Raw genomic sequence first — 272,750 nt, forward strand, 5'->3', positions numbered from 1 at the left:
ATTTCAAAAAACATGGGTTATAGCCCATCGTTTTTTGAAATTTTGAATTGTTTTCTTAACCTCGTTTTTCATCATTTTTGAAAAATAAATGTAACGATGGGCTATAACCCAACTTTTTGAAATTTAGATTTTTTTTTCAATTCCTCAAAAACGATGAAAAACGGCGTGCTATAGTATGCCATACGATATGGGCTATAGCCCATGGTCAAAAATGATGAAAAACGAGGATAATTCGTTTTTTTTCAAAAATTCAAAAAACGATGGGCTATAACCCAACTTTTTGAAATTTTGAATTTTTTTCAATTCCTCAAAAACGATGAGAAACGGCGTGCTATAGTATGCCATACGATATGGGCTATAGCCCATGGTCAAAAATGATGAAAAACGAGGATAAAAACATTTTTCAAAAATTCAAAAAACGATGGGCTATAACCCAACTTTTTGAAATTTTGAATTTTTTTCAATTCCTCAAAAACGATGAAAAACGGCGTGCTATAGTATGCCATACGATATGGGCTATTGCCCATGGTCAAAAATGATGAAAAACGAGGATAATTCTTTTTTTCAAAAATTCAAAAAACGATGGGCTATAACCCAACTTTTTGAAATTTACAATTTTTTTTCAATTCCTCAAAAACGATGAAAAACGGCGTGCTATAGTATGCCATACGATATGGGCTATAGCCCATGGTCAAAAATGATGAAAAACGAGGATAAAAAAAAAATCAAAAATTCAAAAAACGATGGGCTATAACCCAACTTTTTGAAATTTTGATTTTTTTTCAAATCCTCAAAAACGATGAAAAACGGCGTGCTATAGTATGCCATACGATATGGGCTATAGCCCATGGTCAAAAATGATGAAAAACGAGGATAATTCTTTTTTTCAAAAATTCAAAAAACGATGGGCTATAACCCAACTTTTTGAAATTTACAATTTTTTTTCAATTCCTCAAAAACGATGAAAAACGGCGTGCTATAGTATGCCATACGATATGGGCTATAGCCCATGGTCAAAAATGATGAAAAACGAGGATAATTCTTTTTTTCAAAAATTCAAAAAACGATGGTTTATAACCCAACTTTTTGAAATTTTGAATTTTTTTTAAATTCCTCAAAAACGATGAAAAACGGCGTGCTATAATATGCCATACGATATGGGCTATAGCCCATGGTCAAAAATGATGAAAAACGAGGATAATTTTTTTTTTCAAAAATTCAAAAAACGATGGGCTATAACCCAACTTTTTGACATTTTGATTTTTTTTCAAATCCTCAAAAATGATGAAAAACGGCGTGCTATTGTATGCCATATGATATGGGCTATAGCCCATGGTCAAAAATTATGAAAAACGAGGATAAAAAAAAATTAAAAAATTCAAAAAACGATGGGCTATAACCCAACTTTTTGAATTTTTGATTTTTTTTTCAATTCCTCAAAAATGATGAAAAACGGCGTGCTATAGTATGCCATATGATATGGGCTATAGCCCATGGACAAAAATGATGAAAAACGAGGATAATTTTTTTTTTCAAAAATTCAAAAAACGATGGGCTATAACCCAACTTTTTGAAATTTTGAATTTTTTTCAATTCCTCAAAAACGATGAAAAACGGCGTGCTATAGTATGCCATACGATATGGGCTATAGCCCATGGTCAAAAATGATGAAAAACGAGGATAATTCTTTTTTTCAAAAATTCAAAAAACGATGGGCTATAACCCAACTTTTTGAAATTTACAATTTTTTTTCAATTCCTCAAAAACGATGAAAAACGGCGTGCTATAGTATGCCATACGATATGGGCTATAGCCCATGGTCAAAAATGATGAAAAACGAGGATAAAAAAAAAATCAAAAATTCAAAAAACGATGGGCTATAACCCAACTTTTTGAAATTTTGATTTTTTTTCAAATCCTCAAAAACGATGAAAAACGGCGTGCTATAGTATGCCATACGATATGGGCTATAGCCCATGGTCAAAAATGATGAAAAACGAGGATAATTCTTTTTTTCAAAAATTCAAAAAACGATGGGCTATAACCCAACTTTTTGAAATTTACAATTTTTTTTCAATTCCTCAAAAACGATGAAAAACGACGTGCTATAGTATGCCATACGATATGGGCTATAGCCCATGGTCAAAAATGATGAAAAACGAGGATAATTTTTTTTTTCAAAAATTCAAAAAACGATGGGCTATAACCCAACTTTTTGAAATTTTGATTTTTTTTCAAATCCTCAAAAATGATGAAAAACGGCGTGCTATAGTATGCCATATGATATGGGCTATAGCCCATGGTCAAAAATGATGAAAAACGAGGATAAAAAAAAATCAAAAATTCAAAAAACGATGGGCTATAACCCAACTTTTTGAAATTTTGAATTTTTTTCAATTCCTCAAAAACGATGAAAAACGGCGTGCTATAGTATGCCATACGATATGGGCTATAGCCCATGGTCAAAAATGATGAAAAACGAGGTTAATGTTTTTTTTCAAAAATTCAAAAAACGATGGGCTATAACCCAACTTTTTGAAATTTTGATTTTTTTTCAAATCCTCAAAAATGATGAAAAACGGCGTGCTATAGTATGCCATATGATATGGGCTATAGCCCATGGTCAAAAATGATGAAAAACGAGGATAAAAAAAAAATCAAAAATTCAAAAAACGATGGGCTATAACCCAACTTTTTGAATTTTTGATTTTTTTTCAATTCCTCAAAAACGATGAAAAACGGCGTGCTATAGTATGCCATACGATATGGGCTATAGCCCATGGTCAAAAATGATGAAAAACGAGGATAATTTATTTTTTCAAAAATTCAAAAAACGATGGGCTATAACCCAACTTTTTGAAATTTTGAAATTTTTTCAATTCCTCAAAAACGATGCAAAACGGCGTGCTATAGTATGCCATACGATATGGGCTATAGCCCATGGTCAAAAATGATGAAAAACGAGGATAATTTTTTTTTTCAAAAATTCAAAAAACGATGGGCTATAACCCAACTTTTTGACATTTTGATTTTTTTTCAAATCCTCAAAAATGATGAAAAACGGCATGCTATAGTATGCCATATGATATGGGCTATAGCCCATGGTCAAAAATGATGAAAAACGAGGATAAAAAAAAAATCAAAAATTCAAAAAACGATGGGCTATAACCCAACTTTTTGAATTTTTGATTTTTTTTTCAATTCCTCAAAAATGATGAAAAACGGCGTGCTATAGTATGCCATATGATATGGGCTATAGCCCATGGACAAAAATGATGAAAAACGAGGATAATTTTTTTTTTCAAAAATTCAAAAAACGATGGGCTATAACCCAACTTTTTGAAATTTTGAATTTTTTTCAATTCCTCAAAAACGATGAAAAACGGCGTGCTATAGTATGCCATACGATATGGGCTATAGCCCATGGTCAAAAATGATGAAAAACGAGGATAATTCTTTTTTTCAAAAATTCAAAAAACGATGGGCTATAACCCAACTTTTTGAAATTTACAATTTTTTTTCAATTCCTCAAAAACGATGAAAAACGGCGTGCTATAGTATGCCATACGATATGGGCTATAGCCCATGGTCAAAAATGATGAAAAACGAGGATAAAGAAAAAATCAAAAATTCAAAAAACGATGGGCTATAACCCAACTTTTTGAAATTTTGATTTTTTTTCAAATCCTCAAAAACGATGAAAAACGGCGTGCTATAGTATGCCATACGATATGGGCTATAGCCCATGGTCAAAAATGATGAAAAACGAGGATAATTCTTTTTTTCAAAAATTCAAAAAACGATGGGCTATAACCCAACTTTTTGAAATTTACAATTTTTTTTCAATTCCTCAAAAACGATGAAAAACGGCGTGCTATAGTATGCCATACGATATGGGCTATAGCCCATGGTCAAAAATGATGAAAAACGAGGATAATTTTTTTTTTCAAAAATTCAAAAAACGATGGGCTATAACCCAACTTTTTGAAATTTTGATTTTTTTTCAAATCCTCAAAAATGATGAAAAACGGCGTGCTATAGTATGCCATATGATATGGGCTATAGCCCATGGTCAAAAATGATGAAAAACGAGGATAAAAAAAAATTCAAAAATTCAAAAAACGATGGGCTATAACCCAACATTTTGAATTTTTGATTTTTTTTCAATTCCTCAAAAATGATGAAAAACGGCGTGCTATAGTATGCCATATGATATGGGCTATAGCCCATGGACAAAAATGATGAAAAACGAGGATAATTTTTTTTTTCAAAAATTCAAAAAACGATGGGCTATAACCCAACTTTTTGAAATTTTGAATTTTTTTCAATTCCTCAAAAACGATGAAAAACGGCGTGCTATAGTATGCCATACGATATGGGCTATAGCCCATGGTCAAAAATGATGAAAAACGAGGATAATTTTTTTTTTCAAAAATTCAAAAAACGATGGGCTATAACCCAACTTTTTGAAATTTTGATTTTTTTTCAAATCCTCAAAAATGATGAAAAACGGCGTGCTATAGTATGCCATATGATATGGGCTATAGCCCATGGTCAAAAATGATGAAAAACGAGGATAAAAAAAAATTCAAAAATTCAAAAAACGATGGGCTATAACCCAACATTTTGAATTTTTGATTTTTTTTCAATTCCTCAAAAATGATGAAAAACGGCGTGCTATAGTATGCCATATGATATGGGCTATAGCCCATGGACAAAAATGATGAAAAACGAGGATAATTTTTTTTTTCAAAAATTCAAAAAACGATGGGCTATAACCCAACTTTTTGAAATTTTGAATTTTTTTCAATTCCTCAAAAACGATGAAAAACGGCGTGCTATAGTATGCCATACGATATGGGCTATAGCCCATGGTCAAAAATGATGAAAAACGAGGATAATTTTTTTTTTCAAAAATTCAAAAAACGATGGGCTATAACCCAACTTTTTGAAATTTTGATTTTTTTTCAAATCCTCAAAAATGATGAAAAACGGCGTGCTATAGTATGCCATATGATATGGGCTATAGCCCATGGTCAAAAATGATGAAAAACGAGGATAAAAAAAAATCAAAAATTCAAAAAACGATGGGCTATAACCCAACTTTTTGAAATTTTGAATTTTTTTCAATTCCTCAAAAACGATGAAAAACGGCGTGCTATAGTATGCCATACGATATGGGCTATAGCCCATGGTCAAAAATGATGAAAAACGAGGATAATGTTTTTTTTCAAAAATTCAAAAAACGATGGGCTATAACCCAACTTTTTGAAATTTTGATTTTTTTTTCAAATCCTCAAAAATGATGAAAAACGGCGTGCTATAGTATGCCATATGATATGGGCTATAGCCCATGGTAAAAAATGATGAAAAACGAGGATAAAAAAAAAATCAAAAATTCAAAAAACGATGGGCTATAACCCAACTTTTTGAAATTTTGATTTTTTTTCAATTCCTCAAAAACGATGAAAAACGGCGTGCTATAGTATGCCATACGATATGGGCTATAGCCCATGGTCAAAAATGATGAAAAACGAGGATAATTTATTTTTTCAAAAATTCAAAAAACGATGGGCTATAACCCAACTTTTTGAAATTTACATTTTTTTTTTAATTCCTCAAAAACGATGAAAAACGGCGTGCTATAGTATGCCATACGATATGGGCTATAGCCCATGGTCAAAAATGATGAAAAACGAGGATAATGTTTTTTTTCAAAAATTCAAAAAACGATGGGCTATAACCCAACTTTTTGAAATTTTGAATTTTTTTCAAATCCTCAAAAATGATGAAAAACGGCGTGCTATAGTATGCCATATGATATGGGCTATAGCCCATGGTCAAAAATGATGAAAAACGAGGATAAAAATAAATTCAAAAATTCAAAAAACGATGGGTTATAACCCAACTTTTTGAAATTTTGATTTTTTTTCAATTCCTCAAAAACGATGAAAAACGGCGTGCTATAGTATGCCATACGATATGGGCTATAGCCCATGGTCAAAAATGATGAAAAACGAGGATAATTCATTTTTTTCAAAAATTCAAAAAACGATGGGCTATAACCCAACTTTTTGAAATTTTGAATTTTTTTCAAATCCTCAAAAATGATGAAAAACGGCGTGCTATAGTATGCCATATGATATGGGCTATAGCCCATGGTCAAAAATGATGAAAAACGAGGATAAAAAAAAATATCAAAAATTCAAAAAACGATGGGCTATAACCCAACTTTTTGAATTTTTTAATTTTTTTCAATTCCTCAAAAACGATGAAAAACGGCGTGCTATAGTATGCCATACGATATGGGCTATAGCCCATGGTCAAAAATGATGAAAAACGAGGATAATGTTTTTTTTCAAAAATTCAAAAAACGATGGGCTATAACCCAACTTTTTGAAAATTAGATTTTTTTTCAATTCCTCAAAAACGATGAAAAACGGCGTGCTATAGTATGCCATACGATATGGGCTATAGCCCATGGTCAAAAATGATGAAAAACGAGGATATTTTTTTTTTCAAAAATTGAAAAAAACGATGGGTTATAACCCAACTTTTTGAAATTTTGAATTTTTTTCAATTCCTCAAAAACGATGAATAACGGCGTGCTATAGTATGCAATACGATATGGGCTATAGCCCATGGTCAAAAATGATGAAAAACGAGGATAATGTTTTTTTTCAAAAATTCAAAAAACGATGGGCTATAACCCAACTTTTTGAAATTTTGAATTTTTTTCAAATCCTCAAAAATGATGAAAAACGGCGTGCTATAGTATGCCATATGATATGGGCTATAGCCCATGGTCAAAAATGATGAAAAACGAGGATAAAAAAAAATCAAAAATTCAAAAAACGATGGGCTATAACCCAACTTTTTGAAATTTAGATTTTTTTTCAATTCCTCAAAAACGATGAAAAACGGCGTGCTATAGTATGCCATACGATATGGGCTATAGCCCATGGTCAAAAATGATGAAAAACGAGGATAAAAAAAAATATCAAAAATTCAAAAAACGATGGGCTATAACCCAACTTTTTGAATTTTTGAATTTTTTTCAATTCCTCAAAAACGATGAAAAACGGCGTGCTATAGTATGCCATACGATATGGGCTATAGCCCATGGTCAAAAATGATGAAAAACGAGGATAATTTATTTTTTCAAAAATTCAAAAAACGATGGGCTATAACCCAACTTTTTGAAATTTACAATTTTTTTCAATTCCTCAAAAACGATGAAAAACGGCGTGCTATAGTATGCCATACGATATGGGCTATAGCCCATGGTCAAAAATGATGAAAAACGAGGCTAATGTTTTTTTTCAAAAATTCAAAAAACGATGGGCTATAACCCAACTTTTTGAAATTTTGATTTTTTTTCAATTCCTCAAAAACGATGAAAAACGGCGTGCTATAGTATGCCATACGATATGGGCTATAGCCCATGGTCAAAAATGATGAAAAACGAGGATAAAAAAAAAATCAAAAATTCAAAAAACGATGGGCTATAACCCAACTTTTTGAAATTTTGATTTTTTTTCAATTCCTCAAAAACGATGAAAAACGGCGTGCTATAGTATGCCATACGATATGGGCTATAGCCCATGGTCAAAAATGATGAAAAACGAGGATAATTTATTTTTTCAAAAATTCAAAAAACGATGGGCTATAACCCAACTTTTTGAAATTTACAATTTTTTTCAATTCCTCAAAAACGATGAAAAACGGCGTGCTATAGTATGCCATACGATATGGGCTATAGCCCATGGTCAAAAATGATGAAAAACGAGGATAATGTTTTTTTTCAAAAATTCAAAAAACGATGGGCTATAACCCAACTTTTTGAAATTTTGATTTTTTTTCAATTCCTCAAAAACGATGAAAAACGGCGTGCTATAGTATGCCATACGATATGGGCTATAGCCCATGGTCAAAAATGATGAAAAACGAGGATAAAAAAAAAATCAAAAATTCAAAAAACGATGGGCTATAACCCAACTTTTTGAAATTTTGATTTTTTTTCAATTCCTCAAAAACGATGAAAAACGGCGTGCTATAGTATGCCATACGATATGGGCTATAGCCCATGGTCAAAAATGATGAAAAACGAGGATAATTTATTTTTTCAAAAATTCAAAAAACGATGGGCTATAACCCAACTTTTTGAAATTTAATTTTTTTTTCAATTCCTCAAAAACGATGAAAAACGGCGTGCTATAGTATGCCATACGATATGGGCTATAGCCCATGGTCAAAAATGATGAAAAACGAGGATAATGTTTTTTTTCAAAAATTCAAAAAACGATGGGCTATAACCCAACTTTTTGAAATTTTGATTTTTTTTCAAATCCTCAAAAATGATGAAAAACGGCGTGCTATAGTATGCCATATGATATGGGCTATAGCCCATGGTCAAAAATGATGAAAAACGAGGATAAAAAAAAAATCAAAAATTCAAAAAACGATGGGCTATAACCCAACTTTTTGAAATTTTGATTTTTTTTCAATTCCTCAAAAACGATGAAAAACGGCGTGCTATAGTATGCCATACGATATGGGCTATAGCCCATGGTCAAAAATGATGAAAAACGAGGATAATTTATTTTTTCAAAAATTCAAAAAACGATGGGCTATAACCCAACTTTTTGAAATTTACAATTTTTTTCAATTCCTCAAAAACGATGAAAAACGGCGTGCTATAGTATGCCATACGATATGGGCTATAGCCCATGGTCAAAAATGATGAAAAACGAGGATAATGTTTTTTTTCAAAAATTCAAAAAACGATGGGCTATAACCCAACTTTTTGAAATTTTGATTTTTTTTCAATTCCTCAAAAACGATGAAAAACGGCGTGCTATAGTATGCCATACGATATGGGCTATAGCCCATGGTCAAAAATGATGAAAAACGAGGATAATGTTTTTTTTCAAAAATTCAAAAAACGATGGGTTATAACCCAACTTTTTGAAATTTTGATTTTTTTTCAATTCCTCAAAAACGATGAAAAACGGCGTGCTATAGTATGCCATACGATATGGGCTATAGCCCATGGTCAAAAATGATGAAAAACGAGGATAATGTTTTTTTTCAAAAATTCAAAAAACGATGGGCTATAACCCAACTTTTTGAAATTTTGAATTTTTTTCAAATCCTCAAAAATGATGAAAAACGGCGTGCTATAGTATGCCATATGATATGGGCTATAGCCCATGGTCAAAAATGATGAAAAACGAGGATAAAAAAAAATATCAAAAATTCAAAAAACGATGGGCTATAACCCAACTTTTTGAATTTTTGAATTTTTTTCAATTCCTCAAAAACGATGAAAAACGGCGTGCTATAGTATGCCATACGATATGGGCTATAGCCCATGGTCAAAAATGATGAAAAACGAGGATAAAAAAAAAATCAAAAATTAAAAAAACGATGGGCTATAACCCAACTTTTTGAAATTTAGATTTTTTTTTCAATTCCTCAAAAACGATGAAAAACGGCGTGCTATAGTATGCCATACGATATGGGCTATAGCCCATGGTCAAAAATGATGACAAACGAGGATATTTTTTTTTTTTTTTTAAATCAAAAAACGATGGGTTATAACCCAACTTTTTGAAATTTTGAATTTTTTTCAATTCCTCAAAAACGATGAATAACGGCGTGCTATAGTATGCAATACGATATGGGCTATAGCCCATGGTCAAAAATGATGAAAAACGAGGATAATGTTTTTTTTCAAAAATTCAAAAAACGATGGGCTATAACCCAACTTTTTGAAATTTTGAATTTTTTTCAAATCCTCAAAAATGATGAAAAACGGCGTGCTATAGTATGCCATATGATATGGGCTATAGCCCATGGTCAAAAATGATGAAAAACGAGGATAAAAAAAAAATCAAAAATTCAAAAAACGATGGGCTATAACCCAGCTTTTTGAAATTTTGATTTTTTTTCAATTCCTCAAAAACGATGAAAAACGGCGTGCTATAGTATGCCATACGATATGGGCTATAGCCCATGGTCAAAAATGATGAAAAACGAGGATAATGTTTTTTTTCAAAAATTCAAAAAACGATGGGCTATAACCCAACTTTTTGAAATTTTGAATTTTTTTCAAATCCTCAAAAATGATGAAAAACGGCGTGCTATAGTATGCCATATGATATGGGCTATAGCCCATGGTCAAAAATGATGAAAAACGAGGATAAAAAAAAATATCAAAAATTCAAAAAACGATGGGCTATAACCCAACTTTTTGAATTTTTGAATTTTTTTCAATTCCTCAAAAACGATGAAAAACGGCGTGCTATAGTATGCCATACGATATGGGCTATAGCCCATGGTCAAAAATGATGAAAAACGAGGATAAAAAAAAAATCAAAAATTAAAAAAACGATGGGCTATAACCCAACTTTTTGAAATTTAGATTTTTTTTTCAATTCCTCAAAAACTATGAAAAACGGCGTGCTATAGTATGCCATACGATATGGGCTATAGCCCATGGTCAAAAATGATGACAAACGAGGATATTTTTTTTTTTTTTAATTCAAAAAACGATGGGCTATAACCCAACTTTTTGAATTTTTGAATTTTTTTCAATTCCTCAAAAACGATGAAAAACGGCGTGCTATAGTATGCCATACGATATGGGCTATAGCCCATGGTCAAAAATGATGAAAAACGAGGATAAAAAAAAAATCAAAAATTAAAAAAACGATGGGCTATAACCCAACTTTTTGAAATTTAGATTTTTTTTTCAATTCCTCAAAAACTATGAAAAACGGCGTGCTATAGTATGCCATACGATATGGGCTATAGCCCATGGTCAAAAATGATGACAAACGAGGATTTTTTTTTTTTTTTTAATTCAAAAAACGATGGGTTATAACCCAACTTTTTGAAATTTTGAATTTTTTTCAATTCCTCAAAAACGATGAATAACGGCGTGCTATAGTATGCAATACGATATGGGCTATAGCCCATGGTCAAAAATGATGAAAAACGAGGATAATGTTTTTTTTCAAAAATTCAAAAAACGATGGGCTATAACCCAACTTTTTGAAATTTTGAATTTTTTTCAAATCCTCAAAAATGATGAAAAACGGCGTGCTATAGTATGCCATATGATATGGGCTATAGCCCATGGTCAAAAATGATGAAAAACGAGGATAAAAAAAAATATCAAAAATTCAAAAAACGATGGGCTATAACCCAACTTTTTGAATTTTTGAATTTTTTTCAATTCCTCAAAAACGATGAAAAACGGCGTGCTATAGTATGCCATACGATATGGGCTATAGCCCATGGTCAAAAATGATGAAAAACGAGGATAATGTTTTTTTTCAAAAATTCAAAAAACGATGGGCTATAACCCAACTTTTTGAAATTTTGAATTTTTTTCAAATCCTCAAAAATGATGAAAAACGGCGTGCTATAGTATGCCATATGATATGGGCTATAGCCCATGGTCAAAAATGATGAAAAACGAGGATAAAAAAAAAATCAAAAATTCAAAAAACGATGGGCTATAACCCAACTTTTTGAAATTTTGATTTTTTTTCAATTCCTCAAAAACGATGAAAAACGGCGTGCTATAGTATGCCATACGATATGGGCTATAGCCCATGGTCAAAAATGATGAAAAACGAGGATAATGTTTTTTTTCAAAAATTCAAAAAACGATGGGCTATAACCCAACTTTTTGAAATTTTGATTTTTTTTCAAATCCTCAAAAATGATGAAAAACGGCGTGCTATAGTATGCCATATGATATGGGCTATAGCCCATGGTCAAAAATGATGAAAAACGAGGATAAAAAAAAAATCAAAAATTCAAAAAACGATGGGTTATAACCCAACTTTTTGAAATTTTGATTTTTTTTCAATTCCTCAAAAACGATGAAAAACGGCGTGCTATAGTATGCCATACGATATGGGCTATAGCCCATGGTCAAAAATGATGAAAAACGAGGATAATGTTTTTTTTCAAAAATTCAAAAAACGATGGGCTATAACCCAACTTTTTGAATTTTTGACATTTTTTTCAAATCCTCAAAAATGATGAAAAACGGCGTGCTATAGTATGCCATATGATATGGGCTATAGCCCATGGTCAAAAATGATGAAAAACGAGGATAAAAAAAAATATCAAAAATTCAAAAAACGATGGGCTATAACCCAACTTTTTGAATTTTTGAATTTTTTTCAATTCCTCAAAAACGATGAAAAACGGCGTGCTATAGTATGCCATACGATATGGGCTATAGCCCATGGTCAAAAATGATGAAAAACGAGGATAAAAAAAAAATCAAAAATTAAAAAAACGATGGGCTATAACCCAACTTTTTGAAATTTAGATTTTTTTTTCAATTCCTCAAAAACGATGAAAAACGGCGTGCTATAGTATGCCATACGATATGGGCTATAGCCCATGGTCAAAAATGATGACAAACGAGGATATTTTTTTTTTAAACAAATTCAAAAAACGATGGGTTATAACCCAACTTTTTGAAATTTTGAATTTTTTTCAATTCCTCAAAAACGATGAATAACGGCGTGCTATAGTATGCAATACGATATGGGCTATAGCCCATGGTCAAAAATGATGAAAAACGAGGATAATGTTTTTTTTCAAAAATTCAAAAAACGATGGGCTATAACCCAACTTTTTGAAATTTTGAATTTTTTTCAAATCCTCAAAAATGATGAAAAACGGCGTGCTATAGTATGCCATATGATATGGGCTATAGCCCATGGTCAAAAATGATGAAAAACGAGGATAAAAAAAAAATCAAAAATTCAAAAAACGATGGGCTATAACCCAACTTTTTGAAATTTTGATTTTTTTTCAATTCCTCAAAAACGATGAAAAACGGCGTGCTATAGTATGCCATACGATATGGGCTATAGCCCATGGTCAAAAATGATGAAAAACGAGGATAATGTTTTTTTTCAAAAATTCAAAAAACGATGGGCTATAACCCAACTTTTTGAAATTTTGAATTTTTTTCAAATCCTCAAAAATGATGAAAAACGGCGTGCTATAGTATGCCATATGATATGGGCTATAGCCCATGGTCAAAAATGATGAAAAACGAGGATAAAAAAAAATCAAAAATTCAAAAAACGATGGGCTATAACCCAACTTTTTGAAATTTTGATTTTTTTTCAATTCCTCAAAAACGATGAAAAACGGCGTGCTATAGTATGCCATACGATATGGGCTATAGCCCATGGTCAAAAATGATGAAAAACGAGGATAATTTATTTTTTCAAAAATTCAAAAAACGATGGGCTATAACCCAACTTTTTGAAATTTACAATTTTTTTCAATTCCTCAAAAACGATGAAAAACGGCGTGCTATAGTATGCCATACGATATGGGCTATAGCCCATGGCCAAAAATGATGAAAAACGAGGATAATTTATTTTTTCAAAAATTCAAAAAACGATGGGCTATAACCCAACTTTTTGAAATTTTGATTTTTTTTCAATTCCTCAAAAACGATGAAAAACGGCGTGCTATAGTATGCCATACGATATGGGCTATAGCCCATGGTCAAAAATGATGAAAAACGAGGATAATTTATTTTTTCAAAAATTCAAAAAACGATGGGCTATAACCCAACTTTTTGAAATTTACAATTTTTTTCAATTCCTCAAAAACGATGAAAAACGGCGTGCTATAGTATGCCATACGATATGGGCTATAGCCCATGGTCAAAAATGATGAAAAACGAGGATAATGTTTTTTTTCAAAAATTCAAAAAACGATGGGCTATAACCCAACTTTTTGAAATTTTGATTTTTTTTTCAATTCCTCAAAAACGATGAAAAACGGCGTGCTATAGTATGCCATACGATATGGGCTATAGCCCATGGTCAAAAATGATGAAAAACGAGGATAATTTATTTTTTCAAAAATTCAAAAAACGATGGGCTATAACCCAACTTTTTGAAATTTACAATTTTTTTCAATTCCTCAAAAACGATGAAAAACGGCGTGCTATAGTATGCCATACGATATGGGCTATAGCCCATGGTCAAAAATGATGAAAAACGAGGATAATGTTTTTTTTCAAAAATTCAAAAAACGATGGGCTATAACCCAACTTTTTGAAATTTTGATTTTTTTTCAATTCCTCAAAAACGATGAAAAACGGCGTGCTATAGTATGCCATACGATATGGGCTATAGCCCATGGTCAAAAATGATGAAAAACGAGGATAAAAAAAAAATCAAAAATTAAAAAAACGATGGGCTATAACCCAACTTTTTGAAATTTAGATTTTTTTTTCAATTCCTCAAAAACGATGAAAAACGGCGTGCTATAGTATGCCATACGATATGGGCTATAGCCCATGGTCAAAAATGATGAAAAACGAGGATTTTTTTTTTTTCAAAAATTCAAAAAACGATGGGTTATAACCCAACTTTTTTAAATTTTGATTTTTTTTCAATTCCTCAAAAACGATGAATAACGGCGTGCTATAGTATGCAATACGATATGGGCTATAGCCCATGGTCAAAAATGATGAAAAACGAGGATAATGTTTTTTTTTCAAAAATTCAAAAAACGATGGGCTATAACCCAACTTTTTGAAATTTTGAATTTTTTTCAAATCCTCAAAAATGATGAAAAACGGCGTGCTATAGTATGCCATATGATATGGGCTATAGCCCATGGTCAAAAATGATGAAAAACGAGGATAAAAAAAAAATCAAAAATTCAAAAAACGATGGGCTATAACCCAACTTTTTGAAATTTTGATTTTTTTTCAATTCCTCAAAAACGATGAAAAACGGCGTGCTATAGTATGCCATACGATATGGGCTATAGCCAATGGTCAAAAATGATGAAAAACGAGGATAATTTATTTTTTCAAAAATTCAAAAAACGATGGGCTATAACCCAACTTTTTGAAATTTACAATTTTTTTCAATTCCTCAAAAACGATGAAAAACGGCGTGCTATAGTATGCCATACGATATGGGCTATAGGTCATGGTCAAAAATGATGAAAAACGAGGATAATGTTTTTTTTCAAAAATTCAAAAAACGATGGGCTATAACCCAACTTTTTGAAATTTTGAATTTTTTTCAAATCCTCAAAAATGATGAAAAACGGCGTGCTATAGTATGCCATATGATATGGGCTATAGCCCATGGTCAAATATGATGAAAAACGAGGATAATTTTTTTTTCAAAAATTCAAAAAACGATGGGTTATAACCCAACTTTTTGAAATTTTGATTTTTTTTCAATTCCTCAAAAACGATGAAAAACGGCGTGCTATAGTATGCCATACGATATGGGCTATAGCCCATGGTCAAAAATGATGAAAAACGAGGATAATTCTTTTTTTTCAAAAATTCAAAAAACGATGGGCTATAACCCAACTTTTTGAAATTTACAATTTTTTTCAATTCCTCAAAAACGATGAAAAACGGCGTGCTATAGTATGCCATACGATATGGGCTATAGCCCATGGTCAAAAATGATGAAAAACGAGGATAATGTTTTTTTTCAAAAATTAAAAAAACGATGGGCTATAACCCAACTTTTTGAAATTTACAATTTTTTTCAATTCCTCAAAAACGATGAAAAACGGCGTGCTATAGTATGCCATACGATATGGGCTATAGCCCATGGTCAAAAATGATGAAAAACGAGGATAATTCTTTTTTTTCAAAAATTCAAAAAACGATGGGCTATAACCCAACTTTTTGAAATTTACAATTTTTTTCAATTCCTCAAAAACGATGAAAAACGGCGTGCTATAGTATGCCATACGATATGGGCTATAGCCCATGGTCAAAAATGATGAAAAACGAGGATAATGTTTGTTTTTTTAAATTAAAAAAACGATGGGCTATAACCCAACTTTTTGAAATTTTGATTTTTTTTTAAATCCTCAAAAATGATGAAAAACGGCGTGCTATAGTATGCCATATGATATGGGCTATAGCCCATGGTCAAAAATGATGAAAAACGAGGATAATTTATTTTTTCAAAAATTCAAAAAACGATGGGCTATAACCCAACTTTTTGAAATTTACAATTTTTTTCAATTCCTCAAAAACGATGAAAAACGGCGTGCTATAGTATGCCATACGATATGGGCTATAGCCCATGGTCAAAAATGATGAAAAACGAGGATAATGTTTTTTTTCAAAAATTCAAAAAACGATGGGCTATAACCCAACTTTTTGAAATTTTGATTTTTTTTCAATTCCTCAAAAACGATGAAAAACGGCGTGCTATAGTATGCCATACGATATGGGCTATAGCCCATGGTCAAAAATGATGAAAAACGAGGATAAAAAAAAAATCAAAAATTAAAAAAACGATGGGCTATAACCCAACTTTTTGAAATTTAGATTTTTTTTTCAATTCCTCAAAAACGATGAAAAACGGCGTGCTATAGTATGCCATACGATATGGGCTATAGCCCATGGTCAAAAATGATGAAAAACGAGGATAATGTTTTTTTTCAAAAATTCAAAAAACGATGGGCTATAACCCAACTTTTTGAAATTTTGATTTTTTTTCAATTCCTCAAAAACGATGAAAAACGGCGTGCTATAGTATGCCATACGATATGGGCTATAGCCCATGGTCAAAAATGATGAAAAACGAGGATTTTTTTTTTTTCAAAAATTCAAAAAACGATGGGTTATAACCCAACTTTTTTAAATTTTGATTTTTTTTCAATTCCTCAAAAACGATGAATAACGGCGTGCTATAGTATGCAATACGATATGGGCTATAGCCCATGGTCAAAAATGATGAAAAACGAGGATAATGTTTTTTTTTCAAAAATTCAAAAAACGATGGGCTATAACCCAACTTTTTGAAATTTTGAATTTTTTTCAAATCCTCAAAAATGATGAAAAACGGCGTGCTATAGTATGCCATATGATATGGGCTATAGCCCATGGTCAAAAATGATGAAAAACGAGGATAAAAAAAAAATCAAAAATTCAAAAAACGATGGGCTATAACCCAACTTTTTGAAATTTTGATTTTTTTTCAATTCCTCAAAAACGATGAAAAACGGCGTGCTATAGTATGCCATACGATATGGGCTATAGCCCATGGTCAAAAATGATGAAAAACGAGGATAATTTATTTTTTCAAAAATTCAAAAAACGATGGGCTATAACCCAACTTTTTGAAATTTACAATTTTTTTCAATTCCTCAAAAACGATGAAAAACGGCGTGCTATAGTATGCCATACGATATGGGCTATAGGTCATGGTCAAAAATGATGAAAAACGAGGATAATGTTTTTTTTCAAAAATTCAAAAAACGATGGGCTATAACCCAACTTTTTGAAATTTTGAATTTTTTTCAAATCCTCAAAAATGATGAAAAACGGCGTGCTATAGTATGCCATATGATATGGGCTATAGCCCATGGTCAAATATGATGAAAAACGAGGATAATTTTTTTTTCAAAAATTCAAAAAACGATGGGTTATAACCCAACTTTTTGAAATTTTGATTTTTTTTCAATTCCTCAAAAACGATGAAAAACGGCGTGCTATAGTATGCCATACGATATGGGCTATAGCCCATGGTCAAAAATGATGAAAAACGAGGATAATTCTTTTTTTTCAAAAATTCAAAAAACGATGGGCTATAACCCAACTTTTTGAAATTTACAATTTTTTTCAATTCCTCAAAAACGATGAAAAACGGCGTGCTATAGTATGCCATACGATATGGGCTATAGCCCATGGTCAAAAATGATGAAAAACGAGGATAATGTTTTTTTTCAAAAATTAAAAAAACGATGGGCTATAACCCAACTTTTTGAAATTTACAATTTTTTTCAATTCCTCAAAAACGATGAAAAACGGCGTGCTATAGTATGCCATACGATATGGGCTATAGCCCATGGTCAAAAATGATGAAAAACGAGGATAATTCTTTTTTTTCAAAAATTCAAAAAACGATGGGCTATAACCCAACTTTTTGAAATTTACAATTTTTTTCAATTCCTCAAAAACGATGAAAAACGGCGTGCTATAGTATGCCATACGATATGGGCTATAGCCCATGGTCAAAAATGATGAAAAACGAGGATAATGTTTGTTTTTTTAAATTAAAAAAACGATGGGCTATAACCCAACTTTTTGAAATTTTGATTTTTTTTTAAATCCTCAAAAATGATGAAAAACGGCGTGCTATAGTATGCCATATGATATGGGCTATAGCCCATGGTCAAAAATGATGAAAAACGAGGATAAAATAAAATATCAAAAATTCAAAAAACGATGGGCTATAACCCAACTTTTTGAATTTTTGAATTTTTTTCAATTCCTCAAAAACGATGAAAAGCGGCGTGCTATAGTATGCCATACGATATGGGCTATAGCCCATGGTCAAAAATGATGAAAAACGAGGATAATGTTTGTTTTTTTAAATTAAAAAAACGATGGGCTATAACCCAACTTTTTGAAATTTTGATTTTTTTTTAAATCCTCAAAAATGATGAAAAACGGCGTGCTATAGTATGCCATATGATATGGGCTATAGCCCATGGTCAAAAATGATGAAAAACGAGGATAAAATAAAATATCAAAAATTCAAAAAACGATGGGCTATAACCCAACTTTTTGAATTTTTGAATTTTTTTCAATTCCTCAAAAACGATGAAAAGCGGCGTGCTATAGTATGCCATACGATATGGGCTATAGCCCATGGTCAAAAATGATGAAAAACGACGATAAAAAAAAAATCAAAAATTAAAAAAACGATGGGCTATAACCCAACTTTTTGAAATTTTGATTTTTTTTTAAATCCTCAAAAACGATGAAAAACGGCGTGCTATAGTATGCCATACGATATGGGCTATAGCCCATGGTCAAAAATGATGAAAAACGAGGATAATGTTTGTTTTTTTAAATTAAAAAAACGATGGGCTATAACCCAACTTTTTGAAATTTTGATTTTTTTTTAAATCCTCAAAAATGATGAAAAACGGCGTGCTATAGTATGCCATATGATATGGGCTATAGCCCATGGTCAAAAATGATGAAAAACGAGGATAAAAAAAAATATCAAAAATTCAAAAAACGATGGGCTATAACCCAACTTTTTGAATTTTTGAATTTTTTTCAATTCCTCAAAAACGATGAAAAACGGCGTGCTATAGTATGCCATACGATATGGGCTATAGCCCATGGTCAAAAATGATGAAAAACGAGGATAAAAAAAAAATCAAAAATTAAAAAAACGATGGGCTATAACCCAACTTTTTGAAATTTAGATTTTTTTTTCAATTCCTCAAAAACGATGAAAAACGGCGTGCTATAGTATGCCATACGATATGGGCTATAGCCCATGGTCAAAAATAATGAAAAACGAGGATAATTTATTTTTTCAAAAATTCAAAAAACGATGGGCTATAACCCAACTTTTTGAAATTTACAATTTTTTTAAATTCCTCAAAAACGATGAAAAACGGCGTGCTATAGTATGCCATACGATATGGGCTATAGCCCATGGTCAAAAATGATGAAAAACGAGGATAATGGTTTTTTTTAAAAATTCAAAAAACGATGGGCTATAACCCAACTTTTTGAAATTTGGAATTTTTTTCAAATCCTCAAAAATGATGAAAAACGGCGTGCTATAGTATGCCATATGATATGGGCTATAGCCCATGGTCAAAAATGATGAAAAACGAGGATAAAAAAAAAATCTAAAATTCTAAAAACGATGGGTTATAACCCAACTTTTTGAAATTTAGATTTTTTTTCAATTCCTCAAAAACGATGAAAAACGGCGTGCTATAGTATGCCATACGATATGGGCTATAGCCCATGGTCAAAAATGATGAAAAACGAGGATATTTTTTTTAGTATGCCATACGATATGGGCTATAGCCCATGGTCAAAAATGATGAAAAACGAGGATAATTCTTTTTTTTCAAAAATTCAAAAAACGATGGGTTATAACCCAACTTTTAGAAATTTACATTTTTTTTCAATTCCTCAAAAACGATGAAAAACGGCGTGCTATAGTATGCCATACGATATGGGCTATAGCCCATGGTCAAAAATGATGAAAAACGAGGATAATGTTTTTTTTCAAAAATTCAAAAAACAATGGGCTATAACCCAACTTTTTGAAATTTTGAATTTTTTTTAAATCCTCAAAAATGATGAAAAACGGCGTGCTATAGTATGCCATATGATATGGGCTATAGCCCATGGTCAAAAATGATGAAAAACGAGGATAGAAAAAAATTCAAAAAACGATGGGCTATAACCCAACTTTTTGAATTTTTAAATTTTTTTCAATTCCTCAAAAACGATGAAAAACGGCGTGCTATAGTATGCCATACGATATGGGCTATAGCCCATGGTCAAAAATGATGAAAAACGAGGATAATGTTTTTTTTCAAAAATTCAAAAAACGATGGGCTATAACCCAACTTTTTGAAATTTTGATTTTTTTTTAAAATCCTCAAAAATGATGAAAAACGGCGTGCTATAGTATGCCATATGATATGGGCTATAGCCCATGGTCAAAAATGATGAAAAACGAGGATAGAAAAAAATATCAAAAATTCAAAAAACGATGGGCTATAACCCAACTTTTTGAATTTTTGAATTTTTTTCAATTCCTCAAAAACAATGAAAAACGGCGTGCTATAGTATGCCATACGATATGGGCTATAGCCCATGGTCAAAAATGATGAAAAACGAGGATAAAAAAAAAATCAAAAATTAAAAAAACGATGGGCTATAACCCAACTTTTTGAAATTTAGATTATTTTTTTCAATTCCTCAAAAACGATGAAAAACGGCGTGCTATAGTATGCCATACGATATGGGCTATAGCCCATGGTCAAAAATGATGAAAAACGAGGATAATTTATTTTTTCAAAAATTCAAAAAACGATGGGCTATAACCCAACTTTTTGAAATTTACAATTTTTTTCAATTCCTCAAAAACGATGAAAAACGGCGTGCTATAGTATGCCATACGATATGGGCTATAGCCCATGGTCAAAAATGATGAAAAACGAGGATAATGTTTTTTTTCAAAAATTCAAAAAACGATGGGCTATAACCCAACTTTTTGAAATTTTGATTTTTTTTCAAATCCTCAAAAATGATGAAAAACGGCGTGCTATAGTATGCCATATGATATGGGCTATAGCCCATGGTCAAAAATGATGAAAAACGAGGATAAAAAAAAAATCTAAAATTCTAAAAACGATGGGTTATAACCCAACTTTTTGAAATTTTGATTTTTTTTTTCAATTCCTCAAAAACGATGAAAAACTGCGTGCTATAGTATGCCATACGATATGGGCTATAGCCCATGGTCAAAAATGATGAAAAACGAGGATAGAAAAAAATATCAAAAATTCAAAAAACGATGGGCTATAACCCAACTTTTTGAATTTTTGAATTTTTTTCAATTCCTCAAAAACAATGAAAAACGGCGTGCTATAGTATGCCATACGATATGGGCTATAGCCCATGGTCAAAAATGATGAAAAACGAGGATAAAACAAAAATCAAAAATTAAAAAAACGATGGGCTATAACCCAACTTTTTGAAATTTAGATTATTTTTTTCAATTCCTCAAAAACGATGAAAAACGGCGTGCTATAGTATGCCATACGATATGGGCTATAGCCCATGGTCAAAAATGATGAAAAACGAGGATAATTTATTTTTTCAAAAATTCAAAAAACGATGGGCTATAACCCAACTTTTTGAAATTTACAATTTTTTTCAATTCCTCAAAAACGATGAAAAACGGCGTGCTATAGTATGCCATACGATATGGGCTATAGCCCATGGTCAAAAATGATGAAAAACGAGGATAATGTTTTTTTTCAAAAATTCAAAAAACGATGGGCTATAACCCAACTTTTTGAAATTTTGAATTTTTTTCAAATCCTCAAAAATGATGAAAAACGGCGTGCTATAGTATGCCATATGATATGGGCTATAGCCCATGGTCAAAAATGATGAAAAACGAGGATAAAAAAAAAATCTAAAATTCTAAAAACGATGGGTTATAACCCAACTTTTTGAAATTTTGATTTTTTTTTTCAATTCCTCAAAAACGATGAAAAACGGCGTGCTATAGTATGCCATACGATATGGGCTATAGCCCATGGTCAAAAATGATGAAAAACGAGGATAATTCTTTTTTTTCAAAAATTCAAAAAACGATGGGCTATAACCCAACTTTTTGAAATTTACAAATTTTTTCAATTCCTCAAAAACGATGAAAAACGGCGTGCTATAGTCTGCCATACGATATGGGCTATAGCCCATGGTCAAAAATGATGAAAAACGAGGATAATGTTTTTTTTTCAAAAATTCAAAAAACGATGGGCTATAACCCAACTTTTTGAAATTTTGAATTTTTTTCAATTCCTCAAAAACGATGAAAAACGGCGTGCTATAGTATGCCATACGATATGGGCTATAGCCCATGGTCAAAAATGATGAAAAACGAGGATAGTATTTTTTTTCAAAAATTCAAAAAACGATGGGCTATAACCCAACTTTTTGAAATTTTGATTTTTTTTTTCAATTCCTCAAAAACGATGAAAAACTGCGTGCTATAGTATGCCATACGATATGGGCTATAGCCAATGGTCAAAAATGATGAAAAACGAGGATAAAAAAAAAATCAAAAATTAAAAAAACGATGGGCTATAACCCAACTTTTTGAAATTTAGATTTTTTTTCAATTCCTCAAAAACGATGAAAAACGGCGTGCTATAGTATGCCATACGATATGGGGTATAGCCCATGGTCAAAAATGATGAAAAACGAGGATAATTTATTTTTTCAAAAATTCAAAAAACGATGGGCTATAACCCAACTTTTTGAAATGTTGAATTTTTTTAAATTCCTCAAAAACGATGAAAAACGGCGTGCTATAGTATGCCATACGATATGGGCTATAGCCCATGGTCAAAAATGATGAAAAACGAGGATAATGTTTTTTTTCAAAAATTCAAAAAACGATGGGCTATAACCCAACTTTTTGAAATGTTGAATTTTTTTAAATTCCTCAAAAACGATGAAAAACGGCGTGCTATAGTATGCCATACGATATGGGCTATAGCCCATGGTCAAAAATGATGAAAAACGAGGATAATGTTTTTTTTCAAAAATTCAAAAAACGATGGGCTATAACCCAACTTTTTGAAATTTTGAATTTTTTTCAAATCCTCAAAAATGATGAAAAACGGCGTGCTATAGTATGCCATATGATATGGGCTATAGCCCATGGTCAAAAATGATGAAAAACGAGGATAAAAAAAAAATCAAAAATTCAAAAAACGATGGGCTATAACCCAACTTTTTGAAATTTTGATTTTTTTTTCAATTCCTCAAAAACGATGAAAAACGGCGTGCTATAGTATGCCATACGATATGGGCTATAGCCCATGGTCAAAAATGATGAAAAACGAGGATAAAAAAAAAAAAAAAATTAAAAAAACGATGGGCTATAACCCAACTTTTTGAAATTTACAATTTTTTTCAATTCCTCAAAAACGATGAAAAACGGCGTGCTATAGTATGCCATACGATATGGGCTATAGCCCATGGTCAAAAATGATGAAAAACGAGGATAATGTTTTTTTTCAAAAATTCAAAAAACGATGGGCTATAACCCAACTTTTTGAAATTTACAAATTTTTTCAATTCCTCAAAAACGATGAAAAACGGCGTGCTATAGTATGCCATACGATATGGGCTATAGCCCATGGTCAAAAATGATGAAAAACGAGGATAATGTTTTTTTTCAAAAATTCAAAAAACGATGGGCTATAACCCAACTTTTTGAAATGTTGAATTTTTTTAAATTCCTCAAAAACGATGAAAAACGGCGTGCTATAGTATGCCATACGATATGGGCTATAGCCCATGGTCAAAAATGATGAAAAACGAGGATAATGTTTTTTTTCAAAAATTCAAAAAACGATGGGCTATAACCCAACTTTTTGAAATTTTGAATTTTTTTCAAATCCTCAAAAATGATGAAAAACGGCGTGCTATAGTATGCCATATGATATGGGCTATAGCCCATGGTCAAAAATGATGAAAAACGAGGATAAAAAAAAAATCAAAAATTCAAAAAACGATGGGCTATAACCCAACTTTTTGAAATTTTGATTTTTTTTTCAATTCCTCAAAAACGATGAAAAACGGCGTGCTATAGTATGCCATACGATATGGGCTATAGCCCATGGTCAAAAATGATGAAAAACGAGGATAATTTATTTTTTCAAAAATTCAAAAAACGATGGGCTATAACCCAACTTTTTGAAATTTACAATTTTTTTCAATTCCTCAAAAACGATGAAAAACGGCATGCTATAGTATGCCATACGATATGGGCTATAGCCCATGGTCAAAAATGATGAAAAACGAGGATAATGGTTTTTTTCAAAAATTCAAAAAACGATGGGCTATAACCCAACTTTTTGAAATTTTGAATTTTTTTCAAATCCTCAAAAATGATGAAAAACTGCGTGCTATAGTATGCCATATGATATGGGCTATAGCCCATGGTCAAAAATGATGAAAAACGAGGATAAAAAAAAAATCAAAAATTCAAAAAACAATGGGTTATAACCCAACTTTTTGAAATTTTGATTTTTTTTTCAATTCCTCAAAAACGATGAAAAACGGCGTGCTATAGTATGCCATACGATATGGGCTATAGCCCATGGTCAAAAATGATGAAAAACGAGGATAATTCTTTTTTTTCAAAAATTCAAAAAACGATGGGCTATAACCCAACTTTTTGAAATTTACAATTTTTTTCAATTCCTCAAAAACGATGAAAAATCGGCGTGCTATAGTATGCCATACGATATGGGCTATAGCCCATGGTCAAAAATGATGAAAAACGAGGATAATGTTTTTTTTCAAAAATTCAAAAAACGATGGGCTATAACCCAACTTTTTGAATTTTTGAATTTTTTTCAAATCCTCAAAAATGATGAAAAACGGCGTGCTATAGTATGCCATATGATATGGGCTATAGCCCATGGTCAAAAATGATGAAAAACGAGGATAATGTTTTTTTTCAAAAATTCAAAAAACGATGGGCTATAACCCAACTTTTTGAATTCTTGAATTTTTTTCAATTCCTCAAAAACGATGAAAAACGGCGTGCTATAGTATGCCATACGATATGGGCTATAGCCCATGGTCAAAAATGATGAAAAACGAGGATAAAAAAAAAAAAAAAATTAAAAAAACGATGGGCTATAACCCAACTTTTTGAAATTTACAATTTTTTTCAATTCCTCAAAAACGATGAAAAACGGCGTGCTATAGTATGCCATACGATATGGGCTATAGCCCATGGTCAAAAATGATGAAAAACGAGGATAATGTTTTTTTTCAAAAATTCAAAAAACGATGGGCTATAACCCAACTTTTTGAAATTTACAAATTTTTTCAATTCCTCAAAAACGATGAAAAACGGCGTGCTATAGTATGCCATACGATATGGGCTATAGCCCATGGTCAAAAATGATGAAAAACGAGGATAATGTTTTTTTTCAAAAATTCAAAAAACGATGGGCTATAACCCAACTTTTTGAAATGTTGAATTTTTTTAAATTCCTCAAAAACGATGAAAAACGGCGTGCTATAGTATGCCATACGATATGGGCTATAGCCCATGGTCAAAAATGATGAAAAACGAGGATAATGTTTTTTTTCAAAAATTCAAAAAACGATGGGCTATAACCCAACTTTTTGAAATTTTGAATTTTTTTCAAATCCTCAAAAATGATGAAAAACGGCGTGCTATAGTATGCCATATGATATGGGCTATAGCCCATGGTCAAAAATGATGAAAAACGAGGATAAAAAAAAAATCAAAAATTCAAAAAACGATGGGCTATAACCCAACTTTTTGAAATTTTGATTTTTTTTTCAATTCCTCAAAAACGATGAAAAACGGCGTGCTATAGTATGCCATACGATATGGGCTATAGCCCATGGTCAAAAATGATGAAAAACGAGGATAATTTATTTTTTCAAAAATTCAAAAAACGATGGGCTATAACCCAACTTTTTGAAATTTACAATTTTTTTCAATTCCTCAAAAACGATGAAAAACGGCATGCTATAGTATGCCATACGATATGGGCTATAGCCCATGGTCAAAAATGATGAAAAACGAGGATAATGGTTTTTTTCAAAAATTCAAAAAACGATGGGCTATAACCCAACTTTTTGAAATTTTGAATTTTTTTCAAATCCTCAAAAATGATGAAAAACTGCGTGCTATAGTATGCCATATGATATGGGCTATAGCCCATGGTCAAAAATGATGAAAAACGAGGATAAAAAAAAAATCAAAAATTCAAAAAACAATGGGTTATAACCCAACTTTTTGAAATTTTGATTTTTTTTTCAATTCCTCAAAAACGATGAAAAACGGCGTGCTATAGTATGCCATACGATATGGGCTATAGCCCATGGTCAAAAATGATGAAAAACGAGGATAATTCTTTTTTTTCAAAAATTCAAAAAACGATGGGCTATAACCCAACTTTTTGAAATTTACAATTTTTTTCAATTCCTCAAAAACGATGAAAAATCGGCGTGCTATAGTATGCCATACGATATGGGCTATAGCCCATGGTCAAAAATGATGAAAAACGAGGATAATGTTTTTTTTCAAAAATTCAAAAAACGATGGGCTATAACCCAACTTTTTGAAATTTACAAATTTTTTCAATTCCTCAAAAACGATGAAAAACGGCGTGCTATAGTATGCCATACGATATGGGCTATAGCCCATGGTCAAAAATGATGAAAAACGAGGATAATGTTTTTTTTCAAAAATTCAAAAAACGATGGGCTATAACCCAACTTTTTGAAATGTTGAATTTTTTTAAATTCCTCAAAAACGATGAAAAACGGCGTGCTATAGTATGCCATACGATATGGGCTATAGCCCATGGTCAAAAATGATGAAAAACGAGGATAATGTTTTTTTTCAAAAATTCAAAAAACGATGGGCTATAACCCAACTTTTTGAAATTTTGAATTTTTTTCAAATCCTCAAAAATGATGAAAAACGGCGTGCTATAGTATGCCATATGATATGGGCTATAGCCCATGGTCAAAAATGATGAAAAACGAGGATAAAAAAAAAATCAAAAATTCAAAAAAACGATGGGCTATAACCCAACTTTTTGAAATTTTGATTTTTTTTTCAATTCCTCAAAAACGATGAAAAACGGCGTGCTATAGTATGCCATACGATATGGGCTATAGCCCATGGTCAAAAATGATGAAAAACGAGGATAATTTATTTTTTCAAAAATTCAAAAAACGATGGGCTATAACCCAACTTTTTGAAATTTACAATTTTTTTCAATTCCTCAAAAACGATGAAAAACGGCATGCTATAGTATGCCATACGATATGGGCTATAGCCCATGGTCAAAAATGATGAAAAACGAGGATAATGGTTTTTTTCAAAAATTCAAAAAACGATGGGCTATAACCCAACTTTTTGAAATTTTGAATTTTTTTCAAATCCTCAAAAATGATGAAAAACTGCGTGCTATAGTATGCCATATGATATGGGCTATAGCCCATGGTCAAAAATGATGAAAAACGAGGATAAAAAAAAAATCAAAAATTCAAAAAACAATGGGTTATAACCCAACTTTTTGAAATTTTGATTTTTTTTTCAATTCCTCAAAAACGATGAAAAACGGCGTGCTATAGTATGCCATACGATATGGGCTATAGCCCATGGTCAAAAATGATGAAAAACGAGGATAATTCTTTTTTTTCAAAAATTCAAAAAACGATGGGCTATAACCCAACTTTTTGAAATTTACAATTTTTTTCAATTCCTCAAAAACGATGAAAAATCGGCGTGCTATAGTATGCCATACGATATGGGCTATAGCCCATGGTCAAAAATGATGAAAAACGAGGATAATGTTTTTTTTCAAAAATTCAAAAAACGATGGGCTATAACCCAACTTTTTGAATTTTTGAATTTTTTTCAAATCCTCAAAAATGATGAAAAACGGCGTGCTATAGTATGCCATATGATATGGGCTATAGCCCATGGTCAAAAATGATGAAAAACGAGGATAATGTTTTTTTTCAAAAATTCAAAAAACGATGGGCTATAACCCAACTTTTTGAATTCTTGAATTTTTTTCAATTCCTCAAAAACGATGAAAAACGGCGTGCTATAGTATGCCATACGATATGGGCTATAGCCCATGGTCAAAAATGATGAAAAACGAGGATAAAAAAAAAAAAAAAATTAAAAAAACGATGGGCTATAACCCAACTTTTTGAAATTTACAATTTTTTTCAATTCCTCAAAAACGATGAAAAACGGCGTGCTATAGTATGCCATACGATATGGGCTATAGCCCATGGTCAAAAATGATGAAAAACGAGGATAATGTTTTTTTTCAAAAATTCAAAAAACGATGGGCTATAACCCAACTTTTTGAAATTTACAAATTTTTTCAATTCCTCAAAAACGATGAAAAACGGCGTGCTATAGTATGCCATACGATATGGGCTATAGCCCATGGTCAAAAATGATGAAAAACGAGGATAATGTTTTTTTTCAAAAATTCAAAAAACGATGGGCTATAACCCAACTTTTTGAAATTTTGAATTTTTTTCAATTCCTCAAAAACGATGAAAAACGGCGTGCTATAGTATGCCATACGATATGGGCTATAGCCCATGGTCAAAAATGATGAAAAACGAGGATAATTTTTTTTTTCAAAAATTCAAAAAACGATGGGCTATAACCCAACTTTTTGAAATTTTGATTTTTTTTTCAATTCCTCAAAAACGATGAAAAACGGCGTGCTATAGTATGCCATACGATATGGGCTATAGCCCATGGTCAAAAATGATGAAAAACGAGGATAAAAAAAAAAATCTAAAATTCAAAAAACGATGGGCTATAACCCAACTTTTTGAAATGTAGAATTTTTTTCAATTCCTCAAAAACGATGAAAAACGGCGTGCTATAGTATGCCATACGATATGGGCTATATCCCATGGTCAAAAATGATGAAAAACGAGGATAATGTTTTTTTTCAAAATTTCAAAAAACGATGGGCTATAACCCAACTTTTTGAAATTTTGAATTTTTTTCAAATCCTCAAAAATGATGAAAAACGGCGTGCTATAGTATGCCATATGATATGGGCTATAGCCCATGGTCAAAAATGATGAAAAACGAGGATAAAAAAAAAATCAAAAATTCAAAAAACGATGGGTTATAACCCAACTTTTTGAAATTTTGATTTTTTTTCAATTCCTCAAAAACGATGAAAAACGGCGTGCTATAGTATGCCATACGATATGGGCTATATCCCATGGTCAAAAATGATGAAAAACGAGGAAAATGTTTTTTTTCAAAAATTCAAAAAACGATGGGCTATAACCCAACTTTTTGAAAATTTGAATTTTTTTCAAATCCTCAAAAATGATGAAAAACGGCGTGCTATAGTATGCCATATGATATGGGCTATAGCCCATGGTCAAAAATGATGAAAAACGAGGATAAAAAAAATAATCAAAAATTCAAAAAACGATGGGTTATAACCCAACTTTTTGAAAATTTGAATTTTTTTCAATTCCTCAAAAACGATGAAAAACGGCGTGCTATAGTATGCCATACGATATGGGCTATAGCCCATGGTCAAAAATGATGAAAAACGAGGATAATTTTTTTTTTCAAAAATTCAAAAAACGATGGGCTATAACCCAACTTTTTGAAATTTTGATTTTTTTTTTCAATTCCTCAAAAACGATGAAAAACGGCGTGCTATAGTATGCCATACGATATGGGCTATAGCCCATGGTCAAAAATGATGAAAAACGAGGATAATTTATTTTTTCAAAAATTCAAAAAACGATGGGCTATAACCCAACTTTTTGAAATTTTGATTTTTTTTCAATTCCTCAAAAACGATGAAAAACGGCGTGCTATAGTATGCCATACGATATGGGCTATAGCCCATGGTCAAAAATGATGAAAAACGAGGATAATGTTTTTTTTCTAAAATTCAAAAAACGATGGGCTATAACCCAACTTTTTGAAATTTTGATCTTTTTTTCAAATCCTCAAAAATTATGAAAAACGGCGTGCTATAGTATGCCATATGATATGGGCTATAGCCCATGGTCAAAAATGATGAAAAACGAGGATAAAAAAAAATCAAAAATTCAAAAAACGATGGGTTATAACCCAACTTTTTTAAATTTTGATTTTTTTTCAATTCCTCAAAAACGATGAAAAACGGCGTGCTATAGTATGCCATACGATATGGGCTATAGCCCATGGTCAAAAATGATGAAAAACGAGGATAATTCTTTTTTTTCAAAAATTCAAAAAACGATGGGCTATAACCCAACTTTTTGAAATTTACAAATTTTTTCAATTCCTCAAAAACGATGAAAAACGGCGTGCTATTGTATGCCGTATGGTATGGGCTATTAGACGAGCGTCTAAAAATGGGATAAAAACGTCAAAAAATAGACGTCTAAAACACGACAAAAAATAGACGTGTTTTAGACGTCTATTTTATGACGTTTTTTATTGCATTTTTGACCATGGGCTATAGCCCATACCGTACGGCATACTATAGCACGCCGTTTTTCATCATTTTTGAGGATTTGAAAAAAACTTCAAAAAAATCTAAAAACGATGGGCTATAACCCATAGTTTTTTTTTCTTTTTTTTCAAATCCTCAAAAATTATGAAAAACTGTGTGCTATTGTATGCCGTATGGTATGGGCTATTAGACGAGCGTCTAAAAATGGGATAAAAACGTCTAAAAATAGACGTCTAAAACACGTCTATTTTTAGACGTGTTTTAGACGTCTATTTTTAGACGTTTTTTATCCCATTTTTGACCATGGGCTATGGCCCATACCCTACGGCATACTATAGCACGCCGTTTTTCATCATTTTTGAGGATTTGAAAAAAACTTCAAAAAAATCTAAAAACGATGGGCTATAACCCATCGTTTTTTTTTTTTTTTTTTTTTTCAAATCCTCAAAGATAATGAAAAACGGCATGCTATTGTATGCCGTATGGTATGGGCTATTAGACGAGCGTCTAAAAATGGGATAAAAACATAAAAAAATAGACGTCTAAAACACGACAAAAAATAGACGTGTTTTAGACGTCTATTTTATGACGTTTTTTATCGCATTTTTGACCATGGGCTATAGCCCATACCGTACGGCATACTATAGCACGCAGTTTTTCATCATTTTTGAGGATTTTAAAAACAATCTAAAAATCTAAAAACGATGGGCTATAACCCATCGTTTTTTTTCTTTTTTTTCAAATCCTCAAAAATTATGAAAAACTGTGTGCTATTGTATGCCGTATGGTATGGGCTATTAGACGAGCGTCTAAAAATGGGATAAAAACGTCTAAAAATAGACGTCTAAAACACGTCTATTTTTAGACGTGTTTTAGACGTCTATTTTTAGACGTTTTTTATCCCATTTTTGACCATGGGCTATGGCCCATACCCTACGGCATACTATAGCACGCCGTTTTTCATCATTTTTGAGGATTTGAAAAAAACTTCAAAAAAATCAAAAAACGATGGGCTATAACCCATCGTTTTTTTTTTTCAAATCCTCAAAAATTATGAAAAACGGCGTGCTATAGTATGCCGTACGGTATGGGCTATTAGACGAGGGTCTAAAAATGGGATAAAAATGTCTAAAAATAGACGTCTAAAACACGTCTAAAAATAGACGTGTTTTAGACGTCTATTTTTAGACGTTTTTTATCCCATTTTTTGACCATGGGCTATAGCCCATACCGTACGGCATACTATAGCACGCAGTTTTTCATCATTTTTGAGGATTTTTAAAAAAATAAGAAAAAAAGAACATGGGTGCCCATCGTTTTTTGAAAATTTGAAAAAAAATATTAACCTCGTTTTTCATCAATTTTGAACATGGGCTATAGCCCATACCGTACGGCATACTATAGCACGCCGTTTTTCATCATTTTTGAGGATTTGAAAAAAATGAAAAAAAAAAACATGGGTTATAGCCCATAGTTTTTTGAATTTTTTAAATTACTTTATCCTCGTTTTTCATCATTTTTGACCATGGGCTATAGCCCCATGCCGTGCGGCATACTATAGCATGCAGTTTTTATCATTTTTGAGGATTTAAAAAAAAAGAAAAAAAAAAAAACATGGGTTATAGCCCATTGTTTTTTTAAATTAAAAAAAAAAATTAACCTCGTTTTTCATCATTTTTGAACATGGGCTATAGCCCATACCGTACGGCCTACTATAGCACACCGTTTTTCATCATTTTTGAGGATTTTAAAAAAATGGAAAAAAAAACATGGGTTATAGCCCATCGTTTTTTGAAATTTTGAAATTTTTCTTTTACCTCGTTTTTCATAATTTAAAACATGGGCTATAGACCATACCGTACGGCATACTATAGCACGCCGTTTTTCATCATTTTTGAGGATTTTTTAAAAATGAAGAAAAAAAACATGGGTTCATAGCCCATCGTTTTTTGAAATTTAGAAAAAAATATTAACCTAGTTTTTCATCATTTTTGAACATGGGCTATAGCCCATACCGTACGGCATACTATAGCACGCCGTTTTTCATCATTTTTGAGGATTTGAAACAAATGGGAAAAAAAAACATGGGTTATAGCCCATCGTTTTTTTAAAATTTGATATTTTTCTTTTAACCTCGTTTTTCATCATTTTTGAACATGGGCTATGGCCCATACCGTACTGCATACTATAGCACGCCTAAAACGTCTAAAAATAGACGTCTAAAACACGTCTATTTTTAGACGTGTTTTAGACGTCTATTTTTAGACGTTTTTTATCCCATTTTTAGACGCTCGTCTAATAGCCCATATCGTACGGCATACTGTAGCACGCCGTTTTTCATCATTTTTGAGGATTTGAAAAAAATGAAAAAAGAAAACATGGGTTATAGCCCATCGTTTTTTGATTTTTTCTTTTTTTTTTTTTATCCTCGTTTTTCATCATTTTTGACCATGGGCTATAGCCCCATACCGTAAGGCATACTATAGCACGCCGTTTTTCATCATTTGTGAGGATTTGAAAAAGATGAAAAAAAACAAACATGGGTTATAGCCCATCGTTTTTTGAAAATGTGAAAAAAAAATCTACCTCATTTTTCATCATTTTTGAACATGGGCTATAGCCCATACCGTACGGCATACTATAGCACGCAGTTTTTCATCATTTTTGAGGATTTTTAAAAAATTAAGAAAAAAAGAACATGGGTGCCCATCGTTTTTTGAAAATTTGAAAAAAAATATTAACCTCGTTTTTCATCAATTTTGAACATGGGCTATAGCCCATACCGTACGGCATACTATAGCACGCCGTTTTTCATCATTTTTGAGGATTTGAAAAAAATGAAGAAAAAAAACATGGGTTATAGCCATAGACTGTAAAAAATATGGACAAAGCGTTCGCCGGGTCTAACATGGACGTAAAATGAAGCCTGTTATTCCTGCACTGTAAGTCGCCATCTTTCTAGATCCGTTTGGTACCAGCTGGCCATTGGCTGGCTCCGTTTTGGACCAGCTGGCCATTGGCTGCCCAGACAACGAGGCGGGACTTCCCCCCTTCTTCTCCGTTGGTTTTTATTTTGACTTGAGTGGGTGGGGAAATCCCGATCATAGACTGTAACGGTAGCCACGCCCCTCAGAACATACGCGATGTTTTTTTTTCTTTATGGTCATTTTTTTTATTAATGGGACCATAATTTTCCAAAAAGAATATTATGACATTAGAAATGAGACTTTAAACTAGTGACTGGAAGAAGAAAGTATTCATGACCATGTTTATTAAGGTAATACAGTCTAGGTGAAGTTGGGCCAAAATACATGGGCCTCTATGGGGCTATGGGGCTTTTTGGGTCCAGTCCAGCGCCACAACAGGCCATTATTATGAACTACCGATTTCAAATGAGGCTTCACGAAATATCTGGCTGACTGCCCCCCTGGTTATAGCCCATCGTTTTTAGATTTTTTTTAATTATTTTATCCTCGCTTTTCATCATTTTTGACCATGGGCTATAGCCCCATACCGTGCGGCATACTATAGCATGCCGTTTTTCATCATTTTTGAGGATTTTAAAAAAATGAAAAAAAAAAAAAACATGGGTTTATAGCCCATTGTTTTTTGAAAAAAAAAAAAAAAAAATTACCTCGTTTTTCATCATTTTTGAACATGGGCTATAGCCCATACCGTACGGCCTACTATAGCACACCGTTTTTCATCATTTTTGAGGATTTAAAAAAAATGAAAAAAAAAACATGGGTTATAGCCCATCGTTTTTTGAAATTTTGAAATTTTTCTTTTACCTCGTTTTTCATAATTTAAAACATGGGCTATAGCCCATACCGTACGGCATACTATAGCACGCCGTTTTTCATCATTTTTGAGGATTTTTTTAAAATGAAGAAAAAAAACATGGGTTTATAGCCCATCGTTTTTTGAAAATTTGAAAAAAATATTAACCTCGTTTTTCATCATTTTTGAACATGGGCTATAGCCCATACCCTACGGCATACTATAGCACGCCGTTTTTCATCATTTTTGAGGATTTTAAACAAATGGAAAAAAAAACATGGGTTATAGCCCATCGTTTTTTGAAAATTTGATTTTTTTCTTTGACCTCGTTTTTCATCATTTTAGAACATGGGCTATAGCCCATACCGTACGGCATACTATAGCACGCCGTTTTTCATCATTTTTGAGGATTTGAAAAAAAAAAAAAAAAAACATGGGTTATAGTCCATCGTTTTTTGAAATTTTGATTTTTCTTTAACCTCGTTTTTCATCATTTTTGAACATGGGCTATGGCCCATACCGTACGGCATACTATAGCACGCCTAAAACGTCAAAAAATAGACGTCTAAAACACGTCTATTTTTAGACGTGTTTTAGACGTCTATTTTTAGACGTTTTTTATCCCATTTTTAGACGCTCGTCTAATAGCCCATATCGTACGGCATACTGTAGCACGCCGTTTTTCATCATTTTTGAGGATTTGAAAAAAATGAAAAAAGAAAACATGGGTTATAGCCCATCGTTTTTTGATTTTTTTCTTTTTTTTTTTATCCTCGTTTTTCATCATTTTTGACCATGGGCTATAGCCCCATACCGTAAGGCATACTATAGCACGCCGTTTTTCATCATTTGTGAGGATTTGAAAAAGATGAAAAAAAACAAACATGGGTTATAGCCCATCGTTTTTTGAAAATTAAAAAAAAAAAATTACCTCATTTTTCATCATTTTTGAACATGGGCTATAGCCCATACCGTACGGCATACTATAGCACGCAGTTTTTCATCATTTTTGAGGATTTTTAAAAAATTAAGAAAAAAAGAACATGGGTGCCCATAGTTTTTTGAAAATTTGAAAAAAAATATTAACCTCGTTTTTCATCAATTTTGAACATGGGCTATAGCCCATACCGTACGGCATACTATAGCACGCCGTTTTTCATCATTTTTGAGGATTTGAAAAAAATGAAAAAAAACAAAAACATGGGTTATATATAGCCCATAGTTTTTTGAATTTTTGAATTTTTTCTTTTACCTCGTTTTTCATCATTTTATAACATGGGCTATAGCCCATACCCTACGGCATACTATAGCACGCCGTTTTTCATCATTTTTGAGGATTTTAAACAAATGGAAAAAAAAACATGGGTTATAGCCCATCGTTTTTTGAAAATTTGATTTTTTTCTTTGACCTCGTTTTTCATCATTTTAGAACATGGGCTATAGCCCATACCGTATGGCATACTATAGCACGCCGTTTTTCATCATTTTTGAGGATTTAAAAAAAAAAAAAAAAAAACATGGGTTATAGCCCATCGTTTTTTGAAATTTTGATTTTTTTTTTAACCTCGTTTTTCATCATTTTTGAACATGGGCTATGGCCCATACCGTACGGCATACTATAGCACGCCTAAAACGTCTAAAAATAGACGTCTAAAACACGTCTATTTTTAGACGTGTTTTAGACGTCTATTTTTAGACGTTTTTTATCCCATTTTTAGACGCTCGTCTAATAGCCCATATCGTACGGCATACTGTAGCACGCCGTTTTTCATCATTTTTGAGGATTTGAAAAAAATGAAAAAAGAAAACATGGGTTATAGCCCATCGTTTTTTGATTTTTGATTTTTTTTTTTATCCTCGTTTTTCATCATTTTTGACCATGGGCTATAGCCCCATACCGTAAGGCATACTATAGCACGCCGTTTTTCATCATTTGTGAGGATTTGAAAAAGATGAAAAAAAAAAAACATGGGTTATAGCCCATCGTTTTTTGAAAATTTGAAAAAAAAAATTACCTCATTTTTCATCATTTTTGAACATGGGCTATAGCCCATACCGTACGGCATACTATAGCACGCAGTTTTTCATCATTTTTGAGGATTTTTAAAAAATTAAGAAAAAAAGAACATGGGTGCCCATCGTTTTTTGAAAATTTGAAAAAAAATATTAACCTCGTTTTTCATCAATTTTGAACATGGGCTATAGCCCATACCGTACGGCATACTATAGCACGCCGTTTTTCATCATTTTTGAGGATTTGAAAAAAATGAAAAAAAACAAAAACATGGGTTATATATAGCCCATAGTTTTTTGAATTTTTGAATTTTTTCTTTTACCTCGTTTTTCATCATTTTATAACATGGGCTATAGCCCATACCGTACGGCATACTATAGCACGCCGTTTTTCATCATTTTTGAGGATTTTTAAAAAATGAAGAAAAAAAACATGGGTTATAGCCCATCGTTTTTTGAAATTTTGAAAAATATATTAAGCTCGTTTTTCATCATTTTTGAACATGGGCTATAGCCCATACCGTACGGCATACTATAGCACGCCGTTTTTCATCATTTTTGAGGATTTGAAAAAAATGAAAAAAGAAAACATGGGTTATAGCCCATCGTTTTTTGATTTTTGATTTTTTTTTTTATCCTCGTTTTTCATCATTTTTGACCATGGGCTATAGCCCCATACCGTAAGGCATACTATAGCACGCCGTTTTTCATCATTTGTGAGGATTTGAAAAAGATGGAAAAAAACAAACATGGGTTATAGCCCATCGTTTTTTGAAAATTTGAAAAAAAAAATTACCTCATTTTTCATCATTTTTGAACATGGGCTATAGCCCATACCGTACGGCATACTATAGCACGCAGTTTTTCATCATTTTTGAGGATTTTTAAAAAATTAAGAAAAAAAGAACATGGGTGCCCATCGTTTTTTGAAAATTTGAAAAATAATATTAACCTCGTTTTTCATCAATTTTGAACATGGGCTATAGCCCATACCGTACGGCATACTATAGCACGCCGTTTTTCATCATTTTTGAGGATTTGAAAAAAATGAAAAAAAACAAAAACATGGGTTATATATAGCCCATAGTTTTTTGAATTTTTTCTTTTACCTCGTTTTTCATCATTTTATAACATGGGCTATAGCCCATACCGTACGGCATACTATAGCACGCCGTTTTTCATCATTTTTGAGGATTTTTAAAAAATGAAGAAAAAAAACATGGGTTATAGCCCATCGTTTTTTGAAATTTTGAAAAATATATTAAGCTCGTTTTTCATCATTTTTGAACATGGGCTATAGCCCATACCGTACGGCATACTATAGCACGCCGTTTTTCATCATTTTTGAGGATTTGAAACAAATGGGGAAAAAAAACATGGGTTATAGCCCATCGTTTTTTGAAATTTTGATTTTTTTCTTTTACCTCGTTTTTCATCATTTTAGAACATGGGCTATATATAGCCCATACCGTACGGCATACTATAGCACGCCGTTTTTCATCATTTTTGAGGATTAAAAAAACAAACAAAAAAAACCTGGGTTATAGCCCATCGTTTTTTGAAATTTTGAATTATTTCTTTTACCTCGTTTTTCATCATTTTAGAACATGGGCCATCCGTACGGCATACTATAGCACGCCGTTTTTCATCATTTTTGAGGATTTGAAAAAAACGATGGGTTATAGCCCATCGTTTTTAGATTCTTTTTTTAAATCCTCGTTTTTCATCATTTTTGACCATCCCACTGAGCAATAGCCGGCTATTAGACTTGTAAGTATGTAGGACTAGTAGCATGCCAAAGTTTGTGCTATTGTCATAGAGAATGCATTGGGCGTTTAAGTTAAATAACTCAGAAACTACAAAATATGTCAAAGTAAAAAGTTCCAGCATGTGTCTCCACAGTAAGCTGAATAATAAAGTGTGAATGGAGTTTCTAGGTGAAAGTGATTTTTTGACGTGCCAAAATCTGCCATTGAGCCCAATTATAAAAGTGTCAAATTTGAAAGCACTATATTTCTAAAACTATGACACCTTTCAAAGATTCCTTTTCAGGCAAACATGTCCACCGTAAGATGAAGGCTAGAATGGAGTTGGTAGGTTTAAGTATTTTTTTTTACGTGCCACACTCATTGGGCTAAAAACGGCCATGCCCACTTTTTGATTGCCCACTTGCCCAATTGTGCTGACATCGTCACATTTTGTGATGACGGCAATGGCCGTTTTTAGCCCAATGAGTGATTTTTTGCTAAACCAATGCTTGGAATGGAATCAGCATCATTAAAACCCCCTAGTTCGACACATCACATGCTACATAAAGCATGATGACATTTTGAATATTTTGCTCAACATACATGCTGGGGACCCATACTAAACATTTAGAACGTAAAACGTAAAATGTCATGTCCGGGTTCACATTCTGGCTAATTGCCTAAAATGTGATATTTCAACGCTTGATTTAACCACTTTCCAAAGGTAGTTTTTTCATGATTTCCACCATCTTTTTAAATTGTCAAAAACCATGAAATCGTTGAAAACTATGAAAAACTACATAGCCTACTATAGTATGCCATCCAAAAGCATTTTCTTTTTTTTATCGTGGTTTTCAACGTAAAAAATAAAGATGTTATCGTGAAAAACAACATATACGGTAGTATAGTATGTCATATTTCATGTTTTTGGCAACATGTTGTTTTTGTCATGATATTCATAAACAGCCAGAGTGCAAAATAAGTGGTAGGATGAAAATAAGATAGCAGAGTCTTGCAGAAGCTTGGTGTGCTTTATTAACTACAGATTAAAGGTACACAACATCCCTTAATGTCAGACCTAGATAATCAGAAGAAACAAAACACACACTCTACTAATGGCCAACCTTCAGTAAAAGAGGGTAGACTGGGGCTTGACTCATTCAACTCTTTAGGACTGGTTTGATCATGGAGGAGATACAGGGTTAATGCCTCCTTCAGGTTCTTAACTTTTTTTTCTTCTTTTTCTCTTCACTACTCCTGTCGTACGTGACTAGAGTTTATCTCCATAAGGTTCAACATTTCTATTAGCATAGTTCAAACAGCATGAGCCCCTATATTCTTGTGAGAACATTTCTCCGTTGATAAGGCTTTGTCCAAAAAAAAAAAAAAGGTTCTATATATATTAAATAATGTGGTTTTGCAATTTACAAAATAATCGTCTGTTAACTAAATTATGTCATCATCACAAGATAGAGTCTTGGAATAGCTTGAACGTCCTACAGTAGTCTATCATATCATATAGGTATGGTATGTATTCAGAAGTATTTATATGTATCATATGGTTTGTCACATCCACGATTCCACAGGCAACAGGGGGGAACACAGCCATATTTGATAACATATGTATTTGACAACAGACTAACACACTAGTCACAGTACAACAACAAAACAGTTAAGAGCTGGTTAGAACCTAAAATCTAGACATTGCACAAAACAAGACAAGCCGCAGGTGGTGGCAGACCTATCAGCTTGCGCCATGGATGTGTCTCACCCACTCCTGAGACAGGATGAGTGGGGGGTGTGGGCTTTATCTTTAGACTGCCTCAACATAGTTGGCTGGCAGCATCCCGGTCTTGCCGGTGCGCTGCACGGTACCGTACATCCATCCCTCGTCGATGGACTGCACGTTAACAATGACATCACCGTCCTTGAAGGCCACCTCGTCATTGTCGGCTGCTGTGTAGTCATACATGGCACGTACGGTTTTCTGTAGAGGAGAGGACAGTGTAATAAGTCTGTCACATGATCACAATAGAAAATCGTTTAACTATATGAGATCTGGACTACTACTACTATGCTTCTGAATGTCTGGGGTTGGGGAAAAATGTAATGGGGAGAGAGAGACCAGAGTCCAGGCTGATTCAGGAAGTCAACACCACAGCATTATGCTTTCTCTACTTTCACACATGCACGCTGATCTTCCTTAAAGGAATGTCATAAACATCCCAGAATAAATAAACAAAAAAGTACACTTGTAAAAAGTGCATCTGTCAGCAGGCCAGACGCCTACAGAGCACAAACTGGCTCTTTCTCTTGCCTCTGGTTTCCCCATTTCCCATGTTCACACCATAGAATATCCAATGCTGCTCACTACACACAGGGCAACATGGCGCTGTGTGCAGCAACTAAAGACACTCTCACAAAGGCCTGGTTCCCTTGGTGATGACACCTGCTCTGGGTGCGTTGTGACAGTCTGCTCAGCTTGTTATTGTGTTAACTGAAGATTCCTTTTCTATGACGAATAGATTATCTGAATGGATAATCTAGTCCAAGCATCCTATGTTGCGTACAAAACCCACACACTTATGTACACACTACACATGCTATGTTATGTTAAGTCTACTGTTTAGTATCTCCAAAAGGCCTAAGCAGTATGCTTTCACTTCGGACATACTACGGAGATCTGGTGCAAATTTCAGCTAACCTGTCCTCTCCAAGCTGTCAAAATCTAGCTCTATATCTAAGAGCAACGACATGGGCAACGCATACATTATTTCTGATGACCGTTGTTTCTCTGCCATTGCCATTGCATTCTGGGATAACAGCGTACTAGTGTCCACTGTTGAATACTATACATTTGCCTGAATGTATTATGCATCTCACTTTACCATTTAGTAGCCACTAAGCTTCTGCATATACTAGAAGGTAATGTATAGAAGGTAAATAGTATGTTAGTATGTTATTTCATACATTTGTGTTAAAGTGATAGTTCGGATTTTTGGACTTAACGCTGTATGAAATACTTGGTTGCAAAGGTATTAATTAATTGACAGAGTCTCGTGGTGGTCTGGTTTTGAGGAATATTAAGTAGTTCTGGGGGGCACTGGGGGCCACGCATTAAAAATAAATACATTAACTCACTCTAAGCGTGTGTGTGTGTGTGTGTGTGTGTGTGTGTGTGTGTGTTAGGGCATTCATAAAAAAATCGATTTATCGATAAATTATCACGAGTCGACTCGCAGCAGCGCGAGTCGAAAGTTGAGCTTTTTTTTTGTTTGTGCATATGCACCGGAGTGCACTCGCCTAATTTGCATTGCATTCAGAACGCGCCCTTAATTAAAAACCAAATGAAGCTGTGTATGTGGCTCTCAGCGCGCGGTGTCCCACTATTGAGACTGGCTGAAGTCTGTTTGAACTGCGCTGTGTCAGAGAAGTAACAGATAGAAGCACGCAAACGTTACCCCCAAACGATATCCCCCTCACCTCCGTGCTGGAAATATAACGTCTGGGTTCCCGAGGCTACATTCATGCTGACGCAATGACTGTCTGTTTCTGGCTAAGCTTTACGCGCGCCGCAGGGCACATGAACCTCTCCGTCTCCGGTCAGTGCTGGTTGTTGTTTATTTGCATGGCTCAGAAAATGAGTGACAAACTAAAATGAGAACGTTATCGAGTTGTTGGAGGAGGAGGAGGTGAATAATAATGTTATATTTCTTAATGTGTTCTCGGGCCGCTGCTGCGCTGTGTGCCATGCCAATACCACTACTTTACCTGGATCATCTTTTCATTTTGACATGACTCACATGAAATAATAATCCTGTAGCGGAACCGCGTGTAGCGTTTGGTTTCATTAACGCGATCGTCACAAAATAGCCTACAGCTGCTGCTACCAAAGATTGGACATTTTTAAACGACGCAAAACTTAGAATTCCCCTCTTGCGTACCAGTGCCACGTGTCCCGCGGACCGGCACCGGTGTTTGGGAACCTCTGATATAGATGATACATGCACTGTGACTGTGTCATATTGGAGAGGCCACTGAATGCACACTTGCGCAGTGCTTTGTTTGACATGCTCCGTATTTGAGCGCGCGGCACCTCCACCCGCCCCTGTTAAATTCCCCCCCCCCCCCCCCCCCCGCCGCCAGAAACGATAAATCGATACGACTTCAACTTTACTGTCTGACAAGTCGACTGGGAAAAATTCGTTAATGCCCTAGTGTGTGTGTTGTGGGGGTACTTACACCAGTGGTTGAGGGATGTGATGGGACAGAGGAGACGGCAGTTTGCTGTGTGGCCACTGATGATGACCTCTGTTGCAGCTCCACAGTCTTAGCATGCTGGTAGCCTGTACACAGCAAAACAAACATGTTCACTGTTATGTCTGTTCCCACATGCACATGGAATATACGTTTCCTTCCTATCAATTATATGATAGGCAAACTGAAAACTGATAAAAAAACAGCCAGCAATATTAATTCACAGTAGTTCTCACACTTTGCTATTTTTGAAAAAATCTTGAGATGTACAAGCTTGCAGCACCGCACAAAGTGATGTGATGTGAGCTTGTATAATGTATATCTACTATTTTGGAATAGCCAACGCATATAAGTAAATAAATACACAGATGCTTTCCCGGTTTTTATGGGTTAGCCTGGAGTGTTGTGGACGTTTTGCTTTACAGTGCTTTCTCTCCCTTCTTCTCATTATCTTATAACGCGATGGGCGTTGTATCTACAGTATGATGTGATGTCATCTTACCAATACTGGAGGCACCAAAGCCATTGCTATAGAGGGACATGTGGTGGTCCACATCCTGAGAGACCTCAGACTTCTCATCACCCAGGCCACTCATGGCGCTGGTGGAGCGGGAGTGCTCCTTGCTGCGACGCTGGGCTTGAACTGGAGAAAGAACAGGTTTAGATACTATGTCAATACAATATATAACTGGAGAAAGAACAGTCAGGTATACAGAGTATGAATTAATACAATATAACTGGAGAAACTTTGAGAACCAATGCATGTGGAGTAAAAGCTGTCGGTGTAACACACCTGACATCATGTGCAGACTCCTGGACTGGATGTTGTCCTCTGCAGGGTCGTAGTCAAACACAGAGCCTGGGTTGGTACGCCACACGCGCAGATCTGAGGACACAGCGAGAGTGATATAAATCTGTGTATTTCTGTGTGTTCTCACTGTTCTGTGTTCGTGCGTTTTTTGTAAGACAATTGTTTTGTATTATAATTCTCATACTTGTAATACACTATAATGAAATAACAGTGATTAGACCGTTACAAGTATACAGCTACTGTAGGAAGATTATAATACCACTATTGATCCTGAGTGACCTGCAATTACCGTATTGTTATAGAGCATTTTAAGTAGGCCTGCATATTTATGTGTGCGTGTACGTGTACGTGTACATGTGCGTGCGTGCGTGTGTGTGAGTGTGCATGTGTGTGTGCGTGCGTGCGTATACTGTGTGTGTGTGTGTGTGTGTGTGTGTGTGCGTGTGTGTACTGTGCGTGTGTCCCTGACCATACCAGTGGTGGTCTCCTGGTCATGTTCCACGGTGCGTCGCCTCTCCATCTCTACGACGCGCCTCTGGATGCCGCGGTAGTTGATGTCGCTGAACTCCTGGGTGTTCTTCTTCACGCGCTCCATCACTGGGTCAGTGGTGGTTGGAGTAAAGCTGCCCTTGCTCTTCTCAAAGTCCTCGTGGTATCTCACCTGGTGAGTGTGGCACACAGTAGATAGATAATGACAATAAGGACTGGGGTCAGTCACCCTTCATATAGGACAGCTGGGGCTTTTTTGGTTGCTTTAGTAAAGTTACTAGTTACATTGAAGATTCCAATTATTAATATATTGATACATTAACTGATAAATTATGACATTATGTCCAGTTGAAACCTTAAAGTGATTAACACATTAATGCATACTTTATAATATTATGAAAAAAGCCATTCCGCATAATGAACACTTTTACATTTGGAAAATAATACGTATACATTTGTGAAATGGGCCATTCTGCATTAAGGACAACATTCCTGTTTGGTACTGTAAGCATATTTTTGATGTCAATACTTTTGTACATTTCTACATTGCTTCCACCGCTACTCGACTGCAAAACAAAAGGAACAAAGAATCAGACTCACTCCAGAGATGATGCGCTGGTTCTCCTTCACACGTCTCATCTCTGGGGTGTCCAGGACGAAGGCGGCCTTGCCTTGGACCTGCTTACGGAAGCTGTCAGAATACAGCACCTGGTAGACGGGCAGGACAGACAGGGGGCGACACAGCAACGGCACACAGTGAGAGCTCTGAAACCGTTCTGCCTTCTTACACAGTAAATATCAGCATTGATTGCACAGAGATACAATGGTGACTACAATGACATACAGGGCTGCTTGCAGAAGGAGCTGGGAAATTATTGGGTTCTCAGACGAATGAATTAGCAGGGAGAATGTCTTTTTTTAAGAGAGGGTGGAACAATCATACGAGAAACAAGTGTTCCAATCCACAGCAGGAAGAAAGGGGAAAGAGATGAAGGAGTAGTCTTGACAACACAGGAGGTTAGCAGTGATGATGTGCGCACAAAACACCTCACAGCTGGCAGTGCTGTATTAAAACACATTTAAGAAGGAACAATAGAAGAGTTAATATGATTAAATATAGGCAGGGGACACAAGAGTTAGGGAAGAGTTAATTTAGGGGTCACTACTGGGGGAGGGGGGGGGGGGGATGAGAGCTGAGAACACGTTTGGTACCGAGCTAATTTGTTCTTGGTTCCGTTTGACTCGCTCCATCTCTGGAGTGAACACGACAGGGGTTCCCTTGGCTTTATTGTCCTTATACAACACCTACAGGACAAAAGCACAGTGCCCCCGAGGGGACAGTCAAACACGCTGAAACACACACACACTTCAAACAGAACACGTATAGGACTGCTTTCATAGACCTGCATTAAGCCCAGACTCCCAGACATAGAATGCCTGCAGTAAAGGCTCTTGAGTTTTACCTTTTACCGTCGGCCATAGCTGGAATAGGTTACAGTCAAAGTGTCATTAAGCTTGATCAGTGTCTGGGAAATTGGTCCTATAGTGTGATTATTCCTGGTGACCTTTAAAACCACCAGGAATAGACACGCAGTCACGCACTCACGCACTCACGCGCACACGCGCACACGCACACACGCACACACACACACACACACACACACACACACACACACACACACACACACACACACACACACACACACACACACACACACACACACACACACACACACGTAACAGCTTGTGTTTCTGAGGGTAACACTGTGAAATTAGAATTTACAGCAACTGAATGGGAAGAAAGCTCTTGGTTAAGAAATAGAGTAGGCCCTTGGGGCGTATCATAGGACACATAAAGGGAAGGCTTGAGGGTGGTGGGGATGATTTGAAGCGAGAGTACATGACGACAGAAGAAGACAAGGGATGAATGAATGGAAGCTTTAAGGAGGTAGGTCGGGCAACAGGCTTGATTAGGGTGAAACTGGCGCTGTATGAAAGGGCTGGAGCTCTGGAAACTGCTGTCTGAGCCTTGGATGAGGGCGGATGGGATGAGATGATGGGAAGATGAATTGATAAGAAGATGAACTGATGATTGATGATGCAAAAAAAGGGCTTTTTTTTAAGTGGGTGTTGGGTCACTCTCAGCAGTTATGAGCACACGCGGCTCTGGTTTCTATAGTTCCACTACCGAGCTGATGTGCTTCTGAGTCTCTCTGACCCTCTTCACCTCCGGGAGGTCTGGTATGGCTGTGCCTTTACCCAACAAGTCCTTGTATTTTATCTGTGCAGTGGACGATATCGGGTTCCATGCATAGGGAATGGAGGACAAACACAACAGAGCCGGCATATCAGTCAGAGATAATGGAGAGGAGATAGAAAGACAACACACGCTCACACATAGCACATCATTGTACATCACAATTGCCATGGAACATTAGAGAGTGAAAGTAAATGCTGTTGACTACTTAATGTCAAAGCACACAAGGAAGAAGCTTTTGCTATGACCTTACCTGTTCAGAAAAAACAAGGGCGGAAACATCTTGTTATTACTATTTAAATGTAATATATCGTCGATGTCAGGTCGAAACCTTGTAGCCTACAGTATGTCCAAAAATTACATTTCAGGAAATGGAAAAAAGACCCTGAACTATGTTCCAATGGATCCAATGTTGTTATTATTTAAACACAAGTTCTACTATCTCACAAATCTCATAAATAATGCATTGTGTGCTTGTAGATCTGCTTTTTTTTGCAACTTCATTATCAATCGATGAAGTATAAAATCGGGCATTTATTTCTGAAGAAAAATATATTAAATATAGACATACAAGGTTTCTGCCCATTTGCAACGATACAATACATGATTGTATGTGTCATCTGTGTTAGATGAACATTGGGGTAAATTCAACCACACTAAAATTGATTAGTATCAGTATCAGCTCACAATGGCTTTGATGGGATGAAGATCAGAGATTAAGTTTGTTTAATTACCATGATAGACAGTAGACACTGTTGTTTTATTACCATGATAGACAGTAGACATAGACACTGTCTAGATTTTTGTACAGAGAGAGAGAGAGAGAGAGAGAGAGAGAGAGAGAGAGAGAGAGAGAGGAGAAGAAGAAGAAGAAAAAAAGGAAAAACACCTTGATTGGTGGGTGGGGTTATGATGTTTTTTTACAGGGTATATGGAAGTTGAGAGGGGGGCAAATGAACGCAAAATGTGTCCGGAGAGAGCGGTTTCACTCAGTAGGGTACCGTGCTAATGTTCAGCTGATTACGTTTAACTCTCTCCATCTCTGGGGTCCCTGATATAGCTGTGCCTTGTCCCAAATCCTCTTTATACTGAAGCTTTGGGGGGGATAAAACAGCAAAAATAAATAAACCAGCAAATAAATAAATGAATAGGTGTTAAACGTTCAATTGAAATAGAGGTTTTTGTTCCCTTTTAGTAAGGAAGGGAATACATGGGAGAAAATCCAGGGACACAAAAAGGTAAAATGTGTCAGACCAGTCAGTCGGGAAATATACACAGTACAATATATAAAAACTTTAAGTAAAAGGGAAAAAGAAATAAAATCCAAACAATAAAAAAAAATCTATGCTGATTTATGGATTTAACAGGTTCTTAAGATGGTACAGGGACAATCACAGCAAAACCACAACAGGATATATCCTGCAACAAGTCTAAGGCCTGATTTATGCCATGTCGTACAACGGTGCCGGGCGGCGAACATAAGGCGATGTACAAGCATACAGCGTGTCGCTGGAATACGAGACGGTTCGTAGATCGGCTATGTTCCCCACGCCACACTGTCGTGCGACTAAGTAGAAAGCGGGGCTTAGAGGTCAGTAGTGACATTGAGAATGTGTGACATGGGGGTCAGAGGCTCGATGGCAGGAAATGACAGGGGTTCACTCTGGGTTTTCTGTTGTTACACTACCGAGCTGATGTGCTTCTGGGTCTCTCTGACCCGCTTCACCTCAGGGAGATCTGGTATGGCTATGCCTTGACCCAGCGAGTCCTTGTACTTTATCTACCCGTTGTTGAGCCCATGGGTTTCACAAGCACAGAGTAAGACAGAGGGGTAAACATAGTGCCACGAACACACACCCACAAATCACCATCCATTCGTACGTCACAGTTTCCAACGCTATATGAACCAAATATGTAGATGAGTCATCACCATAATGATGAGAACAGGTAATGCCCACAATGGATGATGCTTCATTTAGTTCATTACTTGGGGGCTTAGATGCAGTTATCATGGGTGGCGTAATCCGACTGTATATGTACAGTCAGATTATTTATATCCAAGAGCTAAAACAAATCCTGAATTAGTATTGTATAACAACACGAGGGATCATTTATGAAGGTGGAAATTAACAATGGCTGTCATTTGAACAGGGATTACATGTGTGAGGATCAGGTATACCGGTAGTTCTACATTTGGGTGATATACTAGATAAGGGTGTCAGGGAAATATGAGAGGAAGATAAGAGTGAGAATGATTGGGGATGTGGGGGGCGGGGTCACTCAATTCTATGGAGTACCGTGCTAATATTCTTCTGGTTGCGTTTGACTCTTTCCATGTCTTGCGTCTCAGGCATAGCTGTGCCTCCTCCCAAATCCTCTTTGTATTGAATCTTTTCATGGATGGGAAATCAAAGTTTGATTTACCTTTACTTGATAATACATTTTACATGTGAAGAGCAGTTTAAGTTCAACATTGGATACTATAGGGGATAGGGTAATAATAAGTGAGGAGGAGGAGGGGTAGAGGAGAGGAAGAAAGCCAGGGTCACTCTATGGAGTTGGAGTACCGTGCTAATGTTCTTCTGATTGCGTTTAACTCTTTCCATGTCAGCGGTCTCAGGTATAGCTGTCCCTCCACCCAAATCCTCTTTGTAATGAATCTTTTCATAGAATGAAAGCAGCAACAAAGGGTTAGCCTAATTTTCCCTTATCCAACATACCTAAACCTGAGCTAAGCTCAACATTGCTTACCTTGGGTAAGGGATTTTGTGGCAATTCAGTGTTGACTCTCTGTCTAGCTAAATTGAGTACACCTCAGACAAATATACAATTACATTTAACACAAACATAAAAACAATAGACATCGTTCAACAATAATCCACACACGACACGCTGACAGTGAACAATACCTTCAACAGCACTCAAGCTGTGGACTACTAAAAGAAGAACAGTAACAACTCAGCTATAGTTAGTTGCTTAGTTTAAAATACTGTCGATTTGGGTTAATATAGGCCATCTACTGCATCAAGAAAATACTGTCTTTCTCACAAAAATGGGCTGCATGTCAGGGATTTTTAAGATTCATCTAAAAAAAAAAAAAAGTGTGTGGGAGAAAATAAAGAAACAAAAAAGAGCCAAAAACATGTTATTAGAATAAGGTTAAGAAAAACGGTTAAAAAGGTACAATTTGCAAAGTAGGTACCGAGCTGAAATTCTTTGTATTTTCTTTTACACAAAGCATTTCAGGAGTGTCATTTACAGCAGACACTTTGCCCTTTATGTTTTTAAGGTCTGTCTGGTACAGAAGCTACACAGGAAAAAGAGGACAGGTGTAGTTAAAAGTGTTCATGATCCACACAAAGTGTGTCATGTTGATTTCAGCCCAGGGTTAATAACAAACAACTACCATATATACTGTATATAGCACTGAATTCCAAAAGTCTTTACACACTATAAGGCAACTTGAAATGGTTTCTTCTAGGGACACTAAACAAAAAGACATTTCATGAACAGCACACACACAAGTATAAAGTATTGCAGGTAATACTTTAAAGAGCTGACATGAAGACACACATATAGAGCCACCAGGAAATTGGACTTAAGCTTTGAGTCCATATCCCAAGGTTCTTGTAAGAACCTGCCTATACTATGTCACTAATCAACAATTTGTTTTCATCAACTACTTACAGTGCTGAAGTTCTTCTGATTCTCACGGACTCTCATCATCTCAGGGGTGTCCATGACCGGCACGTAATGAGACATACACTTCTCAGCTTCCTCCCTGTATTTTTTCTGTAGGGACCAAGAAGCCATTGAGAAATGAATAATGAAATAAAACAAAACATTAGGATCACCATCACTTCTGGCGTTGTTTTGAAATGAAAATGTACTGTATAGGATGCACATTCTGCACCCGGCATATGAGGTGAAAAGACAGCTTCTTTACCACCTATTAAGCCCTTTATTTCTCAGCTTACGACGTCGGCGAATAGAAAACATCGCCAATCTGCAAGCTTACACCGTGTCATGATGTAACACATTATGAGCTTGTCAACCCCTCTTTTTTTTCCCAAAAGAGGAGTGGTTAAGGCAATTATAGACCAGTCAGACTACAATACCTGGCTGACAATGTTCTTCATCTGCTGTGCATGGAGGATGTCAGGGGTATCGATGACTGACGTGTAGCTGGCCCTGTCCAGCTCGGCAGTGTGCTTGTACATTCTCTAAAGGACAAAAACAATGACGTTCGTTATTCCCACGAAACTCCACCAACCCAGTGTAAACATATGGCACAGCTTTATCCTCGACTTTCCAAATACAAAATGGCCTCTGTCATACCTTAAGAACCTCACCCTCCCTACCCTAACCTGGAGTGCTCCAACCAAAATATGAGAGCAATACTTGAAAGACTACAGACGAACCTGACTGAGGATGTCAGTAGCGTTCTTTGCCCTCATAAAGTCTGGGGTGTCACAAGCCAAAGCCAACATTCCCCTGCCCTTGATCTCCAGCTCCAGTGACTTTTTGTACTCTCTCTGCAAATGAGACAAGGTACACAATGTTAGCACAGCCTTAATAACATGACTGGTGGATTAGGATAAGGAAAGGGGCTGCAAAACCAAAAAATCCTGGGGGAATGTTCAATAAAACAAGGTTAGCATGAATTAAGGACTAGAGGGAATGATTATAGTGATGCAATGGAGGATCGCACGCGAGGCTCCACTTAACACTGAAAGGTAGAACAGCATTAGTTAGGAACTTCAATGTGTTAAATGAGTAGAAGTCATACAATGATCAGGTACAGAATATAATACAGTTAAAAGGACAACTACAGTATGGGGCATATTAGTGATGTCATCAAGCAAGGCCAGGGGTTACCATGTTAGTGTGACGATGCAACATTATGTTAAAAGCTTTGGTTAGGTTAGGATACTTTAAGAGTGGGCATGGAGGGAACAAAGCCACTTCCATCCACTCACAAAATTGTACAATCATACCTCACTCAGGATCTGAGTGGCATTCCGTGCTCTCAAATGTTCCGGAGTTTCCACGACGAAAGTTAGCCCTTTACCCTTCACTCCCTCCTCTAGATCCTTCCTGTACTCTTTCTACAGGATGGAAGAACAGAGAGACTGTAGAGAGACGGGCATACAAGCAGGCCAGGCCAGGGCACACAGAGCTTTGAGCAAAGTCACCAAGACTCCCAAAATCCCAAATCAGATTTTCATTGTTCATGAAAAAGACGTTTAGAGAGAGACATTGGTGACTTTAGCAAGTAGCCCGATAAAAGCAATGTTAACAACATTTTATCATACACAGCTTGAAAACACATCACATTCAAGACGTTGTTTCATTAGGACAGTAAACGTGCGCTCTCGTGTCTAATTTACACTTTTTGCATGACAATTCATCGAAAGCCCGCAGTCTTTTTTTCCTTTTTTTACAAATTAGTCTTTTGAGATAGCATAGGGGTGTTATGCAAAATCCGTCATACACAAACAAATACAGACAGAAATCCACCATATTATTGGCATGGAGGGAATTGCTTGATGGAGGGTTAAGCATGAATTGGAATCGTCCAGGGTGTCAAACACACATTACACAGCCACACAAACACAATAAATGTCATTAACACAGTGGTTTTGAAAGTGGGGGTCACCAGGTGGGCAAATTATATATATATATATATATATATATATATATATATATACACACACACACACACACACACACACACACACACACACACACACACACACACACACACACACACACACACACACACACACACACACACAATTAAAACATTCTAATAATTGTGCGAGTTTCAACCTGTTCCTATTTTGACAATGTCATTATTGTCAAAATAGTTCCAAATTTGTCTTTTGTTTTTGTGACAAAAAGCCAATCTACTTGTAGATGGGCTATTGTTGCCGTTTTCTTCCTTTATTTTTAAAGGCATTTCGCAATAGAGGGGCCACAGTCTATTTGGGGGTCCATTGCATGGAACCGTTTGGAAAGAAACCCCTGCATTAATGCAGGGACACAACAAATTACATTAATATCACCAGTCACACAATGGAGAGGTCCTACAAGAGGAGAGGCATGGGTGAATGTAGCGTATTATTAAGAGGGCATTATGGTTTTGGCATAAACCATGCAAGCTAACCCCAAACTAAACAGGGTGGTAGAGCTGGGGGGGGGGAAAGAATGAAGAAAAAAAAGAAACAGCGGTGGGATAAAAAAAAAAAAAGGAGGGAGGGAGGGAAGAGAGGGGCTGTGGTTGTGCCGTGGTCTTAGTATGATTATAAAGCACGGGTGGGGTTGTGGGAGGATTAACACCCAGGGCGGGAAGGGACAGGGACGACCGGGGGATTGGTCCGTCAGTTACCTCGCTGACTATTTGGGTGGCGTGTCTGACATGTATCATGGCCGGGGTGACCTCCAAGCCTGAGAGGTTCTTGCCCCTCATGTTTTCCTCAAAGTCCTTCCTATAGTCTTTCTATTGACCATAAAAAGATAAGACAAGGGACAGACATGGCTCAGATAAGCACATGCAGGCAGTCCTGGTTCACAATGCGGTTACCTTGGTTCTTAACTGTACCATTCTCCTTGGAACATTCACTCAAAACCTCTGCATGCATGTACTTTGTGTGTACTGTGTGACAATTTACCAAAAGGTGGAACGAATGTGTACGTTTACTGAAATACTTATCATCATCATCATCATCATCAACAAATGTCCATGTGAATGGAAATTTAAGTGTATCATCATGTGGATACTTTAACGTGATGTTAAACGACAAATATGTATACTGTACCTTTCTTTGCCCTGGATCATCAGAGACAAACTAGACAGTACATATTGAGGCTCAGCCTCAGGGTCAGTTTAATGCAAGGCTTACACATAATTTTTATACTGCAAATCTCTACTTTTCTATGAAATTGAAGCTGGTAAAATAATGACCTCACTTTAATGAATTTGGCTGCGAAGGCAATGTAAAAACAGGTTGTGCTGCCATCATACTAGACATACACCCAACAACAATATAAATAGCAGGACATACAACAGGCTAATGCATTCCCAAATTCCAAAAAGTGATAAAGCATAGGAAGAGATGTCTGCAGGATTTCACAGTGGTCCTACAAGATTTCGAGAGAGTGGTGGTCCTGTAACACAAGAGGTTAATGGAATGGTCTCTGCGTCCGGGCTCTGGGTGCCTGAAGGGTACTTTACCTGACTCTGCATGTGCTGGGCTTCCTTGTTGGTTACATATGTTGGGGTCTCAAAGTCCAGCATGGCCTTGCCCTTCTCCTTCTCATACTTCTCCTTGTACTTCACCTGTAAGAGCCCACACACACACACACACCAGTCAAACAGAGTCCACAACACACATTCTAGACTGTATGTAAATATACCGAAAAGTACATGAAACACAAGGTGTTGTGTTGTGTTGTGTTGTGTTGTGTACTATAGCATGCGAGTTAAGATTAAGTTGGCACTGGATCCGGAATTTAGATTAAATGGGACCAATGGGGTTCCTTGTTGAGTATAGGAGTACCCTCTACAGACCTCTGTATGTGCATTGTGCATTTAAACAACATACACTAAATTATACAAATTGCTTGTTTCAGTTCATCGACAGGCACAACAAAACTTTGCTATTTTAATAAACTTACACAAATTGCACTTGGACACGGCAAACAACGCCCTCCAGTTTTACAGGGTCAGCCAAGGCCTACTTAACCCATTCTGGGCGGGAACCCATTTTGGTGTTTTACCCACTCAGATCGGGAACCCATATTTGGGTTCTGTACAGTATGTACAGTATTCAAAAATGTAAACATTTTGATTCTACTATATAAATATTTGAAGTTTTTCAGAAACCTTAGGTCAGGATTTAGAGGCGTTTTTAGAATCGGCCTCAGGCCTAACACTAAAGTGTTTATGTAATTCAACTACTCTATTGTTTGTGAAAGTGTCTGGGAAAATGTAGGTGTGCTGGCTGTAATCTGAAAGTCATTCTGACCCCTTATTTGTTCTAAACATAGTCTAGAACTTGGTAAGCACACAATTTTCTTAAATCTTGCTGTTAGGAATAGCAGTTAGGGAAAACTATAGCTTTCAATGGGACACACTTTAGGAAATGCTTCCAGGATAAAGTGAAAACCATATCAGGTGATGTTATGAGGACTCTGGGACAGCTGAGTCCTCATAGACTGTGCCACTTACATTGCTCTGAAGGTCAGAGGCATCCTTGTGATGGAGGTGTTCTGGCGTGTCAGCAATCATATGGTAGTGACCCTTACTCTCCTCAAATTTCTTCTTGTAGCGGTACTAAGGGGGAATTCCCAGTCAAGTAACAGTACAACAAAGGGGGGGTGGAATAAAAAAAATAACCTCTGTATTGAGCTTAACATTACCGCCATCCATTAAAAGAAAAGTGATAGGGTAACAAAACAATTGTTGAGGATAAGGATGATCAATAGATGTTCAACAAATTCATCAAAAAGGAAAGATTGAGACTAGGATGAGAGCTATGGGAGGGAAAAATAAATCCATGGGATGGAAAAAACAATATGGAGGAGGTGGTTATAGATGATACTAGTAATGGAGGGACATGGGAATGAGAGAATGAGAGAGAGCTGAATCACTACCAGATGAAGTTCCTGAATACCGTTTATGGATGAATGAGGGCTGGGAAGACACTCAACTTAAGCTGGCAGCATACGTCAAAATAAGTAGAAATATTTGTTTTTTGGCCAAACCGAACAATTTCTTTACGGACAAAATTGTTTTATATCGCAAGACACATGTCCTTGTCTGTTTTCATTGCAACTATGTAATTGTGTTCATACAACGTGACTGAACTTTGTTTCTGCAGGATGTATGCTACAGCCTTTAGTCCATGTGAGGAGGGTCAACAGCAGGTGGAGTCAGACTCAGAGATGATTGTTATAATGTGATGTGGAGTAATGGATGGAGACTACTGGAGGACGATGAGGTCAGGTCCATTTCAAATGAAACCGACACCCATCATTGGTAGTGTGTGGGTTGTGGGGGAAGAGTTAATGAGAGGGTTATGCCTGATTTACTTGGTTGTGTATTGTGTCGCACACTGAAAATAGCCTATCCACAAGTTCACAACGCGTCAAAAAGCATAGCATGTTGTGAGCTTGTGCATTGGCTATTCACGGCATGTGACACCATCCAAGTATAAACCAGGCTTAAGTAGTCTGACAATGTCTTACGTCGCTGGACAACTTGCTGGTGCTCAGGTTGTGCTGCATGGACAGAGATTCAGCCATGTCTGTCACAGGCTTGTGGACCTTCTTCAGGTAGTCACCCTTGTACTTCACCTGAGGTAAATAACATAGATGTTAAAAAGGATAGGTCATAAGACTTCCATGTTCACAGCCAGGTGCTCTGCTGGGGCATCCCATGATCTGATGATTACATGATACAGTAACATGCAACTGTGGATTCCTCCTTCGTGTCCGACATGGAAGAGAGAATAGAGGAGAATGTGGTAATTGCCATTTTCTTTTATCTTAAAAGAGCTTTATCGCAGAATTGGAAATTGGAAATGTACAGACTCAGACAGGGGAAAAATATATGAGAGGATCATTTTGTTTTAATCCATACCTTGGACACTGAACAATAAAGTTTGGTAATGTAACGTTATTAGACATAATCCTCAAAGGAATAAGGATGTGACTTAATATGTGACCTCTTACCTCACTAGCCAGATTGTTGGCGTCCTTCATTGTCTGGTAAATCTTACTGTCTTTCAGGTCATACACTGGCTTCTTTCCTTTCATCTCATTGGCAAACTTTTCCTTGTACTTCACCTAGGAGGTGAAGTAGGATACATGTTATGTATTAGTTACTAAACGTTGGCAGCCTTATTGGCACACACACACACACACACACACACACACACACACACACACACACACACACACACACACACACACACACACACACACACACACACACACACACACACACACACACACACACTCTCTAAGAGGGGTTTTAGGTTACATTGGAAAACACAAACATTTAAAGGGCAAGACAGTAATTGGTCCAACTGTATAAAAAGGGTTGCGCAAATCAGAAACAGTGATGGCTTTGGGCCTGGACTGCTTGTGCATCAAGATCATTTCAGTCCCTTGGTATACAGGTGGAACTATTGCTGTCCATTCATGGACTGTCTTCTGGGAATTAGTCATGTTTTGTCCATGTCACACATCCCACAAGGCAGGACATGCAGTCCCTGCGGTATAACATTCTAATGTATGAAAACACACAACAAACACAGTTCTCTTCTGTAGAGAAGCAGTGAGATAAAGAGCCGTGTCTATAAAAACTCATGTTATTGGTTTGTTTCTCTAGGCATGTATACATCCAGCAGGAACTACAGTACATGTATTGTGGTATTTACTTCATGAACTTCACAATAATTGTGCCAGGGCACCACTTAACCACTTTAAGGTACAACTCTGCCTCCTAGTGTTAGAAGTGAGAGTGTATTAGTTGACTACTGGATTGTACACAGACCCACAAAAACAGGTGCATCAGTTTACCATTTTCATGGCATTGTAGTTATTCCATTTAAAACATTCCCGAGACAGAGACAATGACTGAGTGAGTCAGGACATTTTAGAAACCCTTCAACTATGTAAGGAAAAGACAAATCTGGCAATATACAGTATATCAAAAAAGTTAATTAAAACAAAACTACTCTTTCTAATCTATGCTTAGCAATGATGCATATCTTGCCAGTGGGGCAAAAACAAGCTGAAGACATGCTGAAGACGAAAGAAAAAACATACTGAGCAATGAAAATCATAAACAAGTTCACAAAAGCTATTGGGAGGGGCAAAATGATTCCTCCTTTTCAAAACCATGTGGGACCCCAGTTACTGTCAGAATTCAACAAGTCAGTCAATCTGTCAGCGAATAGGGATCAAATGAGACAGAGGGAAGGATGATAAGGCAGAGCAGACATGTTGTCACAAGTAACCCATTGGTCCCACAGGGTTAAAGATCTCCTTACATTACTAGTCAGGGCACTCATTTTCTTAAGGTGGCGCATCTGTATGGTATCGTAGCAGGACGCTCCATGGAGGTATGGCTTGGCATCAGCCTACAAAGCGCATTGAGATGGAGGGGTGAGAGCACACAGTGAGCAGGACAGTATGGAATGGAATGACAGAGGAGGGGAGACAGGTGAGGGGATGGACATTAGGGATGCAGGGTGGTAGGGAAATGCGGCAAATGCCTAATTTATATTCTGCTCTACAGACAGTGTCCAATGGTGAAAATAGCTGATCTACATGCTCTGCTATTGTTAGTGCGGGACACCATAGTACAACTATAAGTATAAATCTAACGTTGTGGTTACAGTGGTACAGTATGTTACAGTTTGATATACAGTACCAATATCCACACATCCACAGATGTAACAGAGTTAAGTCTGTGTTGATTTGTTGAGATTATCTCGTTCAACAAAACGTGTTAATATCATAAGCTTGGTTTGTTATGGAGCTAATTAAAAAAATGGTGTAAAAAAGTGCAAATATCCCATTGGAAATCTGTGGTCAGAAAGCCATGGTGGAGGTGGCAGAACAGCTGCTAGTTAGACCTACATACTGAAGCTATACACAGTTATTACAGCAATGCTAGTGTGCTATTATGAGCTCTAAAAAGCTTGAAGTGAGGATGGTCTCTAGGAAGCGGATCTTAGCTGTAAGTAAGTACAGTCACTTTTCACTCAATGCATGTAATCTCAGCTGTGAAAAAAATCAAGGTCAAAATCTCCAAGAATACAAGGTAAATACAGGATACAAGTTTGAAAGTAGCAGGTTGAGTTCAGGGGCAGACGTGGCTGACCATACCTGGCTGGTCAACTTGGACACCTCTGTGGCCTTTACAATGTCTGGACGGTTGACCAGAGAGCCACGACTTGCCGCTACCGCCTTGTCACGGTAGCCAACCTAACAGAGACAGGAAACAGACTTTGATGGGCCGTGTACAATGTATGTGATTTAATGACAAAGTCAGTCACTGTACACCCAAACGTGTATAAAAAAATATATAAGAACAAATTCGGAACACCTCAATATTAATATTGTAAAACTATTATATATTGATAAATAAGTCATTCTCCTATCTGATGTGATTTCAGACTACAAGTATTGGTTGTATTTACTTCACTGGCGAGCTTGGAGGCCTGGGTGGCCTTCTTGATATCAGGGCGGTCGGCTACTGAAGTGTAGCACAGGCTGGCCTTGGCGTCCTTCTTGTAGGCGAACTACAGGGTTGGGAAGAAGGAACAAGACAGAGTCATACAGAAGAATTAACCACACGAGGTAGACTTGGACTACACTATCTACAGTACAAGCCACCACATTAACATTTTGTGGCAATGTTCTAATGAATATCCTATGCACACATCCCAGTGCGGAATGTATTTAATAATTATAGCACATGTTAAATCAATGGCAAGAAAAGTTATGTTAATTCAGAGCCTGTTAAAATGTCTTACACTGCTCTGACTCTTAGCGACATCCATGGCGTGCTTAACATCTGGGGGAACAATCATCGTGTTGTACTTGGACTGGCCCTTCTCCTTCTCGAACTTCTGTTTGTACAGTTTCTGTTGCAGGGGAGGAAAGGGAAGTTACCAAATAAAATAAAATAGTACAGGATTGACAAAGATTTTGTATATGTTGTTGTATGGTTTTTAGTGGAAATAGACGATCTACAAGCTCACAACGCATTGCATTGTTAGGCAAATTGTGAGCTTGTATGTCTGCTTTGAAAACTAGAGGTTTGGGTCCTCACACCCAATAGTCACACCGATCTGACCAATGTGCCTGAGTCAGTGTCAGGAGCTTGTGAGTACCTGTTGTACCTGTCTGTGTCTGTCTGTGTTGTTTTTTATGGTTATGTCTGAGTCAGAGTGACGTGGTTGTGGTCCTAATATGGGCGTAAGGGTTTGTTTAATCTAGGATTTCAAATAAAAGAAATACATTCTTGGACATCTTTTTAATATTGCAATGAATGAAAGAAGAAGAATTTATCAGGTTGGAAGTGGTTCATTTTCAAAGGAAGGGTGACCTTACCCCGCTGATAAGCTTATTGACTTCTTTGCTGTGGATGGTGTCGCGGTTTTGCGCCATGGTGGTGAATAAGCCGGCCTGCAAGTCCTTCTTACTGGCCTCCTTGTATTTAGTCTGTGGTAGGGAAAATAGACATTGAAACAGGGGCTTATACCTTGAAATATCATCCATTATTAACATTGGCTGTTTTTGGTGAAGAGATTTGGTCTAGTCTAGAGGGAAAAAAGAGAACACTGATAACAGAGCCAATTCTGAGAGTGTACAAATGGAGCCAATGGATCCATTTGGTTCAATTTGTACACTTTCACAGTTTATATAATAAACACTGAGGATTGTACAGTGTAGATTTGGGTCCTAGAGATAAAATAAAAAAAAACAACAACTAAAATCTAAGTTCTGTGGCCTAATACCAAACTGGTGCTGCTTGAAATGAAAAAGGTTGAGAATCACTGTTTGTAAAAGTGGTTATAAAAATTGTGCAATGTGCAGAAACTGTACGCGGTTCTCACCTCAGATATGAGTGAACGGACTGACTTGGCATGGAGGATCTGGGGGGTGTCCGTGACGGGGATGTAGTGACCCTTGGCCTGCTCATACTTCTGTCTGTACTTGACCTGGAGGTGTTAAGAAATACAAAATGCAGACTTGAGTATGTGCATTTAAAAAAAATTATAGTGCAAATTATAGAGCTTACTGTATACACTATGCAGTAATGTACAGGGGATCAAAGTACTTACATCACTGCTCAAATCAGAATTCTTCATAGCCAGGAGAGTGTTCTTATCATCCACTACTGACAGCACAAAGCCCTTCATCGACTCCTTATCATACTTGTACTCAATCTGTGGACAAAGGAATATATATTAGAGTGACATACAGTAAGGGAGATTCCTGTTGTTGAAAAAAAAAGAATATATATATATATACATATATATATATATATATATATATACATACATAATAATACTAATAATATATGTAGTTTACTAATCAGTCGATCACTAATTGACTAATTCACTATTGATATGTTTAGCTTTTATTGTTGTGAAGCACTTTGTGACTGGTGAAAAGTGCTCTATGAATAAAATGTACTTACTTACTTACTAATTCACAGTATGGTACCGTAGGTTACAAGAGGTTCTTAACTCACGTCGCTCTGCTGTAGAGTGTTCCTGGCATTATTGACAAAGTCAGGTCTGTCTGGAGTCCAGATCCACTTGGCCTTGGTGGCGTGATACTTCTTTCTATATTCAAGCTGAACATGGGCAGAATAAAAATGGTCATGGAAAGCTGGTAATTACAACGAGCAAAGCAATAGCTCCTTCTTAGTCAATCCATATGATCATTCTGTACATCTGTATACTTACTCATGTACTGTACTAGTACACATTTGAGGTACTTTTACTTTACTTGAGTATTTCCATTTTGTGATACTTGTAGCAACACATAATGTCGTTGCTACATACTTCATATTTATTTATACTCCATTTTACTCCACTACAATTATTAGACTGCTTTAGTTACTACTTACTTTCTAGATTTAGAGATTATTATTACAAAACATACACCCTATTTTATACTTGTGATATTTGAAAATTTATATTGTGGTATTGTTACTTTTACTTCAGAAAAACAAATTCTGTGTACAATTCTTCTTATTGGCCACACTCACGTTGCTGATGTTCGCGTAAGCCTCCTTGGCAGCACGGAGCTCATGGGCATCTGGAGCCATGTTGATCTGAGCTTTGCTCTTCTCGTACACCTCTCTGTACTTCAACTAAAAGGAACATGACAACATATTTAGTTGATTATACAATAACAGACAACCGTTCCGATATTAACTTATAAGACCTGTCCTTGGCCTCACAATGTCAATGGAAGGACAAATTTGTATTTTGGCGTTTGATGATGTGTTAAAAGGGGGCACATACAGTGCTAGTGATCTCCTTGACTTTCTTCATGTGCTGCTGGTAGGGAGTGTCATAAGGCAGGCTGTATCCCTTGGCCTTGGTCTTATTGTAGTCCATCCTGTAGATTATCTGCAAGACAAATACGGTCAAACAGTCACATCACATGGCAGGATGGAATGGAATGCAAGGAGAAAATGTCAGAAAGAAAGCTTCAGATTCAACTCGTGTCAATTGGTCATTTTCGTTGAAAAGAGAAGCACACTCACATCACTGATCTTCTTGGTGCGTCTGTGGGACTCATATTCAGGTGTCTCCAAGATGGAGGTGAACTTATCCTTGGCACGCTCATACTGCTCCCTGTACTTCAACTGAGGGAAGAGGGTGACGCAAGAGGACGCACAAGTTAGAATCACTCATACTTGTTTAAATATGTCAATATATACTATATAATTCTATGTATTTATTTTAAAGTTGTTTTTACATTTAATGAACTTGTATTACCGGTACCATTAAAGCAGCACTATATAACTTGCTACAGTGCTGACATTTTTACCATTGAGCTAATAGAGCCTGCCTCCTTGTTCAGGGGATAAATTAAAACTTGACCATCAGGTCAAAATCTGTGTCAGATCCTGTGTCTATAGGTGAGACATGACCTTTGACACAATCAAAATTTCTCAATAGAAGAGCAGAGAGACAAAATACAACCACCCCGATTCTATAAGTTATATTGTATTAACATACTCTACCATACAGACTGGACACATTTTAAATGCATTCATTAAAAAAGTTAAATAGTGAGAACTAACTACACTACTTACTTTCAGAGTTAACATGAACACTGTTTAATTCAACTCCAATATATTCTTACTTCAGTATGTTAAAATATAACATTTAAGCTTGCTAGTATGAAGGTTAATTAAATGTGTCCCTAAATGTGGTTAAATGATGCCATGCATAAGTTTACAAAGCATGCCTTAATTAAAAACATGCATCACAAACAATGAGTAAGAAACTTTGAGTGTGAGAACGAAGACAGAGATTCATGTTACCAATATTCAGGAATCAGTTATGAAATGTGAATTATCCACGCAGCTTGCGGTGACTAGTTGTCCGTCTAATCCTTACTGTGCGATGTACACAAAATGTCGTGTCATTGAGTCTGTGATCCTGATACATAGTTTCAGTAAACATGAGATATTCAACAATGAGAAAATCAATTTAAATCAAGTAACCTGACTGTGTGTGATGCATAATAGTACATGTATTGCCAAACTCATTCAAGCTACACTAGCAGACTATTTGACTTGCTGAAAGATTAAATAAGACAATGCCTTAACTTTATAACAGAATAGTGTTTCCATTAATTATCAAAAAAAGGGGTTAACAGAGCTTGTTTGTATTTACAGTGATATAGCAAAAAAAATCTCTAGTGTGTTGCAGACAGGTGTGTTTTGATTACAACAGCAGACTATATAATTCTGTGTGACTGCAGTTACCCTATTGCAGGACTGTACTTACAGTAGGATGGGATATAAAACAAGAATGCTAGGGATGAATGACAGCTTCAGATGTGGGGGATGGATGGTGGCTGAATCCAAATCAAAGCATGGTGAGGACTGGAGTAGAGGTAGTGGTGTGAAGATTAAATGTGAATGTTCACAGCTTAAGTTAAAGTTGGGATGAATGAACTCTTAGAATAAATGTTTGTGAATCGGCACCAGGAACTGTGCCATTATTAGTGGCCCAGAAATTGATGATTCTCTGACTGTACTAGTTTACCTTACTGCCCAAGGTGGTCTGGTAAAGGGCTACGAGGATGTCAGGTCGAAGCAGCTCATTGCAGCCACTCTTTAGCAGATCCTTGGCTTTGGCTTTATACAATTTCTGTCCATAAGGACACACACACAGCATGCCATTGTTGAGTACAAACACACAAACAAAAGGTTGAACACTGGGAAGACTGGAGGTGGGTCTCCTGAGGTCCAAGTGAGAAGCCGGCATCCTAATCTTTGCCGTCAGTGCAAAGCAAGTTAACAACAATGATCAACAGCCAAATTGTAAAATAACAGAGTTGCTGTAGTACCTTGTTTGTGCAAATAATTTGTTTTCAGGGTGAAATAATTATCATATTGTCTCTGAAGGCAAAGATTAAGGATAGTCCCACTCTTTGTTATTTGGGACACCTGTGTGGAAGGAGAAAGGAAAGTCTCTCTCAGAGAGTGAGAGACTTTGTGTTGAATTATGTCATAGTGATGTCATAGACATGCTGCGATGACTTCCAGCAGGCAGCTCAGGACCCCATGCACCAGGCTCAGAGGCAAGGCTGATCTCATTGACCAGAGGGAGGCAGAAGGTGGGTCTCTCGTACAGTCCATTCCAGGGTTTTTTACCTGGCTCATCTTCTTGTTCTCCTTGGCCAGTACGTATCTAGGATCATCTGTGGTAATGGTGAACTTAGACCTTCTCTTCTCATAGTCAGCTTTATAGATCCTCTACTCGGAATGTCAAAAGGCAGTTAGAGACACACATCCCAGAACGTATGACAACAATATGATGACATTTTGCTGGAGAGAAGGTAAGGTTAAAAAACACAATGTGGTACAAAGAGAAGAACAGTCCCATAATTGTGTTTATGCAGTAGAAGTGGTAACACAACACACATTATAAATTATCATTTAGATACTACTATGAATTTATCTTTCACCTCCAAAGCTGATAATCCAATTGAGATGCATGATGAGAAATACAAAACTTTGCTTGTTTACACAGTTAACAGTAACAGGTATATCTGCTGTGATCTGTATTCAGAAAATGAGGTTACGTACGTCATTGATGAGAACGGAGGCATTCCTGGCAGCTGCGAAGAATGGAGTGTCACTGGTGTAATGGAAGTTGGCTCTGTTCTTCTCAAAGGAGGCTTTGTACAGTCTCTGTTACCAAGAAATAAACATGTTATTTGAGACTTTCTGATATGATACAATGTCATATGATGGATTCCATTAACCACTTATCAGAGATGGATGCCATCTACCATCTTTACAGTACAACATAAGTACTTCAGAGATCCTTCACCTCGCTGTACAGAGTTTTGTTCTTCTCAGCCTGCACCATCTCAGGTGTGTCCCACACGTAACAGCCAATACCCCTCAGCCATTCCATATCCTCCTTGTACTTGATCTAAGAACAAAGAAAAATGGTTATTTTGAGGTTATTCTGTTGTAAGTAACAACTGTGATAGACAATGCCAAATATATACATGTCCAGTATTGTGCCGAAATATCTATAATTCTGAAAGTAAAACACAATTTTAGAAGCAAATAGTCAGTTGCAATAAATTTGATATTAGCATTTTCATATTCAGACGGCTGTACTCACGTTGCTGATCATATCACCGGCCATCTTGCTGTAGAAGAACTCAGGACGGTCAGGGATGGACTTCCATGTGCCCAGGGTGGCGATGTACTTCTCCCTATATTTGACCTGAGAGAGAATGAGAGAGAGATTTAATCCCCTCTCCAATCTAGTATGTCGGAAGGGGCAGAGGAAGCCACTGCAAATAATCATTGGGGTTGTTTCCTGACCTCGCTGATGTCATCTCTGACCCTTTTGGCACAGAGGATGTCCAGGGCGTCCTTCTCCGAGTGATAGTGTCCCTTGGCCAGCTCAAACGTCTCTTTGTAGCGCAGCTAGAAATATGGACAATAACAACAAAGGTCAGATATCAAGCAAATTACAGACGTTTTATTCAGAATCAGCAATTATTTTTTCAATATTTCTTTCATCCATCACCATTCACCACAACAACTATCATACCATTATTATTACAGAGGAGAAAGGTAGGTTGAACAGGGTCAACAGAGGTAATACAAAAAACAAAATGATTATCCTATAGACGTGACATCATCATCATACCCGGAAGTTATGCAGGAACACCTAGTAAGTGGCAAAGAAATACTTTCTGGTCTTGACAGACCATACATCCAAACAGAAAAGTCCTATCTGATTGCATTAACCGATGTTAAATGACGTTAAACTCATTTTGTCACTTACTTTGCCACTCGATTTTCCACTCAATTTGCCATTCACTTTATGCATGTGCATACCCTCTATTTGATAACTGGTTCATATTCTTATTGTACACTCACATCGCTGGCCTGGAGGTAGGCCTTCTTGGCACGGATAAGGAGAGGTGTGTCCGCGATGGGTGTGTACCTGTGCTTCATCTTCTCATACTGTTCCCTGTATTTGACCTAGAGGAGGGGATGAGTAAAGTTGATGCAAAATATTAGAAAGGGAATTCCTTGACAGCGCTATTCAGTTATTTCAAAACTAGCAGAAAATATAGTCGCCTGAAAAAAGTTTTTCCTATCATCATCCTAAAGCTGTAGTTTGAAAACAGAGGTGTTGAAATCAGTGAATTCTGATCATCAGCATAGTTAGATAATCTGTTGGGTGGAAACATAAGGAACCAGGAGGCAGACTTACATCACTTTGGACAATCTTCATACGCCTGGCATGGACATTTACAGGGGTTTGGCTGTCTGGGGTAAAGTGGGCCCTCTCTTTCTGGGCAAGGCTTGTGTACAAGAACTGCAGAGAGAAAGTACAGAAATATGTCATAAAATAACGTGGCTAGCATTGTGGCAATATCTTTGAATAATAGCGGTGATGGCCACTCTGAATGTACCTTGTTGGACAGCTGCTGGGCCCATTTGACTCTCTCGATGTCCATGGCATTGACAGGCATGTGTACTTTGGTCATCTCTTGCTTGGCGTGGGATTGGTAGATCCGCTGAAGAGAGACATAAACAACAGATATCAGCACTGAAGCATCAGTTGTGGTGTTTTAATTTACTGTAGAAACAGAGCTCATGCAGTAGTCTTATTTTTAGAGAATTGTCTGATGTCATTAGACAACTTCCTCAAACATTACTGTGATTTCATCTAAACAGATTAGATGAACTGATGGAGTAGCCAAAATACTGTAAATAGCCAGATAAGCCCAGACGACTCACGTTGCTCATGTGGGTCTTGAGCTCCGTCACACGCTGGTATTCTGGTGTGTCCAGGACCACGGTGAATTTAGCATGGTTCTTCTTTGCTTCAACTGGATAGTTGGCCTGCAAAAGGAAATAAAGGATATATAAATGATTACAAGGCTATTCTGTTGAGAGACAGCAGACGATGTGCTGGCAAGGAACATTTAAGGGGCAAAAATACACACCCTGAACTTGTTGATGTTCTTGAGGGTGACCATCTCAGGGGTGTCGTACAGGAAGCAGCCCATACCTCTCAGCCACTGCAGGTCCTCTTTGTAACGAATCTGATGACATAAAATTTAAAATAATAATTAAAGAAAAACGGTTTCATAGCATGGACGAATCGGATGTCTTGAAACAATATACATGTAAAATGATGTAGCCTTTAGTCGTACATCACTGGTGATGTCGTTGACATGGGAGCAGTGCATCAGCTCAGGTGTCCAGGCCATGGAGATCAGCTGCCCTTTGGTGCTGTTGTACTTCTCTTTGTACCAAGTCTGTGGCGAGAAGAGAGGAAAGAGTGTTCACGTCGTTATCCAAAGTCAAGCATGCCAGGAACCAAATAGAGACAGGAAGAACGCAGCAAGAAACAGATGGACACTGTACTTACGGGGCCGATGACATCCTGGTTCATTTTCACTTGCCGGATCTCGGGGGTGTCTAATTCCGAGTGGATCTTGTCCTTCTCCTTGTGATATTTTGCACGGTACAGGCGCTGAAGAGAGGCGGGTATTAGATAACTTCATCGTGTTTTTAGGGTCAAACCAAAAAATATATAATCGTTTACAGCTTTTTATGCATACAGTACAGCAATTGGAATCTGGATCTTACGTCGTTGAAGACTTTGTTGGCGTTCCTGGCGCAATTAAAGCTCACACCCTCTGGGTGAAGCTGGTACCCCGTTGCCTTCATCATCTCATAGGCTGCCTTATACTTTACCTAAACAGTAGAAAAAAATAAAAATAAACGTTATGTGTGACTTTGTGGCATTGAACAGGAAATAAGTGAAGTACGTTGTTTTGGTTATTCATTACGTTTTGTCCCTGGTTTATATGTAATTAATGCCATGAATGTGTAGTAATTGTAATTTGGTCCTGGACTAAAACAGCCTTCATTGATATCAAGGGAACTGGATAGTGGACTACTGAAGGTAAGAAGATAGTGAAGGGCTTACACTGCTGGTGACAATGCTGTTGGCTTTAACCTGTCGGACGACTGGAGTGTCGTTGGACATGAAGTATCCAGTGGGCATGGACATCTTGTTAGCCTCCTTGTACAAGTTCTGAAAACAGGATAGAGTATAGACCCATTACAGCAAAATACAGAATACATAATCGATGGAGAAATATACATTTATATAAAATCTAAGTTTTTTAAATTGATTCGAAACTAAATACTAAAATACTGATCAAAACATTGGCAATCGGTGGACTCGGACCCAATAATATGGCATCCATCGGGCTCTAATATTGAGAACTAATGTCTTACATCACTCTGGATGTGGTTGCCCATGCGCGCCCTCTCAGTGTCCATGGTGACAGCAGCTGAGGAGTTGGTGCCCTTGACATTGGTGTTGTAATCATACCTGTAATGCAGCTGGAAGGGACAAGAAAACAGAAGTTATTCATCTTTGCAGTGAACAGACAGGCAAACAGACTATGAGGGCAAGGATTTGTGGCACTCACATCGCTCAAGTTCACAGCGCCCAGCTTGGCGGTCTCATACACTGGTGTGTCCGTCACAACGGTATACTCCTTGAAGCTCTCTATGCCCTTGGCTCTGTACTTGGCCTGGAACACAGTAATGAAACAAATTGGATTAATCTGAACCCAACAGACAGTTTCTGAGTCTGACATTACTACTTCACTACTTTAGGAACCACCGGAGGTGATGGGGAGTGATGAGAAGCAGAGGACAGAAGATATAGAGAAAAATATAGAGATGATTTGCCTGACCTCGCTCTGCAGGATGCCCGCATGCTTGACGCGGAGGATTTCTGGTGTATCCCAGGCGTAGCAGCCGACGCCCTTAATCCAGTTCAGGTCATCCTTGTAGAAGACCTAGGGAAGGGGAAGGCACATATAAAGAACTGTTATGAAGACAATTTACAGAAATGTGTAAACACACTGAAGAAAATACTAGCATGTTTAACTCTGTGAATTCCAAATTAGGGATTTAATGCATCAAGAGATTTAAAGAATTAAGCTAAACATAAATTTAGTTAGCGCTAGATGTTATGACTTAAACACTAAATGCAGACATAGTAACATAAGTAAGATACCGCTAAAGGTAAGCACTATACATTCATAAATACAGTATGCCATACAATAATATATATATATATATATAATATATAATATATAATATATAATATATAATATATAATATATAATATATAATATATAATATATTAATATTTAAAACATTTTAATTCCTTTTCAGGTCACCCGAGAGGTTTTGTAAAGGTAGACACTCACATCACTGAGCTGCTCGTTGACTTTGCGAGCATGGACGTACACCTGCATGTCGGGCATGCAGATCCACTGGTGTATTTTCTTGCGGTAGCCGATCTCGCTAACAGCGTTCTGAGTGGTACGGGCAAGCAAGATCTCCTGCATGTCTGCTGGGATGTGGTTCTTGGTCTTGGTCTTCTCATAGTCCGCCTTGTACAGGCGCTATGAGAGCAGCAACAATAAACACCAACAGGTTTAATTTCTCACATTATATTATGTACCGGTAATCAATAATTGAGAAAATAATACAATAAAAAATATATATATTATTCTACAAATAATACATATCCATGAGAGAAGTAGAAATCAATCAAGGCTTACATCTAGGACGAGCTTTCCAGCTTTGACGCAGCGGGCAGTATTAGGATCATCTTCCAGGCACTTGGGCAGACTGTAGAGGGACTTGAATTTCTCATAATCTTCCCTGTACTTCACCTAGATTTGAAAAGAACATAATAGTCTAATCTTTTAAAACTGAACATAAAAGGTTCTGTCCGTCAAAATAAATTGAAACGGTGGAGGCCACAAAGAAGGGGCACTCCATGTTATCGGCACTCTTTAAAGAAGGCAGAGTTAAACTCACACCGCTGAGCACGATCTTCTGATGTTTGGCATGCATCATCTCGTAGGAGTCGTGCGGAACTGAGTAGCCAGTAGCCTTGATTTTGTCCCAAGCAGCTGTGTAGTTTTTCTGTAGAGAGAAGAAATGGCATTATCATTGTTGAAAATGCACCAGTTCCAGAACTGAAGTCTCAGTTAAAGTGAATGGCATCATTGCTTACATTGCTGAAGAAATATTTGAAGTCGTGGCATCTGGCATAGTCTTGGGTATCAACGATGGTGGTATACAGGTGCTTCTCCTTATGGTAAGCCTCCCTGTAGTTCAGCTGTGGGAATATTTAAAAATCCACATTATTTCCCTCACCTCACTGGCTAATTTCAAAGTCATTTTGATTACGTTACTTGGATAAACTCCGGAGGGATGAAACACTATTTATTTTAAACAAAGGGAAGGATCACTCACCTCGCTGGCCCATGTGCTGCCCAGAATAGCAGTCACATAGACTGGGGTGTCTGTCACGATGGAGTAGTTGCCGAATTCCTTCTTAGCCTCCGCTTTGTATTTCAGCTGTAAATGACAGTACGACAAGGATCAATGAACAACACCAGGTCCTGTTCATGGATTCATTCAAATATGAAGTCCATATGTAGTCAATATGTAGTCACAGCCGATCTACACATAAAGAATACATTGTGATTGGTGATGAGTAAATCAAGCATGTGTGCTAGTATGATCCTCAACTCACATCACTCTGCAGCTCATAGGACTTCTTGGCACGGATGATCTCAGGTGTGTCCCATGCGTAACAGCCTGTACCCTTAATCCAGTTCAGGTCATCCCTGTAGAACACCTATAGTATGGCATATCATATAGAATCATTATTAATTAACAATGGGATTCATTGATACATTTTTATATTTTCTCTGGTTAACTTTGTCTTTGTTTGATTACATGTATTTGAATTATTATATTGTGAATGATTATTGCGGTAGTATTATCAGTAGTTAATTTGATCCTTTATGTGGTGGTTGGAGTCGAGGTGCAGGGTTTGGGGCTGTCTCTCTTGGAAGAGCCATTGAGGGGGCTAGAGATTTATTGGTTTTGTATTTAATCTGAAATGAATGCTCGTACCTGTTTGTCTCGTTAAAAAAGTTAATTAAAAAAGTCATAACAATGGGAAAAACAATCGTCACAGTCGTCGAAGGTACAAATGCCTGAGATTCTGAGGTCGTCTAATTTGGCTGCTAAGGCGCCTGACAGTGACAGAACATTTATAATATATTATAATTATCACATCATTTCAGTTTTATTCTTATTTTTATTTGTATTTTACATTTTTCTGCCTGTAGCACTTTGAGATTTGTTTCAAATGTAAAGTGCGTTATAAATAAAATTTATTATTATTATTATCATCCGATTCTGGGCGGGAACCCCTTTTGGTGTTTTAACTAAGCATCATGTTATACTTTAGCTATTGAACAAAATCAGATCTACAAGCTCATAGCGCGCCACTCGGTGGCGCGCTATGAGCTTGTAGATCTGCTATTTTTTTTTATCGTAAAAATGTGGCACAAATCTTTGAATATATATTTTTTCAGAGCGAACGTTTTTTTTCTTTTCGACATCAGGCATGAATGGGTTATAATTGCAACATTAAAAAAAACCTACATCGCTGAGAATCTCATTGTTCTTGCGGGCACGGATGAGATCCTCCTGTTCAGGGTGGCAGGTCCACTGGTGCAGACGGGTGCGGTAGATGACGTCGCTCAGCATGTCCTGACATCTCTTGGCCACCTGGTTGGCAATGATGTCTGCGGGGATGTGGTTCTTGATCTTGTTCTGATGGTAGTCCCTCTGGTAGTGCCTCTGCAAATTAGATAGAAATAAAAATCATCATCCTGAACAAAATAAATAAACTATTTTTGATCAGTGTAAAGTGCAGTCTGTAGATTATTTTAATGAATAAAAACTAACTAACTAACTGATAAGGGAAACAAATTATTATATTATTATTTTTGAATTTATTTTTAGAAGCAGAATGTCTCACCATCGGCTTGCCCTTCTCCTGTTCGCCACAGCGCACCACCTCAGGGAAGTCAACCAGGGTATTAGCCATGTAGTGGCCCTTATGCATCTCATGGAGATCGTGGTACTTGGCCTATTAGCAGTCCATTTCAAAGGGGAAACAACAGTCAATATTATTATTATAAAGAAATCAGTGTACATGTGTGTTTTGTTACACTGACATCGTCTATCATGAAGAACCTTTGGAGATGATCAGTAATAAAATAAATTCGACACAATTGGATATCTTCGCACAAGTAGGATGGAGACTCACGTCGCTGATGATATCTCGGCTCTTTTTGTGAGTGAGCAGGGGGATGTATTCTTTGTCCAGTGTGTAACCAGTAGCTTTGGTCTCATCCCACTTGCTCTTGTAAAGTTTCTGAAATCACATAAAGGGTCATCAGTCAGTAGCTGTCACATCTGTAAATGTAGATATTGAATGAATGAACCATATGGTTAATATACAGTACCTCACTGATATTCTCACTACAATCCCGGCTATGGGCCATCTCAGGAGTGTCCGGACAGCCGATGTAGTGACCCTTCTCTGCATTGAAGGTCTCCTTGTACTTAAGCTGATATACAAAAAGGAATTAAATTATCAGTCAGAATTCACAGGAAAAACCACAACAATACCCTTGGAAATAAACGTTGGTCTTTTTTCTGCTTCGTTTACATACGTCGCTGAGATTGGCAGCGTTGACCTTAGCCAGAACGATCTCCGGGGTGTCCACAATGACAGTGTATTTGCCGAAGCATTCCTTGGCATGCTTCTTGTAGTGTCTCTGCAAGCGACATCACAACAACAACAATATGAGACACAAATAATTCATACAAAAGCATATTAAACATGTCCTCACCACTCATACAAACACACAAAGAATGAGGATAATAGTGAATATGTTATGGTGGTGAACGTACATCATTGAGAATCTTCTGGGCATTCCTGACTTTGACGTGGTCAACACCCTCCGCTGGTATCCATCCACAGCCACGGATCCATTCCAGGTCAGCCTTGTAGAGAATCTGTGGACAGAAGCAAGATTACATATTGAGCAGTAGGAAGGAAAATGTATTTATTCAACGCTGTAACGATATATGTTACCGCTTCAGTGCATTTTTTATCATGCAGTGCTTACGTCACTCTGGAGTTCGTATGATTTGCGGGCCTGTATGATATCGCTCCCATCAGGCATGCAGGTCCACTGGTGCAGACGTGTCCTGTATTTGTCATCGTTGACCTGGATCTGGCACTTCTTGGCCAGTTCAAACTGGAGCATGTCCACTGGCAGGTTGAACTTGGTCTTGGATTTGTTAAAGTCCTTCTTGTACAGGGCTTCACTCTGGATCTTGGCTGAGTTAATGGCCAGCATGAGAAGAGGGTCGTCCTCAACGCAGCGGGCGCCAATATGGTGACCGCACTGTTTCACGAAGCCCTCCCTGTAGAGCCGCTGGGAGGGAAACATAGAGGATATGTTTTATTATTCACTCTAAACTGTGGATCTTCAACAGGGGTTCCGAGAATGATGTTTTTTTAGGAACTCTTTTTTTTTTTTACATATTTTATTATATTCGGTGAATCGATTTGGTGTAGAGGGAAACAACTGTTGTAGAAGAAAACACTACTTGGCCTAGAGGACACTCACCTGATTCTGTACTTTATTATTGTGAATGGATTGCTTTATTCCCACCGCATCTCCAGGCATGAAGAAGCCAGTTTGCTTGGCCTTGTCCCAATCCTTGGTGTATAGATGCTGTGAGGGAAGTCAATTATTCATAATTATTCTTTTTTGTTGTTAAATGCATAAATTTATTTTTGGTAAGATCCTGTATTTCTATTTCAATGTCTTACCGGATGGAGATTTTTACCCGCCTCTCTAGCTGTGGCCATGACTGGGGTGTCTGTCAGTGTGTACTTGGTCTTGGCCGTCTGCCAGGCCGCACGATACTTCCACTGTGGAGTGTAGAGTCAATTACCAACCACAAGATTCTCTTCTGGCATGCATTATATGACAATGATATAATTATGTCAGCCAAATGATCTAATAATGATTAACAAGAACAACAAGAGGTGCCAAACAGAAGAGCTCATTCCTCACATCATTACGGACTTCAGCAGCAGCATTTGCACAAACAAAGTCCACTCTGTCTGTGTTGACGGTGAACTTCTGAGTATCCAACTTCACACGGTAGCCTCTCTGTTGACACAGCATCAATAATGGTTTAAACGTCTCACCACATAAACATATACACACTTTACTTTCCCATGGTATGACAAATCTAATTCTAGCTCATATTCCTTTAACCATACAAAACATCTGTCGAAGAAATATATTAATATGCAGAATCTCACAGGTAATGAGAGTCACTAAAATCTGTGGGATGATGATGATGATGGGGTTAAGAGACAGACTTACATCAGCAAGGATCTTCTGAGCGTTTTTCACTTTCAAGTGGTCCACTCCCTGGTCTGGTATCCAACCGCATCCACGAATCCATTCCAGGTCAGCTCTATACACATTCTATGGAAGCAGGCACCAGAGTTTAAGATACGGTACCATCTCTAAACCCAGAGCTCCAGGGCTCATATGGGGGGGTAAAGCAACAACCCCCTGAGTTGAAATGGAAGAAATACAAAATAATATTATATAGACAAGTACAAAATTAAGCTCACATCACTCTGCAACTCGTAGACCTTCCTGGCCTGGACCACATCGCTGGAGTCTGGTAGGCAGGTCCAGTTATGCAGCTTAGTTCTGTAGAGGGCGTCGTTAGCTTGGATCTGACATTTCTTGGCCAGCTCAATTGTCAGCATATCCACTGGAAGGTTGAACTTGGTCTTGGACTTGTTGAAGTCCTTCTTGTACAGGGCGTCACTGGCAATCTTGGCTGAGTTAATAGCCAGCATGCACAGAGGATCATCCTGAACACAGCGCGCACCAATGTGGTGGCCTCTCTGCTTACGGTAACCTGCCATGTACTTGTACTAACACAGAGAGAGAGAGAGAGACAGACATGGAGAAAGACTTAAGAATTGGTGTCTCCTCTATGGTAATAAGTGAGCCAACTCATATCAAGTGATGTCAACTCATCAGTGAATATTTCTCTTACATCACTGATGATGTCTCTGGAGGCTTTGGCTTTCAGCACAGAAATGGCATCCTCCTTGATGTGGTAGCCCTTGGCCTTTGTATCATCCCACGATTTGGTGTACAGTTTCTGTGAGGAGCAAAGATGAGACACGAGACACCGTTCAAGTAAAACAGTGTATTTCCATAGTACCTAGAATAATACATTCCAGGCTACATTGCATTAATGAAATTAGGCCGATCGATGCCTGTTGGGAATACATACACCCGCTATGCAATACCCGTTGTGCCCATTGTCAAAGTGCAGTAGCCATTATCATAGTACTTGGAAGCCAGTCTATATTGATGCCATCAAGGATATCCATATACGCGGATTATGCGCATAGCATCAATGCACACAGACAGATACAAGATCTCCATACTGTATAGGCAACATTGTCCCAAGTTGGTTCTGAACAACCACTGATCCAAATACTATATGTGGGAATCCATTGCAGAACATTGGTGCTGGAGAATCCAACCAACTTTCCACTCTGCACTTGGTATACTGTATATGTATATATACTGTGTGCGTGTGCGTGTGCGTGTGCGTGTGCGTGTGTGTGTGTGTGTGTGTGTGTGTGTGATTTATTACCAGGCTGGTGTTGATATTGTTCTGCTTGGCCAAGACTATCTCTGGAATATCTGTCTTCAGGTTAAACTTGGTCTTGCACTTCTCCCAAGCTTCAACGTATGCTTTCTGTAAACAGACAATCATGAACATTTAATGACTTTATTTCCAAGCAACAGAATATAAACTTCTAAGCAACCTGAGTATTAACCTTAACAAATGCCTCCAGGACTCCTGCCTACTTACACAAATAAAGAGGAAGTAAAAATATGAGATATGCTCATACCTTGTTCATTGTCTTGGCATTTTCTGTAGCAAGGGCATATGGCATGTCAGTTGTCTGAACTTTGAACTTGAAGTTGCTAGGGTGCTGACGGTATAATCTGTCGTTGAGTATGGTCTGGCCTTGTTTCGCTTTGACGACATCTACGCTGTCCTGAGGATTCCAGCCGCATCCACGAATCCATTCCATGTCAGCTCTGTATACAGCCTAAAAGGAGATCACCAACATCAGTCATTTGTGAATCAAATGTTATGCAACAAATTCAGCACATCATTAGTCCCGACATTCATCAACTGGAATTGCACCAGTCAAGAGTTCCAGTGCCGCTTACATCACTCTGCAGGTCGTAGACCTTCCTGGCCTGGACAACATCACTGGAGTCAGGCAGGCAGGTCCAGTTGTGCAGCTTAGTTCTGTAGTGGGCGTCATTCACTTGGATCTGACATTTCTTGGCCAGATCAAACTGCAGCATGTCCACTGGCAGGTTGAACTTGGTCTTGATCTTGTTGTAGTCCGCCTTGTATATATTATCGCTCTGGATCCTGGCTGCATTTTTGGCCAGCATGCACATATGATCATCCTGAATGCTGAGGGCTCCAACGTGGTGTCCACACTGCTTACGGAAGCCAGCCTTGTATTTGTACTGGAACATTTGCAAAGGAAATGTTTTGTCAAAATAGTACACAGAAGTATAGTCTGAAAAGTTCTAACATCAAAGGAGGAATTCAAAGTCCAAGACTCACATCGCTGATAATGGTTCTAGAGGCCTTGGCGTGCAGGACAGAAATGGCATCCTTTGGCAGGACATAGCCCTTGCTGATGATGTCCTCGAATCCTGCACGATAACATTTCTGTGGGAACAAAATATGACATTATTATTATCATCTATTGGCTACAGAGCAGAAAATATAATTATAATAGAATGTGATAAATGTCATACACATTACATTTGTTTTTGGCTATTAGAATTGAGACATTCATGAATCATGACATCGGAACCTTGCTACTTGTTCATTGACTTTGGGTGCAAATCATGTGATTTATTACCAGACTGGTGTTCAGTTTGTTCTGCTGGGACAGGACAATCTCTGGAGTATCAACAGGGATATTGAGCTTGATCTTATCCTTCTCCCAAGCTGCAACGTATGCTTTCTGTAAATGGACGATCAAGAACATTTAAATAACCTTATTTTATAGAATATGAACTTCTTTAGAACAAATGTTTTGTCTATAAAAGAAAGTGATTAAGATGCATTGAATTTATACACATATTTTAACTTAAATGATTATGCAAATAAAGATGAAGCAAAAATATGAGATATGGTATTGGTACCTTGTCCATAGTCTTGGCATTTTCTGTAGCAAGGGCATATGGCATGTCAGTTGTCTGAACTTTGAACTTGAAGTTGCTAGGGTGCTGACGGTATAATCTGTCGTTGAGTATGGTCTGGCCTTGTTTCGCTTTGACGACATCTACGCTGTCCTGAGGATTCCAGCCGCATCCACGAATCCATTCCATGTCAGCTCTGTATACAGCCTAAAAGGAGATCACCAACATCTGTCATTTGTGAATCAAATATTATGCAACAAATTCAGCACATCATTAGTAACGACATTCATCAACTGTAATTGCACCAGTCAAGAGTTCCAGTGCCGCTTACATCACTCTGCAGGTCGTAGACCTTCCTGGCCTGGACCACGTCATTGGAGTCTGGCAGGCAGGTCCAGTTGTGCAGCTTAGTTCTGTAGAGCGCGTCGTTCGCTTGGATCTGACATTTCTTGGCCAGCTCAATTGTCAGCATATCCACTGGAAGGTTGAACTTGGTCTTGGACTTGTTGAAGTCCTTCTTGTACAGGGCGTCACTGGCAATCTTGGCTGAGTTAATAGCCAGCATGCACAGAGGATCATCCTGAACACAGCGCGCACCAATGTGGTGGCCTTTCTGCTTACGGTAACCTGCCTTGTACTTGTACTGTGTGAAGAGAACGTGAAATTGTCAGAATAAATATGAATACATAATATAATTATAATATGAAAGAAATTATTAGATCAGGTGTCACTTACATCACTGATAATTTCTCTCCCGTGCTTGGCCGCCTTAATAGCCACTGCATCTGCCTTGATGTCATAACCCTTTCTGAATATGTCCTCAACTGCTTGTCTGTACAATTTCTGAAAGTGAAATGACAAAAGTAAAGTCACAGCAACCAATTTCAGTCTGAAAACGATATACTGTAGTACACATTGTACAATGCATCTCCTGTGAGACTGATACACACCTTGCTTATGTTGGCAGCATTAGCCTTAGAGAGCACCATTTCAGGCATGTCAGGTGACACGTGATTTTTAACCTTGTCAGCCTCCCATGCTGCCACATAGCTTTTCTGTAATGAGAGAATACAAAAGTTAGAACTCAAGGTAAACATGTTTCTACAAAACCATATAATCGTGTCCTGTTATCAAGCATTCAAGTTATGATAAACAGTTTGTTTCTTATTTAGTATCATTCTTGAGAACCATCTGTATCATCCACCAAGATTTTAGCATTCTGAAAATAAGAATCTCATGGAGATTTTGTTGTATGCTACTGTGCTAACATGTTTCAAGAGGTTTGAATGGGTGTTAAGCTTAATTTATACTCTGTGTCGCTTGCTATACTACTATACCTGAAAACCAGGGCTTTTTGGCAAGTGACACAAAATTAGGCTTTAGAATTGCTTGAGACTTGGGGGTGTGGTCTAAATATTGTTATCTCCTGAATGATGCTTGGATGTCAGGCTCCGTCTACAAGGCAACCAACAATACATTGAATGGGTGATGCCTGCACTCAAGCATTGATGGGAAATTAAGTATCTTGTGCACAGAGCCATTAGATTAGCCTTAGTCTAACAGGAACCCTTCACTTATAGCCTGCTGAACTTCAATGTTTATATTGAACAGGTCATTAGAGTTTGAGTATTTCACACTTGACCAGTTTAAAATTATAGTTAAACATTTCTAATGAAAAGTAACAACCGTACTAGGCTACTAGCTAGCTAATGGCAGAAGGCTAATGTGGGGCTAGGCACCTGTGGGACAATTGACATGAGCTTCGATCATTAGATGTTTATATCAGCAATCAACCCATTTAGTGATGACCATTTAAATCAAGTAATAGAAAAGCAAAATAGTTTGATTAATGTATTTGTAATCTGGAGGGTTTGTAATTCTGTATCGATTTCATTCTTACTCAAAATGAAGATATCTCATTGCATACCTTGTCTATGATCGCAGCATTTGCTTTTGCCAACAACATAGGCATTCCTTCCATGTCCGAGGTGTATTTCTGTGTGTCTAGTTTCACCCTGTAGCCTCGGTCAGTGAGGATCTTTGCTGCATGCTTGGCCTTCAGCACATCAAGTGAACCAATGGGTACCCATCCAACTCCTTTAGTGTCCTGCAGGTCTGCCTTGTATATAGCCTGTATAGATAGGAGCAAATTAATCAGCATGAAAGTTCACCAGAGCAGAGCCACAATTAAATTACATGAAATAGCATGTTTAATATGTCTAAGGTACTCACATCACTCTGCAGATCATAGGCCTTCCTGGCATTGACAACATCAGTGGAATCTGGCAGGCAGGTCCAGTTGTGCAGGCGAGTGACATACTTGGCGTGGTTGACCTGAATCTGGTTCTTCTTGGCCAGTTCAAACTGCATCATATCCACTGGAAGGTTGAACTTGGTCTTGGACTTGTGGAAGTCCTTCTTGTACAGGGCCTCACTCTGGATCTTGGCTGAGTTCAGAGCCAGCATCATCAGAGGGTCATCCTGGATGCAACGGGCACCAATATGGTGGCCCCTCTGCTTACGGTATCCTGCAAGGTACTTGTACTAAAAAAACAAGGAGGAATTTGATTAAAATAAAAGTCATGGTAATGTGTAGTAACACACTCTTTCTGTAAAAGTGCTTATGTACAAGAACTTACATCACTGATAATGTTCCTTCCTTGCTTGGCTGCAATGATGGCAACGGCATCAACACGTAGATCGTAGCCCTTCTTTTTGGAATCTTCATTTGCTTGTTTGTAGGCTTTCTGTGAAAAAACAAGAACATCCCATACACTTTAGTACCACATGGATATGCTCCAGATATGTAGGCCTATGTACATTTTAACATCACCATATCTTGGTATAATTACTTACAACACTGTAGTTGGACTTATTTGCTTTGGCCAAAACGATATCCATGGCATCAGGCATGACATGAAGTTTGGTCTTGTCTTTCTCCCAGGCTTGAAGATATGCTTGCTGTTAAGATATATAGACAACATGGGAAATGTTTATATTGAAAATACAGTAAATATGCTGCTTTAAGAGAGAGGCATTTCATTGTCTTATCAGCATAATCATTTGACATTATACTACTTCATTTTATATTGAGTCAATACCTTGTTGGCAATCTGAGCATTGGCCTTAGCTAATTCCATGGGCATGGCATCAGTTTTGCTGGTGAACTTGAAGTTGCTTGGATGCTGACGATAAAGTCTTTCACTCAGGATTCGACCACCAATCTTTGCCTTTTCCACATCAAGTGAACCAATAGGAACCCATCCAATACCTTGCAGGTCCTTCAGTTCAGCCTTGTAAACAGCCTGTTGGGTGGGGTGGGGTGTCAAACATTTACATTTTAGTTAAATTTCAATTTAACTAAATAGACTGACATCACCACAACCTAAAACAATAATAAGCTGGGTAGATAACCCTGATATTGATATTGACTATTATAAATTTGCCACAGGTTGACAAACTAGGCAGCTAATATTTTGGACACTTTATTTTACATTGTGAAAACATAAATAGACATTTTTGATCTGGTTTATACGTACATCACTCATCAGATCATATGCATGTCTGGCATGGAGAACGTCAGTGGAATCTGGCAGGCAGGTCCAGTTGTGCAGGCGAGTGACATACTTGGCGTGGTTGACCTGAATCTGGTTCTTCTTGGCCAGTTCAAACTGCATCATATCCACTGGAAGGTTGAACTTGGTCTTGGACTTGTGGAAGTCCTTCTTGTACAGGGCATCACTCTGGATCTTGGCTGAGTTCAGAGCCAGCATGCACAGAGGATCATCCTGGACGCAACGGGCACCAATATGGTGGCCCCTCTGCTTACGGTATCCTGCATGGTACTTGTACTGCAAAACAAAAGGAGGGAACATTCAGGATAACGTGCATACAAATTCTTAAAAAAAAAAAAAAAAACATTATGCGATAGCCAATTTACTTACAGTAACACACAAAATTGTATTTAAAAGATAGACGATACCGACATCAATATGTCTTCATCGATTCACAGTTTGGGCCATATGTTACTGTACATAACCGACCATTTCCCCAGTTTAGATTATTAAAATCACACCCATGTGAACTAAGTGAGGGGCGCTCTTATCATCATACATCATCTCATTCTGGCCAATCACAATTTGCGTCCTCACTTTTCCGTCTTCACTTTTCTGCCCTCACTTTCAGCTTCAATATGAACTTTGCTCAGCCAATCAAATCATCGCTATGGGGTGATCAGCCAATCACAAGCCAATGTTTGTGTTCACACAAACCCGGGAAACTGGGCATAGGAGGGGCTATAGCGCCCCTCAAAAACGTTACCAAACATACCTGAATAATTTAGTCAAAGATGGCCAAACATAAGTGTATAGGTAGTTAATTTGTCATGGACATTTGGATTTAATTCATTAATTGATCTTTTCTCCAGAACTATTTATTCACCTATAGTGTAGATTTTCATCTTACACAAACATTAAATTCCCATTGACAATTCATTGAGAATTTACATCATATGTGGACGAGCAAATCGGCTATTTTTGTCCCACACAAAGTTTAATTCCCATTGACAATGAATGGAGAATTTACGTCATATGTAGAGTTGTAGACGAGCAAATTGGATATTTTTGTCCTACACAAAAATTGTATTCCCATTGACAATGAATGGATGATGTACTCTAGCTGTTTGTTGGGGCGAGCGTCAGGGTTCCAGATCGTTATAGTATGATGATAAGAGCGCCCCTCACTTCACACGGGTGTGATTTCTTTCTAGTAGTACAGTAGTAGAAATGATAATAATTAAATAAACAAAACAAACAAATATTTACGTTTACTGAAAATCAAGCTGAAACTTACATCACTGATAATGTTCCTTCCAGCCTTGGCGTTAACGATGGCCACGGCATCACTACGTAGATCGTAGCCCTTCTTTTTGGAATCTTCATTTGCTTGTTTGTAGGCTTTCTGTGAAAAAAACAAGAACATCCCATACAATTTAGTACCACGTGGACAATTCACCAAATTATATGTCACTTTTATCATCCCCAGGGCCATTCCCCACATCTTGGTATTGTATTATTACTTACAACACTGTAGTTGGACTTATTTGCTTTGGCCAAAACGATATCCATGGCATCAGGCATGACATGAAGTTTGGTCTTGTCTTTCTCCCAGGCTTGAAGATATGCTTGCTGGTAAGATATATACAGACAACATGGGAAATGTTTATATTGAAAATACAGTAAATGTGCTGCTTTAAGAGAAAGGAATGTCATTGTCTTATCAGCATAATAATTTGACATTATACAACTTCATTTTATATTGAGTCAATACCTTGTTGGCAATCTGAGCATTGGCCTTAGCTAATTCCATGGGCATGGCATCAGTTTTGCTGGTGAACTTGAATTTGCTGGGATGCTGACGATATTTTCTTTCACTCAGGATTCGTTCAGCAATCTTTGCCTTCTCCACATCAAGTGAACCAATAGGAACCCATCCAATACCTTGCAGGTCCTTCAATTCAGCCTTGTAAACAGCCTGTTGGATGGGGTGGGGTGGGGGGGGGTCAAACATTTTAATTGTTTCACAGATACTGAACACATGGCAACAATATAATATACAGAATCATGACATCACCACAGTCCACGTAGATAACCCTGATATTGTTATTGACTCTTATAATTCTGCAAAAAATATCAACAGGTTGACAAACTAACTAGGCAGCTAATGTTTTGGACACTTTTATATTGTGAAAACATGAATAGACATTCTACCCAGAATTGCCGGTTTATTTACAAACATTCAAACATTCTGATCTGGTTTATACTTACATCACTCATCAGATCATATGCATGTCTGGCATGGAGAACATCAGTGGAATCTGGCAGGCAGGTCCAGTTGTGCAGGCGAGTGACATACTTGGCGTGGTTGACCTGAATCTGGTTCTTCTTGGCCAGTTCAAACTGCATCATATCCACTGGAAGGTTGAACTTGGTCTTGGACTTGTGGAAGTCCTTCTTGTACAGGGCATCACTCTGGATCTTGGCTGAGTTCAGAGCCAGCATCATCAGAGGGTCATCCTGGATGCAACGGGCACCAATATGGTGGCCCCTCTGCTTACGGTATCCTGCAAGGTACTTGTACTAAAAAAACAAGGAGGAATTTTATTAAAATGAAAGTCATGGTAATGTGTAGTAACACACTCTTTCTGTAAAAGTCTTTATGTACAATAACTCATTCAGGATAACGTGCATACAAATTCTTACAAATAAATTAAAATAAATAATAATACTTTATGTGATAGCCAACTTACTTACAGTAACACACACATTTTTATTTAAAAGAAAGACGATACCGGCATCAATACATGTCTATCGATTCACAGTTTAGGGCATAATTACTGTACATGAACAGACCATTTTCCCATTTTACATCTTATTCTCCAGGACCTATTTAAGTCTAGATTTCTAAAATCAATCTACAATTTAAAATGGACCTTTAACATAACTCAGACAAAAATAATCACTCAATGATACAGTATATGGGTACTTGTGGTTGGAAGGTGTGTTGGGGGGGGGGCAATGGCGGGAGGATTTTCAGGAAGGACCGTGCCAAATGGCATTTATTTTCTAGTAGTAGAAGTAATTGTAATAAATAAACAAACAAATACATAAATAAATAGGTTTACTGAAAATCAATCTGAAACTTACATCACTGATAATGTTCCTTCCAGCCTTGGCGTTAACGATGGCCACGGCATCACTACGTAGATTGTAGCCCTTCTTTTTGGCATCTTCATTTGCTTGTTTGTAGGCTTTCTGTGAAAAAAACAAGAACATCCCATACAATTTAGTACCACAATTCTCCAAATTATATGTACATTTTATCATCCCCATTCCCCACATCTTGGTATTGTATTATTACTTACAACACTGTAGTTGGACTTATTTGCTTTGGCCAAAACAATATCCATGGCATCAGGCATGACATGAAGTTTGGTCTTGTCTTTCTCCCAGGCTTGAAGATATGCTTGCTGTTAAGATATATACAGACAACATGGGAATTATTATTATTGTTTATATTTTAAATACAGTAAATATGCTGCTTTAAGAGAGAGGAATGTCATTGTTTTATCTGCATAATAATTTGATGTTATACAACTTCATCTGATATTGAGTCAATACCTTGTTGGCAATCTGAGCATTGGCCTTAGCTAATTCCATGGGCATGGCATCAGTTTTGCTGGTGAACTTGAATTTGCTGGGATGTTGACGATATTTTCTTTCACTCAGGATTCGTTCAGCAATCTTTGCCTTCTCCACATCAAGTGAACCAATAGGAACCCATCCAATACCTTGCAGGTCCTTCAATTCAGCCTTGTAAACAGCCTGGGAGGGGGGTCAAACATTTTAATTGTTTCACAGATACTGAACACATAACAACAAAATAGACAGAATCATCATGACATCACTACCAAAAAATATATACTTCCGGCTAGATAACCCTTATATGATATTGTTATTGACTATTATATTTTTGCTATAAATATCCACAGGTTGACAAACTAGATAGCTAATGTTTTGGACACTTTTATATTGTGAAAACATTCATAGACATTCTACCCGGAAATTACAACTTTTTTACAAACATTCAACATTTGTATCTGGTTTATACGTACGTCACTCATCAGATCATATGCATGTCTGGCATGGAGAACGTCAGTGGAATCTGGCAGGCAGGTCCAGTTGTGCAGGCGAGTGACATACTTGGCATGGTTGACCTGAATCTGGTTCTTCTTGGCCAGTTCAAACTGCATCATATCCACTGGAAGGTTGAACTTGGTCTTGGACTTGTGGAAGTCCTTCTTGTACAGGGCATCACTCTGGATCTTGGCTGAGTTCAGAGCTAGCATCATCAGAGGGTCATCCTGGATGCAACGGGCACCAATATGGTGGCCCCTCTGCTTACGGTATCCTGCAAGGTACTTGTACTAAAAAAACAAGGAGGATTTTTTTTTAAATGAAAGTCATGGTAATGTGTAGTAACACACTCTTTCTGTAAAGGTCTTTATGTACAAGAACTTACATCACTGATAATGTTCCTTCCAGCCTTGGCTGTAATGATGGCAACGGCATCACTACGTAGATTGTAGCCCTTCTTCTTGGCTTCTTCATTTGCTTGTGTGTACTGTTTCTGTATGAGAAATAAATGACAACATCTTAGTGGATTCAACATGAAGACATTAAGATCTAAACAATATAGTATATCCATTTCAATCATACATTAGAATTTTAAAACATTTTGTATCTGCAGAAGAAAATTACAATTAAATTACAATAATTTACAATACAAAATTGAGTATTTACAAACACGTATTTTGGATTGAAGACTTACCAAACTGTAATTGGCCTTATTTGCTTTGGCCAGAACGATATCCATAGAATCAGGCATGATGTGGAGTTTAGTCTTGTCCTTCTCCCAGGCAGCATTATATGCTTTCTGCAATGAAAGGTCATTGAATAATCATGTAATTATATAACCAAAAAGATCAAATCAAGCTTTTCTTTTTTTTTTTAAGATTTATTTTGGGGCTTTTATGCTTTTATTATAGATAGGACAGTAGGCCGACAGGAAATGGGGAGAGAGAAGGGGAGTGACATGCAGCAAAGACCGTCGGGATCACGACTCGAACCTGCAGCACGCTGTCAGGCTGCATTGTAGCCTAGGTGCCCAGACCTCTACGCCAGCAGTCTGACCCCAATCAAGCTTTTAATGTTCATTCAATACCAGCCAATAATTTAGCCTTTTTTTCTACTTCAAATATATTTTTCATTTGATGTAAATAGGGGTACATTTCTGGTCATGGGATTGATGTTTATTGTTGACAGGGTGTTACCTTGTCTGCAATCAGAGCATTGGCCTTGGCTAATTCCATGGGCATGGCATCAGTTTTGCTGGTGAACTTGAAGTTGCTGGGATGCTGACGATATTTGCTTTCACTCAGGATTCGTTCAGCAATCTTTGCCTTCTCCACATCCAGTGAACCAATAGGAACCCATCCAATGCCCCGCAGTTCCTTCAGGTCAGCCTTGTAAACAGCCTGGATCGAACAAAAAATATAATAATTGTTTCACAGATACTGAACACATAAAAACAAATATTCCCATGTTGTGTTTGAAAAATCAACAAGTACAGTTAAAAAGTTATAACATAATAACATTCAAACGTTTTGATCTGGTCTGATCACTCATCAGATCATCATCATGACATCACTACCAAAAAATATATACTTCCGGCTAGATAACCCTTATATGATATTGTTATTGACTATTATATTTTTGCTATAAATATCCACAGGTTGACAAACTAGATAGCTAATGTTTTGGACACTTTTATATTGTGAAAACATTCATAGACATTCTACCCGGAAATTACAACTTTTTTACAAACATTCAACATTTTTATCTGGTTTATACGTACGTCACTCATCAGATCATATGCATGTCTGGCATGGAGAACGTCAGTGGAATCTGGCAGGCAGGTCCAGTTGTGCAGGCGAGTGACATACTTGGCGTGGTTGACCTGAATCTGGTTCTTCTTGGCCAGTTCAAACTGCATCATATCCACTGGAAGGTTGAACTTGGTCTTGGACTTGTGGAAGTCCTTCTTGTACAGGGCATCACTCTGGATCTTGGCTGAGTTCAGAGCCAGCATCATCAGAGGGTCATCCTGGATGCAACGGGCACCAATATGGTGGCCCCTCTGCTTACGGTATCCTGCAAGGTACTTGTACTAAAAAAACAAGGAGGAATTTTATTAAAATGAAAGTCATGGTAATGTGTAGTAACACACTCTTTCTGTAAAAGTCTTTATGTACAAGAACTTACATCACTGATAATGTTCCTTCCAGCCTTGGCATTTTGGATTGCAATGGCATCAGCACGTACATGGTGTCCTTTCTTCTTGGACAGCTCATTGTCCAACTTGTATGCTTTCTAAAGAGGGATAAAATATTTATTTAAAGGAGAGCATGAGTTGGTGGTCAATAGAAATGTCAGGTACTACATAATAATGTGAATTGGTCAAAGAATGTACAACAGTGATTCTGTTCATGAACGGTCATTCCACATAATGATACATAATTGTTTGCTGTTGGCAAATAAATGTAAATGCACTAGTCAAGTCCTGTACCTCACTGTAAATTGCCTTATTAGCTTTGGCCAGAACAATATCCATGGCATCAGGCATCACGTGGTTCACGCCCTTGACCGCCTCCCAGGCTTTCAGGTATGCTTGCTGGAAAGACACATGTGCATGTTAGTGTTTTGATGTCCCATGAACACTATGTAGTCTTGTACAAACGGTCAGTGAGTAACAACCATCACCTTATTCATATTCTTGTTGTTAGCCGTCGCCAGTTCCAGGTCCATGGAATGCATGTCCTTGGTGAACTTGAAGTTACTGGGGTGCTGGCGATAATGTCTCTCATCCAAGGCCTTGCCAGCAGATTTCACTTTTTCAACGTCCACAGAACCAATAGGAACCCATCCTATGCCCTTCATGAAGCTGTTGTATTCACTCTTGTACTGGTTCTGAAGGAAGACATAAAACATGTTACTGTACTTTACAATTAATGTCAATATCATTATTTAAATGTGTTGTAAGACAGTGGTTTGCAACGTGGGGTTCGGGGCCCCCCAGAGGTCCTTGAGGTGGTTCCATGGGGTCCTCAACTAAATTATTGATAGTTATGAACCAAGTGGACATTCACGAACAAAAAGGACCTTTACAGATGTGTAACTCAGTGAAGGCTACAAATGGAACCAGTTGGGCCTGTGGTTCTGTTCAATTCTACTAACAAACAGTGGTAGATTGGTGTCAAAGAGATTAAAACAATTCTATCAAATGGTGAATGGTGGCCTAATGCATATCAAAGTTTGAGAATCACTATTTTATTTAAGTCATGTAGTCTACACACAACATGCAAGCAACTTCATGGAAAATATAACATTTACAGTATGTGAGTGAACTAATAACTTCAAAATAGATTACCTTTACTTTTATAGTCTATTTCACAAAGAAAATCATTCATAAAAGCAGTGGTGGGAGGGAACTAAATACATTTAGCCTACTGAAGTACTTAAAGGACCACTTCACCACTTTTCAACCGATCTTCATATAATTGGTCCTCACTAATAATCATGATAAAATAGCACAATTATTTTCTACTCAGTCTGTGTCTCATAGAGGGCTGTGGGCAGACCAGAAACCCGTCCACCAATGACATCATCGATGGGAAATCCAAGCTAATAGAAACTGCAGGATTTAATATATTCCTGAAAAGTTGGAATGCAAAAATGGATGGCATCATTCTCACGATAATCAAACATTTTGATCTGGTCTGATACGTACATCACTCTGCAGATCATATGCATGTCTGGCCTGGACAACGTCAGTGGCATCTGGCAGGCAGGTCCAGTTGTGCAGGCGAGTGACATACTTGGCGTGGTTGACCTGAATCTGGTTCTTCTTGGCCAGTTCAAACTGCATCATATCCACTGGAAGGTGGAACTTGGTCTTGGACTTGTGGAAGTCCTTCTTGTACAGGGCATCACTCTGGATCTTGGCTGAGTTCAGAGCTAGCATCATCAGAGGGTCATCCTCTATGCAGCGGGCACCAATATGGTGGCCCCTCTGCTTACGGTATCCTGCAAGGTACTTGTACTAAAAAAACAAGGAGGAATTTTATTAAAATGAAATTCATGGTAATGCGTAGTAACACACTCTTTCTGTAAAAGTCTTTATGTACAAGAACTTACATCACTGATAATGTTCCTTCCAGCCTTGGCATTTTGGATTGCAATGGCATCAGCACGTACATGGTGTCCTTTCTTCTTGGACAGCTCATTGTCCAACTTGTATGCTTTCTAAAGAGGGATAAAATATTTATTTGAAGGAGAGCATGAGTTGGTGGTCAATAGAAATGTCAGGTACTACATAATAATGTGAATTGGTCAAAGAATGTACCACAGTGATTCTGTTCATGAACGGTCATTCCACATAATGATACATAATTGTTTGCTGTTGGCAAATAAATGTAAATGCACTAGTCAAGTCCTGTACCTCACTGTAAATTGCCTTATTAGCTTTGGCCAGAACAATATCCATGGCATCAGGCATCACGTGGTTCACGCCCTTGACTGCCTCCCAGGCTTTCAGGTATGCTTGCTGGAAAGACACATGTGCATGTTAGTGTTTTGATGTCCCATGAACACTATGTAGTCTTGTACAAACGGTCAGTGAGTAACAACCATCACCTTATTCATATTCTTGTTGTTAGCTGTTGCCAGTTCCAGGTCCATGGAATGCATGTCCTTGGTGAACTTGAAGTTACTGGGGTGCTGGCGATAATGTTTCTCATCCAAGACCTTGCCAGCATATTTCACTGTTTCAACACCCACAGAACCAATAGGAACCCATCCTATGCCTTTTATGTAGCTGTTGTATTCACCTTTGTACTGGTTCTGAAGGAAGACATAAAACATGTTACTGTACTTTACAATTAATGTGAATATCATTATTTAAATGTGTTGTATGACAGTGGTTTGCAATATGGGGTTCGGGGCCCCCCAAGTGTCCTTGAGATGTTTCTCATTCAAAATAGATTATATTTACTTTTATAGTCTATTTCACAAAGAAAATCATTCATAAAAGCAGTGGTGGGAGGGAACTAAGTACATTTAGCCTACTGAAGTACTTAAAGGACCACTTCACCACTTTTCAACCTATCTTCATATAATTGGTCATCACTAATGATCATGATAAAATATCACAATTATTTTCTGTAGTCTGTAGTCTGTAGTCACTGGTGGACAGGTTTCTGAACTGCCCACAGCCCTCCTATGAGACACAGACCGAGTAAAACCCAAAAATGTGGTATTTTATCATGAACATTAGTGAGGACCAATTATATGAAGATAGGTTGAAATTGAAAAGTGATGAAGTGGTCCTTTAATTATAATTTTGAGGTACTTTTACTGTATTTGAGTATTTCCATTCTTCAATACTTTATACTTCTACTCCACTCTCAGAGGCAAATATACTTTGTATTACTCCACTACTATTTGAGTTACTAGTCAAGTTTACAGATTTCAATTATTATAACGAAACTAGGCTATTAACAACATAACATAAGTTCTATTTTATACCTCAGTTAAAAAGGTGTAAAAGGAGTACTCTGAGTACAAAGTATATTTTGATGCAAATACTTGAATACGGGCATTTTTCTTGTAACAGACTATTTCTACATAGAGGTATTGATACTTTTACTTAAGTAAAAGTACTTAATCCACCACAGGACAGGCACAATCAAATGAAGTCTGAAAACGTACATCACTCTGAATGTCCATCATGTTGCGACACCGTTCCAAGTTCAGGTTATCGGGGAGAAGGAAATAATTGTGAGGGATGTTTTTGTAGCCAATGTACGTCGATACAGCAGAGGCTTGCTTGGCCTGAACCAAACTCATCATGTCCACGGGGGATTGATACTTCAGCTTGGACTTGTGGTAGTCCTTCGTGTACAGGGCATTACTCTGGATCTTGGCTGAGTTCAGAGCTAGCATCATCAGAGGGTCATCCTCTATGCAGCGGGCACCAATGTGATGGCCAACTTGTTTGCGGTAACCTGCAAGGTACTTGTACTGTGAAAGAGAGTATAGTATTAATGCATGTAGTGAACCAGCAAGGGGTCGTCCTCAATACTGCGGAAGCCCACATGGTGACCCCTTCTCAAAGGCCAGCTTGTACTTGTAATGTAATAGGTGATTTGGTATAGCAAGGGGCATCCCAACTTACATTGCTGGCAATAGTGGTGCTAGCCCTGGCAGCTAATATAGGGATGGCGTCTGCTTTCATGTTATGGCCCTTATTGGCCATCTCCAAGACACTGGCTTTGTAAAGTTTCTGTGAATGAAGCAGAACAGAGATTAGATCTTTACATACATTAAATAACAAGGACTACTATAACATTCTGCAGTTATTTTTTTATTTTTTTATAAAGTATATTTATTGGTTTTTAAAGACAAACAGACATTACACAACAAGAACATAATAAACAAAACAAAACAAAAGAAAAACAGCTCAGGCACAACACAATTATAAATAAAAAGATTGAATATACAAAGACATGACAAGGACAATGAACCATAATGACAAGTGGTTTTAGAATTTTGATAGACTCCCAATCAGGGAATACATCCATACAGTACATAAATACATATATTAAAAAGGCAGACAATAGTTATCATAGGCACCAAATCATTACAACAAGAGCAGACCCATGCATGCTCCACTCAAAGGCGGCAACCGCCACCCCTCCAGGCGGCAGGGCCACCGCCCCAAGAAGCGGCCCCGACGCAACGCATCGAGACCCCTTCTGCAGTTATTTTATTATATTGATGTACTACCATCACAATTTGACCATGGAAATTGTATTTGTCTTACGTCGCTCATATTCTGGGCATTGAACTTGGCCAAGACAATTTCAGGAGAATCTGGCATTACATGGATCGTCAGCTTGTCTTGGTCCCATTTCTTTGTGTATGCTTGCTGTAATGACACATAGATATTTAAAGGCATACAACATATCAAATACAAGCACTCCTGTAGAAGAGTGTGGTAGATTTTTCACTTCAAATATGTTATACAGTATTGTTGTAGTATGAGCATGCTTCACCTTGTTCATGATCTTGTTGTTTTCGGTAGCAAGAGCCAAGTCCATGGAATCCATCAGCTTGCTGAACTTAAAGGTGGATGGATGAGTTCGGTACTTCTTTTCACTTTGAATATCACCACCAATCTTAGCAGTCTCAACTCCAATTGAACCAATGGGTACCCATCCAACTCCTCTAACATAGTTGTTCCATTCAGACTTGTATTCCGACTGGAAAGACAGGCAAGAAGGTTAAGTTACATAATTGTATTGATTGGCTTAATTTGTATAGGTTTGTACTTGTAGACATTATTGATTGGCTAGTTAGTATCTAGGCTTGTAATGTATACTCAGATGAATGACGTTTAGTCTTGCAGTGTTTTAAAAATCAGTTTGATCAATTGATATTTATCTTTTCATGGTCTGAGATATTTAGATAACATTAATGTCACTTACATCGCTGGATTGGATGTTCATGGTGCGACACCGTGCCAAGTTCAGGTTATCGGGGAGAAGGAAATAATTGTGAGGGATGTTTTTGTAGCCAATGTTCGTCGATACAGCAGAGGCTTGCTTGGCCTGAACCAAACTCATCATGTCCACGGGGGATTGATACTTCAGCTTGGACTTGTGGTAGTCCTTCGTGTACAGGGCATTACTCTGGATCTTGGCTGAGTTCAGAGCTAGCATCATCAGAGGGTCATCCGCTAGGCAGCGGGCACCAATATGGTGGCCCCTCCCCTTCTCATATGCTTTCTTGTATTGTATCTGAATGGAAAAGAGGAGAATAAAACGACCACACGCAAAAAATAAGAATAAAGAAAAAGAAACAAAGAAAAGAAAATAGTATAGTTCTGAATACATTCATAGCAATGCAACCGCAAATGCTGTTGATATGGTGCTTACATCGCTGATAATGTGTCTGCCTTGCTTGGCATGCACGACAGATATAGCATCAGGCTTCATGTCGTATCCCTTGGCGATATCTTGCTCCCACTGGTGAATGTAGTGACTCTGATGGAGAAAATAAGTCCAAGGTTAAGATTATCTTACAATATACATTTATTTGCACTAACCACAAGTATGTTGTGTTCTGACCTTGCTCATGGCCTGGGCATTGGCTTTAGCCAGAATGAACTCAGGGGCATCGGCTGGTAGATGGTATGTGCGCATGAACTTCTCACCAGCGGCTTTATAGGCAGACTAGAAAGAAGAAGCGAGGGGGGAAAAAAGAACATAAACTATATATTTTTGGAGGGGGTTTGTGAAATCTTGGAACAATCACCTCAAATAAAATACCAAGAGGCATTAGATGAAAAAGAACAAGAGCTTACTATGTTCTGCTGCTTAGAGTTGACCATGGCCAAGGCAATGCTCATATTGTCGGTCTTACTGCTGAACTTGAAGGTACTGGGGTGTTGGCGGTAGCTCGTTTCATCCAGAGCTGCATTGGCAGCCTTAGCCTTTTCAACATCAATGGAACCAAGAGGGACCCATCCTGCACCTCTACAAAAACTGTTGTAATCTGCCTTGTAGACATTCTGTGGATGTGCAGACAGATAAAACATGATCAATGTCCATTATTTGTTATCCTACGTAAACTGCAATAGGCAATTTCCCCACATGTATCAGCATAACAGTGTAGATACAGTTGCATCTAATTAAATTAGACTCATTAATTTAATTAACTGCAACTGCCTTTACATTGTAATGACAATTCTGTGGAAAGGGACCATTGTTTTGCACAGGACAGGCACAATCAAATGAAGTCTGAAAACGTACATCACTCTGAATGTCCATCATGTTGCGACACCGTTCCAAGTTCAGGTTATCGGGGAGAAGGAAATAATTGTGAGGGATGTTTTTGTAGCCAATGTTCGTCGATACAGCAGAGGCTTGCTTGGCCTGAACCAAACTCATCATGTCCACGGGGGATTGATACTTCAGCTTGGACTTGTGGTAGTCCTTCGTGTACAGGGCATTACTCTGGATCTTGGCTGAGTTCAGAGCTAGCATCATCAGAGGGTCATCCGCTAGGCAGCGGGCACCAATATGGTGGCCCCTCCCCTTCTCATATGCTTTCTTGTATTGTATCTGAATGGAAAAGAGGAGAATAAAACGACCACACGCAAAAAATAAGAATAAAGAAAAAGAAATAAAGAAAAGAAAATAGTATAGTTCTGAATACATTCATAGCAATGCAACCGCAAATGCTGTTGATATGGTGCTTACATCGCTGATAATGTGTCTGCCATGCTTGGCATGCACAACAGATATAGCATCAGGCTTCATGTCGTATCCCTTGGCGATATCTTGCTCCCACTGGTGATTGTAGTGACTCTGATGGAGAAAATAAGTCCACGGTTAAGATTAACTTACAATATACATTTATTTGCACTAACCACAAGTATGTTGTGTTCTGACCTTGCTCATGGTCTGGGCATTGGCTTTAGCCAGAATGAACTCAGGGGCATCGGCTGGTAGATGGAATGTGCGCATTAACTTCTGACTAGAGGCTTTATAGGCAACCTATAAAGAAAAAGAGAGAGGGGAAAAAATAACAAACATTATTATTATTATTATTTTAATCTATATTTTTATACTCGGATATACAAGCTCACAACAAGTCACACAGCGACGCGTTGTAAGGTTGTAGATCGGCTTATTTGTCCGCAAGCAACATCACTATAGGACGAAGGTTAATTCAGGCTTCAGTGTCCGAGTGTACAGACTGAGACATCTTTAGAAATCAGATTTGAAACTCATTTCAAACCACGCAGTAATGACATTTTAATTAAATAAATCATTTTTTCAGACTTAACTCATGCCATTCCAAACTGCATAATTATGCAACAAATCAGTGTTGTATCCCGCCTTTTTTTTCTTCTTTCTAATTATTTGATCAGCCCAAAACATTGTGTTTATTGTCATGATTTGTCACAACTCGAGTTGGCTTTGTCCGCGGCGTAAATGTCTTTAAATAAATACTAATAATAATAATAATATTTTCTGGGTCTCTCGTCGTCATGAAAGGGGGTGGGACTGCGACGCTCTATAAACATAGCCATAGAACGAGATAATGAGATATTATGGCCACTGCCACTCACCCCATCCGTGATCTTGGCATTGGCCTTGGCCAGCTCCATGCTCATGGATCCAGTGTCACTGGTGAACTTGAAGTTGGAAGGGTGCTGCCTGTATTTCCTCTCATCCATTGCTTTGCCTGCCGCCTTGACTTTCTCCACGTCCACGGAGCCAATGGGGACCCAACTGGTTCCCTTCACACAGGTCTCATAGTCCATCTTGTAGTTGTTCTGTAAGCAAAGAATTAAAAATAGAGTCGAGTTAGAGTACCTACACTAGCACCAGTAATGAATTGTTGATTCTGTCGATCGTATCATTATTGTGATGTAGGCGAAAACCCTGGAAAGTGCACAAAAAAAAGGAGAAAAACTGGTATTCCAGTGAGGCAAACCATGTGTTTGTTTGTGACTGGCGGTTCTGTTCTCTTTGTATGTGCTGCTCTTTATAGCAGACAAGACACCATGACACTCTCAAATAAGAGTGTATTGTTAACAGTGTAAAAAAAACTTTGACCATTATTTGTCCATGCCGTTACATGCATAAAAATGTTTGCTTCATTTCTTTATAAATGTAAATACACAATTAACTTTTCTTGTATTTTCTTTATAGGCTAAATGTAAATACACAATTCACTTTCTTGTCTTGTCTTCCTTTGTAATGTAATGGTTAGGGTCAAAGGGAAATTAAGAGGGGGTTCTTGCCCCCAATTTATTCAATCGAATACCAACTGAGAAATATATGGTACAGTAGCAATGCACCTGGTAAGTTTAGTCTTAGCTTGCAAACACATAATAACCTATGGTATTAATATGGTGCTAATATTCAAACTTACATTGCTGGCGTTGAAGTTCATGGTACGAGCGAGTTCCAGGCTCATAGCGTCTGGTAGAAGAGTGTATTGGTTGATGATCTTCTTGTAGCCAACATTGGTCTGTACAGATGATTGATGCTTGGCCAGAGTCAAACTCATCATGTCTACGGGGCTGTGAAACTTCAGCTTGGACTTGTGGTAGTCCTTCTCGTAGTTCTTCTTACTCTGCAACTTAGCCACATGCATGCTTAGAACCAGCAAGGGGTCGTCCTGGATGCTACGGAAGCCAACGTGGTGTCCCCTTGCCTTTTCGTATGCTTTTTTGTATTGCACCTGTCAAAGAAAACAACATTCATTCATACTCTTAAATTCAATTAATTATGCTTGTGAAATTAAGACCAAGTTTTTCTTCAGTTTTAGATAGGTGGGTCTAGTCTGACAACAAATACTTACATTACTGACTGCATGTCTGACAGCCTTTGCAGCAACAATGGGAATAGCATCAGGCCTCAGGTCATAACCTTTAGCAATTGTCGCCTCCCAGGCCATCGTATAGCAGCTCTGAAATAAAGAATTGGAATTATCAAGCCTCTGTCCAAACCCTTCTGATGCATGAGGCAAAAATAATGTGACATGCATCTCACAACTTGTGAGGAGACTTAAGTCATTTTCTAACAAATATGCCTTATGAACATATTGTACTGTGTCCTAAGTTCTCCTAACCCACATTGCTCATGTTGTATGCATTGCTCTTGGCTAGGAGGAACTCAGGGGCGTCAGGAGGCAGAGAGTACTTCTGGTGGATCTCCTCAAGGCCTCTCTTGTAGAACAGCTATGGGGCAGAGGACAGAAAATGTTAAATCAAACATGTTACAGATCAGAGCAACATTAAGAAAGAAATGAATCACACTTGTGTGAAGTGAGGGGCACAAGATTTATTTGTATTGGCCATATGATGACGTCTAACGTCATCCATTACTGCCCTAAACAAACATTAAAGTCCATAGACTTGGCTGGAAAATATTTACATTATAGGTGCTGTAAACAAACATTACAAATCCCATAGACTTGGCTGCCATATGATGGAATCTTCAAAAGGCTTGTATTGGAGGGTCTAGCACCCCTCAAAAATGGAAATGAATGTGTTCCAATGGATCCAATGTAGTTGCAGAAGGAGGAGAGGACACTGGAGCAGCACGGACATTTAAGCCTTTTATTAGGTGCTAGTATACAAGAATACAACTAACTTTTGACCTTGTGGTCTTCATCAGAGTCATGACTCTGACTCTGATAAAGACTGCAAGGTCGAAAGGTTGTTTTCTTGTATATTAGCAACTAACAAAAGGCTTAAACGTTAGTCGAAACGTTAGTCGTTTTCTTGTATGCTCCAGTGTCCTCTCCTCCTTCTGCATCTGTTGTCCTTGTTCCTGTGATGCACCGGATCAGCCGTTCCAGGCTTGAGGCGCGTTGGTAGATTCCCTTTGTTCTAAGGATCCAATGTAGTTATTATTTAGTCACAACAAGCTCTATATTTAAAATACCCACAGACAGACTTAACCATTTTCACACACAAAAAAGCCTAAAGAGCGGATGTGTTGTGAACTTGTAGATTCTGCATTTCTCCATGAATGGCAGCCTATACCAATGTGCCAACTTTGCAGACTTACGTCACTCCTCATAAGCTGGTTGACTTTGGCCTGCAGCATGGTTGGATGGTCATCGATGGCCGTGAAGGGGACAGTGTCTGGATGTTGTCTGTATTTTCTCTGCGGGGGAATACAGGGAAGTTGATGAGATAATTATTCCATTGCATATCAAATAATGATATATTGCTTTCGTGCATCCTCAAGGGGAGGAAGAGAAGGGATGCTGTATGTGTACATTACGTACTTCACTAAAGATTTCACCGGCCTTCTTGACTGTTTCCACTGCGACGGAGCCATAGGGGACCCATGGAGTTCCCTTGGTGTTCACGTTGTAGTCATACTTGTAATCATTCTAGCACAAAGAAAAGATCAAAATGGCACATATAAGATAAGAAAACAAAAATGTTTGTTCTTCATACTATAGTAAAATCCTGAGCATTAATTTGAACACTATACTCTTTTATACTACTTTCAGAGTTTCGTGTAACAATGGATCATTTGGCTCCACAATTTCCCAACATTTACCAGTTTCATAAATGGCTCCCCCCCACCCAAACCAGAAAATATGTGTCTTACGTCACTCTGGATTTGGTTGGCATTCTTGGCCGTGACCAGCGCTACACTGTCGTGGGGCATGAGGTAGCGGTTGGGGATGTTCTTGTAGCCAGACATGCTGGCGATAGCCTGCGACTTCTTGGCCAGGGTGACCGACATCATGTCCAGTGGGGTTTGGAACTTGGTCTTCATCTTTTCATAGTCCTTTTTATACGCACGCTGTGGACACATGACATATACGACAGTCAGTGGTAATGTACTCTGTCAAATCTAAAAATAATAATGAATCAATCATTCATCATTCAATAATAATAGTCAAACATGGTGAAAATAGCAGGATGGGTGACCATTTTTAATCTTGCAGGGCACGTTTTTGGGGTTACGTGTCAACATGTAGCGGGCTGGGGAGGTTAACCAGTGACCTTCTGATTACCAGAAGGCAATCTCTCTAAAACCTCTACCCACTAAGCTATGGCCCATCATCATATGACCAAGTATACGTGGTTAATTACATGAGGGAAATTCTTTCTTTTCCATGCAGTTAACCCATAACCCAAAGGTAACATTACTTACTTCGCTCTGCATTTTGGCCACATGAACGGCCAACATAATCTTGGGGTCGTCGTTAATGCTGAGGGCTCCAACCATGTGTCCCCTGTTCTTCTCAAATTCCTTCTTGTATTTAACCTGGAAGTAGCAACAACAACATTTGAATTTAAATTCTATACAGAAGCACCAAACACCAGTGTTGTCAAGTAACTTAAGTAATATACTACTTTCAGTAATATTATTACTTTTTTCCAGTAATATGTAACTTAACTAGTTACTTTCACATTTTGAGTAATAATATTACATTTACTTTTTTCCAAAAGTAATATTATTACTATTTTCACGAGCCTTGGTGGAACTGTGGGTTTGAGTGTTTATTTATAATGGTAGACTTGGTTGGGGTGGAGCTGCTTTGCAGACTGCTGATCCGCTCTAGATCTAGACTCTAGAGCGGATACGGAAACGATGCACACTCGTCGGTACGTATGTGTGAAGTATCGGATGCAGAAGGGCGGGCCTTAAACCGTCCGGGACACGGAACAACAACCTAAACTAGTGTGTGTAACTCGTTAGACTGCACTGTTAGAGAGAAGAGACGTAAACAAACTAAGCATGGAGAAGGTGGAGGAGACAGAGACACCGGCACAACAAAGCGTTATAACATTCAATACTTGGAAGTATTCGCATTATTTTGAGTATGTCCGCGAGACGAGATGAACATTATTGTCCGCTGCAAGTTGTGCATAGGGAAGAAGCTATATTCCACGTCGAAAGAAATCTACTTCTAATCAATGTGTACAAATGGACCCATCATCATGTGTACACTATACAGTAAATTTTTTAGAGTTAAATAAACACTGCAGAATAGGGGAGGGGGGACTGCTAATGTTGAAAATGCAAAGTAAGACTTTTGGGGACAAAATATGCAATTACTGGAGGCGAGAGGAAAAAAAAGTAATAAGTAATAAGTAATAAGTAACTAGTTACTTTTCTCAGGGAGTAATAAAAAGTATAACTTTATTCCTTTTTTTAAAGTAATAAGTAATAAGTAGTATATTAGTGTTAAAGTAATATTTTGACAACACTGCCAAACACACTGTATATTTAAAAAGGAGGGATTTAAGTATTCCCATAAACATTATTTAATACTCACATCGCTGACAATGTTTGTGTGGGCGCGGGCTGCAAGGATCGAGATGGCGTCACCCTTGACCTCAAACTGCTTGTCTTTAACTTTCTCCCAGTCATGATGATAGGAGTTCTACAACAATAGCATACATTGGCATTTGAGTTTGAAACTGCAATGGAAAATGGACTCTGGGATATATAGAATGTATCAAAAGTTTAGATTTCAGTGAAAAAAATAACAAACTTGTAGTTGTTTTACTTACATCACTAAGGTTAAAGGCGTTCACTCTGGACTGGATGAAGAATGGATAGTCTGCCGGCAGGGAATTTTTAAACTTCATCTTCTCATAATCTGCCTTGTAGTTGAGCTGTAAAAAAAAAAAGAGTGTGAAATCAGCATGGAATTGATCACTGTAGTCTTTAATTCCCCTCAACTTCATGCACATTCATGGACGCTTAACCATTTCTAACCTATTTTGAGGTAGTATTTTCTACCCCCCTTCTTTATTCCAGTTATAGTTGATTTCATTCAGCATACAGTTTTTGGGTTTTATTTTTCTACATTGCATTTCAGGATCAAACAGTTATTTTACTTCCTGTCACTAGAGGGTACTGGCGGCCTAAGAGAGCTCTTTCTTTATCTGATAGTTACAGTATACTGTCTAGTAAACTGTCACACACTTTCCTTGTCCATCAACCCCAGTGTGATCACAGGGTTTATTCTGGGCTAACTGAACGCATGCTGCTATTTATACTACAGAGGTGGCTCTCCAGTTTCCATGGTGGTCACGGAAAGACAGCTGAGCTATGTGGATGAATGGGCAAATTCTTTAGGAAGTCTTCTCATGTCTCCAACACAATAAGATCCAATGTATTAGCTGCCTCCAATTTTGAGTCAGAAAATGTATACAGTGTGTAACTGAAAATGTGATTGCATTCACTTCATCCAACTGGCATTTTACCTGACCCCTTCCGAAATAGAAAAAAGTATATTAATATATCTGGCTTATATTACAGTTCTACAATTTCTAGTGGACTTTTTGTCACTTTAAACTTGGCTTACATATTTTGAGACGCATTTATTCTAGCCTTTTTTTTTTTCAAACATTTTCAACAATGGCAACCTTTTACATACCATACTTAGCTGTTTGGCATTGATGGCGGATTGAACTTGAACTGGAGAATCCGTCACTTGTGTAAATTTCACCGTGTCCGGATGTTGCCGGTATACTTTCTGCAAAACACAACACAAAAACTCGATGAAATATTTCTATATGTATAAAATGTCAGAGCTGCTTGGTTGATTTAAGGAATAAGTAACTACATAAATGAAATCAACCAAGATTACTTACGTCTTTACATTGCATTTGCATTTTCTTAGTAGCTTCGTATCCAGGCGTAATAGTTTGGGGGAAGAAGCACCTTGAGTTGATGTCATCAGCATCTCCTTTGTACCATTGCTGAAAAACCAAATGCAGGACATGATAAGTGAATTCATACTGTACATTACTAAGAATATCAGAAAAGCACAACCAGAAGAAACTTACGATACTCTTCATTTCTTCAAGTTGCTTGCAGTGAATCGTCCAGATATCCTCATAGCTGCCGATATAGTGTCCCTTCACCTCCTCGTCATACTTTGTTTTGTATTTTGCCTGGGAAGAAAATTGACATGGTCATAATCTGGACATGAGATTGGACAAAAGGCCTCATCAAATTAGAGGGCTGAAATTAAAAGAAAAAGGATGGCTGTAGGGGTGCACAGTTAATCGAACTAATCCATTTAATCAATTGTGTAAAAAACATTAATTGATTTGAATAAAATGATCAATAACCAATTTTTAGCTCACAATGCGTCATAATGCGACACATTGTGAGCTTGTAGATTTTCTATATTTTATAACAAGTATAAAATAGGACTTAAGTAGTTCATCAGTCATCGATTTGGTCGCTTATAAAAAAAGTCTACTCACATTTCTTTCATGTCAATTCACATACTTTTCTAAAACTAAGAAAGCAATTGATTGTTGCAACCTGACGTCAAATTGCAGGGCTGGTGTGACTGAGTTTCACTAGACTACAGGAATACTCACATCAGTAAACTGTTTAAGTACAGAGTCCATATGAAACTTGGGCGTGTCGCAGTAGTTGATGCTGGATCCCCTGGATTTCTCATAGCTTTTTTTGTACACTTTCTGTAAAGGATAGGAAACAAATGACATTTATCATGAGAACTACAATACAAATCAGAGACCAAGTGTACATTTGTAAATACTTTTATGTATTAAAAGTATTACTAAAGTATGGTAAAAGTGGCTTTTTTATTTTAATGTACACGTCTGAGGGTTATTTGTGGAGACACATGAAGAACAGGGATGTCATATGTAGAGCCGAAAGCTCCTTCTACAATCTACATGGTAATCCTAGGAAACCTACATCACTGAGGATGGTTCCAGCATATCTGAGCTGTCTGAGAAGGGGATTCTCTGTAGCGGGAAGAACGTTGTAACCGGACTGATCTTTGGTCTTCTCGTAAGCCTTCTTGTAATGGACCTATGGATGAAAACACAGAAAACAGAGTAAAGTAGAGAACAGAGTAAGTGTGGAGAACAGATGGTACAGGGTTTATGTCGATGAGGTATATAAGTGGTTCTCGAAAAAATTTGAGCTCTGGACCAGCTTATTTAAATCCATATTGAATGGTGCGTGACACCATGCACATATTTAGTATATCAAGCCTATCCTCCGAATATTAACCATAATGTTTGTTATATTTAACAATATATAGGCTACTGTATTTAGTTACTGTATATAACATTTTAAAAGATTTTCCCATGGACCACCTGTAATTATGCCATGGACCACTGGTGTTCCATGGACAGCTGGTTGAGAAAACAGTGAGAAACAATGAGTCACATCACATCTACTGGAATGTAATATTTTATATAATTATGACCGATGAGTCAAATGACGAATAACCGCATTGTATGTGGATGAGTGGGTGGCCGCCCTAGAGTGTAGCTGCAACTATATTAGTATACACTAATTCGTAAGAACAAAAAAGCTATATATACATATATATGATTCCAACCACTGAAAATCTATTCAGAGATTAAATTAAGTGTTACTCATAGATCTTGTATAGGATACTGAAGTTCAAATCTGCACACGTCAACAGCAGTCACAGGCTGTGGACATACAGTATGTGTTGACTCTGTTCTGAGGTACAGCTCAATTTTGACCATGTAGGTGTACGTGTGCCTGTGTGCGTGCGTGCGTGCGTGCGTGTAGTTGAACTATGTACTACTAATAGCGTACAAGTATGGTCGAAATTGAGAAACAGACTGTAAAGAAGAAAAAAATGTTGTTATGGTTAAAAACGATTTTTAGATTTACAATTGAGAGATAAGGTTTAGGGTTAGGGTTGGCCTGAGTTATATGTATTTGGTAGCTGGTGTGAGGTGTCTACTGGCTTTAGGGTTAGTGTATTATTATTTTGTAAAGTTCTATAAACAATGTCATTCATAAGATCACTGTTCGGAAATGTTGATATCCTCACAAATATAGAAATGTGCGCGTGTGTGTGTGTGTGTGTGTGTGTGTGTGTGTGTGTGTGTGTGTGTGCACAATTGCTGGTGGTACTCACTTGGCTAATAGCTTGGCGAGCCTTCTTGTTCGAATCGTAAACTGGGGTTTCCGTTTGCATGAAATTAATTCTGTCCTTCACTTTCTCCCATTTTTTATGGTAGAGCCTCTGTGAACGGACGAGGGCAGTGGTTAAGGCATTTAAACTTTACAGAAATATAGAAAATATAGCCGATATACAAGCTCAAAATGTGTCCCAGCGTGACGCCTTGTGAGGTTGCAGACCGGCTATTTTCGCTGTTCATTGTAAGACAAAGTGCTTAAGTGGTTAACAAGATGTGACAACTGACAAGAAATACCAACGTATCATACAAAGGAAATGTTCTTACATCGCTGAGGTTCTCCATCGCCACCCTGGCAGTGGCCACGTCAAAGTAGGGGGTCTCGCACCAATGGCCCTTCACATTCTTATTGTAGTCCTCCCTGTACTTGAGCTGCAGGCATAAATAATAATTAATAATAATAGATCTTGGGGTCACCAAAATCTGTACAGCTGCTCATCCTGGAATCTCCCTATTAGTTTATGAAATATATTGTGTGCAATGTTGACATCATGACATGACGCTTGCGCTAGAGGAAATGTCATGGTAGTAATTATTCAAATGGTTACGGTTCATCCTCCAGGAAGAAGAGTGCAAGAATGTGCTTAGAAAGTTTCATGACGGCCTGGGCCGGCTTAGCGGTCCAGGCACCTTGGCTGGTAATCCAGCATGACAGTGTGTTGCGGGTTCGAGTCCTGATCCTGATGAACGTTACTGTGTGTCTTCACCCCCATCTCTCTCCGTTTCCTTATACTATACATCTATCAATAAAGGCAAAAACCCCAAAAAAAAACGTTTCATGACAATCGCTGCCAGAAGATATCTTGTTTCGCTCCAAACTGTTGGACAGACATACAGTGTATTGCCATCCTTAGAGCCCTGGCTACTGACCAGGTTAATAATTAATATAACAATAAGCAAACCATTTTTCTTTTGTGTCTATAATTCATGAATATGAGTGCCTACATATGTATGTAAGTATCCTGGAGTGCATTGGTGTAGGCCTAAGTGTATCTTCTTTCCCACATGCATAACAAAAGAATGTTCCTATTGCCACTCAGTGCTGTGTTAAACTCAGATCTATCTATCTATGTGATGATGAGACACATTTGGTGGCAAACAGGTATTCCTGTAATTTACTGCTATTATTAGGACTTTGACTCTCTCTGCCAGCCTAGAATGTCTGTCTCCAGTAATATCATAGAGCAGGTGTTCAGTTAATCCTATCAGTCTCCTGGGATGGTGGGACCTCCTTTGATGGTGTGTGTGTGTGTGTGTGTGTGTGTGTGTGTGTGTGTGTGTGTGTGTGTGTGTGTGTGTGTGTGTGTGTGTGTAATATCCATCATTAGAACCAATAATGAACCGCATTTTCAACATGGCGTCCCTATTTTGGGCATGCCATTAAATATGAAAAATGTCTAAACATAGCAAAAAAATAATCTGATCTACTGTACTAGGGGCTATGACAGAATTAACTTTTCTCTTTTTCTTTGTATCCCTTTCTTTATGCACAAGTCATACGATCTCCTTCTTTTTTTCAATCATTTCAAGTACAGTGTTGAGATTCAGGCACTTACATCACTGCGCTGGGCGAACACCTTTTTGGCCAGCTCCACCTCAGGAGGTTCAGCCAGGGAGGTGTACTTGGCTGTGCGCTGGGCATGACCCTTCTTGTAGTGAATCTGCAGGGACACCGTGGAAGAGGGAAAGGGTGAGTTTTACTGACACCGGTGAATTATTCCAGATCAATAGCTAAGTGAGTGAGTGAGTGAGTGAGTGAGTGAGTGAGTGAGTGAGTGAGTGAGTGAGTGAGTGAGTGAGAGATACATAGTTTGGGCCTTTGGGGTGATTTTAATTTGAATTGCCTGTTAAAAATAACAGGGGGGGGGGGGGGTGCTGGCCTAACGGTTAAGGCACATACCATATATATAGGCTCTAATGCAGCCTGGCATTGAGTCGCAGTTTTGAGTCCTGAGCCACTTATAACAGACTTATTATAACCATGCACAGTGTCAGTTCAAATTCCAATTAGGAAGCTAATCACTATCCTAGAGGGCATACTGTATTGAAGCAAAATAACATTGAATTTGGGACTAAGGGCAGTAAGGGTGCAATACAGTATACATTATTTTTGGTCAGATACATGTTTCTCATATCCTCTAGATTAGTCTAGTAGTTGAGAGGTGCTGGTCCACTTACGTCACTGAGGATCTCCTGAGCCTTGGACACCCTGCGCAGCTCCGGACTGTCTGAGTAGGGGAGGCACATGACCTTATCATAATCCCAGTCCTCCGTGTACAGTTTCTAAAAACAAAGAAGCCACGAGTTATTAGATCAAGTCAAATCAAGTGCAAGAGCCATTTCATATAGGCATATCACGTACAAAGTTTAGTGGGAGATAGCTTACGCCTTACGGTATGCATATACTTTCAATCTGGGAACCCATTGACAAAGAATATGAAAAAACTGCGCCCTATGCTGTTTGTTTCCTTTACCTGAATCTGTTCTTGAGAGATGAATATAGATATAACCAGTAAGTCGCCCAGGATGCGCGCACGCAACCTGGGGTGACGGCAGACTGCTGGGCGAGCGCTGGTGCTTTGGCATGGGGGTCAGATCAACATATGGAATGAAATCTGTACCGGCCATATATGGAGCGTGTCTTGAGTGTGCAGGGTTTGATGAGGTCTGGCCATAATGGAGTGTGTCTTGAGTGTACAGGGTTTGATGAGGGCCCAGGTAGGGCCTGGCCTACATTTTAGGGCCTGTTGAGAACTCTAGTTTTCGCCGGCTGCCGGGCGAGGCTGCACTAATAACTTTGGTCTTAGAGTTTGAATGGACAGGTATCAGTCAAAAGGGAGACATCAAAGAGATAGGACGGGTGGGGAGGATCAACATATGGAATGTCAGAACAGGTCAGCTCCATATATGGAGATCTAAGGGTTTGTGGTGTAGAGTTGCTGGCCGGCCGGCTCCATACAGTATATGCAGATCTAGGTGATGATCCAGTTTATTCACCATGTATGGCTATCCAGGGTTTGATGAGGTCAGTGTTTCTGAACTATCCACAACCCTCTTCCAAGACACAGAGCGAGTAGACAGAAATGGTGCCAAATCACAAACAACAATATTTTACCGGGTGCTGGTGCAAAGAGAATTAAACTAAATCAAAAGAGCACTCACTTTAAGTCCTTAGCTTATATTTTTTGGCACGAGCAGCAACAGACCGACACGTTTCGGCTTGAGCCTTCCTCAGAGTGATCGACCAACAAATTGGACCCTGGTCATATGGGTAAAACACTGTGCTCACTGTCCTGTTTGAACGGCAGACTGTGTTTACCTTGCTGTAGTTCTTGGCGTTCCTCACAGCCAGAACCAGTTCAGGAGCATCAGGGGGCAGCAGATACCTGTCCTTTACCTCATCCCACTTCTGTCTGTACAGAACCTAGAGCAAGAGAAAGAGCAGTCAATACCATGCCCAGCACTGAGCACTTTAGCTCTTTAACCACATGAACCCTATTAATGAACAGTGGTGGAAAAAGTGCTCAAATGTTTTACTTAAGTAAAATAATCAATACTGCAATCTAGAAATACTTTGTTACAAGTAAAAGTTGGGAATTCAAAATGTACTTGAGCAGAAGTACAAAAGTATTGGCATCAAAATGTACTTGAAGTATCAAAAGTTTTCAAAATATTTGAAAATAGCAGCTCTACAAGCTCACAATGACATATTGTGAGCTTGTAGATCAGCTATTTTTAAATGGCCGAAATGTATAAGCTTGAATTGGTTATTGTATGTTTTGTAATAATAATCCAAATCTACAAAGTAACTAGTAACTGAAGTTTTCAAATACAGTACATGTAGTGGAGTAAAAGTACAACATTTGGATCTGAGATGTAGTGTGGTATAGGAAGTTGGAATTATTCAAGTAACGTACAAATACCTCAAAATTGTACTTAAGTACAGTACCTTAAGTAAATGTACTTAGTTACTTTCCACCACTGTTAATGAACATAGATAAGACATTTAGCAAAGAGGAAAAAGGAGGGGGGCCGGACGTCCCATGTCAAACAATTCTGAGGGTGTAAAAATGGGCCCACTCTCAGAGATAAATTGCAGTGTATGCGATTCCTTTCAGGGCACTCACCTTGCTGATCAATTCATTCACGTGCTTGACATGCACAATTTCTCTAGCATCAGCGCCGTACAAGCTGGTTGTCTTGGCCTTGTTGCCCTCCATGCGGTATTTCACCTGGCAGACGATAATAAACACCATTATTCCATTATACTGTATTCCTAGCTTGGAAAAACAATGCAGGATATCTTTTTCTTTTTTTTAATGTTCTGTTGCATTTATTTATCAATTTATTTTGCTGAGCTGGCATGGTTTTTTTTTCAGTCTCACCCGTTTTTTATAGCAGTGACCAATTTACAAGCACACCTTTAAATATTTTTAAAGGTGTCAAATTAGTACTTGAATGGGATAAATAAAAGCATGGTAGTTAGTACCAGTGGTGGGGAAAGGTTCTCAAATGTTTTACTTAAGTAAATGTATAATGCCTCTGAGATGTAGAGTAGAAGTAAAATTATTAGAAATAAAAAATACTCAAGTAAAGTATAGATACCTCAAAAGTGTACTTAAGTACAGTACTAATACTTAAATGTATTTAGTTACTTTCCATACTGTACCTCACTCAGCTGCTCTTGAGCCTTCCTGATGCGTATCATCTCAGGGCTGTCACACTCTAAGGCAGGTGCTGTCCCCCTGGACAGGTCATAGGCCTTACGATACACATTCTGTTGGGGAGTATATGTATACACATTCAAAAGATTTAGGAAATTAAATACTTTTTTTATTTTATTCTGGGGTTCAGCAAAAATAGCAGACATACAAGCTCACAACACGTCGCATAGTGACGGTGCGTTTTGAGCTTGTAGGTTGGCTATTTTCTGCCAAGATATTTTAGAGGAAAAAAAGAGGGGACCAAGTAATGGTGTGCATGGTTAATATATTGTACTGTAAATGTAAAAGAATATGGACTGTAATCAATGTAAAACTCCTGCTGCTTACGTGGCTGTACTGCTCCAGCATCTTGGTGGCATGAGCCAAGTAAGGGGTCATGAACTTGGTGGTATCCACCTTGACCTTCGTCCTGACTTTCCTGACTTGCAAGCCAGTCTATAGGAGAGCAGAGGGAAATGCAATTAACTACAGTACCATTACTGATATGATGACCCGTGGTCCCACACAAAAACACTTTCAGCAGGCAAAGCAACAGAGTAGCCTACACTGTAAGATCCTGAGTGTTGATTTAAAGCTGCAATCAAGAACTAATTGTAATGAATAAAACATGATTTTGACCAATCTGTATGGTATGATGAGTATGTATGTTATTACAATATACTAGCTTGCACATCTGCAGTGGTTGGAGGTGGTCTCCCCACTCTTCCAATGAGACATTCAACACCTGGTGTCAGGTGAGGTAGGACACACGTGTGAGACAAGTAGTACTGCCTGAAGCTCTTAAGTGCCTTGCCAAGTGGGTTTGGCTCTTGGATGTGTCGTAGAAATGTGGTATTTTGCGTGAAAGACCCTTGTTCAAGTCCTGGATAGGAAAATAATTACGAATTAAAGCTTTAACTCCCTTCTTGTCCTTTCTATTTTGACAGATGCTAGTTTACAATACAAATAGATTTAAGGCCTATTCATAGTCTGGATTTTCGGTGGTGAGCTGACCACCGCTCCGGTAGTGAGCTGACCACCGGAGCTGAAATAACGTTGAGCGGTGGTGAGTAAAAACAGAGAGAAGGGCTGGAGCGGTGGCGGTGGTTTGCTCTTCACCGCGGCTCGTGACGTCATGTTCTAGTTCGGTGGTCACCTAACCACCGAAAATCCTAATGAGCCTTTAGAATGCTAGGTTAATTGTTTACACTTGAGTCCAGTTGTAGTCCAAAATGCAGTGTACTGTAGTGTAGTGTACTATACTATACTATACAATCCATACTCAGCATCAAGGAGAAATGTAGTTAGACCTAGTAACTAGTATCAGCCTAGACACACAAAATGCATGACCGAAAGCTTGCAATAACATTGTTCGATACAGAGTTAGTCAGTGTGTATTTGCGGTAATTTCTTTTGAATACTCTTGAGTTAAATTGACACTCAGGATTTTACTGTGTACCATAGCCTGGTGAAACAGATAAGGAGAAGAGACAAATATGACAGATTTTACAAAGTGCTCAGTGACTTCAATAAATGTTAATTGTTTGCTTGAATGCAGAGCATTTTATTCTTATGTAGGAATCTGAAGCACTATACCAGGAATTGACATGTAATTTCAACCCACAGTACAATAAAACTACAGCTACATTACTTACCTTTAAGTACTCATAGAAATGACTAGAAGCAAAATAGGGGTAAGGGGAATTAATTAATCAGTAATGCTATGATGTCATGAGTAAGTTAATGGGATGGGAATTACAAAAATGTTACAGAAGAGGTAAAGGACACAAGGTCTTTTTGGATTACAGACTAGAGTATGATGAAGACATACAAAGAATCTTAAGGAGCAGAGTGTAGCGATGGGCAAATGAAGCAGCACGCGTCAACAATAACAACATACAAGTCATGGATGGCCATGACGGCAGCCATTTACTTTATCGCAATAACAGCAGCCATTTCCTTTGTTGACATAAAGGCAGTCATCTTCTTTTAGGTGCTCACATAAATAGGGCGTACAGTCAAATAGCTAGTCAATTGGTTAGCCTCCAGGGCATGCAGACAAGACGACATGGTGAGAAAAGAAAACAAAAAACAGCTAGACACCGAAAATGTAAACTACTGTATACACTGTTTTGTTTTACTTGCTGGCCTTTGGGAGATGGTGTTTTACCTTGAGCTGAGAGCCACGCCCAGCAGATCCCTACAAATGTACAAAACTGCTAGTAAAGGTACTGGGAGAAACAGCAGTGTATTGGATTGAGGTTGATTTTTCCCCAGCTCTGTCACCAGTTCTTAAACCTGCTTACTTGCAACCTCAGGCTCAGATGACATACAGTATGAATGATTGCTGTATTCTGTATTTCTACAATATTATAGTTGCATACTGTACACTCTGACAAATGCAAAACTAAAAACAGACTAATTACACAATGTACTGTACTGTACAGTACAGCAGTCCTCGTGACCCAGTAATAAAATGTTCTGACATTCACTCACAGTAACTTTAAATGACTTTCAAATACACTGAGGAGAATATGCTCTGAATTAAGCTTCAGTGTAATTAAAGCCCATATCCCAGCTGGGCTTATAATATCCTTGGTGTGCAGAACTCTTTAACCCTTTGAACCCCTAAGCAGTCCCATGGCTTCATTGCTATTCCAATTACTTGTTACAAGGGTCCTTGTAATGAATCACTAGGGTGCCTAGTGGTACTACAGTACTGTACCAACTAATAATTTATAAACGATTCATAATTTATCTGTGTCTGTTCACACAAAGGGGGACTTCCCATGGGTTTAATACCGATCTTTTCTATCAGTCAACCCAGTACAAACATTACATTAACTAACATTCCAACACATAGCCCACTATTCTGTGAATAGCATGTTTCTACTAGTAAATTTAACAGTCCCTAAATTACAGTGACCTACGCTGTGACCTTGTCCACCGTGGACCTTGAAAATGGCTATAGTAATCTCAACACGAAAGTTCGAGCCCAGACCACCGAGATATTTCTAGTAGAGACTTATGCAAATCTATAATCTGTCTGATACAACTCAGTGCAATACAACCTACAGTACAACCAACCAGAGCTGAGGGAAAGAACATCTCAAACGCTTTAAAAAACATTTGTAAGAGGCTTCATTATCTGAATCTATAAGACAGGAAAGAACCATACCTATACACATATACTTGATAGGTTAATTATTAACATTATTATTATTAATAATAATAATCATAATAATCATCATAATCATCATAATAATAACATGGAATGTATACATTCATGTCAAAACGGTGGTGTACTTGTTTGTCTTACTTTCTTTCTTTTTTTGGTTGCTTAACGGAATGTCTGCTTGCATTGTGGTAAGGTACTTGCTGTTTTTCTATGATGTGTTAAAAAATGGGTGGTTCTATAGTACGCACTGTATACGGCAACTGAACAAATGTGAAATCTCTGAGCCTCAATAAAAAACATTGTACAAATATATAACAATAATAAGTATAATAATAATCATAATATAACATTATATGTGGTATTTGCCCAATACATTTCCATTTACCTGGAATTTACCCTAGAGCTGCATTTACCCATTCTAACTATTAAGAGCAGTGGACGCTATTAATACCGCATTTAGGGTTCTTACTCAGGGACACTGCGACAGATAAACTGGGTGAGCCAAGGGTCAAACCGGCCACCTTTCACCTTTTTACACTTTCAGAGTAAAACTAATGAATGAAAATCATGATTTTACTGTGCAGCCCTCTCTCTCTGTCTCGCTACCTTCCCAGCAAGTGTTTTTTTTTTCTTCCAGGCAGCCACCTCTCCTAAGCACATTCTATTACTGTGACGTTTAGGTTTAGAGTGCAGGCTATTGGAGTGTGATTTACAGCACAGTGGCTCATCTCACTTGCCTCTCTCTCTCTCTCTCTACCAGTCTGCCGTAGATGTCGACTTCTAAATTTGTCTGACTGATGGACACAGTCCTTTGCAAGTCGTCCATTAACGGTGAGGAAGAAGTAATTTCTAAAGTTGATAATGAGGAAAATAAACGTATAATGGAAGCAGTGATGACAACATGAGTTTGGTTGAGGCTGTCTGATTAACGTAGTAAATAACAGAGAGACATGTTTGTGTATGCATTATTTATGTTTCTATATGTACTGTATAGCAGTACGTAGAATTAATAGCGATATGTTTCTCCCCATTCTGTAGATCAAATAAGAAGCCACCTTACTATTCAGATAAAGACAATGCAAATGTTCTCCAGAGTGTATAGATGAAAGTAATAGTGAAATCAGAATGTATTGATTTGTGGGAATTCTGTATGTATGTACTCCCTGACAAATGATTTACATCTTTGTATTAAAGAAAGTAAAACGATTTGCTAGTTAATATGTTATATGGGAGCAAAATGATAACATTGGTACATTTGCATGTACTGTATAATATATATTCTTTATCTGCAACTCTAATGTCAAAGAAGACATATACAGCCAGTCTGAAATGTTACAATTGTTTTTTGGTTCAGTTTAATAAATCATTCCAACTCCCCTATAAGATATCAGCAAGATTTCAGATGGATGAATAGCAGGCTAACTTTAATCCTATTTCCCAAGGAAATAAGGGATTAAGTTGTTAGCCTTCTGCTTTCACTCTTCCATTGCACACTGGTACGGAGATCTTTAACAGACAGCATGGATGATACATTCACCAGTAATTGTTTTATAAGTTGGGAAAGTGATTTCTGGGGGTTTTGGGCTGCACTATAAAGACAATAAAACACAATACAGAGAAAATTATGTTTGAACTGTTATTAAGTTTGCTGTATTATTTTTGATTGGAGGAAACTATGGGAAAGTTAATTTGTGTGAAAAGGCCTCTTATTTAACATGAAAAGCACAATGGTAATATTCAAGAAAGTGGAGGCTTGCAAGAAATCAATTTACACCATTTCCACTGTCTACACACTACAGTCATACAGGTGTCATGTGATTGACAGTTAGCACTGGTCTAGATACATTATAATCGGCATGAATTTATATCACTGTGTATATTTTTCCATTTTGGCTGTGGTGCAAATAGCTCCATCTATCAGTTCATAGGTGTTTCATTAATCTTGATGCAAGGGACACGCTCCATACTATTTAATTTAAATATTTTCATTTTGGTTTGTAGTTAGCTGGTTTTGATTTACAGCTGGCTCTTAAGGGTGATCCAGGCTCTAAAACCCAGGGAGGTGTCCATCTGAAACAGGATCTAATAGCAGCGTTGGATGCCTGGTCCCCTGAAATGCTGACTGGGGGGGGTATCGTAACTAACTTAACTATTCATAGGGTCTGCCATGGAACCTGGACAGCAAGAAGATAACCTCAGCCCCCAGAATGGTGTGTAGAGTATCTGGACCACTAATTGCAATAAACCACCAAAACTGAATTATAAATAGTGATCTATAGTGAATTATCTGTAACAATCCTTTGAAAGTAGTGTTATCAATTATGGCATTATGTCTGGGAGGATGGACCTGCTATTATTATTATTTGTAGCATCTTTAAAATGAACTAAAACCAATGTATTAATATGAAAACAACGTTGTGTTGTGAAATATTCACTTACCTCATCAACCCCTTCTTCATAATCGTCATCAATTTCCTCTTCCGCCATGATGGCACAGTTTCAAAGGGTCTACACAAAACACAGATAACACCATCAGGCATTCATACATTCAACTGAGATGAGGAGTTCACATACAATAGTGAGGCCTCATACTGACTGACGTCCTGGAGGACATATTTATCATACTGTTGATATTTTAGGATGCTTGAACCTAAGCTAGAAATTTAAAACAAGCGGACAGACATGCAGCTAATGTAAAATAAAATAAACATAAAAACAACAACACGTATATAAACCTTCAACCATTGTGCATGTCATACCAGAAAAAGAATCCTGTCGTACAGAAGTATCACTTGCAAATGGGGTCCCACACGGATATTCCAACTTTCTGACTTCCTAGATAGAATAACAGAAATGTATCAATAAAAATACATCAATCTAAAAAGGATCAGGTATACGGAAGGGCAGATAATGTAGGTGTGACTCCAAGAGCCAAATAGAAGGCCCCTGGCTTTGAATGTTTGCCAACCTACTCCCCTCAATAGCCCCCACCCTACCCAAAAGCTCTGCCTCCTCTTGGCTGAAGCAAAGCGACAGCTGCCCCACAGCACTCCAGCTATTTGTCATGTAAGCCAATGCCACAGCCCGATTGGTTGGCTTTGTTTAGCTAACGGAGATGCAATGCCTTCTGAGGCTGCATGGTTAAATATAGGATGGCATATACTAACTACCCTTTTTTAGTACTTGAATTCCAACTCTTCACTTGAAAAAGATGCTTTTTTACCCAACAATAAAAAGTTTAAAAAGAGGCAGGAAGATGGAGCAAATGGACAGACTGAGGTGTTGAGATTTCAGAAGTATCCCACGGTAGGCCATTGCTGATCTTGCTTGAGGTTTGCCGTTCTGGACCATCAGGGGAAAATGATACTCCTTCAATAAGCGCAGCAAAGAAATTTAAACTCCATATTCCCAAAAGAACTGTCTCCCCAGAATCCAGTCACCAGAAGAGGACAGTGAAGATCGATGTCCAGGCAGATGGAAGGGCATGCAGAGTTGAGAAAACATGGAAATTTGTATGTTTATTTCCATTCAATTTCTTACCAGTCACTTTAGAGTTTAAGAGTTTCCCAAGCGCCACCAAAGCCTCCCCAACTTCCCTCCGCAAGAGACCCTGGGAGACAGCACACAGCTGCGATTTCTACCCGGGTTATCATGTGGTTCATGTGGCCAATCAGAGCCCAGCATTCTCATGTTTCCAAATCTAAATATACCTAAGTGAGCACCTGTTGGGGTGAATGCATCAGCGGTACAGTTATAAGGAAGGCAGTGGGGCAAGATAGGGGGAAGCTTGAGAAAACCGGGGAGCTCTCCACACAAGTACCACCCAGTGTGGAATTGTGGGTAATGGTTGTGATGATAACAATGACAAATGCAACTGTTTGGAGAGGCATATCAGGGAGAAGGTGTATCAAAGAAAGGGACACTGACTGAGGGTTCATCATTGGGGACCAGGCCTACCAGAGGCACAGAGCAGAGTTGAAGTTAACTGACCCTGGTACAGTAACAGGTCTTTGTTCTCTGGAATCAGGTCAGCATAGAAATGAGCCACCATTTATTCAAGAATAAAATAATTTGACCTGTCTCATGAAGCAACATGAGTCACAAATTAACTTAACTGCTTATGATGATCCAGAGGTGACGATGAGGAAGGCACCTTTGGCTACTCTTGACATTTGATCGTGAGCGAGACTTGAGAGAACATACATTACACACTTTTGGATGTCTAAGTACTATGAAGTAGCCTGGGCAGCATTCCATTTCGTGTTTCGTGTTTTCGGGAGCGGGTGGTAAATTTTGTCATGTTGTAGTCAATGATTTGTAGTCACCTGGCAGGAAACCACAAGGCGGAATCAGTATTATGAATGGGTACTTTCTTATTCCGCCTTGTGGTTTCCTGCCTGATGACTACAAATCTAACTACAACAGGACATAAATTACCATCCGCTCCACACCGGTTCACATGGCGATTTTGGAACACAGACCAGGCTTTCCTCCGAGGTGGAAAGCCTGGTGACCCAAGTTACTATGTATAGTACTTCATGAGTTCATTGTAGTGATTTTTATTAAGAGCAGGCCTCTATACCTACTCCCTGACATATTCATTGAAGTCTTTACTCTTTACACAAACTTAAAAATGTATTTAATTGTCATGGATAAAGTGTTAAATATGGATATGGTTGAATGCTAAATTAATAGTTGCTTCCTCTCAGGTAAAATAATAAAGTTAGCTTTAAAAAAAGGGGGGGGGGGGGTAACAATTCGAGGGATTAGATTGATAAAAACAGCAAAGGCTCACTCAGTGTTAAGCTTTTCAAAGACCCAAAGCAGACTGCTGCTGTAGGCAGTCTCTGCATTACTGTCATCTGTCTGGGGGGGGGGGGAGGAGGTATAAAAGCAGGCTTTTCTGAGCGATATAAAAATATATCGAGAACTATTTCAGTAGAGGCACAATGGCAGCTATTTGGCATCATAAATGGACATATAGCTTCAGCTCAGTGTACATTTCTAACATGTATAGATGTTAATTATGCTCATTTTGAGTTTATTATGTAGCTCTTTTTGGATGAAGTAGAACATTACCTACTGATGCCACTCTCTCTGGCATGTCTATCCTCCCACCCCTCACGCCAGGAAACGGGGGTTGCAGGACTGTGATTGACAGCAACAGCTGAGTTTCTCTCCTAATTTATACTCTGTCGTACAACACCTTTAGTTCAGCTTGACGTTGTGGTAACATACCAGATATATGTTAATGATGCACTAGTGGATCTCTGCTACTCTGCTACTCAGCCCTCATGAGTAAGGTCACCAAATTGTTAATAAATACCTTTGGAAGACTGAACATTTGTTGAGGTCCTCGTAAGCAGGGGTTACCGGTATATATATATATATATATATATACACATACATATACACACACACACACACACACACACACACACACATAAAATGGCAGGAGTCAAAATAAAACGGAAACAGAAATGTTTCTTTTTAATCCTATCTCACAACTTTAAGAAATAAAATAAAACGAAGAATTCTGTGATATAAATTGGAACAATTCAATTTTATATTTGGCATAAATGCATTGCAAATATTCAAATGATAGTATTGATCAATAGAAAATACATTAGTAATTTCTAATCAGTTTCATGATAGGCTATACAGTATACAGTAGGCCTAGCATATAAATAGGGTATGTAGCCTATGTGCTATATTTAACACGAGCAAAATGTGAAGGTTTGTCTTTGTTCCATATGTTTTTGACTGCTGGGTAAACATGGTAAAGGCAATTTCATTGTCTGTTTGGGGTCAGATCACTTAACAGAGCATATTGACAAAGTGTGTAGCCTATGGAGGCATCCATTCCTATACACTTGAATAAATTTAAATATTACAGGTGACATATTTGTAATGATTGAAGCAATAGATGGAGAACTTTGGAGAACTATTACCAAGGGCACCATGGGGGGTAGCTGCAGTCAGAGTAGGCTTACATGATGCTTAGTCACCATCTGACAGCTGCAGAGAGACAGCCAAAACATAAACACAGACGATCATTCTGTCAGTGATGTTGTCCCCCAAACACTTCGGAAAACAATCCCCCCATTGCTGCTGGGGTAAGGGAGCTAAATCAAATGGAGGTGATTAGCTGATCACTAGGTCGTTGTTCAATGGCAAGCTAATACATTTTTAAGTAGACTTTAGTTAGTTTAGTTAGGCTACTAAATGATAAACAGTGCTTTCAAAATAAGTAGCTACACAAATGTTAGTAGCTATTTGAATCTACTTACCTGGAAATGGGCACACTTTTGGGGTAGAAGTAGAACGGTGCACATTTTTCGTTTTACATTTAAACACTGTAGGCCTACTCTGGCTCTGTGTATTGTGTTTATTTCATCCAGACTGGCGGTCAGCTCTTTTGTCACCAAATATTAGGCTTAAAGTTTTCCACGAGCTTCATACGGAGTACGGACCACATTCTCTGTAAATTAGCCCAGAGAAATATAGTAAGAGAGTACGTAGCGACACTAGCGTTGACTCCAGGTTGACTCCCATTGTAACGGAATGCGGAAGTGCTCATTCTATCTCAACGGGATAGTTCCAGCCGAGCAATGTTTGGAACAATAGGCTAGCCCATAGGAACCCCTTTGCGGCGAGATCAAAGCGTGTCGCTAATCTCCTACTTGCTAAAATATATACAGCTAAAACTTCCTTAACCTTAATGCGCTTAATTATGTAATAAAGAAATGCCAGATGTGTCTGGTGTGATGACAATTACCCCCAAGAGTACACCACCAGCTGTCAGAAGCATGATGTAGGCCTATGGTTTATGATTGTTTGTGTCGATCAGGCCTGGAAAACGACCACTTGTTGTAATGTTTTAGAGGCCAAATAAAACAATAAGTATAAGACCTGCCCTGATTTGTGTCATTGCAATCTTCTAAGAAATAAGAATTGAAGTCTTAATACAATTCTATAGAAATGTTTTATAAATGAAAAATTCTTCACTGTCCAGAATGTTTAAACTGTCAGTAGGCCTATATATTTAATATCAATAAATTAACTTAATTAAGCTTAATGTCAAATTTACACAGGGACCACTTTGTAAAAAGGACACAATTATCCCTATAGGGGCCCACTTAGCAAAAGCCCAGTTCTCTTGTATTTCTGGGTAATGTTAAGCTGGTATAGCGCCTTGCAGTAGCTACTGTCCAACATGGTCAAACAGCCGTGCTAGAGATCAGTGCGCTCGCACGCACACGCACACACACACACACACACACACACACACACACACACACACACACGCACACACACACACACACACACACACACACACACACCAACACCTGCCCTGACCTTTATAGCTCTAAATTGAGCAATGATGTCTTAGGTTGACAGTGACTATCTGTGAAATATGAGGTTGACTACACAGAATGGAAATGGATTTCACTAGATCAACACAGCTGACAGCTCGATGGAAAATGTCTCATGTCATGAATGAAATTAGTTGGAATCTGAGACAGAAATTATGAGAGAAGTGACACAGCAATGTCAATCAATGGGCTCTCTAGTAATATCATTGCCATTGGTGTGGACATCTTTCATTACCAATCTTCACAATGCCTTAACTACTTGCTAAATGTGTCTACACTATTGGTAAGTCATATCAGTGGTAGCCTACCTACACAGTAATAGTGATATTTTTTTAAATGTCTCTACTTATGTGTTAAACATGTTACAAATATTTGTTCTACTGTATAAACATGTAACATGTACAATATAAACATGTCGAAAATGTACACACTTTAAATTGAGGTTCATAGCTGAATGGAAGTAGTAGAAATAGTATTCAAATTAAAGGTGCGGTAAAAGATGTTTTGTTAAAATAAGGGTTAAATAAATAGCTCTATATTCTGATAGCATTGCTATAGAAGATTTATTCAGTAACATGGGTCTCCTCTCCAACTCTTTAGTAAACAGAAAATGCATTTTCAGGTCTGGGCTACCAATTTTATCCAATCAGGATTAAAACAAACTTGTAAATGATACTGGACAAGCAAGTTAAATTGGAAGTGATAACGCAAAGACATTAACAGACAAAATTGCAGAAGACTATGAAATTAAAGCTGATTAATAGGTACTCTCCTGATTGCCTGAAATTGGCCAACCCAAGAGAAAATGTAAGAGCCAGAGAAACTGGGAGACCCATTATTGAACAATCTATCATTTTTACTATCAGAATAGAGCTTTAACTTTTAAACACAACCCTTTTTGTTTTAACCCAAAATTATTACTTAGCCTACATTTAATGTGCAGGAAATTTCAATCGTACCAACTATAAGCTCACCATACCGAATCTGCTGTGAACTCGTTTTGACTGTTCAATTAACTTGAGCCACCAGACTTTCTTCTAGCTCATCATTCACTCACTGTCTGCATGGTAGCTTCTGGCCCCCTCTCACTTCTGCCCCCCAAAGGACAGTAAAATGAATAACTAAAACTTAAAATATGTGATTCTCTCCGAAGGGGTTTTACTTTTATAAATCAGAAATGTAAAGGTATATTCAGTGATTTCACTTAATTCAAATATCACTTATTTTTTCGTTTTGTTGTGATAATCCTCCCTACTATAGTGTGCTGGCCATATAAGGAGTTCCTCCCTGTCCCCAGTTAACCCCTGGGGGTCAAAAAACCTTAGGTTTCGTTTTTGACTCTATCCTGATTGGACGAAAGGCTGGGTCCCACAGCCAAAAACGAAACCTAAGGTTTTTTGAGTGAAATCACTGAATATACCTTTAACAGTTAAAGGGACACTTCACCCTTTTTGCAAAAAAATATATGTTAATGACGTTTAGAAGCTTTAGATCACTTTCCTGGGGGTATTTATGTGTGTAATATGTGGTTTTAGTTATTTTAGATTGTAGCAGTGAGCCTGTTGTCTCTGATGTCATGGACACTGGTCTCACTACCTTCCTGGACTACAATTTCCATAATTCTTTGGTGCACTGCTCCTCCTTGTGGATAGGGGGAGAGCTGTCTTACTGAGACAACATGTAGTCCAGTAAGGAAGTGAGCCCAGTGTCCATGACATCAGAGACAACAGGCTCACTGCTACAATCTAAAATATCTAAAACCACATATTACATACATAAAGCCCCCCAGGAAAGTGTTCTAAAGCTTCTAAACGTCATTAACATATATTTTTTTGCAAAAAGGGTGAAGTGTCCCTTTAATAAAATAGAGCTATCCAGTGGACTTTACAAAATACTCATCCATGACACACTGCAATTCACCCGAAACAGATAAAAACACTTTATTTCACTGGTTTTCATATGAGCCGATAGGATGAGCATACTGCAATTTCACCCTTGGTTCGGCTTGACTCTCATTCATCAGCCATCATCAGTTCTGACGCAGGCACCAGGTTAATGTAAATACTGGACTGTACACACAGAAGGTAGGGGTGGGGGGGGGGGGGGGGGTGAAAACCTCCACAACCAGTCCGGCAATACTGCAAGGCCACACACTGGGCTAGGCTCACACACACCTAAAACACAAAGAGTCCATATACAGTCCCAAGCCAGACGGCGTGCTGACCTTGGGTTCATTTTAAGGAAAACCGTGCAGAAAATAAAATACACATCAGTCTCTTTCTTCTGTTGTCCCATATGCTCCAGTAACTGTCAAGTTTCTTTGTTCTGAGTGTTCCGAGTTCACAGAAGTTTTTGGAAAATAAATTATCACGCAAGAGTCCTGGCAGCGATCTTGGCCAGGGCAGTGTCAAGGGAGGAGTAGGAGGAAGGAGCAATCCTTCCACGACCTCACCCGCAACCTCGTGTATGGAGGTGAAAGAAATCAATAGCATGGGGCACACTTTGAATCACAGATCATAGGTCATCATCTCACACGAAGACGTGACATCATCCATTCAAGACCTTGGCACAACCTAGGGGTTAAAGATGAAGGAAGTTGCAGAATTGTAGAAAGATTAGTAGGAGAAGAGAAGACAGAGAAAGGTTTATTACGTTATGTGCTTCATGGATCACTAATTAGTATTTAGGTCATATTTGCAAAACCGATGCAAAAGATGTTTGTAGTACCCACCCCTCTCCAGTTAGGGCGCAGCAGGCCTGGATGTGCCACTGGTGGTCTTTGACGGAGGTGAGCTGGAGGCTCTGGGAGATCTCAGCCACAGACATACAGCCTTTCACATCCTGTTTATTGGCAAAGATCAACAGCCCTGCCTTTTTCAGGTCCTAGGGTTAGGGTTAGATGGGAGAGATTACAGGGTAAATAAATATTTATGTTCTTTCAAAACATCGATCATAAAACATCGATTATATTGAATGCATCTACACAGCAATACTTATCTATACAAGCAAACTATAAACACAAATGGTAGATGCATTTAGTAGCTTATACAGTAGTATATTTAAATGCTTTAATGCTTTATCAGTTCTGCCTTTAAACCCATTTTACTGTACGCAATACGCATAACATTATGTCTCATTAGGGGCTGTGTCCACAGACGGAGCATTGACACCCTGGCCTTCACGGTCAAAAACTATTGCTGTAAACGTCCTGACATCTGTGTTAATAGCAAAAATGGCTAAGCTGAAAGAACGGTAAAAATGTACTTCTCATGGTTGTAACCATTCAATGTCAGCTTGTAAATGACCGGGTTATCAGACACAGCCAGGAGGATAAAAATGACATTGTTGAATAGAGCTCCTCTCTTTACCTTTCAAATGCATAGCAGACAGGCAGTGGCAGCTAAAACAAATACATAAAATGTGCTTTCATAATAACTCACTTCATGTGCAAGCATTCTGTAGAGTTCCTCTTTGGTCACGGAGATCCTTTCCCTATCTGTGCTGTCCACCACCACAATCACAAACTGTACAGAAAAAAGGGGTGAAAGGGAATTGATCAAACATAACTTTGTTTTATATTTTGTTTTGTTTTCAGGTTTTAGATTATTTAATCTGATTTTTACTTTTATTTAGGGCAATGAGGGGGAAAGACATGCAACACAGATCTCTAGCCAGAATCGAACTGGGGATGTTGTGTTAATGTGGTCAACACAAATGGACAGCTACAGACAGTACCAGTGCATCTCATGTTTGAAAGCAATTTAATAGGGTAGAATGACAGGTGGACATTAAGATAGAAAACAGAACATGGGACTAACCGCTTGAAACTTGGTCTGACCTATTTAGACTTTGCATTAGATTTTACTTTTATTGTTCACTTGGAGAAATGTCTCCTCTCCATTAAACCCATCCTAAGGGTGAGAAGCCACCGTGCAGCACTCAGGCACCTACTCAGTTGTAAATACCAGGACCTTGGTCATATGATTCACAATATCTTCATACTCAAACATTCAGTTCCCACTAATGCCCTGTGGATGGGGGATAAAAACATTTCATCATAGGACAAACAATTACTCAGGTTTACAGCTACTCATCCTAAGGGGAGAAGTAGACACAAACCATGGCAGGAAAAAGCCCCCCACAGCATAATGGAACCACTGGAACCCTCATTGTAGGTCTCCAATGCTGTCCATCATTCAGACCTCTTTGTGTATACTATAGCCTACATTACAAGCATTCACCTACTGGTCGAGAATATTATGGTGAAGGATGACCATATCAAAAGATTCCACATCATTGCCTATGGTTTTTGCACCGCAGAGCTCTTGTGCATTTGTCTTTTTAATGAGGAGTTAATGCGCTGCAACCCTAGGATGACATCCCTCTCTATGTAGTTGTCAACAATAGACTGTTCTTGTGGACAGTCTGATCATGACCTGAATTGACAGTGAATTCTCAGTCACCTGAGAAAGAGTTGCTCTTCTGGTTTTTCTTACAAAATCACAGTAATGCACAAGCACCACAGTCATTGAATGTGCACTTTGCCCGCAATTACCAATCCTATTTATCTTTCCCGCAGATCGAAATGCAGTTGTCACTTTAGTCACTGTTCCTATTGAAAGAGTCTTTGTGACTGAAACTCCTGTCATCTGTTACTCAATTATAAACCCTCTTCTAATCACTTGGTTTTTCTCTTGCCATCTTGATCCGTGCACGTCGGGTGACAGCTGACATGGACTGTAAAAAATATGGACAAAGCGTTCCCCGGGTCTAACATGAACGTAAAATGAAGCCTGAAATCCCTTGCATTCTAATGCACTGTAAGTCGCCATCTTTCTAGATCCGTTTTAGCCCAGCTGGCCATTGGCTGGCCCAGACAACGAGGCGCCCTTCTTCTCCGTTGGTTTTTATTTTGACTCGAGTGGGAGGGGAATCCCGATCATAGACTGTAACGGTAGCCACGCCCCTCAGAACATGCGCGACTTTATGGTCATTTTTTAAATAAATGGGACCATAATTTTCCAAAAAGAATATTATGACATTAGAAATGAGACTTTAAACTAGTGACTGGAAGCAGAAAGTATTCATGACCATGTTTATTAAGGTAATACAGTCTAGGTGAAGTTGGGCCAAAATACATGGGCCTCTATGGAGCTATGGGGCTTTTTGGGTCCAGTCCAGCGCCACAACAGGCCATTATATGAACTACCGATTTCAAATGAGGCTTCACGAAATATCTGGCTGACTGCCCCCCTGACAGCTGACTGCGCCCAGGCATGGGGGGGTCAGATCAACATATGGAATGAATTCTGTACTGGCCATATATGGAGCGTGTCTTGAGTGTACAGGGTTTGATGTGGCCAGATCAACATATGGAATGTCAGAACAGGTCAGCTCCATATATGGAGATCTAAGGGTGGCAGCAGGGGCAGTGTCTTGAGTGTACAGGGTTTGATGAGGGCCCAATTAGGGCTGGGCCTTAATTTTCAGGCCTGATGAGAACTCTACTGTGGCAGCGGGGGCAGTGTCTGGAGTGTACAGGGTTTGGATGGGGAAGGAACCACATATGGAATGTCAGAACAGGTCAGCTCCATATATGGAGATCCAAGGGTTTGAGGTCAGATGTATAGTTGCTGGCCAATATTGCTGACATCAGGGATCTCCATGGGCATTCCCATATATGGGCTTAATATTGATGACATCAGGGAACTACATCCCTGATTATGTTGGGGTGACCAACCAACCAACCAAACCAAACCATACTTATATACATTAATAGACTGTACGTTATTTTGACATTTGGTATTACTATATTTGAGGGGCACTAGCCCCTCCTATGCCCATGCCCAGCTTTGCGGATCTGTGTAAACACAAACATTGAAGACAAAAGTGTGTAAACACAAACATTGAAGACAAAAGTGTGGACGCAAATTGAATCATAAGAGCGCTCCTCACTTCACAGGAGTGTGATCTTTTTACAAGTTAATTTACCATTTACTTTATTTTTTACGAAGTAAAATAATTTCACACTGGTATCAGCTGTATGGCATACTGTAGTCTACACTATGCCTGATGCCAGTGTAGACGATACCTTGAACCTATTAGTAAGCATACAGTATGGGGTCCCACAGGGATCTGTACTTTGTCCCCTCCTTTTCTCACTGTACACTAAATCCCTTGGCACTATCATCTCTGCTCACAATATATCCTATCACTGCTACGCCGATGACACACAACTGTTCCTATCCTTCCCCCCCTCTGCCACTCAGGTGCATGCCTGGCTGACATCTCACAGTGGATGTCCTCCAACCACCTCAAGCTGAACCCAGACAAGACTGAGCTTCTCTTCTTCCCAGCTAAGTCCTGCCCTATGCGGGAGCTAACTATTTCCGTAGACAACGCCCTGGTAACGTCTGTCCCAACAGCCAGGAATCTTGGTGTTGTCCTGGACAGTCAGCTCTCGTTTAAAGCTCACATCACAGCTGTCACTCGATCATGTAGGTTCACACTCTATAACATACGACGAATTAGACCGTTCCTCACCCAGGAATCAGCCCAGCTCCTAATCCAGACAACAGTCTTGTCAAAACTCAACTATTGTAACTCCCTCCTTACTGGCCTACCAGCATGTGCACTTAAGCCTCTCCAGCTGATCCAAAATGCAGCAGCTCGCTTGGTCTTCAACCAGCCAAAATTCTCACATGTCTCCCCCCTGCTCCGCTCCCTCCACTGGCTCCCGGTCGCTGCCCGCACAGAATACAAAACTCTGATGCTGGCATTTAAAGCAACCAAAGGTATGGCTCCCCCATATCTTGCAAGTATGATTGAACCCTACAAACCCTCCCGCACACTCAGATCAGCCAACGCAGGGAAACTGGAAGTACCCTCACTAAAAACGCCGGGACAACACTCCACACGTCCCAAACTCTTCTCCCTTCTGGCTCCAAAACTGTGGAATGCACTTCCCATTGCAGTCAGAACTGCAGCATCACTCCCAATCTTCCGCCGTAGCCTGAAAACCCACCTTTTCAGACTCCATCATGGCCCATAGCACTTACCCTAACCCCTTAATGGTAAATGGTGCATTTATATAGCGCCTTTATCCAAGGCGCTTTACAGAGATTGTGCATTACATTCACCCATTCACACACACATTCATACACCGATGGCAGCGGAAATCATGCAAGGCACCAACTAGCACATCGGGAGCAATTAGGGGTTCAGTCACTTCAGTGTCTTGCTCAAGGACACTTCGACAGTAACTCTGAGGGAGCCCGGGTTCGAACTGGCAACCTTACGATTACCATCCAGGCACTCTACCCCTGAGCCACCGCCGCCCCTTAGATAGCATTTCTGTTGGCTTAGATAGCATTTGACACAGACTTATAGCATGTTATGTAGACAGCACTATAATTGTATTGTATATAGTCATAGCACGCCATAGTACATACAGTATGTATAGCATAGTAGTAAATATGTATAGTTTATATGTATAGAGTATGTATAGTTTCATTATATAGATATTCCACTGTTACTTTCTTAGCTTACGCATGTTTCATGATAAATGCTTTCATGTGATGTATTCCCATGCTTTTGTTCTTGCTTAAATGTAAGTCGCTCTGGATTAAGAGCGTCTGCTAAATGCCTAAATTGTAAATTGTAAATTGTGCAAAGTGAAAGACCTACTGAAACTATCCTTACCTCTGTGTTTGTGTAGTATGTGTTCCAAGATGACCTCAGGGATTCCTGTCCTCCGATGTCCCACATCAGGAAGTGGGTGTTGTTCACCACAATCTCCTCCACATTGCTGCCTATCGTAGGAGAGGTATGCACCACCTCGTTCATTGAACTGTATCACAAAGTCAGGTAAAACTGTCAGGTTCTCCGTGACACAAGCAAGCTCACCACACATACTAATTGCCAATATTTCATGAATGGACAGCAGGGCTGAATGATACATCGTTATCTAGATACGAACTTAAAGGATGATATCACAAAAGGCCATTGACTTCCGGTTGGCCTTCAAAGTAAGTGAGTTTGTCAAAGGGAAAAGGAAAGTAAGCAAAGTGAAATTGACTTGTTTGTTTTGAAGAATGCTTAGTTTTCACTGTTGCTACACTTAAAATATAAAATAATAAATGTGAACCTATTGTCACATCGTATCGCTATATTGACATATTGACGCTATATGAGACATTTGGCAGAAATTTTGATATGAAGATCTTTCCATATCGTTCAGCCCTACCCTACCATTTGATTAATTGATTGTATATCGTATTGCACTGCACTCCCTGCGGTGGTGTGGAACGTGTGTGTCGAATTTGAAGTCGATGGGGCTAACGGTTCTCGAGTTACGTGGATTACACGTGTACAAAGACTTGGCATTTATAAATAGATTCATCAGTAATACATAATACATACAATATATTATACAAATACAAAACAAACATATTTGAATAAAGCTCAGTAGAATCATAAGGTTTACAGAGAAAGGCGGGGTGGGGGAAAGAGGATATAATATGTGCAGTAATAGTTATTTCAATACGTACAACTGGTAAAGAATCGTGGTCTTCCCAGCGTTGTCCAGGCCCACAATAATAACCTTGTGCTCTGAAAGACAGAAAAACAACCCACTCAAACTCACCAACAATTAATAACACAAAGCGTGACATCAACTAAGGAATGCGATTTACAGTGTGACTGTTAACCGCAGTGACTGATCATCACCCACACAATCTCTGCCAATGTGTAATGTTTCACTAACATGCCCATTGCCCTTCGTCTCAATATCTGGAACACAAGACTAGCTTGAGCCCTTGAAACAACTGTGCTTCTTTATTCTTGACACCACTATCTCTGAGGCAAATTAAGCATGGCTCGCATCTCTCTTCACCAACGCATTGTAGTGTTAGAGACAGTGCACTCAATCAACATAATACATACACTACCTATAGTGTTCACAATAGCGGATGTTATAAGCCATGTTACTTCCCATCTACTGTAAAATCATGCCTACCCCGCATTAATGGTAAAAAATGCCATGCGATGCTCACACGCATGCATGGCATTGGGCACACACACACTCACTACTCTACTTAGCGAGCCTGTGCCATCAGAACCACAGGCTTAGACGCTTAGTGCAACATTATGCACACAAATAGACACATATGGCTCTACCTCTACCAATGAGAAGGTACAGTACAAACAAGAAATGACAACGACTAAGGCAAATTGCTATCTTTCTGTTGACACAATGATGTGGTGACATAATGATCTGAGATCATTTGTCACATGACTGACCACAGACTGGAGGCCAAAGGACAAAAGATTACAGATCACTGGGCAACTCCGTGTTGGCTGTGTTTAATCTATAGCAATTGTGTTCATTATTAACATTAATTGCTACTTAAATTATTTACTTAAACTATTGGTATTGTTTAAGGAGGCCTAATAAACCATTTTAAAATATAGAATTCAATTTAAAATATTGTCTCCGCTATAACTACAGATTTGTAAATGGTACACAACCTTTTTTTGCAGGCCTGAGTGTTTCCAGCAATCAAACCCAGTCTTTTCTATTGAAGTGAACAATAATGGAATATTCATAAAATATCCCACAGTGTGTGTGTGTGTGTGTGTGTGTGTGTGAAAGAGAGCAATTACATTGTGAATTGATATAGTGTGGATTACACAACTTTCTACCATGCCCTTCTTATTAAAAAAAAAGAATAAAAAAAAATAGTTCCTCTCTTGGTAAGGGAAATTAAACTCACTTTTGAGCTGTAGCTACAAATATGGTAATTTAATATTTCCATATTTCCTCTCCATGTCCTGCAAGGAACTCAAAGAGTAACTTAGGATTCTGTCTATATCGGTACATAACTGAAGCGGTGCAGAGTCGGCTCTAGCGTCCAACGTTCGGCCAGGTGAACTCTTTGCTCAAGAGACGGCACCTCTGTCATGTTTATTTTGCCTAACTACTGCTGTAGTCTTTTCTCACCAAGTGGGCGCTGGGGGGACAAGAACTATGCCTACAGTAAGCCTAACCTTAACCCATTTAGACCGTACAATACAACTAATCCAACCGACGGGTTGCTAGGAGCCTAGGACGTCCTAGCGCATTTTTTTCATTGATAATTGATATCAAACGAGAGAAAAATATTCTGAATTTTTCTCTCTTTTTTTGTTGGCCTCTCCTGCACCATACTCCTTGCTCTTTTGTGCATGCGTGTTGTCGTTCACTTCCCTGTTCAGTGTGCGTAATCTAAGGAGTGCTCCGTGGTTTTGACCAGATGGATATACTACTTAGCTCTTCATTTCTGACTTCAACTTGCCTCTCGTTCAAAATATGAAGCGAGTGGTCATCAGCGATGGTGAATCACATCAAGATGTGATTCAGTCTACTCTATCTAACTCTAGCCTATACATGTTTTGAAACACGCCTCTCTGTCCTATCTCTAATCATGTTTAGGCTAGTCATTTCTGGCAACGGACAACACAGCACCACACACACATGATTCATCATTCATTGCTTGAGACACAGAATATAAGCAAGCATGATATTCTATGAACCATTCCTTCAAACAGGGCAAGGTAATTTGATGATGTCACATTTATCTAAATACAGGTTAGGTTGCGTCAAGGAGCAGAAATGATTGAAAATGTAATTTTGTTTTGAGGACAATCACTGTGATGTTTGTTAGAATAAATCACGAGTCACAGCACGAATTCCTATCCTAACCCATAGAATTATTTAAAAAAAAGTTTTACAAATCAGTTTCACAATTGTCTATTATCGTTAATCAGTATGCAGTATATTTATAATGGAACAATATAGAATGAAAGATATGCATACTGTAAGCATTACTCACTCAGTGCCACAGGACGCCTTTGGACGCCTCCCCTTTTTTTTTTTTTTAAGATATTTTTTTGCGGCTTACGCCTTTTATTGATTTTTGAAGGGACAGACAGTAGGCTGACAGGAAACGGGAGAGAGATGGGGGGATGACATGCAGTAAAGGCCGTGTCGGGTCCGGGAGTCGAACCCGCGGCACACTGCGACTGGATTACCAGTCCGGTGCCCAGACCGTTACGCTACGGCCTGGACCGGACGCCTCCCCTTTAACACTTATTTTGCCCAAAACGTCTCCAGACTTCTTTATAATTACACCTGTAGAAGGCCGAGGACGTGTGGAGGTCTTTAGGTCGTTTTTAAATGGTATAAAACCTAATCACTAAAATCCATTTTTGACAGCTCCCGTTGCTAGGCAACCCGAACATGTTTCGCGCAAATGCCATTCACTTCCTTGTTTACGGGCCGACAAATCTTGCCTTTATCAGTCTGAATCTACGACACTCCATGGTTTTGATCAGAACGCTGATGTTTTGTCCTCATTTCTGACTGAACCAAGCATCTCGTTTGTAATAATAATGCTTCTAAAGAGAGATCAGACTTTACGCAAGGTAGTAATGTAACATTATACCTCCTGGTTTGGGGGGAATTTCCATTTCCCCAATTAACACAATTGTGTTACAATTACATTAAAATCTCATTGCACTGGAACTTTAAAGTCTTATTAGGGGGAATAGAACAGAAGGAAGCAAGCAGGATTGAGCAGAATATAGCATAAGTAAGTGTAATAGGCCATTTGTTGATCATACAACTTTGCCTCACAATGATGCCTGATGCCTCCATAACATACTTGGCTCCATGTCTGAATTGTCTGTCTGTCTGTGAAAACTGTAGGATGTTTTAACAAACATTGCAGTAGTTGGATGTAGGTTAGTCTTTCTGACAGCTGTTTAAATGAGATTGATTGAAATTTGTATTCACAGTATGTAGAATGCCAATGGGTACATTTAAAAAAGAAAAAGCACAAGTCAATACAAAAACTGCTACGAGGATGAAACCAGAAAGGTACCAAGAATTGTTTACATCAGGGTCCTCCATGCTCAATTCATCAGAGCATTTAAAGACTTACAAATATACACTTCTATGAGCCAGGTTATGTATCACATAATGTCACTCTCTTACAATTCAATTCTTACAACACCATCTTTGCACAATGCAGATATGTGACCACACTCTAGCTAGTTGTAACTTAAGGATGAACACACCGCCACACACATCGGTCTTCGCAACCTGACTTACTATAATACTGTGACTAGTCTGTAACACAACCCTTACCATCCTTTTCAACTGGGGAGGATGCCTTTGCAGTTTTCGTTTTTGGCAAGTCAACATGACACATGTTTGTTGCACAACAGCTAGATCTGTGATATTAATTCCTATTGTAAATGTCTTGCTGCTGTGGGCTGTGGCTAAGTTTGTTTATGTACTCTAGTAGCCCTCCAAGCAGAACCCAATGGTACTGAAGTTTCAGACTTTTTTACGACACAGACCTCATCAAAATTTCAGAAAAGCTTTATGTAGGGTTCCGAGAGGGGCTAGTACTCTAGCAGCCTTGGCCTAGAATCACACAGTCAGACTGGGAAAGTTTAGGAGGGGATTAACTTTCAGGAGCCTGTATCTCACGTTACATCATACGGGCATATCCTTTTACTGCTTTAGGATCTGTAGGCAGGGAATTGAGATTACCATCAAATTAGCATAAAACAAATATGGCTTGCAAATGTTGTGTATATGAATTTGATTGATTTGATTCTGATTGATTGAAATTTGAATACTGTATTAGTCAAAACAGCAAACAGCACTGTGGTGCACAGTAAAGAAATTTGGCTAAAAGGATGTTATACTCCATGGACCATGACATAACGACATTGAACTATGGCTTTAGTGCATAGCTACAGGGTTAGTGAGAGTGAAACAGTGAAATGACAACAGAGGACACATTGCCATACAGTATTAAAGGCAATGCACAGTCAGTCAGTGATCCAAACATGAACAATGGGTACCCTCATCACAAAAAAATAACAACTAAATGGCAAAGAATGGAGACATTCTCCAATTGATTGACATGAGCTCTTGAAACAAGGATAAGCCAAACAGGAAAATGGGCATTTTTTAATAGTCGTAAACTTTTAAACAGTTCCAAAAATATAAGTTACTTTCCATCTAATGCAGAGATAAAGCCTATACTGATGAATAGATACAAATATATAGGTTTAATTGTCGTTACAGTTACATTATAGTAACCCCCCCCCCCCCCCCTCCCCCCAAAAAGGCACATTCAAGCCGACAATGTAGTAGAAATCTACTATGGACTAGAGGTTTGCCTGTACAGTCAGCTCCATATGGGCCTTTTACTACAGTAGCTGAATTATAGCTAGCAAGCCATCGGCCTTCCCAGAGCCATGTCACGTTCTCATTCTTACCTTGATGGTTAAAAAGCCTCCATAGTTTAGTAAAAAGTATTCCCATGGCTGATGTGATGTTTTTTTTTTTTTTTTTTTTACGATGCCAGCTTGTATGAAATCGCTGCAGCCAGCTGTGCTATCATTAGCTATCTAGCTAACTACTACACTTGGAACAGCTGTGGAAAAGGACTGGGGAACTGTCAGCGCTTCTAAGTAAAGCCTCCATAATTGATCGAATTAAATCATTCCCACAATGCGAATTGTGACAGTGGTACGCTATCTACCTAGGCTATCTTCTACCTATCTATCTGATTCTGATGTGGTTACCTGGCTGCTATGCTATCACTATCAGCTGGCAGTGGCTGCGCTCAACTGCGCTGCTTTGCTGTCAAACGTGCGCATGCGTGTTTCATGCTGGGCGGTGCCAAACAGTTGACTGAAAAATATGAATTATCAAAGTACCTAGAAAGAAGAAACAAATGCCTGCTTACAGAATGATCCGTAAATAAAGAACATGAAGTATGCAAATTTGGCCTAAATCTAAGCCCGCAATGTAATGTAATAGCATAATAGATAGGCCTATTTATTTGCATGCATTGCCATTTTTGGCAAGGATCACAGTAGTATTTTAATGCTCATAATGCCTTCATTGTCATGCTTTAAGAAATTAAATTCCTAAAGGTGTAGGCAGAAAGTGAATGGTCATTGTGTGCTAAGAAATTAGATTCCTGAAGGTGTAAGCAGAAACCTTAAGTTTGTGTTGTTCTTGCATAAATTGAATGCTTTTTATTTTTATTAAAGCATCTAAATGACTAGTCTAGGCCTATAGTGAATCATACAATAATTCATTATAACAGGGATTATACTGCATTTAACACAACACAGTATTCATACACTAAAGTAATTTATTTCATTACAGCTGCAAAATTACAGTAGGCTACACACAAACTTCATATTGTTGCATGACTTGCATCATTCTCTCACAAGCAGTATTGAAATATTTTGGGATCATTGATTGCGCTCCAGTTTTCTTCATCAATATTAACAGCTACTGTACGTACAGTGTCTCTGTGGGTTCCCAAACTGTTCAGGCCACGACCCCTCAAAATAATCATATTTGAACTGCCCTGACAAGCCTGAGAAGCATTTGGACTTGAATAGGCATTACATGAATTTGACTCGGTCCCACTGTAAGCTTGTAAATCGTTTAAATACATCTTTCTTACATATATAATATTTGACAATTTGGTATTAAAAAGGTCTTAAAAGTCATTAAATTGCAACTTTAGAACTGTGCAGATACCCTGTATAGACTTACACTGTATTTTGGTTTGTTTACTGTTGAGTGAGAAAACAAATGTTGCACATTAAACTAATCATCTGGGGACCTCCAAAAAACGTTTGACCCCCTCTGGGGGCCATGACAGCCATTTGGGAACCACTGTCCCAGAAGCACTGAAGCACAAAGGCCCCTTTTCCACCAGGGTTGAACCGGTTCAGTTATTTTTGGTCCATGAGCCATAGCTCCAAAATTTGAACGCAAAACCATACCCATATTAAATTGTATATAGAATCAATATAAGTAAATGCATATATGATAACCCTTCCACAGGAGTAGCTTATTTTCGCATACATGATAGGTGAATAGGTAAAAATGTAATTAATAGTTATGACCATTAAATTTCCCCAGTTGAGTATACAATGATTATTTTACATTTCTTCTTAAAGGCATTATATAGGAAAATATGCAAAAAAATTAGAATGTGTAAAATGTACTACTGTGGAAGGGTTATCATATGTTAATTTATTTATATTGATCCCATAAACAATTTAATATAGGTATGGTTTTGCACTCAATTCATTATTAACGTTCCAATTTTGGAGCTCTGCATGGCTCATGGACTAAGAACCAAAAGAACCAAAAAGCTCAAACAACCCCCCCTCCCCAACAAATATTAAATTACAAGATGTCATTCAAAGGTAATGGTTTATTCATCCTATGTTGGCTGACAAAATCTGCAAGTAAATTTGCCTGGTCCAAAATGCCAATCATGTATGAGTCATGATAAGGCAAAATTAGCTCAATAGCTACACAAATTTAAAAGCATACTTAGGGGATGAGATTGATATTGAGACATTTTTTATCAGCCATTGGAAGACTCCTTACAGAAACATATATCCCAGTAACGGTACAACAATGCTCAAACTTTTAATAATGTTAAAATATGACTTAAGTGACAAAACCTGTTCAACTGGTTAATATCACTTGGATATACGCATCAAAGGCCACCCACTTAAAATCAACTATTATTACAGCCTACAACCCATTTTAAGGAGCTCTGGTCATGCCCATTTCCAGAGGAGGGAAATGTCGTAATATTAGTTTTATGGCAGTTCTCCTCTGTTTTTGTCTGTCCCGATGTCGGTCACAGAAGATTGGCACTAAGCTGGTTTTATGAGAAAAAAGAGAGGTCCAGACCAGAGAGATAGAAAATCGTAAAACCATATTATTTTCATTGACTCCATTAGCTTTTTTGTGAAATGGTTCCTAGAGATTTGAATACACTCATATGCAATACATTGTCAAACAAACTTAAGGAGCATTATCACTAAAGATGCATGATGCTCTGATTCTATTTGCTCCTGCACAGTAAAATCCTCAGCGTCAACTTATCTCTGGCTGTAAAAAAAATAATGTTTACAAGGATCCACTTTTACCCAGTTAAATGAACACTAATTATTTGACTGTGTGGAAACATGCACACAGGTTATCTGCAGTTCATCGCCACAGGATGCTTGGTGCTTTCTGGCACTGACTTGAGGCAGGTACTGAACTGTAACGATGACAGTCCCACCTGCATGCTACAGTAACAGCTGAGATGGCAGGAGAAAGGCATAAGCCACACGCTACCACCTGCTAGTGTACTTCCTATAAACCACATGCCTCATCTGGGAGATATTCAGACGAGCAGAGGCTCAGCTTACACTTTCCCTTTAAAACACAAGCATTTTTAGTACCAATTTCACATGCAAAACCGTCTTTTAAGTGTGTAAAAGGCAAGAACAGGAATCACATTCTGAAATGTATAGGTTCAAGTGGTAAGAACCACAGTCAAAGAGAAAGGCGAGGTGCAGAACTACACTTCTGATAAAAAATATGTTAAAGTCCAAATAAACTGGAGCCAAACAACTGTAGCTGTTTCATTGTTGTGACAGTGAAGCTGCAACAGCTGTTCGCTCCACGGCAGTGGGTTAGAGGATAGAGAGGCCTGCTCTGGGTTTACGGTGGGCTCCAACTCAAAGCCTGTGCCTCGAGTCCTGACTGTAGCCTCCCGGGGAGGCATTACGGTGAGGCTTGTACGAGTCTTGGTAGGGATCCTGATAGTCTTCCTCCACCAGAGGATAGTGGTCTCGGCTGTGCTGTGAGCCGGAGGACAGGCGGTTACGGTTTTTCCGGGTTCGTTCATTGTGGTAGTTCTCATCAGCAGGCATGAGGCTGCGACGTTCCACAGACGAGTGGTCTCCCCCCGCATGGTTGCTGTTTCTGTTTCTTTGGGCCTGTCCAAGAGAGGGAATAATTATGCACATTATGAACATTTCCCATAACAGTTCATCAGACAATATCAATAGGGAGGACCTCATACATCATAAGAAATTGAGAAATGGTTTAACTCTTTTTTATGAAGCCCATTTCTGCATTATAAATAGACTTATAATGTATTACAATCTGTATAATTATAGAGATAAGCACTTGCAGACATTCAAAATGTATGAGTGTTTATAACTAGAAGGAGATGAGGTTAGCAATTGTGTTTCAGTCTTTCAAAATATTGTTTCTTGCACTCTCCTGTCCCACATTTTATGTTGTTTATCAATTTTTTTGCCCTTTCCTGTTGTTGCATACTCCCCATCCAATTTTCTAGGTTCAGGTGAGTTTAGTTCACCTGTATGGCAGCAGGATATGGGGAGAGAGCAGTGGAGCCCAGGTTGCGTCCCAGCAAAGGGTTCAGAGGTGTGCTGAGGGAGGTGTGCGTGGCACGCCAGTAAGCCTCCAGGTACTCGGCCAGGTGTTCACACGCATCCTCCAGCTGGTTCTCATCCAGAATGATGTCAAACATCTCCTGAATGAGCAGGAAGTGGGGTAGGTGGAGAGGGAGGGACGGGAGGAGGGAAGGAGGGAGGAGAGAAGGATCAACATATTTGATATGTTGATATATGAAAGGCAAGCAAAAGAGAGAGAGAGAGAGAGAGAGAGAGAGAGAGAGAGAGAGAGAGAGAGACAGAGAGAGAGATTTAAAAGGGACAGATAAGAGGGCTGTGTGATAGACAGTTTAAAGTGTAGCTGCTGCTATAGATATGTATATGTAGATGTTGTCTGACATGCACAGATGGGATGAAGCTCAACCTATGATTGGTGGCTGTTGACAAGGCTGCAGCAGATGTCTTATGCGTTTCTCAAGTTTACTCACCGGAGGACATTGTGCCAACTTGTCTGCTGCCACTAGCTGCACATTCAGGTGTTTGCTTTGGGACTTTCCTCTCGATTTTATCAGCCGCTGGAGGACCTGTAGAGAGCATACGTAGATACAAAAACACCAGTTAGAAAGACCGCACAACACAATGCCTGGCACTATGTCTTGGGTGTGTAACCCAGCGCTATTTTGCTATCTTCCGCCAAGCACAACACCAGTGCCGATTAGCCTACATGGTGATATGAAAACAATTGATAAGAGGCGAGGCATTAACAGTCACATTTGTGAGGATTACAAGTGCCGGTGACCAAGTGTACGTGTGTTGTGAAGCCGCCTGCCAAGAAGTGTTCTGATGTACTTTTTAACTTTTTATTTAGGGTTTTACAGACACATAGTCAAACAAACAGAAACAACAACAACATAGTACAAAGACAAACTTCACAGCAACCACATAGACACAGAAATAAAAAAATAAATAAAATAAAGACATAAAATAAAACAAACGGATCATATAAATAAAATTACAGAATAAAGAAAATTCGATTAGAACCTTACTTGGGAATACCTTTAAACTTTTCCTTTCCATAATTCTACTATGTTTCACCTCTTGTCCATTTATATAACGACCATTTTTCCCATCTTTTTTCATAGAGGTCTACTCTTATTCTTATCTTGAATGTCAACTTTTCCATGTCTTCAATATTGTCCATGATGGTTCGCCATTGTTTACAACCAAACCCTTTTACTGTGTGTACAACTACAACTATAAAAAGTTGAACGACTACTACCAACAGAGGGCAGTAGATTACAGATTACATGATGACAATCTATTCTAAACAATTCAAATATTACCTTAGGCGAGGAGACCTTAACATGGACGATGATGGGTGCTAATGAGGTCTTGATGAGCTGTGCTGGATGGTTGATGGTGTCAGCATCCAGCACCACCAGCTGTAGAGACCTGGCCAGTTCAAAGATCCTTTCTATCTCACTCTGGACCTCCGCTACAGCACAACAGTACAGAGTACAGACACGACAATGTAAAGGCATAAGTTAATTCACATACACGTACATACACGCACGCACGTGCACACAGAGAGAGAGAGAGAGAGAGAGAGAGCACAATTCAGGGTAATCCTGAAGCATTACCAAGACTTGAGCGTGTGTTGGACCTCTCGATGATGGCTCTCTTACTGGGGTTGTTCAGCACTGATCTCTTGGCCAGAGATATATCAGCTGTTACCCTTGTGATAGATATCCTGAAATGGAAAAAACATGATATATGCTAACTAATAATTCCCACCACTCTCCTCAGTCTGTGTATCTGTTCTTTGAGATTATTGTCTGTCAAATTAACACATTCCTTGTTGATAGACTGTGTGTCTGTATACACTATGTGTACACATACTTACTGCTCTTGCTTCTACAACACCTGAATGTCCACACAATTTCACTAACATTTTGGTCATTCAGGCTTTTGTCAGAGTGATCTCTCTGAAGCCCAACTCATACTTTGTCGTGTGACTGCAGCACTTGCTTCAGTTATTTTCACTGAGCACGGTATATACTTCAGTTCTGCAACAAAGTATATTAGCCATGACAGGTAGTCTAATCTATTAGTTTGTTTTACTCTTGCCTGCTCAAACAACCAATTACTCACCTCCCGTCAAACCTGTGCTTCAGGAAGTCAAATAGTGCTTTCTGCATCATATCTGTCACCTACATCCATGAACCATGGCATGGCCAAGTGAGAAGATGAGCATGGGATAAGAGAAGGAGTGAAGATGGATGATAGAAAGGGGAGAAGATAAGAAGATAAGACAGAAAATCGGAAATAATAGAATAGTAAGGGAGAATAAATAGGAGTAGAGTCAACCACTTTCAACCTTATGCTATTTTGGGCATGTCATAGGCGAACATGTTGATAGATCAAAACATTAAAAAAAAAATAGGCCCTAATTAAGTGACGAAAAAATATACAAGAACTGCCTTTCGCAGTTACACAAGCCAAGGCACAGAATGATGTGGAATTATCATTCATAGGTTTTATATCAAGGCCTGCAACCAAGCAGCCTTTCAGATGATGAATCATCGCTCTATGGAAATCAAAGAGGATAATAAACAAGGAAGGCTGTCAAATCATGAAAATAAAAATAAATAAACAAAATAAATCTGTTCTCCTGGGCGTCCGTTTAGAATGTGGTGCACAATGAAACATTAATTCTCATTCACAGACCTACTAGTGCACTATATAATATTCTTCTTCTGTTTTCTCATTTCAAACCATGCTCTACTTCTTCAGACTGACGTAGTTTCCCTGGAAGATGTTGCCACGGCAACAGCAGCATGAGAGGTGAGGACTGTGATACTATGACGAATGAATCCGTCCCCACTGCACCCCCCTTGGCCATTATTCCAGCGGTTCCAGTGGCTATTGATTATTAGAGTTTTGAAGTTAACCACATGAACCCTAGCATCCTTCTGGGCATGACAATGACATACTGTATTCGATGAACATTCAGTGCAGATCTCCATGCTCTTGTGACGCATTGTGAGGTTGTATTGGCTATTTTAAGACATTTGGTGTAAAAAGGAGAAAAAAGAGGCGGCCAAGTATAGAACCCTGGGGGACTGTGGTCACCGAAGTATTATAGAGACTTCAAGTGGTTACAGTAAAAGGTGGTAAATAGAGAGGGGGGGAATGAAAAGAGAGGCATGGAAATATATTGATATTATATTGATATTGTGATATGACTAGATATTGTCTGGGATTTTGCATATCATATTATTGTGATAGGGCAAAAAGGACAGTTTTTTACAACAAGGTTTCATGTATAATTTTGTAATGATAATAATTAAAATATGAGTGTTAAAATATGTCACGTTTTGCTTTCTATCATTTTTTTTAAAGGATAATTATGGACCAGTGCTTTTCTGAAGAAGATGAAAAGAAAAACAACATTCAGAGGGGACCGCAGCTCAGAGCAGCTCACAACACATATCTGCCATTTTTAAACATTTTTTAAAACCTTTCAAACCTATAATAACATGCCCAAAATAAGGACACCAAGTTGAAAGTGATTAAACATTGGGACACATCGGCTGCATAACTGCCAATACCGAAGTCAAATACAGTGACAGATATATTGGTCTGGCTCTAGTCCTTACCTCATACCCCTTCAAGGAGGGTCCCACCAGGACCACTGGCCTCATAGAGGGTACCACGTCATATGGAGGGATGTGTTCTGCCTGAAATGGTGAATGCACGCACGCACGCACACACGCACGCACACACGCACACACGCACGCACACACACACACACACACACACACACACACACACACACACACACACACACGCACATGCACACGCACACGCACACACAGAAGAATGGCATTAATATATGGCAATACATTAAGTTTCATACAGCTATTTAGTGTAGATGTAAGATGTAAACCTTTAACACATTGGATCCTAAGGACAGGTATACTCGTCGTATAAATAAATTATGCGGGGCACGCACGACGAGTAGGCTCGTCGTAAGGCGCTTGATATCGCTATAAACAAGCCCTGCTGTGTTGCATCTTTGTAATCGCTCCGGTTGCTATGGAGGCTTGCTAAGGCCTTGCCAGCACTGTTTCTGTTTCTGTACAGGCATTAGCTTCTGTCTTAGCCGCGGCCTTTGCACGTTCTTTTCTCGGAAACTACGGCAGGCTGCAGACAGACAGTGCAGAGCAACACAGCAGAGAAGCATGATCACACTAACGTTTGCAATGTTCGAATGTCACTCGATATAACTTCAAACCAAACACGGCTGAAACAGCACAGTGCAGCCAATGCCATCGCGGTGGGGGGTGCGTGGCAGACAACCAGCTCACAGCCTGGTGACGCGCGGTTACAGATGCAATCTGATCAATTATCTGTCTAAAGGGTGGGTTGTGGGGGTGTGGGGGGGATGCGCAACGCGAAGAGAACTTACAATATTATAGCAGCAGCAGCCGACTATTCTATGCCAGTCAAAAGTCTTCCTTCGTGCCGAAATACATATTACATAATACATATTTGCCGCAAATACAAAAGCAGCTGCATGGTATTAATATGACTATTTACAGTATGTCATCATTTCAGAGACATATACGTTACTAAAAAGTAGTATTGAGTTACACTCACCACTTTCTGTTTCTGCTTTCCTGTAGAGCAAAAGGAAAACATGGTCATCGCCGGTCCAATTAAGTCAAGTCACAATGTGTGAACAGTTGTGTTTGCATCTAGTGCTAATACTGCACACATATCAAGGCAAAGGATTGACAGTGACACTAGTGAGTCTGGTGAAGGTGTGTGTTCCTCCACTGACCTATACACGTAAGTCTGTGGGACTTACCCAAATTGTTGGGGTTTGGTTTGAAGGTATCTCCAAGACTGGAGGAGGAATTCCCAGTGGACTTACTGTTAACATACAAAACCAAGTATAGACGATTTTCAATTTAGGCATTTAGCAGACGCTCTTAATCCAGAGCGATTTACAGTACGCAAGAACAACACATGGTAATACATCAAATACTGTACATAGTAATAGTCATCAAGGATCATAAGTAAGCTAAGAACCTAACATTTGTCTAACAGTAGAATATCTGTACAATGAAACTATAAGTATACTTATATACATAGAATGCTAGTATGTCTATTGTCTACACTCTACATAATGTATGCTATCTAAATGACATAATTTTAGCTTTTGCATACAGTACGCCTGCAAGGTCGTCGAGGCTAGGGCTTGTGCTACAGCATGTGCTGTGGGCTAAGGTGGAGTCTGAAGGTGGAGTCTGAAGAGTTTTGGGTTGGGAGTGAGTCTGCAGTTCTGACTGCAATGGAGAACAGTGTTAACCGGTCGATGCCAAATTTTGCACACACACTCCCTGGATGCCAACGATGAACCTCTGCCCCAAACTTTCCAGAACGGCCTGTTATAGCGCCACCAGGAGGCCGCTTCGTGCAAAACAAGTTTTTGCACAGTACACCTACAGATTTTGTCCAAACATCACGCAAATTGGTACACAGTCTCTCTAGAGCCATTCAACAAAACCGGTCTTTCAGATTTCTCAGACTCCATCCTGATTGGTTAAGATTGGCTTCCAAAGTTCACAGGAGTGCTCAGTTTCAAACAAAATGCTGAAAATCATGAACACATCGCGTGATTTCCGTGAAATTGTGCACCCACTCAAGGTGGCGCTATAACTGGCCCAAAAGTGTTTTTACCTCTAACTGCACGGATCTGTGGATAACTTTGTATGCCAACTCCCTAGAGGCCAAGGAAAAACCTTTGCCTGGAATTTTTCACATCTGCTCTTTATAGCGCCACCAGGAGGCCGACATATGTAAAACACATTTTCTATTATTACTCCTTCAGACTTTATCCAAATTTCACGCAAATCGATACACATGATCTCCATAGTCATGTGATCAAGACAGGTTTGTTTGATTTCTCATATTCCATCCTGATTGGCCACGATTGGCTCCTACAGTTTTCAGGAGTAGCCCGCTTTGTACAAATCGCCACAACTCCTCAACGCAGCGTCCGATTGCGATGAAACTGTGCACGCATATTCCCACTAGGCTGAGGAAGAAATCCTGGTGGAGGGCACTTTTTCTAGTTACAACTGATTTGCTGACTAAAATCAATGGTGGGAAAGACCACCTTGCTTCTGTCACCATCGTCAATGAACAGAAATGATGACACATGGCATTCTCTAATCCCTTAGTGTCTGAAACTCAACACCCTGCTTGATAAGAGAATTCTGCTGTGGACAAAAAACAGGCACACAGATGCGTTCACACTAGTGGCAACAAAGCAACATGCTACAAGACAAACATTTTAAATGTAAGCCAGCGACATAAAGATATAAACCAACCTCCGGCAAACCTGCACTTGCTGACTAAGATGAGCTGATTCAAACTTTTTTCAGTGCTACAATAATGCAGTGAAGCGTATCATAAGCGTCAATCATATGTTTTTGTTCACCATTTCCACTCATAATTCCTGCTACATAATGTCCACTAATCTGGCCTTTAGCCAGTCCCCTGTGTTATCTGATCCTAGGCTTTTTATAAACACAGTGTGGCTTGACCAAAAATTTTAACGCATGTCGGCACTGTCGGCAGCAATGTATGTTCTTTAGATGGCCACACTTATTATATATTATATGTATCTTTGTCATACAACAATGTCACGCGACGATGTCACTCAGTATGACAACTAGTATAAATTACGCTTTTTAGTTCTATCATTAGCGCCCCACACACATATACAGTACACCCATGACCTCCATGTATCCAATTTAGTTAATTTGAACTGAACCCATCCATACCTGGTGACTCTCACATCTTTCCTCAGCACTTCCACTTAAACCCTGTCTACTTAGTTGAACAGGCTTCAACCCATTCTCATACATAGCTAATCTACAACCTCACAATGATGATCACACATGATGCGTTGTGTGCATGTTGATCTACTATTTTTGTCGAACATTCGGCCCATAGTAAGGGACGCAAGGGTTTATGTGGTATGTGGTTAATGAACTTCCTTCCAAGGTCCGTTTCCAATTGATGGTTGCCTTCACTCACAGCTGAGCCTCTTTACCTATGGAAACGACTCCTCTTCTGTTCCTGCTGTAGGCGAATATTCTCTAGCTTCAGAGGGCTGGGGATGAAGCCAATGTCACAGCCCTCCTTCACCAGACGGCCAATCCACCAGTCATTGTTGTACTTCTGGACATCCATGAGAGAAAAGACAGAGAGGAAATCTACAATGTGAGAAGGGATCTGTGAAGGTTTAACCACTTAACTACTTTAGATTTCGTTGATCGGGGTCCCCAGGGGTCTGTCCATTGTCCTGCTCCTTTTCTTCCCTTTACACCAAATATCTTGCAACTAAATATGGTTGAGGAATGGGATGCCATCCCACAACAAAATGTGGCTAGGTTTGGTGACCAGCATGAGGAGGAGGTGCCAAGCTGTTGCAGCTGCTTTTGCATCTTCCACCCGCTATAGAGTTCCCTAACACAGAGTGTAAAATTTATAAAGTGTAAAAATGGCCTATTTGTGGGTTTTTTTGTGTTTTCTTCCTTATTACTGTGTGAGAGTGCAATCATCCAATCCACTAAGCAACTCAAAGCGAGGATGAATACCAACCACTTGCCATTTTGGCACATTTTTTGGAGGCGCTACCCACAGGTTTAGCTGTGTTTTTCATTCCATGAATACCCGATCCTTACAATCTATACCTCGTTGTAAAGGTGACTAATCAACGATTAAAATTATATAAAACACCAATTGGTATCATTAAAGTGGAGAAATATTGAAATATTTATTTTCCTATCATGAAAATGTTGCTGTCAAACAAAGTGTTTAAGTGGTGGAACACTAAACGTGCATAAATGTGATTTAGGTTGTAGTACTGCCGGATTGTATAGCACCTCTTTGATGTGCAGGAAGTCCTTGGCATCAAAGGATATGGCAGTGCCTGCTACAGGGACGTCTTCATCCAGAGCCCCACAGTAGCTGACATTGGTCCTCACAGCAAAGGCCACCGATTTCGTCTGTGAGATGATGCAATATGTTCAATGTGTTTTAAATACAAGACAACATGCAAGTTCATGAATTCAAAATGCATGATGTGTTGAACCACTGTAAAGATGCACAACTGCACAAGCTCACCATGTGTGGTGTACAGCTATTATAAGTCTTGCAAATTGTCCATGAGGTTTCAATGTGGTCATTCGACTAGAGTCTGACTTTTTATGGCATCTGCACCAGCAATTATGCAACCAAAAAATAGCAGATCTACAAGTAGATCAGATTTTTATAAGAACACAAATCTAAACTTAAGCCTTTGAATATGTCTTAAGTAAAATGTTTAAAAAAATGTTCATTTCATGTGTATCTTATATTTACTTATTTTCTTGTTCATTGTTATTTTTCATTTATTTGTTTGCTTATAAGATTATCACCAACATGTCCGTACACGGACAGATTTTTCCATGTCCGTGACTATGTTTTGATTTTGAGAAAGAAATTATGAAAAATATATACATTTCTTCTCAAAATATTCAGTGTAATATGTCCTGCATGTGTATGAATTAATAAGTTTAAATTTACATTCTAGTCATTAATTATTCTGCAACAACATCAAAGCCCCTATTTGTGTTTGTTTTCCCCATTCGTGTGTGCTCACTGGAGGAAAATGGAGAGAATAAAGTTTGTGGGAAAGCGGAGATACTTTACTAAATGCACGTTTTCTGCCATTAAATGTCAATGTTAAATGTATACAATAGCCGCTGACTATTGTGCACCACTGTAGTGTAATATTATTGTCGCTGTGAACGTCGACTATGGAAATCAGCGCGACTGCTTGCTATGAGAGACAGAGAGACAGAGAGAGAGAGAGGTGGGCCTCCAGATGGGTCTCCAGACGACATTAAAGTGACAACTTAAGGACTTTTAATACCTAATTGACCTAATACCTAAATAAATAAATACATAAATAAATGAAATTAAAATGGACCACTACGGCATCAAAAATAATCAACAAACGATACTATAAAAACGTTTCAAACATTGGCCAAATTGTCAAATAATGTAAAAAGAAAAGAAAAGGCAAAACTAACTGATCTACAAGCACATGTTATTTACATCATAACATTGACCATGTGGTCCTTAAAATAAAAAGCCTATGGTATAATAGTTGCAGTTGGTCAAATATCCTATTTGCTGCCTTCCCCATTCACTGCCTAGTGCCTATGGTTTCTGGTAATATTATATTATCGACCAATTATTAAGTCCGACAAAAATCTAATTTTGAGAAAATGTCCACCACAAGATGGCATGGTGGTGACCAAATCAAAGTTTTTGCCGAGTATTGAGACATACCTTGGCCCTCTCCAACTGGAGGGTGGCCTGCTGTTCCCTCTCCTGTTGGCCCCCCTCCTTCTCCTCCTCAAGGGACACATCCGAGTCGGACGGTCGGCTTGTGTAGGAATCAGCTGAACCCTGGAGAACAGGACAAGAGAAAGGAAAATTAAATAAACAAGAATTGGCATGCCTAGTTCAGCCAGATCGCTAAACCCCAAATACAACAAAAACAAAATAATTCACATTCAGAGATTACAATACTGATCAGCATTACTAATACTATGTGCTTGGGTAAGGTTAGGGTTGAAAATATGACCTATTTTTGTATCTTTATGATTCTTGGTTTGGGGATATTATGTCAGCATGACAACTAACAATATTTTTTAGGGGCGCTAGCCACTCCTATGTCCAAACATTGAAGACAAAAGTGAGGACACAAATTGTGACTGGCCAGAATGAGATGATGTATAATGACGTATGATGATAAGAGCGCTCCTCACTCCTCACTTCACACCGGTGTGATTTTTTATTCTAATGAATTAATCTACCAATTATACGTATGATTATTTTATTAATCTATATAATTGATTTAGAGTCTAAATCAATTAAAGTCTACATTTTAGACCATAAAAAAGAATAAAGTGCTAAACAATATGTGTTAAAAGAATGATATACACTATGAGATCTGCGCTCCGAGTTTGTGGAAGAGAACTGTAGACTAGAGCATGGGTTCTCAACGCGTGGGTCGCGACTCGCGACCCCTCGGGGGTTCGCCAAATTATTTTAGAGGGCACCCCCCCCCCAAAAAAAAGAAGGAAATTAAGAGTTTACATATAGTACACATAGTACATGCAAACACCTCCCTAATGATTATATCTGGTTTCAGTATTTATTTATGGTGTATTGTCTCTATTATTAAGGTTATTGTAGCAGTCAATTTATATTGGGGGTCGGGAGGGGGCGGGCGGGGTTCTCGAGACATTGCCAAAGCTTTTTCGGGGGTCCCCGGCCAAAAACGTTGAGAACCCCTGGACTAGAGAACAGTGTCTGTCTGAAAGGGAAGCACCCTGTGACTTTCTGTCCATAAATGAGGCTAGCCATAAAATACTAATCCCTATTGAAAGGCTACTGGCAGTGTGCACAATGAATTTGGTGCTGATTGGTCCAATGGTTTGCAAAATCAGACCTGGAGAGACACAGACATACAGACAGACAGACCCGTGTGTAGACAGATCTGCCTCCTATAGACCTGCAAATAGGTACTTGTACTTCCTTGGCCTACTGGCACGGCAGCACACTAAACATTTGGAACTGACAAAATGTAACAAATTCCAACACAAGTTTGTATCTGCAGATGAGCATAAATAATGGATCTACAGTCAGTGAGGGAGCCAAATCAGAGGATAACAGTAATTTTCATTCATGCCTTCCACCTTGTTAACAAGTATGTCTACACAATAATATCTTGTAACAATCAGGTTATGGCAATAACTCAATTGATGCATATTATATATATTTTAACTGCCCAAATACGGAGATGACACTGTATTGATGTCACAGCATTGATGTCATAGAGTCATGATGACTTATAGATGTCCTTTTTGCACTTATACCCAAACAGAAAGGTTGATCACAGTGAGGATAATGAAGACGTGCCATGTTTTGACGTTGTCCCTAATTATAGCTCTCCTGTGCTGGTACCCCTGTCAACATGTGTATTGTTCAGAGCAGTTATGTTCCGGTCCAGGTCAGTCTAGAGACTGCGACCCACGTGACCAAAACCAGGAGCAGGACTCGACACAGCAAAGGGTGGTGGAAGAATGTCCGTCACACATATTATATGATTTTGGAGAGGAGAAACAGAGGCCAGTTATCTTAGAGCAGCTGTCAACACAAAATATACAAGGCAATAATGAACAGACTGTGAATCCAATAGAGGCAGAGATAGTGGAGGAGGAAGTCCATTCTGAAGAGGTACTTGCGGCTGCTGCTGAGCCAGAGCCCTATAACCATGAACATGACCAGGCGCCTCCAGCACCTTCCACCCCCAACCCCACCCCAGCCACAGACACAACTACTGCCCACGTCCAGAGCTCCACAGACTCCCCAGCTCTAGCTCCAGAGCTCCCCAACTACGCCGCACCTCCTACGCAACCCATCTCTGGCTCGACCACACATTCAACTTCAAACCCAGAAAAGCGTCAATACACAGCTGCCTCACATAGTGGCAGGCCAGACCACACAGGTGTGGCTATGGAAGGCATAGAAGAGACCCAGTCAGGGCAGGTCCCCAGTTCTGGTCCAGAAGTGGAAGACCAGACCTCTCTGGTTACTGTGGACCAGGAGCAGAATCAGGCCCATGGGCTGTCAGATGATCTGGACCAGGGTGATGTGGCCTCCCACTCACAACAAGATCAGCAGGTAGTGAATTCCAGTGTGAGAAAGGAAACAGACCCCTCAGTGCCCAGTGAAGAGCACATCCCCACCTTTGATGAGTGGAAGAAGCAAGTCATGGAGGTAGAGAAGGAAAAGAGTCAGTCTCTACATACCTCAACCAATGGCAGGCCCCAACCAGTGAGGAAAGTCCAGAAAACCTTCAAGAATAATTATGCCTCTGTGAAGTGTGGAGCCAAAGTACTTGCTGCTAACAATCAAGCCAAGACTACCTCCGCAATTCTAAAGGAGGACATGGATCTTTACATGCTGAATCCGTGCGGCAATAGAGTGTTTGTCATAGAGCTCTGTGAGAATATTCAAGTGAAGCAGCTGGACTTTGCTAACTTTGAACTCTTCTCATCCACACCTAAAGAGTTTCTGGTGTCCATCAGTGACAGGTATCCAACCAATAATTGGGTGAAGCTGGGTACATTCCATGGACGTGATGAGCGCACTGTACAGAGCTTCCCATTGGACGAACATCTTTACGGAAAATATGTGAAGATGTTCACCAAGTACATAAAGGTTGAGCTTCTCTCCCACTTTGGATCAGAGCATTACTGTCCCCTCAGTCTCATCAGGGTTTTTGGCACCAGTATGGTAGAGGAGTACGAAGAGATAACAGACTCCCAGTATCCCTCAGAGAGACTGGAGTACTTGGATGACAATGATGACCACCTACCTGGTTACCAACCACCTGAGGACAAGGCCACTAAGAACCTGCTTGACTTCACCACCAATGCCATCTCAAACATGCTCAACAACATTGCTACCAATGTGCTGGGGAGAAAGCCAGAGCTGGATGGTGGATGGTCCATAGAAGCCAGTGCTACAACAGGGGTGCAGACTAAGCTTGAGGGGAACTCATCAATACCTCTCACACCCACACCAACTGCAGCACTGTGTGCTGCTACATTGAAGACAACAGAAACCGGACAGTCAGTGTTCCAGGAGGTGTCTGTCTCGCGAGTGTCCTCATTTAACTCCCCGGAGGAGAGACAGATTATCCCTCTTGTGGAGTACCAGGAAGGGGAGTTAGACGAGGAGGTGGAGGATCCCAGGTGGACCACAGTGATAGAAGAACATGAGGGGTACAAAATGGAGGAAGAAGAGCAGGAGGAGCAGATGAGAAGGGAGGCGAGGAGGAGACGGAGGGAGAGCCAGGTGTACTGTCCGATCTCGTGCAAGTCGTATCTTTCTCTGTCCTGCATGGCCACACTACCGGAGCTGCTGCATCAATGGTGCTCCGTCCGGCTGGCCATGGAGAGGCAGCCCAGCCTCAGACAGTGGAACATGAATGCTCAGTCATGCATGCCTCATGCTCATATGGACACCCCTGCACCTACGCAAACACATATCACTGCCCCCAGCATGTGCCCCCCGGAGGAAGCCCTTCCACTCACAGAGAGTGTCCCAGAACCAGAGATGAATCAGATCGAGGTCAACCCCCCTGCAGAGGCCCACACCATAAGCGTGCACCCCATCGATCACACCCCTGACTCGAACACAGACATCCTGCTTGAGCTCAGTAGAACCACCGCTATCCCTACTCACAGCTTCTCATATGCCTCCCTGACACTGCCCACCCAGGAGGACAACACACTACCTCACATTAAAGACACAGCCCTGAACCCTGACCCCCACCCAACCCTCCAGGTAATACCAGTTCCAGAGACGCAAAAGTCTTGCAGTGTCACCCTAACCATCAGCCCCAACTCTCCCCTTCAGCCTCTGGCCTCTGAGTCGGCCTCTGCAGACTTTCTGGTCTGTCCCATCGAAAAGCAACCAGCCCTACAAATTCCCACAGCCATCAGACCTGCAGACATGATCCCCCCTCCCACTGAGCTGCCCACAGCCATCCCACAGCCAGACTCTCACACGGACGGGCTCAGGTCAGGCTTGGACAACTGGGAATCACAGATGCACAGCCCCCAGGCTTCCCAGACTCAAGGAGAACAAGTTGACTTGTTCACCCACGCCAAAGAGCCCCATCGGGCAGACTCGATGGACGACCTGCTTCTGAGCACAAATGGCAATGGTAAAATCCACCAGATAGCTACAGACTTGTATGGGGAGCTGCAGAGTGCCATGGATCATGATAGCAGGGGGGAAGGTAATGGAAATGGAGGAGTGCTGCTGAACACTGGAACTGTGCATGACTCAAGTCAGAAAGAGAGTGTGTTCATGAGGCTGAACAACAGGATCAAATCCCTGGAGATGAATATGAGTCTGTCAAGCAGATACCTGGAGGAACTCAGCCAGAGATACCGTAAGCAGATGGAGGAGATGCAGAAAGCTTTTAACAAGACCATCATTAAACTGCAAAACACATCCAGTATTGCTGAGGAGCGGGACCAGAAGCAGACAGCTTTCATTCATGTTCTACAAAGTCAGCTGCAGAACATGACCAAGCTGGTGCTCAACCTCACCGATACATTGGGCCAGCTACAGAGAGAGGTATCGGACCAGCAGAGTTACCTGGTGGTGTCCCTGGTCCTGTCTCTGTCTCTGGGTCTTTTGCTCTGTCTAAAGTGTTGTCGCAGCTCTTCTCCCAACCCTCACACGAACCGCTTTACTTATCATGATATTACTCTAAAGCATAAGATGACCTGTCTGTTGGAAGTAGGTTCAGATGACTCGTACATTGTAGAACCAGTCAAGGTTATGCCTCTGAAGCTGTTGGACCACTCCTCTCTGCCCACCAATGGGGGCCCCAAGTGCATCAGCTGTATCAAACCCAGTGCTTCACAGCCGCCTCCTCCCACTTTACCTCTGCCTCCCCCACCTCCCAACACATTTGTAGAGGAGGTGTCTTCACTCTGCCACTCCTGCAAGGAGTTCCCACCGGAGCCCAGCAGCTGTTGCTCATCCACCTACTCCGAGAGTGCCTCTCCAGAGTCTCCACATCTCTGCAGAGGAGGTATCGTCGCTCTCCTCTTGCTCATCCAAGGAGTCGAAGATCAGCAGCTGTTGCTCGTCCACCCACTCCGAGGAGTCCTACACCAGCTGCCTGCCTCCTCCTATCCACATCTTCTCCTTGGGTCTCTGCAATGGCCACACCCTGCCCCTTCCCCAGCCTCCCTCCAAGTCTCATCAGGAGAAATGCTCGTTGAAGAGGTAGAAGTCTCTGCATGCAGAGCTTCATTTCTCCTCCATGCCTGCAGTTCTCCATGCATACAGTCGGCTCCATGCCTAGCCTGCAGCCGCTGATGAAGGGAAACAAGGAGATCAGTGTACTATGACAGTCATAGTGGGGGTGAGGAGTTTGAAGAAAAAGTTAACAAGTAGACAGCTCTAGTACTGAAAGCTTTGGCAGGTGGCTCGACCAATTGGCTTGGTACACGAGCACGCTCATTGGAGGTAGTCTGAGATGCGCACATGCTCTATTGATGTCAAAACCCGGAAGAAAGGTGTACTTCCGGGAGTATGCGCTGGATGAACAACTTTCATGGCAGGGATTTTCATTTCACACTCCAGATAATGCATAGCCCTAGTGTAGCTACAAAGTGTCTGATACACCACTGGTGTGTTTCCAAATGTAAACACCTTTCATTTTTAGATTTGACCTCAGATTAAGCCTCATTTATACTCTAGCTCCCAGTCCCAGGGACCCAAAAGGCCAGCATTTCCAAACCCGTCTTTTGAATCGGCCTTCTCCAGACCTCCTGCAGGGTCCCTCCCATCAAGAAGCAGTTGGTTCATCTTCATCTTCATATTCTTAGGCAGAATATTTCATTGCAGTATACCTCAGCTCACACAAATATGGAATGCAAGCTTCCAATAAAAGATATGTAAAACAACCCAACAACAATTTTGCATAATGTCAATGCTGTTGTCAATGCTGTTTACCAGAGCAGGATGAAGTCGAACATGTCTAAGTTCTAAGTCAATTTGTCAGCTGGTGTGAGCCGAGGCATCACATTTACTGTAAACCTGAACATATCAAAGACCAAAGAGCATTTTAGATGCAATGCTCAACCACCCTCTTCATCAGAAGTGAGATCGAGTTGGTGAGTATAAATACCGTATCTTGGTCTTAGTAAACAAACTGTGATGCGTTGATTCTATTTTTTGAGAAGCCAACTTTCTTAAGAAGCTTTTTTTACAAAAACTAAATCCTCACAATTTTAGACATATTTTGTTATTGAATTATATGCTGGTATGGACATTCCAAAATCACTCACAAGAACAACAACTGAATAATGTGGGGCAGTTATAAGGCATCAAGGGTTACGCACATCCTATTTTTAAGAGATTTGGTGTAGACAAAGCGGTTTCACCACGACCATAGGGTTTAAGTGGTAAAAGGCAGGTGCTTAACTTCAACGGAGACAAAGATCAAATAATAATAAAAGTTAACGCACAGGTAGCTCCCTTCAATGACTTTATTTTAGGACCACCTGAGCGAGTGACGCTTCGAGGACGCTGCTCTTCGGGCTGAGAATCAACATACAGTTTTGGCTAATGGTCCGCATTCATACTTGTATTTTTTCACTGATTCCATATGTCTGTCTATCTACCTACTTAAAGTTTTAAGTTTCAGTCTAAAGCGGAAAGGCTGTGTGAGCGCTTCTGAACCAATCAGAGCTTCACATTCTTTCAGACTATGGGTCGTATAGATCTGCAGCACCTGGAGTTGTTTGTTTACAAGTCAGATACAGAGCATGCAGCTATTACGTGGCTTATTTCTAACCTATAATGTTTTCACTTCAGATACATATTTTACTTGTTCTGTAATCAACATCAGCTGTGTTTGGAGGAATGCGCAGCAATGATAATCAAACAGGTGAATGAAATCAAGATGAATTATTACACGTCATCGTCATTCGTTCAAAGGAAGTTATTAAAATTGGATTTTTATGGACTTTTGATATACAAATACACAAACATGGAAATGTTCCCATTGTTTTGGCATCCAGTGTTAGATATGCCCATATGATGAGCACGATAAGGTCTAAAAGTGTGAAAAACATGTTTCTTTCTTTCTCTACTAAGGTAGAGTAAGTGATATGTTTTGGTTAAAACAAAGGGGTTTTTGTTAAAAGGTTAAAGCACTTTATTTTTATTTTTATATATAACTTTATTTATAAGATTTTCAGTTTTTGTAGACAAACAACCCCACATATACCCCACCCTCCCCGGTTCCATCACAAAACAACAACAACAAAAAAACAACAATAAAATAAAATAAACAGGTAGTAAAGGATATAAATAATAAAATAGAATGAAATAAATACAATAAAATAAAATTTGCCTTTTACTAGATTAAGGGGCTACACAGTGAACCAAATTACATGTAGGAAAACACTTAGGACACATCATCAAAAGACAGTGAATCAGAAGACAGTGAAAGGGTGAATTCAAGGAAAGGGGACCAATCCTTCACAAATTTCTGGCGAGATTTGTACCTGTTGTATCTGAGATTCTCCAATGGTATAAAGGATAGAACATCCTTGACCCAACTTGTAAATGTTGGAGGTTTATCAGATTTCCAATTGCGGAGAATAAGTCTCCTCGCTATGAGTGAAGAAAAAGCTATGAAATTGGCTTGGGGAGAGGTAATTGGTGCATCGTCGTTGGGAACTCCAAATATAGCAGTTATCGGGTTGGGCGCAATTGGCATATGACAGATGGTTGAGAAAGCATAAAAAATACTATTCCAAAATGGGTTCAGGGAAGTGCATCCCCAGAACATTATGTCCAACAGAGGCTGGCTCCAGATGACATCTTATACAAGTAGAGTCAATGTCAGGATAAATTTTAGATAGTTTTTCTCTCGAGAAATGCAAACGATGTACTATTTTGAATTGAATTAAGCAATGTCTAAGACATAAAGAGGTAGTATGAATACGCCTCAAAGAGAGTTCCCACGTCTCTTCCTCCAGCTCTAAATTCAGGTCCTGTTCCCAGGCTGATTTTGTTTTATCCAAGAGAGGAGGGCCAATCTCCTGTAAAGCTCCTGTATCTCCTGTATGCTACCTTTGGTGTATGGGTCCCAGTCTAGTATGGTGTCTACTATACTCTTATCTGGCATAGCTGGAAATGGAAAGTGTTCCTTAGCAAAACTTCGAACTTGGAGGTATCTGAAAAAGTGAGAATTTGGTAGCTCATGGTCATCTTGGAGGTTTTTAAAGGATGCAAATGTGCCATCTATGAATAAGTCGCTAAAGAAAATCAAGCCATTGACGTGCCATGTTTTAAAAGCTGAGTCCTCTCGTGAGGGAGGAAAAAGATGATTGTTGGTCAAGGGCATATGGCCCCACGTATTATTAAAATCAAAGTGTTTTCTGAATTGGCGCCAGATTCTGAGAGAGCTATTTATTACTGGATTGCTAGAGCGTATGGAATTAGGTTAAAGCACTATTATATAGTAAACATTTACGTGTTTGTTCAATAACCGGAGTCTCCCCAGCGCCTCTACATCTCTTTAATAGAGAAAATACATTTTCAGGTAGGCGGCACATTTTCAGCCAATCAGGAGAAAGTACCCATGTATCAGCTTAATGTTTATATTCTTCCAATTCTGCTCATTTGTGTAATAATCAATTGAAGTTTCACTTGTTTCATCTGTATCCTGATCTCTATCCTGATTGGATACAATTGGTATCCCATAGACTCCTGCTACTGAAACTCTATCTATAGCAAGCAAGCAAGATCTATTTTGCACTTATTTTAATCAAAGAAAATCACTTGCCCAACCGTTATTAAAATTTCATTTTATTTTATGATTATTATTGATTGGTAGACAGTTTACATGTACCTTAAATGTTTGCCTGGTCTGTGATGATGTCTATGCTGCTTGCTGCTATGGATTATTGTTGTTTTTGTCTTTTTTAACAACAGGAGGAGAGAATAAGAGTGAATCGGAGGGTGCAGCAAAGATCCAGGTGTGTGTGTGTGTGTGTGTGTATGTGTGTGTTTATGTGATAGGGTACCGCGTTGCTTAGCATATTTATTTAACGCCTCTCCTTCTGGGATCAAAGACAGCCTGATCAAAGTCAACCAGCCGAAAGAGCTCAGAAAAGAGTGGAACTGACGTCGCATCACCAGGCTTTCCAAATGGTCTCATTTTTGTTATGACCAGCATGATTGATCCGGCCTAGAGCCTGCTCACCAATATCCATATCCGGATCTACTTATGAACAACAGTGGACACCGAGTGAACAGAGTGGACACCGACGGTTGTCAGTATCATGCATTTTATGTCAAATTTTCAATGGCTTCAGCCCAGGGACGTTTACTATTTTGGGAGACAATGTAAAATTGTTTAAACCTTTCAAACTGACCACGTTTATTTGACCAAATAAAGTGTCAGATTAAAGCAATAGTAACTGATGGATAAGAAATAATACAACCGTAGGTTCAAATTTTACGGGGGCCAGTTTCGAATTGCAGCCGTCCGTAGGTGCCATTTGAGAGCGGTTTTGAAGGAGTCAAGGGATTCACATGTCTTAATGACTCTTGGTAGGGCGTTACACATTTTGGTGGCATTTGATAGCATAATTTAGTCCCTTGTTTGTGCCGAATCTGGGTTGCAGCACCTTTATCACTAAGAGGCCATGTAAGAACGACTCCCACAGCCTATGCCAGCATGTTATGTAATTTTTTTTAGCTGGTAATGCAGTGAAGATATGGCTTTATAAAGTGGTATACGGCGCAACAGACCCAATCTAAATAACAATCTTAACATTGAGGTGGAGTCTGAAGGGGTGGTTCTTCAGTTCTTCTGCCTGCTACTGCTACACAATAATCATTTAGATATAGTCATTATAAAACAAAAGTCACTAAATTAGCAATACAACCTTTAAATTGTAAGCATTAAAACATACACTTTTGTAGTAATGTTGACCACAACTACAGTGAACATGGGTCTATGTGCATGTGTACGGGCGTGTTTGTGTGTGTTTGTGTGTGCATTTCCATATGTCCTCAGGAGGAATCAGACTCATTCCATCACCATCAGAAGAGCTCTATCCCCCTTCCCTCACCATCCTTATTAACGAGTCAGTAGCTACTAGCTGCTGTGTGTGTGTGTGTGTGTGTGTGTGTGTGTGTGTGTGTGTGTGTGTGTGTGTAGGGGAGGGGGGTATAAATGAAGAGAAATAGACCAACTACAAGTTATAAGTCACTTTCGTCAAGACTGCACTAGTGCTTAGTCGCGTTCCCCGCCCACACCACCCACCCCCCACCCCCCGCCACACACACACACACACACACACACACACACACACACACACACACACACACACACACACACACACACGCACACACAAACACACGCACGCATGCCGAAGCATTGTAAGGCAGTTGTTACAAAAGCAGTGCTAGGCTAAGTCTATATGGTCATGAAGCTTCCCAGCATCAAATCCATCCTGCCTGCCTGCTGTGAGGGGGCGGATTGCAAGGGGGGCCAAGGGGGACGCTATTTCAAGCCTACTGACGAAGATGGTTGCAAGACATTGGCTGTGACGACTGCACATCATCTGTACCGCGCAGCGCAGTGGGAGCTTTAAGTAAGGCAAAGGATGAAACGTGAACGTGTAGATGTGATGTAAGCCTCATTTGAGGAGGAGATTAAAAGAATGCTGGTGATTTTTAAGTTTCTATGAGTGGCTATGAGTAGCTCTGTACTAGAAATACACTGGAGATAAGTTTGATCCAATCTTTAATGCGCTCACTCTTCTGAGTAGTTTCTAGATTACTCAGAAGAATGTCTAAATCGGAGAGGAGCATATTCTTGACTCAGACGGATTCACCTTTAGTTGACTTAGGTGCCATCCAGATGAGGACGTATTCTGGCATTTTGGGGGACTTAACTGGCAAATTTTGAAACCACCTTCCAGAGTGGGAAAGTTTGGAGACGCAACTTTGTCGTCTCCATGTGTACAGCGAATGTCGTCTCTTTCCTGAGCCGGTGATGTCATAGTCCCCTCGCCCCCTCCAAACTAACCAGTGTGTTAATGGTTTATATCACCATAACCATTTACATAAGTTCACAGCTATTTTATATTTCTCCCATGCATGAGCTTGTAGATGAGCTATTTTTGTAGAACAGATATAAATTATGGTAATTACCAATCTGGAAAGACAAAATAAAACTGATGATCTGCATTATTGTTACTATAATGGTGTAGTGTAGAATAGATTATAGGCTATATCTAAGATAGGCAGCACAGCCAGGCAGGGCCTCTGCGAGGTGCACAGAACAGCAGCATGGACTCACCTCGTCAAAGTGCTTCGTCTTCTTGGGTGGAAATTAAACATTCTGAAGGTGCTATCCATGCTTCAACTTGCTCTCTAAATTATATTCTTTGCAAGCAAGCAGCCAAAATGTCACAGGCAAAGCCTTTGTGTAACTTCAAAACGGCTTTGGGCATGGGGGGAGAGTATGTTTTGCACTCCGTCCGTCCGTCCGTGTGCGTGTGTGTCCGTCCGTGTGTCCGTGAGCAGCTAATCTCGGCCACCGTTAACCCGGTCGATGCCAAACACACACTCCCTGGATGCCAACCATGAACCTCTGCCCCAAACTTTCCAGAACGGCCTGTTATAGCGCCACCAGGAGGCCGCTTTGTGCAAAACAAGTTTTTGCATGCCAAATTTTGCACACACACTCCCTGGATGCCAACGATGAACCTCTGCCCCAACATTTCCACAACGGCCTGTTATAGCGCCACCAGGAGGCCGCTTTGTGAAAAACAAGATTTTGCACAGTACACCTACACATTTTGTCCAAACATCGCGCAAATTGGTACACAGTCTCTCTAGAGCCATTCAACGAAACGGGTCTTTCAGATTTCTCAGACTCCATCCTGATTGGTTAAGATTGGCTTCCAAAGTGCTCAGTTTCAAACAAAATGCTGCAAATCATGAACACATCGCGTGATTTCCGTGAAATTGTGCACGCACATTCCCACTAGGCCGAGGAAGAAATGCCACATGAACAATTTCAACTCAGCCTCAAGGTGGCGCTATAACTGGCCGAAAAGTGTTTTTACCTCTAATTTACTTTTGTTGCCCTTTTATCCAACCACCAGATGAAGGCAAGCTGCAATGTCCTACATTCCTATCCTGGTGGAGACCTGTGCCCAGAAGGGCACTTTTTCTAGTTGATTCTGAATTGAATTTTAATTCACACATTAATCATGTTACGAAGATTGCCTTTTTTCACCTTAGAAATATTGCACGAATCAGAGCCTATTTGTCTTTGGACGATGCAAAAACGCTAATCCACGCCTTTGTTTTTTCTCGGCTTGATTACTGCAATGCACTTTTTTCAGGACTGCCTAAGAAAACAACTGACAGATTACAACTTGTCCAAAATGCAGCAGCCAGAGTTTTAACTAGAACTAAGATGAGAGAACATATTACTCCAGTTTTGGCTTCACTGCACTGGCTTCCGGTTGTTTTTAGGATTGATTTTAAAATTATTTTACTTGTGTATAAAGCTCTCAATGGGCTCGCACCTTCCTACCTACATATGTCCCAAACCGCCCCCTAAGGTCTTCCACTGCTGGCCTGCTCGCTTTGCCTAAAAAAATGGCAACTAAAAAATACGGGGAAGCAGCTTTTTGCTTCTACGGGCCGTCGGCATGGAACAAGCTCCCACTGTACCTTCGTCAGGCAGCCTCTGTAGACATTTTTAAAGCACAGCTCAAGACCCACTTCTACAACATTGCTTTTAATTGATCTTTTATTTTTTGTTATTCATGTCCTCACTGTATTGCATTACTGCTTGTTTTTTTTATGTCGTTGCCTTGCTTTTCTTTTTTATTCGCCATTGTTCTGTAAAGCACTTTGAGCTGCATTTCATGTCATGAAAGGTGCTATACAAATAAAGTTTTATTATTATTATTACTGTCCATATTCCTCGATAAACAGTGTGCAATTGTGCAATTTCTCTTGTTAACTAGCTGCAGATTATATTAGCAACATGTTTAGCGCTGTGCAGGCAGCAGGTGGAACCAATATGCAATTATCTGACATTCAGCAGTGTTGCACCCCGAATATAATCTCCGAAGTCAAACTCATAAATTCACAATGCATCATGCCGCCCCTCGTTGTGAGCTTTAATATCTGCAAACTATGAATCTCATGCTTATGTATATTTTGTAGCCTATACTTCTTGCAGAAGAGGGTAGTTATGAGAATATTAGTAGGCCTATGTAAAATCATTAAAATTGTAATGAGTAATGAAAAGAAAGAAAAACATCCGCAACAGTTGAGTTGAGTATGCATTCACATGCATTTTACAGGCCGTGCATAATTATAGCCTACTACAGCTTTTTTTTTCTTTTTGGGTGGCCATCTACAGGCCGGCATGTGTACTACAGCTTTCTCTGGAATCAAGAGCAGTTTACCGGTCTCGTGTATACGGCATGCAAAATTTACATAACCACGGTCCACAATGTAGACACTGGAAAGATTTATATCGTTTACAAACTTGCACGGCTAACAGCCCGAGCTGTTCTTGTGTGGTGGGGGCCTTACACTGTACAGTATGCCTGTTCTCCCATGTTAGAGATCTGGCTTCACTTTCTAATGCTTGAAACCAACTAGGCATAAGCGCACAGATGCTGACTTTTTTCCACTCATGAATGCAGCCGTTCTCAAAAGCCACACACACGACCCACTCGTGCACGTGAAGATTATTTTTGGGGGAGAGGATAAGAAAAAAAACTACTTTAATGCTAACCCTGACTCTTTAGTGAAAAAATTATGTCTGCAACATTTGATTTGGGGTCAATTAGACAATACGTTCATGACTTTTGGTATTTCTATTTTCTGCTAAATAGGCCCCTCCCGCAAAAGAATGCGGCACACATTTATCATATGTCTCCACAGGTAATGTGTGGCTTGGTGTGAGTTTTGATTGATTGTATGACACATAGTTCAAGAGTTATGGGGCGGTCTTGCTCTATAGCGTTGCAGTCCCGCCCCCTGGAAATGATTACCCGTTTATTTTCCTCATAGACATTTCAAACAAATAATTTGAAAGAAGAAGAAAACGGCAGGTTACAACTTTCTTTGTTGTTTTTCTTCTTTGTAAATAATTTGTTCGGTCCAAAATGTTGTGTTTGTTGTCATGATTTGTCACAACTCGAGTTGGCTTTGTCCGTGGCGTAAACGTCTTTAAATAAATACTTTTTGAAAAGCCTATGGAGAAAATAAACAGGGAATTCAATTCTGGGTCTCACGTCGTCATGACTGCGATGCTCTACTGATCAAAGCATCATATTGCTTAGTATTGTTAGATTATTATTATTATTTTTTTTTTTTTTAAGATATTTTTTTGCGGCTTACGCCTTTATTGATTTTTTTAAGGGATAGACAGTAGGCTGACAGGAAACGGGAGAGAGATGGGGGGATGACATGCGGTAAAGGCCGTGTCGGGTCCGGGAGTCGAACCCGCGGCACACCGCGACTGGATCACCAGTCCGGTGCCCAGACCGTTACGCTACGGCCTGGGCCTAGATTATTGAAGCAATGAACTCCTTCTCATTGTGGGTTAAATGATAAATGGTGCATTTATAAAGCACACAACAATGCATTACATTCACCAACACATTCTTCACACACCGACATCAGAGGAAACCATGCATAAGCTATCTCACAGAACCACCACACCAGACCTCAAGTATGAATTATAACCACGAGGAGCATCAAATTATGAATAACAGTCTGTATAGGGTGAAACACTGCTATTTGCTACAAATTGTGTTTCATCCGAGAAAATGTGTGAGGCGCTCGTTGCAAACACACCTGCACATAGTATAAAGCCTGTCATGCTGAGTGGATTAGCCCTCCATTTTCCTGGGCAGCCAGCTGGCCTACGCTCCCACTCCTGCAGACTCAGCCATACTGGAGGAAAAACTGGGCCTCAGCACAAATGTTTACTTAACAGACGATGGCACAGTCTGTCGTCCTAGTAGACATTGCCATACTCTGCTCCACACAGCCCATTAACACCATCCATCCATGCATACAGTACAAGTATGAGAAGAAACAGTGCAGCCAGCCTGCTAACACCTTATTAGCACTCTGCTAGTATTTGAAGAGCTTAGATTTCCCTGAAATATATTTTTTTCCATAGAAAGTACAAAGCATCATATTAGGTTGACTGCGGACAGACAGAAACCATAATGCAGGTTGGAATTAATTCATTGTCGTTGAAAAACAGTACGTGAATATTATTGCAAGAATATACCGGTAGTAGTAGAACATATCCCCCACCATTATATTATAATGATAACTCATATGAAGGAGGAAGCATTGTGACAGAAACAGTGTTATTTCATTACAGAGCTCTGTCATGGGATGGCTCTTCCCTCTACAAGGCAAGCTAGGCCAGTTAAGAGTTCAATGTACATCAATGATGTACATTGAACTCATCATGCTCATAGACTAGAGATATCAAATATGAATTGCTTAAAAACATACACAGTAAAAACCTGATGTTCACCTGTAAAGCCCAAACCGCAACAATGATTCGCCATGCAACTCCTTGCAACATGCAACTACTTGCAACCATTATCCATGGAAGTTGCATTGGTGCGGTTGATTTTAAAACTGTTTAATTGTTGCATGGAGAATCATTGGTGCGGTTTGGCATTACGGTCCATTTTACCATCTAAGAGTTGAAATAACACTTGTTATTTGTGTGCAGAAACAGAAAATACACATGCCACAAACATCAGTCACCAAAATTGGTAGAAGTATGCATGATGAAGTATGCATGATGCAAGCACCATATATTGCAGGTCTAATGTGCTGCTATACTGCAGAAACCCTGAAAATGGCTTGACTGCAAAAAAACTAACAACAACACATCAATAATTTCATTAAAAATAAATAGTGAAGTGAACTGTGCAACAGAAGATGGGAATAGCACTAATTTCAAATCAACATGCCAACGTGTACGGAGACTCGGAGAGGATTAATGCCTTTGTCCTATAGGCACCTGTAGTAACGATCTATTGAGAGCCATGGGAGTCTTTCCTTTGATACAAATAACTGTTATTTACTGCCTCGTTACAAATGAAATGTATAAGGAGACGGAAGAAGAAGCCACACCTTAGACCTACAGAGAACAACACCTCTCCATTTATGTTGGCTGAAAATAATGAAACACCTTTCTGGAAATATCTGCTTGCTCCACAGGGGTTACCTGTGCTTTTCATAGCACACAGCTAAATCTCCCCTTCTGGCTCCATTTGTACAGTCTCAGAATTGAATTAACATTCTGGATTTGACTATGTACTACTGTCTTTCTTTAACCACTTTCACCTGATCATTATAGGTGAAAATGTTCAAATGTTCTCTTTCTGAAAATAGGGGACCTTGTAAATCACTTATTTTCACCACGTGACATCGCCGTACGACAAAGTATAAATCAGACTTCAGTGGTTAAGGGATTTGTCTTATATTATGCATTTCCTAAAAGTTACATAATTATGTTTGGTATATAAAAAGGTGAACTATTTGGAAATGTATTTTTTGGAACCACACTACAGGACTTTGGCCAGTACTTATAATATAAGCCTTTCAAGAATGTGAAAACATTGAGATTACAAGAAACTAAGGTGACATCATTTACCACCTCTTCACTTCCAGCAAGATGGAGAGAAGAATTCAGAGCACGAAGCACTTTAAAACATTCCTAAAATGACTCTCATGGGCACAAGCACACAAGCAACAGCCACCCCATCCACACACACACACACACACACACACACACACACACACACACACACACACACACACACACACACACACACACACACACACACACACACACACACACACACACACACACACACACACACACACACACACACACACACACACACACACTCGGTACAAAGACTGGGTCATTAGTGAGGCTATTATCTAGGAGTGTCAAGTAGCCAGACTTGAGTCCATCGTGCCACACTCAAACCTTATCTCTCCAGATGCCAAAGCTCACTCTGCTTCCCAATCAACTAGCTCTCTCTCTCTGCTTCCTGCCTGCTCTCCATACCTATCAGGTCCTGCTGATGCTAGAAGCACACAGAATCCCCCATGTCTGCAACTATACCATATATAGCATATCCTACATAATACGCTTAATTCCGTGCCCACAATTCGGTGTTCAAAATCGGGTGGCCAAGTTATAGTCTGTGACGTGTTGCCAATTACAACAGGGCTTAGCTTTCCTAGAACTGCGGTGGGATCCATAATAACGACCCCAGGACACACGCTCCCCAAGCACACTTCCGCAGGAAAGTGTACAAACAACTACAAATTAATAACATCAGTTGCATCATAATAATATTGGATCCGAAAACGACGTGTGACTCTCTGCTACCTGGACGTTCCTACTGGAGCAACATTAGTTGTTGTGTCTGCCATGCATGGTCATCCGTTCTTGGTGGCGTGCTCTCTAGGTGTGAGCACGCTACAGGCGCGAAAACCTCTAGTAGCTGACAATCTGTATGAGCTATGAAACTTCAGCAGGTAGAAGGCATTGTCATATCATATACTATGGAACACACATATTATGTTGCATCTACCAATAATGGCCCTTATAATACCTTCATGTTAACAATACATTTAGAAATGAGTCATGCAAAATCTTAACATACTAGATCATCCAGTACTCACAGGCTGAAGATTTCTGGACTCCAGTCATCTCACAGAAGCCTTGGACAAAGACCCACTTCCTAAAAAGCCCAACACTAACAGGCCAATGACAAGCACTGATAGTCAAGCAGTAGAAAGCAAGTAGACTGTGGTACTCCACTAGCTTATCAACTAGACTAGAGAGCTTTGTAGTCATTGCCAAGTTTGACAACTCTGGATGTTTTCAGCCTTGTTCCGACATCAGGTTTGGGTTAGGTCACCTTCAGTTCTTTTATATATTTTTTTAAAGATATGTTTGGGCCTTTTTCTGCCTTTATTGGATAGTGTACAGTAAGCTGACAGGAAATGGGGGAGGGGGAGATGGGGAGTGACATGCAGCAAAGGTCATTGGGATCGGGAGTCGAACCCACAACACACCGTCAGGCTGGATTAGCATCCTAGGTGCCCAGACCGCTAGGCCGGGCCGGGCCGGGCCGTCACCTTCAGTTCTAAAAAGTTTACCGAGCTGCGCTACTGAATCTGTCGGCAGGGACATTCAGAACGTGTACGTGTACATTATTGTTAGTGGGAATGAAAACTAAGCACCCCACCAGAAGAGGAGGGTTGAGGGTGGACCAACATCCTGTTATTCATTATTCTATTGGCCCCCAGAGGCAAATTCAAATAGAAACAAACAGCAGAGGGCGCTGTTTTTTCCTTCTTTTGCTGATGGGTTCCCACTCCCAGATTGCAGAATTATCAGTGGTTACATTTTGACCTTGGTGTCAGGTAGGACACCTACTTCTACTGGTTGACAAGTAGTACTGTCTGAAGCTCTCAAGCGTAATATCTAATAGAAGGTGCTCAGAAGGTGCTTTGAACTTACAGTAAATGAACGTCTTCCAATTTCACTCTGAATACCTTGTACGTCAAAAAGCATTGTTGAGTATGTAAATGGTGCATTTATATAGCACCTTTATCCAAGGCACTTTACATAGATTGTGCATTACATTCACCCATTCACATACGCATTCATACACAGATGGTGGCAGAAACCATGCAAGGCACCAGCCAGCACATTAGGAGCAATTTGGGGTTCAGTGTCTTGCTCAAGGACACTTAGACACTAACACTGGGGGAGCCCGGGTTCGAACTGGCAACCTTGCAGTTACCATCCAGCCACTCTACCCCTGAGCCATCGCCGCATGAAAATGTCTTCTATCATGAGGAGATAACCAATTGAGCGTATCATACAAAACACAGTGATGTCTATTGTATGTACAGTAAGGGTAATTGAGTACAACTCTACAGATATTATTGTAGATTATGTGTTTCAGAGGTGTTCCGATATATGTCACCATAGTCAATATAGAAAGTAGAAGCTGTTGAACAATGTGTTTTCTTATTTGAAAAGTAAACAATGTATTGACCTATACATTAATCTGAGACTATTAGTTGCTTTACTCCAGACTACTACTGCATTATGTTCTGCTACTGCAGAAACCCTGAAAAAAATAAAAAAAATAAAGCATATCAATAATTTAATTAAAAATAAATAGTGAGTTGTGCAACAGAAGATGGGAATAGCACTAATTTCAAATCAACATGCCAACGTGTACGGCGACTCGGACAGAATCAATAGAGGCTTGAAAGAAAATTCGGAGGATGTACGATTACGAAAGTACCTTTTCCTAGTACCAAACAACATGCTGCAAGATGTCTGCTTCTTTAATATAAGATTATTAGTAAGAAGCTATTCTTGAACCAAATTAAATTCAGTTCAGAATAAGTGAAGACACTTAAATAGATGAGAATCTATTGAATTGAACACACGCACACAAACAGTTAAGCTTGCATTCATGCCATGTCTCCCATCAAAGATAGCAGATCCACAAGCTCACAATGTGTGTTGTGAGCTTGAATTGTTGGTGTGATGTTGGCACACAACCAACTAAGTACTATACATCACCCTTTAGGCCATACAGAACAATGGAAAAGAAACACTGTTCAGATCAGTAGATGCTCAGGTAGATGGAAGTGGGCATGGATTCCTCTTGTTTGCACCACACAGGTTGGAGTATAGAGAGACTTTTACCAATGCGCTGTGAGTCGGAAAAACAACACATTCTCCTTCTGTCTCTGACTATCAAACACACACATGCATGCACACATACATGCATGAATGCACATACATAAACACGCATGCATGCACGCACACACGTACACACGCACACACCCTCCCCCCAAACACTTCTGACTCCCCAGAGGAAAGCAACAATGTGCAAGATTAATGTACACAAGTGTCAAATACATCCTTTCCCTACACTGATTACACACACGCACGCTCGCGCACACACACACACACACACACACACACACACACACACACACACACACACACACACACACACACACACACACACACACACACACACACACACACACACACACACACACACACACACACACACACACACACACACACGATACAAAAGACTGACTCGCAGGTATTTCACACCACTACTGTACCGTTTCACCTCAAACAAACTCACCGCTTCCGAGTCTTCGAATCCATGAAGGTACAAATTATCATACATGGAGGAGTGATATTCCCAAAAGCACCTCTTGAACGAATGAACAAAAGTAAAAGCGACTGCTGATCAACCAGCTTCGATGTAGGATGGATGGATGGTGAGGAAGGGGGCCTGGGAGGGTTTACAACCCTGTCCCCCTCTCCACATGAAGGTAGGCAGAGCAGAGGAGACCCTACCACAGGAGCAGATGAAGGTAGGCAGAGCAGAGGAGACCCCACCACAGGAGCAGATGATACAAGTGGAGCCTGTTCTCTTTCCCCGAATAGACAGTGGATCGAATATTATCACCCCCGAGCCTCAGAGCCTAACGAGCGTTGGTTCCCATTTTAAAGCAGCCTGGTTGTCCCCAGAGGCAGAGCAGACCTGGCATTTTATCTGCCTTCCAAGCACAGCACGCACACGCACACGCACACACACACACACACACGCAGTACACACACGCACGAGCCAAACCCTTCCTCCCACACTAAGCGATGACAGAGAAAGGGATGCAGCATGCTGATTGGCCAGGGTATGCTCCAGTCAGCTTGGCTAACAGTGAATAAGGAAGAGGAGAGAGAGAGAGAGAGAGAGAGAGAGAGAGAGAGAGAGATATATAGAGACAGACAGAGAGACAGAGAGACAGAGCTCCACAGGAGCGTTAATCACCGATTCACCATTCTCTGCAATGTGGTCCTTGTTTAAAAATAGTTTCACTCCCAACCCAACAAATACGATTACCTGTTGTACCTGTTGTAACAGTCTGTCTGTCTGTGGCCCTTTTGTGGCCATATGGAACAGTCCTTGTGTGGTAAACGTTTATAGAGGATGTGTGGAGAATGTCTGAAGAGTGAAAACTGACTGTAAAGTGGACTGACTAACAAAAAGGCAGGTATGGGTAATTTGCCAAATCAAGCTTAGACAGGGGTTGCCTTGGCTCATTTGGACCATGGCCTGCCCTATACCTTTTCTGGCATTGTTTGTATTGTATTGATTATAGTAATAATGTATCAGGTGAAAGAGGCGCTGTCTCCATTGTCCCCCTTTTTGCCTTTGTTTTCCCCCCATATTATTGTTATTATTATTTTAGTATGTTTCACTATTAGAAATTGAAAACTATTATTTCAACTTGGGCGAGTCCATTTGGATGCGTATTGTCGGGCTTTGGAGACTGAACTAGGTATATGAATTAATTTGGAGCGTATTCTGCAGGCACACGCCGTTGTCTGTAGTAGCGCTGGCCCGTCCCCGCATCTGACGTCGGGGACAAGAAGTTAATCATAAATATAAAACGAGATCTTGACCTGTTGTTATCCCTGCTCTGTTACAACACCTCAGGTTATGTGTTATTACATCTTCACGTACACACAGAGGCCATACGATCCCCATCCATCTGCAGATGTTGGGGCTATGTAATGGTATGCTATACTGCATTATATATCATCAGTTCTGCCATAGAAAAGGGTCAAGAGCACTCGAGGAGATCTGAAGATCAGAACCTGACTTCGATTTAGAAAGGCTCTGATGATTAAACTATTTATGATTGAATGTAACAGTACTATGTCTGGGAAATAAGAAATTCTCCAGATTAAGATAAAAACTGAAAGAATTACACAAATATGGGAATTGGTCCTGTTAAAATTGTGCAACACCGCCCTCTTCTGATAAGGAATATTACAGCAGGTAGAGTCTACCTGCTAGACTGTCACTATAATCCTCACAGGTCCCAATCAGGGGTGTAGTGGGGGGGGGGGGGGGGGGAGGGGAGGAGAGGACGACATCCCCCCACTTCTCTCACGTCTAGCCTACAATGTTTTGACAAAACTATGTTTTTTTACTTTATTTACTTTTATGGATACGATTAAGCATTGAAAACCCTGTTTCTAAATAGGCTATAATACATGTCTTGTGTTTTAATGTTTTAATAGTGTGCGTAGTGCACGTGTGCATGTATCTTATGGGGTGTCCCCCCGCTTCTAAAAGTAGCACTACAACACTGGTCCAAATACAGTTTTGTCTTTACACCCCTTAAACAATTAAGCACCTTTCTTCAACATCATGGTTTAGTTATAAATCCAAAGATGTGACAGCTGTCCTGAGCGGGCAGACCTCATGGGCAGGCACTCAATGCACTCACAATGCAATGGTCCAGCAACTCACAATCCCCATGGTGAGGGGGTTCTTCTCCATTATACATTTTCTCCGTTGCACTGGCCTCATTTATCAATATATTTTAATTCGTTTTTAGATATTAAAGGACTGATAGGTCATTTTAAATGTTTTAGGAATAATACTTTTATTTATTATAGACAATAATAATAATAATATCATCAGAACTCTAATTAGTGTTACTAATGCTTATTTCTCAGCCTGTATACTGATCTACTGATTTCCAGCTTTTGGTGTATGTGCACAAACTTTGTCCTATACAAACATTAAATGCCTTTGACAATGAATGGACAATTTTGAGTATTCGTGTAAACACAAACACTGCATAACACAAATAGCCCCTTGAGATGCAGCATCTAATTTCCGAGGGGGTCCCATAAAAACCTTAACAACAGACATATACATTCATACAAGTATACAGATACATTCATACACAGATTTAATATACTCATCATATAAAAATGTCTCTCAATTTAGATTTGTTGCATTTCTAGTTGGTATTGTATGTTGATGGACAGAAAGCTATGTGTATGGTATGTTCATCTGGAACTAGTGCTTGGTGCAGAATGCAGATGAGAGTGAGGTGGAGCAGCCAGGGCCCATTGAGTGTGCATGACCCACATAAGGGGGAATTAGCTGTACAAAGCAGCCTCTTCCTTATCACGTTGGAGGCTGTACACTGAAAAATAAATTGGTAGGATGGATGTCTTTGTTTGATGCATTGTGATTCAGAAATGCAATTAAATCTCTGGAATGAAGTGGCTGTGCTTTCAGCCTTGAGAGTTAATTCAAGTCAATGGGCCATTCAATTTAAATGTAATTCAGATTTGCATTACAGACCAGAGAATTTTACCTTGGTTTCCCTGGCCATGAATGTAGGATAAGAAGTCCATTCAGAATCATCAAGTCACATTGAAGAGGTTTCCAGAAGGCCACTCTTAACCAATTGGATGCCTTTGGCGGAATATTCCATCATCCAACTGTTGTCTGCTTTTGACGGAATTAAACTGTCTCACTGAAAATCAACTTTTAACACTGACACAGTTGCTAGGCAACACCTTCGTCACTCCCAGCACAAGGAAACGTGTGCACGCATTCCATAGGGTCCCATTAAAAGTAGAATCTTTTTTGGCTGTTATCTATGAAACTACGAGCGCTGTTCGTGGTGATCATTCATCATCCATCCGAGGTTCGCATGTGTTTTGTGATTTTTCATCACATCGCTCCCGACATCTTAACATTTCTGGCGAAAGATAAACATTGTGAGCTACTACTAACACAAGCTGTTTCTTACAATGGAGGTCTGCGAGCGAGGAACCCGGATGTGAAAACATGGTAATAAGTGAGGAGGCTGCAGTGAGATCAGTGAGGATCTGTAAACGCTGAATACGGCATTTAATAGTCATGGCCCTTCTTGGCTACTAGTCATGGCCCTTCTTGGCTAGTAGTCATGGCCCTTCTTGGCTAGTAGTCGTGTCACTCGCCAGAAATAAAGTGATGTCATGTGACGTCCTTCAGTTTAATTAACTCTGCTCAGCTTAACACCTCTCCCCAGGGGACCTTCGAGCAGGATGTGAATGTGGACCACTTCATGCAGTGCCACAAATGCATGCAGGTACCCTTTCCTTTCACTTTCCTTTGAAGATGCAAGTCAGTGATAGGTCATGCCAGATATCCACAGGCTCTGGCTGCCATGCTCATCTTATCCTAACCCTAATACTCTGAGAAAATCTGCACTAAATCCACTACATGGACACTCCAAACATCATCTTTGCACTCACATAGATAGATCTGGAAGCTGAATGAAATAAAAGCCTGGCTCTATTTCTCCCCAAGCCTTTCATCAATACATCACACACACCAGGTTTGCAAATGAAACACGAATAGAAAGCTCAATTAGCCCTTCGCTAAGTCCCTCCCCAACAAGTCCTTGTCCAATGGGCACGTTAGCAGCGAGAAGACAGGGCAAGCTGTTCTTCTCATCCATTGAGATGCATGTTAAAAATGATAGGATTTCTCCATATAAATAAACGATCATTTCAGTCGCAAGAGCATCGAAATGTCTTCTAAATCTAGTCAACCGGGCCTGCAGTAGGCTATGCACTGGACAAATGTGCATGACATTATTTTAATAAACTAGAAATACGAGGAAATAGAATAGGAGAAACAGTACTATCCATCAACTTTAATGACCGCCCGACAGGAGTTTTCATGTTGCACGATAAGTCTACGGTCATTAGTAGGGTTGTCCAGATCCGATCACGTGATCGGAAATCGGGGGGAGGTCACACTATTTTCAAACGGAATCGGATCGGTAGGAAAAAAACGTGATCGGAACATCCCTAGTATCCAAATTATATCCATATCATGATATTAGACTGGATATTGTCTGTGATTTTGGATATTGTACTATTGTGATGTGGCATATGTGTTCTATGAAAATCACACCCGTGTGAAGTGAGGGTCGCTCTTATCATTATACATCATCATACATCATCTCATGAACTGAATTTATTTGATGGTTACCCGATTTGCTCGTCTACATATGACGTACATTTTCCCTTCATTGTCAATGGCATTTATTGTTTGTGTTGCCACAAATTGATGTCATATTTGAGGCACATATAACCTAATTTCTCCTTTCATTGTCAATGGCAAATATAAGACGTGAGGGGACAAAAGCTGTATATAGGAAGGGCTCAAAAATATAAATATCAAATCGGTATCAGCAGAATACATCGGCAGAAGAATCAAATGATCGGAATCGGATCGGGAGCAAAATAACGTGATCGGGACATTCCTAGTCATTAGTATTAATGTAATCACCTGGGTGGGTCAGTCTTGTAACTTTCCCGATGTTGGAGCTGTGTATGTGTTCAAAAGACAAAAACACAGCCATGCAAAATAACATTGACAGCTATGAGGTGACGAAACGGTTGCTAAACTATTTGGATTGGCATTGCACAATCGCTTTTTATGGTGGGGTTTAGCAAAGGGCTAACTGATCATATTCACACACAGACCATTTTGCTGTTACGTCATTAGAATCTCGGACAATTTAAAGTATAAAGTAAGTGGACATGGAAGGGGGTATAAAACAAACGATCCATTCCACTGGGTTTCTGTCAAAGCTCCTTTGTTATTAACCGCCTGAGCCTCCCTCGGTAGAGTATATAGAGCGATGATTTACTAACTTTAATTATTTAATTCACACTTTTAGAAGTGAGGTTGAGGATTATTACCTGCCAGTCAAACAGCTGGCCATGACCCCTATTGTTGAGCAGTAGTTGTTACCATGGATACGCCAGGGTACGCAAGAGCTTAATCACAGAGCCCACTGCTCCTCAAGTTCTCACCTGATGACAAACATACAGATGGTGACTCCAAATCCCTGTGCATGTGAGTGGGTGTGAATGAGCGCACAATGCTGCATATATGTTGGAGAAAGAGCATGAAAAGTGTAAAATAGAGAGATTGAAACTATTCGTATCGTGTGGGTGAAAACATGTAGGAGTGCTTTAACTTTAAAGTCTCTGTTCCTTTGAGTAGGATATGTCTTTATGAGAGTTCTCTGATATAGTTTCCTCACATCAGCATGGTGAGCCACATAATTATGCCATACTGAGTTCCCGCTTGCTCTATAATTAATGAGCAATGTCAATAGGCTGAACAAACAAGCGGAGGCTTCACAGAGAAGCCACCATAAGCTCCATTTGACTAGCTCTCAATGATGACGTAAGAAATATGGTCATGTATGTAATCTGGTCCCAGCAAATCAGGCACAATTTGCTGTTTTATTTGCATACGCATCAAAAGTGGCGGGTTGGCTGGGACGGTTTTTGGCGCAAAGTAACCACAGTATACCGCTAATCAACTTACAAATTACATATATATAGTATATGTATGACTAGCTCTCAATAATGACGTAAGAAATATGGTCATGTATGTAATCTGGTCCCAGCAAATCAGGCACAACTTGCTGTTTTATTTGCATACGCATCAAAAGTGGCGGGTTGGCTGGGACGTTTTTTTGCGCAAAGTAACCACATTATACCGCTAATCAACTTACAAATTACATATATATGTATAACTAGCTCTCAATGATGACGTAAACATAAAATATACCGCTAATCAACTTACAAATTACATATACATACATATACATAGTATATGTACAAGTAAGACGCGCAAACGCGGGAAGCGAACGCAGCTTGTGTGTGTGTGTGGTTGTTTGTGTGTGTGTGTGGTTGTGTGTGTGTGTGTGTGTGTGTGTGCTACAGCTGCGCCCTGTGGTGGCGGGCGGGTGGTGTCACAGCGGGACAGACAGACAGACACACACACAGACAGACATGATCTGCAGGGTCTCATAGTTAGTGCTCACTGCGTTCGCAATCACTGCGTTCGCAATAACTAGCTCTCAATGATGACGTAATAAATATGTGGATTAAAGGACCCAATGCCAGAGTGTAATTGGTTTTCGATGGTGACGTAATGACGATATGTTTTAGTGTTGGGAGAATTAAAGGTAATGCTCTTATGTATACATGTATGTAATCTGGCACCACTGCCATATCAGGCACAAGTAGTCATTACGTAACATGCATAAAGTAGGTAGGTAGCAAATAGTTAAACCTAATCAACATTTCAAACGTTCCTTCACAGAGAAAATGAGATTTGACAGTTTGTAGCGGTCGAAAGTACTTGCGCGCTCTGCTTGCGCACTAGTAGGCCATTTATGGCCTACTAGTGTGCAACAAGCAAGTATGCACTCGACAGAGTGCAGTTCTAGTTATATATATTTTTAAGCCATCACCTATTTTGTTATTACAGATCTACATAAAAAAGCCTCTGACCTGATTTGTTTTGCTTTGATATGCTCACCTGTAATAATACAGCTGGTGCTGGTGTGTGTGATTGGGGGTGGGAGAATGAGAACAAAATAGGTTGGAACAAAAGTAGCTTATGACAAAGTGTCCCTGCATTGCTGAATGGTCCCTGTGTGCCTGCAGTTCCCTTGATAACTTATTAGCTGGGATGGACTCACAGCCTAGCGCAAGTCCTTGCTGTGTGAAAGAATAATTGCTGGACTGGACACATTTGAATCTGTTTCACAATGTTGCATGTGAGGAGATAGCAGGGAGTGTATTTAGGCAACCCTGTCTAACCCGTAGAATATGAATTATACATGGCTGTATTACTGACCAGCCAGAGTGGGCTAAATTCCTTGGATGATACAAATCAAGGCCACTGATTCCCCAAACAACAGTATAGTGCAGTGCTCAAAAAGCTCCTGCCAAGGTGATGTCCATCTTGACTGCACTCAATGTATCAACTGAGACAACTGAGACAAAAAAAGAAAATAAAAAAGGAGTTGAGGAAGACAAACTAAAGCCAACGCTTTTAGAAGTTTTAAATGAACTAGGAGTACATTTCCAGTTAGCAATTCTGAGTAAAGTTATGGCATATGAGTAAACTAGGAGCCATGATTAGGCTACTTAAAGGGCCACTTCTGATTGTAACTTGTAAGAAAATCTGTCTAGGAAACACAAAAACTTCTGTGTTCATTTAACAGACCCAAATGGACCTTTATACTGTAGGTTTGTTCCAAATAGACCCTTATGCAAGCCTGGTGCCATGGGAACTGTCCAGCCCCCTCAGTCAAGATGAACGTGACAAAGGATGAATTAAATTAGACCAATAAAAGCCTGGTATCGAAAAAACTGCCGATACTCTCATTCACAGTAATATCTTTGATGCTTCAGTTGATGTTGCATGCATTCCATCTACAGACTCTAGTCTACAGCCTACAATTGACCGTGTGGCGGTTGCTGTCCCTGCACCAGGTCCTGAATTAAGCAGCAGAGACAAGTAGGAACTTTAGACAGAACTTAATTTCAGCCTTGCGTGCTTTCCCTTGTGGAATTTAGAGGCTTTAGGGTGATTCTATTTATTCCATTGCCGCAATCAACACAATCAACAAACGACAGAGTCAAGATTTGCTCAAAAAGATTGAGAAATTCTGCCAATTTAGCAGTTTTGGAAGTTCTGAGCTATTGTTCTTCACGAAATTCGGCAATATGGTAGAGAGAGAATCCCGTAAGAATCCCCCAGGAACTGAAGCTTATTTGTCAAAAGAAAAAGACATTTAGATCTCCCGATGAGTAAATTGTTAGGATTTGGCCAAATCGCATTTCCACATGCGAATGGAGTCTGACTGGTTGCCCAGCTTTGTGTGTCTGTGTGTACCACATTTGTGATGATTTGATTGGCTGAGCATGGAATGTGATGATGTATGATGATGAGAGCGCCCCTCACTTCACACAAGTGTGATTTGTATTTATTACTTCAAATAATTTCAGTCATCAATGTTTATAGCTCATTGTGTATATTGTGAATATATCTTTTCTTTTTGGGATTGACCCCGTCTTGTACTGTAGCTGCTTGCAGCTCATTTATTATCATTGCCTGTATGAGAGTCTATTGTGTTGTTAAATCAATGAATAAGAACATAGGTGGTGTGTCATTCCAAATACTGAGGATTTGGAATAAGTCACATACAGACTTTGTCCTACCTGTCTGAGGATAAAGCTGGTGGAGGTGGTGCTACCGTCGGACCTCTTCAGCCGACTGCGTCTGGAGTACGTCCCTCTGTTTGCCTGGAGAGGGACACATACACATACACAAACTTAAAATGAACTTTTTCACTTCCTCTTTCTACCTGTCAACCACTCACACAAAGGTACCTTTCCTCCAGTGATCTCTGTAAAGCCACGCATCTGACTAAACTGCCTCCTGTAATCTATCTATGGCAAGCATATGCATGCCTGTTGATGCCTGGGGTTATCGCATTGACGCCTCACGATCACGAATGTCGAGTTCATACGGACATATCTGTGGACCAGACAGATACGCAACTTGAACTGTATATAGAAGAATATACAGTCTAGTACTGTATGTCATCTTATTGTGTGCTGAAGATCAGGAGTGTGTACTTTTGCTGTGCTTGTAAAGGAAAGTTATAACTTCTACACTGCAGTGTTTCCTTATCCCCTTCTTGTTACAGTGTGATAGCTCCTGTGACATATGGGCATGAGGGGTTCTGTCTTCTGTGGCACAATTCCCTTTGAACATAATGCACCTCATAACAGACCAGGGGCAAGTGGCCAATTGCTTCTATTTCATAATGTTCTTTCAAAAATGAATAGGCTACCGGTAGTTAAAAACTTTAAAGTGATGGGGACTGCAGAACTACAGCAGACGGTAGGCTATATTGTGTGCATCTCTATTAGTGTCATTGTGTAGAGTTGTAGACCTACCATTACCCTTTAAAGACCAGAATTCAATTCATATTACACAATACTATTTAAACTATTTTTTGGCATAGGCCTACTGATCGACTTAGGTTACTCCAGTAAATGTTTCTATTTAGGGTTTCCTTTAATTAATTCATTCCAGCTGTGGAAAATGTAATAGTACAATACTACAACTCTGCTTTACAAAATTAAACTAAACAAGGCCATATTGACTATTATGACAATTTGATATTTATATATATCTTTATATCTTTCTTTGAGATGTTTTCCCTATAAAGTCCCTTGTAAATCCCATTTAAAACGAGACGAGTTCCATCTAAACTGATGCATAATTAAAACCCCTATTTTGCTTCCATTTAAATAAATGAAATTATCCGCATATAGGCTACGGCAGGCCTGCGCACCTTTTTGATTAATGATACATTAGTGGCCCATTAGGAATGATTACATTTTCAGCTGAGACTGAGAGTGAGTCAGCGAGAGAACGCTTTCATTGGAAAGGACAAGAAATCAGCGTCATAGCGCAAAAATAGATTAAAGCTGCAACAAACATTGGTAAATTGACAAGCTGAGGAAAGGATAGAACATAATTTGAACTTCTGTGTTTGTTGACAACACCAATTAGCCCAGCCTATTGCTATTGAAAGAGAAGAGAAGATGTCACGTTTGTTTACCTGAAACACTGGCTTCTGAGTTCCGTCGCCAACCCCGTGACGGGTGTAGATGTGTCGGGACATCTCGGCCAGTTCATCGGTCCAAGGGGGAGGCTGCCGCTCTGTCCCGCTCCACTGGAACTGCTGCTGCTCCTGCTGCGGTGCAGTGCAATGAATTGCGGTCTCCAGCTTTGCTCGTTATCTTCACGTCAACTTGAAGAGAAACTAAGGAAGCCGTGCCCTGTTCGAGTGTTTTGACCGCGATGGTCCGACGGGATGAAGAGATTCTCCAGCGAAGCCACAAGGGAACTGTTTTTCTTGCTGGTCCTCTCCAGTGCCACCTCCTCTGGTGCAGACGCAGGAACCTCTTTCCTCTCTCTCTCCCCCACTGATAACCTTCTCACTGCACCAACCCCCTCCACACACACACACACACACACACACACACACACACACACACACACACACACACACACACACACACACACACACACACACACACACACACACACACACACACACACACACACTGGCATTAATTGGCAGGGGAATTCATGACCTATTGGTCAGTTTTCTTTGATTATGTGAAAATAGTCAGGTCTTTTGTATACGACTATAATTTACCTGAAATGTAGGGTGGGTTAATCTACCAATGAGGGAAATTAAATAGTATCACTGTGAAAAACTGTTATTGTAGATTGGCTATATAGTTGTATATGTCATTGTTCTCCTTTCCAGCCTTGAGTTGCCTTAATGTTTAACCACATGGACCAGCTAGCGTCCCTTTTCTATATTGTCATATAAATAGGTGCACTCATAATATAGTTACAAGCTCACAATGTGTTAATTGTGACTGTGAGCTTGTAGATTGGCTATTTTCGAAAACAAGATTTGGTGAAAGAGGGGAACAACTAGACCTCTGAGGGATACCTGTCAACAAAGTTTATATAATTTGCCCTGCCTTGAACCCTGAGGGACCTCGGTCCAGGCACCCCTGGTTTAGGGTAATGGTATTTTCAGAAAAATCACAACCGTGTGAAGTGAGGGGCGCTCTTATCATATGTCATCATACATTATCTCATTCTGGCCAATCACAATTTGCGTCCTCACTTTTGTCTTCAATGTTTGTGTTGACACACTTTTGTCTTCAATGTTTGTGTTTTACACAAACCCTCAAAGCTGGACATAGGAGGGGGCGAGGGGCTAGCGCCCCTCAAAAATTAAATGTAGAGCAAGGACTATAAAAAGGACGGGCTCACTGAATAAATCATTAGTGTCTCCTGGATAAAGATTACAGTCCAAGTAAGCAGGTGGTTGACCACGCATGACTCATAAATGACCTCAGCAGGTGAGATCAAGGGTCTCTGGACTGGGCCTCAGTGTGAGTGACCTCTTTTTCTTTCTTTTTTTGATCAAAGTTTTTTTATTAATGTTCACACGAAAATATTATACAACTTTTTTCGAACTTTTTTTTCTTCCCTTTTTTCCCTCCCCTCCCCCCAGAGTTCCCGCTCCCCCGGTATCTTGCACCATATGAAATAAAAGGCACATACAAATATACATAGACATAATAGAAGACTAATAGAAGTATGCAAACAAATAATAATGAAAATAATAATACAAAATAAAAATAAAAAGACAATAATAATAATAATAATAAAAAATAAAAATAAATTACAGTAGGGTCAGTGTAATAAGTTAAGGATTGTAGTGACCTCTTGTTGAGCGGGGTCCCTGAGTCCTCAGGTCTCAACACAAGTGTATTTAGTTTTTTGCTCTACATTAAATTTCATCGCTGAAAATAGTTACAAACTTCTAAGCTCTGCTATTTTCTGCGAAAGTTTTCTCCAGAATACCATGAATATGGATGCGGTTATGTTAACCATAACCACCTGGACTGCCTACCAAGTTTGCAGGATTGGTCCGTTTTGAACAAAATGCCTCAAATCATGAACACAGCATGCAATTATGGTGACAATTTTCATGCACATTCCCACTAGGCTGATAAGAAATGCCACTTACAATTGTTCTTATCAGTCTCATGGTCGCTATAACAGGCCGATTTGTGTTTTTGAGCGGTGCACATGTTCATGTCTCCAATGAACAGCTATGTGTGTGTGTGTGTGTGTGTGTGTGTGTGTGTGTGTGTGTGCGTGACTGTGCGTGTACATCATGTAGGTCTGTATGTCTTTGTCTGTATATGTCTATTTGTCCCTATGTTCGAGTACGACCCTTCGACCTATTGACCCCTGCAGCTGTTTTGAGTAGTCTCACACACACACAAACACACACCACTACATGTCTACATCTCACAGGCAAATATTGTACTGAGTACAATACAGTACAGTAAATAACAATAAAAAGTATAGTTGCACCGCTCAGTTCACACATGCCTTTTATTGCGCCATCAGGAGGCACTTATGTAAAACACATTTTTGATACTGCAAATTTCACAAATCGCTACACATGACCTCTTCATATTCCATCCTGATTAACTACGATTGTTTGCACCTTAGACTGTGCATGCACATTTGTACTACAATGAGGAACAATAATGCCACCCTTTTAACATTCCTCTTGAGTTCATTGATTTGACCTCGAGGGTGAATACCTGCACAAGCTGTGCACCACCAGGAGGCACATTTTTGAGTGGTGCAAACCACTCCTACAACCAGCTTGCAATGTCCTCGTACCTGTTTGTTTGTGTGTCTGTCTGTTTGTTTGTTTGTGTGTGTGTCTGTCTGTCTGTGTGAGCATGAGTATGTGACTTAATAATAGCAGTAGGGGGCGCCAGAAACAGTGAGAGGGGTAGTGACTCTAATGAGAGAGAGTGAGAGAGAGAGAGAGAGAGAGAGAGGGGGGGGGGGGGGGGGGGGAATTGCACCACTCAGTTCACACGTGTGTGATTTTTTTAATAAATACAAACTTCATTAGTTAGCTACACATTGTCCAAACATCACAAACAGGAGACCTGTGCTGCAAGAAGGACTTTTTACTCATATGCATACTCAAGACAATTTTACAAGAATCAGATTTAATGATAAGCATATATTCAGAATGATTGAGTGATCACAAATCTTCTCTTCTTTCCCTAACTAAAAAGAAAAAACTGAACAGAGACCATTTTGAACACAGGATATTTATTTATTTATCATTTCAAAGAATATTAGTTTTATACTGTGTTACAAAAGTTTTGTTTTAATTCTGGGTACAGGACATTTCCCTGTCATATTTTTAAATACACAGCTAGATATACAGCAGCTTCCAGAGACAGAAGTTGTTCCCCAAAGTTCTTTCCCACGTCACGTTTTCATTTCTACAGAAAACAAGGCATCCAGTGGTAAATAAATGTTTACAAAGTTAAGGTGCAATGCTGACACTGACAACCAGATATCTTACATCTAATATACATTGCCTTTTAAATGAGGCAAGAGGAGACAACTACAGTTCTTGGTAGAATCCTATCTTAATCTATCCCACTAGACAGATGGCAAATTCCAAAACCTTTCAGTTATAACCCACAGATTGAAGTTTTTTTATTTAATCTATCGGATCTCTAGCAAATGTCTCTTTGTATCATTCATGAGTTTCTCATTAGAATCACAATTTGATTTGTTTTTTATCCGTTTGCATTTCACTTGGATTTTGAAACAGAATCTTCTTGACAGTAAGAGGGAAAATATGCATTATACATTCTTACAACATGAAAATATTGGGTGCTTATCCCAAGCATTTATAATGTACCAAATAATATACAAATAAATGTACAGGTGATATCATTTACAAGTTTGACAATTAAAAAGGAAGAGCCATGCAACAGAACAATATTTGCACCTGCATAATGAAACTGAAAACATGAAATTAAGTACTTAACTGATCTTCATAGACAACCAGGTTACATTGAATGAAAATGACACCCCATGTATGTCCCATGGAGACAACAAACAAGGTATTTGAATCTAAACACTACAAACTGTTGGACTACAAGTGGCAAGAGTCAGCCAGGCCAGAAAATGCTGTCTCTTACCCCATACAATTTAAACTTTACCTATTATGGCGCCCTAACCTAGGCCTTGAGGAGTAGGATGGAGCGAGCAATTTCCCTTCGATACAAGACCACATGGGAAGGCAGACAGACACACAAAAAGGATTTCTCATGTCTCACACAAGCACCCAAAACATTGAGTTGCAAGGCAGCGAGTTCATGAGAAACTAGTCCCATAATATCCATTCATATAAATGTTACTGAATATACATATTTGAAAATAACTATGTACTTCAGATTAAGATTTGGAACCTCAGACCATATAAAGATCAGCTGTGAGACAGATGCTGGTGTTGCGAATGAAACTACTGTCTACTACCTTCCCAGTCGACCATATTCACACAATGGCCATTTTGCTGTTATGCGCCTTATCCCTATGCCTAAACATATTTATAAAATAGTGAAAATAGCCGATCTACAAGCTCAGAGCTTGACTTATTCCTGTAGGCTCCTAGGTGGAGCATAGGGCCGCAAAGCTCAGAGCTATTTTCAGTATTTTAAAATGTTTTCAAAATAATAAAAAATGCCCAATGAGATTAGGCATAAGGCATGCAAGATAGGGCCCTATGTGTCATAATTCAATGTGACACAAGGGGCAACACAACACAAAATTGCCACTATCTGAATATAGTCAATGTTTCGCACCTTGTCCTGAAGTGAACACCTGTGCCCTGGCTTGGATTGTGTTGGCTTCGTTGGCTATCGCACCAATCAGACACATTAAAATCCACTTGTCTCAATGTCTTAGTTGCGCTTGCTTAGAAGGCTGGCAAACTAAATACCAGGAAAGAGAAATATTACTGGCCCTCCTTCAAATGAACTTCACTTCCACACAGCTAACAAGTTCAAACATGATAAACGTTTAAAAAAATCTGATGGTCATTAAAAACTAAAATCACCCCCTGTTGGAAGCAACATGTTGCCTAAAAGAAAAAAACAATGAACGCCCAACTCTTTAGTATAAGACAACATTCACTCAACGCATGGCCTTCCATCTGTGGTTAGCCAGTGTTTCCTATAGTATACGACAAACCTTTGGTCTGTGTGAAGACCGTTGCACACCTTCATTGCCAGTCAGTAAAGAGGGGAAGAAGGCTGAGGAAAGATCACACTCAAAATGCAGGAAAATAACAATATTACATGTGGACACAACATGGTCTAGGTTTGGATTCCACGGTAGACCTTCGTTACATTCACGCCTCAGATATCTTACTTGCTGTGGTTTGGCCTGATTTGGCCCGTCAGGCACAAAAGATGACCAGTGGGGTGGTCCTAACCCGATTTCCCCACACACAAGGCAGGCTAGATCTTTTTTTGCAAAACCACAACAAATTGAAGGATGTGAATTATGTATTCATCTCAGGTTTGTTGTCAGGCAGAGCTTTACAACAGAGGCTGCTGATAGTAGGCCGCCTGCTGCTGCTGCTGAGGAGGTGCTGGGTGAGAGGGAGCCACCATTGGATAGGAGACAGGAGTCATGTTGGAATTAACACTCTGATAGGCCGACATGTCCATGGCCACACCCATCTGGTGTGGGTAAGCAGGTGTAGCAGCTTGGCTCATGTACTGAGCGTTCATCCCACCACTGTGGAGAAAATTAAGGTTAGGTCCTAATCATGTAACATGTTACATTATTTACAATACATGCTTTTTGCTTAGAGTAAATTAATGTTGAATCAATCCAAAACATTATTTAAGCAGGCAGACACATTAGAAAAATAAGTAGGTCGGGAGTGGCTTATTATCGGTATCAGCCGATAACACACGGGAGTCTGTCCCTGTTACAATGCGCTAAGACCCCTGGCAGATGGATTGCTGAGGTGGAGCGCAACACCTACCATCAGCTCCCAGTACTTCCCGCACCCTGGCCGTGCTACTCATACGCTGAGTTGGCGGTGCCCGGGATCGAACCAATGAACCATGTGGTCCAAAGGCGAGAGCTCTACTGACAGAGCTACCCGGACACAAACATGCGATAACATTTGATTGGAACCAATTTACTGAAACCAGGCTTTACTTTCATTCTGAAAACTGTCCTGCTCACAGATCTTGTAAATTATTGCGAATACTGTACCTCATGTAGGCAGCCTGTGCGTGCGTACTGGGTGGCGCCGACATATTGGGAGGCATTGACTGTAGGGGCCCAGGCTGGTCATTGGGCAGACTGTAGGTCTGGGCTGGAGGGGGCTGGGGCAGGTAAGAACCAGGAGCCTGGCCTGGGTAGCCCTGAGAGCGTCATGGAGAAGGAGGCAAAGATGTCTTGTTTAAGGTTTGCTTGTGCTTCAAAACATTAGAAATAATGACCATTATTGTTACTATAGCGAATACCAAACAAATGGGATTGTTGGAACATTATTTTTTCCAAGCGCAAGAAATGATAGGCTGACCAAAAGACAAACACCTTGGCAGTGAGAACAATGAATGTGTTGGTATGATACTGTCTATTTTGTCTGCACTAGAGGACAGACAAAATAAAGCACTGCTCTAGCCTGATTGCTGAAGTGGATGTTTTGTTTTTCCTTCTTTTCTTCAAAGTCTCCAGGGTGGAGATGGTGACATCAATCACTACTGAGAAAACTGCCCTGCCATCAAAATCCAGACAGCCACAAAATAGTAATAGTAATAGTAATAATAATGGCCCAGGCCGTAGCGTAACGGTCTGGGCACCGGACTGGTGATCCAGTCGCGGTGTGCCGCAGGTTCGACTCCCGGACCCGACACGGCCTTTACCGCATGTCATCCCCCCATCTCTCTCCCGTTTCCTGTCATCCTACTTTCTATCCCTTAAAAAATCAATAAAAGGTGTAAGCCGCAAAAAAATATCTTAAAAAAATATATATATAGTAATAATAATAATAACGGCTATCTAACTGAATGCCACTATCGTTGTTTTCATTTTTTTAAGAGAATGCTCCACCACAATGTGGCATATATGGTCATTCGCAACCTGACTGATTTTATCCTTTGTGTGTCCTTTTCCTGTCTGAAAAGATAATTGAGCATGCAAAGAAAAAGAAAAACAACTGATCAATATACAGGTCAACATATCAATACATAGGTCAGTGGATCAATGGATGGACTTCGGTGTGAGAGTGTGGCGTTCTCACTCTGTGGTGGGGGGTTGTGGTAATTAGCTTGGACCGAAGTGTGATGACATGAGAAAAACGATGTCCAGTTTCTACAGAACTAGAATAGTATACGTTAAGTTCCTATTTATCATCAGTATCACAATGAAAACAAGGTTCTAAATAAACCTTTACATATTTTTTTATATTAATTTTATATTTTAATTAAAAGCCTTTTTATTTGGAATATTCTCACGGCCCAGAGGTTCAAAGTCTCTGCTCTATGTAAAAAATAATAATGTCCCTCTCCAGGACAAAGAACTTATGTGTGTAAGTGTGGTGTTTGCATCTGTCTGACCTGCATGGGTACAGCTGAGGTGGGTGGTGCGTAGTGTGCTTGCGGCTGCATCTTGGAGTAGGCCGAGTAGAACGGAGCCTCATTCATCAGCTTGTTGTACAGCTCCAACGCCTCTAAGACCTTCACGTTCAACTCTGACATCTCAGAGTGCTGCCTGTGATGTCACATATGCACATGGAAAGTGTTATACAAAACAATGGAAAATGAGAAGCCAATTAGATGAACTGCCAAACCTTTCTACATGTAGATAATGTTTTGGCAGTTACATTCTGATAGAAGAGCACAGAGAGACAGTCCACTGTCTAAGCTAACAACAGATAGCCATCCGAAGCTAATATGAGCAGCCTTTCCACTAGATCGAATCAAACACATTTATACAACTGAATAAACGTAGGCTACACATTTTGGCAGTGTCGCTTCCCGACAAATAACAGAGTCTATGTTTTTTGGCGTGGAAACAGTTAAAAGCTTTGGAATTTTATGAAATGGAAGATGGTTCAGTGATACCTCGCAATGCCCTGTGCTTCAGCTCAGTGCCTGGTTACCTGAGCTGAATAGTAAAATAGTATGTTATGGGATTACAGACTATCGTTTTGATTCAAGTTCCGTCTTCAGAGAGTCAAAGATTTTCATGACAACATACATGGAGGCCTTACGTGAGGATATCAGATTCTCCCTGCCTTTAAAACAGTTTTCAAATACAGCTGCCAGACCTAGATGAGTATCACAATTAGTCTGTAGGCTATAATTATGATTCTAATAAGTGTCTTTTTCCTCTCCATGCCATCTTCAAGTGCAACATATTACCTCACCTGTCAATCTCTTCTAGTTTTTCATCAATCATCGGGTTCATCTGCTCGCAGGCACCTGTATAATCAAACACATTTACAGTTGGAGATGGGGTTAGTTTACAAAGAAACCAACAGAACAGTGCTGCTGAGACCTGCCCAAGAGCCAAGGACAGTCAGTGCCAGTGGCACTAGATGTACACCAGCATTAAGAGCTTGTACCTTCCAGTTGGACCAACTCTGTGCTATCAGGAGCTGCATCAGCAGGATCTGCGTTCTGCAGCATTGCTAACGTTCTGTCCATCTTTTCCTGAAGAGGAAGAAAAGAGTGAGCATAGAAAAATCCAGAGCAAACTGCAAAAATGTACATTACTCTCTGATATTAAGCTTTATTTATACAGGTAAAATCCCAGTGAGTTACAAGCTCTCTTTTACGCGGAAACCCCTGTGTGTGTGTGTGTGTGTGTAATTGTAGATGTGTGCAAGTGGGATAATGAAGATAGAACAAAGCAAAAAGACGCAAGGAAATTAAGAGTGAGACACAGACTTAATTATACAGTCTTCAGGATAACTGGCCTGTACTGCTTTATACTGTAATAGCACTGTTCCATCTTGTGCAGATGTTGTACCTCATCAATGAAGACAGGCTCTGGTTCTACTTTGGTTTCTAGGCTGGTCTCCTCAGTAGACACTGTCATTTCAGCATGTGTCACTGTGGACGGAAAGGCTGAATTATTTAACAGCTCTGAAACAAATGTGTCCCAGTTAAGTCTATGGGCAGAAGGAACGTGCAGGACTATCATACCTACACCAACGGGTACTAAACTGACAGTGTATGTGTCAAACGGCGCTTTATTTAATTTTGGGCTATAATATAGGAGATCTTACCAGCCTCTGGTTCAGCATTCAGGTTGGTTGTCACAAAGTTAGAGGGAAAGAGGCCCACTCCTCTGTGGTTCTCTCCTTTCCACCAGTTTGGGTCACTGTGCATGAGTCACAGACACGGTTAGAATTCTCAACAGAAAAAATATAATGGAAAGCTAAAATCTGTTGGTTACATGTCTGGCTTAGCTGGGTGGTATTGCAAAGGACAATGGACAGTGAGCCTGGCATTATTGATAAATAAACCCTGACAATGTGATTAAACCCTGATACGAATTAAGCAGAGTGGTCTAATCACCCCGATGCGAAGGGATTTATGCAAGGGATACTCAATGGGGAGCGGGTCATTATTGAGGAATAAACCCTGGCATGGTGATTGGACCCCAACACGATAGCAGAGGTAGTCTTACCGTCTATAATCAGACTGAAGGGGTTTCATTTCTCATTCTCCATTGATTATCCTACATATTACACGGCTACTAAATTGACCCAAAAATAACAACAAAACGAAGGATTTCATTGCTTACAATAATGAAAGTATTCTATTAATTTATGCCAGGTGCATCCAGTGCAACGCTGTCGCCTCGGAAAACAAGTGTTGATAAAATCGATTTTTTTGTTTTGTTTACTGCATTGTATATTTCTCGCTATAAATGTTTTCAAAAACATTCTCGACAGCCATTTCTTGCTGTAAATGACATTGTGTGTTTGGTTACATATCTGCCATGTTGGATACGGCACAAAATCAAGCAATGCAGATTGATATGGCCAGGTGCTGAGTCTTTGATTAAACAGCTCTTCGGGTGGAGTAGTGGTAAAGTACCTGCCCACCACCAGTCGTGGGTTCAAATCCACTGTGGTGCATCCGGCTTTTTCTAGCTTCTACACCAACACAATTGGCCCGTGTTAGGGGGAGGGTGATAATTGTCACTGCACGTATTCCTACAGGGTGGGTTGGCACCTAGCCTGAGCTAATGTGTTAGGTTTCTGGTCTTCGAGGGGCACGCCCTGATTGGATCTCACCGATCTATCAGTCACCCCCGGCCACTCCTCTCCCCAGTGCAGCGCTACATCACATCATATGAGCGACGCCCACTCGGAAGGGTTGACTCCCACTTCTAGCCCAGAGCGGCCAATACGTTCCTCCAGGCTCTAATTTTTTGCACCGACGAAAATGAAAGATTTTGTTCTATGACTGTGTAAACACCAAATATCTCAAAATAAATAAAATCAGGAATATTAAGTCTGTTTCCGCCATGTTCCATTCTTGCATTTACCTGTCGTCCAAAACCAAAATGAGCTCGCCAGCCTTGAAGGTCAGCTCATTGTCCTCGGCCGCCTCGAAGTCATAGAGTGCCCGCACCTTCCTAGCCTCCTTCCCCCCACCACCGTTGGTGTTGAAAGGGGGGTCAGCGCTCACCACCAGTGGCCGCGTCTCTAGCTTCTGCTCCTGCAAGGAGAGCTCGATGGCTGAGGAGGCCAGAGCAGGAAGAGAAGAGAACGAAGCGACAACAAGGAAAGAAAATAATATGTGATTGAGCGTGTAGGGCATCGAGGGAAAACGAAGAAAAAGAAAGGCAATGAAAGGAAAGAAATAGGACGTCAATCAACATCTACACAAAAAGAACCAGAGAGAATATACATTCATGCAGCAAATATGATATTGATCTTTAGAAAAATGATAGATTGACTGTGCTGTGTTTAGTGATGGAGATCATGCCCTACCTTTGGCAAGGTCATCGTCACCAGAGGCTTTGGCCACAGCAGGAGTGCTGACCTTTGCACTGGACCCCTATGTTCAAGAATAATAATGTGGTTATTCTGTAGGCATGGACATGTGAATGAGAAGCTGCAAGTGCAGTGCTACAGAGATAGATACAGATGAATGTGATGCCACCTGTAGTTCATATGAGGTGCTACAGCTTTAGTGTTAAAATATATACTGGTAAAAATGTCATGTGGATGATACTGGCAACAAAATACAATTTAGTTATCACAACAACCACCTACTTAGTTACCATCTACTTTCACAAGCCAAAAAAAGAGCAATGAGTTCATTATAAATATAATAATGTAATTTATCGGTATCGGCCAATATAACCCTGCAAATAATCGAAGATCGGATATTGCTCATACTTTCAATGTTGTGCATCTCCATTGTTTTGACACACTGTAATGTATGTAGTAACTTAAGGAAAGAAGGTGAACATATAAACAGCAATGGGTTAGCTGGGCAATGACATTCAGATCCGTGCACATGTACTTGTATAGTCAAGATTCAGGGAATTGCACAAAATGCAGTATGTGGGGAGGAAATTACAGAGCTCCACCTTGCCTGGGCTTTTATATTGGCAACACATGACTGTGGGCCTTAGGCACACGTACGCACACGCCTATTTGTTTAATGTGGTCTGTGGGTCGGAACTGTGACCACGGCAAAGCAAACACCATGAAAAGGAAATGTGAAAGATCTGTCACTTCACTTGAGCAAAGGCTGAGAGCTGCTGATAGCAGACACCCTACCAGATTTTTGAGATGTGAAATCAGCACGGAGACCAGGGGCATTCCAACAAACAATTGGAAGGCGTTGTTTGTCACGGCACTAGTGATGGCAACACATACATGTTTCTTCAAGGTGTATGTCAGCAGGGGTGTTGAACTGTGAAAAATAGAGTTCCTCAGGCTCCACATGCAAAACCATCTCCTGGTGAGGGTCCTCACTGGCAGGGTAAAAGCGGTAGGCGCTTCGATCGGAGGAGGCATGTGGTTTCAATACACCCATATATAGAACCTACCAGTCCGACGACCAACCAGTAGGGGTCAGCAGTGACAAAATTACACAACTGGTTGTATGAAAAGGGGGATTTTAAATCTTTACAAAGTGCAAAACTCTGAGATGACTTGCTCAAATTCAAATTTCCCTGAATGCTATCGAATTTTGACAGGTTGATTTTGTTCTCCTCTCCTGGTGATGTCAAATATCTTAACTCATTTAGACAAGTTGTAACCTACAGTATACGTTTGTTATACCTTTCAATCCAGGAGCTACCTCTATGTCTCATTAGTTGTTGCTATACATGTAGCAAGTGCAACATCATTATCTTTTCACAATTTTGAATAAGAATGTGAAGGTTTTCAGAAATTTTAGGTTAGGTTTTAATGGGTTAACTAAAAGGTTTAGCTAAACATAATCCAGATGTGAGGAGGGTGAAATATCATCTTCAAATCAATGGATGTACTCAAAAAAAGTTGAATATTGCGTGTCCTTATACCTGTGAACCTGCTGCGGGGAAGCTGATGCCCTCTTCTTTCAGGGACTTGATGGTAGCGCTGATGAGGCTAAGCTGTGGCTCCTTCTGAAAGTTCTCTGCCCACTCCACCATGAGAGCTTTCAGTTTCTCACACACTTTAGGGTGAGCCTGGAGACAGGATGCAAGTAGAGGTACATTAACATTAGCGTATTTGTTGGTGAAGGTTTAAGAGACGGGCAACCGCATGCTAGAGATTTAAAGAAAGATTTACTGTAATTCTTATATGCATTAATTTCATACCCTGCTCAGCACGTTCCGTACTTCACTGGAAAACTCTCTCGAGCAGATTTCTAAGTGGAATATTTTGCCACTGTTTGAGACACAGGCTCCCAGCAACTAGAAAAGATAAAAGTGTTAAGATTTACATGACATGATGGGAGGAAAAAAGAAGGGAAAAAAAGATAGGACAGACTTCTTGATCTACTGTACTGCGTTACAATAGATGTGTACTTAAGGTATTTTTAATGCATTTTAAAAAATAAAATCTGTAATAGAGGAAAGAGGCAAGGGTTAAGAATGAAAGAAGATTCTGACAATAGGGCTGTTATGGTCTGAATGAGAGAGGGGGTATGACAGTAAAGTAGGCCATGTGACAACATACTCATGGTGACTCAGAGTTATCCTAGGTTATTTTTCAACTAGCTATCGCAGTTTTAGATGGAACAGTTTCTGCCTTGGTTTGACAAGGAATGTCTCTGGAACTACTGAAATGTGACCTTTCTTTGCTGGATGACAACTCAGCTGCATACATTGACATTCAGTCCTTTACACTACAGTCAAATTAAAAAAAGAAAAGGTGAAGAAAATAAATCATTCCCCCAGTGTTTGTAATTGATGGGTGTAATACAAATGTAAAGCTAACCACTAAATGCCAATGTGACTTCATAGTTGGAGTTTGTTGCTTTTTGTGTGTTGATATTGATAACGATCGATGTTAAGTGTTATCTAAAATAAATTAAATTAGAGGAAAATTTAAATGACAACAACAGTATTTCAACATTTAGGTTTTCCTTTCCAAGTTAAAATAAGACAGGGTTTAATAAATGGTGTAGCTTTTCATTGCAGCCTGTAGCTATATAGACAGTAGGTTTAGGTTATAGGCGTGAAGTTTGTGAATGAAGCATCAATGTTATATAAATGTACCAAATGTGAGCTGTGACATGTTTCAACTGGCTGTTTCAACTTTCAACGTTAGATTTTATCTGAGGTAACAGATAAAGAACAGTTTACATTGTCTGTAAACTAGATCCGCAGATCCGGATCTTCAGATAGTAAATTCTACAGGAAGTTGACTTTTCTTTTTATAAAAAATATCCATGTTGGATTTTGTAACGTTGCATGTTCTATAGAACTCAGTGGACTCTCCAACACTGCCCTGTGAAACTATACTTAGTATGACTGGCTGCTGTAGCACCTGAAACTATCCATAAACCCTAGGCAGACATCTTTGGTTTAGTTCTGATACCAACCAACAGTCAATTATCTTTCCTCCCAACCGGTATTATGAAAGTATTACAACACAAACACTACTGTGGTCCAGTTTGTTATGATAAACTTTAATAAAAACATTTCTAACATTAACGTTTCTATTCCACCATGGCGGCGGGAGGGGTGGGGACGACGACTGCAGAGAGCACATGTCCCTTAGCATTATTTGCAGTGTGCAAGCAAGAATCAAAGGAATAGCCTCACCTCAAAGCCAATTTAGTACCGGGCCTATACAGTATGTGATTTTTGATTCCCATCCCCGTTCATAACACCATAAAAAGAATACAAGAAATACAAAACTCACAGTGAGGGCCTGCATGGCTACGTGAGGCACCTTGTGGTTGACTCTCTTCATAGTGGATCTGAGGCAATCCTTTGCTCTGTATGATTGATAACAAAACATTAGCAGCCACAAATCACTACACAATTGTATATTCCTCATCAAAAAACACTGCTGCTCTGCAATATATGTAATATAAATGTAAAATGTATTCCTACAGTTCAGACAGTAAACTCTGAAAAGGATTTCAACAACAAGCTGTTAAATATGACAAGTGCCATCTCAACACTGCAACTCTATTTTGGTAGGTCATTGCCAAATACCAAATTACACCACAAATAAAACCTTACGCTTCAATAAGCGTAAGGTTTTATTTGTGGTGTGAATACCAGCGCTGTTAATATGTTAACATACAACCTTCTTCCAGCTTACCCATTTGGTGTTGTTCCAACTTTATCACAGATGTCCATAATGACAGCCCAGTCATCTTTTGTGTTGGTTTCGTTGGTTGCTTTCTCTGGAATTGTTTAGATGGGGATACATTACACACAGTATGGTTGGTACAATAAGAAAACGTTTTCATGGCTACATGTCTTTCGAACAGACCAGTGTTTTTCAAGAGTATAATAACATAACATCTTTGCCTAATTTATTTTACCATGAATCAAAGCCTTTGGTGGACTGCTTGTTTACTTATCATTCTAGGAGGGTGAACTAACAAGACTCAAGATAAGATTATCGCTTTAAGAGGTTGGAAAAAAACATTTTTGGGACTTGTTCAGCTTGTTTCAACTAAGGGAGCTGGATCATACAACTGCTATTATTGTTCAATAACACATCTCTAAGAAGCCAGCTGAAATGTATTATAAACTGCAGGCAGTCAGACTTTATGTTATCATCCTAATGTAGCATTCAGAGCCAGCACGCAATGTCTGCTTTTATCTCTTACCAAAACCTGCCCTGACACAAAGACCTCATGCTCTTCCAGAGAGTGATATAAGAACAGACATTTGCATCATGTCAATGATGTCATCATATGGAAATCAATACGTAACCCGAGCCAAGCACCTGGACAGCCTCAGTGGCCCAGAAACAAAGCCAAATGTCCTGCCGATGTATATCTGAACTTAATTATTTAGAAATCACCCTTAAAGCGAATCAACACCGAAATAATTTATGTAAGCAGCGGATGGTTAAGATCAATGTTTGGGCTAGTTAAGATCTAGCCATGGTTCACATGACGCTCGTACTATGACAGTCATGTTTCAGATCTAGAACTGTTCATTTAGCTATAGTTGACAGGCTAAAAGTTAGAAAACGTTAGCTGATGACATATTTAAAAGGGAGCTGTTGGTCGTTTTGACAAGCAGTAATTTATAAAGGGATACCAGAGTGATACCGTGACAGTCAGCATAGCCACCACAGTTGTTTGTGTTGTCCAAAAACACCAGTGCTGCTGCTAGCAATCAAAGCTAAGCTATCTCAAAAGCTAAGGGGCTAACGTTATAAAAACGCAGAGGTGTTCACTTACCAACATCTTGGTCAAATGGATTCTGGGCAAATAAAGGCATATTTGCGGTTTTAAAAACAGTTGGAGGCTTTAAATACAAAAAAAAACGTCAATGATTATCGTCAATACTGTAATGTTGTTATGAATATCTCTTCCTTGTCCATCAAACTCTACCAGTTGCTCTTCCGGAAACTAGACTAGAAGAAAACCAAAACAAGGGTCAGACAGCGACGTCACTGACAATCGGACGTGTGTAGTTTTGACAAGGATATAGTGACTTCACTAAAAAATAGAAGTGTGTTTCTACTTTCGATCAGAGGGTTTCGATTTTTTTAATGTTGAAAAAAAATATATATATATATAATATATTCTTTCTGTTTGTTTTTGGCGAGGGTCGTGCAAGTCATACACCATCAGTGACGAACCATTTCTATCTGTATTCGTTGGTATTGCTTCCAATAATGCCTGAGCACCCTATTGCATACAAGTATACAGTAGGCTAATGCAAGACTGACATCTAGTGGAATAGGGGGGAAATTGTGACACTGGGCTGGTTGGTTACGATGAAATTAAATGCTTTGTTTCTCCATTAATCGACACAATTTAAATGTGACTTCAATGTGCTATAAAAATGCATAATAATCACCGACGCGGCGACGCAGTACTGTCGACTCACTGACGTGTGTAGATTAGAAGAAGGAGGCTACTACAGCTCCAAAGTGATCCGTTCAGTTGTTGCATGCTGTGAGCTAGCTGTGGCAGGAGGCGGCGCTCGTCGCGGAGACGGTCCCATATCGTGCTGCAAGGCCTCTTTGAGCCTGTCATTTCCTGATTCGGCGCACTCGTCGTCTTCAGCCAGCCAGCCAGGACGGCCAGGAGGACCAACAGCTCAGGGTTGCAGTCATCGAGTCATGTCAGCACCTGCTATGGGGACCAGCAAAACAGCCGCCCACAGTGATGTGCCCCCGAAGAAAAAGAGGGGACCAGGTGCTCTGGCAACGGCCTATCTGGTTATTTATAACGTCGTTATGACAGCTGGGTATGTAGACCAGTGTGCGCTCCTGGTATGTGTGCTGCGCGAGTGGAGTGTGCCTGAATGAACGATCAAGACTCATGGGATGATGGGACCTCCTGTCACATTCAACAGCTAGCATTCTTGAAGGATTTCTATAATTTCTTGATCTTGTTTTACGTCATGTCGTGTTTGTGTAAGCGTCTCTGAAGTTGCATACCTATATTATGCAGAATAACAACGTTGTAACGACAGAACTGTCATTGTTTTTGGGCCTTTTCGGCTCCACCTCCACCAGACAGTGTGCAGTTGTCAAATACTTGAGTGCAAATAGGTCCATTGTCATGGCTGGCTGACGGAGGGGGCTATAGAACTGTGTCTACTCTACACACCACATTTTTCTTACTTGCATTTAAATAGCAAGTCTGTCATTATGTGTCAATTGTCATAAGATTGTGAGCACGCATTATACACTGACAGGCTGCCAGTGTATAATACGATGCTGTCAGTGATCATCGTGAGGGGGGGGGGGGGGGGGTGGAAGTCAGGTCACCATGGCCAAGGGTGAACCTAAGATTTAGACTCTTAGGCTAGCCAAGGGTATGTTTTGCAAGATTTACACTACATTTCTCAATTCCAAATTGGCTTGTACCTTGGAATGAGAGGTATGTCTTTTGCCCTGATAGGCTACATAACGTAGCTTATTGCACAATTGAATAGTAGGCGTTGTTTTGGCACCAACGAGATAGCTCGAACCAGTTAGGTCACATTATTGTATCCTCTCTGGCCACAGTAGCTTCTCTGTATTGAGCACAATGATGCATACAAAGTATATGCTACTTTCAATTGCTAATCATTGTTCAGACAGTGGCTGTATTTTAAGAATTAAATGGCGAGGCAGATCCTGCATGTTCTCAATAGTCATGCTAGTTAGAAAGTTCTGATATCACCTTGTTGTGACAGCCTGACAAGGCAACATGAACATTTTTGCCTGTCAGGTAAGCTACACCTTAAGCTACACCATGTAGCTTACTCTTGTTTTAAGATTTCTGACTGATGATGTGGTTTAAATGCAAGGGGTGGTTTAAATGTGTAATAAAAAAAAGTAACATTGCTGTATGAAAAATATCCCTACTATCAGAAGTCATCAGAAGACATGTAAGACAAAACAACTGATGGGGTATATTCGTTTTGCAGTAGCAGGACGTTTAGATAGACTGTCACTGGAATTCAAGGTCCTGGGTCTGACCATAGCTCTGACTATGGGTAAATACAGTAAACTTTGTCTTGCCAAATTACCAAATGGAACATTTTGTGCCAGTGGTGAACGCTCTTTTCTTTTTCTTGTAAATAACATCTGTATTCTGTATGTTATTTTTCTGGTAGGTGGCTGGTGATAGCTGTGGGTCTGGTCAGGGCATACCTAGCCAGAGGCAGCTACCATGGCCTCTATTACTCCATAGAGAAGCCACTGAAGTTCTTTCAGACTGGGGCCTTGTTGGAGGTGAGTTACGGACAGCATCTGTCGTCTCTGTACACATGTACTATCACATGGATTAAAGTTCTCAGTCGCCATGACCATGACTGATTTCAGTCATTCAGATTCCATAAAATCCAAGCATGTTTTCTATGAAAGCATGTTGCACAGCGAAAATAGCAGATCTACATGCTTGTAGGTTGGCTATTTTCAGTTATTAGTTATTTTAAGATTAAGTCAAGAGTATTTGAAGTGATCAAACTAGCAATAGAGTACATGTTTGAAGTGTCTTCTATATGAATGGTCCAGAAATGTCACTAAAGCAAAGGTTAATGATGCCTCAAATCTGTGATTTGAAAAGTCCCACATTCCCAGAGTGAAATATACATATATCTCCATGGTTCCATCCACTGTGTTGAAGTGTGCAGTCTAAAGAAGCATTTTTCAATCTTTATGTGACCACTGACCAGGGCAAACCAATGGGCAAGTCAAAAGGTCTAGGCACACCTGTATTCATGGGCGAAAATAGCTGATCCCACAAGCTCACAAAGCAACACTGATGCACTAATAAGTTAGCCAGTAGCCACTGGAGCATATATTGTATAATACAAGAAATAAATCCCTACAATGAAGTCAGCCAAATAATATATTTATTGTTTATTGTAAATTCAGTGTGACTACCTTGGAACTACTTAGGCTTTATGTCGGTTTGTCTCCCAGTTGCATGCTTATAGTTTTCTTTTTCCTTCACAGATATTGCACTGCGCTGTTGGTGAGTCTCCCTCAACCCTCCCTCCTTTGCTCAAAAATAGCAAATCTAAATGACAAGCTTGTAGAGTTTTTGGTGAGCGACACGTCACGACAAGTCACAAAATATAAATCAGGCTTTAGCGAACAACGAACATGATGTATTCTTCAGACTCTACCTCACCCCCTAGCACTCGTTCGTTCCCTACTGTATATCACTTATTGTTTGATCGATGCTAATAGGACTGTACAATTAATTAATAATTGTATTAAGCATCTGTGCGTTATATCTCCCTCTCTCTACAAGCTTAGGCTACGGCACCCCTCCCTCTCCCCTCCGCTGGTTAATGTTTATACTTAGTCGTACGGCGGTATCACACACAAAAGATCTACAAGCTTGCGACTCATTGTGAGCTTGTAGATAGGCTATTTTCATCATACGACACTCATCATCGCTTAAAATGTACGAAGCTGCGCCGTCTGCCAACCGATGTCGCAAAACATTAACAAGTGAGAATTAAGATCAGTTTTATTCAAATACATTCTGCGGGTGTAATTAATTGATTGAATCTATTTTGCTTCTAGGAGATGTACCACAGTAAAAAATAAACACTTATCCTATTATAATTTAGTTGTCTTCATATTTTTCTATATTTTTCCTAATTGAATGGTTACTACTACTGGTTAGTGGCTCCTCCTGCAAATGTAGCCAATCAGAAGGGAATCTGAAAAAGCTGATGCCTACATCCTGATCACGTGACCACAGATGATATCATGTCTACCGATTTGTGTGAGTTTTGGATTAAATCTGTAAGAGTAGTAGCAGTAGTATGTTGCGTGGCAAAAAAAGCTAAATGGTGTCAAAGTTGCGTCATGACTCATGATCAAAGGAATCTAATTTCCCTACGGTTCAAAACCCTATGGTTTATAGACCAAAAGGTCCTGTTTTAGTGCCACCATGAGGCCAATTTGAACAACTTATGGCATAGGTTCTTCCTTAGCCTACTCGTGGACATGAGCATGCAAAGTTTCACGCCGTTCAGGTTCAATGGTGCCGGAGCTGTTATGGACAGACAGATAAACAGACTCACAGGAGTGAAAAGACGCTAATGTGATGTTTACCTGGTATACTAATTGCGTTAGTAAGGCACTAAGGCCTGTACACTCTACATTTAAGGTGGTTGCACACTGGACGCGTTTTTCGGAAAACTGATGGAAAAACGCACTCTGTGTGCAGGGACCTTTATCCTGTCGTTCGTGACGATATTGCGGCCAGAGAGTAGAGTAGCATAGAGTAGACCAACATGGGTTAGATGATAGATCTATCAGAGAGATATGAGTCAATATGTTGGCCGAGACAGTGTTAATGTGATAAGAGGCTGATCCTCTGTGTACTGTTGGCGCAATGGGTTCACAGTCCATTCCCTTCATTATCAGGGATTTGAAGCTAAAGCTAGCTGACCTTTCCTCTGAAGAAAACAGGCTCTCTCAGCCTCTCTGTCTTTCTCTCCCAGCAGACTCTGTGTATCTCACACAGATCATGCACACTCTTGCTCTGATACCATGTCTGATACACTTGCATGTGCACAAACACTCCTCAGAGCTACCCTCTACTGGCCAGGCTACTATACCAGTATTTAATCAAAGCAATATTGTGGGGGTTCATTGATCAAACAATTTTGTTAGATAAACTACTGTCCAGTTCTTTAGCAAGCACAATTACCTGTGTAGTATTAAAGTGGACAATACCATTCTCTAGTAACCTGTCCTTGGAATGTGTACAGTATTAATTGTTCCGTCCATTCATTTTGAAGTAAAAGTGTATGAGTTGCCTCCTGCTCTTCCTAGTCTGAATGTTGTTGCTGTGTTGTAGGAATCGTGCCGTCCTCTGTGGTGTTGACTGGCTTCCAGGTCTTGTCACGGGTCTTCCTCACCTGGGCTGTGACACATAGTGTCAGAGAGGTAAGGCTGTTTTCCCCCTAAGTTCAATACACACACACACACACACACACACATTGTGTCTTCTGTTTCTGACACTTTCCAAGGTATTTCTACCGGTAGTTGTTTTTGCTGTTTTACTGAATGACAAAATACTGTTAGCTAGCTATCTGTGGTACACAGTTTCAAAATGATTACATGTTGTATTATTTGCCCTGTTTATAGACTGAAGAGAAGTGGAAGTGAAGTACTGTAAGATAGCCTTGCTCAGCCACTGAAACGTTGCAGGAGTGTATGCTTAAAGCATTACTGAGGATATAAAATGCATTTTTAAATGCATGTCAAGTGCATTTTTGGTTTTAAATTGTGTGTTTTTATATGGGAAAAGTGTGTGTGTGTGTGTGTGTGTGTGTGTGTGTGTGTGTGTGTGTGCGCCCATGTGTTTGCCTGTTTATACAGTAACTGTGTTAGTGTTTGCATTTATATTGTTGTTGAGTGTGTACAGTGTATGTGCCAGTCGACACTGACATTTGCATCACAATTAACTTCATGTCTTGCACCCTTGAGACATGTGTCCTTGCCTTGGTGTGTTCATGGCGCTTAGTCTGACACTGACCTTGCACTTTGTGAGTTGCTTTGGATAAGAACGCCTGCTAAATACCTTAATTGTTATAAACTTGATCTTTGATGAGCTGCTGTATAATGTAATGTGAGCTCATTCTTCTGTCTGTGCTCTCTCTCCACTGCCATGTGCATGTCTGTCTCCAGGTGCAGAGTGAGGACAGCGTGCTGCTGTTTGTAACAGCCTGGACCGTCACAGAGATTATCCGCTACTCCTTCTACACATTCAGTCTGCTCAACCATCTGCCCTACCTCATTAAATGGGCCAGGTAGGGAAGCCACTGAGATGGTGTTTTATCAGTTTTGTTCTTATCAGCAACAGACACATGTTTCAGATTGACATTGAAATCCATGATATACTGTAATGTTGAAAAGTATAGTTCCATCTATGGTGCTATTTCAACAATATCTGTCACTTTTGTTCCATAGATTGGACAACTGCTGACAGCAAACAAGCTTTCCAACATGAATGTCTTGTATGTCAATAATGTATTAAATCTACATGCTCAATAACCAACACAACCTTAATTGCACAGAACGGAGATCTCTGTCTTTTGAAGCCTACTAGATTAGTCAAAAGACAGAGAATGAATTTCTTGATATCAGCGAGCGATACACTACACTACACTACAGTATGGAGCGCCTGCTGTACAACGTTCGACATCATTTCCCGTTTGTTGCGTCATCAAAAGTGTTCCCCCTCCATTATAGCGGACGGGAGGAAAAATCTTCTTTCTAACGCTAATATATCTGAATCTAAACTGATCTCAATATCTTTTTTTTTTAAAGATATTGTTTTTGCGGCTTACGCCTTTTATTGATTTTTGAAGGGACAGACAGTAGGCTGACAGGAAACGGGAGAGAGATGGGGGGATGACATGCAGTAAAGGCCGTGTCGGGTCCGGGAGTCGAACCCGCGGCACACTGCGACTGGATTACCAGTCCGGTGCCCAGACCGTTACGCTACGGCCTGGGCCTGATCTCAATATCTAACCAAAATCTGTTTCTAACCCATCACTGTCCCGCCACTAGTCGCGGTAGAAGAAATCATGCCTCGGGTGGTCGGCGGGCCTCCTGCAAATGTTTCGGTTAGATGCTACGCACAAACACGATGGAGTCCTGTGTCACCTTGAAATGGGCTCTGAAGCTGTAAATAGCTGGGCACACTGATTTACTGGTTCCAATTGATGCCTCTCCCCATAAGCAAGAGGCCTGCTTTGTTGCTAGGTAACAGAATACTAATGCTTCAACATGTCTCCTTGACTTTCACTTAGCTTTCTGCTCTCTGAGACATATATACGATGGGTAGATCAAAGGTGTTTGATTGAAAACTTTATTAAGTTTGTTATCACATTCCTTTATGACTTTTGGTAGGGCGTTCCATATTTTGATTGGATAGGAGAGAAATTAATTTAGCAATAACATTTATGGAACTCCCTCTGGTGTTGTGAATTGTGATTGTGGACGGCGTTGACGTTTAGGAAGTTGTTAACTCCTATTGCATTGCCTATATCCATGAAATGGAAGTAATATAATTATACTTGAATCTCTCCTCTATGCTACAGGTATACCTTTTTCTTTATGCTGTATCCTATGGGGGTGACAGGGGAGCTGCTGACTATCTACGCAGCACTGCCATATGTGCAGAAGACGGGGCTGTACTCGGTCACTCTCCCCAATAAGTACAACTTCTCCTTTGACTACCACACGTTCCTCGTCCTCGCCATGGTTTCGTACATTCCACGTAAGTGGCTCAACAGATTCAGCCATTCAGTATTTTATGCTTCCCTTCCCGGCAAACTGTCAATCACCACACTTTGTTTCTTGAAAAACTGTAATCCCGTTATGGGGAAAGAGGGATAGTTACCCTAGACTTCACACACAAAACTGAAAACAGTCGTGAAGAGTCATCTTTATAGACTCCACATGCTAGAGACGTTTTAACACATTGCAGAGACCTGGGTCATTATTTACAACAACATTGCTTGCGCTCCAATGTACACAACTGGCATCGCTGCTGTGTCGGAAGCCGGCAGAGGATTGTATCCTTTTTGCTGCATTAGCGTCTACTGGTTTGTTGGAGTGCTTGTTCAGGCAGGAGGGGAAATGGGGAAGATGAACATTCCACTTGCCAGTGAACCTTCTCATTGTCGGTGCAAAGAAGCAGCTAATAACTCCATATTTATCAGAAATGCATACGGCAGTCATGTCAACTGTGGGGGATTGGTAGTGACAGGGACAACACTACACATGGGGAATTTGCAATAATTAAATTGGGAGAAAATGGGACACACACACACACACACACACACACACACACACAAATTGAACAACCATTTTTGTGGTCTTTTGCTCCAGTGTTTCCCCAGCTTTACTTCCACATGGTGCGACAGAGGAAGAAAGTGCTGGGCCATGTGGAGGACTACAGCAAGGTGGAGTAAGCCGGACCAGGTGGCCACATCTGATCTAGCGGAGTGAAAACAAAACAAAACCAAAAGGAAAAAAATACCCAACAATGTCAAAACGAGTTAACAGCGGACAGAAGAGAACTTCTCCGAAGACAAACGCATACCTGCCTGGCCAACAAAATCATGTTTGCTTGTTCAAATACAGGGCCCAGAGTTACCCTGGCAGTATTTTTGTTTTGGGTTTTTCTTTTTGGAAGTTGATCTGGTTTTTGGATTGTTTCCTGGGTTATATTGATTGCTCATGTACTGCACAATATAAATGGACTGGTATTTTCTTTTTGTTTGTCTCTATGAACAAATTGCAGTTATCTTTAACTCTCTAATCTCACAACTGTAAAGAAACGGTACAGTATTGTAAAAGGGATACGGCCACACTGCCTCTTTGGTTTGAGCAGTGAGCAGAGCCAGGTCACAATGCTGGTCAGACAATGTATGAATGAATGCACTGATACAATCAATAGCTTGTTCTCAAATTACATTGTAAAAGAGAACAAAATAGATCTCTCACCCCCCATAACCTTTTATGTTATTTAATGGTAAGTAGCATTAAGTAATTTTTTACGACATAAAAAGAGCTAGATTATGCTGGCACTAGTGAGTAGCAGTTGGGCCTATATTAGTACAAACAGTGGTCGAAAGCCTGTTAAGTTATTTTTGAGACATTTATTTGTTGTTTGCAGAGGCTTGATTACATTCCCTGTTTAGGTAAATAAAGCTTTTTCATTCTGTGTTTGCATGGTTTTCTTTATATTTTTTGTGTACTAAAGAGTTAGCTGCTGTAGTCGGGTGTTTTGGAAATTTGATTTCAGACATTTGTGTTTCTTGTGATCTAGCATTTATTACAGAATGTGGATCGTCTTTTGACCAATTTAGTTTTGCACTTGATTGTGGTTTGGTTCTATTTTATCATTTGTTCATTTGATGACTGGTTTGAAATCATATACATCTACATGTATGTCCTTTGAGAAGCTGGAGTTGAATTGAGCTTTGATTAATGCTTGTGACTGCTGGTCAAACAAACTTTTGACATCAGTCAAGCCTTTACAAAAAAGAAAATCTGAGTTTTGTATTAGCTCTTGGAAAGCGATATTTGTCTTTGTGGAATATTTTATATTTTTTGCACCCATAATTCATACAAACAAAAGTTGAAGCTTTTTCTTCAGATAAACGTTACTTGAGAGTGGCATAACGTACAGATGGTTAACCTTGACACTAGAATGATGTGGGTTAGTGAGCTTGTAGTCATACTTAATCAGTGAATCAAAATGTAATCTACAGACAGAGAGAGAGAGAGGTGACTTGGAATTATAAATAAATTGTTACCCCGTCACCTCAATAGCCCAGATGATCCAGGACCATATGTCGTTTTCTTGTTGATACGACTCCATTGATACAGTTTATCTTTATCCAGTAACCCGATGTCAGTACCATTGGATTGCCTTGGTTTACATTAGCCAAATGGATGTTTTAGCTGTGAAAACAGTACCTTAAACTTGGTGTTGCATTGCTCTTCTTCAAGGTGATGGTTGGTTTTAAGCCTGCATCATCATACCTGCTCTATTCGGATTAATTCACAGATGAAGACATTGTTTAAGCATGATTGGAATAGTTGGAAATGTCTCACATTGACAGGAGTGCAGCTCAATGTACAGTTTTGCATGAAAGAGGAAATAATCCAGTTGCCTAGCCCTAGATTAACTTGATGATTGATGATCCTTTATAACCCAAAAGCATGGCACATAACTGGTTCTACTGAGCAAAGTTCAGCTTTTTGATACAAATGTTTTGCATGGGACCAACAGACTTTGTGCAACTAATTAAAGTTATGTAGTATATATTTACAATAAACTTATGATGAATCAACAAATTGGTCTATACTAGTCTGTTACTTGTAATTAAGGCCTTCATAGTCCTGGATATGGGGGCAGATGATAATATTGGCGAGTAGAAAAAACAGATTGTATTACCAACAAACATTACTTTAGGTTCAGTAGCAGGGAAAAGACATCAGCATGATTTTGGACTACCTTTTATTTCCAGTGATTACAGAACTGCTTATTTCTCAGATATAAACCTGTGGTAGTTACCACACAGGCACCCATAAGAGCAGATGATTCAACCTCTGTTGTTTGTGTATGCATCTGTGAGCATAATATGCATGATTCCATTTCAATTTCTCATCTCAATGTGATCCATGTTTTGTAATGAGATGCAGGTACCAAAGGTGATTGAGTTACCATTACCAACAGAGATATTTAAATATCCCAGTTCATCATTCAGCTTATTTCTCACTATAGTCTTGACCTGACTATAAACCTGTCTCAACCCAAATGATGATGGAGATCCACTGTTTCAGCCTTTCTGATACAGTACTTGTACTTCTGTAGTGAATCTTGAGCGGTGCTGGACCTATATCAATGTGTTGCATGACCACTTGGGGGCAGCAGTGGATCAGTGGCTCAGGAGAGCGACTGGACATTTTCCTGGTTGATCCAATTAAAGGACAAGATAACCATGTCACTTATTGGTCCCCGCAATTCCATTTGGCAGATTCGTCACACTAGCCTGAAGTGGGATGGAATGCATTGAAGTCAATGTGTCCGTCCATCAGGTTCTGAAAGTTTCCTACACTCGTTTCTGATGCTGCATACAAAGGCCTTTTAAAGGGTATGGGGGTGCTAACTGCTTGGTAATATGGGGGTGGCTTTTACAGAATCAAGAAAGTTCTACTTCGAAGATGGGGACGCTTTGGGCGCAGGGGTGTGTGTTCTCTCCTCTGCGTCATCAGCGGGCATAACCTAGGTGGGGTTGGCACAAGCCAAGGGCCTTTATGTGTGGAGTTTGCATGTTCTCCCAGTGTCGCCTAGGGTAGGTACCCTCACAAACACATGCAGTAATCCTGGTCTCTACAGCCTCCCCCTGGTCAGCCAGGGAACCTGATGGAGGGGAAAAGAACTGGTTTGAATACGTTATTCAACGCTACTGGGGAAACTCCCTGAGAGGTGATAAGAAGCGTCCTGCTCACTCCTCATGCAGCATGAGCTCAGTTCTGGGCTCTCCTCATGTTGGCAGAGGGAGGGTTACAGTTAGGGCAATTGGCCGCAGGTGAAAAATGGCCAAATGGGTTACAGTTCTGTGAGTTTATTTTTATTTGTTTTGATGATGAGGAGTATGGGGGTTGGGCAAGAGTGTGTGGAGTGGTGGGGCAGGGGTTCTCAATCTTTTTTTGGCTGGGGACCCGCAGAAATGCTTTGGCCATGTCTCGCGACCCCCTCCACACCTCCAATGTTCATATGGGGGGTGAGTGGTGTGGCCCACACCACTCACTCATCTAATGTGGGACCATGTCAAGGGGGTTCTTTGGGCGACTGTGGCTCAAGAGGTAGAGCAGGTCATCCAATGATCCATGGGTCGGCGGTTCGAATCCCGGCTCCTCCTGGCTACATGTCGAAGTGTCCTTGGGCAAGACACTGAACCCCAAATTGCTCCCGATGTGCTGGTTGGTACCTTGCATGGCTTCCGCCGCAATCGGTGTATGAATGTGTGTGTGAATGGGTGAATGTAATGCACAATCTATGTAAAGCGCCTTGGATAAAGGCACTATATAAATGCACCATTTACCATTTACCATGGAAATGTTTAGCAACCACTGACTTTTCACTGAGAAAGGTTTGTGAAAAAGGTTTGTGCAATGGCAAAATTCTTTGTTGCAAAGGAGATTGTCGCTATGTGATTGGCCAACAATAGCTTTATGCTTATCTTTTATTTACACACAGTGTTAGCCATGACATGCAAAAGCACACACTACCGTTGAACGCAAGTTATCAATGATATTCCACTGTGACTGTCAAGCTGTGAACTGTGTCAACATCTTTATGGATTGTTTTGAATTGCCTGGCTGTTGATACATGTTTATGACTGTGGGGAAGCATGCAGCCAAAGCAGTAATCCCTCCTATAAACTGAACGCATGTAGAAAACTAATAAACTATATTGCAATTATTTCTTAATTATGCTATCCAGTGGCTATCCTAGAGAAGAAGAAGAAGAAGAAGAAGAAAGAAAAACATTAAAATGCAGGGTCCAACATGTATTTTTAAATGAATTAACATAAAGTTGAAGCACATAGACTCCTGGCCTTGCTCTGAGTCTGGACTTTATGAATTGACACATGCTGTGGGTATCTGCCTGTAATTTGCCTTTCTGTATCGTGGTTTTATGAAACAGATGTATGTTTTGTAGTTTCTCTAACTACCGTACTCGCCTGTCTTGTGTGGCCTCACCAGCCTTGTCCTGTGTTTCACCCGCCATTTCTGTACCCTACTACCCTATCCCAGTGGTTACCAAACATTTTCATATCAAGAAGCCCCCAAATTTATATACATGACCGAAGAAAGTTTTTGTGTTAAACATTTTCACAATTATTGAAAATCTTTCATAATTCTTCTACATTGATTGATTGATTGATGAATTTATTAACAGATAGTAGAATTACAGTACATTTCAAGCACAACTCAAAACAAAACTGTTAACTGTGGACGACACCATAAAGCATTACACTTGTTTACAATAGGGCCCACCATGTCCAATTCATCATAACAATTAAAGAGGTACAAATATACTCTATACAGCAAAAAAAACAACAGGAAATCATCATAGGGGAGGTAAAAAAAGGAAAGAAACAAACAGTACAGTGAGGGGGAAAAGGGGGTAGGGGGATTCAGGTTTTACGGGGGCCAGTTTCGAGTCCGAAGGTGCCCTTTGAGAGCGGTTTTGACTGTTGACTGTTGGTAGGACGTTCCACATTTTGGTGGCATAGGCGTGAAAATAATTTAGTCCCTTGTTTGTGCCGAATCTGGGTTGCACATGGTCAGTGTTAGCCAGGTAGGCTACATGGGTGTCTTGGTGCTGTATCGAATCTTGTGGACCAGACCCATTGCAAGATACATGTCTCACATCTCACAAGCTCAAACCACAGCGCGCTTCTAGTTGGCTGCCACGTTTTCTCACCACAGAGCAGCAGCAAAAAGTTGAAAGTTTCTCAACTTTTGCTGGCTCCACCTCCTTGCTGCAGCAGCGAAAGTTGTTCCGTGCGACTTTTGCGTTGCCAAAATGGTAAATCCCTTTGCAAGTTGGTTATTTTGTACAGAGGGGTCTGAACTCTGAAGCCTACTGTACATAGACCTTTAAATGTATTGACTCTTCACTGCATAGAATCAGAATCAGCTTTTTTGTTACATCAAGGTTAAAAAAGTATCGTTATTCCATAGGGAAAAAAAGGGAAGTATAGAAAAACAATTTACACAATAGTACCTGGCAAGTATATCCTATAGCTAGCCTTAGTCTATGGCCCGTAATCTTTCAAACCGAAGGATAATAGTATCCCCTTTACAGCTCTACATTAATTATTATGTTTACAAGTAGACTAAACTTAAAATTAAGAATTGTGGATCTACAAGCTCACAACCAGTTCAAAACAAGCTCACAACATCAAAGCACGATCAGCTATTTTTGGTTTGTGGTACATTGCACAACCAAGTATAAATTCATACTTAGACATTATAAATATAAATCAGGTATTTACTTTTCCACAACTTCTGAGGTTTAGTCAATGCAATATCTTTCACAATTCATTATATAATGTAATGTATGCTTAACAACAGAATGTGACCTTATTCCATTCCTTCCTTCCCATTATGATAAGACTCTATTATGGGTCAAACGTACAAGCTTCAGTGTGGTTTGCAGAGGTCCACAGGTGTGGAATGTGCTTGATTGCACTATGAATTTTTCATTATCTGTGTTTTCTAAAAGTGTCTAAGGCTGTACTTGCTTCTAAAATATGATTAAACTTAAATACCCAATTTGGCTGCATGGGGACTTATTTTGCACTTTACGCCATCCATTTAAATTCCTCCAGACTTGACTATTGCAATGCACTTTATTCAGGTATCAGTAAGCGAAATATGCAAAGACGGCAACTGATACAGGACACAGCTGCCAGGCTCCTGACTCAACTGATACAGGACACAGCTGCCAGGCTCCTGACTCACCAAAAGAGAAGTGAGCTGATTACACCAGTCCCTGCGGCCCTTCACTGGTTACTCATGAGTTTTCAAAAGATCTTACTGCTCATTTTTGAGGGGCGCTAGCCCCTCCTATATACATGTTTGTTTTGTAAACGCCATTGACAATGAAGGGAAAATAATGTGCCTCATTACATCATATTGTCTGCCTGAGATCACCCAGCACCAGCAGGCCCTATTGACGGTTCCAAAGTCTCGCCTTGTCACTAAGGGCGACCAGGCTTTTGCCCCTCGGGCCCCTCGGCTGTGCAACCCACTGCCTGGGGACCTCAGGCAGGCAAAGTCAGTGTCCTCTTTCAAATCTCTTCTAAAAACTCACCTCTGTCGCACTGCTTTTTGAGGGGCGCTAGCTGCTCCTATGCCCAGCTTTATGGGTCTGTGTGAACACAAACATTGGCTGATGATTGGCCTGGCTGATCACCCCATGGCAATGATTTGATTGGCTGAGCAAAGTACATATTGAAGATAAAAGTGAGAGCAGAAAAGTGATTGGCCGGAATTACATTTGTCATGATTTGATTGGCTGGGCCCGGAATGTGACGTATGATGATGTATGATGATAAGAGCGCTCCTCACTTCATACAAGTGTGATTTTTATATCTGTACTGTTTATGATTTTTCTTTTGTATTGTATTTTTATTGTTGTTATTGTGAAGCAATTTGAAAAATAAAGTTAATTATTAAAAGTTATTATTAAATTGTACACTTTGTACACACAGACTTGATCTCTTTAGACTGATTGTTTACTGTTGTTAATTGTTGCATAATACATGCAAATGTTCTAGATTCTCATGCGTCAGATAGCTTATATGGTGTCCCATTTCCTATATCTCCACTTCTCCAGTATGTCTCATATGATTGCGCTTGTATTTAACTGATTTGTTGAAATAAACTGAACTGAACCTTTGGCATTTCGAAATAGCTCCTATTCAGTGCCCTAAACTGCTTTATGTCAAGTGCGTTTAAAAAATACAGCACTTTTTGTATTTTGAGGTACATTGTTGTATTTGAACTGAAATGTCGTGACATTTGCTCCAAATAAAATGCGCCAAATAAAAATGCTCCAAATGCTCCAAATAAAAATACTTAAAATACTGTTAAATACTTAAAATGTGTTGAATGTGCTGTGCATATTTGCTCACATTGTTCCAACTCCTAGCACTTTAGTTTCAAGGCGACCTGCGGCCACCTTGAATGAGAAATTTACTTGAACATGGCATTCATCATGCATTTTATCATATTAATTAGTTATTTGGTAAGACTAAACTGTTGGTGTTTGGTGACGTATTTGGAAACATGCAGGAAGGTATTCAGCGGATGTGGATTTTACCCCATATCCCATGATTCCCAATCTTTGGACAAATGTGTGGTGTTTGTACATGTGGTGGTCTGATGTTTGTTCTTGATAGTTGATTCATTGACCAATGACCACATACTTAAACATCCTGCATCATTCCTCCTCTAAGCCTCTCCTTCCTGTCTCGTCTCGTTCTGCTGCAGTCTTAAGCCAAAACCTCTTCAACATCTCTTAACAAGGGTACTACATGCCAAGAGTTTAGGGTTGGTTTAGCTCAAAGGCTGTGCTTCAAACGCCATCTTATATTTTGTGTTTTATTTTGGATCAGGACACTCTGTGGACTTTTAGGAGCTCTTAAGGGCTGGCGGCAGTCACTCTCTTTTCCCATCTAACAATGCATGCATCTAAAATGCAAAGTCAATGATATGCGAAGAAGACCTGCACCCTGGTACAATAAAAGTTATCTGTTGAGCCGTTTTATGTAGACACATAAATCAAGAGTGTTATCATGCCATTTATAATCAGGACAATGAGGCCAATGAAGATAATAATGAGCCTGGGCAGAGTGGAAGTGCAGGTGTAATTAAAGTAAACAATCACCCTTCATTTTCAGGGCTTTAGCTGTGAGAGTGTGAACCTGGCTCAAATGCTGTGTTATGCGGATCACGAAGGTTTAATTGATGGTATGTGATAAATTGTGAGCGGCAGGTGCACTCAAAGCTGTAATCTAATCAGGAAGGAGCTGTAACGCTGACCTCTTCTATAAGAATCTCGGATGGAATTGGCCACAGCTCAGCTGAAATATGAAGAGTTCTCTTCTTATATTCGTTCAGTCTGATAAAATGTTAAACTTATTTTAGGTGACACGATATTGATGTATGGGAATGCACTGCACATAACCAACTTGTTAAAAAAAGAAATATAGTAGAGGTCTACTGGCAGTGTGCACAATAAATTAATTTGACGCTGACCGGTCGATTGATTTGTGAGATTAGCCCCAGACACACAGATTGACCTTCTTACAGATGGCTAGACTCCAGTGGTTTGCGAGATTAGCTCCAGACACACACACACAGACGTACAGTACAGTACAGTACAGTACAGTACAGTACAGTACAGTACAGTACAGTACAGTACAGACAGACAGACAGACAGACAGACAGACAGACAGACAGACAGACAGACAGACAGACAGACAGACAGACAGACAGACAGAGAGAGAGACTGCATTTTATAGCTTGACTCCACTGCAGAGCCATATTAAAAATACATTAATTTGTGCTAAATTAGTGCTATAAATCATTTTGCTAATAAATCAAGTCTTGAGGTCTCATTTCTTTTAAAACAGGCCAACTCATTTATGTGCTTCCCTTCCTGTTTAAAACTGACTCATTGTTAATGTCTGATGATGCAGAATAGAATAGGTGATAAAGACCACATGGAAAATATGATTGTGTACCATCCTACAGCACAGACCCGCGTCTGGCTTATTTCAGTACGACTTCCTTTCCATTAACAACAAGAGTTCAACCTCACTATCTAACTCACTAACCTTTGCAATAACAACACAAGAGTTCAACCTCACTCACTAACTCATTAACCCTTTCATTAACAACGTGAGAGTTTAACATAACTTGCTAACCCTTTCATTAACAACATCCTCACTCCCTAACTTACTAACCCTTTCATTAACAACATGAGTGTTCAACCTCACTCACTAATCCTTTCATAAACTAGAACTGCACTCTGTCGAGTGCCTACTTGCTTGAGTGTGCAAGTACTGTAGACCACTACAAACTTTAAAATATCAGCCTCTCTGTGAAAGAACGTTTGCAATATTTAATTATTAGGTTTAGCTATTTGCTACGTCCCTTGCTTTTGGAGGAGAAAAAGTAGTATTTTGAAGTATGGTAATGATGATTACTTATGCCCGTTATGGCAGTGGTGTCAGATTCCATACATGTATACATAGGGGCATTACCTTTAGTCCACCCGACACTGAAACATGTCATCGTTACGTCACCATCGATAACCAATTATACCCTGGCATTGGTACCTACATATCTTCATCACGTCATGGGACATACGCGGAAAACATACCTGCACGGTCTGCTTCCGTATGTCCCGTGCCAGCATATGACGTCATATACTTTGCTGCTAAGGGACATTGGTACATATCTTCATCACGTCATGGGACATACGCTTCGTAGCATGACGGAAATCATACCTGCACGGTCTGCTTCGTGCCAGCATATGACCTCATATCATATGCTGCTAAGGGACATATACACATCGTAGCACCTGACTGATAACATTACTTGCACCATCTGCTTGCGCAAGTAATCAAACTACATGAAACCTTGCGTTTTTGTGACCTAACCCACAATCCCTGTCACTCTATCACGACACCTAACTCAAATCCCTGTCACTCGATCACGAGCCCCCAGGTCATCGTGACATCACCTGACATCAGCCCCCTGGTCACCCCAGACAACCCGGTGCCCAGGTCATCGTGACACACGTGACATCAGCCCCCATAAATGGTGCCCAGGTCATTGTGACATCACGTGGCATCATCAGGGATGGATATACAGTAAATGTGACTTGCTGTCACAGTTAAGCCCATATATGGAGATCCCTGATGTCATCAATATTGGCCAACAACTCATCTGACCTCAAACCTCAAACCCTTAGATCTCCATGTCAGAACCTGTTCTGACATTCCATATGTTGATCCTTCCCCATCCATCATTCCTCTTCGATGTCTCCCTTTTGACTTGTACAGTACCTGTCCATTCAAACTCTAGACGGGCCTGCCCCAAAGTTATTAGTGCAGCCGCAACCGGCAGCCGGCGAAAACTAGAATTCTCAACCGGCCCTCATCAAACCCTGTACACTCAAGAGAATGTCCCCGCTACCACCCTTAGATTTCTATATACTGTATGGAGATGACCTGTTCTGACATTCCATATGTTGATCTGACCTCATCAAACCCTGTACACTCAAGACATGCTCCTTATATGGGAAGTACAGAATTAATTCCATGTTGATCTGACCCCCCCATGCCAAAGCGCCAGCGCTCGCCCAGCAGTCTGCCGCCAACGAGGCGGATGCGTGCAAAGGGCGAGGTCGCTTCTCGCCCTCAGGCGTCTTACTATAGTAATAAGTGTCACTTTCAGTTTCACCAAGTGCAGTGGTTTGAAAAACAGCTGATGACGATTGGGTATTGTTTTGGTTGTCTATGAACTTTATACTTGACTATTCTGCTTCAGCTCTCTATCTATCTTTAATAACCTTTTTTATTTCAGTTATTACTTTGTAACCCTAGTTGGTTTTGAAAGGTGCTACAGTAGCCTATAAGTAACAGTTATTACTTTTTGCATATTCTGTACATGTCGTGTTTAATCTCTGCACTAAAGCAGAGTACGGTTAAGCAAGAGCTTATATCAAAGTGAGTTATTTATCTACCCTGATAAGGGAAATCTGCCCTGAGCACTCACACACGCCCTCCCCCCGTCTCTCTCTCTCTCTCTCTCTCTCTCTCTCTCTCTCTCTCTCTAAAAGTTTAATGTTTAACTGGCCTGCTCACGTTGGAGGGAGGGTGTAGGAAATCGGTGTAGGGCTGTACTGGACATGTGCAGTGAATGTGAATCCACTTGTCGTTGTACCAGGATCTGAGAGGGTCATCAGTGATCCAAAACGCTTGTGGAAGACATGCAGACCTGGTAATCACATTGCTGTATACTGACCTTTGAAGTGCTACTGAGGACGGTGAACATTCTCTCTGGGAAAACTTGAGACCTTTAAACTTGAAACAGGAGAATCATGGGGCGATATATCCATTGGTGATTGAATGTTTCCCAGCCACTGGGAATACCTGCCTCCATCAGAGTTCGATATATGGCTTTTTATCTCGAAGGATTTCTCGCCTGTGGATTTTGACTCCTCTCGCTGGCCTGTTCACAGGGACACTGAGCCCTGTGGAACTGATAAGGTAAAGAGAGAGAGAGAGAGAGAGAGAGAGAGAGAGAGAAAGAGAGAGAGAGATAAATCGATAGGGGAAAATCTGAGCTCACCAGTTGGCCGCCATGAACTTTGAAGACGCAGAGATAGCAGAGGAAAAGAACTGGCATGAGCTGGAATCCAACTTCTCTGTCAAAGTCTTCCTTACCGTTCTCTACAGCCTCATCCTGGTGACGGGAATCTTGGGTAATGCCGTGACCATCCGGGTGACGCAGGTGCTCCGGTGCAATGGCTACCTGCAGAAGAACGTGACGGACCACATGGTGAGCCTGGCGTGCTCCGACCTGTTGGTGCTCCTCATCGGCATGCCTGTGGAGCTCTACAGCGCCACCTGGTTCCCCTTCACCACCGCCTCGGGCGACGCCTCCTGCAAGATCTACAACTTCCTGTTCGAGGCCTGCAGCTATGCCACCATCCTCAACGTGGCCACTCTGAGCTTCGAGCGCTACACGGCCATCTGCCACCCGTTCAACTTCAAGGCCCTGACGGGCAGGCGGACCTCCTGCCTCATCGCCTTCGCCTGGCTGGCCTCCGTGGCTGTGGCGCTGCCGCTGCTGGTGGCCACGGGGACCGAGGGACACGTCCCACTTCGGGACGACAGGCCCGCTCAGAACCTGACCTTCTGCACCAACCTGAGGGAGCACTGGGTCATGTACAGGGTCAGCATCTTCTCGGCGTTCATCGTCTACATGGTGGTGCTGGTCTGCGTGGCCGTCATGTGCCGGGCCATGATCTTGGTCCTGAGAAGATCCATGGGGGCCGGGGGGGCCAGCAATGAAAGTTCAAAGGTCAAGATGGCCAGGAAGCAGACCATCCTGTTTCTAGGTATGTTTGATTTATGACTTTTATAATACACCTTTTTCTGTGTGTGTTCCAATTTTGCTGTGTGTGTGTGTGTGTGTGTGTGTGTGTGTGTGTGTGTGTGTGTGTGTGTGTGTGTGTGTGTGTGTGTGTGTGTGTGTGTGTGTGTGTGTGTGTGTGTGTGTGTGTGTGTGTGAGAGAGAGAGAGAGACACACATTATTTTCATATAGTGTGTGTGTATGTGTGTTACGTGTGTAAGGCGTGGATGGAGCCGTCAGGTTGTCAAACAGTCTTGCTAGCTATCATCATGAGTCACATGTGGACACTGCACTACCGATGTTATGACCATTCAAGTGATTGATTATCATACAAGCAAGCTCAACATTTTAAAGTCGCTAATGGTTGAATTGGCTTGCAGCAGTCACAAGTTACAACCTTTGACGAGATCATACTGTCACGGTGAGACTCAGACGTAGGACCCAAAATGCAGAAGAGACAGAGTCAGAGGTACAACAGGTCGAATGCACAGATCTCCAGAACATGGAACAGGAACAGGACTGTACAGAACACCTATACTTGACTTATCACATGAAGGACCAAAAGGAACTGAGGATTTAAGCACCCTGGGCACAATATACGCTGTAGTGAGGATTAGCGGGATTTGGCGAAAGTAACGCTCAAGGTTATTGAGCAAACACTCTATAGCAATGTTTACTATATAGATCTATTCAACACTTATTTTAACACCATCGGGGCCCATGACGTAAATCACAGTCAAGTTCAAGTGCACGGTCATGTGCCCGAGACGCACACACGTACGTACGCACACACGCACACACACAGAGATGTGGAGCATTTATAGTAGGATATCTTTGTACATTTGGGTCATGGGGGGACACCAAATGTGTGGATAGACCTGCTGTCAAAAGTGTGGTTAGGTTTATGGAGAAAAGTCATTCAAATCATATCTATTATTTATTTTGTTCTGTCTGTTTGTCCTAGGATGTTTATTCTAGGATTACAGCCATCTAAGTTAAGACTGTCAGATGCAAATAAAAATGTAGTAATGCTCACTCTACACAAAACATTGCATGGCAATTGCCTGGAAAATACAGACAGTTGAACATTAGATTAAACACTTTCCACTTATTTGTATTGTCAATCAGTGTTAGGTAACTGCTGGTTCTCAGAAAATTTTCAAATCAAATGCTGTTGTATATAGTCTATAGTCCGTCTGTCTGAAGGTTGTCTGAGGCTTTCTCCTCTCCATTGACATCGACATTCCTGGTCTTCTATCTAGAATCCTCTGACACATCCTTGAATTTGTCATGTAGTGTACTAGTGTTAACTTGTTACTATACAGTACCAATCAGCAGCATAATGAAGGAGTTATCTGCTCTTTACAACTCCCAGACAGTCCAGTGGTGATCAACTGTGGTAATATTTCTTGCCGTTTTTATTTTACAATCAGCTCATGCACATGCAATTTATACAACAAGCCAAAACGGAATCACTTTGATGAGCTTAATCACATATTACATGCACAGCTTGTTAACCATGAAGTGTGAATCACAAATCATGAATACATTATTCATCTGGACCTCTATTGTCTGAAAGCCGTCACACCTTTGCCAGCTCATAACTACATTTCTATTCTGATGCCGAAGAGATAAATTACAAAAATAACAAGGAGCCACATTGTAATTTCTATGGCAAGCAGCAAGGTTAGCATTGTAGTTGGTATATTTATCATTCCTGCCATATCTTTGCATGCATGGCCTGTGGAGACAACGCAAGTCCCTTAAGATTCCATTGCAGTCTCAGCCGAGTGACTGCAGAGAGATTAATGCTGGTGTCACAGCGGGCTCACTGCTTGGACTGATTGCAAGGTATTGATTTCACAGTCTGACTGGCACTGAATATGTGACAAGTGGTGTATGACACCTAAGTGTAAGCAATTCTATACATTTTCCATATAAGTTCTGTCTGTCTGTGCTCTGTAGAGTCTAACAGCTCCTGGTAAAATCAATGGATTTGTCATCTGGGCATCCCCATACATGCAGACATAAAGTTGCTATAGTATGTTCATGCTTTTGAGCAAGTTGGTGAACTAATATATTTGAATACCAAAGGTTCAGCCACTTGTAGCCTGCAGAACATAAACCATTATAGCTAATTCACTAGGAAAGACCAAACATCAGACATGGGAACCCTTTAAGATGGTTTATTGAACAAGGGTGGAGGATGGTCATTGCTGTCACAATGCCATTGCATGAAGTAAGAATACGGGGTATGGTTGTCTATGGGAGCGCATCATGCGCGGCATGAGACGCACAACATAAACATCCATGGCATACAACATGGTGGGCCAGCATGATCGTCTATGAGTGCGCTCTGACATGCGAAGCATGGGACGCGCAGTATAAACGACCAGGCATGGAATACATAGTGAGGCAGCATGGTCGTCCATGGGTGCATAGAGTGCGAAGCACAGATTACGCACAACATGGACGGCCAAGGCTTGGAATACGTAGTGAAGCAGCATGATCGTCTATGAGTGCGCTCCACATGCGAGCATGGGACGCGCAGTATAAACGACCAGGCATGGAATACATAGGGAAGCAGCAAGGTCGTCCATGGGTGTGCTGAGTGCGAAGCACAGATTACGCACGACATAAACGACCAAGGCTTAAATAAATATATGGTACTGAAGCAGTGTGGTCAGGTTCGAGGGGGCGGACCCAGATACTTGGCTTAGGGGTCGAGGCGAGAGCCTGAGTGGTATAGTAGAACCCCCTTCTGGAACCTGCAGAGTATAGAGAAGGGAGGGAGGGTGGGTTACAAGAAACTGGCACAGGGCATTTTTTGTCAGTTGAGTTTAAGTACCCACGGTAATGGGCGACGTAGGAGTGGCCAGCTAGTTGGAAGTGGGTGAGTGGTAGTATGGTTGGCAAGGGTGGAGTATTGGTTGGCAAGGGAGGAGATGGCAGGCAGGTGGGTTGTCTTCTGCTTGGCCAAACCTCCCGAACCTTTGTTGTTCCAACTCCATTTCACTAGGAAAGACCAAACATCAGACATGGGAACCCTTTAAGATGGTTTATTGAACAAGGGTGGAGGATGGTCATTGCTGTCACAATGCCATTGCATGAAGTAAGAATACGGGGTATGGTTGTCTATGGGAGCGCATCATGCGCGGCATGAGACGCACAACATAAACATCCATGGCATACAACATGGTGGGCCAGCATGATCGTCTATGAGTGCGCTCTGACATGCGAAGCATGGGACGCGCAGTATAAACGACCAGGCATGGAATACATAGTGAGGCAGCATGGTCGTCCATGGGTGCATAGAGTGCGAAGCACAGATTACGCACAACATGGACGGCCAAGGCTTGGAATACGTAGTGAAGCAGCATGATCGTCTATGAGTGCGCTCCACATGCGAGCATGGGACGCGCAGTATAAACGACCAGGCATGGAATACATAGGGAAGCAGCAAGGTCGTCCATGGGTGTGCTGAGTGCGAAGCACAGATTACGCACGACATAAACGACCAAGGCTTAAATAAATATATGGTACTGAAGCAGTGTGGTCAGGTTCGAGGGGGCGGACCCAGATACTTGGCTTAGGGGTCGAGGCGAGAGCCTGAGTGGTATAGTAGAACCCCAAAAGTATCTTACCGCTTAGATTACGAGACCATGGATCGCTGGGCGTTGTGCAGGTCCTGGACGTTGGTGCGGATATAGCCGTGGTAGGCTTGCGACGACCACCGGCCGAGGATTTGTATGACGTGGTCTGGAACTCCCTTGCTCGAAGCCGTGGATGCTGCTCCGATTCTGAAGGAGTGGCCGGAGAAGTGTTCTGGAGAGAAACCCGCTTTGGTGAGGACCAGGCGGAGGTGGGAGTGGAACCAGGTTCGGGTAGCGACTGAACCTCTGCTTGTAACGAAGAGGGGATCTGATGGTGTTGCGTGCTGGGCGCGTCGGTGGAGAGTGTGGTTTAAGAGGGGCTCGTATGGGCTGAGGAAGGTGTTGAGTTTGTAGAGGAAGATGGGAGTGGTTTTACCGAACTGGTCCGTTTTGCTGTGCTTGATGGTGAAGATGAGGGAGGAAGCGCTGTGGGTGGTTAGATCGACCAGCCTGGGGTGGAGAGCCGGGTCGAACCTGGAGTTGGAGGAGGTGAACTCGGAGCTTCTCAGGAACCCAAAAAGGCTAAAAGAAACATGGCCTCGAGCGTGGCGTCGGTGTGGGGGTCTGAGTAGCCGGTGCGGAGGACGTGGATGCAGCTTGTTAGGATTTCGGCTGTGAGGGGTTGGCGTTGGGGGGGGAGTTTTGGCTCGATCCTCTGGAAACCTTTGAGTAGCAGGGTGATCTGGGGGTGTTGGATGGATGGATGAGGGGAGCCGGTGATGAGTTTGGTGAAGAAGTTGATGCCGCACAGGTAGACTCGGATGGTTGCTGACCTTGTGGCTGAGGAATGGAGGTGGCTGATGTAGGAGGAGAGGGTGATGAGGTCCGAGGATGGGAAGTGGACACGGAAGAGGGTGTGGAAGGATCGGAAGTTCTTCCAGGCTGTCCAATAGGAGGAGAGGGTGGATGGGGCGATGCCTTGCAGGACCATGTGCCGGGATTGGGTGAGGAGGTGGTGGAGTGGGTGGTTCAGGGGAAGGTCATCTCCGAAAAGGGTGGAACTGGGGTTGGTGTTGGGTCGGCTTCTGGCGCCAAGCTCCTGAATTTCTGAAATGCAAAACGGGAAAGGGAGTCAGCGATTGCATTTTTATGACCGGGGATGTGTGCTGCGCGGAGGATGAAATTGTTTGTGACTGTAATCCAGGTGAGTCTGCGGAGGAGGGCCATGATGGGGAGTGAAGATGATCTGCCTTTGTTTATGATGTGCACGGTGGAGAGGTTGTCGGAGTGGATCAAGATTGATCTGCTGGCCCACTCTGACCCCCAGAGGGAAGCCGCCACGACCACTGGGTACAGCTCGTAGAGCGCGGAAGAGTGGACGTCGCTGGCTGACTGGGCCAGCAACGCCTGGGGCCACTCTGCGGCGAACCACCGACCACCGAAGTACCCTCCGTATCCGATGGAAGGTGCTGCGTCGGTGAATAGCTGTAGGTCTTCTGGTGAAGTCACAAAGTCCTGATAGAAAAATGAGATGCCATTCCAGTGGGTCAGGAGCTGGTGCCACATCCTCAGCTCGGAGAGGCACTCAGGAGAGAAAATGACTTGGTGGTGGAGCGAGGGGACTGTGGATGCCAGTAGGAGGAGGTGGGAGATGAAGGAACGGCCTTGGGGGATGATGCGGATGGCGTAGTTGAAGTGGCCGAGGAGTGAGAGGAGCTGCTGCTTGGTGCACTGCGGGGCGGCGAGGTGTTCGGCGATGAGGAGTAGGATGCGGTTGAGCTTGTCTGGGGGGAGTGAGGCTTGGAAAGTGACGGAGTTGAGGGTGATGCCGAGGAATTCTATGGAGGTGAGTGGGCCTTCGGTTTTTTCTGCTGCGAGGGGGATTCCAAGGCGGTGGAAGACGGACTTGAGGGTGGTGAGGCTTCTTGCTGGTGGTGCTGAGGGGGGGTCGACTGTGAGGAAGTCATCGAGGAGGTGGACCAGGTATGGGAGTTTGTAGTTGTTGATGAGTATCCAGCAGAGGAGTTCGGAGAGGTTGTCGAATAGTTTTGGGCTGCTCTTGCAACCAAAAGTTAGGCGGACGGCAAAGTAGTATACGTTGTCCCAGCGGACGCCGAACAGAGGCCAGGAGTCTGGGTGGAGTGGCAGGACCTTGAAAGCAGCGGTGATGTCGGCTTTGGACAGCCAGGCGTTGCGGCCGGCGAGACGGATGAGGTTGATGGCGTGTTCGACTGTGGCGTATTGTAGGGAAAATTCGTCGCTGGGGATGAGGCTGTTGATGCTGGGAATGTGGGTGCCGTGGGGTGATGAGAGGTCGATGATGAGGCGTTTCTTGCCGGAGTATTTGCGGGTGGCTACCCCGATGGGGCTGATGCGGAATGTGGGGAAGGGGGGGGAGGGGAAGGGGCCGATCATGAAGCCGTTCTTGACCTCCTTATGGAGGAGGGAAAGAACGGTCGCCGGGTCGGTGGTGGCGGACAGGAGGTTGTCGCAGGTGTGGTTGGAGGAGGGTAGGGTGATGAGTCCGGGGGAGAAACCATAGTTGAGTCCGTCTAGGAAGAAACGGATGAAGGTGGGGTTGGGGTGGTTGGTGAGTTCTTTGGCTAGTTCCGGGATGATGATGGGGGTGCTGAGGTGCTTGGACAGTCAACTGGTGGATGGGCGTTTGGCCTGTTTATCGGTGCAGTTGGGACGGGAGTGGGGGCCGCCGCAGAAGGTACAGATGTGGAGGTTGCGGCATGTGGACAGGTCGCAGCCTCTTTCATTAAAGTTGTTGCAGAGTACTTTGGTGCCGACAAAGACGAGCGGGCGGCCGCGCCTGTCTTTGGCCTTGGAGGAGGTGGGGAAGACCTTGCTGGAGGTGGTGACGCTCAGTAGGGGGGGGGGGACGTAGCTGGTTTGGTGTGCGGCGTGGGGGCGGGGCTCTGGAGCTCTGAAGGTGCAGTGGGTGGTGGGATGAGTGGGGCAGTTGCAGAGACTGCATGATTCAGAGGTTTTACCGGCAAAAATCCTGCAGTATAACTCCAGCTCGAGGGAGCCCCAGTAGGTGGTGGTGTTGAAGTGTTGTAGTCTGGAGGCGGCCCTGGCGGAGAATTGACGGTGATACTCATAAAACAAGCTGCCTCCGAACCGTGTGCAAAGGTCCATGCAGATGTAAAGATGATCGTCCAGTTCTTGGCGGCGGGAGGGGAATGAGGTGCATAGAATGTCTCTGTATATTGAGAATGCTAGTACAAACTCTGTGGGTGTGAGGACGGCGGAAGTGGATGGGGAGAGATCTCGGAGGGTGATGGCGATTCCTCCGAGATCTACTGACCGGTGTTGGGCTGTGCTGGCGGAGGGGCGTATGAGGGATGAGAGGTCGATGTCCGTACCTTGTAAGATCTGTGAACGGAGGTGTGAGGGGACCATGGGGGCGTTGAGAGCGATGGCGGATGGCGGGATGGGTGCTGGCGTTGCTGTGAAGAGGGAGAAGGAGGGGGGGGGGGGCGGTGGGGAACGCTGGGTGGGGGGGGAGAGAAGACACATTGGTGTGTGGGGCGCTAGGTGCTGCTGGGGGAAAACCTGGGATGGCTGGGGGGAAACCTAGGGGGGATGGGGCTTGATAATTGTACTGAAAGGGGGGGTGGAGGTGGGGTGCTGCTGCCTGCTGGAAATGGGGGGGAGGAACGGGTTGGGCATGGGGGAAAGAACCAGGAGGATATAGTGATGGGGAGGTGTGAGGTAGATGGAAAACGCTGGCCGTGTGGGGGGTGGAGAGAGCTGAGGTGGCTGGAGCTCCTTCAGGGGGGGGGGGGGGGGGTGGAGAGGGTGAATGTCTGGTGAAAACGGCTGCCTCTGGAAGGTTACGGTGGCTGCGGGATGTTGTGTGGCGGCCTTCCTTGTCCCGCGACGTGGCGGAGCTGCCTGCCGCGCAACAACGCCGCCTCTCGGCCGAGCAGGCGCCTGTTGGTCTTGTCCTGGGCGCGTGACGTCGTGTCGGCGCGACGGACCTGCGACGGCTGGTGGTGATGTTGTGGTGCTGTTGCTGTTGCTGCGTTGGCCGGTGCGGGTGGTGGTGAGGAGGTTGAAGAGGCTTTGTTTTCTGGCGGTTCTGGTGAATGGTATCCCTTTGGCGGTGAGTGCACGCTGGAGTCCGACGACGGTCCAATCCGACATTAACGTCGGCGCTGAGTCATTCGTACCGCGCGAGGAGGCGCCGCGGCGATGTTGCTGGAGAGCTGGGGAGGGAGATGAATCCCCGCGAAACTCCCGGGGTGTCCGGTTGAGATCGGACGCGGCGGGACGAGGAGGTGCCACGGCTGCTGACCTGGAGCCGTGCTGGCTCGGTGGCGTGTCGGGCACGGCATTCGGATCGTCCTGGTGAGTACCGAACATGTCTTCGTTCTCCTCGGCGTGTGCGAAGAGCAACATGTTAAGATCGGGCACCGCGAGTCCTCGGTCAGACATGATAGTAGTTGCTTGTTAGGCTGGCTTGGTGGCAGAGGAAAAATGCTAAGATTTGTCTCTGGTAACGTTAGGGTGTGCGTGTTTACAAGAAACTGGCACAGGGCATTTTTTGTCAGTTGAGTTTAAGTACCCACGGTAATGGGCGACGTAGGAGTGGCCAGCTAGTTGGAAGTGGGTGAGTGGTAGTATGGTTGGCAAGGGTGGAGTATTGGTTGGCAAGGGAGGAGATGGCAGGCAGGTGGGTTGTCTTCTGCTTGGCCAAACCTCCCGAACCTTTGTTGTTCCAACTCCATTTGTAATACACAGTAATTACATGGTTTATATATTTTTATTTTTTATATTCTATATATATTATAGGACATCAATAATCATGTTATACAACATTTTTCATATAATCAAATAATGATATTGTATATTAAAATAGAATAGAACAGAATAAACCTTTTTTGATTACGTCGAAGCCAGGCAATAGGTATCCTAGCTCATGATTTTAATTTTAATTAAATGTTTTATAGTGAGTGATGAAAACATGAAAACTGTATTTATTTAATCTCTTCCTGTGTATTGTCTATGTCCTATTGTGTATTATAGGATCGGGGCTTGTCTGTGTTTGTGTATCTGTGTAAATCATATTTACTTGCGCAAGCAGAGCGTGCAAGTAATGTTATCAGACAGGTGCTACGATGCGTATGTCCCTTAGCAGCATTATGATATGACGTCATATGCTGGCACGGGACATACGGAAGCAGACCGTGTGCAGGTCTGTTTTCCGTCATGCTACGAAGCATATGTCCCATGACGTGATGAAGATATGTACCAATGCCAGGGTGTAATTGGTTATCGATGGTGACGTAATGATGACATGTTTCAGTGTCGGGTGGACTAAAGGTAATGCCCCTATGTGTACATGTATGTAATCCAACACCACTGCCATAACAGGCATAAGTAATCATTACGTCATATGCTGGCACGGGACATATGGAAGCAGACCGTGCAGGTATGTTTTCCGTCATGCTACGAAGCGTATGTCCCATGACGTGATGAAGATACAGTATGTACCAATGCCAGGGTATAATTGGTTTACGATTTCCTTTATAGATAGAAGATTTTACCATACTTCAAAATACCACTTTTATTCCTCCAGAAGCAAGGTACATAGCAAATAGCTAAACCTAATAATTGTCTCCACCAGGCCGAAGGCCTAGGGGGAGAGTATGTTTTGCACTCTGTCCGTCCGTGTGTCCTTCCGTCCGTGTGTCCGTCCGTCCTTCCGTCTGTCCGTTATCAGCTAATCTCCGGCACCGTTGGCCCGATCCATGCCAAACTTTGCACACACACTCCCTGGATGCCAACGACGAACCTCTGACCCAAATATTCCTCAACGGCCTGTTATAGTGCCACTATGAGGCCAATTTAGGCAAAACACATGTCCGTTATCAGCTAATCTCCGGCACCGTTGGCCCGATCCATGCCAAACTTTGCACACATACTCCCTGGATGCCAACGACGAACCTCTGCCCCAAATGTTCCTCAACGGCCTGTTATAGCGCCACCAGGAGGCCACAACCTGACCTGCCCTGGTGGAGACCTGTGCCGATTGGCACTTTATCTAGTTCAATATTGCAAACGTTCTTTCACAGAGAGGATGAGATTTGAAAGTTTGTAGCGGTCTGCAGTACTTGCACGCTCTGCTTGCAAGCAAGCAAGTAGGCACTCGACAGAGTGCAGTTCTAGTTTAATATAGATTTTATATACTCTTATGTATATTCTGTTTGTTTGCTTATTGTTGCAAAAATCTACAAAGAGATCGACAAAGCTTGTTTCTACATATACATTAATTGATTGGGTAAAGAGTCATTAGAGATTGAGGTATGATGGTAATTTTACGTCTTTATTTATTTATGCGTTAGTATGTTAAACTCACTGAATATACATATTACTGTAGGAGTATTTTATTGCAATGTACTGTACTAGTATCTTATAGCAATTATATTAATAGGCTACCACATTATTTATTATGGTAAAACAGAGAGGTCACGGTGGTGGAGCGTTATACGCACATCGACAGTGGGTGCTGGGTTAAATCCAAGGCATAAATAATGAGAGACAGATAGGTGGTTTGCACATCATTCCAAAATTATTATCACAAAACTAGAATACAAATATCCAGAATGTTATTATAAGTGTTTTTCATTTTATTATTACTGCATAGTATAACTAGCATCAAGAAGGGATACACAGAGAGAGAAGTGCTACTGGGTGAGGTGAAGTCTGAAGAGGTACGTTATTTTATTTTTTTAAGATTTTTTTTGCGGCTTACGCCTTTTATTGTTTTTTTGAAGGGACAGACAGTAGGCTGACAGGAAACGGGAGAGAGATGGGGGAAGACATGCAGTAAAGGCCGTGTCGGGCTTGGGAGTCGAACCCGCGGCACACTGCGACTGGATTACCAGTCGTGTGCCCAGTCGGTTAGGCCACCGCCTGGGCAAGAGGTACGTTTTCAGTGGAAAATGTGGAGTGAGTCTGCAGTTACCACAGGAGGGGAGGGGAGATCAGAGCAGGTCATTCCACAACTTGGGCGCCAGGACAGGAGGGAGAAACGTCTAGGATGCTCGGAGCATTGGTCAGCGTGTCAAAGGAGGGGGGGGTTAGCTACAGTTATATGTGAGCAGGAAGTGGTTTAGGGGTAGATCATGTCCTGGAGGTAACGGGAAGCAACCAGAAGCCAGTGAAGGAAATGCAGGAGTGGGGTGACGTGAACATTTTGCTAGGTTGAAGACCAAGCATGCTGCAGCATTCTGCGTCATTTGGAGGGGCTTCAATGAGCATGCTGCGAGGCCAATAAGGAGGCAGTTCTTGCAATGGTTCTGGAGATGACTGAGGCCTGGAGACCGGATGGTCCTGCTGACCATCCCGGCCACTCTCAGGTTCTTGGCAGTTTGAGCAGGAGTTCGGGTGTTGTTGATGGAAATGGAAAGGACATCCATTGTGAGATGTCAGCCAGGCAGGCCCAGCTGGACATAGTATACGGTATACTTGTAGTATACCATGTATGGTGTGTATGGACACAGGATGCACGGTCTGTGTTGAATATAGACACTTGGATCCACATGAGTTTCTGTTGGGGGAAATGTCATACAAATAATGATTGAGATGATGGCGGTCCTTTTAGCACAGGATAAAAAGAGTTGTGCCTCTCAGTTACACACATGAAGTATGCTGGTCTGTGGTGGAATGATGTGTGTGTGCGTGCGTGCGTGCGTGCGTGCGTGTGTGTGTGTGTGTGTGTGTGTGTGTGTGTGTGTGTGTGTGTGTGTGCCTATTTTGAGGCAGAGAGATTTAGCCTTATAGTAAAATATTTCCTGAAATTGATGACATGAGAGAGGTGTTAAATATTTAACAGAGCTATTCATTGGCATGCATTATTGTCAGCTGTATCACAACCGCCCCTCAGCAAGGATTAGCATAATGCTGTGATAATCAACAGATGTTGACGGTCCTGCTACTTGGTGTCCCTGTTGTGTGAGATCATTACCAAGCATCGCCATCGGACACTGTGTATGTACGCCATCCATCTTTTAAGACAAACATTGAGGGGTACAATTGTGTTTAGTATCAACTATATATGAATAGGACATTTCATTTGAATATGACTTGTCATTATTGCAGTGGAGTTTTTGTACTGATACCCAGCATTTCCATATCATGGAACTGTAGGGCTTATGCAACAATCTTCACAAGACTTGCTGTCAGAATATTGGTTAAACTGTTCTCTATACTACCATGGATATGTTATTATACAAGGGATGGGCATTGGGCACACATCCATGACAAAGCTGACATGAGTCTCGGTTGAAAGTTGTCTATACTGTCAACTAATCACCAGTGTGTAAAATTATCTCTGGAAATACAACGCCGTCACACATTACTGTCGCTGCTTTGCTTTACCTTGGAATAACTTTTAATCCCAGTTGTGGCTAATTAAAAGTAGTGCATGAAGTTGTTACGGTGTGCACTGCCCACACATGATGACATCCAGGATGGAAGGTTAATTGCTTCAGATAGCTTTTTAGTGACCTGGAGCAAGCACCTGTGAAGTGAATATTAATGTTATAGTTACTGCCTTCAGACTTGTCCTTTGACCACTATTATATCCACAATTGTGATGTGGAAAGTCAGTCAGTGCATGCATTTTGAAAATAATGTCATATGGCAGACAAGTCTATGGACTTTTTAATGTTTGTTTAGAGCACTTAAGACGTAAATCGAATGGCAGCCAAGACTATGGACTTTTAATGTTTGTTAGGCCAGCAGTTAAAAAACATTGATGACGTGAGAAGTTATGTGACAAGAAATCACAATACATACATACACAGTTACTATATAAAAATAATATAAGAAAATACTTTTAAAGAAACTACTATAGGACGTTCAGGACTAGGCCAGATCACAGCCCATATGGGGATGATCTTCACGTCATTTCCAGGATGTCTTCACCAGTTGAAAAAATATAGCTTATTCTGGGCTAGATCTGACTAGTTATGATATGACTTAACTTTTTCGCTGCTATCTACGTTTATAAACGTAGCTAGGCTATCAGTACCTACTGTACTGGTGCTATACGTGTATGTCCGTAGACAACTGTATACTCCATATATGAAAGCAGCGACCGTCTATTTACTTTTTAGCATTGCTCCGGTTAGTATGGAGTTGCTCCGGTTAGTCCTCACCAGCTATGGGGTTTTTAAATCCAGCTCCATCAAACCTCCATTATAACAGGATTTTCAAAGCGCTGTATCTCTAAAGCTTCGAGCGCTGTCCGTGGTGAGCCACCGCGCACCCGAAGATCGTAAATCATTTGTGAGTTTGTATACCGCAACGCTGAGCAAATGTAACTGGTTGTAATGATAGCTAAGGGGTCTGAGCTGTAATGCGACTGAACACTGTGCTCCTAACAAAAGCCCCCACCTTCCTGAATAAACCGGAAAGGAAACAAGGAGCGTAGAGTTAGAGTGGACGCGTGGCATTCCTTAGGTGTGCGTATGCTACGGCACAGAAAAGTGAAGTTGATCTGGCATCTATCTCTCTCTGATTCATCCAGGGGCTTAGTGGGCACTAGAATCTATGTTGGTTGAAATCAGATGATATTCTCGGCCAGATCTGACTAGTCTTGGTTTGACTTGATTTGGCCCCAATAGAGACATCACTAATTCGTCAAGGTCCTGGCCGTGCTTGCTGGGTACTGCAAGTATGTTTCCCCGTTTCAACTGAAATGGAAGTTCTGGGGGCAAATGACTGAATTAGTGAGGGACTAGATGCATGGGACTGACACGCAAGAATTGAATTATTCACCCGCAGTGTACTCGATCATTTGATTCAGTTTTCTGTCTCTATGGATCCTATTTGGAAAAATAAATCAAACTTGTGGGAGTGTGTGAGTGAGTCAAGCCTATAGTTTACGTGTCGCACACCAAAAATAGCAGACAGTTAAACTCTGACCCTGCTTGTAACCTGAGGATGTTTGATGATTGAATCCTCTTTATAATAATAATGAATTATTGCATTTTAATAGCGCTTTTCCAAGTGCTCAAAGCGCTTCACAATGGTTCATTCATTCATACAGTACATTAAGGTGCTTTTCGATAAACCACGTCCTCCCCTCTCTCCAGGTGACTATAGCTCATAAACCGTGACAAGCCTATTGCCACACACACCGACCCCGTCCCATGGATCGATGAGGTTCCTTTATTGTGTAAGACTGCAGATGCTGCTGCTCTGCTCGGTTCTTGTAAAGCGTTTTACTGAGCGACTGCTGGCAGGGAGAATAAACCTCTGGGAGGATTTGTTGCCGGAGATGTATGAACCCCACTGTGCAGGTCGATGAATGTGCCGCCCCGTTCTATCTCTCTGCCCCTTTTGCACTTTTATACCTTTTTTACTATTCTATTTTGTCCACCCTCCCTCTCTCTCCACACGCATGCACGCACGCGTCTGTCTGCCTGCCCCCCCCCCCCCCCCCCCCGTGATAACAGAATGACAGTCGGTTAGTTTAATGACGTGCTCCTGAGCTCTGCACCGCAGCAACTACGCTAACGGCCAGGCTTTACAGAAGTGACAGCTGAGCCCCTCACTGCCCGGGCTCATGGGATGTCATCTGGTTGGTGTGTGTGTGTGTGTGTGTGTGTGTGTGTGTGTGTGTGTGTGTGTGTGTGTGTGTGTGTGTGTGTGTGTGTGTGTGTGTGTGTGTTTGTGTGTGCGTGTGCGTGTGCGTGTGCGTGTGCATGTGCGTGCGTGTGCGTGTGCGTGTGTGTGTGTGTGCGTGTGCGTGTGTGTAATAATAATAATACAAAATAATAAGTAAAACAGATGACATCCGACTTGGCCCTATATGTGCCTGCAGCTGGTCAGGTTTGCCTAGCCTGGGTAAACCCACTCCCCCTGCTGGACAACATTTCATTCTGCCAGGAGGGGTGAGTCTGGCTAAATGGTAATACAAAGTCCTTAAGATTGTATCAGCTTTGGTACCAGCCAATCCGCGACCGAGCTCAGGGCTCTGTGATTGACAGCGCACGTTGGCCAATCAGGAACGATTTGAGCAGTTGATGACGTGTGAACTCCTCGACTCATTCACAACAACAAACATGGGAATCAAGGAAGCTCTTAGAAGGAAGTGAAGTGGTCACGTGACTGGGCTGCGCCATGACACTTTCATGGACACTTTCATGGGAGCCAAACTCACACCGGTAGTGCAATGAATACATGGCAGTGAATGGAGCCGGCTGGACCAGCTCATAACAAACATTATACATGAACGATTGCGAGCTTTGTCATATAATTGGTTCAGGAATATGAAAGAAGACATAAGTGATATCACACGTTTTTTCCGAGTGGTTGTTTTTCGACTTAATAACTATTTATTTTTATTGAGGTATTTATAGAAGAGCACATAGTAAGTTTTCTGCCTGGGCTGCTCTCTGCTCTTTGAAAAAATAAATCACATTAAGTAGTATGCACATCAAAAAATAAGACAGCCTAAAATAACGTGTTATATATATTATTCTATTTTCCAGAAGCGATCACTTTACAAAAGGTCTCAGTCATTCATAAATAATGTTTGTTCATGAGCTGGTCACTGAGCTCTCATTGACTCCAATGCATTCTGCCGAACTTCCGGGTGTAGTTTGTCTCCCATGAAAGTGTCCATGAAAGTGTCATGGCGCAGCCCAGTCACGTGACCACTTCACTTCCTTCTAAGAGCTTCCTTGATGGGAATGAGGAAGTAGGAACGGAACGCGTTTAGATGACGCCTCTTGTTTTGATATACGCTGATTGGCTGAAGGGGTTGTCCGTCAACGCTACTCTCCCGCCCCACGGCTAAACAGCCACACAGGCGATTATGCCAGACTCACCCCTCCTGACAGAATGAAATGTTGTCCAGCAGGGGGAGTGGGTTTACCCAGGCTAAGGTTTGCCGGTAGATAGGAATAGAAATATTGTGCACATGATTCTATCACCAATATAAATGGTATATAAATATAATTATACACTTAAAGACCAAAAGGGACCTACCTGCAATTTACTATATTAATATGGTCATATAGTAATATTTGTACTAAGAGTACAAACAGTAAAATCGATCACTGATATAAACATGTAGACGTGTACTGTACTGTATGTACTACAGTTGATTAATATGAGTATACAGTAGGTAAGCACAGGTATGTGCAATCTATCACCAGTATGCATTACTGTGAGATGTTTGAACTAGTTGCACTCAGACTAGCAAGCACTCACACTCACACATCCCAGAAGATAACCTCCGAGGCAAAAACAGACACAACTCTCAAGGTCTCAAGGCGTATTTCAAGGAACATGTTGTTGTCCTCCTGAGAGGCCCCTCTGGCATGTTTCTAGGTTGCTGAGGCTGAACAGGTGAGGATAACATGGAGGATGGTTTTCTGTTTCTTCTTGTCTCGTTTCCTTTGGGAGGGAAACAGCAGAAATCGAGTAAAGGAGCTATGCCTTTATCCAAACAAACAAATCGTCTGTTTCTCGCATTTGCTCTTGAAAAGGCAATTAAAAAGAAAGTGGTGAAGAAAAGGATGAGCTCTCCAAGTTACCTTTGATCATTTCGGCATGGGAATTTTCATTGAGTGGCTTGTGAACTTTATCACTGCAGGCATGGCATCTGATTAATAATTCATGCACATCTCTGGAGTGGATACTGACATTTTAGTACAAGTACATAACTTTAACCCTAGTCTCCCAATGCAACGTTTTGTGAAAATAGACAAAAAAGTGAGTGTGTGTGTGTGTGTGTGTGTGTGTGTGTGTGTGTGTGTGTGTGTGTGTGTGTGTGTGCGTGCGTGCGTGCGTGCGTGCGTGCGTGCGTGCGTGCGTGCGTGCGTGCGTGCGTGCGTGTGTGTGTGTGTGTATGCGTGCATGCGTGCGTGTGTGTGAATATAAGCATGAATTGAGTATAATTGGATGGAGATTAAAAAAAAATGTGGGTACACTATGAAAACCTAGGGGTTCAACTTCTTTGTCTTTATAAACGATTTTAAAACATAGATTGGTTACGTAACCAACAACAGCCAATTAGCTACTACAAACGTTATGCAAAGCTCGGCCAATCACAGCAGAAGTTGTGGTAGGTTACTCCAGAAAAATAATAAGAAAGTGTGACAATAACTGTAGTCTCTGGCAACCACACTAATAATAATAATAATAATTAGAAAAGTCTCAATTTGGAGTCAACATCTCCGGCAACAACAACCGTGGCGGCTCTCCCCTATAGTTACTTTCCACCAGTGCAAGTATCTAAGGTCCTTCTAGTACTAATCAAACGCAGCTCACGGAGCGGCGGAGTCAGTTCAGTCAGTCAACCTCAAGGGAGGTTCTTGCCATGCTCAAAGGCCCATACTATGCTCAAGGGGTTAACATGCTGCATTACTATGTGGGAGTATACGTGTGTGCAAGTCTCACACGTCATTCGCCGATGCGGCAGTCAGCGGACTAATTGGGCAGGCTACTTAAGCTCACTAGACTCCATGCTCTTCCTGCCTTCCTCTGCTCATGGTTCCCGTTGTATGTGATGTTTTCTCCCACCACCACCCCAGCACCACCGGTGGGCTCTGCTATCTATGCTCCCCATGGGGGGGGTTATTGTATATCTATCTCCCTGCTCTTATGTTTATGATGTTGCTTAATCATGCCGAGCAGGGAGAAACGCCAAGTCAAATATCATATGCACACTCATTACTCATTCTGCAATAAATATTGTTTAATCTATTCGTGAGTTGTCTGACTGAACTCATCGTTGATACTGTGTAGGTCCTTCATGAATGCCAGCTGGATCAATATGGGCCTTGTGTTGATAAAGATGATGAAGGTACTATACTCAGTGTGTTCTTGAGTGTTGAGAATGAATTGAGTCAGTGCATGTTTAAGTGCTGTCAGCGAGCACACTTGGCATTGCCTCAAGCGGCTTTTGGCATGTTGACAAGTTGTTAAATCATTCACCCCCCCCAACATTACTTCCAACATTTCCCCCCTTGCTTGCAGAGGAAATCACGAATCATTCTGACTCCACTATGGTTGTTTAAGCAGAAGACATCCACAAGTGTCATGCACCACCAGACGACCACTCAGGCTACTTCTACTTTGCTGCTGTCCTTCTCTTATAGTCTCTATATCTGGAATGTGATGCTGTTGCTGCAGGGTGAATTAGTATTAGCATATGTTAAAAATGTGACAATTGTAGTTTTAGCATTGCAAATATATTTTAATTTACATAATTGGATTTGTATCATTTTTATAAATCATTTTATCATTGTATTAATTGGTTTTCAATTATAAACACAAACGCATATGCTGTCCATCTGAGTAGACAGGTCAAAAGTTCAGTTGTTATTTGTATGTCTAAAGACACATTTAAGACACACTTAATACGATTTCTTTTTAACTCAGGTTATCATAATTCATGCGTCAAAGGGCTGGACACACTATGGAAATGTACAGAAACATATGTATATAGGCTACAACATAAGTCAATGGACTATGCATGCCACAACAACGAAATGTAGGACATAATTTACACTTGGGATGGGTGTTAGGAAAGGTGACTCCCCTGAGTACAGAAGGGTTATCTATTAGGGTACACACAAGAAGAGAAAGTCTCCCTTAGGATGATTACATTACTTCCAACCTGACTAATATTCACTGAATGTATTTGGTTTAATGGCTATAATTTATCTAGCATGATAATTAATTTTCCTACACTTTTCCGCGGATATGAGCTAATGAACATTATGAATAGTCACTTTTTTATCCATTTGCTGCAAGAGGAGAAATTACTCTATTTGTGCCCGGCAAATCAGCAAATGGAGGTTCTCTCTGGCCAGTCTCTCTAATATGAGATCACATTATCTTTTCACTTACATATTACATAGATGTAAAGAATCAAAGATGTAATGAAATCTTTGGATCTCCTAGGATGAATGTAACTAACTGGTCGGCATAAGTCTATATTTTAATTAGGCGTAAGAGATTAATTCATAATGTATTTTTGTATGTTTGGGTCCCGGGGACGGAGGGAGACACCAAATTTCTCTTTTGGGTCTCAACGTTTTGTAACCCCTAGTTTAGTCTAGTTGCACCTCAATGGTTTGGAATTTATTGCTTTGGATGTAACGTAATGATACCAGAAAGTTTAGACACTTTCACACATCACAGGAAAGACTTTGAAAGATTGAAATTCACGTTCAAGTCAAGTTGAGTGTCTCAAACAAACAACACTTGTTTGAATGCAATGCGGTTCTCTGTTTCCCAGGACAACTGTGGTATGATGTTGTTTCCTCTGACAGTGCATGGGAAGTTCCAGGAAAGTACAACACATGCTTCCATGTGTTGTGGTAATGCCTCTTCTGCAGTGCCACACTGCACTGACTGCAGGAAAACAATTTGTATTTTGTCAGGACGAAAACATTTGAGTAACATCTTTTCAGTTGCACAACTTTTGAAAACATGTTTTAATTATTAAGTAGGGCTGGGAAATATATCGCTATTTTGATATCATTATGAGACTGGATATCGATGGGGATTTTGGATATCGCCCTCCACTCCCTGGTAGAAAACAACAACAAGGAAGACAATGACGTCACTATATTGAGAGCGACGCCCCTTTGCACTATAGTTCACTCCCACTCCTAGACCAGGAAATGTCTCACGTTCGCCCAGGCTTTCATTTTTTTGAGCTGTAGCGAACGAAAATAAAAGCCTGGGTACAGATTAGACCATATCTAACTCTGTAAACTGCGTTAAATATCAATGTATAATGACCTATCATTACATCACTGCCTAATTCTCCACTGTATTCGAAAGTAATGACAATCAGACGGACTCCAATTACAGCAGGGACAGGAAATTAATTGCTTCAATAATCTGGTGTAATTGCTTTCTAATTAGTTGCCACTTTATAGTTCTTCCCCGCGGCAGAGAGACAGTAAATATTCACCCGTGAGAGAGTGTGCATGCATTGGTTGTGTCAGTGAGTGTTCAACATGAGGTCAGAATTTATAACGGGCAGCGGAAGCGACCAGCAGATATTCAAACAAATCAGAGTATTTCACACCAGAATTCAGGACTGTTAAGTAGTTTATATCGTCACCCGCCCTAAACCACTAATGATTTAATTGTCTCGAAAGTCGAATCTTTCACAAATAGAATGTGGAATTCTGAACAGCAGAGTGGACACAGTGACACAGTGGTAGCCAAAACAAGTTTACCTTTATACCGTATGTATCCCTGCATTCAACTTAAAGGTGCTGTAAAAAATGTCTTTTGGTACTGTAGTTTGGGATTTTGATAGAACAAAACAAATAATCTATATTCTCATAGTAATCATTGCTATAAAGTGTTAGTTCAGTAACAGGGATCTCTCCGTCTCTCCAGGTCTTTAGGCCTAAAGAATATACATTTTTAGGTGGGTAAATTTCCAATTTGATAGTGTACCAGTTCCAAATTTGTCTGCATTTTTTTGTTTCATCACTTCCAATTTCACTTGTTTAGCCTCTGTTACTGACAAACCAGTGTTTGAATGTTGTACAGTAGGGCCAGTTTGTGAATTGTAACTCATTCTCTATATGACTCATCCAGCTATAGCTACCCATGGAGGGCATTCCGGGGCAAAACGGAGCAAATGTAATGGTTCCTCATGGGGATGGACCCGAAATGCTAATGCAACGGCAAAGCAGCAATGTACTAACTGTGATTTCATTTATTTTATCTCTACAGCTGGTAAATGGTAAATGGTGCATTTACTGTATATAGCGCCTTTATCCAAGACGCTTTACATAGATTGTGCATTACATTCACCCATTCATACACCGATTGCGGCCACAGTCGTCCCTATATGCGATTTATTTGCCTCCAGTGTTTCTCAAACATTTTCATGTCAAGAACCCGTTAATTGATATACATATTAATCTGTTACAGTCCACCGCAGCAATCCATCTCCCAGGCATGTAGTGCACTGGTAAGGGGACATCCTCGCTCTCGTCTGAGCAGATACCGATATTAAGCCACTCTGACACTTTCATTGCTGTTGGGAGGAAACCTCCTAACTCAATGTTTTAGTTTGATCAATGCTACACCCTTTACTGTCTGTGTTGGTTAAAAAAAAACATTGAACCAATGAAAAGTATTAGAAAGCGCTTCGGACAAAACCTCTTAACTCCATTGGACTCTCAAACTGTCTGCTAAAGCAGCTAACGCCATGCACCACCTCTCCCCCTCTCATGTACAATATATAAAGTCAAAATGTATGAGGCATTGCATTGTTATAAAAATATAAAACATATATAGGGTATACCTACCCTATAGTATAGGGGACACGGAGAGAACATGAAAACTCCACACAGAAAGGCCCTTTCGCCAACCCCGCATCGGGAATGGGCACTGATGACACGGAGGAGAGAACACGCCCCCAGCGCCTACAGCGTCAGTGCGACAGCACTGCCGACTGTGCCACCATGCCCTGTTTGCTGCTCTAATGTTTAGCAAATTTTCAAATGTAAGAAAAGTTGGTCAATTTGTCTCAGTAGGTTGTTTCCTTCAAAAGTTATGCTGTTTTCTGTGTTCTTTCTGAATTGAATACGGATTTGGGTATAGGATTGACGGATTGTGTAAGAAAGGGTTAAAAATTAACCCCATGGAACATTTTTCTTGTCGGTTACCTGGCAGAATAATAAAATACACCCTTCAAGGATTCAGAAAATAACTGTTGGAACATAAAAATCCACCTAGGAATTTAATAAACAGAGAAATATAGATGTGATCCAAACTTCATAATAACCTTTTTTTTTATTCCTTGGGTCCTAATTGTACGGAAACATGTGTTAATTTGTCCCTGTAGGTTGTTTAAAAATGAACCCCTTGGGACATTATTTTTTCTTGTTACCTGGCAGAATCTTAAAATAGGATTAAGAAAAGTCAGGTGGCGTTAAAAAATCCACCCTATGCACGTGAACCATCTGACTATTAATAATTGCTTTGGAGTTGGGTTTCATATCATGAAAATCCACCTGTGCATTTTTAACATTGACGCCAAGTGACATCGTGACATGACGATATCTCATCATGCAACACGTTTTGTGAGTTATAATTTATTAACGATTGGGGTGAATGGAAAAAGTATAAACTCCTGCCGAGGACAGACACCATGCACTTTGAAAATGTTCAGTTACAGAAAATGAATTAAACAATATAGGCCTATTATTTAACAATGTGTGTGTGAGAACAGGTCACGAAAAAGTTATATATAGTCAATCTGTTGAAAAATCTGGCTAAACTCATTCTGACATGATTTATTTATTAACCCCAGTGATAAGAATTCTTATCTGCTATCAGTCTGCTTTAACATTCCTTTCTTTCTAGTCTCAATTTCTGGTCTACTCCCCCCTCTGCCCCTACCTCTGGTTGAGTCATTAGATTTCTATACTTTACTTTTTCCACTGTTCTCATATTTTTCTTCTCACACTTGCCGCTCATCATATATTAATTTGTTATTCCAGTAATTCGGCCCTGACTTTTTGGCCCAGACAGGCCCACCACAACTGGCACGCAGATAGCAAATGCTACCGCCCTGCTCCGTCGAGGCACTCACAAACAGTCCTACCACAACTTTTACTGAAAAACATCCCTCCATGTTCTTTAACTTATTTTAATTAACCGGAATGCTCCTTTTTCATCACCCAGGCATATGCACGCCTGTCCGCCACTACTAATCCAGTCCTTTGGTTTTAGTTTTGTTTTAGCAAATAAATAAATAATGTTTTTTATTTATGTTAAAGCACTATATTATCATCATTGCTATATGGGTTTGTTCAGTCACATGGGTCTCTCCAGCTATATAAACAGAAACTACATTTTCATGTCACATTTTTGCTAATCAGGAGAAAGTAGCCATTTATCAGCTTCATTATAGTCTTCCAGTTCCAATTTTGTCCACTCGTAACTTGTTACTGAATAAACACTATCAGAATATATAGCAATTTAATACTTATTTTAACCAAAGAAAATCACTTACTCTGGTGGTTCAGATCGAGGACAGAGTCTAGGGTTTGAACCAGTCTCTTGACCTTGACCTATACTCTCCTCTCTCATCTTTTTACTCTATCTGGCAGTGCAGAGTTTCTGTCAACGTAATCTTTAAAAATGCAGATCCTCTACATCTAAAAGAATAATGATTGACCTGCTCGAAATGTGAATCACAGTCTGAATCGTATTATTTCACTACTTGATAAGGTTGCTGTGTTCAAGGCCTGTGATGTACACTGCAAAGTTTGATTTGATGGGGAAGCCATGCTGTTTAATTCTAACACAAAATGTTAATACGGTTTTAAAATATCTACAGATGGGAATGGCCAGTCTGGTGGGTCTGCTGGTTTTGGGACCTCAGGTTCCGTTGAGTGGTGATAGTTTGAGGATCTTGGCAGGAGCTCTTAATTGTTCCCTTTGAACTTCAACGGGAAACATGCACTGAGTTGATTGAATGCATAGACCAGCGGCCATCTTGCAGGCCTACAGTTAATTATTTCTCTGCCGGCTAGCTGTTAGCAAAGGTATTGTGTGTATATACACATTACACACACAGATCTGGGATTCTACCATTCTGCCTTTAATCTGCCTTTAATTTATCCAATAATGAGTGTAAAAGATGGACGGAGTCCTCTTTAAGCAATATGAACGTTTATTAGAAGACAAGGTTGGTGATACAAGGTTGGTAGTTACGTCTCTGTCTGTCTCAGTATAGCTATATATGAACGGACATCCTGTCTGCTTCGCGCCTGTCCTATATACCGTAGTACTGCGCAGTGCTGCGCAGGTACAATTGTGCAGTCACAATGTTACCGTATATGACATCTCCCCCCTTTTTTTCTTATTATTATTTTTTTTCAGGGAAAACAAAACATCTCACATATGCTGTACTAGAATGAAGTCAAAATACAAATCAGACAATATCCGTAGCAGATGAAAATAGCAATAACACAACACTATTGTAAACATTTTAGAGAAACATCACTTTCATGCAATTCAAGTCTAACTGCACTTATAGCTGTCAAAATAAAATAAAAACAATCAAAACAGAAAATCCCAAGCATTCAACGTCTGGATCTTTTTTTCTTTTTTTTTTAAAGCAAGGGCAAAACAATAGTGCATCAAAACAAGTCCCTTGTGTGCGTGTTTGTGTGTTAATTTTCCCCCCCAAAGGCCATAATGAGTTTCACTCAATCACAGGTCAAGCCTGTGAACTGGTTTACACACCCTTCCAGACTTGGTCATGGACTGTCCAGTCAGAGGTGTGCTGGGTGTAGTCACAGCCTGGTTCGCAGGGACAGTCTCCGGTGGGGTAGTCACTGCAGGCTGTGTATCCATTTCTGCTCCCTCAGTAGAAGTAGATGAAGTGTGGTGGGAGAGCGGAGTTGCCAGGAAGTGACGACGGTTCCGCCGCAGTACTGCACCTCCCTGGGTGGTGACGATGTAGGATCTCCGTGTGGCAGCAGCCTCCTCCGAGACCACCGCTGGTGTAGACCACGACTTTTCATGATCCAGTTTGGTGAAGACTGTGTCTCCTGGTCGTAGAGCAGGCAGGGATCTGGCTCCATGACGGCGGTTGTAGTAGTGAGCCTGCACTGCTTTCTGACTCACATCGTTCTCTCTCACTGCTTTCCTGCTGGGCCATTTAGGCAGGAGATTCTTCTCCAAGATGGGGACTGTTGTTCTGATCTTTCTCCCCATTAACAGCTCAGCTGGACTGAAGCCTGTGGTGGAACAAGGAGTGGATCTGTAGATCATCAGGGCTAGCAGCGGATCTCCCTGCTTAAGGATTTTCTTGGCTGCCTGTACGGCTCTTTCTGCATGCCCGTTGCCCTGAGGGTGATGTGGACAAGATGTGATATGTTTGAAATCTAGCTCCTTCGCAAAGTTCTGGAACTCTGAACTTGAGAATTGAGGACCATTATCGGAAACGACCTCGCTTGCGATGCCGAATCTCGCAAACACAGTTCTCAGTCTCTGAATAACATGTGCACTTGTGGTTGAGGACAGGTGCAGTATTTCCAGGAATCTGGAGTAGTAGTCGGATATCACCAGATAGTTTTTTCGCTCGTGCTCGCACAGGTCTAGTGCGATTCTCTGCCAAGGGCGGTCAGGCAGTGGTGTGGAGACAAGAGGTTCCTTTTGTTGAGTCCTCTTCAGTTCATGACACACCTGGCATGACATCACTGTGTTCTTTAACTCCTTCGACAGCCCTGGCCACCATACTGATGATTTTGCTCTCTCTCTACACTTAATCAGGCCTTGATGCCCGTGGTGTAGTTTCTCCAGGATTTCACCTCTCATTGACCTTGGCACAACAATCCTGCAGCCACTTAGGACTAGGCCGTTTTCTACTGAGAGCTCCGACCTCACTTTAGTGTACGCCCTGGCATCCATTGGGACACTACTAGTGTGTTCGGGCCAACCTGACGTGATGAGCTTACTGACTAACTGTAACTCCCTGTCAGTTTCAGTCGTCTTCCTGATGCTCTCCAGTTTGCTTGGTGATGCTGGAATCCCTCCCACTACTGTGGCTACGTAGCAGGCTACATCACTGTGCATATCTGTCTCATCCATACTGCATGTCAGCGGGCTGCGTGACAGCGTATCTGCTACAACAAGAGTCTTTCCTGGTGCATACTCTGCCACTGGGCTGAATCTCATGAGCCTCATGAGTAAACGCTGACATCTGATAGGGACATTTTCCAAGCTCTGACTGTTGATGAGAGGCACTAGCGGTTTGTGATCTGTAACTAACCTGAACCGTTCCAGGCCGTTCAGGTATCTGTCAAACGAACTTCTCACACCCCAGCCAGACACTCCTTTTCTATCTGGGCATAGCGTGTTTCAGCATCTGAGAGTCGTCTGGAGCAATATGCCACAGGTTTCCACTGCTGCCCGTGGAGTTGCATTAGCACAGCCCCCAGTCCATAACTGCTGGCATCCGCTGACACTGCAGTGGGTCTGGTGACATCATAATAAGCTAAAACTGGTGCAGTTGTCAACAGCTTCTTTATGTTTTCAAACGCTGTATGCTGTGCATGACCCCAAGTCCACTCATTTTTACTCTTCAACAGCTCATGGAGCGGCTGCCCCACTGTTGAGAGGTTTGGAATGTATCTCCCCAGGAAAGTTACCATGCCCAGAATTCTCTTTAACTATGTGACATTTCCTGGTGGTGGCATCTGGTGAATGGCTTCAACCTTCCCTGGGTCAGGTCGGATCCCCGACTGGTCTATGAGAGGACCCAGGAACCGCAGTTGACTTTGCCGGAAAGAGCACTTCTCTGCATTCAACTTCAGACCAGCCGACTTTATGCGTTGCATCACTTTGTCGAGGCGGCTGTCATGTTGTTCCATTGTAGTCCCGTAGATCAAAATGTCATCCATAAAGATCTCCACACCTTCCAGCCCCTGCAGAGTCTCCATCATCTTCCTCTGGAATATCTCAGGTGCGCTGGTAATTCCAAATGGCAAATGTTTGAAACTGTATCGGCCAAATGGAGTAATAAAAGTGGTGAGCCTGCAGCTGTCTGGGTGCAGTGGAATTTGCCAAAATCCACTAGCAGCATCAAGTGAGGAAAAGACAGTTGCACCACTTAGCTTGGCTGTTATCTCATCCACTGTAGGCAGGATGTAATGCTCTCTCTTGACTGACTCATTCAGTCTTTTCAGGTCTACACAGATGCGGGCTTTGCGCCTGTGAGCTTCTTCAAGACAGGCACCATGGGTGCACACCCCTCCGTTGGTTGTGTCACGGGCTCAATGATGCCATTACTCTCCATTCTCTGTAGCTCTTCCTTCACTTTCTGGAGCATTAAGAGAGGTACTTGTCGTGCAGTATATACAGCATACGGCTGGCCATTGTCTTTTAACTGTATCTTCACAGGTTCCGTTTTCAATGTCCCATAGGCTGGTTGCTGCTCACTGTTCAGGCTGATCTCATCTACTCTCCTCACTAGGTTCATTGTCACTGACATAGGGCGGCTGAGTAGGTTATTAACAGTGCGGCCTCTTACTACATAAGCTGTGAGTGGATATGCCTTCCCTTTGTAGGCTACAGTGGTCTGAAACTTCCTTAGACATTTTAATTCTCCTCCTGGGCTATCCAGTGGAATGTCTGGTGGCTCTAGGACACTCTCTGGGGTGTATGTGCAATATGTCTCCTCACTGACTACATTCACATCAGCCCCTGTGTCTATCTTGAACACTATTGGCCTCTTATCCAAAAGTAGCTCAACTGACCACTGTTCACTCTCCTTGCTTACTTTGCTTACTTTCGTCACAGCACCAAGAAAGTAAGATGGTGGCTCAGGCTGCTCTGTTTGCTCAGTAACCTCACTCACTTGCTTCTTATTCCTACAGACTCTAGCCCAATGTCCAGCTTATTTACAGATATGACAGGATGGATTGTTCAGCAGGGCAGTTTTCGTTTTTAGCATGTTGTGCTTTTCCACATTTAAAACATTTCCTTTCATTTCCCCATTTTCTGTCTCCTGGCCCACTCTGTGGTTTAGACCTTGGGTACCTGTTGCTCTGCCTCTGCTGGCCGTGGTGAGTAACTTCATGCACTGCTCCCCCCACAGCCTCTCCCTGCATGTTGACGTGTGCAGCGACCTCTTCAGCCTGTCTGACCGTCTGTACAGTGTGCGCCAATGTCAAATCTTGCATCAACTGCAGCTTACATGAGACTTCTTTGTCCAGTATCCCAACGACGATCCGGTCCCGGATATTCTCGTCCCGGCTTGCACCAAAGTCACAATGTTCCGCCATGTCATACACAGCCCTTATGAAGGTCTCTGCCTTCTCTCCCGGCCTCTGAACACGCTGGTGAAAACACGTGCGTTCATGAATGACATACCTCCTCGGAACGAAGTACTTGTCAAACTTCCCCACTACGATGTCATAATCCTCTTTATCTCCTTCTTGAGCAAAAACGAAAGACCGGAATACATTTTCTGCCTCGCTTCCCATGGCGTAAATTAGGCAACTCACTTGTACCGCTCCCTCGTCTTTGTTTAGTTTCGTAGCGATTCTGTACCTCTCGAACCGCTGTTTGTACTCGGGCCATTCTGCCGGCTTATCAAAGGCAAAGTTCACTGGTGGTGGACATTTTGGCCATCGTGTGTTCGTCTTCTCTCCTCCGTTACTTCTGACACCATGTAAAAGATGGACGGACGGAGTCCTCTTTAAGCAATATGAATGTTTATTAGAAGACAAAGTTGGTGATACAAGGTTGGTGGTTACGTCTCTGTCTGTCTCAGTATAGCTATATATGAACGGACATCCTGTCTGCTTTGCGCCTGTCCTATATACCGTAGTACTGCGCAGTGCTGCGCAGGTACAATTGTGCAGTCACAATGTTACCGTATATGACAATGAGTGGTAACTGGTACAGGTGAAAACAACTTTCAGAGCTCACCGCAGCAGAGCATTTGTCATATGCGGCCCGCCGGGGGGGGGGGGGGCCTTGGGTCATAGGCTCGGTCGCCTTTTAGTTATCAAAATAATTATGCAATTTAGCGTATAACCAGCATGCACAGTCAGAGCTGCAGTGCACTCTGGATGAAGTTATACAATTATTTCACCTGTACCACTCGCTCTTTGATATAATAATCAATATCAGATTAAGGTAAGAAAATGGGGGAGGCATACTATGATCCGACAGGTGCGCTGGGGGTCGGGAGAGGGTTGCGGTTAGGTTTAGGTGTCTGCCCCGGGGGAGGTTAGGGTTAGGGTGAGGGTTTGAGGTAGGTTGTCGTTCGGACCAATGCTCCGTCGGATCAATGTACTGTACTTAGAAAATGGGTAATCCAGAATTCTCCTTTAAAATCTTGTCTAAAACCAGCATGAAAGTTTGAGCCAGTAAGTAAATCATCAGATACCACAAGTTCCACAACCCCACAGTAGTAGTTGAGTTACTGTTATTTTTCCTTCATCAGACATCTGTGACATGGCTAATGGCTTCCATGTTTCTCCTTACACTACCCTGGAAATGATTCACTATGTTTTTGGAATTTCAAACATGTCTAAATTATTCAAACACTTCTTCAAAACACCTCTGTCCCTCCCCAGGAGTCCCGTGTGTTTGGTAAACAAGAGTGCATGTGGACATCCATTTTCCTTCAGCAGGAAATGAGATGTGGGACAGAGCAATCTGTTACATTTTGAAAGCCTATTTGGTCACAGTGTGACTCACATTAAAAGCATTGGTGAGACGGATAAACAGCAGATAAGAGAAGAGGACTGATGTGAATCACGCTCCTTCTATGGAAGAAGCACACAGAGATAATTGTGTGGACCTAGTTTTATGCGTTGCAAGTATCCTTTGTACATCTCCTACTCCCCACCCAAATAAATAAATAAATGAATAAATAAATAAAATATATATATTCCTCAACTAGAAAAACTACTCTTTGGCACCAGGTCAGGTAGGTTATTGTGGGTCAGCAATTTTCGGAATTCGTCAATCAGGATGGAATATAAAATCGACTTGCAACTTGGAATAGGCAAGTTATATAAAAGTTTAAGGGGAAAGGATAGATATGGACCTAATAATAGTGTATTCTTGGGACTGTACTGTGTGTGAGTGAATGAGTCATCACTGATCAGCGGGCTGACGGCATTGCGGTCCCTTCCTCCCCTGTCTTTCTGTCAATCCCCCGCTACACTGTACAAGTATGTAGCAATCCAGATACATACTGTATCAAACATGTTTGAAAATGAGTGGCTCTGATCTGATCAACTCTGGACGGTTCAAGATTGGATCTTTGAACACACAGATCAGGGGATCATCCTGCTGCTGCTCCACTCAATTTAGTTCTGCGATAACATTGCAACTAATTTAAATAATTTGCATCGCACTCAGTGTGCAAGGATGCTTGTAGAGGATGTTTTTTGTGCGGATTTCGGATCTGCAAATAGCACGAAAAGAACGAGTTCTGTGTGCATATCCTGGTGTTAATGGTATGGTCACATATAACCCCCTATAAAATAAACTGCTCAATGCTGACAGCCAGCCAGCAGGTATACCAAATTACCCACATTGAAAAACAAAAGCCTGTTGGCTGCCGGACAATTCGGCCTGGCTGTCGGAGACGAAAAAAAGAAGGGGTTTTTGTTTCCCCAGAAAGAAATACTGAAAATAGCAGATACAAGCTCACAGCCTCACAAGCTGTCACAATGCAATGCGTTTAGGGTTTGCAGATCTGTTATTTTCACCAAATTTCTGTTTTGAAAGTTTGGAAAAAGTTTAATTGGGAACTCAGGAGTTACACTAAACGATTATTATTTCATGTCAACATTCAGTACAACTATCAGATTACAGCATACCAGGTCAAGTAATGTGTCACTTTGCAAGTTTAACTAAGGTTTTCCACCTGTCCAAAGTCATTTCTGATACAGACAACCTTTTTAATCATCCTACGTTATATCCTTGTTGACATAACGCCATTCAGGTCAATCTATTATGTAGTGACATAATATATAAATATATTTTCCCCCTGGATTCCTAGAGAAATAAACAGAAGGAAGAGTTGAATCGAGGGAAGAGGTTGGGGTGCAGGAGTAGCCTGGTTAATAAACCAGACCAATTTCGCACAACATCCGCCGGCAGGCAATTTTCTTTTTGCCAACGGCTGATTCGGTCTGGTTTATTAACCAGGCTAGTGCAGGAGGACAGCAAACTTGAAAGCAATGAATAGCCAAAATAGCCAATCTACAAGCGTGGTAGGCCTACCTATAGTTACCCACAACCCATGTCTGATCTGTCGTGAAGCAGAACAAACAGGTTGGCCAACAGATCGCAGGTGTATTTTATACTGTGGTGATTGCAACAAGGATTGGCTGTGGTGAGTGGAGACAGCTGTAGTGTATACGGGTGATTGTTAATGGGAGTGGCTACTGTGTGGTCTCTACTCCTGAACCTAAGTTGAACAAGACTACATTAAAGGGACACTTCACCCAATTTAGAACAATTTCCCTTGGGTCTTTATGTAGGTAATATGTACAGTACAGAGCACAGTACAGTAAGTATAACAATACAATGTATAGTTGCACCGCTCATTTCACACATGTGTGATTTTCATAATTACACTGATCAGCAGTGAAGCAAAATCTCTGCCTCCCATTCACTATTTCTCCTGCTCCCCCCCCCCCCCCCCCCCCCATTCTCATTCCCTCTCAGGTCTGATTGTAGGCTCCCTGATGGTGTGCTGGATGCCCAACCAGGTGCGACGCCTCATGACGGCGGCGGTGCCCAAGTCCGACTGGACCGTGTCTTACTTCCGCAGCTACGTGACCCTTCACCCCGTGGGTGACACCTTCTTCTACCTCAGCTCCGTCCTGAACCCCTTCCTTTACAACCTCTCCTCCCGGCAGTTCCGGGAGGTTTTCCTGCAGGTGTTTCGCTGCCACATCACCGTCGAGCATGTCAACAAGCGCACTGTGCTGCGGAGCTCCGAGGCTGCCTCCGCCCGCTCCCTGCGGCCCTTGCTACTCAAGTCGCTGCGGCTCAGCAAGGCGAGTCGCTCCACCACGCGGGACAGCAAGGACACGGAAGCACCGCGACCCGTGCTCACGACCTTTCAGAGCGCCAGCACCACTGACTCCGGAGTGGGCTCGGACACGCAGGAGACCCTGTGCCTGGCGGAACAGTCAGGTTCAACTGCCAAGACAAAGAGATCTGTTCTCTCAGAGAGCGAGATATAACACAATTGTAATGCAACATGAGACACAGTCAAGAACATGACTCAGACCTTTTTCCTTTTTTTATACAACGATGCTTGTACTGCGTCCAGTAATAAAGATATGGATATTCTGTATGCACAATATGGGTATGCGCATGCATAAAGTGAGTGGCAAATCGAGTGGCAAATAGGACTTTTCTGTAGGTGTTCCCGCACAACTTGTGGGTATGAGGATGTCACTACCAACGACGAATTCCAGACAATCATTTGTTCATAGCCTTATTTCTTATTTCCTCTATATACCTACTTCATTGTACGTCAAATAGTGAAAATAGCTGATTAACAAAATAGGTATTTGCCCTAGGAACGCCTTTAATTGAATAATAGATTAACATTACCGTCAACAATCGAGGAACTGCCCTGGCAAACCAAATGACTTGTAGTCCTGCTGGGAATTCCTGACAATGTGGGGAGGGAGTTGGCTGAAAACACTGCAGGTGCTGCTGACGGCTAGACTCACCCCCCATCACTCTCGATAATTACGCCAGCAACAACTCTCCTCATCCTGTAGTCCCTTCACAATAAAATGTTGCCCCTTTACCTCCCAATGCTACACATTTTATCCAGGTTATTAACAGGAAATATGTGTAACTTAATAACAGCGTGGGAGACAGCAAGGCAGCGAATGAGCGAGTGAGACAGGGCGAGACTCACCTGAACTTCCATGCACAGCCAAAAGAAGCTTTCTGCCGGTGTCTCTTCCGGGTTTTTAGACAGCTGGTGGTAGTTGAAACTGATGAAACATAGCGAAGGCCTCCTATACATTCTGCAATCACAGGTCTCTGTTTTTCATTTGGTTAACCATATTGTGCCGAATATAAGACGTTTTATTGTTAAAAAATGGATTTTAGTCGAGGTCTAGACTTTTTTACATATACATATATAGATGGCACCATTAGCATTGAAACCAGTGTTATGAATTGAGCATAAACACACACAGACGGGATAACAGCTGTGATATAAGATGGAGGAACGGTGTGACCATCTCGAACAGATTGGTTCAAAAGCTGGCCAAGTTAACCAAACAGAGAAGTTATGATGCCTTCTTAATTAATCTCAAACCAACACAGCAGTGCAGTACCTTCATAACACCTATCGCTGATAATGCAACTCTAGGCTGTCCCACACTTTTACCTGTACCCGTATCAACATTAGCAGGTAGGAACTAACATTACGGCAGATGTTAAAGCAAGGAGACCTGATAGGCCTATAGCCTGATTGTTAGAATGTGTTACACGTATAAGAAATACCAAGAGACTACAGTTTATTTTCAATGTTGTTACTGTAGCCTATCTTTACTACGGTAACCTATTGTCACATGAATTTCAAAAAGACATACTAGTATTAGTCTACACACATAATTTATTAGTCTATACATAATTAAAATGTTTAATCATTTTAAAATAAATGCATTTCCTTTATAAAGAACCAGATTTTGTCTTCAATGTGTTTTCCACAAATCAGTCTTGAGAAATGGGGGTCGTCTTATAATCAGAGTCGTCTTATATTCGGCACAATAAAGTAATTTTTTACACCCAGATAAACACATCAGCAGTCAGCAGTGAATATGATTACACATGTGCAGAAAACGTGTTTGTCTAAAAACAAGGTAGAGACGCCTGCTCTAGGCGTTTTCTTTCCACCTCTTGACGTGTAAATGTGCCTGCACCTTATGTGATAAACACGGTTACAAGTAAAACAGAGTCAAATTAGGGACCCGTGACTCATGGTTAAAAGCTAAAAGGGGTTAGTAACATTGGAAGTGAATTAAGGACAGAATTATGTCCGAATGAAGAATCAGCTTGATATTATTAATATTCCCAATTTATGCATTAACATTTACAATTTACAAACAGAAACATGATTCATTGATTTGGATTCACAGATTGTTTTTCTACCAGCATAATAAAACTAAAAGCATAATACAACTTTTAAATCCAATAAATCTACATCAAAGATGATTTTGAAATAATTCATAAAGAGAATTGAAAAAGACGCTGAACCAACAAAAAGCCATCTGTTCCAAATAATAACAGTGTGGACAAGATCTAAAGATCAGATTTGAAAAACAAATCAGATTTGCCTGCAGTCTGAACAAAGCCTTAGACACCGGGTCGTATGCAATTAATGACGAATTCCACTGTAAAGGAACATTCAAATAATTTACCACACGGAGGCAGAACTGATGATCAGTCTTCCTATATGACAATGCATCTCTGCAGAGAATTTGCGTGTCTTAAGTACCAGGTCTTATTCCCTAACTTGAGTAAACTAAAGACCTGGAGGCGTGATCAATGCCATTTGGCTATTCTGAGTGGCCAAAGAGCATTGATCACGCCTCCAGGTCTTTAGTTTACTCAAGTTAGGGAATAAGACCTGGTACTTAAGACACGCAAAATACAGCCCTATCAAGGGCTTTATGTCAGGACTGATACTACAGTATGTGCATTGTCTAGGGGTTCTATGGGTTCCTGGTAACATACTGTAAGGATGTAGGGAATATAGGGATGCCCTACACGACAATGTAGAGATCAGACTCTGAGCTAATTTTAATCTGTATGATGATTTGATATGCATTAATGTCTGGGACCCAAATCTACACTGTAAAATCCTCAGTGTGAATTGAACCCTTATGGATCCATTTGGTTACATTTTTACAGTCAGAGTTAAGGGTATAAGGGTTAATTTAACTATCAATTATTTAGCAGTGGACATCCTGGAACCCCCTCACTTTGAAACACAACTTAATAGATACACAAAATTGCATTCCGCTGGCAGAGCAAAAAACGTGCAGTTGTTTGGGTCCACAGGAATGGAGTGGTGAACTATTGACCTAGAACAATAATGATGCACAATTTGAACCATTGCCGAAACAATTGGAAATGACAAAATGAGCCGAGCGTTAGGGCCGATTCATACTCCTATTTTAGAGCCGAATAAAAGTCGGTTCGGCGCTGTAGAGCCTACAATTTGACGTCATTTGAGGTTCGGGGGGGCGGGTATCGTCCTAAAGTCTGACGAGCCAAAATCATTTCGGCACTACAGCGCCGAAACAGCGGTAAAATAGGAGTATGAATCGGCCCTTAGTCTATTTTCGTGGAACATCCTTCCAGGATTTGTACAGTATAGCAACTGCACACTTTGGAACCTGACAAGAGTTTAAAGGATTTAATGTGACAACACATTGGTTTTTCATCAGGAATCACATTTCTTTTCACATTCAATTCACATTCAGTTTTCTGTATGTTTTTGATCAGTTTATTATATCTGCAAATATCTTTCCACAGCCTTGAAAAACAAGAAACACAATAATTATTTTACATTATCTATACCAGTGGTTCTCAAACATTTCATTAAAGAACTCCCAAATTCTACTGTATTTGCCTTCAGGCCTCCATTTGGAAAAGTTCTAAAGTTCTTTTTTAGCTGTTAATCATTTTGCTGGCGACCCCCTGGCCCCCCTCAAGGACCACTAGCGTTGAGATATGGTTTAAGACAAGTCCTCCGCTGTAGCTGGAATTGGCTCAGCCTGCTGTCCCATAACCCAGACGGGAAGCCACGTTTCGTCCATTACTGTCAGTCCCCATTCCATCCTCACCCAGTAACTAATGAGTCTACTTAGACAGAAACCACAATAATGTTAAAGACAAATGATGATAAAAAAACAAACAAACCAAAAAACAGTCCACAAAAAAGTCCACAGGTGAATGGGAAGAGTCAAGTGCCGATATAATACATGCCTTTTTAACACCTGACCTGGCCTCACCGCATGTCTCTGTGGGCACACGTCTCTGACATGCGCTTATAGGTTGCACCTCTCCACCAGTATATTTTGGATCTTCCTGCCCTCGGTGTCTGAAGATCTGTCAGCAGCAGAGGTCGGAGGAGAACAGAAATAGGACAGAGAGGAAGATGACGCAGCGGTGGTGTTTATTCAGGCTGGATGGCGCGGCGGAAAGCGACGGGCGCCTCTTTTGTCGCGGCCCGTTGCACAGAGGCGTGTTACAGCAGCTGATGCACACAGAGTTGAGCCTGCCGGTGCAAAACTGCTGGTAGCCAGAGGAGGCGATGAGGCAGGCGCCTGACGACGCGCAAGACTTGCGGTAATGTATACCTGTAACAAGAGAAACATACATATATTTTGTTTTTTACTTTTTACTTAAAGGGGAATACCACTCAGTTTCCTATAGGGAGGTATGGAAAAAATCATTAACATGGTGAATCACATCTTGATGATGTCATCAAGATGTGATTCACCTGTGTTTTAAATAGACCCTGGTGATTTCTAGGGTATGATTTGGTGCCCTAAAGATGATTACAAAATTAATATCAACATCCTAATACTGTCCAATACTTAGATAGGGAGGGGGGTAAAATTATGACAGGCCTGTTGCCTGTCATAATTTGTGATTTCTAATGTGTGATTTCAAGATTTGGGGCCCTAAAGATGAATACAAAATCAATATCAACATCCTAATACTGTCCAATAATTACAGGTATCAGTCAAAAGGGAGATATCGAAGAGGAAGGATGGAGATCTAAGGGTTTGAGGTTTGAGGTCAGAATTGTAGAGTTGCTGGCCAATATTGATGACATCAGGGATCTCCATATACGTATGGGCTTAATATTGATGACATCAGGGATCTCCATACATGAGGGATCTCCATCCCTGATGATGTCACGTGATGGTGGTGACCAACCAACCAAACAACACACTGAGGGGATATGCACAATTCCATCGTAAATGCGACCTGCGGTTGCAATAACAAAGGAAAGGAAAGGAAAGGAAAGGAAAGGTACTATGTTTACCCAGGTTAACTGGACTAAGCTCAAGAACTTGTTTACAGCCAGGCCCTGCTCATAGAACATTTCATGGTAGAGGTACAATGCCTTGTCCAAGGGCACTTCAGCGGTGGTAATTTTTGTCAACAAATAAAATACATTCAGCCATTCCGGCCTGGCGGGGATAAAATAAAAATAAAGCCCTCTGCAGGTATTAAATTCAGTAGAGACTACCATGGTATGGATGACAGCATAAATATATTGTTTTTCATCATGAGCAGTAATTAGAAAGAGAACCAGATGGAAATAATTGAAACGTGTGGCATAGGGATAATGAAGCATCTTTCCCTCAAACAACCACTGACTAATTACATATAATATTCTGTCCCTTTTAACCAATTAATAACCTCCTATACAGTTGTTTGATTTCTGTTTAAATGCAGTCCTGAGACATAATGAGTCCTTCTCTAAAGACATTATAATTGTACAAAACTAGTAGGTCATGGATTTATTGCAGCAGAAAATTACTGTTTATTCCTGTAATCAGTGCTTCCTTGTATCAACCTGGCACCTTCTTAGAGCAGCTGTATGTAATCACTCAGCACTTCTATTATTTTGTCTCCAAGACGAAAAGAGTGTTTCTGTTTGAGGATAAGGAATGCAGCATTTGGAGCCATTTTTACATAAAATTGTAGGAAATAGTAACACAGTGACAGGTGTTACCACAGTATGTTTTGCACTTTGAGATAGTATGTTTTGCAACACTAGGGAGAGAGTATGTGTTTTGCACACGTCTGCGCGCGTGTGCGTGTGCGTGTGTGTGTGTGTGTGTGTGTGTGTGTGTGCGAGCGAGCGCGCACGTGCGTGTGTGTGTCAATCTATATTTGCAAGTTTGGTTTATTATATAAAATACTCAGTTTCTTTGGTTTCTGTTGGGGTGGGATGCATTTGGGAATTATGTTGGAGGATTTCAGGATGTTTATTGGTTTTTGTTTTCTCATAAATCTCGTAAATAATTTATAATTGGAAAAGCACGAATATCATGGAGCCACTTATGTTTTACAGTATGTACTGTTTGACCACAGTTATGTAAACATTTAACAACTTCACTGCATAACACACTAAACCCGCGTTTTATTCCATTGTCTTTCCCTACGTGACACGCTAAACCCGCTATGAGACCAATGTACGCGTTATGATGACGTTTTAATAAATTAATAATTGTTTAAATCCATTCTGTCTCGGAGTCTTTCCGCCATCTTGGATCTTTCCTCGATTGCAACTAACAGCACCCCCTGGCGGTCAGGGTTTGCGCAGCCAGTTGCACTCATTTGGGGAGATGAAGCGAGTACTAACTGTGGCACTTGTCTCACTGACATTTAGGGCTGGACATCTGTCATGCCTCCGTGACCACTGGCTACTGAGAGGTCCCTCATCCACCCTTACAGGCATTCTCATCACTGATACTCATTAGGGCCATCTGTACATTTCCTAGTGCTGTTGTTATGGTATTTGACAGCTCGCTCATGTGCAATCAACCCACACTGCAGAAGCGGATTCGTCTCCGGATTGTAGATCGAGCAGAAGTGATTAGAGCAATTTTGTCCAAATCATGCAGAGCATACAGTAGCCTATACAGGTTTTATTGCACCTTCAATGGGAGAGTGGTGAGCTAAGGGGAATGATATGGCCTTGTGAGAGATTGGGGCTCAGTCCCCGGACAGAGTCATACGAAAGACTATAAAAATGGTACCCAATGCATCCCTGCTTGACAATCAGCATCAAGGGTTGTATTGTGAATAATTCCCTGCGACATACTAGCGTCATGTCCAAGGGGTGTACTTGTATATCGTGTGGCATACTAGCATCATATCCAGGGGGTGTTAAGTGTACATCAAGCTGCCTCACGCTATACAGAAACAGTCAATTTTAAATTTAATTTCAATACAGAGACTAATTCTATACCCTAAAACAGGGCTTTTCAACAGGTGGTCCGTGGACCACTGGTGGTCCGTGGAGGTATTGCATGTGGTCCCTGACCATGCATTTAGCAATGTAGCAAAGTGAAGATTTTGTATTTTCTTCCACGGAACTGTGCACTGTTCCGTGGAAGTGTGTCAATGTTATCAGAATTACTGGGAAGTCTGAGGTTAATAAATTCCACAGAAAAGGAAGTTAGAATCTCAAGAAGGGCAAGTGTACCAGCTTGCCTGATTGAGTCATCATTATTAGGAAATGTTCCCATAATTATAATCATGTCATCATGTGCTATATCTTGCACTAATTTGCCATTTTTACTATATATATATATATATATATTTTTTTTTAATATATTACCATTAAAATAGCTAAAATAACCGATAATAGCCATAATGTATGGATGTAGATCTGCAATAGTTGAACTATTTTAAAATATTTTTCAAGATAGTAAAATATGGAAAAATAAGTTTAGGGATAAAGGTTAAGGCACGCCCAAGATATAGGGCCACATGTGTCAGTACTGTATATCAGTTAAGTCCGTGGACAATCGTTTGAGAAACAGTATAAGACATGGGATGCATTCCATAGCAAGTGTTACGAAAGCACTAATCTTAGCCCATATCCCATTACAACACAACAGTGGTCCCCAGGTTGATTCATAGTCAAGGTGGTGGTCCCTGGTTCACAATCAGTTGAAAACCCCTGCCCTAAAACAGTTAGCCCTAGTTAACCCTAACACTAAATACTATGCTGACCGGGGTCCCTTGGGTGTCTGTACTTGGCCTATCCTTTTTTCCCCTATACACCAAGGGCTATATCTTGCGCCACCCCTTAACCCTTATCCCTAAACTAATTTGCCATTTTTTACATATTTAAAAAAACCTTTTAAAATAGTTCAAATAGCCGATCTACAAGCTCACAATGTCTTGATGTAGATCGGCTAACTATTTTAAAATGTTTTTCAAAATGGTAAAAAATTGCAAATACATTTAGGGATAAGGGATAAGGGTAGCGCAACATGGAGCCCCAAATCTCTTCACCTATTATGACATGCCCAGAAAAGGTTGCGTTCATATGGTTAATATAATAATACCTGAATGAATACCTAAAGTCGGCTCTTCGGTGCTACTGACAATTTCTGACGAGCCGAAATCAGCGGTAAAAGAGGAGTATGAATCGGCCCTAAGTGTTCATTTATGTGAATCCTATGGAGGAACATGAAAAACCTTCCCTCAAACAAAAGCACCCCTTTGACAGCGTATCCATCTACAAGCAGACTCCAAAATTGTCCCAGTGGATAATTGTACAATGACCACACTGACCTCCAAACAAAAGCTTAAAGCTTTTTTGAAAAGGAGCTCAGATAACAGCCCATCCTGTGAACGCCCTGAGCTATGCTGGTGAGGTAAACACTTCATCACAGGTTCACCAAAGCATCACTGAACATGTTCTGTAAAATGGTGTTTTCCTCCCTTATCTGTGCTATTGCAGCGTCAAGGTGAATTAAAAGCTGGTAAAAAATAAATAAAACGTTAAACCTCCCGGCATAGCGTGTACATATACATTTACATACTGTACGAGCATCAGTTGTAGTAGTAGTTTAGTGAAAGAAATGTAGAATGTACCAATAATTGTTTAGGGATCAATATATTATATTTGTATAAAGCATTACACTGAGCTTCTGGCTTGCTAGTAGTAACACCAGAACACCTGTAAAATTCACAAGTACCGTATGTCCTAAGGTATAATGCATTTTTACTTTGTTCCACAAAAGGTTTGATCACTGGTGGTGGGGGTGTCTTTTCTGGCCAACATCATCACAATAAATCTGACCATGCAGCCAGCGGGGGAACACTCAACTCAGATTGCATGAACGCAATAAAGACTTACAGACGTTATGATGTTTGGGCAATTTTTGTCTCTCTCTGCTGGGAGGGATATCACTTCATTTGTGTGTGGAAATGTGAACATTCAGCACTCCCATCTTAATTATTCTACTGAGAAACTTTATAGAAAAGTGGAAAAAGATTACATTTCAATCATGTTTCCAGCACTGCAGGAAAACACATGCTTGAAGGACTAATGTGAAACGCTGTGGTTGGATGCACAAAGAACGATGAAGAGTGATGAACAGACCAGCGTCTCAAAGTCTCTGGTGGTGACACTTGAGGATTTCTCTTTTTTTTAGTGAGACAGATGAATCAGCCTGAAGTTTCAGAATGCATGAAAGCAAACAACAAACAAGGCTCATGCAATATTTGCAGAACTGTTAAAGGGGACACCATTACAGTTTTGTAGAAATCGACCCTTTTAGGTCCAAAGCATTCATACTCTGGGGGTTAAAGCACCAGATTTGAAAGATTTTGCTGTGCCGTAACGATTCTCCAAACATTGATTTTTTTTTAAGGTTTTCTGAAGCCCTTTAAAGAATGTCCGCAAATGAAAATACAATTCAGAATTGATGTTACTGCTAGTGCTTTCCAATTAAACTCCAGTCCCATCCACACAAAATGTGCAGACCAGTTCCTGTGAACATGAATGTTCTGCTCAATGCACATACTGTGATGTCAAGCTGTAGTTTGTGTCTCAAGTGCTTCAAAGAAACAATGTTTGTGAAGAGATTCACTCAAAGAATAGATTTTTTTACATGCATTTTCAACTACAGTCTACAACCTAAATGGAGTCTGCGGATGATTGTAGTGTAAACGAGTTCGGTTTGGTTCCCTTGGCTCGAAGCGTATGGGTTTCTTGAATGTGTTTTTTTTTTTGGTTTAGATGCCTGACAAAAGGTCTGTGGTGTAACACGAGCTTAAGTGAATTTCACAGTTTTTCTACAACATAAAGGGAGGGACACCATAAGCCTTGAGTATCTTCATCGTCAACATGCCTCTGTGTATTGAGGCAATGGCTTTTTTTAAACTAATTAAAAAATATCACAGCATTTCCTCTTCATCCTCGATGATCCTCGTTAAGGCCAAGAGCATTAAGAGAACATACGAATAGGCCTAGGCCTATAAGATGTGGACAGAAAGGTCAGAGACAATATGCATCCAGATGCTTAACCTTTTTATCTTATTTTTGTATAATTCTCATTACTTATTTCTAAAGTACAATAATAAAAATTCCTAATGCTTCTGTATGGTATGTTGCATGTGTACGTGTAGCCTACATACAAATCCATGCTGAATGGATATGTTGTGTTTGTCATACTGTAGACAATTCAGTCAGTAAAATTCTGCTTGTTTCTTTCATGCCATGCTGTTATTTTAGTGCAGTAACACAAATAAACTTTGATACGTCTCATTTTGGAACGAGGGTCTGTCATCTTCATTGAAATGAAATCTGACATATTCTGTCACATGCAGTAAGTGCTATATAAATAAAGTTATCATCATCACCATCATCTTCTGAAGAAAAGTGCAATATAAATAAATAAAGTTATCATCCTTCACAAAGACAGGATCTAAAACCACGTTTCCAAATTATAACAAGAAATGACTCCTATAAAGTCATTCAGAGTTCCACAATAGATGGTGAATTGTATCATTGTGACAAAACCTCGCTGTAATTTCCTCTGCCCCGATGCAGCAAATTAACTTTCATGAATAGTAATGGCTCATTTAGATAAGCATGCAGTGAAATCGTGCAGGGACACTTCTGCTACAGACATTCTGCTGTCCCTCCCTCACTGGTTCCTGTCGAACAGAGGCAGTGGGGTAATGGGACCGTAGGTTGCTGGGGTGAGACCCTGGCATGAAACCTACCCTTGAAACCTACCCTCATCAAAGTCAGCTATTGGGTGATCAAGCCTTAGCTTAGCTTGTGTCCATGCCTAATCAATAAGATGTGCCTATAGTTGTATAGTGGCTGACATCCCACGTTTGACCTATATCCACTGGCTGCCTCTTTTAGCTGCTTCAGAAAGTCGTAAACGGTTCTGAATGATGGTCTGCTGCAGAGCCTGGATTACAAGTTCCTTCAGTATCCTGATGGCGGAAGAAGCCACACATGCTTGTTTGGGGGTGTAGCACACTATTACTGTATCCAAAATAGTCTACAGCCTAAAACACATGATTATAAAAGTATAAGCTGCCTGCATTGTGGACATTGTTTATATTGTCCACCTAAGCATTTTGAGGTGCACTACATTCCTGATACACCACAAAATCCAGTGTTAATTTAACTCTGAAAGTCATTGAACTATAATTCCTATAATAACTTACTCAACAATACATAATAAAATAACAGCAAGTATGAATCTGGCTTATGTCTTTAACCACATGAATTGTGATAAGGTTGTGTTATGTATTTAGATATTCCCAGTGCTGTACAGCGGCGGAACTACCGGGGGTGTAGGGGGGGTGGTCACACCCCGGCCCGGACCTCCTGAGGGCCCGGGCTGTCAGCTGACCGATTGACGATTTTTTACACAGTCACTCGTCACGACTGATAAAACCAGCGGGCCCCGCGAATCCCGCAATTAACCAGATACAGAGCTTATATAGCCTATATAATAGCCTACACTTTAGCAAAATATCATGTCTGATGAGAATGTACTGCGCTGGACTGTACAAGCACCGTGGAGTCTGTCTCAAGCCCACCACACACCGGCTGCGTCCGCCGCGCGGCGCGGACACAGCCGCCTCCATTATTTTCAATGAACCTAACGCACACCGGCTCCGTCCACCGCGTCGCGCCGCGGCGCCTGGCGCGCCGATAGAACCCAGTTCTATCGACGGTGTGTGTCGGGCTTCACACTCTCTCCAACAGACATCCTCAGCCACGCTCCAAAAGTGCAGCACCTGTCACTCATTAGTAGGCTAATCACTCTGGGCCTGATTCTTCAACGCGCTTCCGCTTATATATTGACGTGACGCTAGCGGAAAGGCATTTACGTGGATTTCCCACATTAATTTGGAATTCATGAAAATGGCCGTGAACTTGACGCTGCCTTTGGTTTGTCGGAAATTCCGCTAAATCCTCCGCCACCTCTTTAGGTGGCGGAGAAATTTTCGGAACCATACACTTGCGTATAGATTTATTCAGAAGGCTTTAGTCTTCATGCTGAATCAATAAATTGTTCCCAAATCTCAGATAAAATATGTAGGCATGTGTCCCCAACATATTGGTCATAAAAAAATGATAGCCTATATATATATATATATATAAAAGCCGAGTGCACTTGTATGCCTTTAATGCATGCATTAGGATATTTCTATCATGCGCGATTGGGGCTGCTCACTTGACAGCTTTCTACTCGCAGTGCAACGCGTTGTGAGCTTGTAGATCGGCTCTCGCGGACTCGCTGCATGTTAAAAAACAAACTCACAATTATAATAAGAACATAGGCCTGGTTAGTGTTGTATAGTTAGTGAGTCAGTTCTCTGACTGTCGGTGTGTGTGTGTGCGTGTGTGTGTGTGTGTGTGTGTGTGTGTGTGTGTGTGGGGGGGGGGGGGGGCAGACAGCAGCGTGCTGCCGATCCGATTCACATTGGAAAAAAATAGAAGACCACATTAGCCTAATGAATGGCATCAGCGTGTTTGAAAGTCGGCCAGTCATATCATAGTTTTAAGCCAGCTCACCTGCACTCGCACTTGTTCACAAACATGACGGGCAGACTTTATAATAATGTATATTATTGATATTGATCACATGCATGGATGCCACACACAGAATAGTTTAACTCACTGGATAAACTCACTGGATTATAATTTCTTCAGACAAGAGGATCCCAGGCCTACGAGGTAGGCCTATAATTATTCACTTATGAATGTATAGGCTACTGTTCTTTATCGCGCAAACCAGTGTCGAGGGCCCATGCCCCCCTCCCTCTCTCTCTCCTCTCTCTCTCTCTCTCTCTCTCTCTCTCTCTCTCTCTCTTTTGCATTGACATATATCTGATATGAATATCGGATATGTTTTACCTCTGCAAAGGTGTGAGTGAGCACCCGCCTTGGTCCAGAACTTAATTAAATAAATTATAATTATATTGCTTCAGCGGAGCACGCACCGTTGTACATAGTTTGTACATATATAGTAGCCTACAGTGGTAATATACAATGGTGCAAAAACGACATAACATAAAAGCCCTAACTGTCCTGCTCCTACATGTGTAGAATTATTAAATTAATAGAGTGCGGGCTATATTCATAGCAGTGACCGCGGCTGTAATTTCTTTCCAGCAATCATTTTTATTGTAATTTGTGAAGCCGCTATATAGTCTGCGGCTGCAAAGCCTTTTTTCTTTTTTTGACAGACGGATCTCAGACAAACTGCTGTCTGCTGAGTCATGCTTGAAGCCTTTTATGGTACGATATGGGGCGTGGATCTATGCAGATGAGGTTGTCGGTTGCTTTTCCGATCACTTTGCACCCGCTGCATTCAGTATGACATACACCTGCGATACGCCTGCGAACCTGTGGTACACACCACTCTCTGAATAACACGTCATCTCAACTTAGCTTGATCGGACGGATAAATACGATATCTGTTTCCGCCACCGTTACACTCTGGCGCATTTCGTTTTTGAAGAATCAGGACCTCTGTGAGGATTTAGGAGTGCATATGTGTGGATAACTTCCTTTTCTCCACAACGGACTGTTTAGATTCTAAACCCCTTCTTGTTTCTTTTCCCTGTGTGCGATCACTCAGAAGGTGAAACAGAACACAAAGATGAGTAGTAAGTAGACTATTTATTTTTTAACACACTGACGCACGCACCTCTCTCTCTCTACGTCTCTCTCTCTCTCTCTCTCTCTCTACGTCTCTCTCTCTGTCTCTACGTGTCTCTCTCTCTACGTCTCTCTCTCTCTCTACGTCTCTCTCTCTCTCTCTCGTGTGTGCACTGCTGCGCAATGTCACAGACACAGGCGCGATCAATAATATATAGCATAAATAATAGGCAAAATATAGCACTTTCCCTCTATCTGTGACTGTGATAAGCTCCTCACACACAACTCCTCTCTCGACAATCGTTCATGCACGCCTGCTCAAATTAGCAGCAACTGTTTGCGTAATTTTTTTTTTTTTTCCGTCGGGGGGGGGGGGGGGGGGGGGGGTGCTGTTGAGAGTCAGGTTCGGTGAGGCCCGGTCGTGCCGTCTCACACCCCGGCCAGGGCCAATGTTGTTCCGCCACTGGTGCTGTACATTAGATTCTCATATGTTCTACATTATTTAGGCCTGCATGGATGGTAACCGTAAGGTTGCCAGTTCGAACCCGGGCTCCCCCAGAGTTACTGTCGAAGTGTCCTTGAGCAAGACACTGAACCCCTAATTGCTCCCGATGTGCTAGTTGGTGCCTTGCATGGTTTCCGCTGCCATCGGTGTATGAATGGGTGAATGTAATGCACAATCTCTGTAAAGCGCCTTGGATAAAGGCGCTATATAAATGCACCATTTACCAAGTCCTTACTTTACTGTCATCTGGGGACCGCCCCAAAATCCTGACTCACATGTTGAGAACCACTGCATTCGATATAGTTATCAGAGACCAAACTATAGGTATGGATAGGTTTACCAGCGTCGCCAGGTATCAGGAAGCAAAACAGATGTTTATGAATGTTCTCAATAATATTCTTTGACATGTCTGTATTGCATCTTTTACATAGTTTACATATAGCTTTTTTTTTTTTTGTTATCAAATGTTTTTTATTTTAAGACAAAAATCACAATAAGACACGTTAACAACATGAATGACTTAAAGAAAACAAAACACATAAAACAACACATAACAGCAAAAGCAAGGAACACAAAAACAAACAATCCCACCCACCCCTCCCCCCCGAGACCAAAGATGCCACAATTATTTTTTGTTTCCATTGCACAGTAGTAGGAGTAATGACATTTAATGTCATTACTCCTACTAATGTGCAATGGAAACAAAAAATAAATAAATAATGATAATTGCAAACGCAGTGATTGCGAACACAATGAGCACTAACTATGAGACCCTGCAGATCATGTCTGTGTGTCTGTGTCTGTCCCGCTGTGACACCACCCGCCCGCCACCAGAGGGCTCAGCTGTAGTGCGCGCACACACACACACACACACACACACACACACACACACACACACACACACACACACCGTAGAAAACCTACTAACTAAAAAGGAAAAAAAGTACGTAATTTATTCTAATTGTTGTTATTGCAATTTACGAGCTGCGTTCGCTTCCCGCGTTTGCGCGTCTTACTTGTAATAATAATGATGATTAAACCATGCCCTTAACCAAATCTGCAATACCAGACCAATTAAATCTCAATGTTTTCCTCTTTTGCACCATGCAATCTTGCTGTAGACATCTCTATATAAATGATATCTAGAAAGGTCAAAGCCCATTGGCGAAATGACAATGTATGAGGCGGTTTCCAGTGCGAAGCAACCATCTTCTTTGCGGCCGTTACGCCAGCAAAGAAGACACGAATACGGGTGTTATTTAATGGCAACTGGGAAGTCTGGGATACATCATTTAATAAGAATAGAGATGGGGAGGGTGTGATGTTAACTTGTAGAATAGTCAAAAGGTTAGTAGCAACCAAATTCCAAAATGTGAGGACACTCGGACACTCCCACACCATATGAAAGAATGTACCTATGGTGTTTGAAGTGCAGAAAGTGCAGTTGTGATTATTTAAAATCCGCATAGCACACAATCTACGGGGGGTTAAGTATGTCCTATGAACAAAATTTAAATGAATTTGTTGATGATCAGGATTCCTAGAAGACAGGACAACATTAGACCACACTGTATCCCAGCTCCAATCTGGATCTAGATTTGGTATGTCATTCCTCCATACAGTATCGACAAGCAAGCTGGTCCCATAACTAGATTCTAATAAATAATCATACAATACGGAAACAAAACCTCTTGACCTAACATCACAGATAAGTCTATGCAAAGGGTGCATTGCAAGGGGGGTCTGCCATGGCACCCCATATGTCCTCATGGCAGTTCTCAATTTTAAATAGAAAAAAAAAGAGTTACCAAGTTAAAAATATCACATAAATTCTGGAAAGAACGTAAACCATTAACATCAAATAAATCATTTACATATAGCTTTGAATGCTGTGAAATTTGTTCATGATATCAAGTTGCATCCAATGTGAATCTCATCCCTTTTCAATGACAAAAACTATTATTTATGAAATTCTTCTAGTTCTAGTCTTCTAGAGAGTCTAGTTCTACAACTAAAACTTTGCTTATAAACCTTTTATTCGATAATTATCTAGAAATAGGGTGGGATGCTGGGAGTGGGGATCTGATAACCTCTGTTCATTCATTTGTATGGCCAGTGCGAAGATGTCTTATCCCTGCTTCTAGTCAGACTGAATTAAATGCATGCATTTCCTCTTGGGAAATTTAGACTGTGATGGGTTTGATATTTATTTTTGATAATGTTATATTTGTCTCCACCAGGCCGAAGGCATGTGGGGAGAGTATGTTTTGCACTCCGTCCGTCCGTGTGTCCGTCCGTCCGTCCGTGTGTCCGTCCGTCCGTCCGTGTGTCCGTGAGCAGCTAATCTCGGCCACCGTTAACCCGGTCGATGCCAAATTTTGCACACACACTCCCTGGATGCCAACGATGAACCTCTGCCCCAAACTTTCCAGAACGGCCTGTTATAGCGCCACCAGGAGGCCGCTTTGTGCAAAACAAGTTTTTGCACAGTACACCTACAGATTTTGTCCAAACATCACGCAAATTGGTACACAGTCTCTCTAGAGCCATTCAACGAAACGGGTCTTTCAGATTTCTCACACTCCATCCTGATTGGTTAAGATTGGCTTCCAAAGTTCACAGGAGTGCTCAGTTTCAAACAAAATGCTGCAAATCATGAACACATCGCGTGATTTCCCTGAAATTGTGCACCCACATTCCCACTAGGCCCAGGACGAAATGCCACATGAACAATTTCAACTCAGACTCAAGGTGGCGCTATAACTGGCCGAAAAGTGTTTTTACCTCTAACTGCACGGATCTGTGGATAACTTTGTATGCCAACTCCCTAGAGGCCAAGGAAAAACCTTTGCCTGGATTTTTTCACATCTGCTCTTTATAGCGCCACCAGGAGGCCGACATATGTAAAACACATTTTGTATTATTACTCCTTCAGATTTTATCCAAATTTCACGCAAATCGGTATACACTATCTCCATAGTCATGTGATCAACACGGAGCGGCACCATTTCCCATCTTCCATCCTGATTGGCTAAGATTGGCTTCCAAAGCTCACACGATTCGTCCATTTCGAAAAAAGGCCACAAATCACAAACACAGTGTGCAATTTCCGTTAAATTATACACGCACATTTTCACTAGGCCGAGGACGACATGCCACAATTTTTTCCTCAAAATCAGCCTCACGGTGGCGCTATAACAGGCCAATTCCTGTTTTTAGCTATAACTGCATCGATCTGTATACAACTTATGTATGCACACATGGAAAAACATTGTACCTGCATCCCTCGAACACGAACCTCCGGCCCAAATCTTCCTCAACAGCCTGTTATAGCGCCACCATGAGGCCACAACCTGACCTGCCCTGGTGGAGACCTGTGCCGATTGGCACTTTGTCTAGTTTACAATGTATTAAAATGTATGTTAGTTGTCTGTCGACTGTATCGATAGATGATCATATAACCTTATTCCTTGGGTAAATCCCTGTGTCGTACAGGTATTATATATATATATAAATAATATTAGCATATTGTTGCTGTTAAATAGTCTATAAGACCAACACATTTCACTTGAATAATGTTGATAAAAGCGCATCGGAATCAACAGTGCAGAGCAAACTTTTGGACCTCGTGCACTGTGTGTGTGTGTGTGTGTGTGTGTGTGTGTGTGTGTGTGTGTGTGTGTGTGTGTGTGTGTGTGTGTGTGTGTGTGCGCGCGTGCGCATATATACGGAGAGAGACAGAGTTATTTAATGAAAATCAAGATTTAATGTCCTGTCTCACTATAGCGCTATAGGATATCACAAACATTTCGCCCTGTGTAGCCTGGCTATTCCTGTGTGTGTGGCGTGCACACACAGAGAGAGAGAGAGAGAGGGAGATGTGCCCAGTGTCCTGTGTCGGTCTGGCGCTTGTATCACGGTATCCTGCATGTGCGTGAGATGTCAAAATGAATTGGAATAAAAAACAAATTATGTAGCCTATATGTATCGGGTCTGGATCGCATCTTGGTGAACTCTTGCAGTGTGTGATGCCTAGTCGGCGACCAATTTTCGGCGACCAACGATATAATGACAGACGATTTAAAAAAAAAAAGACTCCTGCAGTGTGAAATACATAACGATCTGATGCCTCTCAGACAACTTTAAAACTCCTACAGTGTGTAGGGGCCATCAAACAGTCAATGAGGGAAGTGGTCACCTGCAGATCGTCGAAAACGACAAATAAAACTCATCCATTAGGAGCAGGAATAATTACAACTTCACACCCTGAAACCCATATTTTGTGGATAGTGTGTGACTGTGTGAGGGTGAATGTGTGCATATACACGCATGCATTGTGTGCGATTGCGTTCAATGACTTTCTTTCATCATCTTGGAACTGGCCTGGGAGAAAATAGCGGCTGACCCAGTCCATATCTCTAATGACAGTGCCGAGATGTGGCACAGAGAGGTAATTCTAAGTCCTTCTCAGTCGCCCTGCTGAGGCCCCAGGGACCTCCACCACATAATAAGCAGCATACATTTAAATGTACGGCAGGCAGCTTGCCATGTGGAAATGACAGCTCAGTGTGAGAGCTGAGAGGACAGGTCTCTTTAGCCAAATGAAAAGAACCACTCCCTTTTCATTCAGAAATCTGATGCAAACAGAATGGAATAATGATGATGATGAAGGTAGTAATGGTGGTGGTGATAGGAGTGAACACAAATGGATCTTAATTGAAACGGGTGCACATCAATTTGAAGAATAACAGCAAGCTATAACCTGTATGTGTCTTGTGTATTTGTACTGTATGTTATGTTGCACCTATGTGTTTTTGGCACTGTGTACTTGCACTGTATGTACTCTGATGTTGTAGTTGTGTGTATAGGACCCCCTCTAAAATGAGATGTTTTATCTCAAGGGGCCACCCCCCCCCCCAATAAATTCTGACCCTGTTATAGCACCACCAGAAGGTAGATTTTTGCTAGACTAATCTTTTTGTTATTACTCATACATATTTTTCCAATTTTCCATTTTTTGTATTCCATAATGATTGGCTAAGACTTTCTTCCAAGATTTGCAGGAGTTGCCTGTTTTAAACAAAATGCCTCAAATCATGAATGCCGTGTCCGATTGGTGTGAAACCTTGCACGCACATTAATTCCCACTAGACTAGAAGTAAACTCTCCTAAAACTCTTGAACCATAGCGTAGGACATTTTCCCCTTGGTTTTCCATGGATCACTACGGAACTGCCACACCCATTTCCACCTGAAAGGTTTTGCACCATGTTGCGTTTTCTTTGCAAATTTGAGGGAGGATCGGCCGTCGGGCCTCGTCAAGTTCATCTTACTGTGTTGTCACGCTCATGTCACCATGAACCAAAAATGGCATCAGGCACTAACCACATGAAACCCATTATGAGCTAAACATAAGCCGAAAATAGCTCATCGCAAGTTGGTCCGATGGTAAATGGTGCATTGATATAGAGCTTTTATACAAAGCACTTTACATAATTGTGCATTACATTCACCCATTCACACATTCATACACCGATGGCGGAGGAAACCATGCAAGACACCAACCTGCTCATTGGGAGCATTTAGGGGTTCAGTCTTGCTCAAGGACACTTTGACACCAAAACGCAGTTGCCGTCCGGCCGCTCTACCGGCCACTCTACCCCTGCAGCCATTGCCGCGTTGCAAGCTTGTATATATTGGTTATTTTCAGCAACAAGTGTTTGGTGTTTAGAGGGAAATATTAGCAGATGCATAGAGGCCTGAGGGACCCCAGTCAACAAAATCTATATACTGTAGGCTCTATAAGTGGTTAAGACTTGCTGTCTAAGAGACAGATGGAGGTTGGAGAGAGACTCATCTGTGCTCGGGGAGTGACACTGAGGACACACTTGACTTGTTCATGTTCTACATCTACACCTGAATGCAAAACCGCGACTCTAGGGCGGCAATCACGCAGTACAAATCGACCCACTCGTTGCAATTCCAATGACCCAATCTAAAACCACATACCATGCAATCAGATGGCAGTACAGGTGTGTGAATGCATCCGTTACATTTACATAAACTACAAACAGTGATAAGGGTGCGGTCAGATATAATTCCCAGAGTCCGTCTTTCCGTGCAGAGGAGCAATAATGATGAAGCTGAGAGATAAAGGCATAGATGTTCATGAGCATTCATGTGGAAATTTTCCTATTAGAGAACTGCCGACTCCACATTACATCGTTCCTGCCCTTTGGATTGGGTATGACATGTCATACATCCGAAGACAGGGGCTTATTGCTTTTATTCAACCTTGCAGGGGTGGGCTGGGGTGTGTGTGTGTGTGTGTGTGTGTGGGGGGGGGTTGTAGCGACCTGTTGTCGTTGGGATGATGACAAAGCACTCAAATAAGCATATTATGGGAACAGAGGCATCATTTTGGAATGACAAAAAGAAAAAAAGTAGAGGGTTCCAAATAAAAGTGACCACTTATATACATATTTCCTAAATTGCAAAAATAGCGATTTTTCTAAATAGAAAAAAAAGATTAATTGAGAATAGTTGAGATGAAGAACCCTGACCCCTCCTCGAAAAGTCATATGTCCTGTCCCCTTATCCATACTTTATCCATAAATCTAACTAATAATTATAGATATTGCGTCCTCAAAATGTGTGGATGGAATGCGTGCGAATATTATTGGCTGGAAGGTGTGTCATTCTGCATTGTGATTGGCTGCGCAATGGGTGTGCCACAGGGGACACCTGTTATATATAAGTGGCAGATAGAGGGGGGTGAGAGACGGGAGAGAGAGATAGGGAATGAGGGTCATAACCCCCAACGGGTATGGACTAGTTACTGTATGGATAATTATGACTTGCGCAAGCAGAGTGCGCAAGTACTGTAATCGGCTGTGTATGTCGGTGTTGTCCGTCGGCCAATCAGGGATTGGCTGATGGCGTAACTAAGTTATGTTTGATGATCGGTTGGGTATGTATGTATGCATGTATGCATGTATGTATACATGTATGCGTATGTCGGGGTAAAAATGGTGGTCCCTTATTGGCTGTTGTTGACGTAACTAAGGTGCGTTTCAAGGTTGGTATAAGGCATATATGTCAAACTCAAGGCCCGGGGGCCAAATCAGGCCCGTGAATGAATTATCTTTGGCCCGCGGGATGATATTGAATTAGTATTAGAACTGGCCCTCTGGTATATTGCACGGACCACCATAATACTACAAGTCCCACAATGCACTGCGAGTGCATTGTCACGTATCGAGGACCCGCAAGCGCAAGCATGCGTCTTCTCTTCACTATTGATCAGCAGTGAAAGTATATTACTTGTGGTCAACTTTCAGCTATACCCCTCTCCCCAAAAATGGCCCGTGTGTTGAAACACAGTCCGGCCCTCGACTTGTACCAATTTCTTTATTTTGGCCCACTGTGTATTTGAGTTTGACATCCCTGGTATAAGGTCAATAACGTGTCTAAAGGGTCTGACGGGTCTAGATTTAGAACAGCAGTTCTAAATCTAGTAATAGACATTAGTTAGTAGGTCATGGTGTGCAAGGCGCAAGTTGGCACCTTGACAGAGTGCATTTCTAGTTTATTATTATAGACTCTTCAGGCATTATAGGCATAATATTTAGAGTTTAAATGCGAACACTAGTGGATGGCAATTACCATCCCCTGGGACCCAATAATCCCCTGTGGCTGTAAAAGAACAATAGAAATACTACTAACAAAGCAAGTTAGTAGACTGCAAAATCAAATAAAGATCACAGAAAACAGCAGCATTGAATCTGGCATTGAATCTAGCTGGGGTGAATCTGCCACGGTGCTTTGAATCTCCACATAAGCCCTTGTCTTCTCCACAGCTGAGCCCCAGCCTGGTGCAGAAGCCCACATGCCAGGAAGGTTGACGTTGCCATAAACAACGCTCTACGGACCATAACTGGCTGTCTGAAGACCACCCCCGTGTTCCATCTGCCAGTATACTAGCAGGAATTGCCCCGGCCGGCCTCCGACGAGAGGCTGCTACCCTAGCCCTAGCAAGGAAAGCCCGAATACACGACGGGCATATCCTGCACAACACCACCACAACAGAACTGCCTCTAAATAGACTCAAGTCCTGCCACTAGTGTACAACAAGGCGGCTCAAGAGCTGCTCAGGTCCATCCCTGAGGACCTGTCTACAGAGGCATGGCTGGCAGCAGCCTGGAAGCAGGAATGGGAGTCAGCCGGGCCAACACGCATCCACCGTTACATCCAGGACCCAGGAGGCGGCATTGAAGGAGAGGAACTGCCAAAAATGTACAATCATATTCCAGACCATGTCCAAAGTCATTAGGAATTATATGATTGGGCATGTACAGTAGTATAAACTCCCACTAGTCAAACCCACCAGAATGCTTGCCAGTACATGGCTCTAGTCTAGAACATACGTACGAACGCATGCACGCAAAAACACACGCACACACACACACACACACACACACACACACACACACACACACACACACACACACACACACACACACACACACACTTAACATTACACATGCTCTAATTGTGTGCGTGCACCAACACACAAACAAACAAACGTATAAGAACAACACAGTGCATTCGTGCAGACACAGTATGTAACAAGCCCTCAGGGGAATTTTAATGGTCCCTAAAGGTAGGTGGCCACATATCGATGGCTGTTCTATAAACTGCCAGCTGCAACATTACTTTTACATGCTGAGATATGGTCACCTGCAAATTGCACAGAATAGCCTGAGGCTGGCGTGTTTGCTATCCTACTAAGGGTCACAGCCATGAACAATTGTACTACAGGAAAAATAACAGTTGGAAAACCATTATTATCTGGAGACTGCACACAACCACATCAGAGTTGTCCTGGGAGCAGCTCGCTAAGCTTGCAGACAGTTATCACGGTCAGAGCATACCAAGGGATATGATTATTATGCATCAGTATTACACTACCTGGGTTTACAGCTACCACAAATAACGGAAGTGCATGCGTGTTTATTATTTGATCAATGTAACACTGTTCTAATACATCCTGCCTTCAGGTTGTTGTTTTCAAAGATTATTATTTCAAATTTATATAGATTGTATGCTCTTATTGTGAAAAAGAATTGCAGCGCACGTACACACGCAGTATTGGACTGTCAAATGAGTACACATTATAATCAGATTAATCACAGATTAAAAGTTAATTCATGATTAATCTCCAGTCTCATACTATGCCTGAAATACAGCATGCTCATTTTCTGTGTATATTTTTGTGCACGGAAAGATAAATGACTCTCTCTCTCTCTCTCTCTCTCTGAGACGTTGCCCATTTAAATTGTGCAGCCTTTTCTGGCAATAACCTGCAGAACCCCAATCCAGATAGGGCCATGCACAGGTTTGCTTTACATCTAGCAGCCATCAGATAACGACTAAGAGAGTAGAGTGGCTGGAATTATGTGAAGATGGAAACCTGAAAATCTGAAAGAACTGTATGGTTTAATGACTATAGAGGTCTACCGACTACCGCGTGATGTTTGGTAATAGCAAGGTTCTGCTCTGGCATCCGGGGCGTGTGTGCATATAGTTTCACTGAGATCGGGCCAACGGTGCTGGAGATTAGCTGGACGGACAGGGTGAAAAACTGTCTTGCAGACAATAAACCACCTAAACCAAATAGTTGACTGGAGTCTGCCAGGGCTCAAGGGTCCGTCCTGTTTTGGCTCAACACTAAATATGTTTCAATGTTCGCCCCCAGAATATGCTAGACTAGTGGTTTTCAAACTTCTCAAAAAGTCAAGGACCACCCCCCCCGCCCCCACTTTGAGAATCAATGGTGTACATTTTCCATGTGGAGTTGTAAATCCCAACCTACCGTCTTCCTTCACCAGAACCTCCTTCTGACACATGTCCTGCACGTTGACGGTACAGTTAACGATGAACTCCGGGGTGGAGCAGTCATTGTGCGTGACTTCCTCACACTGGTAGCATCGGATCTGCAGCGCCAGCCCTGCAACACGCACGCACACACTGTATAATCAATGTGGACAGTACGTACAGACAGTACAGCATGTGCATGTAGCCTATTGTATGTTTGAACATGCAAGTATTAAGCACTATAGCCTACAGTATAGTCTGTCTGTCTGTAAATAAGAAAAAAGTCACTACTATACAGTATATGTTTGCAGGTCTTTGTTGTGTATAACAGCTTTGGTTGATTTATGATGATGTGTGAGGTATAGCCTACATAGACATTCACATACAGGGATACACACACACAGCCACTAACACAAACTTTGAATTCACTCACTCACCAGGAACCAGCTGGTTATGATACAATAATAATTATATTAATAATGAAATACATTTGTATTATGCCTTAAACTGTAGGGCATTATGATTAGCAGTTCCGTTATTTTTGTGCTAACCAGGTATAAAACCTCGGAAATACTTTATAGTGAGCTACAGTCAGACTCAGTGTGGTTTTCTGTTGCAACTTGCCTCTGTGTCTACTTTCATAGCCTACCGGTACATGTCTATACAATAGGATACTGTACATTTTCAATGGCATGGAATTCCTTACCAATTTCAGAATCATAAAGTATATTTTTTAAGGTTAAGGTTGTATATTTGTTTACACAAAGAATAGTGTAGAACTAGAACACGTGCCTGCCTATTACCTTTTTCTGTTCTGCTATGCCTTAATTTATTATCGGATAGTAGCCTAATTAATAGAAAATAAATAACCTGCTATAGGCTACCTACACATTAGCTGAATCCATTGCTTTTAGCTATTGCCAAAATAACTCATATAGCTTCCGTCAAAGTTGAACCAAAATGGATTGGCTGCATTTGGGTTGTAAAAATGGGACACATTAAAGTTCAAAGTTTTTAAGCCAATCTTTGAAAATCTTTCAACCAGGCTATTTTTCTCCGCTATTGCATGAATGCCTTATTCAATTCACACCTGCTCGAGTAGGCTAATATAATTTTATATAAACTGTAACTTTGGAATTGATCGATATGGTAATGGTTTATCTAGTGATCAGTTGCGCTGCATGCGCACATGTTGGACTTGGATAATGTCAGGCTTTTACGCGCAAGAACGCGGTGCCAATGGAACCCATAAAACCGAAATCAAATTAGATATTTTAACATACCTGATTTGACAAGGTACGCGATCAAAGCTGTGACAATAAACATCCGCATAATTGTCCCTGTTGTATCGAGTTGGACAGAAACATCAGATTTGGATGACAGGTAGAGTCCAAAGAGCTGCCGTGCCGGCTGGTCATGAATCTGATGCGTCCGTCGGATTATGTGTGGGATGATCAGGGATCTGAGGTTGCATTATGTTCCGTCACCATCTCAGGCAGCGTTTACCAAACATAGGGGCGGGACCCATTTTGGGTCGCCAGAACGTTTTTATAGGTCGCGAGTAATATAGCCCGTTTTAACCTTTCCTATAAAGATAATTAATAAGATAATTAAATCAGGGGCAAAACGTTTTAAAGGCGCAGTAGTGGTAAATAAGTGATATAGGGTCTACTCTATATATTCTGATTGTGATCCTTCCAATGGTGTTCAGGTCTCTCTCTCCAACTATTTTTAACAGAACATGTTCAGGTGGGGTGAGGATAGTAGTATACCATTATGCTTAGTTTATTAACCAATCAGGAGTGAGAATTCATAAGAAGTTAAATTGGAGACACCCATTACTCTACAACACTCAAAAGCAGTGTTTCTCAACACCAATATCCAGGTCCCTTACCGCCCCACACCCAATTAATGAAGACTTATTTGTAGCCTATTGTGTAATTGTGTTATCAAATCGATTTCCAAATATCAGATTTTACATTAAAATTAACTGTAGGCTAAGTTGGAAAAGAGTTGGAAAAATGGTTATGGTTTAGTAGAATTGACTAGTTGCCTAGTTTACTAGTTTATTTATGTAAAACCTATTATGTAAAAAAAAAAATCAACTATAGTCAACTAGTACCAACAAGATCGACTAGTGGATTTACTAGTCGACTAGTTGCTTAATGCCCTATATCATGTTAGTATAGCCTATTATGGTTAGTAACATGGTCAGTATCATATCAGTATCATGTCAGTATCATGTAATCATGTGACAGGGCTGGTCAGACCCTATGGTCACAGGTCACATCTACACACCAAAGCGTTGCATTGTGACAAGTTGTAGGCTTTTAGATGTGTTCTGTTCTAGTATCCTTGAGTATAAATGAGGCTTTAGTAGCCTTTCCAGACATGCTTCCAACTGTACAAAAAACATTCAACATTTCTAGACACTTTTCCATCATCATCCCAATAACAAAACATGCAACTATACAAACAATTCAGAAACCACACCTCATTTGACTGCAGCGTAAACTATAGAAAGGTGTGCTCCTCGGAGCGCAGATCACCACCAGGCCAGGTTGCCTCCATGTTTGTCATAACCAACTGGAACGGAACCTACAAAATATGATTTATACATCCTGATTCCTGACTCCAGAGAGATCTCCATATGTGACCGTATACGTACATTATTGCAGTTATTACTTGAAAGGTGAGGAATGTCAGCACCTCTGAGGTGCTGAGGTCTGAGATCGGCAGCGCGTAGCACACAATTAGCCGCTGAGGAAAATTGCGACCGTGGTCCATCTCCAACACCATAAATACAATATCCAATGCATGCAGCACTATGATGTATTGACCCAAATGACAGAGGTTGGATGCCAACTCCCCCGTCTCCCTCTGGCAGCTGTACAAGCTAAGAGACTGTCTCCCTCTGGCAGCTGTACGAGCTAAGAGACCATGCTAGTCGAAGCAGAAGATCGAGGCGAATTGACCTGCACACCTCAGGACACCCGAGGGAAAGGAGGGCAACAATATGACTAGACTAGACATCAGTAGCCGTTGCTTTAAAATAAGAAGGTCAGCTGTGTCAAAGGCTTTGAAAGACTGTTACAAAGAGGGGTTTTTTCAATGGCTCAATTGCGTAAATTACAACCTTTGAGAATGTAGTTAAGATATTGACCTTATGTAGGCTACACGGCTGCCATCTTGCCAGCAAGGTGCTAACTAGATGCAATTTCTCATCGACAGCCCATTCATCCAAACAGAAAAGTCCTGTATTAAACAATGTTAAACTCACCAACATTGCAGCTCTTTGAAAAGCTTGAATTATCTATCTGCAAAGTGTTTGTTTCATAAAGTGTTTAGAAGCATTCGTTTTCAGTAAAGCAACCTCCTGCTGCCTCCTGCATTATGTGCAAATTCAAAACAGGTGTTACGCAGGGTCGTTGAGTGATATCTAACAAGCACTTCCAAACTTCAACACTTTGAAAAATAAATCACTTGCAAGGAATTTCTTGACAGGAAGTAGCTCATGAAGTCAAAGTCATACGATTTGTCACACACGTTACCGCAGTGAAACTTTCTCCGCATTTGACCCATCTCTTGGAGCGGTGAGCTGCAGCCAAGGAGCAGTGAGCTGCAGTCGTGCCGCACCCGGGAATCATTTGATTAGTTGATTTGACCCCCCCCCCCCAATCCAACCCTTTGATGCTGAGTGCCAAGCAGGGAGGCATTGGTTCTTTGGTAATTGGTATGACCCGGCCGGGGATCAAACCACAACCTCCCAGTTTCAGGGTGGACACTATAACCACAAGGCCACTGTCTGTCATAATATATCTACGTGGATTGATATATATCTACGTGGGCAATGAGTCAATGACAATCAATTCATTCATTGAATTGACAATTAAGGACCAGGCCAAAACTAATAAAATTCAGTACAGAACAGAACAGAACAAAAACACTAGAACAGCTAGGGTTGTGAACCTCTGTGTTACACCCTCCAGGACAGGTGAAGAGAAGCCGTTGGTGACTCGATGCGTTTTGGAGGAGACATGTAGTTGTCTACACCCTAATAAAGCACTAAACTTGTTTACAACATCGTCCACCTTTTTCAATTCATCAGAACATTTAAAGACGTTTCTATAAAGAAAACAGCAAATCATCAGATAAAGAAAGTAAGTAAAAAAAGGGAACAACATGTACAACAGTATGGGGAGAAAGGGGTGGACACATGAGATAATTTTGATTGATTGAAATATTTATTAACACTTTGCAGAATTACAGTACATTTCAAGCACAACTCAATACAAAGACTGTTAACTGTGAGTGGACGACCCAATAAAGCATTACACTTGTTTACAAGAGGGTCCACCTTGTTCAATTCGTCAAAACATTTAGAGACGTACAAATATACACTTCTACTGTATATAGCCAAAGAAGAGAACAGGAATTCATCATAAAGGAGGTAAAAAGGGAAAAGAAACTTATACAGTGAGGGTAAAAAGGGGTTGGTGGGGGAATGTGTGGAGGTACGGTACTGTAAGTTGACAGTGGGCAAAAGAAATGAGCTCAGGACAAACGGTGGACAGGCCAACCTTCTTATACATAGATGGCTAGCATCCAAAAGAGGCACGCCATTAAAATTGTTATCTACTCTAATCAGAATAATGTAGTCGTCAAGTGGTTTGATTATTTGTTTGAGTGGATTTTGTACAACTCCATCCACGTGTAGGTTTTACACAGTATGATTAATCCGTCTTCAATCAGTCCTGGGCTGAATGATGGTCTCACTCCATTATGATTCATAGAACAAATCATATGAGCTTGTGCCCTATAATCAGACGGATGCTAAAAAAATGTCCTTAATATTAAGAACATGTACAGAAAGCACTTCACCATGCCAGCCTGCTTCCAATACTAATCTCACAAAGACACATGCACTTCCAAGCCAGAGAACTGTGCACAGAACACTGAAATATCTACCGTACTTCCTATTTTCTCAATATCCAAGTCAAAGCCGTTTCATTATAAAGGACCAGCACATATCCTATGTCAAACCCAAGCCCTAATAGGTTACCATAATGGGCATAATACTATGTCCATTGTCCATTAAGTGTCCTATGCACACAACAAATGGTCAAACGGTCAACCACGAACACGGTCTTGTGGGTGACTTCAAAGTCATTTTACAATTGTGGCCCCCTGCCTAATCTAGTTGAATACCCCTGGCCTACGGTTGGTCTAATAGCCTATTAGTTGCCTTCCACATTATCTACCATATATGGTTTCTGGTAATATTATTGACCACTTATATTGCATGTCTGTGGCAAACATCTAATTTTGAAAAACCACTGCAAGATGGCATGCTGGTGACCCCTGATGACGTATGATGATAAGAGCGCCCCTCACTTAACACAGGTGTGATTTTTAATCATGTTTCCATAATAATTTCCAGTGAGCTCTGACACCATATCAACCTGCTTGTTCCTGGCACCAAACTCATTTGTACTGTATATGTAGTGCAGACTGCAAAATAAAACTAAAGAAAAGGCTTAGAAACCACTCCAAAAGTTAAAAAATGAGGAGAGGGTGGATACAAATAAATCGCCGAGAGTCTGCCGTTTTGCGTGACGGATGGTGAGGAGTTCCATTTCTGAAGACCTCAAACATGAAGACTCTGTTTGAATCAAAACATGTTGGCTTATTTTAACTTTTATAAATAAAGTACATTTATTTTTATCCACCCTCTCCTCATTTGTTAACCTTTTGAGTGCTCGGATTGCACTAATATCTTTAGTATGCCAGTCCCACTGATCCTTGAAGCACCAGCCTACTTTACATCTACTTTTTTTGCATCTTCATCGAGCACCTGGTTGATTTTATTTTTGTCGCTTTGCAGAATAAAACTCTTGAG

General features: G+C 40.5%; 8 protein-coding genes across 16 annotated transcripts; 3 read left to right on the forward strand and 5 right to left on the reverse strand.

Moving 5' to 3' along the window:
• Positions 1–39,197: 39,197 nt before the first annotated feature.
• On the reverse strand, positions 39,198–114,248 carry neb (nebulin). Of its 8 annotated transcripts, none has more exons than XM_083776900.1 (135): positions 114,143–114,248; positions 113,362–113,437; positions 113,042–113,110; positions 109,595–109,624; positions 107,773–107,880; positions 107,391–107,498; positions 106,849–106,953; positions 106,041–106,145; positions 104,900–105,004; positions 104,278–104,382; positions 102,989–103,093; positions 102,661–102,768; positions 101,451–101,567; positions 101,108–101,209; positions 100,562–100,669; positions 100,367–100,474; positions 100,150–100,248; positions 99,278–99,382; positions 99,040–99,147; positions 97,911–98,024; positions 97,359–97,556; positions 97,027–97,134; positions 96,804–96,902; positions 95,864–95,968; positions 95,590–95,697; positions 95,158–95,469; positions 94,349–94,555; positions 93,666–93,770; positions 93,474–93,581; positions 93,024–93,335; positions 92,576–92,782; positions 92,340–92,444; positions 92,148–92,255; positions 91,698–92,009; positions 91,266–91,472; positions 91,034–91,138; positions 90,386–90,493; positions 89,920–90,231; positions 88,846–89,052; positions 88,652–88,756; positions 88,348–88,455; positions 87,941–88,252; positions 86,914–87,120; positions 86,720–86,824; positions 86,416–86,523; positions 86,009–86,320; positions 85,425–85,628; positions 84,923–85,027; positions 84,614–84,721; positions 84,207–84,518; positions 83,713–83,916; positions 83,457–83,561; positions 83,239–83,346; positions 82,360–82,671; positions 81,863–82,066; positions 81,616–81,720; positions 81,386–81,493; positions 80,074–80,385; positions 79,636–79,839; positions 79,391–79,495; positions 79,174–79,281; positions 78,767–79,078; positions 78,462–78,665; positions 77,485–77,589; positions 77,270–77,377; positions 76,866–77,177; positions 76,538–76,741; positions 76,252–76,356; positions 75,948–76,055; positions 75,536–75,847; positions 75,208–75,411; positions 74,946–75,050; positions 74,334–74,441; positions 73,897–74,208; positions 73,640–73,744; positions 73,322–73,420; positions 73,075–73,176; positions 72,869–72,976; positions 72,362–72,673; positions 72,144–72,248; positions 71,903–72,007; positions 71,693–71,797; positions 71,494–71,601; positions 71,203–71,313; positions 70,824–71,021; positions 69,901–70,005; positions 69,618–69,722; positions 69,376–69,480; positions 69,177–69,284; positions 68,915–69,028; positions 68,558–68,755; positions 68,036–68,140; positions 67,766–67,870; positions 67,569–67,676; positions 67,255–67,362; positions 66,912–67,019; positions 66,691–66,795; positions 66,473–66,577; positions 66,263–66,361; positions 66,054–66,158; positions 65,726–65,830; positions 65,524–65,628; positions 65,184–65,288; positions 64,620–64,724; positions 64,414–64,518; positions 64,111–64,215; positions 63,864–63,968; positions 63,429–63,530; positions 61,302–61,403; positions 61,057–61,164; positions 60,798–60,902; positions 60,276–60,380; positions 59,863–59,967; positions 59,635–59,739; positions 59,129–59,239; positions 58,549–58,659; positions 58,213–58,314; positions 57,899–57,997; positions 57,058–57,147; positions 55,733–55,846; positions 55,247–55,354; positions 53,232–53,336; positions 52,386–52,496; positions 50,992–51,102; positions 50,416–50,529; positions 50,113–50,217; positions 49,682–49,786; positions 45,926–46,018; positions 44,950–45,042; positions 44,338–44,445; positions 43,723–43,909; positions 43,231–43,323; positions 42,940–43,080; positions 42,423–42,526; positions 39,198–40,167 (listed from the first exon to the last, which is right to left on the reverse strand). In XM_083776900.1, exons 3-135 carry the CDS (start codon positions 113,087–113,089, stop codon positions 39,994–39,996), a joined length of 18,468 nt encoding a protein of 6,155 aa, XP_083633026.1. In that variant the 5' UTR covers positions 113,090–113,110; positions 113,362–113,437; positions 114,143–114,248; the 3' UTR covers positions 39,198–39,993. The 8 variants fall into 8 exon arrangements, with proteins under 8 accessions (XP_083633026.1, XP_083633027.1, XP_083633028.1 ...); XM_083776901.1 differs by having other exon boundaries at positions 113,362–113,433; positions 114,143–114,198; XM_083776902.1 differs by lacking the exon at positions 109,595–109,624.
• A 5,654-nt stretch (positions 114,249–119,902) lies between these two features.
• On the reverse strand, positions 119,903–131,677 carry arl5a (ADP-ribosylation factor-like 5A). The gene is made up of 6 exons (XM_083776170.1): positions 131,314–131,677; positions 126,528–126,588; positions 125,680–125,827; positions 121,419–121,502; positions 120,710–120,861; positions 119,903–120,551 (listed from the first exon to the last, which is right to left on the reverse strand). The coding sequence occupies exons 1-6, from the start codon at positions 131,357–131,359 to the stop codon at positions 120,503–120,505; spliced, it is 540 nt and encodes a 179-aa protein (XP_083632296.1). The 5' UTR covers positions 131,360–131,677; the 3' UTR covers positions 119,903–120,502.
• A 2,915-nt stretch (positions 131,678–134,592) lies between these two features.
• LOC310867214 (voltage-dependent L-type calcium channel subunit beta-4-like) lies at positions 134,593–175,500 on the reverse strand (the record flags this gene model as incomplete). Of its 2 annotated transcripts, XM_083777101.1 has the most annotated exons (14): positions 134,593–134,853; positions 135,240–135,416; positions 135,765–135,860; positions 136,620–136,771; positions 136,917–137,026; positions 137,428–137,486; positions 138,936–139,016; positions 139,939–139,958; positions 140,150–140,214; positions 142,406–142,533; positions 143,241–143,363; positions 144,694–144,813; positions 174,023–174,106; positions 175,438–175,500. In XM_083777101.1, 14 exons carry the CDS (start codon positions 175,498–175,500, stop codon positions 134,593–134,595), a joined length of 1,539 nt encoding a protein of 512 aa, XP_083633227.1. The 2 variants fall into 2 exon arrangements, with proteins under 2 accessions (XP_083633227.1, XP_083633228.1); XM_083777102.1 differs by lacking the exons at positions 174,023–174,106; positions 175,438–175,500 and adding an exon at positions 165,261–165,305.
• On the forward strand, positions 144,957–150,232 carry LOC310866385 (SUN domain-containing ossification factor-like; the record flags this gene model as incomplete). Its single annotated transcript, XM_083775991.1, has 3 exons — positions 144,957–144,966; positions 146,402–149,995; positions 150,027–150,232. The coding sequence occupies 3 exons, from the start codon at positions 144,957–144,959 to the stop codon at positions 150,230–150,232; spliced, it is 3,810 nt and encodes a 1,269-aa protein (XP_083632117.1).
• A 3,039-nt stretch (positions 175,501–178,539) lies between the features above and the next one.
• Positions 178,540–191,566, reverse strand: stam2 (signal transducing adaptor molecule (SH3 domain and ITAM motif) 2). Its single transcript, XM_083777099.1, has 14 exons — positions 191,165–191,566; positions 190,066–190,150; positions 189,658–189,733; positions 188,106–188,201; positions 187,827–187,973; positions 186,280–186,346; positions 185,832–186,024; positions 184,561–184,655; positions 184,302–184,384; positions 183,895–183,982; positions 183,697–183,751; positions 182,885–183,038; positions 181,536–181,687; positions 178,540–181,046 (listed from the first exon to the last, which is right to left on the reverse strand). The coding sequence occupies exons 1-14, from the start codon at positions 191,202–191,204 to the stop codon at positions 180,845–180,847; spliced, it is 1,533 nt and encodes a 510-aa protein (XP_083633225.1). The 5' UTR covers positions 191,205–191,566; the 3' UTR covers positions 178,540–180,844.
• A 408-nt stretch (positions 191,567–191,974) lies between these two features.
• On the forward strand, positions 191,975–200,136 carry hacd2 (3-hydroxyacyl-CoA dehydratase 2). Its single transcript, XM_083777104.1, has 7 exons — positions 191,975–192,182; positions 193,542–193,659; positions 194,386–194,404; positions 196,253–196,341; positions 197,086–197,207; positions 198,504–198,682; positions 199,297–200,136. The coding sequence occupies exons 1-7, from the start codon at positions 192,055–192,057 to the stop codon at positions 199,377–199,379; spliced, it is 738 nt and encodes a 245-aa protein (XP_083633230.1). The 5' UTR covers positions 191,975–192,054; the 3' UTR covers positions 199,380–200,136.
• Positions 200,137–210,876: 10,740 nt separating this feature from the next.
• Positions 210,877–242,999, forward strand: gpr39 (G protein-coupled receptor 39; the record flags this gene model as incomplete). The annotated part of the gene is made up of 2 exons (XM_083776691.1): positions 210,877–211,636; positions 242,476–242,999. The coding sequence occupies 2 exons, from the start codon at positions 210,877–210,879 to the stop codon at positions 242,997–242,999; spliced, it is 1,284 nt and encodes a 427-aa protein (XP_083632817.1).
• A 3,904-nt stretch (positions 243,000–246,903) lies between these two features.
• LOC310866895 (ly6/PLAUR domain-containing protein 1) lies at positions 246,904–268,185 on the reverse strand (the record flags this gene model as incomplete). Its single annotated transcript, XM_083776692.1, has 3 exons — positions 268,135–268,185; positions 266,850–266,984; positions 246,904–247,151 (listed from the first exon to the last, which is right to left on the reverse strand). Exons 1-3 carry the CDS (start codon positions 268,181–268,183, stop codon positions 246,904–246,906), a joined length of 432 nt encoding a protein of 143 aa, XP_083632818.1. The 5' UTR covers positions 268,184–268,185.
• Positions 268,186–272,750: the final 4,565 nt, after the last annotated feature.

This window comes from Protomyctophum parallelum (assembly GCF_964188405.1).
Source record: "Protomyctophum parallelum genome assembly, chromosome: 11".
NCBI lineage: Eukaryota > Metazoa > Chordata > Actinopteri > Myctophiformes > Myctophidae > Protomyctophum > Protomyctophum parallelum.

Excerpts from the sequence above, each read along its gene's own strand:
- neb (XM_083776900.1), bottom strand. The coding sequence starts at position 113,089 with ATGGCGGAAGAGGAAATTGATGACGATTATGAAGAAGGGGTTGATGAG. Across the intron at positions 88,757-88,845 it reads ACAACAAGAATATGAATAAG|CAAGCATACCTGAAAGCCTG; the intron begins GTGATGGTTGTT and ends GTGTCTTTCCAG. Across the intron at positions 73,421-73,639 it reads CTCAGAAGATCCTTGCTGAT|AGAGGCTACCGTGTGAAGTT; the intron begins GTAAGTCTGTCT and ends CTGTGTCAACAG.
- arl5a (XM_083776170.1), bottom strand. The coding sequence starts at position 131,359 with ATGGGAATACTTTTTACTAAACTATGGAGGCTTTTTAACCATCAAG. Across the intron at positions 126,589-131,313 it reads GAGGCTTTTTAACCATCAAG|AGCACAAGGTTATTATTGTG; the intron begins GTAAGAATGAGA and ends TCTGTCTTTCAG. Across the intron at positions 121,503-125,679 it reads CATACTACACAAACACAGAG|TTTGTGATTGTGGTGGTGGA; the intron begins GTAAGGATAGTT and ends TTTTCTGTACAG.
- stam2 (XM_083777099.1), bottom strand. The coding sequence starts at position 191,204 with ATGCCTTTATTTGCCCAGAATCCATTTGACCAAGATGTTG. Across the intron at positions 186,347-187,826 it reads TCCCCGCAGCAGGTTCACAG|GGGTCCAGTGCAAAGGTCAG; the intron begins GTATAAGGACAC and ends TCTTGAACATAG. Across the intron at positions 184,656-185,831 it reads ATTTTGGTTTTGGACGACAG|TGACCCAAACTGGTGGAAAG; the intron begins GTAAATGCAAGA and ends ACTCATGCACAG.
- hacd2 (XM_083777104.1), top strand. The coding sequence starts at position 192,055 with ATGTCAGCACCTGCTATGGGGACCAGCAAAACAGCCGCCCACAGTGAT. Across the intron at positions 197,208-198,503 it reads TACCTCATTAAATGGGCCAG|GTATACCTTTTTCTTTATGC; the intron begins GTAGGGAAGCCA and ends TCTATGCTACAG. Across the intron at positions 198,683-199,296 it reads CATGGTTTCGTACATTCCAC|TGTTTCCCCAGCTTTACTTC; the intron begins GTAAGTGGCTCA and ends CTTTTGCTCCAG.